The 206,740-nt window shown below is 45.2% G+C and overlaps 1 protein-coding gene across 8 annotated transcripts; it reads left to right on the plus strand.

Moving 5' to 3' along the window:
* The first annotated feature begins 2,391 nt into the window (after window positions 1–2,391).
* Window positions 2,392–183,499, plus strand: r3hcc1l (R3H domain and coiled-coil containing 1-like). 8 transcript variants are annotated; one of them, XM_038821597.1, is made up of 9 exons: window positions 2,399–2,444; window positions 47,096–47,188; window positions 49,547–49,690; window positions 111,948–113,361; window positions 128,359–128,534; window positions 137,706–137,776; window positions 158,936–159,031; window positions 166,790–166,930; window positions 180,717–183,499. In XM_038821597.1, exons 4-9 carry the CDS (start codon window positions 111,967–111,969, stop codon window positions 180,767–180,769), a joined length of 1,932 nt encoding a protein of 643 aa, XP_038677525.1. In that variant the 5' UTR covers window positions 2,399–2,444; window positions 47,096–47,188; window positions 49,547–49,690; window positions 111,948–111,966; the 3' UTR covers window positions 180,770–183,499. The 8 variants fall into 8 exon arrangements, with proteins under 8 accessions (XP_038677524.1, XP_038677525.1, XP_038677518.1 ...); XM_038821590.1 differs by having other exon boundaries at window positions 180,722–183,499; XM_038821591.1 differs by having other exon boundaries at window positions 49,547–49,668; window positions 180,722–183,499.
* The last annotated feature ends 23,241 nt before the right edge of the window (window positions 183,500–206,740 follow it).

A 206,740-nucleotide genomic window follows, 5' to 3' on the forward strand; every position in this document is an offset into this window, starting at 1 on the left:
TTGGTGTTGTTAGATGTGTATAGGTGTTGTTCGATGTGTATTGGTGTTGTTAGATGTATATAAGAACATAAGAACTAGGAGCAGGAGTAGGCCATCTAGCCCCTCGAGCCTGCTCCGCCATTCAATTAGATCATGGCTGATCTTTTGTGGACTCAGCTCCACTTTCCGGCCCGAACACCATAACCCTTAATCCCTTTATTCTTCAAAAAATTATCTATCTTTACCTTAAAAACATGTAATGAAGGAGCCTCAACTAATTCACTGGGCAAGGAATTCCATAGATTCACAACCCTTTGGGTGAAGAAGTTGTTAGATGTATATTGGTGTTGTTAGATGTGTATTGGTGTTGTTAGATGTGTATTGGTGTTGTTAGATGTGTATTGATGTTGTTAGATGTGTATAGATGTTGTTAGATGTGTATTGATGTTGTTAGATGTGTATTGGTGTTGTTAGATGTGTATTGGTGTTGTTAGATGTGTATTGGTGTTGTTAGATGTGTATTGATATTGTTAGATGTATATTGGTGTTGTTAGATGTGTCTTGGTGTTGTTAGATGTATATTGGTGTTGTTAGATGTATATTGGTGTTGTTAGATGTGTATTGGTGTTGTTCGATGTGTATTGGTGTTGTTAGATGTGTATTGGTGTTGTTAGATGTGTATTGGTGTTGTTGGATGTATATTGATATTGTTAGATGTATATTGGTGTTGTTAGATGTGTCTTGGTGTTGTTAGATGTGTATTGGTGTTGTTAGATGTGTATTGGTGTTGTTGGATGTATATTGGTGTTGTTAGATGTGTATTGGTGTTGTTAGATGTGTATTGGTGTTGTTAGCTGTGTATTGGTGTTGTTAGATGTATATTGGTGTTGTTAGATATGTATTGGTGTTGTTAGATGTGTATTGGTGTTGTTAGATGTGTATAGGTGTTGTTAGATGTATATTGGTGTTGTTAGATATGTATTGGTGTTGTTAGATGTGTATTGGTGTTGTTCGATGTGTATTGGTGTTGTTAGATGTATATTGGTGTTGTTAGATGTGTATTGGTGTTGTTAGATGTGTATTGGTGTTGTTAGATGTGTATTGGTGTTGTTAGATGTGTATTGGTGTTGTTAGATGTATACTGGTGTTGTTAGATGTATATTGATATTGTTAGATGTATATTGGTGTTGTTAGATATGTATTGGTGTTGTTAGATGTGTATTGGTGTTGTTAGATGTGTATAGGTGTTGTTAGATGTATATTGGTGTTGTTAGATGCGTATTGGTGTTGTTCGATGTGTATAGGTGTTGTTAGACGTATATTGGTGTTGTTAGATGTGTATTGGTGTTGTTAGATGTGTATTGGTGTTGTTAGATGTATATTGGTGTTGTTAGATGTGTATTGGTGTTGTTAGATGTGTATTGGTGTTGTTAGATGTGTATTGGTGTTGTTAGATGTGTATTGGTGTTGTTAGATGTATACTGGTGTTGTTAGATGTATATTGATATTGTTAGATGTATATTGGTGTTGTTAGATATGTATTGGTGTTGTTAGATGTGTATTGGTGTTGTTAGATGTGTATAGGTGTTGTTAGATGTATATTGGTGTTGTTAGATATGTATTGGTGTTGTTAGATGTGTATTGGTGTTGTTCGATGTGTATTGGTGTTGTTAGATGTGTATTGGTGTTGTTAGATGTATATTGGTGTTGTTAGATGTATATTGGTGTTGTTAGATGTGTATTGGTGTTGTTAGATGTGTATTGGTGTTGTTAGATGTATATTGGTGTTGTTAGATGTGTATTGGTGTTGTTAGATGTATATTGATATTGTTAGATGTATATTGGTGTTGTTAGATGTATATTGGTGTTGTCAACTGTGGGATAAATATTGGCCCCAGAGGAGAAATTCCCCTGTTATTGTTCAAATAATGCCTATGGGATCTTCAACCTGTTTTAAAGACAACTCGAAATAAAAAACAGGAACTGCTGGAAATGTTAATCCAGCATCTGTAGAGAGGGATATAGAGTGAACATTTTGAGTTGAACATCAGCAGAATGCCCCATTCCAGCATTGTCCCACTCTAGGGTGTTCCAAGAATTGTCCTGCACCCCAAGTTACTCTAATATTGTTTCCCTCCACCCAACATTGATTCCCCTATCCACCTCAGGGTGGTCCAACAGTGGCCTCCCTGCAGATTCCAAGGTGCTGGGGTGACGGGCTGTCCTATTGCACTGGAAACGTTAATTCTGTTTCTCTCTCCCCAGATGCCCAGCATCTTGTTCTGATTTCAGATCCACACCAGCTGGGCTGAACTACAACTCCCAGAGTTCACCCGGGCCGGCGCGCACTGCGCCATGACGTCAGGGAAGGGGGCGTGTGTGTGCGGCGGCGCGATGACGTCGGTTGTCATTGCGCTCGAGCTGCTGCCTGGAGACGGGAGGCCGGAGGGAGCCGGAGGGGGAAGGTAATGGAGGACAGGCCGAGCCGCCCGCGGCCCTGCTCCCGCCGCCTCACCAATCCCATTCTTACTGACCCCTGTGCCAGGCTGAGGCCTGCTGTATGTGTGTCTGACCTGGGTGGGGGAGGGGTTGGGAGACGTCAGCACCCTGGGGTGGCAGGGGGAGCAGTGCCAGAGCACCCTGGGTGGCAGGGGGAGCAGTGCCAGAGCACCCTGGGGTGGCAGGGGGAGCAGTGCAAGAGCACCCTGGGGTGGCAGGGGGAGCAGTGCCAGAGCACCCTGGGGTGGCAGGGGCAGCGGTACCGGAGCACCCTGGGGTGGCAGGGTGAATGGTGCTGGAGCACCCTGGGGTGGCAGGGGGAGCGGTACCGGAGCACCCTGGGGTGGTAGGGGGAATGGTGCCGGAGCACCCTGGGGTGGCAGGGGGAATGGTGCTGGAGCACCCTGGGGTGGCGGGGGAACGGTGCCGGAGCACCCTGGGGTGGCAGGGGGAACTGTGCCGTAGCACCCTGGGGTGGCAGGGGGAATGGTGCTGGAGCACCCTGGGGTGGCAGGGGGAGCAGTGCCGGAGCACCCTGGGGTGGCAGGGGGAACTGTGCCGGAGCACCCTGGGGTGGCAGGGGCAATGGTGCCGGAGCACCCTGGGGTGGCAGGGGGAACGGTGTAGGAGCACCCTGGGGCGTGATGAAGAACGGTACTGGAGCACCCTGGGTGGCAGGCACAACTGTGTTGGAGGAATCTGGGATGGGGGGGAAGGAACGACGGTGCTGGAACACTTGGGGTGGGGGAGGCAGACAGCATTGGAGCACCCTGGGGTGGGGGGACAACAGTGCTGGAGAACCTTGGGGTGGGGGAGTAACAATGTTGGAGCACCTTGGGGTGGCACTTGGAGTGACAGTTCTGGGACACCCTGGGGTGGGGATGGGGTGGGCGACGGTGCTGGGGCACCTTGGGTGGAGGTGTGGCGATAAAGTTGGAACACCCTGGGATGGCAGCCGGGAGTTACAGTGCCGGAGCACCCTGGGTTGGGGGGTGGGTGTCACAGTGCTGGGCAGATCTGGGATTGGGGGGAGGCGGGGGGGTGATAGTGCTGGGGCACGCTGGTGTGAGGGGTGGATGGTGATGGGGCACCATGGGTGGAAGGTGTTTCACTGTTTGGGTGGAGACATCTTTGGGGTTGAGACTTCAGTGTCGGTGGGCGTCCTTTGGGAATGGTGATCCCACTGTCATAGGAGAGCATCCTTTGGGAATGGTGATTCCGGTGTCGGAGGGCGTCCTTTGGAAATGGTGATTCCGATGTTAGGTATGGATTTCAGCAACTGGTTGGCAGGTGCAAGCTTTCAGTGTTTGAGGCAACCATGGGAACCTTGGTGGGGATAGCAGACATATTGGAATAATCTCTGAAGGAGATGAGTGCATGGGTTTTGAATGAGGTGGAAGAATATATCGGGGCAGGCTAGGGCTGCTTTGTGGAATCGGCATGCTTGGAGAGATGGTAATCCTTGTAATTAGTCGCCAATGGGGAGTTTGTGGGAGGGGGGCGTCAGCAGGTGATGATGTCGAGGAGTTGCCCTTTTCTGTTGTCAGGTTAAAGATTAATTGCTTTTGCTGTATAAGAATTGGGAAAACCTAATTTTACAAAAGAGTGTTTGTCATTGAAATCTATAAAAAGCTCTTTGTCAATGCGTGTAAAGAAATGTTGATGTTTTGTCCAGAGAGTTTATTAAAAACTGGCAAAGGGTCTCTATGTGAAAGAAAATCCACCTCTTACTGATAAATTCAGATGGGCCTATTGTGTATGACCAGCGGTTTCTGCATTTTTGAAACCTCTCCAGTCTTTTTATTTTCTCCCTTCATTTTTGTCATTGGGTTTCCAGTAAAGTGTGATGAGTGTGAGAGTTTGTGAAAACACTCCCAACAGTAGGATGGATTTTGTCTTTAAAAACTTGAGTTGCGTCTGAAGAGGGCAATTTGTGCAGTGAAGTACCAGTGAGGACAATTTTAGTGATGAATGTTGAGAATATTGAACAATAAGTGCATTGCCTTGCTTTGAAGCTTATTAGTGTTAAGTGTATTCTACGTTGAGCAGCAACAAGAAGCAGATTGTTGTCCTGATTCAACTCTTCAACACTGAATCAAGATAAACCTTAATAGTGGGTTGATGTTATTGTGATGAATAATAATAATCTTTATTGCCACAAGTTGACTTACATTAACACTGCAATGAAGTTGCTGTGAAAAGCCCCTAGTCGCCACATTCCGGCGCCTGTTCAGGTACACAGAGGGAGAATTCAGAATGTCCAATTCACCTAACAGCACGTATTATGGGAGTTGTGGGAGGAAACCGGAGCACCCGGAGGAAACCCACGTAGACACAGGGAGAATGTGCAGACTCCACACAGACATTGACCCAAGCTGGGAATTGAACCTGGGACTCAGGTGCTGTGAAGCAACAGTGCTAACCACTGTGCTACCATTTTTCTAATTTTGTTAATGCTTACAGAAAGCAATGGCTGATTCTGTCCATCGCATTATCAGATTGTGACCCTTTTAAAACCTCTCCTTTCAGAAGATGATTGCAGACTGCCAGTGACTCCAAGTAAACTTTTTCAGGATAAAATAATTCACAACTTCTCTCACCTCTGCAATGAGGTATTAAAATGGAAAGATCTGGCCTGTTAATGACAGGTGGCACACAGCTCCAGGGTCCCAGATTCGATTCCCGGCTTGGGTCACCGTCTGTGCGAACTCTGCATGTTCTCCCCGTGTCTGCGTGGGTTTCCTCTAAATAAAGAGTTAAGTTCTACTTACAAATCTGGTGCCTGTAAGTCATTGGAGCAGTCAAGAGTCAAAGATCTCAGAAAATATATACAAATTATTGGTTAATTCACTTAAGTAAGGACTCCGGGGGCTGGGATTGATCATGCACTGGCCCAGGGTGCCGCAATACTATCCAAACATTTATTGATTTGCACTGTAGATTCTATGATTTCTATCTTGAACAATGATTGAGCCTCCAATGATTGAGCCTCCCCCACCCTCTGGGGTACAAAATTCCAAAGATTCATCACCCTCTGAGTGCAAAAAATCCTCCCCCTCTCAGTCTTAAATGTCCAACACCTTATTTTGAGACTATGTCCCTTGGTTCTCGACTCACTAACCAGGGAAGCTGTTGAATTCGAATACTGAAGATGCCGCAATTTATATCACTAGTTTTATTTTTTTGTGAAGACGATGGAGATGAAACACAAAGGAGGCATGCATAGTCGTGGAAGCAATGTTACGTCATCCCTAAGATGTAATCCCCATGTAGATTCACCATTGGACTGAAATTTCCATCGCATCTACCATGAGCGAAAAAAGAATATATTTGGAATATAGGTGAGCTATATTTAGAAACTTTGCAAAAGGAAGATGAGTTGTTGTGAATTGACAGCACTGTGTGTCATTTGGAAAAGTGCAGAGTATGTTTAATGATTCACCTTTTCTAATGTATGTGAACGTAGTAGCTGAGTGCACTAAAAAGAATGCAATTTTTGCTGATTTACCTGTGAATGCAAGATCCTGTTCATCAACATGGGTGACGATGAGGCTGATAGGACAGCACAGTAGCACAGTTGTTAGCACAATTGCTTCACAGCTCCAGGGTCCCAGGTTCAATTCCTGGCTTGGGTCACTATCTGTGCAGAGTTTGTACATTCTCCCCGTGTCTGCGTGGGTTTCCTCCGGGCGCTCCGGTTTCCCCTCTCTGTCCAAAGATGTGCAGGTTAGGTGGATTGACTAAGCTAAATTGCCCCTAGTGCACAAAAAAGGTTAGGTGGGGTTACGGGGAAAGGGTGGCGGTCTGGGGTTAGGTAGAGTGCTCTTTCAGAGGGTCGGTGTTGACTTGATGGGCCGAATGGCCTTCTGCACGGCAGGACACTCTGGCACTTTTCTGGGATGCTGAGCGGTTGTTATCCCCGCCCGGAGAATCTCGAACCAAGGGGCATTTTCTCAGTCATAAGAGGTCAGCCATTTATAGCTGAGATGCAAACTTTCTTTCACTGAAAGGCTTGTGAATCTTTTGAATGTTCTACCCCAGAGAGCTGAAGATACTTAGGCATATTGAGTATTTTCAAGTTTGAGATCAATAGACTTTTAGACATTTAAATGAATCAAGGAATAAGTAGACTGTGCAGGAAGATCAACCATAATTTTTGGAAAAGTGGAGCTGGTCAGAGGGGCTGAATGACCCACTTCTCCTATTTATGTTATATTCTTGTGGAAAATATGAAATTCAGCTTCCATCCATATTTGGTTAAAACCTACTGAGACCGGCTTTTCACCACCAGACAGTTTTTCCACCTCATTTTCAGTGAGAGGAAATGTTTGTTTTCCACAACTGTTTTGATTCTAGTAAACCAGTTGAAGGTGCCTTGGTGTCCATAGTTTTACTCTCATCTCCTCTTCTCTTCTCCATGGCCAATTTGTGCTCATCCCACCTGAGAGTTTCCCTCTCCTGTCACAGCATACAGTATTGTTATGGCACAGAAGTCACCATTTGGCCTGGCTCTCCAAATGATCGTTACACCTTGGTGTCATTCCACTGCCTTCTCCCTGTAACCCTGCACATTACCAGCTCATGCTCTCTTGAACATCGCCATTCAATCTCCCTCCACTAGGGGCTGGTTTAGCACAGGGCTAAATCGCTGGCTTTGAAAGCAGACCAAGGCAGGCCAGCAGCATGGTTCACTTCCCATACCGTCCTCCCCGAACAGGTGCCGAAATGTGGCGACTAGGGGCTTCTCACAGTAACTTCATCGAAGCCCACTTGTGACAATAAGTGGTTTTCATTTCATTTTCACTATTCCCAGCAGTGCACTCCAGACCCAAACCGCTTGTGTGAAAATGTTTTTTCTCACTTTGATTTGCTCCTTTTGCAAATGCCTTTAAACCTGTGCCCTTTCATTCTCGATCCTTTTACAAGTGGGATCGGCTTCTCCTTAATTAATCATTCCAAGCCTGTCATAATTTTGAACGACACCATCAGGTCTCCTCTTAGCCTTCTCCCCTCCGAGGAGAACAGTCCCAACCTCTCCAATCAATCCTCGTCACTGAAGATTCTTATCCCTCGACCTATTTTGGTAAACCTCTTCTGTACTCTCTGCAACGTGTTCACGTCCTTCCTCAAGTGTGCCCAGAATTGTGCACAATACTCCAGCTGAGCTCCAACTAGTGTCCCGTACAAGTTCAACACAATGGTCTTGACCTCATTCCCACTAAATTGCTGAACACCCAACCTCTACTGACCTCCATGCTACCTGACATTCACAGAATTATAGATTTAGTAAAGCACAGCAGAAGGTCAATTTTCCCATCAAGTCTCTGCAGCTCTTTGAACGAGTAATCCAATTAGTTCTGCCCTTTCGCTATACCCTTGCAAATTTCTGTTGAAACATTCAGCTAATTCCCTTTTGAAGGCTGCTACCCTAGTCAAGTGCATTCCAAATCCTAACCACTCATTGCCTAAAAATGTCTTTCCCTGTGCTGCCTCTGGTTCGTTTGTCACCTTAAATTTGTGTTCTTTGGTTAGGGACGCTTTAGCCACTGAGTTCAGTTTTCTTTATTTACTCTATTTAAACCCTTCATGATTTTACACACCTCTAACAAAAATCCTCACCGCATTCTTTGCTCCTGGGAGAACAACTCAACTTCTCCATTGCGAATTGTTCCATTTCCTCAGATACTGTTCCCTCCACTTCCAAACTACCAACAGCAGCTCACAAACCTGTCCTTGAACCATCTGATTCTTCAAATCTATTGCCCCATCTTCAACCTCCATTTCTAAAGGCTAGACCATGTCACCATGTGAAGCACAATCGCTTCACAGCTCCAGGGTCCCAGGTTCGATTCCGGCTTGGGTCACTGTGCGGAGTCTGCACATCCTCCCCGTGTGTGCGTGGGTTTCTTCCGGGTGCTCCGGTTTCCTCCCACAGTCCAAAGATGTGCAGGTTAGGTGGATTGGCCATGATAAATTGCCCTTAGTGTCCAAATTGCCCTTAGTGTTGGGTGGGGTTACTGGGTTATGGGGATAGGGTGGTGGTGTTGACCTTGGGGAGGGTGCACTTTCCAAGAGCCGATGCAGACTCGATGGGCCGAATGGTCTCCTTCTGCACTGTAAAAAATTCTATGAGAGGGAGGTGGACGCAGGTAGATGAGGTCATGGAGGAGTAAGTGGCCACATGGCTGATAGTGTGCCAGGAACATGTTGGCTAAGTCCCAGCTGCCTCAACAGTCTTCCGGCTAGTAGCCAGTGGCTGCAGCCGGGGTGTCAGTGCAAGCCTTGGCCCTCAATACCACGCCCTCGCTCCCGGCAGCCACAGGAAGCTAGAGTCAGTGGTGGGAGAAGCAAACAAACAGACCCGTAGCTCTAGGATGACGGGTATAGAGGTCCGCATGGAGAACAAAAGGAAACTCAAAATGGGGGCCAAGGCCATACCACCAAAATCGAAAAAAATAAATTCCTCTCGAAGGAGAGGGGAGAAAACAAACTACATTCTCAGTTGCTACGGTGCTTTATACCTGCTCGTTCTTGTCAACTTCTCAACGACGAGATGGGAGGCTGACAGTGAGGGCTTTGCAATATTCACGCCTGGGATAAGAAAAGCACGAATGAATGTGAGAGAATCTGAGGCATGGATGGAGAGGGGATGGAAGTAGATAGTATTAGTGATGAATTTTGTATGGTATCAGGAGCTTGACTGTAGTTCAAAAGGAATACTGAGATTGCGAGCAGTCTGATTCAGTCTGCAGCAGTCAGCAGAGCGAGAAAGACGGCATCAGTGACGACGATACAGAATCTATGATGTGGACTGACAAAGCCTTCCCAATGTTTAATTGGAGGACTGGATGGAGGGATTGAGAGGTGGCCATGGGATGCAGTTGGGTGTCAGCAGCATTTGTGTGGAACTTGCCAGCACGTCTTTAGAGGAAGTTGCTAAGTGGCAGCAGGTAGCTGAGAAATAAGAGGTAGACATGGATATATCTTTGAGGAGCTCGAGAGGTGAACGTGGGAAGAGAAGCCATTTTAATAGAACCTCTGGCTACAACTGGAAGGAAAGGTGCTATATAGATATAAGCTGGGATTGATGGGCAAGAACGGGATCGGGCAAGGAGCAGCCAGCCACATTCAGCTGGACAATGGAGGAGAGCTGTGTTTTCAACTGTTCCAAAGGCTGCATTTATAATATAATTGCATCAGCCTTCAGGTAGAGCACTACAATATAAACACAGTATGAGTGCTGGCAAGAAGGTTAGAACCACTAGCACAAATTATTCACAGCTCAATAGGCATGGGTGGAGCCACTGCGTTTACTTTCAGATTTTAATAAAGGTTAGAAGCTCAGGGGTTTGAATGGTGTAGATTTGATTTCTATAGAGGCAGAAAATACAAAATCTATTTTTAGCAATTCGGGGGAAAGTAAGGAAATTAATGGTGAGCTACTATTTGCTTATGAAAAGCAGTTATGCCTAACACACTGATGGTGATTATTTGAAAATGTAGCAAAGTTGCTAGAGAATGGCTAATTGATTAATGTATGCATCTTACCGTTAAAGCTCCCCCACAAGTGACTTGTGGCTGAAGATAAAGTCTTTCAGATAGAAAATGAAAATGTTGATTCAGAAATTATCAGGCTAATAAATTAAATTAATGATTATTCATGGGCTTCCAAGTATTAACCCCTTCTTTTTCAAAATGGTAAGCACCAGTTGATCACCGGTGACACTGCTCACGGTAGGTCAGACAATACAAAGAGTATCAGGCTGGCATGTTTTACCAAGTTACACAGTGTTTTATTCTTCTGCAGAAGCACAGAGATGTGTAAATTGATTTAAGGCCACACCGTGTAATTGCTGTTCCTTCCTTGGGTTGATTAGAAGCTGATTGATTTCAGCATAGTCTCAGGTTAATTAGGGGGCAGGCTACCGTTCTTCATTCTGTGTAAAAGGAATTTGCATATGTGAATTTTGATAGAGGTGCCTCAAAACATTGAAATAGTTCAACCTATTATCTTAGATTTAGTGCCTCTTAATAGGTAATATGATGTCGTGATATCTTGAAGATTGAAAAGTTGCACAGCTTACATATTGACATGTGAATGGCATATGGTATCAGATCATTGAGCCCGGGGGAAGAGAGGAATTAATTTAAATCTCAAGGATGTCCTCAACACCCATTCCCCTCGATTTCCTGTGCAGCAAACCAGGAAGAAAGTCTTTAATTTTCCCAACTTTTTAAAGTAGCACGACTCATGAAGGTGAGTCTTCGGAGTCTTCCAAACTGAAAACAATTTTTTTTTGGGCGGCATGAATGACAGATCCAACCAGCCTTGTTGAAATTGAGAGAAATGGAGATTGTTGACTGTTGTATGAATATGATCTCTCCGAACTAGTACTTTGAGTTCCAATTGGTAATGAGGTTTCTAGTGGCAGCTCTGGATGGACTAATTCTCTCCCATCTTTAAGAAAAGATGGGTTCTGAAAAACTCTAACCTCAAAACAAAATGATGCAGAGAGTGGAGATTGTATCAGTTAAGAAGTAATCCAATGCGTGATTACACTAAGTCGTCTCCCTCTTATAGTTGCACGGTGGTTAGTACTACTGCTTCACAGTGCCAGAGTCCCATGTTCGATTCCCGGCTTGGGTCACTGTCTGTGTGGAGTCTGCCAGTTCTTCCTGTGTCCACATGGGTTTCCTCCGGGTGCTCCGGTTTCCTCCCACAAGTCTCGAAAGACGTGCTGTTAGGTAATTTAGACATTCTGAATTCTCCCTCTGTGTACCCGAACAGGCGCCGGAATGTGGCAACTAGGGGCTTTTCACACTAACTTCATTGCAGTGTTAATGTAAGCCTACTTGTGACAATAAAGATTATTATTATTAGAACTGGTATACTGTTTTGGTTATAAACCAGTGTGGGTTGTCTGGATGAGGTGGGTTCCCATAACCTGTTGTAGAATTTCACATTCTTAACTCTGAGTGGTGGAATGAAGATTACATTCTACTCGTGGATCTGACGCGGTGCTACTCCTGGTGAACTAAAGAATCTGCTGGAAATTTATGAAAGGTTTAATTGGGAGATTCACACCCTACTGAAGTCCAGGTCTGAGGCATTCAAGACAGGCAACCTTGACCTATACAAGAAATCTAGGTGCGACCTCTGCAAAGCCATCAGGGACGGCAAGAAACAATATCAGACTAAGATAGAATCACAGACTATTGACATGGACTGTCGTCGGTTATGGCAATGCAAAACCAAGTAGAATCTCTGGCAACAGCGCACCTCGCCCCGATGAACTCAATGCATTCTATGCTTATTTTGAGCAGGAAACCAACAAACCATTGTCAACGGCCCCAACAGCCTTGGACACACCCATAACATCCATAATGTCGTAGCACGGTTGCACAGAGTCAGGGTCCCAGGTTAGCTTCCCGGCTTGAGTCACCGTGCGGAGTCTGTATGTTCTCCCTGTGTCTCCAAGGGTTTCCTCCAGGTTCTCCAGTTTCCTCCTACAAGTCCCAAAAGACGTGCTGTTAGGTGAATTGGACATTCTGAATTCTCCCTCTTGCGTACCCAAACAGGCGCCGGAATGTGGCGACTAAGGGATTTTCACAGTAACTTCATTGAAGTTTTAATGTAAGCCTACTTGTGTCAATAGTAATGATTATTATTAACTACCAAACAGCATCAGAAGTCAGATCAGCCTTTTTTTAAATTAAAATTTAGATTACCCAATTATTTTTTCCAATTAAGGGGCAATTTAGCTTGGCCAATCCACCTACTCTGCACATTTTTGGGTTGTGGGGGCGAAACCCACGCAGACACGGGGAGAATGAGCAAACTCCACACGGGCAGTGACCCAGAGCCGGGATCGAACCTGAGACCTCAGCGCCGTGAGGCAGCTGTGCTGACCACTAGGCCACCGTGCTGGCCAGATCAGCCTATTTGAAAGTGAACTCCTAGAAAGCAATGGGTTATGAATAAGTCCCTGGTCGTACACTCAGATCCTGTGTGAACCAACTAGCGGGTATGTTCGCAGGCATCTTCAACTTCTCCCTACTCCCTTCCGAGGTTCCCACCAGCTTCAAGAAGACCACAATCATACCAGTGCCAAAGAAGAACCAGACAACTTGCCTCAACGACTACTGCCCGGTGGCCTTCACATCTATCATTATGAAGTGCTTCGAGAGGTTATTCATGAGACACATCAACTCCATACTCCCAGAATGCCTTGATCCACTGCAATTCGCATACTGCCCCAACCGGTCCACAGCAGACACTATCTACCTGGCCCTACACTCATCCCTGGAGCATCTCGACAACAAGGACTCCTATGTTGACTACTTTCCATTGACCACATCTCGACCTTCAACACCATAATCCCTGCCAAGCTCATATCGAAACTCCAAAACTTAAGACTTGGCTCCTTCCTCTGCAACTGGATCCTTGACCTCCTGACCCATTGACCTCAATCAGTAAGGATAAACAACAACACCTCCTCCACGATAGTCCTCACCACCAAGGCCCTGCAAGGCTGTGTACTTAGCCCTCTACTATACTCCCTAGACACACACGACTGTGGCAAAATTCAGCTCAAATTCCATCTACAAGTTTGACGATGAATGGCCAGAGTGGGTCAGATCTCAAACAACGATGAGTCAGAATACAGGAGGGAGATTCTCTAATGTAGTGACATGGTGCAATAACAACAATCTCTCCCTCAATGTCAGCAAAACTAAGGACCTGGTCATCGACTTCGGGAAGCAAAGTGTCGTACACGCCCCTGTCTGCATTAATGGTACCGAGATGGCTGACGGCTTAAATTCCTAGGTGTGCTCATCACCAACCATCTGTCCTGGTCCACCCACGTTGACGCTATGATCAAGAAAGCACAACAGCACTTATTATTCCTCAGGAAACTAAGGAAATTCGGCATGTACACATTGACTCTTATCAATTTTTACAGATGCATCTTAGAAAGCATCCTGTCTGGCTGCATCACTGCCTGGTATGGGAACAGCTTGGCCCAAGACTGTAAGAAACTACAGAGAGCTGTGAACTCAGCCCAGTCCATCATGCAAACCTGCCTCCGTCCATTGACTTTATCTACACCTCCTGCTGCCTTGGGAAAGCGGGCAGCATAATCAAAGAATCCTCTCATCCGGGGTGTTCTCTCTTCCAACCTCTTCCAGGTAGAAGATACAAAAGTTTGAGAACACGCACTAACGGATTCAAAAACAGCTTCTTCCCCTCTGTTACCAGTCCCATGAATGACCCTCTTATGGAATGAACTGATCTCGCCACGCATCTTAGTGTATAACACTACACTCCATCTGCTCCACCGTGTCTGTGTCTATGTATTTGCATTGTGTATCTATTGTAGGTCCTATGTTTTTCATGTATGGTACGATCTGTCTGGACAGTACGCAAAACAACACTTTTCACCCACCGTACCTCGGTACACATGACAAATCGAAATCTAAGTGCATAACAAAATGTTTTTTGATTTTGTCAAAACCAATATGGGTAAGTAGATAGTAAAGTATTAGCCCTTTTAGATATACAATTGGTACATTCAAACAGAAGAACCAAAAAGCGTTGATGAGAGAACCATGGATTGGGAAAGACATGTTGGAGGAAGGGATGGAGGCCATGTGCTTGCAATAAATTGGCTAGAATGAAGTGTGAAGGACAGAAGTGATGCGTCAGTAATGCCTCCAGGTTGCGGCTGACTGGTATTAATCCCAGGCGTATTAATGGAAGCTGAGCCATTTGTCATCTGCTCATGGACATTTCAGGTACCACATTTTTTGTTGAAAGATGTGACATTATGGCTGTGTGCCATGGGCCGATTCTAGATAGAAAATACTGGGAATACTCATCAGCTCTGACAGAATCTGGAGAACAGAGTCAACTTTTTCTGCCTTTCCAGCATTTTCTTTTGATTTCCAGCATCTGCAGTATTTAGCTCTTGGCTGATTGTCGATACTTGTTTGATCTGTGAGGGGGGGGGGGGGGGGGGGGGGGGGGCGACATCCAGCAACAACATCCTAGATTTTCAAAACTCTTCCAAACTTGAGTTGCATTTGGGGAAAAAATATTGATCTCAACATTGGAAAGAAGGAGCAGTAATTGCATGTTTGCTGCTAGGAATGGAAGCAATTTAAGGTAATGTATTAAGGAACCTCCAAGTGCCTTCCTTGTGTTAACTCGAGTGTATTGGTGCTAATATGCTGAATGTTGTCAAAAATGTTGCGAAGATTTTCAAAGTATCCTGGAGGTTCAGTCTCTGTGCCACACTCCAATAGTTTCTCATTGGGGGGAATAAAGCACAATAAGCTGCTGCAGTCTATTAAATCTAGACTTGTGTTTCTGAGGCTGAAGTAATCAGAAAATTAATTTTGCATCTGGCCACGTTGAGCTAATATTGGGTGCAGCTTGTGGCTAAATGAGATGCTAATAACTGCGGAGCTCATTTATCATTTGAGGTGATGGTGCCAGCAAACGATGGAGTCTCTTTACAGGGCCTTTAATATAAGATCCTTGGCAGACCTATGCATTATTGATTGATGATCTCGGTTAGCTGAGACACAATGCGCTTAGATCCCATTGTTGTTGCTCTGAAAATTTGCCCTGTATAACTTGGAAGAAAAATGCTCACACTTAACGTCGAGCAGCACAAATTGACAGCTCATGGTATTATGGGCATGGCCACTTACATAGCTAGTTCCTGATGTTAGTCATTTGTTTACTTACTTAGAGCAGTGATGATGCATTTCTTTACTGATAAATGAGGAAGTAATTGAAGTGCAAGCGAACCTGGTATGCACAGGGCGGCGCGATGGCACAGTGGTTAGCACTGCCATCTCAGTGCCAGAGACCCGGGCTCGATTCCCAGGTGGCTGTCTGTGTGGAGTTTGCATTTTCTCCCTGTGTCTGCGTGGGTTTCCTCTGGCTGTTTCCTCTCACAATCCAAAGATATGCAGGTTAGTTGATCAATTCTCGGGGTTACGGCGATGAGGCGGGGAAGTACATCTAGATAGAGTTCCCTTTCGGAGGGTTGGTGCAGACTTAATGGGTCGAATGGCCTCCTGCACTGTCAGGATTCTACAGACTCTGCGATTTGTTTCCAAGCATTAGGAATAGAATTTAGGCTTCCTTACTTGATTAGTAAATGTATCATGTGAAATGGCACAGTACTATCCTTGCTTTGTACGTTCCTGATTTTAACCGCCCCACCATTGGCGGCCAGACTTTTGCTCATTGGACCCCCAAGCTCTGGCGTAGTGGTATTGTCACTGGATCAGTAATCCAGATGCTCTGCTGACCTGGTTTTGAATCCCACCTTGGCAGATAGTGTCATTTGAATCCAATAAAAATCTGGAATTAAAATCTAATGATGACCATGAAACCATTGTCGCTTGTTGTAAAAACCCATCTGATTCAGCAATGTTCTTTAGGGAAGGAAATTCGCCACCCTTACCTGGTCAGGCCGACATGTGACTCTCGACCCACAGCAATGTGATTGACTCTTAAATATCCTCTGAAAGGGAGGCACCCAGGGGCAATTAGGGTTGGGCAACAATTGCTGGCCTTGCCAGTGACGACCATGAAAGAATAAAGAAAAACTTTCTTCCCAAAACCTCTCTATTTCCTTTCCTTGACCATCTGTCCTGATACATGTGTGTTTCAGTGTCTAATTTTGTTCAAAACACCTTGGCATGCTTCAGTATATTCAAGATTCTGTATAATTGTAAGTTGTATACAGGTGAATCCCAGGTTCAGTCCCTTATAAAGGCAGGGGAGTTAGCCCTGGTGACTGGCAAGTGTTTAGCCCTCAATCAACATCGCTAAAAATAGAAGACCTGGTCATTTTAACTTTGCTGGTTGTAGAAGTGTAAATTACTTGCTGTTTCCGAATTGCAATAATGGTTACTTTTTAGTAGTACCTCATTAGCTGTGAAGTGCTTTATCACAATCTGTGGTATTTTCCTCATAGCCCCTGAGGTGATGTGAATGCAGAAATTTGCCCTCCATGTCTGTGGCGACTGGAGGACTTGAGGAATATTGGGTTCTAAGTATTGGGAAATTTATGGGTTAAAAGCTTGGGGTCAGATTGTGTTTGACTGCAGTGGTCGTGTTTTTCAAAAATAATTCTGTTTTGTAGGGGCTGGGTACTTTCAGCAGCTAGAAGGCAAAGGAATGTGTTTTTCAGTCTGGGCTCATAGACTGCGGTATGACTGGGAAAGTCCCTGGGGAGGTGATGGGCTTTGCAGCCTGCTGAAATCATTTGTTTTTCAGCTTGAGGAGATGAGGCCATTGCTGGGTGGACCCAAGGTATGCAGGGAGACATTTCGAAAAGCTTTAGAGAGGCAGATCTTTAGAGGAATCTTTGGAGAGAGGAGTTTGATTCTGATCTGCCTGACGTGGAATCCAAAATTCCCCCACAGTAAGTTAGATTGAGAGCTGCATGTTTATTTTCTTGTTTAATGGAAAATTGAGTAGTAGTGTTTAAGGGGTAATTATAAGGTGTTCTTTTTGTGTGTGTGAAGTTTTTTTAAAAAGTTGATATTGTGTTCATAATAAAGTGTTGTTTTAAAAATAATCAAGCCCTATTTCTTCTTGCAGTCACTCCTGGAGCGAATCATTCTTTCCGCACAGTCTAACATATAAACTAAAACATTGGGGTTTCGGTCCAATGTTCGACCCATTCTTGGGGTCTGGTCTGGGATCGTAATGTGTCAGGTTTGACTCTTGATCGCTATTCAGTGATTCCTGCTAGAAACAATATGCGCCCGATTATTGGCCACGAGCTGCTTAAGGCACATCAGCTGTGATTTTTGCCCTTTCCTTGGGCACCCAATTTGAATAGCTTGCTGCCACTGAACATTTAAACTCTTGCATGACAGACAAACACTGAGTGGAGGTATTGGGGGACAGACAGCACCCATAGACTTGTGGCCCAATCACCCATCCGCAGCAGAAACAATTATAAAAAAACATTGGCATTGATGCCCATCTCCAACACAGTAAATGGTTTCAAGAAGGAGATGGATATATCTCTGATGAAAATGGGTTAAAGGGATATGGCCAACAGGTGGGGAGGTTGGGGTAGGGTTAGGACTTGAGACCAGGAAGAGATCCAGCCACGATCTGATTGAATGGCGGAGCAGGCTGCAAGGGCTGAATTGCCCACTTCTGCTCCTAATTCTTGTATTACTGTCCTGCATCTCTGCTTCATACTGGCGATACTCTGATCAAGTGGGAAGGCTGTATATGGTGATCTGCTGCAAGTTTGTTTAAAATTTATGATGCCATTTTTCTGGGTAGAACTGAGCTTAAATTAACTTTACATATTAAAATAATATATTTTAAATATTTGATGGTCTAGAATCTTTGTGAGATGTAACTTGTAGTCCTCAGGCATATTGGCTCAACTGTTATTAGATTTAGCTTGAATTGATCTTTTCACTTATTTATTACACTGCTGACATTTTGACCCCTTAAAATGTAACTGGGTATTAAAGTTATTATTTTTTTTAAATTCCCAATTATTTTGGAATTGGGTGGAAGAAAATTGCTGCTGTTAGATTAATTTCCTTCTTGTTGCATTTTATCTACACCTCAATTAACCTTTTCTGCTGAAGTAATGTTAATTCACTAAACTGAAAATACTTTTTGAGATGTTGAAGAGATTCTGTTGTTTTGTCAGCTTTTCATCGCAGTGCAGTTGTGGGTTTGTTTTTGCCATTTTCCTGTCGGAGCCAGGCTGCTTCTGCTTTGCAATAATGCGGAACCCCGGAGTGTTAGGTGCTGCAGTTTCCATGGAGCGCAAGCTTGGTCTGAAATGTGCTCTCGGGCCAGGGCCTACAATGAAAGTCAGTTTTCAGCAGTGGGATATTCACTGCGAGTCATGTAGCATCCCCATGAAATGGATACATGTCACCACTAGGTATGGGAAAGTGTTTGCAGTGGTGGATAAAGGAAACTTTCCTGAATGCACATAAGTTGCATTGAAATCTCCTGCGTTATAGAAGCGGCATTCCACTTGTAGGAAAAACTAGAACCATTTGTCGTAAAAACTAGAACCAGAGGACTAGAACCAGAGGACACAATCTCAGACTAAAGCGACGATCGGTTAAAACTGAAATGAGAAGGAATTTCTTCAGCCAGAGAGTGGGTGAATCTCTGGAACTCTTTGCCGCAGAAGGCTGTGGTGGCCAAATCACTGAGTGTCTTTGAGACAGAGATAGATAGGTTCTTGATTACTAAGGGGATCTGGTGTTATGGGGAAACAGCAGGAGAATAGGGATAAGAAAAATATAAGGCATGATTGAATGGCGGAGCAGATTCGATGGGTCGAGTGGCCTAATTCTGCTCCTATGTCTTATTGTCTTATGATGCTTGGATTCTTTTTCTTTCTCTCTGACAATGGGAATCAACCCTGAGTAAAACCTTTCCTCAGTTGCTCGCCACCACCCCCTCCCCCAACCTCCCTCCTGGAAGCCAGTCGAGGAATATCAAATTTTCGTGACCTGGCCTGCCATGTAAACAATGAATAATTCATTTTGAAATGGCCACATCTGTCTCTTTGAATTCATCTGTGAAAAAATAATTTTGCTGGGGCATGGCAGTTAACAGTGTCTGCCGCTAGTTTGAATTGTCTCATAACCCTCTGCACCTTGAGAGAATTTTGTCCGCTAATGTGCAGGTGAGAGTTGGTAATGGCGCAGGGGGCAACATGGGACATCGGGACATGAGTGAACAGCAACTCTGTATCACCTTAACCAGAGACATTTATTCAGCACTTGAAAAGGACTGAGAAGGCAGGTGAATAAGAGAGGGTGGGGGTTGAATTCAATGCCAAATCAGGTTTAAAAAGAGAAAGATAGGGAAAAAAGAATGGTTAAAGTGATGGAGCAATTTTGACATTTTTGAAATCTGAAAGAATCTGCCTCTTCACTTTTTATGTTTCATTGTTGCTACCAAGGATGTTTATTGGCAGCTACCAATACTTGCTTTGTACTAAAAGGTATTTGGACTTTTAGTTGGTAGTTCTAATATCTGCGGCCAGTTTGGTTCACATCTACTGCACAAAAACATGATTTCTCAACGTTCAATGCCTGTTAATAAGGCATAGAGCGAGACACCATTTTTGCAAAACTGAAGATGAAGTCGTGCAACTTGGATGATAGCTTTTACATTTCAAATGCGTATCAACTCCTGCTACAACTTTGTGTAGCATTTATTCATAAATAACAGTGAGCGCCATTAACCTCGCCGTTATTTGGGCAGCAAAATCTATCCCAATAGTAATGTGTCTTCTCTTCCAGATTCTGAATATGATCGATGTTTCATAGAATTTACAGTGCAGAAGGAGGCCATTCGGCCCATCGAGTCTGCATCGGCTCTTGGAAAGAGCACCCTACCCAAGGTCAACACCGCCACCCTATCCCCATAACCCAGTAACCCCACCCAACACTAAGGGCAATTTTGGACACTAAGGACAATTCATCATGGCCAATCCACCTAACCTGCACATCTTTGGACTGTGGGAGGAAACCCACGCACACACTGGGAGGATGTGCAGACTCCGCACAGACAGTGACCCAAGCCAGAATCGAACCTGGGACCCTGGAGCTGTGAAGCAATTGTGCTATCCACAATGCTACCGTGCTGCCCAGATGGAATGCAGATTAGATTTTGAGTTCTGGGGCCAACATCGCTATGATAAGGAAGTGGATGGTGGGTACGGGGTCTATCTGGGAGCAGGTGGAGGCGGCTTCGTGCAGGGGCTCCAGCTTGGCAGTCCTGGTCACGGCTCCTCTACCGTTGCCGCCGGCCAAGTACTCCACCAGCTCGGTAGTGGTGGCAACCCTGCGGATATGGGGCCAGTGGAGGAGGCATGTAGGGGAGACGGGAGCGTCGGTTTGGGCGCCAATCTGCGACAACCATCGGTTTGCCCCCGGGAGTATGGATGGGGGGTTTCGAGTATAGCGGCGGGTGGGGGTGGGAAGGGTGGGCGATATGTTCCTGGAAGGGAGCTTTGCGAGTTTGAGGAGCTTGGAGGAGAAATTTGGGCTGGTAAGGGGAAATTATTTTAGGTACCTACAGTTGCGGGACTTTGTTCGTAGACAGGTCCCATCTTTCCCACACCTCCCGGCAATGGGGATCCTAGACAGAATAGTCTCAAGGGGGGAAGAAGGGGAGGGTAGAGTCTCGGGTATTTATAAGGTGCTCATGAGGGAGGAAGGGTCCCAGACGGAGGAACTGAAACTTAAATGGGAGGAGGAGCTAGGCGGGGAAATGGAGGACGGGCTGTGGGCAGAGGCCCTGAGTAGGGTAAATTCGACCGCGACATGTGCCAGGCTCGGGCTGATTCAATTTAAGGTCGTTCACCGGGCCCATATGACGGTGGCTCGGATGAGCAAATTCTTTGGGATAGAGGACAAATGCGCTAGGTGCGCGGGAGGACCAGCGAACCACGTTCACATGTTTTGCGCATGCCCTAAGCTGAAGGGGTACTGGGAGGGATTTGCGGACGTTATGTCCCGGGTGCTAAAAACAAGGGTGGCGATGGGTCCAGGGTTGGCAATTTTTGGCGTTTCGGAAGACCCGGGAGTCCAGGGGGAGAAAGAGGCCGATGTGTTGGCCTTTGCTTCCCTGATAGCCCGTCAACGAATGCTATTGGCGTGGAGGGACTCAAAGCCCCCGAAGACTGAGTTGTGGCTTGCGGACATGTCGAGTTTCCTGGGTATGGAAAAAATTAAGTTTGCCTTGAGGGGATCTGTACAGGGGTTCGCCCGGAGGTGGCAACCATTTATTGACTTCTTTGCGGGAGAGTGAGCGTCAGCAGGGGGTGGGGTGGGGGGGGGGGGGAAGTGGAGTGGAGTGGAGTGGAGTGGAGTGGAGTGGAGTGGAGTGGAGTGGAGTGGAGTGGAGTGGAGTGGAGTGGAGTGGAGTGGAGTGGAGTGGAGTAGAGTAGGAGGGATAAAATGGCGGGTAGTACCGGTGGGAGAGGAGCGGGCTTGTGCAGTATGTTACGATTGAAGTATTGAAAGTACATGGATGTTTGCACATTTCTGCCTTTTTTGCTTTCTTTCTATTGATGTCTAACTGTTTACAAAGCCAAAAACGACCTCAATAAAATTGTTTATTAAAAAACAAGATTTTGAGTTCTGGTACTGAGAAGATAGTACTTAGCAGAATCAGAAAGACAATATCCTGAAAAAGAAAGGCTTTTGCATTTCCTTAATTTAACCTCTCCATCCTCTGGATGAGATGTTAAACTGAAGCCCTCATCTGTTTGTTCAAATGAACGTAAAATAATTTAAAAAAAAAGAGATGATGTGGAGATGCTGGCGTGAGTAGTCATACAATACCAGGTTAAAGTCCAACAGGTTTGTTTCAAATCACTAGCTTTCGGAGCACTGCTCCTAGTGCTCCGAAAGTTAGTGATTTGAAACAAACCTGTTTGACTTTAACCTGGTGTTGTAAGACTTTTTACTGTTCTTAAAGAGAAACAGCAAGTTCTCCTGATGTCCCAGCCAACTTTCAATTTTAACCATCACCATCAAAACAGTTATCGGGTCAGACTGTATTATGTGGGATTCAGCTGTGCGAATACTGGCTGTCATGTCTGTCTATGTGACAGTACCTGCACTTAAAAACTGATTTGGAATGTCTTGAGGATGGGAAAGGTGGTATATAAATTCATTATTTTCTTTTACTGGTACTTCATTAATACTATCGCTACAGAAGTTGGAGTCACAGAAACCTCCACAAAAGATGGAGGCCATTTGGCATGCCTGTGCAGTCTCTGAACAAATCCATGTCCATTGTTCCACACCCCCTTGACTTTATTTGTCTGTAATTCTGTAACTTCTTCATCCTGAAGTACTTGCCCAACTTCCGTTTGAAATTATTCATGGAATTAGCTTCCCCCCAGCTTTTCAGGTCAACCATTCCAGATTCCGACAACGGAGAGTGAAAACTTTTTTCCAAGTCGCCCCTCTAGATATTTTGCCAATAATTTTAAATCTATCACCTCTATTCATTGACCTATTTGCCAGGCGGAATTCCTTTTTTTTACTGTCTGTTCTATCAAACCCTCACATCCTCTTGACTTTCTTTCTTCCACCTATCAGTATAATTATGAGTTATCATCAAATTTTATACAAAGAATTAGCCCTTCGGTGTTTTGCTTTGTGAAAGGTGAAATAGAAGATGCAACACATTAATTTGCAGTGTTGAGTGAAACTCTTGTATTAAGGGATTTTTTTATTTCATTTTCTTGGTCTTACCACACTGACCAAATCTGGCAGAAGGTTTCATTCAAATCTCCTCTCCATGGAGGACATTGGCTGATGGACAATACTTTACTCAACGTCAGTCTCCTCCTTTTCCATTTCAAGCATTGTTTTTGCTTATATTTTATAGTGCCATGGTCATAGCTGGATGAACTTAATTCCTCTTAAACTCCAAATCCGTTCCATGTTCCCATCCTCCTCTCCAGATCCGCCTGTTTATTCACACTTTGTTGCTCCTTATGTTCCTCCTCCAATTTCTAGTTGTAAAAAATCCAAGCCTGATGTCCCCTGATTGCTTTTTAATCGCTCCTGCCCTTTTAAAAAATAAAACTCTTGTTCAGCCCTAATAATATCCTGCACAATGAGCTTTTCTCTTTATATCCACTTTCTCAAGAACAGAGCATATATCCAACTGGTTGCGAGGTTTCTGGGCTCCGACATTGAAATTTGCTCTTCAATAAATTCAGCCTAAGCGAAGCTCCTGTCCATATAACACAGATGAGATTTCACTTTGTGCATTATCTAAAGTATATGTCCTGCAGGCCTTGAATGAAAGCAAAGATTGCTGTGTGAACTAACTTTAGACATTGAAAACATTTAGATTCATTAAATACTATTGATCTCATGCTAGCTATTCTGAAACTAGATTGCTGTGAATTTTTTTAAATTTTAGCATTTCAACAATAAGATTGCAATTACAATTTTTTGCCCAACTCTCAAATATAATTTTTATTTAGTGAGCATATTCAGGGGTGTGAGCTTAGGATGAGTGTTGCCTGCCCATGCAGTGTTTATTAAAACAAATGTAGATATTGTGAAGGTACAGGAATCATTATCTTATATTGAAATGCCTCGAGCTACTTCAAGATGAATTACTCTTGGCGAGTTAATTTGTGCAGAACAACTCGATAGTTGTTTGGCGCTGCAGCGTTAAAGGCGCTATCTAAATGCAAGCCACTGCTGTTGTTCCCCGTCCCGAGCCACTAGAATAGGACCTGGCCTTATGGTCTCGACCTCAGGATGGTATCTCCATTAGTGCAGCTTGCCCTCTTGCACAGGACTGGGGTGTCAGCATTGGACACAGCTTGAATTCTTGAACTTTGATATAAAGGTGAGATGAGCACACCAGATTTGGACCTTATTTTGGAGCATACTTTTACCACACTCTTGAAGCATAAATAACCTGGGGTTATTGTCTGTATTTAAATCTTATCACTTCATCTGACGTAGTACCCTCTGTAAGCCAGATTTCCCAACATAGAATTTTCAGTGCAGAAGGAGGCCACTCAGCCCATCGAGTCTGCACCGGCCCTTGGAAAGAGCACCCTACCAAAGACCATACATCCACCCTATCCCCGTAACCCAATCTGAGCAAACGTTTTGGACACTAAGGGCAACTTAGCAGAGCCAGTCCACCTAAGTGCACATCTTTGGACTGTGGAAGGAAACAGGAGTACCCGGAGGAAACCCACCCAGTGGGTTCAAGTTGGGATTTCCCTTATTAAGATTTTTAGAATGTTTTTTTAAGGAACGTTTTGCAGTTGTTACTGTTTAACACTGATGTTTCGGCTATGTTTTTCCCGCTTTGGCACATACTGAAATGTTGAAGGTATATATGTATATATATGCTTCCCGTCCCATTTATAACTTCATCAAACCTCGGCACTGATGATTAACAAAAAGCATTTTTTGTGCACAATACAAAAGTGATGTATTACTGGACTAGACTGATTCCAACATTATTTTACTAGGTTAGTAAATTTAATGTCTTCCAGTCAGTGGACCTGGAAGGTTTTGCAGGAATTTTATTTTCATATTTTTCATTCAGATTTTTGCCTTATCTGGTCAGTCAATAAATCCACTCTTCAGTTTCTGGAGAAAACCTAGTATTAAAATGTAGAAGAATTCTGAGTTCCACTATCAGGTGGTTTTAGATTTTTATTTTTGAAAATCTTTTTATTGGCTTTTCTCATATTTATAAACAGTTGTAATACATTACATTTTTTCTTGCCCGCGCTAATTTGTTTTATTTTACAGAGAGGTTTGTTTTGTCCTTCATTCGACTAACTGTACGTATATTTTTCTGCCCTCTGGATCGGTCAATGATATCCCCCTTCCTCCTCTCTCTCTTCTCCCACCCCCACCCCGGGTTGCGCAGTCCTTTGGTTCTTCATCTTTTTTTCCCCCCTGGCTTACTCCTCGTTTCTGGCCTCGAACAGATTTTGGAACAGGCCGACGAACTGCCCCCAAGTATGCAGGAAGCCTTCCTCTGACCCGCGGATGGCGTACTTAATCTTCTCCAGGTGGAGACATTCCGAGAGGTCAATGAGCCAGCTTGCAGCTGTGGGTGGTGCTACCGATCGGCAACCGAGCAGGATTCTCCGGCGTGCGATTAGGGAAGCAAAAGCAAGGGCGTTGGCCCCCTTCCCCATGTGTAGCTCTGGCTGCTCCGATACCCCAAAGATTGCCACTATTGGGCATGGCTTCACCCTCACCCCCACATCCTTGGACATTGCCTCGGAGAAGGCTGTCCAGAACCCAGCAAGCTTGGGGCAAGTCAAAACACGTGGGTGTGGTTGGCCGGGCCCCTCTGGCACCGTTCCCATTTCTCCTCCACCTCCGGGAGGAACCTGCTCATTCGGGTTCTGGTCAGGTGCACTCTGTGCACCACCTTGAGCTGCATTAGGCTTAGCCTTGCGCAGGAGGAGGTGGAGCTCACCCTGCTCAGTGCTTCGCTCCAGATTCCCCATCCTACTTCTTTCCCCAGTTCTTCCTCCCATTTTTGTCTGCTTCCGTCCAGTGGTGTTCGGGCTCTGTCCAGTAGTTGTCCGTATTTTCCCACATAGTCCCCCTTCTCGCTGCTTGTGCCTATCAGGTCCTCTAGTAGTGTGCTTCCTGGGGCCCTGGGATACCCTACTGTCTCTTTGCGGAGGATGTGCTTTATTTGGAGGTGTCTCAATTCCTGTCTTCTTGCTAGTTTCCACTTCCTTGTCAGTTCGTCCAGTGTCGCCAGTCTGCGCCCTATGTAGAAGTCCCCGACCATCAGTGTGCCCCTGTCCCGCCTCCATCTTTTGAAGGTGGTATCTAGCATGGCTGGGGGGAATCTGTGATTGCCGCAGATGGGGGTCATAAGGGACATTTTGGTTATCCCGAAGTGCTGTCACAACTGGGTCCACGTTCTCAGCGTGGCCGCTACCACTGGGCTCGTTGTGTACCTTGTTGAGAAGGATGGCAGTGCTGCTGTGGCCAGGGCCCGGAGGGTTGTTCCTTTACAGGATGCGTCCTCCGTTTGTACTCCATCTGTGTCGGGTTCTTGTACCCCTTCCCTCACTTTTTCTGCTGTTGCTGCCCAGTGGTAGTATTGTAGGTTCGGTAGAGCCAGGCCCCGACTTTCCCTCTTTGCAGTGTCAGTTTGGGAATTCTCTGGTTCTTGCTCCCCCTCACAAACGCCATGATTAGCCTGTCAATGTTTTGGAAATAGGCCTTGGGGATGAAGATCAGGATGGATCTAAACAGGAAAAGGAGCCTTGGCAGTACATTCATCTTGATCGTCTGCACTCTTCCCGTCAGGGAGAGTGGGAGTGAGCCCCACCGTTGAAGATCTTTTCTTACTTCCTCCACCAGGCTGGTCAGGTTCCACTTGTGGATCTGTATCCCTCCCCCTTTTGGGTTCACTGGGAATGTCTCGCTTTTGCCCAGGTTAAGAATGTAGCCCGAGAAGGTTCCAAACTCTTTCAATATTTGCAGTATTGCCTTCAGGCCGTCCCGTGGCTTTGAGACATAGAGGAGCAGGTCATCTGCATAGAGTGAGACACTGTGCTCTCTGGCTCCTCTCCGGATTCCCTTCCAGCTTTTTGCGTCCCGCAGGGCTATTGCCAGGGGTTCAATCGCTAGCGCGAACAAGAGTAGGGACAGGGGGCAGCCCTGTCTTGTTCCACTCTGTAGCTGGAAGTATTCAGAGCTGGTGGTGTTGGTTCGGACACTTGCTTTGGGAGCGTTGTACAGGAGCCTCACCCAGGCGGTTAATCCTGCTCCTAGCCCAAACCGTTCCAGTACCTCGAGGAGGTAGGCCTTTTCTGCGTCCAGGGAGACGATCACCTCTGGTGTTCTTTCTCGGGGGGGGGCGGGGGGCGTCATTATCACATTCAGCAGCCGCCTGATGTTCGCTGTGAGCTGCCTACCTTTGACAAAGCCCGTTTGGTCCTCTGCGACCACCTCTGGTATGCAGCCCTCCAGCCTTTTGGCCAGGAAAGCGATGTGTCTGCAATCAGTCTGTCTTGCCTGGACCTCTCCTCGTAAATGTCACCTACACTAGGTTTTTGTAGTTTGCACTGTGCATGGCTGTAGATTGTATAAATGGCTGCCACATGTATAATGACCATCGAGCAACGCACCTGCCAATATTGTCAGTCAGACTTCAGGAATGGTTTGCTTGTGGAATTTTCATACAATATCCAGTTGAACTATGGGTGCAGTGGTTGCCTGCAGTTCTGAGGACCCGGGTTTGATCCCGGCCCTGGGTCACTGTGTGGAGTTTGCACGTTGTCCCTTTGCCTGCCCCCACCACCCAAAGATGTGCAGGTTAGTTCGATTGGCCATCCTAAATTGTCTATTAATTGGAAAAATAATAATTGGGTACTCTAAAATTAAAAAAGAAACAATATCCAGTTGAACTATGGGGGAGCAGGGTGCAAATGTACAGCACAGCAGCACAATTCTAGTTTTTTGTCATTCCAATTTGGGGTGCGCCTGAAGAGAATCTTTTGAGCTACCAGTACAAGGACTGGTCTCGTCACTGCTACTGGTAGTGGTTGGAGGGAACAAATTGAGCGCATCCCATTTGTAGTGCAATAGATTCTGCTGCGTTGACATCTGCTCCCAATACCTGGGTGTTCCTTGCAGATAGAAGTGGTGTCGAAGCAGTCTTGCCAAATTTGCCAAAGCTGGCAATTAGCAAGATTTACTGCCTTGGTGAATCTGGCAGGTTTGCTCTAATGTTTCCAAGTTGTTCTCTAGCCGTGCATTGGGAGCTGGCTGCACTAATATACCAAAAGCAGCTGTTAAAATCTGTGTGCTTAAATGTGTGTTTTATTCCCTTGTGTGGTCTATTGCTATTGTGACGCTAAATGTTCCAAGTGTCAGCCCTGCTTAAGATTGCTTCCTCGGTTATCTTTAGATGTTACGCCAATAGGTCCTCATACAAAAGTCTCTTTTTAGTGGGAAGCTGCAGCGTTTGTTCCTGGATGTGTTAGAAATTCAGCCATTCAAGGACAGAGGCCATGTCCCAGCAAGCAGTAAGTGGAGGTTGAAAGTGTTTTTCCTCGATCCGCTGCTGCTTTACTTTCTAGGTGCAAGGTTAATTCATTTTTATCGATACAACTATAGATTAGTTGTAATTTAAGGAAACATTTGAGACTAAAATGATTCCCTATTGCTAGGAATGAAAGTTATTTGTGGGAAACTATTTTACTGGCACCGTACTAAAATACTGTAAGTCTCGTTCCAAGATTTGTGTATTTTTATCCTTCAATTCTTGCAAAAAATTGAAAGCTAGGATTTTGTAAATGAAAAGAGGCAAGTTATATTTCAGTCCACACCAAGTGATATTCATTCATTCAGCTGCTTCATGTTTCCTGCAAACTTGTTGGAGAAAAGGGAACTGCAGCAGGACTGCAGTACATGGCTGTCGGAATTATTTATGAGCCCATAAAAATTGTATTGCAACATTAAACGAAATTTGTCAGGAAACTGATGTACGTGAAGCATTATGCAAAAGTTGGAATTTGGTGACCTTATTTTTGTAGGAGTAGACCTTGAGTTGAACATCATCAGGACAGGGCCAAATTGTTTTATCAATTTTTTCCCTGGCATTCCTGAATGTTGCGAGTCCTTGCTGGAGCTGCAGTTCCACAAGTATTTTAGCATTTGGTACCCTAACCATGTTGGCATTGTTCCTGTTCTAGCATTGCCTGTGAGTGTTAATAAGTTTGCTTACTGTGGCAGACTTCACAGTTGATCTGCACATTGTTCTCATCTGATGTCTGCACTTCACTACTTTATCAGGGGTCTTCAGTGCTCAATCCCACCTGATTATTTTTTCGAAACAAACTTGTTGGACTTTGACCTGGTGTTGCAAGACTTCTTACTATGCTCTGCCCAGTCCAACGCCGGCATCTCCACATCATGGTTATTTTTTATTCTTCCATGGGATGTGGGTATCACTGGCAAGGCCAGCATTTGCTGCCAATCTTAATTATCCTTGAACTGAAAGGCTTGCCAGGCCACTTTAGAGGACAGTTAAGAGTCAACCACATTGCTGTGGGTTTTGGAGTCACAGATAGCAGATTTTCTTCCCTCAAGATCATCAATCAACCAGGTTTGTTTTTAATGATAATCAAAGATAGTTTAAAAAAAATATTTTTATTCTCCTTTGTCACATTTTCTTCAGAATTTACACCTCACCAACAATCAGTAAACGGTAACGAATACAATGTCAATCCCCTTATCAACAACAACAACGATCCCATCCTCCCACCAACCCCCAATGTAAGCATCAAATAAAAAGAAACCTCCCAAGAAAAAAAAAGGAATGCGGAATCGCCCATGGTCACCATTAACATATATAGTCCACCCCCCCAACCCCCCCTAATATTCAAAGCCATCCAATCACCGAAAGTGTACTGTAAATGACATCCATGAATTGTAGACCCCCCCCACACACACACACACACACACACACACACACACACACAGATTCCTCCCCTCCACTTCCTCTTGTAAACTCCTCCCCCCCCCCCACAGCATCGGTTTCTTTCCCTAACTATTCACCCCAGCTAGACTCATCAAAACCTGTTCTACCAGGCTCCAATGGCCACAGCCCCTCCCCCACCTCACTCCCGTTCACTGGCCGACTTAAACCAGCCAGCGTGGAGGCCCCCACCCGGGTCTCCTCCCCCCCCGCGCACCCTGCCTTGCCCCGGTCCCAGGGAAACAAAGAAATCTTCTTTAACACAACCCCAGCATACACACCCAAGCCCCAAAGAACCATCATTACAAATAATAGTCCGAACTCTTCCCTTGTCCAAATATACAGCGTTGACTCATTTAGTACATACACCAACACGCAGTGAAAAAATAAAGTTACATGAGGCTACATTAGTACAAGACCAGCTCTCAGTCGCATTTCTCAATTCTTCCACAGTCCTTCTGCCTTCTCCCAACCCCTCTGCCGCTTCCGCCATCCCAAAATAAAAGTCCTTGGATTTGTAGGTCACCCTCAACTTAGCTGGATACACTATGCTGCACTGCACCTTACTGTTGTACTGTGCCTTCTTCACCCGCCTCCTCGCCGACTCCACCTTAAAGTTCTGGTATATGCATAAACCAGCACCAGCCCACTGGACTACCCGTTTCTGCTTTGCCCAGCACAGGATCTTCTCCTTCACGCTGTACCGGCAGACTTTCATTAGCCCCCTTTTTTACGAAAACTTGGACACTTCTCCTCACTGCGTCTTCCTACAACTTTTTCAGCATCTGTTGCCCCTGGGACCAGCCATTAAAACCCCCAAAATTCTATTCCCGAGCGGGAGTCCTCCAACATGTGGCTGCCTCACGCCTGCCGTCACCGGAAGCCAATGATAGTTTTATGGCACCATTACTGAGATGAGCTTTCAATTCCAGGTTATTATTAATTCATTCAAATTCTACTGGTAGCCATGAGGGCATTTGAATCCTCGTTCCCCCAGGATATGGGCCTGGGGCTCTGAATTACTAGCCCATTGATCTTACTGGTACACCACTGTCTCTCCTAAAAATGAGGAACATAGGACTTGGAAGCAGGTGTTAAGCCCTTTGAGCCTGCTCCGCCATTCAATAAGATCAAAGCTGATTTGATTGTGACCTCAACTCCACTTTGCCGACATCTGCCTCTACTCTGAATAATTTCAATGATCCAGCCTCCACTGCTTTTCAGGGAAGAGAATGCCACAGATTAATAACCCTTTGAGAGAAACTAATGCCTCACCATCGCCAATTTAAACGGTAAACCTCTTATTTTTAAACTGCATGCCCTCGTTCTAGTTTCTCCCACAAGTGAAAATATCCTCCCGCTATCTACCCTATCAGATGTGCAGGTTAGGTGGATTGGGCATGCTAAAATTGCCCCTTAGTGTCCAAAAGATTAGATGAGGTTACTGGGTTACGGGGGCAGGGTGCAGGCGTAGGCTTAAGTAGGGTGGTCTTTACAAGTGCCGGTGCAGGCTTGATGGGCCAAATGGCCTCCTTCTGTACTGTAAACTCTATGATTCTATGCTTTCCCCCCTCAGGATCTTGTATGTTTCAATAAGATCACCTCTCATTCTTCTGAACTCCAATGTGTATAGGTCCAACATTGAAGCCTACTTGTGACAATAAGCAATTTTAATTTCATTTCAACCTTTCTTCATAAGAGAAGCCCCTCATATTCGGAATGAGTCGAATGAACCGTCTCTCAACTGCAAGCAATTATAATCCGTTTTCAAATAAGGTGTCTTAAACTGTACACCGTATAAGAACGAGGAGCAGGAGTAGGCCATATGGCCCCTCGAGCCTGCTCCGCCATTCAATGAGATCATGGCTGATCTTTTGTGGACTCATCTCCACTTTCCAGCCCGAACACCATAACCCTTAATCCCTTTATTCCTCAGAAAACTATCTATCTTTATTTGTAAAACATTTAATGAAGGCGCCTCAACTGCTTCACTGGGCAAGGAATTCCATAGATTCACAACTCTTTGGGTGAAGAAGTTTCTCCTAAACTCAGTCCTAAATCTACTTCCCCTTATTTTGAGGCTATGCCCCCTAGTTCTGCTTTCACCCGCCAGTGGAAACAACCTGCCTGCATCTATCCTATCTATTCCCTTCATAATTCTATAAGATTCCCCCTCATCCTTCTAAATTCCAATGAGTACAGTCCCAGTCTACTCAACCTCTCCTCGTAATCCAACCCCTTCAGCTCTGGGATTAACCTAGTGAATCTCCTCTGCACACCCTCCAGCGCCAGTACATCCTTTCTCAGGTAAGGAGACCAAAACTGAACACAATACTCCAGGTGTGGCCTCACGAACACCATATACAATTGCAGCATAACCTCCCTAGTCTTAAACTCTATCCCTCCAGCAATGAAGGACAAAATTCCATTCGCCTTCTTAATCACCTGTTGCACTTGTAAACCAACCTTCTGTGACTCATGCACTAGCACACCCAAATCTCTCTGCACAGCAGCATGTTTTAATATTTTATAATTTAAATAATAATCCCTTTTGCTGTTATTCCTACCAAAATGGATAACCTCACATTTGTCAACATTGTATTCCATCTGCCAGACCCTAGCCCATTCACTTAACCTATCCAAATCCCTCTGCAGACTTCCGGTATCCTCTGCACTTTTTCCTTTACCACACATCTTAGTGTCATCTGCAAACTTGGACACGTTGCCCTCGGTCCTCGATTCCAAATCATCTATGTAAATTGTGAACAATATGGGCCCAACACTGATCACTGAGGGACACCACTAGCTACTAATTGCCAACCAGAGAAACACCCATTAATCCCCACTTTTTGCTTTCTATTAATTAACCAATCCTCTATCCATGCTACTACTTTATCCTTAATGCCATGCCCTTAATCTTATGCAGCAACCTTTTGTGTGGCACCTTGTCAAAGGCCTTCTGGAAATCCAGATATACCACATCCATTGGCTCCCCGTTATCTACCGCTCTGGTAATGTCCTCAAAAAATTCCACTAAATTAGTTGGGCACGACCTGCCCTTTATGAACCCATGCTGCGTCTGCCCAATGGGACAATTTCCATCCAGAAGTCAGTGACTTTTTTGCCTTACTATTCCTGATTTCCACCCAAATGGATTCAACCTTATCCTCCATAGCACCGATATCATCCCTTACTATTGCTCGGATGTCATCCTTAAATAACAGAGCTACACCACCTCCTTTACCATTCACTCTGTCCTTTCGAATAGTTTGATACTCTCGGATATTTAACTCCCAGTCGTGACCATCCCTTAACCATGTTTCAGTAATGGCCACTAAATCATAGTCATTTACGATGATTTGCGCCATCAACTCATTTACCTTATTCCGAATACTACGAGCATTCAGGTAAAGTACACTTATGTTGGCTTTTATACCTCTGTTTTGAATCTTAACACCTCGATCAGTAACCTCTCCTAAGTTATATTTCCTCTTAACTTTTCTCCTAATTTTCCTTGTCGTTGAACCCATATCTTCATGTAACAACCTACCGTGTCGCTTACCATTTATGTTTTTACTTCCCGTTTTATTTATTTTAGTATTACTGGGCCTATTCACTGAGCTCCCCTCAGTCACTGTACCTTGTACTGTCGCCCTTTTTGATTTTTGACTATGGCTTCTCTGCCTTACACTTTTCCCCTTACTGCCTTTTGTTTTTGTCCCTGTTTTACTACCTTCCGACTTCCTGCATTGGTTCCCATCCCCCTGCCACATTAGTTTAAACCCTCCCCAACAGCTCGAGCAATCCCCCCCCCCCCCCCCCCCCCCCCAGGACATTGGGACATTGGTTCCAGTCCTGCCCAGGTGTAGACTGTCCAGTTTGTACTGGTCCCACCTCCCCCAGAACCGGTTCCAATGCCCCAGGAATTTGAATCCATCCCTCTTGCACCATCTCTCAATCCACACATTCATTGTATTCCAGATGTGGCCTCACCAATTCCCTGTACAGCTCCAGGTAAACCTCCCTACTATTCCATGCCCCTTGCAATAAATGACAACATTCCATTCCTCAACTTTTGCTGTACCTGCATACCAATCTTTTGTGATTTATGTACTGGGACACTCAGATCCTTCTGCAATCACTAGTGCACTGCCCCTACTATATTGTCCCTTCTCCAATTTGAAGGCACTGAGGCTAGTTAAAGTATTGCAGATGAGGTGACTCTGCAAATAGCAGGGATTGAACCCAAATCCTGCATATTATTTTTTTCTTCATCTATGAAGGAGCTGGTGACCTTGACAGTTTTCTGTGCCGTGAGCATTTCTCCTTATCGAGTGAGCAATGCCACAGCTAAGAATGGAATCCCTTTCCACTTCCTGCATCACTCTACCAGATGATGGGGAGGAGTAAAACTTTATGCTGAATTCTAACTTCATAAAGGCATTTGACAGTTCCAGATTTCTGACATCAGCCATCTAGCTTCCTTTGCAGCCCTGTTTAAATGTGGTTGTGAATGAGGGTCACTTTTTTTTGCTGTGGCCTGTAGCCAGTGGGATAGAGGACAAATATCAGTTTGTACTTTGACCAACATTTAAACTCAGAATGGGGAATGTAAGAACAACTTAGTCAGAATCATAGAATTTACAGTGCAGAAAGAGGCTATTCGGCCCATCGAGTCTGCACCGGCTCTTGGAAAGAGCACATTACTTAAGCCTACACCTCCATCCTATCCCGTAACCCAGCAACCCCACATAACCTAAAGGCAATTTAGCATGGCCAACTCGCCTAACCTGCACATCTTTGGACTGTGGAAGGAAACCGGAGCACCCAGAGGAAATCCACGCAGACATGGGGAGAACGTGCCGACTCTGCACAGACACTGACCCAAGCCAGGAATTGAACCTGGGTCCCCGAGCTGTGAAGCAACTGTGCTAACCACTGTGCTACTGTGCCGCCCAGTTAATGGGTGTGCGGACGGTGCTTTCATTCAAAGAAGACAATCTCACTTTGGGGCTTCGGATTGGTATTAATATGGGGAGGTCTCACTGTTACTACCCTGCAAACTTGCCCAGTGTCTTTCCTACCACTTTCGATGCTTTTTGAAAATTAGTTCACTGCACTGTAGATTCAATGGTCTCTTCCCATTGATCTTTCACAGGGCTGTACAGTTCATGACGCAAACCTTGATTTGTTCATCCAAATTGTCATTTCTGAAACAAGTCAATGTCTTCATTGGTAGAGTGAACTCTGTCTTCAGTAGTGTGGTAACTTGAGAGTGCAAAGGAGGTAGTCGAATGCTTGTTTGAACAAAGGAATGTCTCTGTATAAATCAATAACGAAGTTTAACAGTAACACAACATAACAGTAGTAACAGTAATAACTATGAAAACAGGAGCACTAGTAAAACAGGTGCTGCTTACAGGTCACCCCCTTGCAGACTGAAAAAACCTAGCAAAGCCCGCACATGCTCAAACCCCTCGGCAGAAGTCGGTAAAACAATTACAAAGGACAAAGGCGTATAAGAATACTCTGTACTCGGAAGACACTGTAACAAGTAGTTTTTGAGTATTTTTCAAAACACTTGAACCAATCTGAACCCAGTACAGCCATCTTTGAAGAAATGATATGGCGTCGAGGAAGGTTACCTGTATGGTCAACCTTGTTTCCAACATATTTATTTGGCACCAATTGTTGGATAATTAATCAAGGCACATTGAACACAGTTATTTGCCCCTGTTTCTCTCGGGGGGGATTGTATTATTGGCAGACTTGCTGCAGTTTTTGAATGTACTGAGGAGAGGGCTAGGTTGGAGGTTTCTGGGATGATGTCAGGTGATACATTGACAAATCCTCCAACATTGACAAAGTATGAAGGAAAATTGAAACAGGAATACAAAATCTCTGCACATTTTAGAGCTGAATGGTTTTAATTATATAATCACTCAGGACCTTAATGTGATAGGATTTTTATGATCCTTTCCCTATAAACTGCAAACCCAATAATGCAAATCCTCCTGGTTGGGAGGTTTTGAACCTTATTGAATCCTCCCTTTTAAGTTATTATATCCCACATTTCCAGTCATCAGCAGTTGTTTGATAACATACGGTTCGTCCATGACAGAAAGCCAAATGGCATTTCATTTTCTTGGTGACTAGTATCAAATTTCAGAGGAATTACATTTATGTGCATGTCGTAATTATTGACCCTGCTGCCCTTTGTGTCCTGAATGCATTTGTTATTGGAAAAACCCAGATCAAATCTCTCTGCAGGATACAAGCCAGGTAACAAGAATAGAAAAGAATAGATTAATCACAAGTTATTAAGTACTTGGGTGTTGGCCTTCATTAATAGCTGTTCATTTTACACCAAGGGCGTCAAAAGTGCAGTGAACCCCTGAGATGTGAAACCAACTTTCAGAGGGTATCATACATTTGGATGGGTTTAACTCTGAGTGCAATATAATTCCTGCCCTCAAAACCTGTAGACTTTAGAAGGGAATGAGGGGAGTGGTGGGGAGTGGGTGCAGGGAGTGGGTGTGGGTGGGTGGAAGTGTGTGGCCGAGGTAAATCATCGGATTTGGTAATGTGTAATGAGGCAGGTTTAGTAAACAATCTCAGGGTAAAAGCTCCCCATGGTAGAATTTAGCTTCAGTTTGAGTGTGACCCTTGGATCAGAAGCAACTGTGCTATACCTAAGTAAGGGTAATTATTAAGGAATGAGGGGCGAGTGATAGAAATTTACTTTTCTAGTCAGCTATAACCATGGGAGTGAGAGATAATGATAGAGGTAAAAGGGTTAAATGAGAACTCATTAAGAATAATTAACTCTTTTCATATTAAGCATTACTTGAGTGCAACAATAGCTGGAAATCCACTAAGGGTTAATCCAGATCATACACTTTAATTTAGGTTTCACATTTGCAAGTTGCTTGAGGCTGCAAGGTCACTGATGTCAACTAGCTAAAAGGCCTATTGTATTGTAAGAACTGCTGCTGCTGTCCCAGCACGGATAGTCCCGTTTCTATGGTAAAAGTCAGTATCGGGTGATGATGTCTTAATGAAAACTGTTTTTCTAATGAATGTTAGATACAGGTGTGGATAGTTTGGAAAATTGGCAATGGGAAATTCGCACCAATACATTTAAATACATGTGTCTCTTAAATTGATGGACAGACATTTTGGCCGAATTGAGTAAATTATAAATTAGTTAAAGCCAATCAGAAGTAAAAAGAAGGGTAGACCTTAAGATAATAATCTCCTTAAGAATCTCTTACCAGGATGGAAAAACTCATCCCGGGATCACCCCATCTGTATTTCTGAAACCTCTTTCCTTTGCTGCTTGTTTTTGCTAATTGCCATCTTTCTTTTGTTTAAATTACTTAGTTATTTTATCCTGTGTATTATGATTTGAAGAATTACTACAATCTGTAATTGAATGAAAATTCAACTACTGTATTCGCTAAAGACAATCAATCTGACTATCTTGCTGCCGGGCTAGTTGGAAACTTTTAAAATTTTGTATTGAAAATAAGTTTACCAGTGGCACAGCTGACAAAAGTGCAAGTGGACTTTGCCAAAACGCACAGACTTGACCTCTGTTATTTGGGAACTGAGAAGGGATAACGGACATCCAGGATTCCGAGTAGACACAGAGATCCATCAGCAAGTTGGTTGGAGTGGACTGGGAAAGGGGTTCATCAGGAAAGATGGTTGATCAACGATAGCAGTAGTTTCTGAAATTAGTTCATGATTCACAACAAAAATGTGTCCCAGTGAGGAAGAAGGATTCTAGGAAGAGAATAAGTTGACCGTGGTTAACCAAGGAAGTGAAAGATAGCATTAAACAGAAAAAAAAGCATATAATGTGGCAAGATAGTAATACGCCAGGAGATTCGGAAAGTTTTAAAAACTAACACAAGGTGACCAAAATAATAATGAAGAAGTAGAAGATAAACTATGAGGGTAAACTAGCAAGTAATATGAAGATGGGCAGCAAGAGTTTCTTTAAATGTATAAAAGGAAGAGCGGGGCCAAAGTGAACTGATATACCTTCAATTCACCGTGAGGCAGAGAGAGCAAGTGAACAGTAGGCTTCATTAGTCATGAAGTCATGAACTTGCCTAGCCAGAGTCGGTAGTACTGAATGGATGCCGCCTACAAGAGGCCGGCTTATATATGCCCCGGTGTGGGCGGAGCCATACCGGGGTTACAGTACAGTACCTGGAAGCAGTTCATATCACCACTTCCAGGTCATAGGTCACAGGTTACAGTATTATGACTGCATTATGGTGAATACATTCACCGCATGAACATAGGCCCTTTAGAGAATGAGACTGGAGAAATAATAATGAGGAACCAGGAGAAGTTAAACAAATACTTTGAGTCAGCATTCATAATGGAAGAGAAGACACTAATAGAACATAGAACAGTACAGCACAGAACAGGCCCTTCGGCCCTCGATGTTGTGCCGAGCAATGATCACCCTACTTAAACCCACGTAACCCGTATACCCGTAACCCAACAATCCCCCCATTAACCTTACACTACGGGCAATTTAGCATGGCCAATCCACCTAACCCGCACATCTTCGGACTGTGGGAGGAAACCGGAGCACCCGGAGGAAACCCACGCACACACGGGGAGGACGTGCAGACTCCACACAGACAGTGACCCAGCCGGGAATTGAACCTGGGACCCTGGAGCTGTGAAGCATTGATGCTAACCACCATGCTACCGTGAGGCCCCCATAATAACATTCCAAAAATAAACAATCAAGGGACCCGGGGGGGGGGGGGGTGAGAAATGAATACAATAAAAATCACGAGGGGAAAGGTACTAGGGAAACAAAAGGGGTAAAAGGCCAATATGTCCACTGGACCAGGATATTAAAGGAAGTAGCTGCAGAGATAGTCGATACACTGGTACTAATCTCCCAAGAGGTTCTTCTCTATACAAGGCACTAGTTAGACCACACTTGGAACACTGAATAGTTTTGGTCCCCTTATCTAAGGTAATATATACTGGCATTGGAGGCAGTCCAGTGAAGATTCGCTAGGTTGTTCCTGGGTATGGTGGGACTTTCTTGTGAGGAGAGGTTGAGTAAATTGGGCCTTTACTCATTAGAAGAATGAGAGGTGACCTTATTGAGAAATACAGCATTCTCAAGGGGCTTGACAGGGTAGAAGCTGAGAGGTTGTTTCCTCTTGTGGGAGAGTCCAGGACCAGAGGGAATAATCTCAAGAGTAAGGGGTTGCCCATTTAAGACAGAGATGAGAAGAAATTTCTTCTCTCAGAGGGCAGTGAATCTGTGGAATTCTTCGCCACAGAGATCTGTAGAAACTGGGTCGTGGAGTATGTTGAAAGCTGAGACAGACAAATTTTTAATCAGTGAGGGAATCGAGGGTTATGGGATAAGGGGGGAAAGTGGATTTGATGATTATTTCAGATCAGCCATGTTGTTCTCATTAAATATTGGAGCATACTTGATCGGCCGAGTAGCCTACTTCTTAGTTAGTTTTGAGTTCCTGGAAAACGAGAGGAATAGGAAATGACACGTTTGAATCGTGCTCGTGACAATAAGTGGGGGATGGGGAGCAAGTTGAGGCAAGTGTATTTTGAAGGTTAGAGCAGTGATCTTCAAAGTTGGGGGCACGACCCGCAGGTGGGTCATGGTCTTGTGTCGGGAGGGTCACGGAGCAGTCCGTCGCAGTGTTCCCGATTGTGTAAATGCGTGCGCAACAGCCGCAGCAGCCAGCTTTTAACAATGACGGCTGCGAGCGGCCTTTTTACCATATTCAAAAAAAATGCGGCCGCACTGCGCATGCATGCCCGCTCATTGGCCGTGCAACAATTGTTATAATTTCCTAAAAATAAATAAAAGTTCAATATTAAAGCCGGCTGCTGCGGCTGAAGACCGCGAATTTGCGTAATCGGAGAGGCAGAAGATTTTTAAAAAAATTCTACGTAATCTTCCTGCCTGAGGGAGGCAGAGAGCAGGTCACGGCCCCTGACCATCACCATCACGTGTTTTGGGCGCGATTGCGATTCCTCCATTTTGTCAGCAGCACACAAAGTAAGAAACAGTGGTGGGTCGCGAAGGTTGGCCAGCGTGGGTTCCGAAGGTCGATCGGCGTGGGTCCCAAAAGTTGGGCAGTTGGTAAAAATGGGTCCCCGGAAAAAAGTTTGAAAAACGCTGGGTAAGAGCGTTGGTGAAATAATAGTTTTTCGCGATTAACTGTTTTGATCAAATGGAGTGTGGTGAAATGTCAGTGTGTTGTGAGCACTTTTCATTTTACGTATGTTGCAATTTTTAAAGGCATTCTGTGTATTGAATACTAACCTATAGCAGGTACATTGGATTTGCTTATACTTTCTCTCTGGTGTATCTCTACCAGCTGTGTCCCAGGTGTCTACCAATGTTGTTGTAAATGAGGAAGTTTACAGAAACAACCTGGGAATTACTGAATTAAGTGGTTTCCTCTCTCCCACACCATGTGAGGAATTTCCTGGCATACAGGTGGCACTTTGTCATTGTTAGCTACATAAGCCCCACACCTCATAAGTAAGGATTTGAGGTTCCAATGTTGTACTGCTGGCCTGTGACAGCACCTCGGGCTTGCTAATAAGAATCAAAATTGTACTCTTGAAGCCTTCCCTGTCGAGATGCCTTGTCGGCCCAGAGCCTGATAATCTCCCATCCAATTATAAAGCACAATGGCTGCACCTTCCAGGGGTCAGACACTAGTTGAAAATTACATATTGTCAGTATCTTATTTTTAGCACAAGGATTTGTGATTCAAACTCCAGTTCCCACAGCTGTAGGTGGAGGCAATTGGGTATGATGATCACAGAACTGAAAGGAGGTTAGTCTACACTTAGTTCAAAGTTGCTTCATTCAAATTCTGATGAACTTAATATTTTACTTCAACATTTAATTCAAACTTTGCTATTTACTACGCTTAATTCAGAGATTTCAGATAATCCAAATTCTTTGGTGCAAATTGCTGAATTATCAGTGCTCTGTGCAGGGTATACGAGCTGTGGAGTAGATTGTTCGCACAGGAGTGGTTGCTCTGGCAGATGGTGAAAATTAAATTCAATAATAATCTGGTATTAAAAGTCTAATGATGACCATCAAACCACTGCCGATTGTTGTAAAAAAAATAACGTCCTTTAGGGAGGAAATCTGCCGTCCTCACCTGGTCTGGCTGACTCCAGATCCACAGAAATGTGGTTGATTCTGAAATGGCCCAGCAAGTCACTCAGTATCGAAAACTCCACAAAGTTAATAAAAGGGGAAGAAACCGGATGGGCCACCCGGCATCGACTCAGGCACTGGAAATGACAACAGCAAACGCAGCTTTGTCGACCTAAAAAGTCCTCCTTCCTAACATCTGGGGGCTTGTGCCAAAATTGGGAGAGCTGCCTCACAGACTAGACAAGCAACGGCCTGACATAGTCATACTTTCAGAATCATACCTTACAGATAATGTCCGGACACCACTATCATCATCCCTGTAACCTCACGGTCCAGCATATCCCCCACTCTACCATCACCACCACCAGGGGATCAACCCTGGCTCAATGAAGAGTGCAGGAGGGCATGCCAGGAGCAGCACCAGGCGTCCCAAAAAAAGAGGTGGCAACCTGGTGAAGCTACAAAGCAGGACTACTTGCGTGCCAAACAACATGAGCAGCAAGCGATAGAGCTAAAATTTCCACAACCAACGTATCAAACCTAAGCTCTGCAGTCCTGCCACATCCAGCCATGAATGGTGGTGGACAATTAAACTACTCTTTGGAGGAGGAGGCTCCATAAATACCTCCATCCTCAATGATGGAGGACCCCAGCACATCAATGAAAGAGACAAAGCTGAAGCATTCACAATAATCTTCAGCCAGAAGTGCTGAGTGGATGATCCATCTCGGTCTCCTCCGGAGGTGCCCAGCATCACAGATGTCAGTCTTGAACCAATTCAGTTCACCCCACCTAATATCAAGAAATGGCTGAAGACACTGGATACTGCAAAGGCTTTGAGCCTTTACGATATGCCGGCAATAATAGGGGGCTGGTTTAGCTCACAAGGCTAAATCGCTGGCTTTTAAAGCAGACCAAGCAGGCCAGCAGCACAGTTCGATTCCCGTACCAGCCTCCCCGGACAGGCGCCGGAATGTGGCGACTAGGGGCTTTTCACAGTAACTTCATTGAAGCCTACTCGTGACAATAAGCGATTTTCATTTTTCATTTTCATTAGAACTGAAGACTTGTGCTCCAGAATTTTCCATCTCCCTGGCCCTACACTCATCCCTAGAGCATCTCTACAACAAGGACTCCTACATCAGACTCCTATTTATTGACTACAGCTCCGCCTTCAACACCATAATCCCAGCCAAGCTCATATCAAAGCTCCTAGACCTAGGACTTGGCTCCTCACTCTGCAACTGGATCCTCTACTTTCTGACCCATAGACCACAATCAGTAAGAATAAACAACAACACCTCCTCCACAATAGTCTTCAATACCGGGGCCCCGCAAGGCTGCGTACTTAACCCCCTACTCTACTCCCTGTACACACACAACTGCGTGGCACAATTTGGTTCCAACTCCATCTACAAGTTTGCTGACGATACATCCGACTTAGACCCTGCCCTATCCCATAACCCCACCTAATCTTTTGGACACTCGGGCAATTTGGCATGGCCAATCTACCTAACCTGCACCTCCTAGGACTGTGGGAGGAAACTGGAGCATCTGGAGGAAACCCACACAGACAGGAGAACGTGCAAACCCCACACAGGCAGTCACCCACGGTCAGAATCAAACCTGGGTCCCTAGTACTATAAGGCAGCAGTGCTAACCACTGTGCCATCGTGCTGACCTTGGACATCACTGCAGAATTTCCTCAGAGTAGTTAGTTTAGAGTGGCTGATTTAACACAGTGGGCTAAATAGCTGGTTTGTAATGCAGAACAATGCCAGCAGCGCGTGTTCAATTCCTGTACCAGCCTCCCCGTTCAGGCACTGGAATGTGGCAACTAGGGGCTTTTCACATTAACTTCATTGAAATCTACTTGTGACAATAAGCGATTATTATTAATTATTATTATTAGTGTCCTCAGCCCAACCATCTTCAGCTGCTTCATCAATCACCTTCCTTCCAACATAAGGTCAGATGTGGGGATGCTTTGTTCAGCACCATTTGTGACTCCTCAGCCACTGAAGCAGTCCATGTGCAAATGCAGCAAGACCCGGACAATATCCAGGCTTGGGCTGGCAAGTAAACATTCACACAACACAAATCCCAGCAAAAGGACCATTTCCAACAAGAGTGAATCAAGCCATCGCCCCTTGACATTCAATTGCATTGCCATCACAGAATCCCCCACTATCAATCATTGACCAAAAACTGAACTGAATTAGCCATTAAAAATACATGGTTATAAGAGCAGGTCAGAGGCTAGGAATCCTGCAGGAGTAACTCACCTCTTGACTCCCCAAAGCCTGTCCACCATCGACAAGGCTCCAGTCAAGAGTGTGATGGAATACTCCCACTTGCCTGGATGAGTGTAGCTCCAATAACACACTCTCTAGAAACTTGTCCCCATGCAGGACAAAGCAGCCCACTTGATTGTGCTTCCACAAACTTCACTCTCTCCACCACCCACGCACGAAGTAGCCTTTTGCATCATTTACTGGCGCAATGCAGGAACTCTCCACGGCTCCTGAGGTAGCACCTTCCAAACCCACTACTACTCCTATCTAGAAGGGCAAGGGCAGCAGATACCACCACCTTGAAGTTTATCTCTCCTTCCCCATCTCCCCCCCCCCTGCTTTAATCTCTCCTTCTCTTCTCCTCCTCCTCCTCCCCCCCCCCCAAACCTGGCACTCACCATTCTTGGGAATATATTGTCGTTCCTTCACTATCGCTGGATCAATAGCCTGGAAATCCTTCCCTAACAGCAAGGTGGATGTAGCTACACTACATGGACCACAGCGGTTTGTAAGGATCCTCCTGGGTAAACACTGTTTGCTCTATCTTTCTCCTTTTATTTTTTTGCTCTTACAATTTTTGTCCATGGACGATTAACAACTTTAATTCGGGCAGAGGCCTGGATTAGGTAAACTGAAAACTGACCTGTGACCTCAAGGCAAAGCAGTTTGCAGGACGCTGTTTGCATTTCAAATGAGCAGATTCCAGAAGGATTTGACTGACATCTGTGCTGACAGGTTGATGGACCTGGCTGCCGGCCCACGGACTGGCTCAGACTGCCAGGCTTTGCCAAAAAACCATGCTGATTGGTTCTGATTTTCTCTGGAATGGTTCTGAAATGTATCTTCCCCAGCAAGGTTGGTTTTTCCTTCCAGATTTATTTTTGAGATCTGAACTGGAAGCAGCTACTCTGATTATCCCTCTATTAAACCTCTCTGAAATATCATTTGGGGATTCTGTTCGTTCCTCAGGCTGGAGGCCATTCTGGTGACACTGGAAACCAATTAAGTTTAAAACTCCGACTGGAGCTGGGCTGAAATGAGACAAAGAGTGTTAAGAATTAAACTAGCCTGAGGCTGTTCCTTTCAGTGAGGGCCCAGGTTAATAAAGATTAATGGGACTCTCCAGAGGAAATCCTACTGTCTGGGAGTACTGACTGAATGCTACTACCATAAGAACATCACCAACAGTACACTAGTGGCTTTGATGACTGAGAATCCTGAGAGGACAGCGTTCTGCAAGAATTCAACATTGGAAGCAAGGACCCTCATTTTTCTTTTGCCTTTTAAACCCTTATTATTTTCACCCCTTCGCCCCCCCTCTGTGTTTGTCTGCCTTGTGTGTGTTTGAATAGAGGGTGGGACAGGTAAAGGGGGGTGGGTAGTAGCTGCCCCTTATTTTGTTATAATTACTGCACATTTCAACTTTATTTCTGTTTTAAATAAACAGTGTGTTCAATTTACAAACCTGGTGACTATAAATCAGTGGGGCAGTCAAGGGCCAGAGATTTTGAATTATTGGTTAATTCACTTGTGTTGGGACTGTGGGGTTGGAATTGACCACGCACAATCCCAGGGTGTCGTAACAGCTTCAAGAAGACAGCTCACCACCTTCTCGAGGGCAATTAGGGATAGGCGTCAAATGCTGACCTGGCCAACGAAGCCCACATGGTGTAAAAATGACTTAAAAAAAATATATATTGTTGGTTATCGTCTTCTGAATGTTCTGTGAGATGCAAGCACTGTAAGACTTGCCCAGTCACTGTCAAATTTGAATGGATAAAGTATTGCTATACCAAAGCAGCAAGGTCAAATCTGCCATTGGCATGTGGTCCAAATATATCTTACAAACTCTCATTGAGTCCTTGGGATGTCACAAAGTGCTTTACAGCCAATTAAGTACTGTTCTAATGCAACAAACACAGCAGGTTCATTTTCAGAAAATTGATCCCACCCCAAGTAAGATCTGTTCTGAGCTCCAATGTAACTGCATGTGTTCTCCACCGGACTCCATTCTTGTCCCTAGCATCAAGCCTTGTGTGCTTTTGTCTCTTTGCCCTTGGCAAGCTCTTCCTTTCTTCATCAGTACTGGCTTGCCCCAAAAGCTGTCGTCCAGTAACATAATCACAAAATGCTGCAAACACCTAGCAGGTGAGGCAGCAGCTGTGGAGATAAAAACAGGTAGCATTTCAGGTTGATGAGCTTTCATCGGAACTGGAAAATGTAGGAAGAGATCCGATAGGTTTTAAGTACATTTCGGAGGCAGGGACAGAGGAGGTGAGGGGAAAGAACAACAGGAAAGGTTTGCAATAGGGTTAGGTGTGATGAAATGCCGAAAGCATTAATGGTGCATGGCAAATGGACAGTGAGAGGTTGCGGTAATAGAACAAAGAACAATACAGGAAGAAGTCTTACAACACCAGGTTAAAGTCCAACAGGTTTGTTTCAAACACTAGCTTTCGGAGCACTGCTCCTTCCTCGGGTGAATGTAGAGGTATGTTCCAGAAACATTCATATTGACAAAGTCAAAGATGCAAGACAATACTTTGACTGCGAGCATTTGCAGGTAATTAAGTTACGGTAGGGCAGCACGGTAGCATTGTGGATAGCATAATTGCTTCACAGCTCCAGGGTCCCAGGTTCGATTCCGCCTTGGGTCACTGTCTGTGCGGAGTCTGCACATCCTCCCCGTGTGTGCGTGGGTTTCCTCCGGGTGCTCCGGTTTCCTCCCACAGTCCAAAGATGTGCAGGTTAGGTGGATTGGCCATGATATATTGCCCTTAGTGTCCAAAATTGCCCTTAGTGTTGGGTGGGGTTATGGAGATAGGGTGGAGGTGTTGACCTTGGGTAGGGTGCTCTTTCCAAGAGCCGGTGCAGACTCGATGGGCCGAATGGCCTCCTTCTGCACTGTAAATTCTATGATGAAGTCTTTACAGATCCAGAGAGAGGGGTAACCCCAGGTTAAAGAGGTGTGAATTGTCTCAAGCCAGAACAGTTGGTAGGATTTCGCAAGCCCAGGCCAGATGGGGGATGAATGTAATGCAACATGAATCCAAGGTCCCGGTTGAGGCCGTACTCGTGTGTGGAATTTGGCTATAAATTTCAGTTCGGCAATTCTGCGTTGTCGTGTGTCCTGAAGGCCACCTTGGAGAACGCTTACCCGGAGATCTGAGGCTGAATGCCCTTGACTGCTGAAGTGTTCCCCGACTGGAAGGGAACATTCCTGCCTGGCGATTGTCGCGCGATGTCCGTTCATCCGTTGTCGCAGCGTCTGCATGGTCTCGCCAATGTACCACGATTCGGGACATCCTTTCCTGCAGCGTATGAGGTAGACAACATTGGCCAAGTCATACGTGGAATGTACCTTTCCACAGACTCTGAACTGCACATCTGGTTATATGAATCCCTGTCGAACAGAGAGGCTATATACCTACAGCATGCTTTGTATATGGCTCCCCAGAGAGCATCTAATGTAGATCTGTAGCTGTAACCGAGACTGATAACGGTCATAATGTCTCCCTTACGTGGATAAAATTCTGTGAATTTTTAGATAAATACAGATAAAATGTTCAAGTTTCAAAGAATTCTGACTTCGTGATCAGAATAGCTTCTGAGATTGTTAGCATTTGCTTACATTGCTTTCCTACAACTTATCAAGTTACAATCAGTGAGAGCTCCATCAGTTCCAAAGCAGAAGCCTTTATGACTGCGTTCTTATGCCAGCTGAAGGCAGCTGGTGCAGAGCTCTTAAAATAATCATAAACCATGTTAATCTTGAAGAATATTTGTAATGCTAAATAAGGAGAGTAACTGCTGAAAAGCTGCAAAATCCTCATTGTTGTGCTCATTCAGTGGAATCATCTGCTTCCTTAAGTTTAAAAAAAAAATCAAAGAGCTAGGATTGATTACAAACTGGTAATCTTATCGAGGAGTGCAGATGTCAGTAATCTGAACCCCAAGATAAGATTCTGGTTGACTTAAAAGTTCCTTGTAATATTTTAATATATGTGGTAAAGATCTTTTTTTATTCATTGGCACCACTGATGAGGCAGTCATTTTTCTGTACATCCGTAGTTTCCTTGCACAACACGGAGAGGTCTCCTGAAGAGGGCAAATTAAGAGTCAGCTGTATGATGCAGGACTGGAGTCACCTATAAATCAGACCAGGTAAGGATGACACCTTTCCTTCCCCAAAGGACATTCATAAACCCCCTTGGCTGTTCTAACAATCTGACAATTTTATCCACACTTTTGCTGGGAGCTTGTTGTATTCAGATTTTAACCTAAATTCAAATTTTCAAAATGCTGAGGTGGGATTGGAACTGGAGTATTAATAATAATCTTTATTAATAATAATCTTTATTGGTGTCACAAATAGGCTTACATTAACACTGCAATGAAGTTACTGTAAAATTCCCTAGTCGCCACATTCCGGCGCCTGTTCGGGTACACTGAGGGAGAATTCAGAATGTCCAATTCGCCTAACAAGCATGTCTTTTGGGAGGAAACCGGAGCACCCGGAGGAAACTCGTGCAGACACAGGGAGAATGTGCAAACTGCACACTGACCCAAGCCAGGAATCGAACCGGGTGCCCTGGCGTTGTGAAGCAACAATGCTAACCGCTGTGCTACTGTATTAGTCCAGACTTTTGGATTACTGATCAAATGACATGGTCATTATGCTTCCGATATGTCCCCTCAACTCCTGAAGGGACTGACAGATGCTAGAGATGGCTTCTTCGCTGTGATCATTTTTTTGTATAACAAATATTGGCAGGAGATTTGATGATACAATTTGATGTTATTTTGCAATAAAATCCCCTTGATGTGGGAGCGTTGCTGGCAGCAACTGAATTGTCACCGATAGTGACAATCCCCACCTCTGAGCCTGTACATTCTTTTTCAAAATCGGCATTTAAAAAAAAAATTTAAAGTACCCAATTATTTTTTCCTAATTAAGGGGCAATTTAGTCTGGCCAATCCACCTAACCACATCTTTTTTTGGGTTGTAGATGTGAAACCGCCATAGACACAGGGAGAATTTGCAAACTCCACACAGACAGTGACCCAGGGCCGGGATTGAAACCGGGTCCTCGGCGCCGGGAGGCAGCAGTGCTAACCACTGTGCCAATGTGCAGCCCTCAAAATCGGAGATGTTCTTTGCCAGTTAAGGTTGAGATGGAAGTTGGGTTATGAATCATCGGAAGTTTCATTTGACCCGTAAAGTTGTCTTCAATTAGCAGACCATCCATTTATTAAACATTTTCTGTAGGGAGACCAGTCTGCAAACCTTTCCATAATTTTCAATCACTTTTCTGTCAGCATTATATTGTAAATTGCCATGTCAATATTTCCCATGCAATCATTTGCTATACCAACTGTCACGCTGTAGTTCTGCACATGAAGTGGGTCTGTGAAATTAACTTATGCAGTTTCCTAACTCCATCACTTTTTATTTTGCGATCCAATATATTTGCTTCAACTGACTGTGGGCAACGCCACAGGCATTTTACCAGTATTCTGCATAGACTTTTATCATTTGATCTCCTGACCCAAGTGAATAACTCCAGATAAACGTGCAAGTAGAATTTTCTCTTAACATCCAAATGTAATTGAATGCAAATTTAAGATTGTTAATCCAATTTAATTAAATCCACTGATTTATAATTCTCACACAAGAAGTGGAAGGGTTTGTCAAACACAATTCCCAAATTGTAATAAAAGTCCAGAAATCCCCATGTAATAAAAACAGAATTTAATTGAATAAATCACCTTAACTCTTCAGCATTAATTACAAATGGATACAGTGAGGTGGGTGGGGTCCCAGAACAGCAGCTAAAATGCCAGATATCAATTCAATAAAAACAGCATTTGATTTGATCAGAAAGCAAGGTTTGATTTGATCAATTATCGTAAAAGCGGTCCTAAATATAAGTTACATTATTAAGCCTCAGTGGTACTGACAGCCTGGAGATGTAATGATTGAGAGGTTGATTATCAGGTTTTACATGTATGTATGTCATGACCCTCACCACAATTCCTAACCAGACACGCTTGTCATAATATACACACAAGTATATGATGATGCACAGACAGGCATTGATTGACACACAGAATGACCAATGAACACACAGAACACAGCAGCCAATCACCAGACAGAACACAACCACTATAAAGCCAGAGGGCACTAGTTTTCCTGCTCTCTTGGGATCCAGCCTCTGAGACAGTCAGAGCTCGTGAGCAACAACTAGAACACACACCATGTGGTAGTAAAATAGTCTGGTCAGGTTAGCCTCAGGTCTCCAGTCAACTCAGCATAGTGTCAACTCACAGTTAAAGTATGTATGATAGTTAAGAGTTCCATAAAAGAGAGTTGCATTTCTTCAAGTGTTGGAAGCCTGTCTCTCTCACTGCTACAGTAAACGCAGTCCTCGCAGACCCAGCTTACCCAACACATCAACGCTCACACTATTTTTAATCCTTACATTCCTCCCCCTGCCGAGTTTTTTTTTCTGTTTTTCACAGGCGAAGAGAAACATAGGGCATAGTTCCAGATCGAAGGCTTTTGGTGGCTCCCTTGCGTGGCCATTCTTCATGGATAAGGCTTTCCAGCACTGAACAGGCCATCGATCAAATCAGCCTGCTCTGTATGGATTAATATAGCAACAGGTGGTGTATTCAATGGGTAGCCCACACTTGAGAACATAACCTGCAGATGGTGTCCAAGAAGGAGTGTTTCATATGTTACTGCATTGCACCTTGACTTTGCACTGCACTCCAGTGTAGTCTTCACATTTTGATTGATTCTCCACGGGCTCCTTCCATTTGTTTGAAGGCACTTTGACCTTATCAATACTCGAATGTTCGCTTCATTAAATGCACCCAGTAATGTGAAAGTGAACTCTATGCTGCCAAAGCTATCTGAAACTTGGCTTTGTTTTTGTGAGAGGGGATAAATAAAACATCCTAATTTCTGGTTCCTCAATCACTGGCAAGCTGGATAAGTTTGCAAATCTCTGCTTCGCTACTCCCTTAAAGTGGCAGAAGGCGGGATAAAAAGTTGGGCATTTTACTCAGAAGCCAGACCTACTGTAGTTTTGCCAGTATATTAAAAACAGAGTGGTGTGCTTTGATTATTAGTCTAATCAATGCCACTACTGATTATTCTATTGATTTATCACTGAACAGTTTAGTCTTCATTTAAGGGATGAATGCTGATGGAAAATTGAAAATGTGGATGAATATATTTTTTAAGAGTGTAATAATTTTTCTCATGTCGTGTCTACTGCGTGAATGTTCACCTGTTTGAGTGGTGCTGACAATGAATGTGATCCATCGTTAATGTTTTTCTGCTAAAAGTTAACTCTGAAGAGTTCAATGGGATTGAGGGCTGCACAGTACAAATTACAATTCATTCCCTTTCTCTGAATGAGAATCAGAAAGACCACTTTTTTTTGTTTCAACTACTTATCTTCCTCACCAGGAACTACCTCAGTATTGTTTGCTCAACCACTCCCTCCACGTCAGTTTAATCTTCAGTGGTGATACTCATGCACTACCTGACAAATATGGCCGTTTATTAGTTCATTTCTCTATTGCATTATCTCATAATGACTCAGAGTGGGTTTTATTAATAATCTTTATTACTGTCACAAGTAGGCTTACATTAACACTGCAATGAAGTTACTGTGAAAAGCCCCTAGTCGCCACACTCCGGCGCCTCTTCGGGTACACTGAGGGAGAATTCAGAACGTCCAATTCACGTAACAAGCACATTTTTCCGAAACTTGTCGGAGAAAACTGGAACGCTCGGAGGAAACCCTCGCAGACACAGGGAGAACGTGCAGACTCTGCACAGACAGTGACCCAAACTGGGAATCGAACTCAGGATCATGACGCTGTGAAGCAAACGTCTAAACACTGCCGCCATGCTGCCCTTCTCCTCTGTGTCTCGAGGGTTCAATTTACAGCCACCTTTGCAGTGAAATAAAACTAGGGCTTAATGGTGATGCCAATTCTCTGTCCCTGGCTGTCGAGTGAGACTGAGCAAAGGAACATGAGTTTGAGATTGAGCCAACCCATAGCACTAATAAAATGGCCATTTAACAACCTCCACTGTGATGTGTATCGTAATCGAGAGTTCATATATGCAACATCATTTGTGCACATTCTCATTCCATTGTCTGCTCACGATATGGCAAGCTGACTTGTTCTTTAAAATGGCCCACCTGGAAGACTTTGCTTGGGATTTTGGCCACCGCAAAATGCTGGTTAATGCTGATCCAGTGAGGTTAACAACAGAAAACTTTGCAAACTGTAATAACTGCAAGCCTTTATGTACTCAGGATGTTATAGAATCAACATGTCCAATTTCCAAAAAAGAAAATACTGGGCAATCTCAGCAGGTCTGACAGCATCTGTGGAGAGAGAAGGGAGCTAACGTTTCGAAGCATCCAGACTCGAAACTTTAGCTCCCTTCTCTCTCCACAGATGCTGTCAGACCTGCTGAGATTGCCCAGCATTTTCTGTTCCAGGTTCCAGCATCCACAGTAATTTGCTTTTATCTTCATGTCTAATTTCCCAACGGCTATATATGGCTGCCAGTTAGCAAGTTCCACGATGTCTTTTAAGCAGTATTAGTCATGTTCTTGCTGTGCTATGTCACATTGTTTCTTTGTCCTTCTATCCTCTTCCTTTGGTGCCCTGTTGCCTCTGTGCAATACCAAATGTAGGTCCTTACTGAGCTGGTGTCCATCCTGTCTAGGTAAATTATATTTACCAGGGCATTAGAGAGCCAGATTATTAATAAAAGTTTAAGTGATCTGGAAAATTGCTGAACAGTCATAACTGCAGCATGTTCTCCAAACCCATTTGGGACAAAATATCTGTCATATCTGCAAAGGCTTAGTGTCTGCCTTTATTCATTAGTGCATACCTATTGCACGGTACAGTGGGTGCCCCTGCAGCTCTTTCTATTTATATTTAGGAGCGCCTGCCCAGCTCTCAGTTTAACAACTTGCACTCGGATAGTACCTTTCATGCAACAAACATCCCCATACCCTTGACGGGGATCGAAATTCGGCAAGCCACAAGCAGTTCAGGGAAGCGACAGGAGCATGGTTTGAAATGGAACGTTTTGAGGAAGCTTTTGAAGGTATGGAGTGTGATGGGAGGATTTTAAAAGGTCCCCTAAATCCGTGTCCTTCAAACTTTTTTTCCAGGGACCCATTTTTACTGACTGGCGCGACCCACCATTTTCTCTTACTTTGTTGCTGACAAAAATGTCTATATATATATATATATCGTTTCTGGAACATACCTCTTCATTCACTGAGGAAGGAGCAATGCTCCAAAAGCTAGTGATTTGAAACAAACCTGTTGGACTTTAGCTTGGTGTTGTCAGACTTCTTACTGAACAAAAATGGAGGAAATGGTTTTGGGTCCCTTTGGCCCCCCGAACTTGAAAAAAATAGGCTGTGACCATATAAAGAAAAAAATGCAGCTGCACTGCGCATGTGTGTCCAATCATTGGTGCGCATGTGCATAGTTTTACATACGTGCACCGATGATCGGGCACGCATGCGCAGTGCGGCCGCATTTTTAAAATATGTTCCTGGCCATTTTGAAGGCCGCTTGCAAGCGGCATTTTTAAAAGCCGACTATTGCATGCGGCTTTGCGCGATCGGGAGCGCCGCGATGGATGGCTCTGCGACCCTTCCTGACACCCGCCCGCGAGGCGCGCCCCGAGTTTGACAATGCCTGCCCCATATGTTGATTCCAGGTTCTTCCACTGAAAAATGAAGTAGAGTGAAAGGCTGTACTGGGCCATAAACTGGAAGAAGACAGCAGCTATGGGGTGGAGCAAGGCCATGGAGCATTTTTAACATATTTCGATTTTCAAAAATCTGACTTTTGTCATTGATTCTCACTCAATACCTCGGTACTAAAAGGACTCTCTACAGGGCACTTGAATCCTTATATTTCATTCTTCTCAGCTTTCCCCTCTAGCCACTTGGCTACTGTGTAATGTTTCTCTTGATTGCTTCTTTGTATCTCTGAAGGGTTATTGTCAGAATTTCTACTTTTAGAATGAATGTTAGTATTTTATAGCATTCTACATCATTTAAAACACCTCGGTGCTTCTGTGAACTATTTCTTCGAAGGAATCATGTGCCGTGGGGAAAGGTGAATGTAACCCTATTTAGATCCCAGAAGGCATTTGATAAGACCCCACCATCCAAGGTTATTGCAGAAAATAAAAGCTCATGGTGTATGGGGTAACATATTGGCACAGATTTAAAATTGGCTAGCTAACACGAGAAGAGGGAAACAGAGTGGACGCACAAATGGGTCTTTTCCTGGTTGACAGAATGTAACGAGTGGTGCTGCAGAGCCATTGCTGGGGTATACATTTTTCACAATTTATATAAATGACTTGGAGGAAGGGACTGACTGTAAAATTTGCCAGTGACGCAAAGATAGGTAGGAAAGAAATTCTGTAAAAAGGACATGAGGGACAAAGATGGGTTAAGTGAGTGAGCAAAGATCTGGCTATTGGTGGTGGCATAGTGGCATTGTCGTTGAACCCGTAATCCATAGACCCAGGCTATTGATCTGGGGACGAGGGTTTGAATCCCACCAAGGCATGTAGTAAAACATCTCGAATTAAAAGTCTACTTGGTGGCTATGAAACCATTGTTGATTGTTGTAGAAACCCATCTCTTTCATAATGTCCTTTAGGGAAGGAAATCTGCCGTCCTTACCTAGTCTGGCCTACATGTGGCTCCAGATTCGCACCAATACTATCCTGGTTTAGCTGAGTGGGCTAAACAGCTGGGTTGTGATGCAGAACAAGGCCAGCAGAGCAGGTTCAATTCCCGTACCAGTGTACCCGAACAGGCGCCGGAATGTGGCGACTAGGCTTTTCACAGTCACTTCATACTTGTGACAATAAAAGGTTATTATTATTACGATGTGGTTGGCTCTTACATGCCCTCTGAAATGGCCTAGGAAGTCACTCAATTGTATTCAACCACTACAAAAACACAAAAAAGAATGAAACCGGACCGACTTGGACTGCATGGGACATCGACCCAGGCACCAGAAACGACAACAGCAAGTCCAGTCCTGTCGACCCCACAAAGTCTTCCTTACTAACGTGTGGGGGCTTGTGCCAAAGTTGGGAGAGCTGTCTCACAGACTAGTTAAGCAACAGCCTGACGTAATCATGCTCACAGAATCATACCTGACAGAAAATATCCCAGACACCACTATCACCTAGCAGAAGTGGCGGCACAGTGGTATACAGTTGGGAAGGAGTTGTCTTGGGAGTCCTCAACATCGATCTGGACCCCATGAAGTCTCATGGCTTCAGGTTAAACATGGGCAAGGAAGCCTCCTGCTGATTACCTCGTACTGGCCACCATCTTGGATGAAGCACTTGGACGAAGCTCTGAGGGTGGCAAGGGTACAGAATATGCTCTGGATGGGGGACTTCAATTTCCATTGCCAAGAGTGGCTTGGTAGTAGCACCACAGACCGAGCTGGCCGGGACTGCTAGACTTGGACTGCATGGAGGTGACCATTTATCAGAAACTGAACTGGACTAGCCATATTAATACTGTGTAATAATGTGGCCAAAGGCTAGGAATCCTACAGCGAGTAACTTACCCCCTGCCCCACTCCGCCCCTCCCCCCCTCCCCAAAAGCCTGTTCACCATCTACAAGGCAGAGGTCAGGAGTGTAATAGAATGCTCTTGCTTGGATGAGTGCAGCTCGAACAACACTCCTAAGAAGCCCAACACCACCAGGACAAAGCAGGCCGCTTGATTGCTCTCCCTTCCACAAACATTCAAACCCTCCTCCACTGACGAACAGTGACAACCATCTACAAGGTGCATTGCAGTAACTCACCAAAGTTCTTTAGAGAGCACCTTCCAAACCCATGACTGCTACAATGTAGAAAGACAAGATGTGGTACCACTATTCAAGAAGGGAGGGTGGGATAAACCAGGAAACTACAGGCCAGTCAGTCCAACCTCAGTGGAGGGGATCCTCACCACCTGGAGGGTCCCGTCCAAGTCACTCACCACCCTGGCTTGGAAATATATCGCCGTTCCTTCACTGTTGGTGGGGCAAAATCCAGGAACTCCCTAACAGTGCAGTGGGTGTACCTACACCTCGGGGACTACAGGGGTCCAAGAAAGCAAATCACAACACCTTCTGAAGGACATCTAGGGATGGGCAATAAATGCTGGCGTAACCAGCGACAGCCACATCTTGTAAATGAATGAAACAAAATAAATAACAGCAATGGCTAACCTAGGCTAAATAAGTAGCTGCATGAGTGGTCCTCCTTCATCTCAGTGGGCCATAAGATTGAAATTGGGCTTGTTCACTATCATCCGACGAATAAGATTAAATACATTTAATACACGTTCATATTTCATAATGAGTTTTATTTTCATATTAAAAGAACTCTCATTAACTTCCAGTGGTAAAAACAAAACATTTACATCTTGGACGTAGAGGGAGTGCACGGCTCGTACTGTCAATTTTGTGCACATTCAGCCCTTGCTTTCTGTGCGTATCACTTCAGTCGTACCGGTAAGAAAAAAACTACGTTGCCGGATATCTGACAACCCTGTACGTGGACAGTGGTCAACGAAACATCTCGTGGGCCGCATTCCAAACCCAGATGAGCTGCATGTGACAGCCAGGCCGCAGGCTGCTGTATAATGTGGGCAATAATATAATATAGAAGGATAGCAAGGGAAAGATTAGGTCCCATTAAGGACCACAATGGTAATTTGTGTGAGGAGCTGAAGGACACAGGTAGGGTTCTAAATGAATACGTTGTGTTGGTGTTCACTAATGAAAGGGCCAGTGTGGGTATAGAAATCAGGGAGAAGGACTGTGATAAAATTGAAGAAATTAACAGACAGAGAGGAGGTTCTGAGTGGTCTATCATCTTAAGAGTAGCCATGATATGGAGATGCCGGCGTTGGACTGGGGTGAGCGCAGTAAGAAGTCTTACAACACCAGGTTAAAGTCCAACAGGCATACCTCTCCATTCACCTGAGGAAGGAGCAGTGCTCCGAAAGCTAGTGTTTGAAACAAACCTGTTGGACTTTAACCTGGTGTTGTAAGACTTCTTACTATCTTAAAAGTAGACAAACCTCCAGCACAAGATGAAATGTATCCCAGGCTGTAGAGCGAGGCAAGGGAAGAAATAGCATGGGCACTGGCAATAATTTTCAAATCCCCCCTGGCCACGGGGGAGGTGCCGGAGGACTGGAGGATAGCCAATGTGGTACCATTATTCAAGAAGGGAGGAAGGGATAAACCAGGAAACTGCAGGCCATTCAGTCTAACCTCAGTGGTGGGGAAACTATTGGAAGTAATTCTGAGAGATTGATTTTAACTGCATTTGGAGAGTCCGGGATTAATCAAGAACAGTCAGCATGGTTTTGTTAAGGGAACGTCATGTCTGACCAACTTGATTTAATTTTTCAAAGAGGTGACCAGATGTGCAGGTGAGGGCAATGCATTTGACATAGTCTACCTGGACTTCAGCAAAGCTTTTGATAAGGTTCCACATGGGAGGCTGATGGCGAAGGTAAAGCCATGGGATCCAAGGAAATTTGCCAAATTGGATCCAGAATTGGCTGAGTGGCAGGAAGCAGAGGGTGGTGGTCAAGAGGTATTTTTATGACTGGAAGCCTGTGTCCAGTGAGGTCCCGCAGGGAACCAGTGTCGGGCCCCTTGCTGTTTGTGGTTTATATAAACGAATTAGACATGAATGTAGGAGGGTTGGTCAGTAAGTATGCGGATGATACAGAAATTGGTGGTGTGGTAAATAGTGAAGAGGCTTAGATTACAGGAGGGTATAGACGGGTTGGTCAGATGGGCTGATAAGTGGCAAATGGAATTCAATCCGGATAAGTATAAGGTGATGCATTTGGGCAGGACGAACAAGCCAAGGGAATACATGATAAATGGCAGGACCCTGGGAAACCCCAAGGACCAGAGGGACCTTGGTGTGCATGTACACTGGTCCCTTAAGGTAGCAGTGCAGGAAGATAGTGGTGAAGAAGGAATAAATTGCCTTTATTAGCCAAGGTATCAAGTTTAAGTAGAGGGCGGTTATGCTGGAACTGTAAAAAATGTTAGTTAGGCCACAGCTATAGTATTGTGTGCAGTTCTGGAATCCACATTACAGGGGGGATGTGACAGCACTGGGAAGGGTGCAGAGGAGATTTACCAGGATGTTGCCTGGGCTGGAGAGTTGTAGTTATGAAGAGAGACTGGTTAGGCTGGGGTTGTTTTCCTTGGAGCAGAGGAGACTGAGGGGGGACAGGATTGTGATGTATAAAATTATGAAGGGCATAGATAGAGCAGACGGGAAGAAACTTTTCCCCTTGGTGGAGGGATCAATGACCAGGAGACATAGATTTAAGGTAAGGGGCAGGTGGTTTAGAGGGGATGAGAGTCTAGAATTCACTGCATTGAAGGGTGGTAGAGACAGAGACCCTCTTAACATTTAAGAAATATTTAGATGTGCGCTTGCGATGACAAGGCTATGGGCCAAGTGCTGGATCACAGTCTCAGAATAAGTGGTAAGCCATTTTGGACTGAGTTGATGAGATATTTCTTTACTCAGGGGATGGTGAACCTGTAGAATTTTCTAACACAAGGCTGTAGAGCCCAATCACTGATTGTTATTTTAGAAAGAAATAGATTTCTAGACTCCACAGGTGTCAAGGGATATGGGGAGAGCACTGGAGTATGGCGTTGAATAGAGGGTCAGCCATGATTGTTAAATAACTGAGCAGGCTCGAAGGGCTGAATGGCCTACTCCTATTTAAATGGAGAGTTCCTCGCCCTTCGAGTAGTGTCATGGGATCTTTAACTTCCAGCTGATCAGACAGAGGAGACTTTGGTTTAACATTTTGTCCAAATGGCAGTTGAGTGTGATCAAATGAAATTGAACCACCACCTGGCACAATTTTCTGCTTTATTATACACTTCTTGCATTACTTTTTGCTCAGTTTTACACCAACACTATTGGCATCAATCGTGCCATTAGTAATCATTTAGCATTGTGTCTCTTTTTTTTTTTTGTTTTTATAAATTTAGAATATCCAATTTATTTTTTCCAATTAAGGGGCAATTTAACGTGGCCAATCCACCTAACCTGCACATCTTTGGGTTGTGGGGGTGAAACCCACGCAGACACGGGGAGAATGTGCAAACTCCTCACAGACAGTGACCCAGGGCCGGGATTCGAACCCGGGTCCTCAGCGCCGTAGGCAGCAATGCTAACCACTGTGCCACCGTGCCGCCCTAGCATTGTGTCTCTTGCTGCATCTGACTATCGAAGAAGTGGTGAGGACTATATCCATAGTGAGAACATGTCAATGTGTTTGCCAAAGTCTGCAAGGCTGGATTAACATTTTTTCTTTGTCAGAAAACATGTATCTTGGTTCAGTAACCGTCTAAACTTATTGAAGTGCTGTACAGTGAAGCAGGCACCAAAACACAGTACCGTACATTACTGTAAAAGCTGATGAGTTTGAAAACTATGCCTTTGGAGCATTGGAGTGTCAGTAACTCCAAAGATTTATCAGTAAATTGGAATAATGCAAAATATTGCTGAACATTATCACTCCTATAAAACTTTACCCACATTCCTAATTCTAAATAGAGGTCTCATTATTAATCCATTTTCTCTGATAGTATCATGTTTGTGATAATTATCGTTGAATTATCCATAATCATCATCTTCATCAGAAATCCAATAAAATGTATGGATTTTTCATACTGTATGCAAGGTGGTTTTGCCTCTTGTTAATACATGCTGGAAATTCAATCTGTTTTAAAGTTGTGTCTTCTAATATCAGAACTCGCAGATTGTGTAGCTATAATTGTACGCCTTTATCATGTTTTAGCTACTCACCTTTGTCGGTTGCTGTTGCTGATGTGGCCACAGCCACAATATAATAAAGCACGGTCACAATTCTTCCTAAACCAGCAATTGTAGAGTGTAGTATTAAATGTGGCAGACAGGAAAATTGACTGATTTGCAAGCGCAGGAAAGTAAAAATCTGAATTTCTGTATTGGAGCAGATTGCCTAATTTTCAATTAGACTGTGATATCCAGTTGCTTGTGAGGAAGGAACCTTGCGAAAACAAAATTCTAAATTGATAATCTCAATCCAAGAGGTCATACATAGAATGGCTGGCATAGGAACTGGTGAGAAAGGCAGCGGAGTGCTCTTAGTTTTGGACTTTAAGTACAAATTCGGAAGCAGAGTGGACGGAAGACTACATGCACCTGCTCTCATACCTGACGTGGGAATGCTTGATGCTGACACTGGGTACCTGGATAAAAAGTGTTGTCCAGTAATAACCTGTTGTGCCATGGAAGAACCTCAAGTGCATATTTTTGTCAGGTATTTTATTATGGACCGTCTCCAATGCTGCATTAGATCTTGAGCTGACTTATTCATTGTGTTTACGGGTACGTAAGATTCAATGTTGAATAGGCAGCACCTGTTTGGAATGCTAGACTTACTAAAGAGCATGTTAACAAGCTGGAAAGTGTTCAGTAATGAGCACAGACTGATCCTAGGTAGCGTAGACCAAAGCTACTTTGTTCCTTTGCTGAAAGATGAAAAATATTTTGTCTGAACTTTGCCAGACAGCAAACTCCATCTCCCATTGCTGCTGTCCCTTGCCACAATCACAAAATGATTGGAATTGAGGAGAAAAGGCACCATTTCGCAGAGTTGAGCCAGCCTAATTCTCTACTTTATAAAGCTCGTAAATTGTATATAAATGATTGGGAATTCTTTTACATTTATTCTTCAGGCCGCCATTTGTTGTCCATCCCTGATTTCCCTTGACCCGAGTGACTTGCTGGGCCATTTCAGAGTCACACTGCATTACTGTCGATCTGGAATCAAACGTAGGCCAGACTTGATAAGGCAGATTGCCCTCCCGAAAGAGCATTTGTGACCCAGATAGTTTTTTTTTTTAACAACAATTGATGGTTTAATGCTCACTATTACTGAGACCCTAGCTTTCAATTCCAGATATTAAAATTTTGCCAGCTGCCATGGTGGGATTTGAACCCATGTCGCCAGAACATTAGCCTGAGCCTCTGGATTATTAGCTCGATGACATTGAGCCCTTGGAGGTGTCAATAATCAGGGGGCATAGATTTCAGGTCGGGGCAGGAGAATTAGAGGGGATCTGAGGAAACTCTTATCCACACAGAGGATGGTGGGAATCTGGAACTCGCTGCCTGAAAGGGTGGAACATTTGAGAAGCATTTAGATCAGCACTTAAAACGCCATAGCTTACAAGGTTGTGCACAAAGTGCTAGAAAATGGAATGGATAGATGCTTGATGGCCAGAGGAGGCTTGGTGGGCTGAAGGTTCTTTGTACTCTAAAACTTGGACTCTATTACCACCACGCCACTAGCACCTCATTTAAGGATCTCCATCTGACAGTGTATAATCGAAGGACTTTAATTTCCCCCTCCGCCCCTCTAATTTTTCCAATTAGGGCAAAATTCAGCATGGGCAATCCACCTATCCTGCACATCTTTGGTGGGAGTGAGACCCACGCAGACACGGAGAATGTGCAAACTCCATACGGACAGTGTCCCAGGGCCAGGATCTAACCTGGGACCTCGGCGCCGTGAGGCAACTGTGCCACCATGCCGCCCCTCTCTATGGACTTTAATGCAAAATGCAGAGTGAGATCGACCTTTAATTTTTATTTGTCAATGAAGGAGACTTGCAATTTACCACATTGTGCTTTTCACAGTAGCTTCATTTGAAGCCTACTTGCGACAATAAGCGATTTTCATTTCATTTCATTTCATTTCTATGCTGAAATGTTCGGAATTGTGCAATCCTTTTATTAGCTTGTATTTTATTTTGATTTTAATTACAATACAATGTCAGGAATTTATTTGCATCATCACAATTTGGCATCTGCTGCCGTGATAATTTTTAAAAATAAACCAATTATCCATCTACCTAACATAAAACGTCCCAAGGTGTTTCACAGGAGCATTATAAAGCAAACTCTGACACTTTTGTGGTATTAGGGTGCTCCGGTTTCCTCCCACAGTCCAAAGATGTGCAGGTTAGGTGGATTGGCCATGATAAATTGCCCTTAGTGAGGCTACTGGGTTATGGGATTGGGTGGAGGTGGGCTTAGCTGGGGTGCTCTTTCCAAGACCCGGTGCAGACTCGATGGGCCAAATGGCCTCCTTCTGCACTGTAAATTCTATGATTTTATGGCCAAAAGCTTGATCAAAGAGATCGGCTTTAGGGAGGACCATGAAGTCAGAAAGACGGATGGAGAGCTGTAGGGAGGGAATTCCAGAATTCAGGTCTCAGGCAGCTGCAGGCACGCTACCAATGAAGGAGTTTTAAAAAATCACAGATACGCAAGAAGGCAGAATTTGATGTGCACAAAGATTTCAAAATGGTGTGGGGCAGGAGGAGATTACAGAGATAGGAAATGGCAAGGCCCTGTAGAGATTTTTAAAATAATTTTTCCAATTAAGGGGCAATTTATGGTGGCAATCCAATGACCACGCACAACTTTGGGTTGTGGGGGTGAGGGAGAATGTGCAAACTCCGCACGGACAGTGACACGGGGCCGGGAAATAACCCGGGTCCTCGGCGCCATGAGGTAGCAGTGCTAACCACTGCATGGCCCTGGAGAGATTAGAAAATAATAAGAATTTTAAAAACAAGGCATTGAGCGGTAGAGCTTGGTGTCATATGTGTTTGCAGATGATGCAACAAGGCAGCATGTGGGCAAGGAGCAGGAGGAGACCAAGGAATAGATCCTTGGGGGCACTGTCGGTCACGGCGCAAGATGGGAAATGAATCCGATTGTCTGGTCGTGGTTAGGTAGATCAGAGTGGAACCAGGTAAGTAGTCCTACCCAGCTGGATGATGGACATCGGAGGACAGTGATGTTGTCATGACGTTAAAGGCTGCTGACAGATTGAGAAGGACAAGCTGGTTTACCTTTGTCACAATCACATTGTATGTCATGTGTAATTTTGATAGTGCTGTTTCTGTACGATGATTGGTTTCACAGAAAAAATGTATATTGGCTTGGAGGGATCTATTTTCCACAAACTGGATTAATTTGAATTGTAAACGCTCCTGTCAAGTTGCCCGGTTGATGCTCACTCACAGTCTTGATTGGCATCCATCCATCTTTGAGAGGTGATGGGAATGCAGCCCCAGAACTCTGGCGAGGTCAATGAGATCATCTGCACTTCTTTCAATGGTTGAACAAGCAGATTCTAAAAAGGCAAAGCGTGCAATTATAGTGCCATACATAAAGTTATCCCTTTATAATGGTGCAGGATAAGCTCTGCTGACAACTTGTTTTCAGGGCTGAACGTAGGAATTGCAGGTGTGTTGTGTTGTATTTATTTGGTGCAATGAGAGTTAAAAGCCTGGATTAATGTGTGTCTGACTGCTGCAGTATTGTTTTTACCAATCCTGGTTTGCGAGGCCTTTTTCATGCCAGAGGTGCAATGAAAGCACCATAAAAGTTTGGGCTTTTGTTTATATCAAGAGGGTTCCCTGCTGAGTAGTTAATTAGAGACATTGTGTAGTGAGATGATGTAGTTGATGGGAAGTGCCAGTGAGAAGCAGTCAGGTGTTGTGGTTCAGTTTTAGTTTTGGCTGGAAGGCAAACTGAGAAGGTTTTCTGAAGAAATACCGCCAGAGATTTTGCATCATTCTGATAGGGGGTTAGGCCCCTTTCTTTAAAACAGTCTCAAAAGACCTCTCTTTCTCGAAGTATCTCTTAAGTTGAAGTATTCCTAAGTCTGCTAACTGCATTTAAAAGTGGATTGAGATCTGAGATGGTTTGTTGTTTGAGTGGGAAAAGAGATAGCAGTTAAGGTTTATTGTGTCACTGTGTTGATTAGCGGTAAGGGGTAATTTCAAGCTATTTTCTTGTGTGATGTTAAAGATATTTTAATACTCTGTTAATTGTGAAGTTTGTTTTAATGTACCATATCCCTATTTATTTGTGGAATCACTCCTGGAGCAAGGTATCCTTTCCTCACAGTCTTACAAAATTAAAATAAAACATTGGGGTTTCTGCCCAGTATTCGAGCCACTGTTGGGGTCTGGTCTGGGATCATAAGAGGGCTGGGGTCCAGCCCCGGGGGGGGGGGGGGGGGGGGGCTCCGCTGTGGCCTGGCCCGCGATCGGGGCCTACCGATCAGCAGTCGGGCTGGGGGCCTCTTTTATTCTGCGCCGGCCCCTGTAGCCCTACGCCATGTTGCGTCGGGGCCGGAGCTGAGAAGGAAGCCACTGCGCATTGGCGCTGGTCCCAGTGCACATGCGCAGACCTGCAGCACCGATCTGACGCCAGGGATCGGCAGCTGGAGCGGCGTGGGTCACTGCAGTGCCATGCTGGCCCCCTGTAGGGGTCATTCGGGTCAGAATTGCTGCTCCTGAGGGCACGTTGACGCAGCCGAGAAACGTGATGGCGTTTACGATGGTGTAAACACTTAGCCTCAGGATCAGAGAATCCCGCCCCATATTTGGCATATCCTTGGAGGTGTGGCCATCTTCCATCCTGCGCAAATGCCTACTCTACTCCCCAAAAAGCAATTCATTGTGTAAAGTACTTGAAATGTTTCAATGTGATAACCCTCGAAACATAATAGCTATGCGTGTTGAATCTTACATGATATAAACCTGTTATCAATATGTTCATGCTATTTTTAAAAATCAAAATGCAGTATAGCTTCACAATAACAAATATTGCTTTTAACACAACCAATGGCAATGGGTTTTTAAAAATCAATTGAAAACAGCCCTGTAACGACACCTTGGCCCACTTAGATTCAGATTCAGATTTATTGTCACATGTGCCGAGAATTGTTCTGCGTGCAGTCCAGGCAGATTGCTCCGTATATGAAAAACATTGGACACACGTTAAGTACACAGTGTAAATACATAGACATAGACATTGGATGAAGCGTACGGAGTGCAGGCTACAACTGTAGAGCAAAATCATAGAGAGATCAGTTCATTCTATGAGAGGGCAATTCAGGAGTCTGGTAACATGAAGGAAGAAGCTGTTTTTGACTTTTTACATCTTCTGCCCGATGGAAAAGCGAATAGCCTGGGTGGGAGTGGTCTTTGATTATACTGCTGCCCAATCATTACAGTCACCAGGTTTGTAAATGTAATTACAATTACAACGTGGGTTTGAGTAGGGTGATCATTGTTCGGCACAACATTGAGGGCCGAAGGGCCTGTTCTGTGCTGTACTGTTCTATGTTCTAATTACTTTTTATGAATACACAATCTGTAATGAAATATGCAGCAAATACAACTGGTTAACTATTATCTCATTCCTAATTCCCCGCTTTAACTTGCCCCCTCCCACCTCCTACCTACATGCACACTCAGCCAGAAAAACACAGAGGGAAAGATGGGGGTAAAAGTGAAAGGGAGAAAGAATCTGGGTTTCAGATGATTGTTTCCACACCTTACTCCTCTTGAAACTCTACTTTCAGTCTGAGCTGTTACCGTAGATTCATTCCGGCTTCTGTACTTTCAGACATACAGCACTCGCAGCCTTTCTGGAGGGAGATAGTGGGGGGGGGGGGGGGGGGGGAGGATCTTGGTCTTTGTGTGCAGCCTTTAATGGTTTTCCTGTAGATTCATTCATGCAGGTTCTCTGCAGTTCCAGAAATACAACATTCACAGACTTTCTGGCGAAAACACGGAGAGAGAGCGAGAGAAAGAATGAGAGAGAGAGTGAGAATGAGAGAGTCCTTCTCCCTGTGCTTCCAGGAGTCATACTGAGCTCCTTGGGACTCTGAATATCATTTCACTGGGACAGAATCCAATCACCACCTGTTACTGGGCAGAGTCTGGCCTTTTGGGCCAATTCACTGGCCCCCAGCCAATCAATCGAGTACCACCACACCTCTCTCTCTCTCTCTCTGTGAAAATTCTGAAGCTCCTGTTCAAGCTAGCAGAGACTGTAACCTCTGAATTCCTAATTCTCTCTGCTGCTTGACTTAAAGATACATGTCCATTAATCACCCATGGATCAAAAATGACAATGACAAAATAAAAGAAAGGGGAAATAATGGAATAAACAAGAAGGGCCCTTTCAGCCCTACTTGACAAAGAGTCATCCTGATTCGAAACATTGGCTCCCTTCTCCGCAGATGCTGTCAGACCTGCTGAGATTTCCCAGTACTTTATTTTTCAGTTTTAGATTCCAGCACCTGCAGTAATTTGCTTTAAACTGCAATAAGGATATTTGCATGAGGCAACTGCGGCCATGCATTTTTGAGAAACCTAAGACCAGATTGAAAATAGTAGAAGAGAAAATGGGATAGATGATCAGACATCATTAGGCACAGGCAATGTGAGTAATAGATCAGAGGTGGTTTATTTGAAAAAAAACGTTTTGCGCCTCATACTCAAATGAGGGTCATGATAATTAATAATATTTATTATTGTCACAAGTAGGCTTATATTAACACTGCAATGAAGTTACTGTGAAAATCTCCTAGTCGTCACATTCCGGCGCCTGGCCACACAGAGGGAGATTTCAGAATGTCTAATTTACCTCACAGCACGTCTTTCAGGACTTGTGGGAGGAAACCGGAGCACCTGGAGGAAACCCACACAGACACGGGGAGAACGTGTAGGCTCCCAACAGACTGTGACCCAAGCCCTAACCACTGTGCTACGTGCCGCCCTTGAGGACCATATTCCTACCATGTCTTGAAGCGGGGGGGTGGAATGTCTTTCAGTAGAAGCAAGATGAATTGCACACCCTTGTGCGTTAAAACAGCATCATGCTTTCCTAATGGTACATATTTCTCCATATATGCAATCATTTGCTGTTTAGCTGTTGCTTGGGACATAAACAATTCATTCTACATTAATGCTGCTGCAGCATGTGGTAGATGCAAAGTGCAAAAGAAGTCCAATTTCCTAGCAATGTTGTTCATCTCTTATCTCAATCAATTACAGTTTATAGCTCGCTGTCCTTTCACCTTGGGGACTTTGGTTTGAATCTGACCCAGACTGATGGGATGACTGTCTCCTCTCTCTGATAATGAGTCTGGGACAGTCTCAATCCACTTCCGATTAAACAGGAGTCCAAAGCACAATGCTGCTCATAATTCATTGTTAATTGACATTAAGTTGACAATCTCACTTTGAGATGGTCGTAAAGATGCCAGGTCTAGGAAGCAGAAATGTCACGGTGAAGCAATAACTGATGCTTGTTTTGAGACTGAAGTTACGATTCTTTATTGGGACAGTTTAGGTGGCACTTTACCCTTTGTCTACCTTACATCATGCTGACTGGGACTTAATGCAGAAAGCAAGATCTTATTTAATTCTTGATAATGTAGTTTCACCAGCCACAATAACTTGTTTGGAACCTTTCTTGTCATAAACCACCCCAAAGTGTGTCACAGAAGGATTATTAAGTAAAACTTTACACCGAGACACAAGGGGGTACTCAGATAGGTGACCAGCTTGATCAGAGGTTTTCAGGAGCAGTTTAAATGAGAGAGAGTGAGAGGGCTAGAGCGGCTTTGAGGTTTAGTTAAGGGAATTCTACAACTTGACGCGTAGGCAGCTGGAAGCACACCCACCAATGGTGCAGCAAGGAAAATCGAAGATTCAAATATACTGAGCCAGAGATAGGTTATAAAATTAGCTCGAGTTCCAGTTCCGATCAGAATAAGTAATTATTCTGCAGGAAGGTATGTGCAGAATTGGGCAAAATCAAGGATTGAGTTTGGCTGATGCACCCTTTGCTTCCACCCCTCAAATCCCATGAGATGAATAAACTACTGGCATTCATTGTCAGGGCCCACAGATGACGAATGGCCGTCACTGTTGCTTCACAGTGCCAGCGTCCCGGGTTCCATTCCCAGCTTGGGTCACTGTCTGTGCGGGGTCTGTACGTTCTCCCCGTGTCTGCGTGGGTTTCCTCCGGGTGCTCCAGTTTCTTCCCACAAGTCCCGAAATACGTGCTTGTTAGATGAATTGGACATTCTGAATTCTCCCTCTGTGTAACACGAACGGGCGCCGCAATATGGTGACTAGGGGCTTTTCACAGTGACTTCATTGCAGTGTTAATGTAAGCCTACTTGTGACACTAATAAAGATTATTAATATTGCGGAGTTATACCACAGCATGAATTGTCACATAGGCAGGGGCTGAATAGAAATGTGCAGCGCCCATCTCAAGTACTCGACCATCGCTTGACATTCCGTAGGAATCATGATTAATATCAGTCACAACAGTCTTCCACGAGTTAAAGAATTTGAGTTGTGTTGAGATGTTCCTGGGTAGTACTGAGTGACCCCATTCACTTTTGTAGACCAGAACATTTATCCATGAACTAGTGAATGATTTCATTGCTAATTCTGCTTGTTTCTTCCTGCACACAGGAAAGTTAGAGGCTTTTTTGATTTTACGAGCTGGCTTCAGCAGAACACTATTAAGTATAGTAACAGTATTTTTATTTTCTATTATGCTGGCAGACTAGTGCTGTTGATGATGAGTCGATCCAGTCAGCTGTTGGCTCTGCTGTCTGATGCCTCTGCAGATTTGATTACCAAACCCATCGAGTCTCGCCGTTGACTGCATCATTGAGTGTAGATGTTGCGCTAACAATTGCACACAGAAACACGAAACGGTACAAAAGAGGCTTTATTACCGTGAGATGTTATTATGTCAAGTGGAGCTGTAAAATGGAGGCTCAGGAGACCTCATGGATATTTATACTGCTCCTGTGGCGGAGCTAGCCGGCAGGGGCTTACCGACAAACTATGCAGGGGCTTACCGACAAACCTGTAATAGCCGGTACTATTGTACATCCCCTTGTAGAGGCACACACATATATATACAGTGGTATTACCACATTCACCCCCTGTTAAGAATGAGTCCGGCGGGGTGACGTGAAACTATAATACATAAGCAGTGATTTATTTACAGATGGGGGGGGGGAGAAAAAAAATCAGGTGTCCATCTTGCAACCCGGTGCCCGTCATAGGTTGAGTCTGACCGGCGGTCTGACCGTTCGTTGAGAGCGACGCAGCAGTGGTGGCGACGTCTGCACAAGCGGTGTCGACGGCATCGGTGGTGGCAGTGTTGGTGCTGGCCAGTGGCTGGACGACTCCGGGAGCGTGCCGAAATCTTCCATGTCCTCTAGTGTGGGCAGGGGAACGAGGGATGGACCTGGTGGGGCTGATGTTGGGGGCGCCGGGGAAAAGGAGGGTGGCGCGTGGGTGGGGAGGTGTGTGGGCGTGGGATCGGCACCCGAGGGAGCCAGGTCCCTGAGCGAGACTGTATCCTGGCGGCCGTCGGGGAACTCCACGTAGGCATACTGGGGGTTCGCGTGGAGCAGGCGTACCCTGTCCACCAGAGGGTCCGCCTTCTGGAGTCTGACATGCCTACACAGTAGGACGGGCCCTGGAGCTGCGAGCCACGTCGGGAGCGACACCCCGGATGTGGACTTCCTAGGGAAGGTAAAAACACGTTCATGGGGTGTGTTGTTAGTAGCGGTGCACAGTAGTGATCGAATGGAATGGAGCGCGTCAGGGAGGACCTGCTGCCAGCGAGCGGCTGGGAGGTTCCTGGACCGTAGGGCCAGCTGGACAGCCCTCCATACCGTCCCCTTCTCCCTCTCTACTTGCCCGTTTCCCCGGGGGTTGTAGCTGGTCGTCCTGCTGGAGGCGATACCCCTGCTGAGCAGGAACTGACGCAGCTCATCAGGGCCGGCTCAAGGTACCGGCAACTCGGGCAGTCGCCCGGGGCGCCATGTGCTAGGGGCGCCGCGTAAAAGACTCGGGTCCCGCACATGCGCAGTTGGGCCGGTGCCAACCAGCGCATGCGCGGTGGCCGCCCTCCCTCAGGCCGCCCCGCACAAACATGGCGGATGGATCCAGGCTCGCCGGTGGTCACTCGGGGCCCCCCCCGGGCTCACTCCGCCCCCCCCCCCTCCGGCCCCCTCCGGTCCCCGTTCCCCCCCCTCGGGCCCCCCCCTCCCCCCTCGGGCCCCCTGGCTCCACCCCCCGCCCCCGCCCCACCCCCCCGAAGGGCGCCGAAGTTCAGCTTGCCCGGGGCGCCAGCAACCCTAGGGCCGGCGCTGCAGCTCATCGCCTCCTTCTGCACTGTAAGTTCTTTGATTCTATGATTCTAAGTCACTAATTTGGCCTTAACCTCCTTGTCCTTGTACTCTGTGCCGCTATTAATCAAGCACCACACTCCGGGGAAAGACATTTCTCCTGCATTCCCTATTGGATTTCTTATTGACTATCTTATATCTATATCTTGATTCCCCTCTCCATTCATTACAATGTTGTCTTACAGTTTCAGGAAAGTTTAATGGCTGTATGCAAAACTTTCCAATCATGTTCCGACCACTGGATTTGTCATGCTAAATGTGTAGGTAGGTTATAGGGATAAGGTGGAGTGAGCTTGGGTAGGGTGCTCTGTCAGAGGGTTGGTGCAGACTCGATGGGCCGAATGGCCTCCTTCTGCGCTGTAGTAATTCTATGGTTCATGTCATTTCAAACTGCCAGAGATGCTCAGCATTGCAATCATAGCACTCCCTAACCCCCTTCCACCTTGTCTTGCACCCCTTTCACCTCCCCAATCTGGGTTATGTCTGAAGAGGTGCAAAACACTCAATCAAACTTACAGATTTTGCACTCTTGGCAGAAGAAAGTTCAGGTGATGAATAAAGAGCTCTGCCAGCACAATATTAAAACCTGACGACTCAAATGCCATCATCCTACCGCATAATTGCAATTGTAAACTACTGCTCTCGGGATAACACTGGTCACTGAACAATTGAATTAAACAAATTAACAAAATTAATTTGGGAATTTTTTCGTACATGGTGATATTGAAGATGATGAGCTCTTAGGTTTAGTTTTTAATTCTGCAATTAGATCAAGTTTCCCTAGTTTATTTCCGCTCTCTACACTAATAAACGCAGTACAGGAACTTGAACAAAGCTCTTTCCAAACTGCTGATGTGACGTATTGGAGGAGAGCTCAAATATATTTTGTCAGTAGCTTGTCAGTGAGAAATAGGTTTTGTGAAATCGGGTATCAGACACTGTCAGCAGTGAAGATTTTCTTTTTATTTTAATATTTCCCCTTCTTTATTGACCTCGGTAATGAAACTTGGATCAATAACTGGCTTGAGCAAGGTTATGGCAGCCAATGCATCAAGTCTGATCATTGCTCCTAGTGTTACAGATTCTGACTGTTGCCCAATTATAGCCATGTAATTTCGGTACTTTGACAAGAAACAATGCTTCAGAAAAAAAAAAATGAAATGAGGTTTTGTTGTGAGCGACATAAAGTGAATCAATAATCATTATTGTTTTGTGGTATATAAATATGGCTGTCAGGCTATGTCTGTGGGTAGCTGTGATACTGGTTTTATTTCTGGTGCTTTTAAATAAATCAAAAGTACCCATTTCAACTGAATCCTGCCACAGCAGGTTTGTGGAATTACCTTTTAGAATTTGTTTTCTTGTCTCCTGAAAGGTGTTTGGGTAGGGGTGGGTTTGGATATGTTGCAGCAGAACCATACGAACTGTTGGCAGATATTCAACCGTGGGAGGGAGAAGGTAGACTCGTCGCTGAGCCCATCCCATCGCCACACGATTTCTAAACAACCGTGCATTTTCCAGCAGGGGTCACCAGATGGTTAGGAACAGGGATTCTCATCTTTCTCCCCCACCTTGCGTCTGAATCCTTCTAAGGTTCCTGCCCATTTTGACCACTTATAGTGCATTTATCCAGACAACAATTGAAACAAATGCTAACGCACATTCGCTTACTTTACTTCAAGCTCTTCTTTTTTGTTAATTTCTTTCTTTTCAGATTAGACATTCCATTGTGTTTTCACTTGAAATAAGACCATAAGACATAGGAGCACTCGGTCCATCGAGTCTGCTCTGCCATTCAATCATGGCTGATATTTTCTCATCCCCATTCTCCTGCCTTCTCCCTGTAACCCCTGATTCCCTTATTAATCAAGAACCTGTCTATCTCTGTCTTAAAGACACTCAGTGATTTGGCCTCCACAGCCTTCTGCGGCAAAGAGTTCCACAGATTCACTACCCTCTAGCTGAATTAATTCCTCCTCATCTCAGTTTTAAAGGATCGTCCCTTTAGCCTGATATTGTGTCCTCTGCTTCTAGTTTTTCCTGTGCATATGCTTGTAATAGGCATCTGCTTTCGTTAGCAATATGTTTAAGTGGTGTCAAACTTGGCTGTGTAGGAGGGAACTCCCTGAAAATATTAACCTGGCCACCAATGTCCTGCAAATAATAGCACCATTGGGGGGGGGGGGGGGAGAGAGAGAGAGAGAGAGAGGGGGGGGCTCCCCTGCTAATATTGGCATATTCCAATGGAAGCCCTGCAAATTTTTGTACACTGTTGGTGATGCTCCCCTCTGCAAATACATTGGAACATTCCCAGATACTGTCACATTGCCAGGGATTCCCTGGTGCTTCTGAGGCACTTGCAAATGCTTACATGATCTTAGGGTCTGACGTCTGTGCTATTTTTCAAGAGCATCTAACCGCACTAAGGAAACTATTGACAGCGTTGCAAAAATATTATTTGAATGCAGCAACAGATGCAACTTTGCTTCCTTCGTCGATTAATGTTAATAATACAGGAAAACTATACAATACTTGATTACCTGCGCGTGCGGTGCACCCAATCCCAGATGAGGTGAACTCTGTCCGTGTGACCATTCTCTGGGTCTCCAGCAATCCAGTGGGTAGAACCTGTGGTCAGAATGTTCACATTGATAAGATTCTGCAGTTTCCTCTTCCCTCTCTGCGCCACCTGCTCCTGTCCGCATTTTAGACATTCGTATTTGCAAGATGCTGTAAGAGGTGATGGACACTAAGACTACCGTTGCTAACCTCTTACTTCATAAGATACTGCTTGCTCTTTGACTTGGCTCACCTCAGCCTCGAACGTGCTGTCCAGGGTGATTCTAGACCTGGGGGGATTTATGGAATTGCAAGATGTTTTTGTCGATGCTTCAGAGTAAACTGTGAACAAATTGTAACCTTATTTTCCCCCATATCTAAAATGCTTCAGAAACTCAATTGGAAATTGGCTTCAAGGTTAATAAAATTGTGCAGCTTTCATATTGATTATTTTTAAAAAGTCAAGTTTCCAGTAAAACCCATCTCATGTTGACTTGCCTTTTCCCTGCCCTGTTAACCCACAGAAAAAAAATCCCCACTCTTCCTCTTCAATAGGATTGGTGAGCAGCTAAATAACTAATAGTTAGTAGGTGATAGACTATAACTGCCTTTACTGATGGAATGCATTAATATAAACCTCCAAGTCCCACAAGCAGAAATATTTGAGGTTGCTTGTGCAGTTCTCGCTGCTTATCAAAAGATGTAGTATGACTAACCTGCAGAGAATGTTCAATACCATCGGAGCTCTTGTGGTTTGATGTTCTCAGTACACCTTTGTGCTAAAACCTTGAAACCAGTCTCCGCTGAGGTGGATTCTTGTGCATTATGTATATGGACATGCTGGAAATCTCATTGAGATTCTTGTTTCCTCACTCCATTTCATTTCTCGGAGTTTTTGAGATTTTATAAACCAGTTTAGATTTTCTCAGGCCCTCCGTTATGTCGGGCTCCCGAAGTGGGTTCATACACCCAATCGTTCTGCTGTCAGAATAAGGAAAGCGCAGCAATGTATCTGGTTTACTGTGCTGGTCTCCCAGAGTGAGGTTACAGGATGACATAGATGGGCAGAACAATGGCAAATTTAGCACTGACAAGTGAGAGCTAATGCATTTTGGGAGGACTAACAAGGCAAGGGAATACACAATGAATGGTAGGGCGCTAGGAAGCACAGATGACCAGCCCCTGGAGGCAGCAGGGGAAGGTAGATAAGGTGCTTAGAAGGCATATGAGATACTTTATTAGCCAAGAGATAGAATACAAGAGCAGGGAGGTTATGATGGAGCTGTATGAAATGCTCGTTGTGCCACAGCGAGAGTACCATGTGCAGATCTGGTCACCACCCTCTGTGAAGGGTGTGATTGCACTAGAATGGGTGCAGAGGAGATTTACCAGGATGTTGTCTGTGCAGGAACGATGCTACTTAGGATAGAGGTGTTTTCCTTGGAGCAGAGAAGGCTGAGGGGGAACCTGATGGAGGTGTACAAAATTATGAGGGATATCGATAGGGTAGGTGGGAAGAAACTTTTCCCCTTAGTAGATGGATCAATAACAAGGGACATAGATTGAGAGGTAATTTGTGGAAGAACTTTCTTCACCCAGAGGGTGGAGGGAATGTGGAAGTCACTGCCTAAAAGGATGGTAGAGGCAGGATCCCTCACAACACTTGAGAAGCATTTTGATGAAGACTTGAAATGCCATAACATACTAGACTACGGACCAAATGCTGGAAAATGGGATTAGAATAGGAAGGTACTTGATGGTCGGCACAAATGTAATGGGCTGAAGGGCCTCTTTTTGTGCTGTAAAACTCTATGACTGACTCTATGACTAATCTGAAAGAAAAGTGGACCAGTGTAAAGATGGCTCAAAGGATCCTGAGGATGTCACTCTGCTCATGTTCCTGAATCATGCGTGCACCTTTTAATGTATTGGGCAAACTAATAAGCATTCTGGTAACTGAATTCTACTATTGTAATATATTGCTGCTAGACTTGGTCACTTTTTAAATGCAGAAAGCTGACCAAATTAATGTTCACTGATATTTCACTCTCCTTCTGAATTATAGAATTTTACTAGAAAGCTACAACATGTCAAAGCACATTGATGACAATCAAGTGCTTATATGGGTGGATAATATTAAAGCAGGTTAGGGATGGAAAGGATAGGAGTAAATGAAAGTAGTTTTTATCTTCAACTCACAGTAATAAAATTGGGCAGAGGAAAAGCAGAGCACAAGATAACTATAAATCTGCTGCGGCAGTCTGGAGATTATTCAGTATCTCAGTGTTGACTGTTTTATAACCTTCCTTTTAGTGTATGGTAGTCAACAGGGCAGAAGGGATCAGGAAAATTCCCTCTTCACCACTCCACAACTATCATTGACACATGAAAGGAACCTTGGAATTTTTAAGAATGGGAAAAGGCTGTTCTATTCAAAGGGAACATCCTTTTTTGATAGATTCCACACTTGGCAGGAACTCTAACCTTAAATTGTGCTGATATAGAACATTACAGCGCAGTACAGACCCTTCGGCCCTCGATGTTGCGCCGTCCTGTGAAACCCCTTTAAAGTCCCTCTGCACTATTCCCTTATCGTCGATATGTCTATCCAATGACCATTTGAATACGTTTAGTGTTGGCGAGTCCACTACTGTTGCAGGCAGGGCATTCCACGCCCTTACTACTCTCTGAGTAAAGAACCTACCTCTGACATCTGTCCTATATCTATCTCCCCTCAATTTAAAGCTATGTCCCCTCGTGCTGGACATCACCGTCCGAGGAAAAAGGCTCTCAATGTCCACCCTATCTAATCCTCTGATCATCTTGTATGCCTCAATTAAGTCACCTCTTAACCTTCTTCTCTCTAATGAAAACAGCCTCAAGTCCTTCAGCCTTTCCTCATAACATTTTCCCTCCATACCAGGCAACATCCTTGTAAATCTCCTCTGTACCCTTTCCAATGCTTCCACATCCTTCCTATAATGTGGGAACCAGAACTGCACGCAATACTCCAAATGCGCCCACACCAGAGTTTTGTACAACTGCAACATGACCTCATGGCTCCGAAACTCAATTCCTCTACCAATAAAAGCTAACACACCGTACGCCTTCTTAACAACCCTCTCAACCTGGGTGGCAACTTTCAGGGATCTATGGACATGGACACCGAGATCTCTCTGCTCGTCCACACTACCAAGAATCTTACCAGTAGCCCAATACTCTGTCTTCCTGTTACACCTTCCAAAATGAATCACCTCACACTTTTCTGCATTAAACTCCATTTGCCACCTGTCAGCCCAGCTCTGCAGCTGCTTTGTAACTTGTAACATCCTTCTGCACTGTCCACAACTCCACCGACTTTAGTGTCATCTGCAAATTTACTCACCCATCCTTCTACGGCCTCCTCCAGGTCATTTATAAAAATGACAAACAGCAGCCCCAAAACAGATCCTTGTGGTACACCACTAGAAACTGGAATCCAGTCTGAACATTTCCCGTCAACCACCACCCTTTGTCTTCTATCAGCTAGCCAATTTCTGATTCAAACTGCTAAATCACCCTGAATCCCATGCCTCCGTATTTTCTGCAATAGCCTACCGTCGGGAACCTTATCAAACGCTTTACTGAAATCCATATACACCACATCAACTGCTTTACCCTCGTCCACCTGTTTGGTCACCTTCTCAAAGAACTCAATGAGGGTTGTGAGGCACGACCTACCCTTCACAAAACCATGTTGACTATCTCTAATCAAATTATTCCTTTCCAGATGATTATACATCCTATCTCTTATAAACCTTTCCAAGACTTTTCCCACAACAGAAGTAAGGTTCACTGGTCTATAGTTACCAGAGTTATCTCTACTCCCCTTCTTGAACAAGGGGACAACATTTGCTATCCTCCAGTCTTCTGGCACTATTCCTGTAGACAAAGATGACTTAAAGATCAAAGCCAAAGGCTCATCAATCTCCTCCCTAGCTACCCAGAGAATCCTAGGATAAATCCCATCCGGCCCAGGGGACTTATCTATTTTCACACTTTCCAGAATCGCTAACACCTCCTCCTTATGAACCTCAAGCACTTCTAGTCTAGTAGCCTGTATCTCAGTATTCTCCTCGACAACTTTGTCTTTTTCCTGTGTGAATACAGACGAAGAATATTCATTTAGCACCTCCTATCTCCTTGGACTCCACGCACAACTTCCCACTACTGTCCTTGACTGGCCCTACACTCACCTTAGTCATTCTTTTATTCCTGACATATCTATAGAAAGCTTTAGGGTTATCCTTGATCCTACCTGCCAAAGACTTCTCATGTCCTCGCCTGGTTCTTCTTAGCTCTCTCTTTAGAGCCTTCCTAGCTAACTTGTAACTCTCAAGTGCCCTAACTGAACCATCACGTCTCATCTTTACATAAGCCCCCTTCCTCTTGACAAGTGTTTCAACTGCTTTAGTAACCCATGGTTCCCTCGCTCGACCACTTCCTCACTGCCTAAGAGGTGCATACTTATCAAGGACACGCAGTAGCTGTTCCTTGAACATGCTCCACATTTCCATTGTGCCCATCCCCTGCAGTTTTCCTCTCCAGCCGATATATATATATAATTATATTATATATTTATTTATATAAACATATTGCACCTATCAGCTCAGTCATTTTGATTTCAATGAGTTTTGGTATATTTCACTGGTACTCAAAGGGATTTGTAATTGGTCTTCCGGTTTTGATCATAAATTCTACTTTTAACTTTTCTATGATGTTGATATCCATGTGTTTTTCAGAGTTTGAGAGAGATCACAGTGGTTATATTCTGTGAATTTCTTGCTAAGTTGCTCCTGCAGCTCTGAAACAGAATAATTGACTTGCTCTGGTCTTGTTTGTTTTCACAGTTGTATGTAATTAATCTCAGCAGAAAGCAGAGGCAACGTTATTGATGATTTATCATCTGCAAGGACAAAATGCCTTACCTTTTTTTCCATTTTATATTTTTTTTCTTTTAATCCAGTCGTATTGATCTGCCCAACATCCACATCCAAAGGCAACAAATGATGAAATTGGTGCATGATTACAGGCCAGATCCTTCATTTCTGTTCAATTAATTTCAGTATGTCCTCCCTGATGGGCAGGATGGATTCAAGTTTCATATAATTTAAAAACAAAATTAAATGCTTTCCCTTTACTCTGTGTTGATGCTATTGGGAGCCAGCTGATTTGGGTACACCACAGACATATTGTGCTGTTCCTCATGCCTGCGTTTTCTCTGCATCTCCTCTCTGTTGAAATTAATGTGCAATATCCCACTCAGAACCTATTGGAGGGGGGATGCTTGTCTTCCCCATGCTCCTTGCAAAGTATGAGTTCCCCCACTAGGGTGGGGTATCTCAATTAACCCATGTATATAAAGCCGGTCAGTAAGGCACGGACCTTAATAGGAGCCCGCAGGGATCTGCTGTGTAGCGTTCATCTGTTGTGTAGCGTTCAAATAAAACTTTATTTCTTATTTTACTTGGTGTGGACTCCGCATGTCCTGATTAAATTAAGATAATTAAGATTTGGCATATTGACTCTCACTCATTATTTATTCTTTTCCAGAATGAAATGAAATGAAATGAAAATGAAATGAAAATCGCTTATTGTCACGAGTAGGCTTCAATGAAGTTACTGTGAAAAGCCCCTAGTCGCCACATTCCGGCGCCTGTTTGGGGAGGCTGGTACGGGAATCGAACCGTGCTGCTGGCCTGCTTGGTTTGCTTTAAAAGCCAGCGATTTAGCCTTGTGAGCTAAACCAGAACCTCGTAACTGTTCAAGCTCGTCCTTTTCTCCTTTCTGTTGTGCCACCGACCTCCTTTAGGCTTTTACAAACTCATGGTTTACAAAAGCTCATTGCCACCACATGGTTCACCACCTCTTGCCTCATGCTCTTTTCAGCCTTGAATGTGGCTTACCCTCTGGCTTTGCCCCATCGCCTATCTCCCTAAATCAAAGAGAATATTGTTACCGGAATTACACCCAGCTATCCCTTACTTGTTTTTTTAGTACCCAATTCATTTTTTCCAATTAAGGGGCAATTTAGCATGGTCAATCCACCTACCCTGCACATCTTTGGGCTGTGGGGGCGAAACCCACGCAAACGAGAGAATGTGCAAACTCCACACGGACAGTGATCCAGAGCTGGGATCGAACCTGGGACCTCGGTGCCGTGAGACTGCAGTGCTGCCACTGCGCCACCGTGCTGCCCTAGCTATTCCTTACTTGTCAGTGGAAATAAGAGTGGAGAGAGAAGCCGAGTGTCAGCAAATAGGTAAAAATACGGAAAAAGAAACTAGCAATCCCACAACGCACACAGTCACAACAGTAAATGTTTATTGGGTTGAATCCAGAGGAGTTAATAGTCAAGGAAAGGATAAGATTGATGGGGATCACAAAGGAAATATTGATGGAGGATGGCAGAATGACAGGTGTAATGAATGAGTATGTTGCATTGAGTTTCAGAGAAGTGTGTAATGGCGAGAACAGAAGAAGCTGAAGCAGTTTAGCTGAGGTTACTAAAGCCAAGGAGATAACACTGGAAACAAAATGATGGATCTGTGTGGCAAAAGTCAGCATGCTAGAATGACGAGAATATTCAGAAAGGTGATGGGAGAGGTGCTCTAATCGCAGTGTTTGATTGTAGAAGAATGTGAGATGATACATTTTAGTAAGAAAATATAAACTGATTTGATTTGATTTATTGTCACATGTACCGGAGTACAGTGAAAAGTATTTTTCTGCGGCCGAGGCAACGTACACAGTACATACATAGCAGACACAAGAATAATCAACAGAGTACATTGACAAATGGTACATTGATAAACAGTGATTGGTTACAGTGTGGAACAACTGGCCAAACAAAGCGAATACATGAGCTAGAGCAGCATAGGGCGTTGTGAATAGTGTTCTTACAGGCAACAGATCAGTCCAAGGGCGAGTTGTTGAGGAGTCTTAGTAGCTGTGAGGAAGAAGCTGTTCCTATGCCTGGTTGTGGGGGTTTTCAGACTTCTGTACCTTCTGCCTGATGGAAGGGTCTGGAAGAGGGCAAAGCATGGGTGGGAGGGGTCTCTGATAATGCTGTCTGCCTTCCTAAGGCAGCGGGAGGTGTAGACAGAATCAATGGGAGGGTGGCAGGCTTGTGTGATGCATTGGGCTGAGTTCATCACACTGCAGTTTCTTGCGATTTTGGACCGAACAGTTGCCATACCAAGCTGTGATGCAGCCGGATAGGATACTCTCTATCGCACATCTGTAGAAGTTTGTGAGAGTCGATACAGGCATGCCAAATTTCTTTAGCTTCCGTAGTAAGTAGAGACGTTGTTGGGCTTTCTTGACTGTTGCATCGACGTGAGTGGACCAGGACAGAACTGAACAGTAAGGCTTGAATGGAATAAAGCAGCAGAGAATATTGGTGGTTCAGCTATATAAATCTTTAAAGGCAGGGAGGGGGCATGTTGGAAAGCTGTGGAGGTGGAGAGAAAGCATATATACCAGGAACCGGAGCTGGGTGTATTTGTCAGAGGTCTAATAACCCAGATCTGGAAAAGCCAGCATCAGTATTGGTGACCATGAAATTACTGGATTGTCTTAAAATCCTATCTGGCTAGCGGTACGGTGGCGCAGAGGTTAGCACTGCTGCCTCACGGCACCGAGGCTCGATCCTGGCCTCGAGTCACTGTCCGTGTGGAGTTTACACGTTCTCCCCGTGTCTGCGTGGGTCTCACTCCCACAACCAGGGGGAGTGAGGGTAGGTGGATTGGCCACGCTAAGTTGCCCCTTAATTGGAAAAAAATAAGACTAAATAAAAATACTTAAAAGCCTATCTGCTCCCCTTATCCGGCCTCGCCTACACGTGACACCAGACTCTCAGCAATCAGGTTGATGCTTTAACTTCCCTCTGAAATGGTCCAGATAGATGCCTATCACCACGAGAATAAAAAGTCTTCCGAACAGCACTGTGACTGCACCACTTGGATTACAGCAGTTCAAGAAGAAGGTTCACCCCCACCTTCTCAAGGGGCCATTGGGAATGGGGAACAAGCTTTGGCCATGCTGGTGAGGCTCGCATCCCTGACTGTATAAAACAGAAAAGGAAGCATAAAAACAACAACGTATATTCATGTAGCACCTTTTTAAGGTAGTGAAGGGTTCCTAGATGCTTCACAGGAGCATTGCCAAATAGAATTTGACACCAAGGACCGAGTGAGCTTTATGGAGGGGGATATTGAAATCAAAAGCAAATTGGTAATGCTGTACAATTATACAAATTATCGACTGGGCCAGTTAGCCCACCTTTGAACAGCCTATTTAAAAAATGATGTCAAGGCTATTGAGATGGGTGTGGAAAGATTTATTTGTGTGAAACCGAGGGTGAGGGGCCTCAGTTATGAGGATAATCTAGAAAACTGGTGCTTTTTTTAAAACAGTAGAACAGAGAGATGGCTAAGAGGAGGTCTGGGGATATAAGGTATCACTAAGGTAAATAGAAAAAATATCTATTTCCACAGATCAGTGAGTCAGTAATTAGAAGTTAGAATTCTGAGATAATCACAAAAGAATCCATAGCGGTATTTAAGGGGCAATTGGATAAATATTTGAAAAAGAAACGTTCAAGGTCTGAACTTGGAAGAGGGGACAGCATGGTTTACAGAATTGTTACAAGGCAGAAGGAAGCCACCCAGCCCATCATAGAATTTACAGTGTAGAAGGAGGCCATTTGGCCCATCGAGTCTACACCGGCCCATGGAAAGAGCCCACGCCACCACCCTAATACCTTTTGGACATTAAGGGGCAATTTATCATGGCCAATCCGCCTAACCCGCACAACTTTGGCCTGTGGAAGGAAACCGGAGAATGGGGAGGAAGTGCAAACTCCACACAGTCACCCGAAGCCAGAATTGAACCAGGGTCCCGGAGCTGTGAGGCAGCAGTGCTAACCACTGTGCCACCGTGCCGCCCACATCATGTCTGCACAAGCTCTCTGATTTGAGCACTATGACTTAGAACCATTCTCCTGCCTTTTCCCCGTACCCCTTTGCATTGTTTCTATTCAGATAATCATCTAACACCCTCTTGAATGTTTCAATTGAACCTGCCTCCACCACAATTCCAGGAAGTGCATTCCAAACCCGCTGTGTGAAAACGCTTGTTCTCAATTGCATTCTTTTAAATCTGTGCCCTCTTCTTTGCCATCCCTTGACGAGCGCAACAGTTTCTCGCTATCTACTCTGTCCAGCTCCTCATGATTTTGAGAACCTCATTCAAATGTCCACTTGGCCTTCTCCTCTCCAAGTAGATCACTCCCAACTTCTCTAATCTATCTTCAAAACTAAATTTTCTCATCCCTGGAACCATTCTGGTAAATCTCTGCTGTACTCTCTCCACTGCATTAACATTCTTCCTGTGGTGTGGCACGCAGAACTCTACACAGTATTCCAGCTGAGGCCTAACTCATGTTCTATACAAGTTCAACCAACCCTTCTTGCTCTTGTGCTCTATGCCTCTATTAATAAAGCCTGGGATACTATATGCTTGTATTAACTACTCTCCCCGCTTACTCCGCCATGTTTAGTGACTTATGCACATATCCATTCAGGTCCCTCTGCTCCTGCTCGCCCTTTAGAGCTGTTCGCCCTATTTTATATTGTCCCTCCATGTGCTTCCTACCTTAATTAATCACCTTAAACTTCTCTGCATTGAACTTCATATGCCACTTATTTGCCCACTCCACCAAACTTTGAAATTGTCCCTTTGATATATATCAAGAAAAGCAAGGGTACGAATACCGACTCCACTACACACCTAAAATACAAGCAAAATTCTGCAGAGGCTGGAAGTCTGAAATGAAAACAGAAAATGACGGATAAACTCAGCAGGTCTGACAGCACCTGTGGAGAGATCAACAGTTAATATTTTGAGTCCGTATGACTCTTCGGAGCTGAAGAGGGGTAGAATGTAATTGATTATATTGTTGGAGAGGAAGGTGGAGCAGAATAAAAGGTCAGGGATAGGTGGGAGCTAAAGAGTGATTGACAAAGATGTTGTGGATACAAGATAAGGGGAGTGTTAATGGCAGTATTGAGGGCTAAAGAAGGTGCTGATAGTGATGTTAAGGTGTTATGGGAGAGTCTCTTTAAGAAATATTTTGTCTTATCACATGACTTTAGTGATCTATGTATGGGTGGAGCTGGGCTGTGGCTCTGAGTTTTACTTTCGCTTTGGTTTGGGGCTGTTGTGTGGCTCTGAGTTTTTTGATTTTGTTTTCCCATTTTAGCTGCTGGATTCAGACAGAGCAATCTTGTCCTGTCTCTCTCTCTCCCTCTGCATTTTAAAAACTGTTTCCAGATGACTCGATGACTTTAAAAGAAATAATTGTTTTCTAGAAGAAATTCAAACCTGCTGTTTTGGAAAGGACAAGAGCGTCTAAACCAGGTCTTGAGCTCTGTGTGCTGGGCCACACCTTTGAAAAGTGGTTTCTGTTTATGGGATCTTGTTACTAAATTGGGACAGCTTAAAGAGGGAATTTATTCAGGATTATACATAGAGTACTGTGGCTGTGTGGGGTATTTATGTTTGTAGCTCATAAAAATGCTTACTGTGTGTGTTTATATAAAAATGTTAACTAAATTCATAGAATAAACTTTGGCTTTCATTTAAAGTGCTGAAGGCCTCTGTTGAATAACACCTGAAAGGATAGCCCTTGTGCTCCACGTAACCAAAACCTGTAAACAGTTGTCGGTCAGGTGAACTCCATGATATACTTTGGAGTTTTATAAACCCCATAAAAAAGGTAAGATAGCAGGATATGTTAACTTCTCCACTCTAAAAAATATCCATTAACCATTACTCGCTGTTTCCCATTACTCAGCCAATCTTGCACCCACGTTACTACTGTCCCTTTTATTTCATGAGCTGTAACTCTTCTTGAAGCGATACTGTATCGAATGCTTTTTGAAAGTCTATGTACAACCCTAATTACCCTCTCTTCAAAATCTCCCACACGTTAGTTAAACCCGATCTCCCATTCAGAAACCCATGCTAGTTCTACATAATAAATCCATGCTTTTCCATGTGACTGTTAATTCTATCCCGAGTAACTGTTTCCTGAAGCTTCCCCGCCGCCGAATTTAGACTGACTGGTTCTTTCAGAGAGTAAGAACATGCACTGTTGGTCAAATGACCACTTTCTGCAAATCAATGATTCTTTTAAAAAGTGACCAGGGTGATTTGGAGACTAGTTATTAAAAATGAAAGGTTCGAGTTAAGTAAATTTAACTTTGCTGAAGAGAGGACTGAGAGAAGGCACGGCAAAGGTCTTTGAAATAATGAAAGATCAGTTTAAAATATTACCTTTCACAAAGCAATCTATTTCACTTGGATAATAAGTATAAGACATGAGCGCAAACTTCACAAGCAAGATTAAAATCTTATTTCCCATTGCCTGCACTCCAAAGAAGGGATTGCGAAGTTTTGATTTGAAAATACACTACATAATGCAAATATTACTTCCCGTCAATTCCACTACTGCTGGGAATCTCTAATCCTGGAAGGTGAGTAGGATCGGCGAATGTCCCTCTTCCGATATAGAATTTACAGCTCAGTAACTGGACAGTTTCCCATTCTTTCATACAAAGAAGCCCTGGCTACCACTTGAAGCATTCCATCCTCACATAGCTGCAGTTGGGAGACTTGATTGCAAGGAGTGGCAGGCCCAAACCTGTTAAATTACTGCTCCTACTTCACAGCGCCATCATCTACCAACCTTAAAAAGAATTCCTTCTCTCAGTTCTTGACACAACCGAGCAGCGTGTTCACAGGCGTCCATTGATTGCGTGTACAAGAGCACCTGGGACAGCTCAAACTCAATTGATCAATTTCTTTAATCCATCTGGCCATCTTATCGATCAATCCATCTTTTATTACCTTTCCAGCAGCGCACCCAGCCTCCCTGCTATGCAGTGAACTGCTTATTACCAATAATCGGAACCACTGATGTTTGATGAGCAAAGTTTTTCTGATGTGGGAGGCCAGTCTTTTAATGTCTGATTTGGGAATTGTGCTCTGTATTTTTTTTGTTTCTCCTTGAAAACAGAAATCCAGTGCTCTCTGCCTTTCGTACGGTAAACAGTTTGCTTCCTAAATTACAAGTGTAACTCATTTGCTACCATTCTGAGGTAGTATGTTGAGGCACCACAATGCTGCCTATGTCAGCAGCTCTGGAGGATAGTAATACCGATTATCTGATTAAAGGTCCCGTCACTGGTTCATATCTTCCAAGTCCCCAGGTCCTCTCTGTCACATTTAATTAAATCTTTAAAAATCTGCTCCCTCAAATGTATATATCTGAGTGGCTGCAATAGATTTTTAACAGAGCGCTGTCCCTGTCTAGGTTGATTAGCCTTGCTACCGCTGTGGGAATGATATCCTGATTTGTATTGAAAAATTAGGCTATTAAAAAATATATTTTTAAAATCATGTGCACTGAGGCACTTTTGTTCGTGGTACAAAAAAAATGATTCTGCCGATTCCTGAGCCCTTAAAACTGTAGAGTTAGTTGCAGCGAAGATAGAAGAAAATGGGATATACGTGAAAGAAGGCACAGAGAAAGGCCAGCTGGACGATCGAACCTCACCGTCCCAACAAGCTGTAGCTTGCGCACGCCACTAAGTCCATTGCACTCTTGAATTCGTGCAGTCTCTGGGGAGAGAGTGGGGAAAAGAGGAAAGAAATATGGTTTGACCGATTTCGGAAAAAGAAACCCTGGAAAATTAATCTTCAACATTCCCCCACCACAGCCCAACAAGTGTCAGATAATCACAGTGACTGATATTTCATTCTCCCACCCATCTGTCTGCTATAATTTGGGATGTCATCACTTGTGTGAACTTATCAAACCCTATTTTGAACACTTGTGATGGGTATGGATTCACTCCATGTGCTGGCAGCTTGTTGTAGGGGCCTTTATCTTCCTGTAAAAATAAGTTCTTCTTGACATCCAACTTAACACAATACCTTTTGTAAGTTGTAATGATGTCCTCCACCCCCGGGCTCCCTAGCTGGAATGACCTATTAATGGAGCAGAATCAAAAGAATCAAACCTCTTGATTTGTTTGTATGAACTTAGGGTGGTACGGTGGCGTAGTGGTTAGCACTGCTGTCTCATGCCGCTGAGGACACGGGTTCAATCCTAGCCCCAGGTCACTATCTGTGTGGAGTTTGCAAATTCTTCCCCCAAAACTCAAAAGAAGTGCAGGGTTAGGTGGATTGGCCACACTAAATTGCCCCCTAATTGGAAATTTAAAGAAAGGAACTTATTCACGTCCCTTTGCAGGCTATGCATTTCCAAAGTGAGAAAAGGGACATTAAATTGCGTGACTGAGGGACATTAAATTGCATAGCAATTAGGTGGTCGGACCCTCTGAACCTTTTTCACAGTCTCAGCACCCCTACTATAGGAAGTAATCAAAGTTGGAACGAGTAGTCTAGATGTACAAGATCTTGGGTTGCCTTGTATTTGTTTTGTGTAACATCATGAACCTTCAGTCATTCATGAGTGACTTTTAAGCAGGGTTTTTTTTCCTGTTCTGCAGCCTTGAATGGGCAACTGTACATGCTGTGCTGTGGAATTACCCAAACTTTAAGGCATTGCGCTACACTTGCCTCCATTAAAAGACATCTACCAGACACAGGTCCATTCCACCATCATGCCCAGCTCCTCCTACACTCTGCATTCCAGATGATTGTAAATAAAGCAGAAAACAAAGGGACCTATAAACAGCTTAAGCAAGCGGGGAAAGCTATGGTAAATAGAGTTCAGTGAGAGAGAGTGTGAGGTCCATTCACTTTGGACCCAGGAGACATAGATTGAATTTTTTTTTGAAATGCTCAGAAACAGGAAACTATAGATGTCCAAAGAGTATTGGGAGTTCAAGTACAAAAATCATTAAACAAATCGTTAAAAGTCAGTAGACTGGTTCAAAAAGGCTAATGGAATTGTAAGCCTTTATCTCAAGGGGTTAGAATACAATGCAGAAGAAATCATATTACAATTGTACAGAACATTGGCTGTCCCCCGTGCCCACCTGGAGTACCACATACTTATTTGGGCATTGCACCTCAGGAAGTATATAATCTTGGAGGGGGCACAGCACCTAACAATATCAGTGTTTAACGGGTTAATTTAAGAGGCTAGGTTGCATAGACTTGATTTGCGTTCCCTTGAATGTAGCGGATTAGGGGGAGAACTGATCAAGGTATTTGAAATATTAAAAGGATTTGGTAGGGTAGCTATGGAGAAACTATTTTAGGGGAAATCAAGAACAAAATCTTAACATTGGAGTTAGGTCATTTAGGAGGGAAATCAGGAAGCAGTTTTTCCACATAGAGATTTGAGAGAAACTTGAAAATTGGCTTGTGGGACAATTGCAGCTTTCAAGACTAATGGTGATGATTTTTTTGTTGAACATGTGACATGGTATATGTAGTAAAGGCAAGGAAATGGACTTGAGGTGAGATCAGCCATGATCTAATTAAATGACAGGGCAGTCCTGAGAAGCTGAATGGCCTCCCACTGTTCATCCGAGAACTTTACAGTATTACATATCTTTTGTGTCAGGCGCAAACTTGCAAGCCCATCCCCCAAGGTCTTCAGTCCAATCGTTAATGAAGGATTTGGATTTGTTTATTGTCATGTGTACCGAGGTAGAGTGAAAAGTATTGTTCTGCGTACCGTCCAGACAGATCACCCATACATGAGAAAAAATAGGGCATGCATAAATACATAATGTAAATACATAGACACAGGCATCAGGTGATGCATACAGGATTGCAGTACTACTCAGTAGAGAAGATGTGTGAAGAGATCATATCAGTCCATTAGAAGGTCATTTAGGAGTCGTAACAGCGGGTATGAAGCTGTTTTTGAATCCGTTAGTGCGTGTTCTCAGACTTTTGTATCTCCTGCCTGATGGAAGAAGTTGGAAGATTGAATAACCTAGGTGGGAGGGGTCTTTGATTATGCTGCCCCCTTTCCCAAGGCAGCGGGTGATGTAGATAGAGTCAATGGATGGGAGGCGGGTTCACGTGATGGACTGGGCGGTGTTCACGATTCTCTGTAGTTTCTCCCGGTCTTGGGCCGAGCAGTTGCCCAAGCTGTCGTTACACCACTCTACTAGGTTCTCTATCTCCCTCATATATACTGACTCCTATAATCTGACTCATCGTTGTTCGAGATCCGACCCACTGCGGTTGTGTCATCAGGTGGTGAAGAGCGACGAATCCAACAGCAATCTCTGAGATTCCATTTGTGGCTGTCCCTTGGGAAGAGCCGGTTGTAACCAGTTCCACAAGACTCAGGCTTTAGTGTAACAATTTCTAAAAGGCTTTTTGAAAGTTTTGATACATTAGTGAGTAATGGACTTCCAGTCATCTACCAACTTTATATCTTCTGCAAAATGTTCAGGAAAGTTTGTGTGACTGACACTTTTTCAGAAACCATGCTGCGATTCCTTAATAGCCCCCTGTTCTTTGAAGATCATGCAAGGCATCTCCACTATTCCCTCGACTCCCTTATAACTGATGTTAAGTTACTGGACTTGGTTTTCTAATTCCGACTTGCTGCTCTTTTGAAATGTAGACACCTGGAGCTCTCCCCAGTCCAATTGAATAATCCCAAACATCACTCAACAGTGATTTGAGCCAAGTGTGTTACAACACGGATCCCATTTCTTTAAGCACCTCAAGGTTAAACACACCAGAGGGTATGTGGCGTGATCTGCTTGGAGCTTTAATTCTAGCAAAAACTAGCTACACCTCCACTTTCACATTTAGTTTGACCATTAACTGTTACTACTAACACTCTTTTTTTTTTGTTCCTGGGACGTGAGGGCCCAAATCAGATAAGGACGTGGTTAAAAAAAATAGGAGGAATGGGACAAGGATCATTAAAAGGACTAGCCTTAAGGTTCTATACCTGAACGTTTGGAACATTCAAGATAAAATGAATGAATTAGTTGCACAGATAGATGTAAAGGGGTATGAGATAATTGGGATGACAGATAAATGGCTTCAAGGTGATCGAGGATGGGAACTTAATATTGAGGGCTCTTCAGTTTTTAGGACGGGCAGACAAAAAGGGTAAGGTGGTGGAGTTGTATTGTTGATTAAAGAAGATATTTATACAATATTGAGGAAAGATATTGGCACAGACAATGTGGAATCTGTGCTGGTTGAGTTAAGAAAGACCAAGGGCAAGAAACACCCAGGGGCAAAAAGTATTTGTCGGGGTGGTAGACAGACCACCAAACTGCAGTGGTAATGTTGGGAATAGCATTAGACAGGAAATCAGAGATGCATGTGACAAAGGAACATCTGTGATTATGGATTACTTTAATCTGCATAGAGACTGGGTGAGTCACATTAGTCTCAGTGCAATAGTGGAGGAATTCTGGAGTGTATACAGGATGGTGTTCTGGATCAATACGTTGAGGAACCAACAAGGGAATAGGCCATCTTGGACTGGATGTTGTGCAATGAGGAAGGATTAGGTGGCAATCTACTTGTGCGAGAACCCTTCAGGATGAGTGAGCATAATATGGTAGAATTCTTTATCAAGGTAGATAGTGAGGTAGTTGATAGTGAAGTAGTGAGGGCAGCATGGTAGCATTGTAGGGCAGCACGGTAGCATTGTGGATGGCACAATCGCTTCACAGCTCCAGGGTCCCAGGTTCGATTCCGGCTTGGGTCACTGTCTGTGTGGAGTCTGCACATCCTCCCCGTGTGTGCGTGGGTTTCCTCCGGGTGCTCCGGTTTCCTCCCACAGTCCAAAGATGTGCAGGTTAGGTGGATTGGCCATGATAAATTGCCCTTAGTGTCCAAAATAGCCCTTAGTGTTGGGTGGGGTTACTGGGTTATGGGGATAGGGTGGAGTTGTTGACCTTGGGTAGGGTGCTCTTTCCAAGAGTCGGTGCAGACTCGATGGGCTGAATGGCCTCCTTCTGCACTGTAAATTCTATGATATCTATGATTGATTCTGAGACAGAGGGCGCAATTCACTGATTGCGGGACTAAGTGTCTGCGCCGTCGTGAACTGGCATGTGCAATAGCGATTCTGGCCCCCTACAGCGCTGCAGCGGTTCACGGCGCTCCAACCTTACATCCTGGCGCGGACTGGGGGTAGCGCCAACCCGCGCATACGCAGTGGCGAAGCGCCAAGCGACGCATGCACGGTAGACTCACGGAACGCTCCGGCCCCGATGCAACATGGCGCAGGGGTTCTGGGGCCGAAAGCGCAACAAAGCAGGCCCGGTTTTGGGGGGGGGGGAGAGAGAGAGACCGGCCCGCCGATCAGAGAATCACCTGCCAGCGTCAGACCGGCGCCATGGGAAAAATTGGCGCGAACGGCGATTCTCCCATACGGCACAGCATGGGAGAATCGCGCCCAGGTGTCCTGCATCACAGTAAAGGCAGCTGTGATGGTATGAGGCATGAGCTGGCTATGATGGACTGGAAAACATTGCTGAAAGGAAGGACAGTGCACAGGCAATGGCGGGCTTTCAAGGAATGAATAGGTGAACTCCAAGAGTTTATTCCCACTTGGCGTAAGAGTAGAAAGGGAACCGTGGCCAAACCATGGCCTACGAGAGAAATTAGAGATAGTATTAGAAGAGGCATACAAATTAGAAAGAAAAAGGAATAGACCTGGGGATTGGAAACAGTTCAAAATTCAGCAAAGGCGGAACAAGGGATGGATCAAGAAGGGGAAAATACAATATGAAAGTAACTAGCGGGGAATATAAGAACTGACTGTACAAGTGTCCATATGTATGTAAAGTGAAAAAGATTGATAAAACCTAATTTAGGCCCCTTACAGTCAGAAATGGGGGAATTCATAATGGGAACAAAGAACTGGCTGAGGAACTAAATTTGTACTTTGCTTTTGTCATCACCAAGGAAAACATGGATAATGTACCAGAAGTTCTGAGAAACACAAGTTTCCGTGAGGGGCTTAAGGAAATTAGTATTAGTAAAGAAACGGTTTTAGGGAAATGAATGGGATTGAAGGTGGATAAATTTCTAGGGCCTGCTACTTTTCATCCCAGAGTACTTAAGACCCGAGAAATAGTAGATCCATTGGTGGTCATTTTCCAAAATACTTTGGACTCTGAAATTGTTCCTACAGATTGGAGGGTAGCTAATATAACCGTGCTATTCAAAAAGGGAGGTAGAGAGAAAACTGAGAATTATAGACCAGTGAGCCTAACATCGGTAGTCAGGAAGTTGCTGGAGTCCTTTGGCAAGGATTTCATCTCTCAGTATTTCGAAAGCAGTGGTATAATTAGACAAAGTCAGCATGAATTTACAGAAGAGAAATCTGCTTGGCAAATTTACTAGAATTCTTTGAAGATGTAACAAGTAGAGTTGACCAGGGAGAACCGGTGGATGTGGTTTATTTATAATTCAGAAGGTCTCACATAGCAGATTACTATATAAAGTTAAAGCGCATAGGATTGCGGGAAGCATCTTGTGATGGATAGAAAGCTAGTTAGCAGACAAGAAGCAAAAAAGTTGAAATAAATGGTTTTTTTTACAATTGGCAGGCAGTGATCAATGGGGTACCGCAGTGATCAGTGCTCAGATCCCAACTTTCAAATTATATATTAATGATTTGGATGAGGAACTAAATGTATTATATCCAAATTTGCAGATGGGTCAAAGTTAGGTGGGAAGGTGAGCTGTGAGGAGGATGCCAAGGTGCTTCAGCAGATATAGACCATGCTGAGTGAGTAGGTGTACACATGGCAGATGCAGCATAATGTGGGTAAATGTGAGGTTATCCACTTCGGTAGCAAAAATAGGAAGGCAGATTATTATTTGAATGGGTGTAAATTGAGTGAGTCAGATACTCAGCGAGACCTTGGTGTCCTTGTACATCAGTCACTGAAAGTAAGCATGCAGGTACAGCAGGCTGTTAAGAAGGTAAATGATATGTTGGCTTCATAGCAAGAGGATTTGAGTCTAGGAATAGAGATCTTTACTGTAATTGTACAGGGCATTGGTGAGGCCACACCTGGAGTATTGTGCGCAGTTTTGGTGTCCTTATCTGAGGAAGGATGTTCTTGCTATGGAGAGAGTGCAAACAAAGGTTTACCAGGCTGATTCCTAGGATGGTCGGACTGTCATACGAGGAGAGACTAACTGTTAGGATTATATTCATTGGAGTTTAGAAGAGTGAGCGGGGATCTCATAGAAACTTACAAAATTCTAACACTATTGGACAGGTTAGAAATAATGTTTTTGATGGTGGGGGAGTCCAGAACTAGGGGTCATAGTTTGATGATAAGGGATAAATGTTTTGGGACTGAGGTGAGGAGAAATGTCTTCACCCAGCGAGTGGCAAATCTGGGGAACTCACTACCACAAAAGGTAGTTGAGGCCAAAACGTTGTGCAATTTTAAGGAGTTGGATATCGCACTTGGTGATAAAGGGATATAATAATAACTTATTGTCACAAGTAGGCTTCAATGAAGTTACTGTGAAAAGCCCCTAGTCGCCACATTCCGGCGCCTGTTCGGGGAGGCCGGTACGGGAATTGAACCTGCTGGCATTGTTCTGCATTACGAGCTAGCTGTTTTAGCCCACTGTGCTAAACAGTCCCGAATATGGGGGGGAAGGCTGGATCAGGGTATTGAACTTGATGATCAGCCATGACCATAATGAATGGCGGAGCAGGCTCGAAGGGCCAAATGGCCGCCTCCTGCTTTGATTCTCTATGTATGCTTCTATGTATTAGTTGCCCATCTCTAATTGATGTCAACAAGTGATTGAAAGACACCGTGAACTATTTCAGCCCATGTTGCCCAGCACACCCAATGTGCTTTTCAGAAGGGATCTCCAGGATTTTGACTCTGACTTAAGTAAATAATCTTAAATTACGAAGGATAATGAAAAATAGTTGTTAAAAATGCTATATTGTGGCACCCTGCATAAATTGGCTTTGCCACATTCTTCAATGACCCAACATAGTTGAGAAAGGTATTGCCTTATCGACCCCACCTGTGCCCTTTTCAGACAAATTTGTAGCAGAATTTGTTGCCTTCACTTGTCCATTTGGAATGACGATGGGGTTTGTTAAAATAAATAAATAAATCACCTTTTATTGTCACAAGTAGGCTTACATTAACACTGCAATGAAGTTACTGTGAAAATCCCCTAGTCGCCACATTCCGGCGCCTGTTCAGGGACGATTCAGAATTCTCAGCTCGTACGGCAATTGAACCTGCACTGCTGGCCTTGTTCTGCCTCACAAACCAGCTGTCTAGCCCACTGAGCTCAACAGATTTTAGTTTCTATATTGGAGAAATGTGGGTTAAGACAGACAGAATAGCAGCGAGGAACTGCACACAGCCGATAAACAAATTGCTAATTTAATAGAGAGCAAAGGTCATCACCAGTGCCGTCACCAGTGTTGTTTAGTACATTGCTACTAACATCCTATATAGTGAAATCTTAAGCCAGTACATGCTAAAGTGCACTGCATTTCTATTGTGATGGGCTCAGCTCATCATTTCTAATTGCATCAGTTGCTGCCACTACACGTGCCAAATTTGTAACCGTGAGTCATCGCCCTAACTACTGAACGCTGTCTCCCAACACAGCTGAGGCATAATTGTACTCCTGGGGACGGTGCAGAAACTCAGTGTTCAACTTTATTGAACATCAAGTCACAACACTGATCACGAGTCTTTTTCAAAAGTCTGACAGAAAAACTGTTTAAACCTTTTCCTTTTCCCAAATTAGGAAGGGTGCAAAACATTGCATTTTCCTAATGTTGATGTATTCTGAAGATAAGTACGATCTCATCCCTCACTCTGCCATCTCATTGAAAATCCCTCTGCTTTTAATCGCTGTTGCTTCGTTTGCCATTACTGCAGTAACCCACATTTCTCTTTGTCTGAATTTTTATAAGTTTAGTTTCTCGTAGTGCTTTGCCACTGCAGTGAATCTCAGCTCGACCTCTCCTGTGCTAGGCTGCCACATTTCTCTATCATAACGCAAGTATTGATGAGAGTGAATAAAACTCAAAAGGTGGATATATGAAATTGAAAAACCGCATCAGTGTCTGAAAGAGAAAAGTTGATGCTTCAGGCAAGTGCTTTCATCAGACTTCTGACGTTTGGTAGTGTGAATTTGAATTGGGGTTTAGTTCAGTGCTGTATCATCGCTGCAAATATTTAATACCATGTATTAGAAACATGGGAATAGGAGCAGGCCATTCATCCTCTTGAGCTTGCTCCACCATTCAATTAGATCATGGTTAATCTTTGCTTCAATTCCATAACTCCATATCCCTTGATACACTTACCTGACAATCTATCAATTAGTCTTGAAAGATCCAACTGACCCAGCATCCGCAGGCTTTTGGGGCAGAGAATCTTAGATAGTCACTACCCTTTCTTTAAAAATTCTCTTCGGATTATATTCCTAAATAGCCTACATTTAGTTGCAAGATTGTGCCCCCTCATTCTAAATACCTCCTTGGAGGAAATAGATTCTTCATATATGCCCTATCAAATCTGTTTACCATTTTAAACACCTCTGCGCTTGACACCCGCCATCCTGAGAGTTGGTGGTGAACACATCCCCACAGACTGACAGGCCCGCTGCCATTTTATGCTCAATTGAACACTGGCAATAGGTGGGGTTTCTGTCAGCACTTGGACAGATGACCTGCCTTGGACAGCTGTCGGCCAACCTGATTGGCTGACAGCTCTCCAATTCCTCCAGGCACAGTGCTGCAGTGGCCAGAAGAAGTACTGCAGTGCCATGCCCGAGCCTAAGTTCCGGCACCACACCTCCGGTAAGTACCAGGGGTCCCGGGGGCAGCAGGTTAGGGAATCCCCTGGGGATTGGGGGTGGGGATGTGCGGGGGTAGGGGAAGGGAGACCCAGAGCTCCCATGTCCCTGAAAGGCCTTGCCGGACCCAAGGTAGAGATAGTTAACCTTTTCAATTTGGCACCCTGCTCCAACTGATGCCCGCCTGTCTAAAAATTGAAGCTGTGCGGGAAGATGCCCGGAGGTGGCCACTTCGGCACCACAATTGGGCTATGGGCACGCTTCCTATCCAAGATCCTTGATCAAAACACCCCGTAATCGCCAATATGCTCAAAATGAGACTGGCCCAATGTTTGCTAAAGTGCCAAACACAAATATAGAATTTTTAAAAATCCATATTTTTGATGTGTGCAAGTTGGAGAATCAGAAATACTTGTTAGAATGGAGCTATTAAAATCATTGAGAAGGTTAGCGAATAAGAGGACAATTCAACACGTCCTGAGTCCACAAAAGATCAGCCATGATCTCATTGAATGGCGGAGCAGGCTCGAGGGGCCAGATGGCCTACTCCTGCTCCTAGTTCTTATGTTCTTATGTCCTTTAAAGCAGTTATTACCAAATATTGAGAATTGAAGATAACTGATCGAATTTGCATCGAGTTAGATGCTAGCAATTCAGTCAAATGTTACTGGAGTCATAGGCTAATAGTGAAGCTTTCTGCCTTATGTTTAGTGCCAAATACCTGTTTCTTACACTATGCCGTTCCTTTTCATCCACCGATTTAACCTTTTTAAACTACAGATATGATGGAACTACTTATTGAAAATGTAATAACGATGTAGAGATGTGGTATCATACCACTCATTCCCACTCCTACATCACAAGAACAGATTATCAACAGATCTGCACTGAACTAAATTACCTGATTATAAGAAAGACCATTAATTCTCTGCATTTCCAAGTTTGACATTGGTACTGTAGCATAGTGGTTATGTTACTGGACTAGTAATCCAGAGATCTGGAGGAATAATCAGGAGACATGAGCTTAAATCCCATCATGGCGGTTAATTAAATATATCTGGAATACAAAAGCTAATTTCAGTAATAGGGAACGTGAAACTGCTGGATTGCTGTAAAAACCCATCTGGTTCACAAACATCCTTCTGTTGCCCTTGGCTGGCCTGGCCGATCTGCGATTTACAGCAATGTTCTCCGAAATGGCCCCGCAAGCCAGTCAGTTCTGCTAAACCTTGCCGTGGTTCCAGAAGGCAGCTCACCACTTTATAAGGGTAGTTGGGGATTGACAATAAATGCTGCCCTTTCCAGTGACATCCGCATTCCGAGAATGAATTAAAAGAGCCAATAAACAACTGATTTTTTTTTTTCTTGCCTGATGCCACTTTAGTAAATCTCTGACTGCTGATAGGTTCCTGGTCTACTAAGGTGCACAGTGAGGTTTCCCAAGGTCAAGAGATGCCCAACATCTCCAATCAGGAAGGGTCAAAATTTGCCATACACCTCACCCAGCATTTAAACCAAACGCATCTAAAAATATCACCAAATTGATACTTACAAAAATATCAATATAGGTATCACCGAATCGATACAATGGTGGGATTACGAGGATAGGGCGGGGGAGCTGGATTAGGTAGGCTCGGTGCAGACTTGATGGGCAAATGGTCTTCTGCACAGTATATATTGTATGGATTCTATGGACTGCAGGCAGCACCTTTTCTGCACATTGACACTCCCGAAAATAATTATTTAAGATCTATTTGCGTTTTTCAAAAAAATTCCAACATATTGAATCATAAACTTTTTATTCCTTTTCCTTTTTGTTAGTCTAGCACCCCCTTTAAATGCATCTTACAACATTTCAGAAACTCCGGGCGGCATAAAGTTCCACGTTCTCATACTCTCTGGGTAAAGCAGTTTCTCCTGAATTCCCTGTTGGTTTTGTTAGTGACTTTTAAGAATTCTCTGGCCTTTTACGCAAGTGAAGGTATCTTCTCCATTTCTCTAACCTATCAAACCGGTCCAAAATCTTGTAATTCTCTCATCAGATCTTACTTGCAGCATTTGGAATTATCTTCACCAGAGGGTGGTGAATCTGTGGAACTCTTTGCTGCAGAAGGCCTGAAGGTTCTTGGTTAATAAGGGAATGAGGGGTTATAGAGAGAAGGCAGGAGAATGGGGATGAGAAAAATATCAGCCATGATTGAATGGCAGAGCAGACTCGATTGGCTGAGTGGCCTAATTCTGCTCCTATGTCTTATGGCCTTATCTGGTCCTGACTGATTGGTAAAAGCTTCATCCAGATTGATGAAAAAAGGCATTTTTCCTCATTACTTTCAATTCATTCCCTCCTCATCCTCCCCTCCCCAAAATTCGTCATGCACAGAAAACTCAGGTGAGGATGTAAATAACAAAATAAACTAGTGCACACAAATGGCAACAAACATCAGGTTTTAAATACTGGAAAATTCTAGCTCAAGGTTTGGATTTAGTTATGAAAACGCCTCTCCCATAACAATTGGGGGCTCGAGGGGGATGAAAGTCTATCTATTGGATTGGCTTTTGTCAACTTAAAGACAGTGAAGGATTGTTGCTTTTCCGGTGTGGTATTTCAGTTTATGTGTTGTGGACAATGGCTCTTTCAGAGGCTCAAAAGTTTTTGGGGGTGGAGAATGTCACACGCAGAGTACGTACAGAGACAAAAAGCAGACTGTTCAGTTTGGCAAAAACGTTGCAGTTAACATTACCTGACAAAATGGGAAAAGATGAGGTAATTATGGCGGTGGTTAAGCATTTAAAGTTGCCTGAGATAGAGTCTGACTCATTGGAAATGGCAAAAATTCAGTTGCAAATTAAATAAATCATAGAGAATCATAGAATCATAGAGTTTACAGTGCAGAAGGAGGCCATTTGGCCCATCGAACCTGCACCGGCTCTTGGAGAGAGCACCCTATCCAAGGTCAACACCCTATCCCCATAACCCAGTAACCCCACCCAACACTGAGGGCAATTTTGGATACTAAGGGAAATTTATCATGGCTAATCCACCTAACCTGCACATCTTTGGACTGTGGTAGGAAACCGGAGCACCCGGAGGAAACCCACGCACACACGGGGAGGATGTGTAGACTCCGCACAGACAGTGACCCAAGCCGGAATCGAACCTGGGACCCTGGAGCTGTGAAGCAATTGTGCTATCCACAATGCTACTGTGCTGCCCAAATGGAACATGAGAAAGAATTAAAGCGGCTTGAATACGAAAGAGAGAGAGGAAAACGAAAAGGAGAGAGAAGAAAGGAGAAAAGAAAGAATATCCTTAGCAGAATCCCGAAATGTATCATGGAGTTCAACCGTCCTCCCCTTTAATGTATTGTTGCTTTTGAAGCACACGGCGTGTTCTCCAGGTGTGGTATTACAATTATGGACACGTGGGTTTTTAAACACAAAACAATGTTTAGTCCATGAACTCAACTTAACCTTTTAAATAAACATTGGACCACTTAACACCCCTTGCTTCAAAGATAACCCCGAAAATAATACAACACTAAATAATCCTTCAGTTGTTCCTTTAAACATCCAAGAGACTTAACACCTTTACACAGAAACACATCAGGTTAAAGCCATTACTATTATGAGTTTAAATCACCCAAATGATTCAGAGATAGTCTTTCCTGGCAGAGATCACAGCAGATCCAGCTCACTGCAAACACAGACACACCCAAGCTCTTTTCCTCAAAACTGAAACTAAAAACAGCAGTGAGCTCAGCTCAGCACCCCCCACCCTCTGACATCACTTCAGTAATATGAGCTGCTGCATTTCTTAAAGGCACATTGCTTAAACATCCAGTTCTTAAAGGTACTCTCACATGACAGTAGTGTTAATCAGGTCAATCCATAAGAGGGTCGTTTAGGAGTCTGGTAACAGCGGGAAAGAAGCTGTTTTTGAGGCAATTTAGTACGACCAATCCACTTAACCTGCACATGTTTGGACTGTGGGAGGAAACCGGAGCACCCAGAGGAAACCGATACAGACAGGGGGAGAAAGTGCAAACTCCACACATGATGTGGAGATGCTGGCATTGGACTGGGGTGAGCACAGTAAGAGATCTTACAACATCAGGTTAAAGTCCAACAGGTTTGTTTTGAATGATTAGCTTTCAGAGCACTACTCCTTTCTCAGCTGAAACCTCAGGAAGGAGCAGTGCTCCGAAAGCTAGTGTTTCGAATCAAACCTGTTGGACTTTAACCTGGTGTTGCAAAAACTCCAGACAGGCAGTCACCCAAGGCCGGAATTGAACCTGGGCCCTTGTTTTCACCAAAGGAAAGGGGCAAAATGTACTTTGTCCTAAAAGCAATTTTTTTGCCTTCTGCAGAACTATTTTACAACAGGATGCATTATTTTGCTGATTAACTAACAAGCTCAGGCAAACTTCGCAATTTTTATTTTTGAAGTTCTCTTCAGAGCTGCCTCGAGATTGGAGCACCTCTTTGCTCATCAAGCATGTGCTTTCCGGGACCATAAAATAGAATTTCTGATTGACTAGGAGCTGCAAGATCATCTACAAATACAGCTTAGTTTGGGATAAATTGGTTGGACCTTGCCTAAGTTTTTCTCTCTTTAAGATGCTCTATCATACCTACCACCCTGACCTTCCGAATACCTCCTTTGAAGTGCCTTGGGGCATTGTACCATATTCAAGGAGCTATGTGAGTAAAAGGTGTTAATGCTTCAGTGGATGATGCATTTAGTGTGAAGGAGTTAAGTTTACTATCCTTAATTTGTTGTGCTGTGGGCACAGAAACACTTAGCAAGTGGATTATTGGTGATGTGATATATTGACAATCAGGCTAACTCCACTCATTTATTACAGCCAATAGCACAAAGCTTGAAACCATTGAACACATCACGGTGGAGATCTGCGTACACTTTACTTCCGCCAACAAAATGGCAAAGAATTGTTGGTGACAAGAAAAGCGCTGAAAGTGAATTCAGGAGTGAAAGAGCGAGGAAGCAATCTGTAATGAAGCAAGAGAACCCATTCAACAGGCCAGACAGGGAAATGGGCAGCAACTAAGCCATCTACACAAGATAATGTATTGCTCTGTTCAACAGTATGAGGAGGCAGGATGATGGTGTCAGCGTGAAACTGCACCTGGTCTAAATTCCACAGGCCAACTTTAAAACCTTGTTCTTGCGACCTGGAAGGAGTTGGGGGAGAGGGAAACTTGACTGCAGGAAGTGTGATTTAACTGTTTTGTGAATGTGGTCTCTCAATGGCCAGTGCACCACTGACCCTCATTAAAACGTGAGGTAGAAGATTGGAAATATACATCTTCCAGTCAGCTGTCGATGTTCAAAGGATGTGTGTTTCCTGAAGAGTCCTAAATGCTGGATTGTGAATGGTGAGAGACTGGGTTTGCAGTCATGATCACACTGTGACAAGTTGACAGCGAGTTGGGAAACAGGTGAACAGGTGGAGGGGAATTGAGCTTCAGACATTCTGGCACTAATTGCACAACCTGCTGCGTTATTGAGCTGCCCAAGTTTTGATTTACTGTCTGCACTGTGTTAGGAGGGAGAATTTCAGCCATTGTTTCTGTCCCCATCACTCGAACAAAATTAGTTTATGGATTTCAGACAAAGAAAGGGTCAGGGCCAGGGTCAGGCCTTGCTGTGGTGCTGCTGCTGCTGGCTGATTGACCTGCTCGTTGTTGGCGGCAGAGTTTGGAGTCACTATTGTGGAAGCCGGAGTTCAGTGAGACACGGTGGCTCGCAATATAAGAACCATTTAGGGACCTCCGGTGGTGACAGGTGAGGGGAGGTCGCTCGCTATGCAGCTCCGATCAGGATCTGCATTTTCTAGGCCTTTTTGCCCGAGTTTCCGGGAGATTTTTGGAGGAAAGCATTCTGGGTTGATAATACAGGGTTCCCTACCAAAGACATGCCAAAAAGGAAAGGAAACAAAAACCCACAGAAGGTAATTCTTCGACGGACTCAGAGAATTCGTGCAGCTCGTCAGCAGAGAAAATGCGGCGCAGCATTGCCGACGGCAGCCGTCCCGATAATAGTGGACATGCTCGCGTATATGTGCTCGCAAAGGAATTTGTCAAACACTTTGACATCCAATGGGAGAGGAAGTGCTGGGCCCTGCCCGGGTGAAACTATGAGATCACTGAGGCAGTAAAGAGCTTGGCGAGGTGCGAGAGGGTGTGGAGATGGTGCTGACATAAGAACTAGGAGAAGGAGTAGGCCATCTGGCCCCTCGAGCCTGCTCCGCCATTCAATGAGATCATGGCTGATCTTTTGTGGACTCCGCTCCACTTTCCGGCCCGAACACCATAACCCTTAATCCCTTTATTCTTCAAAAAACTATCTATCTTTATCTTAAAAATATTTAATGAAGGAGCCTCAACTGCTTCACTGGGCAAGGAATTCCATAGATTCACAACCCTTTGCGAGAAGAAGTTCCTCCTAAACTCAGTCCTAAATCTACTTCCCCTTATTTTGAGGCCATGTCTCCTAGTTCTGCTTTCACCCGCCAGTGGAAACAACCTGCCCGCATCTATCCTATCTATTCCCTTCATAATTTTAAATGTTTCTATATGATCCCCCCTCATCCTTCTAAATTCCAACGAGTACAGTCCCAGTCTACTCAACCTCTCCTCGTAATCCAACCCATTCAGCTCTGGGATTAACCCAGTGAATCTTCTCTGCACACCCTCCAGCGCCAATACGTCCTTTCTCAGGTAAGGAGACCAAAACTGAACACAATACTCCAGGTCTGGCCTCACTAACACCTTAACAATTGCAGCATAACCTCCTTAGTCTTAAACTCCATCCCTCTAGCAATGAAGGACAAAATTCCATTTGCTTTCTTAATCACCTGTTGCACCTGTAAACCAACTTTTTGCGACTCATGCACTAGCACACCCAGGTCTCTCTGCACAGCAGCATGTTTTAATATTTTATCATTTAAATAATAATCTATTTTGCTGTTATACGTACCAAAATGGATAACCTCACATTTGTCAACATTGTATTCCACCTTCCAGACCCTAGCCCATTCACTTAACCTATCCAAATGCCTCTGTAGACTTCCGGTATCCTCTGCGCTTTTTGCTTTACCACTCATCTTAGTGTCATCTGCAAACTTGGACACATTGCCCTTGGTCCCCAACTCCAAATCATCTACGTAAATTGTGAACAATTGTGGGCCCAACACTGATCCCTGTAGCTACTGATTGCCAACCAGAGAAACACCCATTATTCCCCCTCTTGCCACTGACGAGGCAAGGTGAGCGGTTTGCGGCGTTGGAAGCCGAGATTGCAGCCATTGCCCATGAGAAGAGATTAAACCTAAGGTCGATGATCTTGAAAATCCGTCAAGGAGGCAGAACAAAGTCATTGGGTTGCCAGAGGGGTTGGAGGGCTCTAATCCCATTGAATATCTATCCCAGATGTTTGGGAAGATGATGGACAAGGTTAGTCTCCCATCCCCTCTTGACCTGAATGAAATGAAAATCGCTTATTGTCACGAGTAGGCTTCAATGAAGTTACTGTGAAAAGCCCCTAGTCGCCACGTTCCGGCGCCTGTTCGGGGAGGCTGGAACGGGACAGGGGCCTGGACAGGAGCCTGGACAGGGGCCATCGGATTCTTCGGCTGGAGCTTCAGCTGAATGCGCCTCCTCAAGCAATCATTATTCGATTTCCCAGCTTTAGGGCGAAGGAGAGGGTCCTGAAGTGGGCTAAAGTACACCGTGACTCAAAGTGAGAAGGAAATCTTGTGAGAATTTTCCAGGATGTGGGGGCTGAGTTCGCAAGGTAGTGGGCAGCCTTTAATGTGAAGACATTTCTGTATAGGAAAGGAGTAAAATTGGGGTTAGTGTACCAAGGTTACAGGTCACAAAAGGGTTTAAGGACAAGTACTTTGAGACACCGGAGGAAGCGGACACCTTCATTAAAAAGCATGGACATAGGCTGAGGTGAATGTGTTGTATGAGATATTTAATGATGTGGAGATGCCAGAGTTTGATTGGGGTGGAGTCTGTGAGAAGTGAGAAGTCTTACAACACCAAGTTAAAGTCCAACAGGTTTATTTGAAATCACTAGCTTTTGGAGTCACCTGCTGAAGGAGCTGCGCTCCGAAAGCTCGTGATTCCAAATAAACCTGTTGGACTTTAACCTGGTGTTGTGAGAGATCTTTAATATATGCAGGTTGGGATGGGTTTGGGGATATCCTCAATAGAGTTTATGTTGTTTCTTGATGAGATTTGTTTTTCTATTTGTGGGGTTGATGGGGATTTTTATGATGGGGATTATACTATGAGGAATGTTTTATCCCCGAGGTGGGCAATGTCTATGTCCTGGGGTGAGGGGGGGGGGGGACTGCCGTGCTAGCAATAATCCAGGATAGCGAACCGGAGTGAGATTGGGGGGCGGGCGCGGGAGCTGCAGTCGTTGAACCAGTTTGATCAGGTTTGGTGGGTCTAGCATTTGGGTTCGGGGGGGGGGGGGTTGGTTTCACTTTGCGTATTTGGGTTAGGTGGGGGGGGGGGGTTAAGTTTGCTGATGGTGACAGTAGGACTTTCTTTGTTTTACTCTGGGGGTGGGTTTGGTGGGCATCGTGGGTGGAGGCCTCTGACTGTACTTTTTGAGTTTTTCATTAATAGCCCCTAACAGTGGAAATGGCTGATTCGGGGATGAAGGAGGATGGGAGACCCTCAATCCGGTTGGTCACCTGGAATGTTAAGTGGGTGGGGTAGCCCGCTGAAGGGGTCGAGAGCTTTTTCTCGCCTAAGGAATCTAAATGCTGATGTATTTTTACAGGAGACTCACTTGCAGCTGATCAGACCACACTGTGAAGGGGTGGGTGGGAAATGTGTTTCACTCGGTCCTTGATTACTAAGCGGGTTCCCATTTCGGTCACCAGGACCATGATGGATCCTAATGGAAGATACATGGTGTCAATGGGTCTCTGGCGGATACATTGGTGGTACTGGTAAATGTCTATACCCGCAACTGGGACAATCTGGCATTTATTAAGAATCTGTTGGTTTCCTATCCCAATCTAAATATGCACCAGCTGGTTCTAGGAGTGGGCTTTAATTGTGTACTGGATCCGAAAGTGGACCTGCCCAGACTTAAATTGTTGGATCTGTCAGGAGTGGGGAAGATGCTTCTGGTCTTTATAGAGGAAAAAGGGGTGGCAGATCCGTGGAGGTTTCTGCACCCAAGCAATAAGGGAGTTTTTGTTACTTTCCAATGTGCATAAGGTCAATTTCGGGATTGACTTTCTACTGGATAGGTCCATGCTCCTGTGGGTTAAAAGAGTTGAAAATTCAGCAATTGTAACCTCTGATCATACTCCACACTTTGTGAACTTGGTGCTGGAGATGGATCCCATTCAGAGCTCGGCGTGAGGGTTTGATGTGACGTTACTAGCGGAGAAGGGGTTTTCTGAGCGCGTGTCTGCAACCATTGAGGAATATATTAGATTTAACAGGAACAACACGGTTTCTCCCTCCATACTGTGGGAGGCCCTTTACGCCGATTGTAAGAGGGGAGATAATCTATAAGGCACATTTAGGTCTGTGATGGCGGAACGGCAGTGACTGGTGGGTGCAGTTTTGGAGACAGATTGTGGCTATTCGGAAGACCCTACTCCGGAGTTGCTGGCAACTAGGAAGCAGCTACAAATGCAGTTTTATCTGGTGTCCACGGGGAAGGCGGTGGGCCAGCTGTGGCACTCGAGGAGGGTGGTTTGTGAGTACGGGGAGAAGGCAAGCCGTTTTTTCCGTCCTGAGACAAGTCAATAAGGTGTTTGAGGTTTTTTACAGGTGTCTCTATAGATCAGAGGCCCCGGGAAGTGGACCTGACACTGTCCTTCCTGGTGGTGGAGAGAGAGAGAAGGGAGGAGTTGGAGTCCCCATTAAGCCCTGAGAATGTACTGAATGACATTGGGCTGGTGCCAACCAGTAAAGCCACTGCCCCGGATGGGTTTCCCATTGAATTTGTTGAGGTTGGTGCCATTGATAGTAGACATGTTCAGTGATCCTTTGGCTTGGGGTTCATTGTCCGATACACTTTTGCAAGTTTCTATCTTCCTCAATTTGAAAAAGGACAAGGACCCCATGGAATGTGGATTACATAGACCCATCTCTCTATTCAACATGGACACCAAATACTGGCCACGGTGCTGGCGCTGCGATTGGAGGCCTGTGTCCCAGGAGTAATTGCAGGAGACCAGACAGATTTTGTTGAGGGGCGGCAGTTGTTGGCTAATATACCCCGGGTGCAAAATGTTGTCCTCTTCCCCTCTCCAGCCCCCCAAACCGGAGGTTATTATATCTGTGGATGCTGAGAAAGCATTCGACAGGGCGGAGTGGGAGTATCTTTTTTAGATGCTTGGGAGAGTTGGATTTGGGCAGACGTTTATTTCATGGGTTTAGCTATTGTATAGAGACCCTATGGCCAGGGTACACATTAATGTGATAAGTTTGGGGTATTTTCTATTGAATAGGGGTATGAGGTAGGGGGTGTCCATTGTTGCCACACCTGTTTGCCCCAGCGATAGAACCATTGACCATAACACTGAGTTCTTCAGGTGAGTGGGGGGGGGGGGGGGGGATTAGACGGGATGGGGGGAGAGCACGGGTATCCCTATGTGCTAATGACCTGTTCTTGTCTGTTACGGATTCAAGTCGTCTCTATGGACAAAATAATGAAGCTACTGAGGAGCTTTGGCTCCTTTTTGGGGTTTGAATTGAACCTGGAGAAGAGTGAATATTTTCCGGTTAATCCCCTGGGGAGGGGAACCAATCTGTGGGGTATCTGGGTATCCAAGTGGCCCATGATTGGCCCATGCCTCATTGGTTAAATTATACAAGCCTAGGTGAAGTCCGATTTACACAATCATAGAATTTGCAGTTCAGAAGGAGGCCATTCGGCCCATTGAGTCTACACCAGCCCCTGAAAGAGCACCCTGCCTAAGCCCACACCTCCACCCTATCCCGGGAACCCAACAACCACACCCGACCTTTGGACACTGCGGGGCAATTTAGCATGACCAATTCACCTAACCATGTCCAGACTGTTGAGATGAACATTCTCCCAAGGTTTTTATTTCTGTTTCAATGTCTCCCTGTTTTCCTTGTTAAGTCTTTCTTTCCCATGGTTAACAAGTTAATCACCTATTATATTTGAATGGGTACGTCACCAAGAGTTAGTAGGGTATTCCTTCAAAGGCACCTGAAAATGAAATGAAAATGAAAATCGCTTATTGTCACAAGTAGGCTTCAAATGAAGTTACTGTGAAAAGCCCCTAGTCGCCACATTCCGGCGCCTGTTCGGGAAGGCTGGTACGGGAACCTGCAGTCGGAGGGGCCTGGCGTTACCCAATTTGCTCGCTTAGCCCCTACTGAGAAGGTGCTGGGGTGGTTGGGGAATCAGATTGTTCTGCTACTTCCAGTTAGGCGATTTTGCCTAAGGCTTATACTACATTTCCATTAGCATCACAACCCTCCCTGCTGCGGAGAGTCCTATTGCTGGAGGGGTCTGGGAGAGAGGGTGCATTTCAAATATTTATGGGCAGATCATATCAATGGAATTTTTCTCACTGGACCGGGTGAGAGTGAAGTGGGAGGGGCAGCTGGAATCTATTTTGGATGAGGATGTGTGGTGTGAGGCACTGCATAGGGTGAACTCCACTTCCTCCTGTGTGTGGCTCAGTCAAGTTGGTACATAGGGCTCCCTTACTAAGGTTAGGGTGACTGAATTCTTCATTGGAGTGGAGGACAGGTGTGAGCGATGTTCTCATGGACCTGATAACCACACCCACGTGTTTTGGTCATGTCCAACAATGGTAAGCTTTTGGGTCTCCTCCTACAGCACCATGTCAGCGATTCCTAACACTGATCTGAAGTGTACATTGGTGGCTATTTTCAGGGTACCAGACTCACCGGGGCTGTAGACCGGGGTGAAGGTAGATGTTCTCGCCTTTGCCTCAGTTTTTTTTTTAGAAAATATTTTATTGAAGCATTTGTAATTTTCTTTGCCTCGTTGTTAGCCGAAAGGCGAGATTGGCTGAGATGGAGATCTTCCGCTCTGCCCAGTGCCTCAGGCTGGGTGGGTGACCTCACGGAATTTTTATATCTGGAAATTGTCATGTGTACCATTAGAGGGTCGGTGGAAGGGCTCTACCTGAGGAGGGAGCTATTCATTTTCTACTCTAAAGAGTTAGTCACCATTAATTATTAATGGAGAGGTGGGGTTGAAAAAAAAAAAATGAAAATGGCTTATTGTCACGAGTAGGCTTCAATGAAGTTACTGTGAAAAGCCCCTAGTCGCCACATTCCGGCGCCTGTCCGGGGAGGCTGGTACGGGAATCGAACCATGCTGCTGGCCTGCACTGGTCTGCTTTAAAAGCCAGCGATTTAGCCCAGGGTTGTTATTATTATTGGGGGTAGGTTATTTTTGGGGTAGGATATATATGATCGGTTGTGTTTTTTTGTGCTTTTGTATTATGTATCCAATTTCTGGGCTGTTTGATGTCGATGTCATGTTGGTTACACATGAAAATTTTCAATTAAAATATTTTAAAAAAAGAATCATCTGGGGGGTTTTGAGGAGAAACCCCCAGACATTCACTTGGGTTGAGGGAGGAAGTCTTACCACAGTCATCTTGAGTGCTTAAAAGGGACTTTGTGTTAATGAGACCATTGTACTCTAAGATTAATAATGATCTTTATTATTGTCACAAATAGGCTTACATTAACAATGCAATGAAGTTACTGTGAAAAGCCCCTAGTCGCCACATTCCGGCGCCTGTTCGGGTACACAGAGGGAGAATTCAGAATGTCCAATTCACCTAACAAGCCCATCTTTCAGGATTTATGGGAGGAAACCGGAGCACCCGGAGGAAACCCACCCAGACACAGGGAGAACGTGCAGACTCAAAACAGACAGTGATCCAAGCTGGGAATCAAACCTGGGACCCTGGCGCTGTGAGGCAACAGTGTTAACCACTGTGCTACCATGCTGCCCACCGTGTTTTATAATCCGTATTATTCCTGAAGCTTGTGTGTAATTGCTAAGGTAAAGAGGGACAGAAGGAGTATTACATTAAAATCCATTTTTCCATGTTTAACAAATTTTTTTTCTTGTTGAAACTAATAAGCGGCCCTGTGACTCTCTCTGTTCCTCCACATTTAATATTTAAAAAGTCAAGGTTACAGTCTTTTGAGCCAGAGTTCCATCCTGGGATCTTCCCGCCCACTTATAACATCAACTGGGATCGTAACAGGTGGTAACTATGTCCAAGGGCTTTGGATAGAATACAGCTGCTGGTGAATGCGATTTGAGGGTCGAAACAATTGAGTGGGAAATGAGTGAATCTATAAAGTACAGGCCAAGTTGGAGAGACTCTGAGATTGCATATAGTTCGACATTTGTGCAGGAAGTATCGTGAGTGCTCTGGTTTCCACCCATAAGTCCTGAAAGACTTACTGTTAGGTGGATTGGACATTCTGGATTCTCCCTCAGCGTACCCAAACAGGTGCCAGAATGTGGCAACTAGGGACTTTTCACAGTAACTTCATTGCAGTGTTAATGTAAGCCTACTTGTGACAATAAAGACTTATTATTAGTTGTTTGTTGCAGTATGTGAAATCTTGTCCAGCAGTTTTCCCTCCAAGGGAGTCATGAGGATTCTCTGTGGGGATTGGTCCAAGGGGCTTCGATAGCATGGGGAGGAAAGACCTATTTCCAGTAACAATCAGGTCAATAGTCAGGGGGCATAGATTGAAAGTAATTGGAAGAAGGATTATAGGGGAGTTCAGTCATTTTCGCCCAGAGAGAAACGGTGGGGTTTTTTACCTGCATTAGAACAGTGGCTATATTTGAAATGAAATGAATGAAAATCGCTTATTGCCCGGCGCCTGTTCGGGGAGTATTTGGTAGGATGGAAAGAACTTTGGGATGTGCCGAGGTTGTAGAAAATACAATAAAAATACAATTTCTTTCTTTTCTGTTCTCTATGTCCCAGAACAATTCGCAGGCAGAGAATTATTCCTCAAGGTACTGTGACTGTTTCTGTCGGTAACTGTGGCAACCATTGTACACATAGCAAGGATTCCTGAACAGAAATTGCGTGACCTGTTTTAATGATGTTGACTGAAGGATGATTCTCTTCCCATGATCCTGGGAGAATTTCCTGCTTGCTGTAAAAGTAACATGGAATTTCTTTTGATATTATTCAGGAGCCCCCCCCCCCCCCCCTCCCCCCCCCCCCCCCCCCCAGTGGAAAGCTGGAACCTCTGACAATGTAGTACTCACTTTGAAATGTCAGTTTTAATCAATTTGCTCGCCAGGAATTGAGTTTGAACCCACAATCCGCTGACTCAACAGGGGGAAGAGTTACCCCTGCACAAGAGTTACCCCTGAGGCAAGCTGGCACTTCTAAAACGGGAAATAAATTACAGACAGCAACTATAATAAAAAGCAAATTATTGCGGATGCTGGAATCTGAAACGAAAGGGAAAATGCTGGAAAATCTCTGGCCGGTCTGGCAGCATCTGTAGGGAGAGAAAAGAGCTAACGTTTCAAGTCCGATGATTCTTTCTCAAAGCTAACAGACAGAGAAAGTGGGAAATATTTATACTGTGGAGTGAGAATGAGAAATGGAAAGAAGTGAAGGTGGATAGTGGGGACATACGGAAATCCTGTTGGAGAGACGTTTTCTCTTTTGTTTCAGATTCCAGCATCCGCAGTAATTTGCTTTAATCCAGTGTTGAACTCACTGCCACCTTTATTCCAGGAATGCCTACCCTGAAGAAGTACTGCTCTTCTCTCCGACAGGACTTCCGTCTGTCCCTCCCCCACTATCCACCTTCACTGCTTTCCATTTCTCATTCTCACTCCACAGTATAAATATTTCCCACTTTCTTTGTCAGCTTTGAGAAAGAGTCATCGGACTCGAAACGTTAGCTCTTTTCTCTCCCTACCGATGCTGACAGACAGCAACTGGTGGGAGAAGTGAGGTTCTCTGATAAGTGCATGAACTGACTTTCGAGTCGGGAAAGTCATGCAAAACCTGAATTAAGTGATCCATCAGGGCCAGGACTTAGATAAATGGTGAATTCATTAAGAAGCAAATGTGGAAAAGCCAGTTAAGGAATTGAATTTGCATCACTCCATTACACCCTTCATTAAGCTAAACCTCTGCCCAGGTTGAACCAAATACTTTCAAGATAGCATTATAAACCAATATTTGGGTCGGCGTTATTGCTTGCTGTTTTTGAGAAATCAAAAACTCTCTGCAGCTGTATACAATTCTGTAAGACAAAATCACATGAAGCACAATTGGGATTTAAAAAATATATTGCAACAAGTGGAATTGAATTTAAACCACCACTATGGTACAAACAGTGAGTCAAAGAAAGTAGCTTACTATGGCCAACCCATTCATCGATGTGATAATTTCCTGCTTTGTATAGTTGCTGGAGATATACTGCTCCAGGCTGGCTAGAGCTAAATCTTAGTGCCATTATATTTTACAATTGTGAGGAGTCCCACTTGTGGGGATGCTTGTAGATGATTGCAGCGTGTTCAGTCCCATTGCAACTCTTTAGACGATAAAGTAGTCTGTATCCACCTGCGACAAGACTTGGGCAACATTCAAGCTTGGGCTAGTAAGTAACAAGTGACATTTGCATCACACAAATGCTAGGCAAAGATTCATTTCCAGTATGAGTGAATCCACACTCTTCCCATGACATTCAATGGCATTACAATCACTGAATCCCCCCCATCATCAGCATTCTTGATGTCACTATTGACCAGAAACCTAACTGGGCTAGCCACATAAATACTGTGGCTCCAAAAGCAAAGCAGAAGATAGAAATTCTGCGAGGGTAACTCAGCACCTAACTCCCCAATGCCTGTCCACCATCTACAAGACACAAGTTGGGAATGTGATGGAATATTCTCACTTGCCTGGATGAGTGCAGCTCCAACAACACTCTAGAAGCTCAACATTGTACAGGACAAAGCAGCCTGCTTGACTGGCAATCCATCCACAACCTTTCAAGCATTCGCAAGCATGCACTCCCTCAACCACTGACACACCATGGCAACAACGAGTATCATCTTCAAGATGCAATGCAGCAATTCGCCATGGTTCCTTTGACAGGAATTTTCAAACCCGCAGTTTGAACCATCGGAAGGGCGAGGTCAGCAGATGCATAGGAACACCACCAACTGCAGGTTCCACAAGTCAATAGACTTGGAAATATATCACTGTCCCTTCATTGTTGTTGATTCAAAATCCTAGAACTCCTGACATTACAGAACTGTGGATGTATCTATCTCACATGGACTGCAGTGGTTCAAGAAGTCAGCTCACCACCACCTTCTCGAGGGCAATTCGAGATGGGCAATAAATGCTGGCCTAGCCAGGAACGTCCACTTCCTTTGAACAAATAAAAAAAAAACCCTCTTCAATGTGCTGGTCAGGTAATAATGCACGTTGTGGAAAATTTCATCCCAAGCCCCCAGCATTGTATTTCTGAAATCCTAGCAGGCAATAATTCTGAGCAACGTTGCTTTAAATCTTAATTTCAACATAGCTGGAGGAGTTAGAGGGAGAAAGACATAAATGGCAAAGAAGGCCCATAGTCTCAAAAAATAATGAGATCAAAAAGATGATGAAAGAAAAAGACATAGTAAAAGGCAATGGATTGCTCGCACCCGGTGGAGGTTGAATGCTGGAAGGACTTTCTCAGCTGTCAAAGCAGTATTCAAGCATATGATTCTATAAAGAACTTATCTCCTGTGTACCTTTTTTCTACAAAGTGTTAGCAGAATGTATTTTGAGCCGATGTTAAGGTTTTGAGGGACATGCTTAACTTGGAAAGTGTTATCCTCCAAGGAAGTTTCCCCATGTTTCATTGTAGAGCGAGAATTCCACACACCGAGACGAATTGACAGAAAAATAGAAAATAGGGCCATTAGGCCCTTTGAGCCAGTGCAGCAGATGTTTAAAATCCCTGTGAAGCAATGGAAATCTAGAGATGAGATGGGAAATAGGAATGCTGTGCTGCTATCTTGATCACTTCTCTCTCCTCTGTTCCCCATGTTGATTTATGAGAGATACCACAACATAATCTTCCATGCAGCCCTTGTAAAGTACAAAAAGGCCTCAGGCGCAATATGGCGTTGGCCTTGAGCAGCAATGGACAAAATACTAAGCAAGGCACTGTCCACAAAAAATTGGATTGAAGGAAGATTTTAAAAGTGCTTAAGCACAAAGTTCCAAAATGTAATGAATGGAGGGAAGGGTGATGGGAAGAGAGAGTGTGAGCAAGAACATGATGCTCGAAGATTGCAAAGTATGAGGGGTGAGGCCGGGAGGGACTTTAAGATGGTGAAAAGGGTTCTGCAGTCTGATGTTCAATTATCTTGGGCGCTGATACTTATTTACATTTTGCTTAGAGTTTATGACACAGAAACAGGCCATTTGGCCCAACTGGTCTTTGATGGCATTAATGCCCTATAATGCCCTCCATGAGCATTTCCCACCCTATTTCATCTCACCCTGCCCTCATCCCATCCTTTTGTCCTTTCTCTCTCATGTACTTGCCATGCTTTCCCTCAAAGGCATCAATGATCCAGCCATCTCATGTGTGGAAGCAAATTCCAGATTCCAACCACTCTCCGGGTAAAGGAGTTTCTCCTGATTCTTCCACTGGAATTTCTCCCTCCAGAGTTTGGCAAGCCTGAACTTCTTTTATGGTTCAAGTGTTGTTTGATAATTTCATGTTACATTTTACTGAGCTCCCAGTGGCAAAGCGGTGTCTTTATGCAAGATTGTCTGACTTGTCAACAGTGGGAAGGGTAGCCTTGGCTGTTCTTTCAGTGTCTTTGAATCTTATTTTCAGCCTTGTCCATGAATTTCGGACCAAAAATATTTTGACAATACCTCCCTTTCAAGCTGTAGATGTTCAATTGTATGTGATGAACCTTCAAGGAAAATGGCATGAAAATATTTGAGGGAAATAACTACTCTACTGAAAGGAACCACTTTCATTTAAGCAAAGGTTGGCATACTTAACCAAAGCATAAGGAATGATGATGTCCCCTTTTTATTCAGCTTGACAAAAGTCTCTTCAGAATTTTCAGTAGCTATTGTAGTATGTTGTTAATGGACAGCAGTGAATTGGATTGAACATGTGATTATTTGATTACTTTTCAGATAAGAAAAGGAAAGCTCTATGGAGCAGGAACATGACAAGAGCAAACCAAGGTCCAAGAGGCCAGACAAAGCTCTGTATGTTCCCAGAGCTCGACGGCATATGATCGTGGAGCAGAAGGAGCAGCTCGACTGTGGTCCCAACCCAGAGGGAGAAGCCAGAAAGGTGCTCGCAAACACCATAGACGCAGTGGAAAAAAGTGAGAGGGGTGCTGTTCTAAAGGTATCGTCTTGCAATGACTTGAGAGTGCCCCCGGAGCAGGTGGGCGCAGAAACCAACTTGCCTCAACAGGAAGAAAGTAAAAGCGAGCATAAAAGCAAAGATTTTAAAAAGAGGCAAGCCATGAACTCTGTACGAGAGAGGAGGTCAGGTGAAGGAAACCGCTTGGAATCAAAGCACTTAAAAGGAAAGAAGGTGACCCAGCAGAAATGTAAGGCAGGATCAAACGGCAGTAAATTGCACAGTAGAGAGAAAGAACTGGTGCATAAAGAGGCAATGTCAGAAAAATGTAATAATATTGATGTAGCAGCAAACGGTTTACTTGAAGTCACCAGTTCGATAACTGAGAGTAATACAGAAGGAATGAAATCCAGTTACATAGAAATCCCAGCTCCTGCACAACAGATTACAGTAAATACATCTGATGATGAACAATCAGAACACAGAAATAACTGCAGACTCAATACGGTAGATTCAATAGCAAGAGAACATGAGACTGATATAAACAAATCTCTCAGTCCAAATGCTGCCTCTCTTTTGAACAGAAGTTGTGATTCTGACAATTTTCTGGAGGCAAATGAACTATCTTCAAAATTAGCCATCTGTAAACGCTCCGATTCTGTGAAACATACTATATTAGAATGCTCAAAAGGTGTAAATGAGGCTCAGCAGATGGAAAGAAGCAGTAGACAATATTCATGTACTGAAGCAGCTGAAGTAAACAATTCTTACATGACCTTTCCTGTGAACAACGCAACAGAGCATGAAACTAGGATAGATAATGACTCTATCTCACAGGGAACTGCGAGTCCATTTCTAAAGGAGACCAGCGTTCCTCCACCCATCACTTCATTTGCAAATGTGGTATGCTCAGATTCCCCAGGTTCCAAGTTTCTTGCCCTTTCAGCCATGCAAGAAGTGCAGCGAGGAACAGAAGAGGCCAGGACCTTAAAAGAAGCAAGCAAGGTTACAGCCGACCTGATAGACAGTAAACCTGTCGGCGCCGAGGGGGATGCTGAAATTGGTGTTGTTCTGCAAAGTGCCAACCAAATCCCACTGGCTTTGTGCCAACTAACCACTGACACAGAAGATTCTGAGTGTACTGAAACAGCAATTCCTGAAGAAGCTGAGGATGACTCTTGGGATGCCCTTTTCAATGATGACGGCGATTGCTTAGACCCTCACCTCCTGGAAGAGGTAAAGGAAGCTTTTTTAAAAATGTGGTTGCCAGGTGATTAATAAAATAATGTCCTAAGTTGTATTTTTGTATTTTATGCAGGAAAGTTTGATTATATTTCCATATATGCTTCTGGCAATCTTACCTGTGATGGCCAGTTACATGATGCTATGTTTATGATACGTTATTAATATTTGCTCTGAAATATGGGAAATGTTGGCAAGGTCGCATTCATTGTCCTTTCCCGGTTGCCCTCAAAGGTAACGGTGAGCTTTTGTGAACCATTGCTGGTCTTTCCAAACTGGTTGAAAATTTGACCTATTGATAATTGAGGAACATCTGTTTGTGTTAAACTCAGAATAATGTGTGGCGTGCAGAGGCACTTGAAGGTTATGGTGTTCCCATAATCTCACTGCTCTTACCTTTTTTGCTGGTGGAGGTGACGAAGCTGGAATGTGCTGTTGAAGTAAGTTTAGTAGGTTGCCAGTAGACAGTGCACCCTGCCGAAGTCGTATCATTTGGGCAGAGGGGATGGACATTGAACTCTGTGGCAGGAGTAAAAACTGCTTTGTTTGAATGGTGTTGAATGCCCCCAATGTTGTTGTGGTTCCATCTACCCTGGTGACTGGTGCACATTCCTTCACACTGCTCAATCTCAACTTGCAGATGGTACAGTGGCTGTGTGGGGTCCAGATATGACTCACTTATTGGCGTGCACACAGTCTCTGGCCTTGTAACCAAACTGTTGGTGTGTCTCTTCCAGTTAACCTTCTAGTCAATGGTGAGCCACCAGGATATTGACATCGGCTGATGAAGATTCTATAGAAGATCACGGAAAGGCTTGGGCCTTTCTCGTTCAAGGTGGTCATTGTCTAACAATTGTGAGAGGCAGGAATATATCTGCTATTTGTCAGCCCAAGCCTGAATGTTGGCCAGTTCCTACTGTAGGATGGCGTTGGGTGCTTCAAATTATGAAGAATTTATTTTTAAACCGGGAGGAAATGAAAAATATTTGGATCATCTGCAAAGATGATTTCTGAGGCAGTGACATGGTATCCAAAGACCAAAAGGGGCAAACAAATAGCTCACTAAAACAGAGGCAAGACGAGGAATATTTCCAAAATGGGAAAGAAAATAATAGGTAATTTGGTTATTATATTTGTGAAAGCCAATTGGTGAAGGATATAATAACTGGAGCCAGTCTTTACTCGGTGCATTTATTGGAGGCTGAAATATGGCGGCACAGTAGCACAGTGGTTAGCACTGTTGCTTCACAGCTCCAGGGTCCCAGATTCGATTCCGGCTTGGGTCACTGTCTGTGCGGAGTCTGCACATTCTCCCCGTGTCTGCGTGGGTTTCCTCCGGGTGCTCCGGTTTCCACCCACAAGTCCCGAAAGACGTGCTGTTAGGTGAATAATAATAATAATAATAATCGCTTATTGTCGTTAGCAAGCTTCAATGTGAAAAGACCCTAGTCGCCACATTCTGGCACCTGTTCGGGTAAGCTGGTACGGGAATTGAACCCGTGCTGCTGGCCTTGTTCTGCATCACAAACCAGCTGTCTAGCCCACTGAGCTAAACCATCTCTTACATTCTGTATTCTCCCTCCGTGTACCCAGGCAAGCGCCGGAGTGTGGCGACTAGGGGCTTTTCACAGTAACTTCATTGCAGTGTTAATGTAAGCCTACTTGTGACAATAAAGATTATTGTTATCACACACCTTAACTCAACTACGCCCCAGTTTGAGAGTTTATCTTGACATCGATTCAAGTGAAATCCCAATTAATTCCCCCCTCCTGCATTCAGGTCAGTGCTCAAAACAAAAGTCTTCAGAGAGTTCGTGAGTAGGAAACACAGGCTAATTACAGATGAGGAAGGTTATTCAGTACAAGTTCACCCATCCAGACTGACCCTAAGTTGTTTCTGTTGCGGCATCCAATTGCTGTTTAAATGAATCCAGGATTTTTGTCTCCACTACTGCTATCCGTGTGCTCCATTTGTTTGTCCACTGTTAGTAAGGAGCTTCCCAATATCAATTCTCCATTTATCTTTACGTTCAGTTTGAACCTGTTGCCCGTATCCTATTCTTGAAAGTTAATTTGATGGGATTTACCTTTACCATGACAATGTATTCCTCCAGAAACCTCCTTAGGGGCTGGTTTAGCACACTGGGCTAAATCGCTGACTTTTAAAGCAGACCAAGGCAGGCCAGCAGCACGGTTCAATTCCCGCACCAGCCTCCCCAAAAACAGGTGCCAGAATGTAGCGACTAGGGTCTTTTCACAGTAACTTCATTTGAAGCCTACTTGTGACAATAAGCAATTTTCATTTCATTTCATTTTTGACAATAAAAGGCTTTGAAGTATTGCTTTGTAGCTGAGACATGCTATGAAGCAGTTTAAAGTGATAAATTCTAGCCCCTCCTGCCATCAGCCATCTCAAAATATGAATTGGATGCAATTGAGCAGAAAACAAATTCTAAAAACTAGGGGCGGGGAACAAGAAACACGAATATTTTTCTTTGAAAAGGTAGCCAAATAGAATAATGATCCCTCAGCACGAATTCAGGGAAGCTTAAGAATGCCAGCAGGTGGAGCTAAGGTACCTCCAGGTTTCTGGAAAATTACAGCACGAGATGAAGGAAAATTTCGACAGCCATACTCAATGCACAATTCTGTCTTTTTTTAAAGGTAATCCTCAAATTAACCTCAATTTTCTTCTCGAGTTATCCGCTATCAAATTTAATGTGTTGCTAATTGCAGCAAAAGATCCATTTTAAGTTTTAAGTTTGCCCTCTGTACTGCCTCCAGTTTGAGCAGTAAGTCTTTTCTCAGTTCAAAAGCAAAGTCGACCGGATACAAAGTAAAGATCCCACTAAATAGTCCTGCTCTCCCCCTCACCCCCCCAACTCAAACTGAACCAATGTCAATTTTCTTGGCTTCCGTTTTGTACAACATTATTATAATGTCATGTGGCTGCAAGTTTCAATTTCTAATTACACTCACTCGAGGTTTACAAATGGGCACATATCCCTTTGAACTCGGGACCATACTGCTCAGATTCATAGAATGTAGACCCCAACAGTCAAGAACAAAAGGTTGTTTTCATGAGACCAGGCTCAACCTAAATCCACGTACAAGCGTAAACTAAACCCTGAGCAGCTCGTCCTTCAACACGAGTGAAATTGCAGTCCCAATGTGTAGAATATTTTGGACGGGATTCTCCCATTCGGCGGCAGAGTGTCCACGCCGTCAGAAACGCCGTCGCGTTTCACGACGGCGTGAACAGGCCGCTGGGAGTACCAATTCTGGCCCCTGTATGACTGAATGGAAATAGGGAGCCAGCACGGTGCTGGAGCGGTTCACGCCGCTCCAGCCTCCCATCCCGCCGCGGGATCCGCGCATGCGCAGTGGCGCCGGCGCCAACCTGCGCAAGCGCGGTGGCCTCCCTCAACCCGCCGGCCCCGACGCATCATGGCGCGGGAGTACAGGAGCCCGAGAAGCGAGAGGCCGGCCCGCCGATTGGTGGGCCCCAATCACGGGCAAGGCCCCGGGTCGGAGCTTCCTCCCGACCCTGCGCGCAGAGCTCCTGCTGGCTGCGACCAGTTGTAGATGGCGCCTGCGGGACTCTGCCTTTTTAGAGCGGTCGCTCGGCCCATCCCGGGCCGAGAATCGTCAGCCCGGCCGCTTAGGGCGACCCGCAACCGGTGCTGTGCCAAACGCGCCGGCGCCAATGCGTGCCGATTAAATCGCGCCTGGAGCCGGGGCAGCATGGCTCGGTTGCGGGGATTCTCCGGCCCGGCCCTGGGCTGGGAGAATCCCGCCCTTTGTTTATCTTCCCACCACAAAGGTGCCCTACTTAAATGCAGTGCTCCCATGGCCTTCAGGTGTGCCTGTTGCCTTTCTGTATTTGATTTCATAGATCCTTTGGAAAGGAAATACTCATCATTGTAACTGATTCCCAGCACAACTCCTGACGAGGGATAAGTGACATATGCAACACTTAAAAATGATTGCTAATCTTTAGAATTCTCTACCCCAGAGAACTGTGGAGTCCTTAGATGTATTCAAAAGGGCGATCAACAAATAGTTGGTTAATTGCAATTGGGATCTGGGATTAGTGCAGGATGGTGGAGGTGGAATTGGGATCTGGGATTAGTGCAGGAAGATGGAGGTGCAATAGGGATATGGGATTAGTGCAGGGAGGTGGAATTGGGATCTGGGATTAGTGTAGGGTGCTGGGGGTGGAATAGGGATATGGGATTAGTGCAGGACGATGGAGGTGCAATAGGGATATGGGATTAGTGCAGCGAGGTGGAATTGGGATATGGGATTACTGTAGGATGGTGGAGGTGGAATAGGGATATGGGATTAGTACAGGGAGGTGGAATTGGGATATGGGATTAGTGCAGGATGCTGGGGGTGGAATAGGGATATGGGATTAGTGCAGGAAGGTGGAATTGGGATATGGGATTAGTACAGAGAGGTGGAATTGGGATATGGGATTAGTACAGGATTCTGGGGGTGGAATAGGGATATGGGATTAGTGCAGGAAGGTGGAGGTGGAATTGGGATATGGGATTAGTACAGGATTCTGGGGGTGGAATAGGGATATGGGATTAGTGCAGGAAGGTGGAATTGGGATATGGGATTAGTACAGAGAGGTGGAATTGGGATATGGGATTACTGTAGGATGGTGGAGGTGGAATTGGGATATGGGATTAGTGCAGGAAGGTGGAATTGGGATCTGTGATTAGTGCAGGAAGGTGGAATTGGGATCTGTGATTAGTGCAGGAAGGTGGAATTGGGATATGGGATTACTGCAGGATGCTGGAGGTGGATTAGGGATATGGGATTACTGCAGGATGCTGGGGGTGGAATAGGGATCTGGGATTAGTGCAGGAAGGTGGAATTGGGATATGGGATTAGTGCAGGATGCTGGGGGTGGATTAGGGATATGGGATTACTGCAGGATGCTGGGGGTGGAATAGGGATCTGGGATTAGTGCAGGAAGGTGGAATTGGGATATGGGATTAGTGCAGGATGCTGGGGGTGTAATTGGGATATGGGATTAGTGCAGGATGCTGGGGGTGTAATTGGGATATGGGATTACTGTAGGATGGTGGAGGTGGAATAGGGATATGGGATTAGTACAGGATGCTGGGGGTGGAAAAGGAATATGGGATTACTGTAGGATGGTGGAGGTAGAATAGGGATATGGGATTAGTGCAGGGAGGTGGAATTGGGATATGGGATTAGTGCAGGATGCTGGGGGTTGAATAGGGATATGGGATTAGTGCAGAATGCCGGGGGTATAATTGGGATATGGGATTACTGTAGGATGGTGGAGGTGGAATTGGGATATGGGATTAGTGCAGGAAGGTGGAATTGGGATATGGGATTAGTGCAGGATGCTGGGGGTGGATTAGGGATATGGGATTAGTGCAGGATGCTGGGGGTGGAATAGGGATATGGGATTAGTGCAGGATGCTGGGGGTGGAATAGGGATCTGGGATTAGTACAGGGAGGTGGAATTGGGATCTGGGATTAGTGCAGGGAGGTGGAGGTGGAATAGGGATCTGGGATTAGTGCAGGATGCTGGGGGTGGAATAGGGATATGGGATTAGTGCAGGATGCTGGGGGTGGAATAGGGATATGGGATTACTGTAGGATGCTGGGGGTGGAATAGGGATATGGGATTAGTGCAGGAAGGTGGAGGTGGAATTGGGATATGGGATTACTGTAGGATGCTGGGGGTGGATTAGGGATATGGTATTAGTGCAGGAAGGTGGAGGTGGAATAGGGATATGGGATTAGTGCAGGGGGGAATGGGATCTGGGATTAATGCAGTGAGGTGGAGGTGGAGAAGGCTCAAGGGGCTGAATAGCCTACTCCTGCTTCTGTTTATGTCCTAGGACCCAATGAATATGCTGCTGCTAAGGCTGAGGGAATCTTGAATAGCGATATGGCAATGAATGCCTATTCTGCAGACTTTGTTGGTATTTATTTTGAGGATAACTATTTATACAGAAGGTTCACACTGGAGATTAAATAGTGTGTGGAGGACAGGTTTATAAACTGGATAACCTTTGCTTGTTCAAGCCTTCTTATTTCTAAACCTAGAATTTTCAGACATAATCTTCCTGCCTTGATCCTATTAAAGCTCCTTACAATGCAAAGTGATAGTTGCTCAGGCTTCAATGATCCAATTATTTGCCCTTCTCTACTCTTTCTATAGTCCCATCTAGCTGCATTGAGATTTTATTTTAAGAAAGCAAATAGGCGTCACAGAATTGAGTAATCTCTTTGTTAAAGCAAAACCATCTGATTCTCTTTTCAGAGGTAAGGACATAATGCAACAGCGTAGCGTTCTAAATGCTCATCAGCTGGTGAATGGTTGACAGTACCCTCCAGTATTGTCCTGAGGCCTCCAGGAAATGAAGATTGATCTCAATGACACTGCATCTCATGAGAAAGGCCATGTCGGCTGTCAAAAAAAAATTGAATTGGTTTTGTTTCCTTTTTCCTGGACACTTCATTAATTATAAAAATATAAAAGTTTGGCGGAAAAAGATTTACAGTGATGGATCGTCGAAATGTGTTCAGAAGAGTCTGTTTGTTTACTGTCACAGACAGGAGGGGGTTAATTTAATTCTCCTCACCATCTGTCCGTAAACAGAAAGGTGTTTTGATTTGCTTCCCCCTTTATAAGAGGTATTTCCGAGCCCTCGTTTTCAGTGTAAACGCAACGGCGTTTCCGACAGATTCAACACTTAGCCTAAGGATCAGAGAATCCCGCCCCACAATTTTTACTTTTCTAAACTAAAATGTGGAGGAACAGAGTCACTGGACCGCTAATTAGTTTTAACAGCAAATAAAACTTTTATTAAATACATTCAGTACTCCTTTACTCTCCCTCCCCCATTATCTTAACTAAAACTCAACGATTTTAAGATTAACATGGATTAAAAAGTACCTCCGAAGCAGTGGTCTCATTCACAAAGACACTCTCCACTATAAACCCTAAGTTAATGTCTGTGGTTTTCTCCTCAGAATCCCCCCAGATAATTGTCACGTGAGAGTTTCCAAACTCCACTCTCAAAAACAGGCTATGAAATCTTGTCTCATAATAAAGCTTTCCCTTAGCGGTTTGCATTCCAAAATCCAGGCCAGGTTTCCAAATGACATTGTAAGCAAAGCTTCCGCTCCACTTTTAGCAGCGAATCCAGTATAGGGTTTTACACTCCCCATTGTATGTTTCCTTTGTCTGAACTGCTTTTACATAAACTCCCAAGATCTAGCCACCTATTTTCCATAGTTATTTCAACTCATTCCACAGACAGTAGTAAAATCTGATAAACCTGGAACATCACTTCAGATAGCTTTCTGACATCTCAGCCTTCTTCTCAGCTCTGTCTGTCATTACTGAATAGTTTTCTGCTCTAGTACTTTTAACCTCTGATTTTTAATGATTTTTATTATTATCACAAGTAGGCTTACATTAACACTGCAATGAGGTTACTGTGAAAAGCCCCTCGTCGCCACACTGTTCGGGTACACTGAGGGAGAATTCAGAATGCCCCATCACCGAGCGAACACGTCTTTCAGAAGTTCTGGGAGGAAACCGGAGCACCCGGAGGCAGGGCCGGCTCAAGGTACCGGCAACTCGGGCAGTCGCCCGGGGCGCCATGTGCTAGGGGGCGCCATCAAGGAGTGCGTGACCGGCGTCAGAGACCCGGCGCCGCGTAAAAGACTCGGGTCCCGCGCATGCGCAGTTGGGCCGGTGTCAACCAGCGCATGCGCGGTGGCCGCCCTCCCTCAGGCCGCCCCGCACAAACATGGCGGATGGATCCAGGCTCGCCCCGCCCCCCTCCCCCCCGAAGGGCGCCAAAGGTCAGCTTGCCCGGGGCGCCAGCAACCCTAGGGGCGGCGCTGCCCGGAGGAAACCCACACAGACACAGGGTGAACATGCAGACTCCACACAGACAGAGACCCAAGCTGGGAATTGAACCCGGGTCTCTGCCGCTGTGAAGCAATAGTGCTAATCACTGTGCTACCGTGCCGTCCAGATTTTCAGATCTCTCCGCTTCTTTTCTTTTTTTTTTCATAGAATTTACAGTGCAGAAGGAGGCCATTCAGCCCATCGAGTCTGCACCGGCTCTTGGAAAGAGCACCCTATCCCCATAACCCAGTAACCCCACCCAATACTAAGGGCAATTTTGGACACTAAGGGTAATTTATCATGGCCAATCCACCTACCTGTGCCAGAGCACCCAGGGGAACCCACTCACACACACACACAGGGAGGATGTGCAGACTCCGCACAGACAGTGACCCAAGCCGGAATCGAACCTGGGACTCTGGAACTGAAGCAATTGTGCTAACCACAATGCTACCGTGCTGCCCCTTTTTAATATAAATTTAGAGTACCCAATTCATTTTTTCCAATTATGGGCAATTTTTAGCGTGGCCAATCCACCTAGCCTGCACATGAAAATGAAATCGTTTATTGTCACGAGTATCCTTCAATGAAGTTACTGTGAAAAGCCCATAGTCGCCACATTCCGGCACCTGTCCGGGGAGGCTGGTACGGGAATCGAACCGTGCTGCTGGCCTGCTTGGTCTGCTTTATAAGCCAGCGATTTAGCCTTGTGAGCTAAACCAGCCCCTGGGTTGGTCTTGGGTTGTGGGGGTGAAACCCACGCAAACAATCAGATAAACCACGCAAACATGGGGAGAATGTACTAATACCACACGGACAGTGACCCAGAGCCGGGAATGAACCTGGGACCTCGGGCGCCGTGAAGCAGCAATGCTAACCACTTGGCCACCGTGCTGCCCTTCTCTTTTTTTCTTAACCGATACGCCATGGTATGGCTTTTCTTCCAGCAAAGATGAAAGAGATGTTCACTCTCTAGCCTTCTAAACCAACTGCTTCTCACAGAGCTGTGAGAGCTGCCTTCTGTCTCACTACCTATCTTCAACTACAATCAAATTAGCTAAACTAAAACTTTAAAAGCTCGGCCACAAAAGGCCCCAGTTGCTAAGCAATGACTTAACCTTTTCTAATCTTTTATTTACTGTACTCGCTGCAATCTTCTACAGGCACAATAGAATCGTATTTACTCTTCCAGGCACAGAAACATTACATTAGACACACTTAAAACTATGCCTATTTCTAATGTTTGCAAATACAAAGATAAATCCCTTAAAACTCCCTTTGTTTTCCTATCAATAGGACAATAAATTATGTCAAGGACGTAAAGAGGCTACAAAGGAACATAGATAGGTTAAGTGAATGGACAAAGATCTGGCAAACGGAGAATAATGTAGGCAAGTGTGAAGTTGTCAATTTTGGCAGGAAGAAGGAAAAAAATGTACAGCAAGTAATTAGGAAAGCTAATAGAATGTTATATTTTGTATGGGGAATTGATTACAAGAGTAGGGAGGTTATGCTTCAGTTGTGCAGGGCATTAGTGAGACCACATCGGGAATATTGTGCACAGTATTGGCTTCTTTATTTAAAGAAAGATGTAAATACATTAGAAGCAGTTAGCGAAGGTTAGCTGGACTTACACCAGGAATGGGAGAATTTTCTTATGAGGGAAGGTTAGGTTAGTATCCACTAGAGTTTAGAAGAGTAAGAGGCAACGATAAAAACCGTGTAAGATCCTGAGGGGTATTGACAGGGTGGACGTGGAGAGGATGGTTCTTCTTGTCGGAGAATCTGGAACTCGGGGTCGCTCTTTAAAAATAGGAGGTTGCCCATTTAAGATACAGATGAGGAAAAATGTTTCCGCTCAGAGGGTCATGATACTCTGGAACCCTCTTCCACAAAAGGCGATGGAAGCAGAGACCAGCTATTTTTAAGGCCGAGCTGAATAGTTTCTTGATTAACAAGGGGGTGAAAGGTTATTGGGCGTAGCAGGAATGTGGCGTTGTGGTTACAATCAGATAAACCATGATCTTATTGAATATTGGAGAAGGCTCGAGGGGCCGAGTGGCCTACTTCTCTTAATTTGCTTGTTCATGTGTATGTAGATCTTGCTTCTTGAACTCTTGGACTGAGGAATACTTCAATCGAAAGATTGTTTAAGTATTACATTACGACTGTGATCAAAAGTATCATTCGCTTTAAGATGTTTGAGGCGTCCCATAGTCATGAAAAAAATATGGAAATGTAAGTCTTTTTTTACTGGATTTATGCACAGGAATGGTTATAATGGTTGATCAATTGTTTATGAGAGAATATTTGGTATTTAAAAAGGAATGTTGATGCTGTTCAGGCGCTGAGTGCTGATACTGAAGAAGTGCATTGAAGAAAGAGAAAGAAAGGTTCTATATAAATGTAAATTCCTTCATGGCCCCAGCATGTCCCAAAGCACTGCATAGTCAATGAAGCACTTTTAAAATATAGGGCACAATCTACCGGCCGCGTCCCACCTGAACCGCAGCGATAGATCCCTGGAGAGTCCTCTCCCGGGATTCCCGACGGTCGTTATGCCTTGCAATATCTAACCAGATCTTGCAAGACGTTGCGATCTGGATCCCGCCCACAATGGGTTGAACCCAGTCATGCACAGCTAAGTGAACTTAAGAGCCCACTTAGCCGTGCTCGTGCCGGATCCAACGGCCGACCGGCATCTAATGGCCTTGCTGAGGAGACCCCAGCCGGGCGCCGTCCCCACGACAGGTGGAACGGTACCTAAGGGGACCCCCCAAAGCGATCGGAGGACCCCGGGTGGTCGGCTACCAGGTAGGGTGGCACCCTGGTACTGCTGGTGCTAGCATGGCACCTTGGTACTGCTAACCTGACACCTGGGCCCTGACACCCGAGCGCCAACCTGGCATTGTCAAGGTGCCAGGCTGGCGATGTCAAGTTATTATTGTGTCCACGCATGGGATCAGCCCCTGAGTGTCCTGCCCGTGTGAGGTGATGTGCCAGGTTGCCTGAGGACCCCCAACAGGTGCATTGGAGAAGGGGGAGGGAGGGGGGGGGGCAGAGATCGGGATGGATTTAAAAATGGTGTCCTCATCTGATCCTTTATTCAGGAGCTCCGCTTGCCAGAGCTCCTTAGTGCAGGAAGTGACCCTAAGTGCGGCTTCGGGGGGACATTCCCCACCAGGGCACTAAAACATTCTATTCACCTCGCCATTCACCTGAGGAAGGAGCAGTGCTCCGAAAGCTCGTGTTTGAAACAAACCTGTTGGACTTTAACCTGGTGTTGTAAGACTTCTTACTGTATTCTGTGATGGCATCACTGTCAGCCCTTGTAACCTTTAGTTGACATGGCTTCAGCACAGTCTCTGCCTTCCCCAACCCTCCCATAAAATATTCTCATCTTCTCTGTTTCTAACCTGCTGAAGATATTGACTTTTTTCTTATGCTTCAAGTGGCGGTTCTTAATATGTCAGCCTGGATATGCAGTTCAACCGTTGGCATTATCTTGTTCCAACATTCACATATGCGTTTTTCAGGAAATGTTGATCAAGAGTGTTAAGGTTTGGGAATACTTGGGTCAATATTTCTCCTTCAATATTTCTTCTCCTTTATCCAGTGTACCACACCTAAATGTAGATCGTTCTGCTGCTCAAGCTAACTCTGTACAGTCAGCACCATCATTGACTGAACCATTTAGGAAGCTCTCCGATGAAACATGAAAATAACAGATAAGGGGCAGCACGGTAGCATTGTGGACAGCACAATCGCTTCACAGCTCCAGGGTCCCAGGTTCGATTCCGGCTTGGGTCACTGTCTGTGCGGAGTCTGCACATCCTCCCCGTGTGTGCGTGGGTTTCCTCCGGGTGCTCCGGTTTCCTCCCACAGTCCAAAGATGTGCAGGTTAGGTGGATTGGCCATGATAAATTGCCCTTAGTGTCCAAAATTGCCCTTAGTGTTGGGTGGGGTTATTGGGTTATGGGGATAGAGTGGAGGTGTTGACCTTGGGTAGGGTGCTCTTTCCAAGAGCCGGTGCAGACTCGATAGGCCGAATGGCCTCCTTCTGCACTGTAAATTCTATGATCTATGATCTAAGAAAAAGCCCACTGGTCCATCTGACTTGTTCCATGTAATTGTGATGCCTTATGCATTACGACACAAACACTCCCGGACAATCTCCTAGGAGAGGCAAAAGAGCTTTTCCTTCATCTGAAAGAATAGTAGGCTTGTGGAGCAGGCGTATGCATACGTTCAAGTTCCACCAGAGCAGCTTGTGGAATTTAAATCCAATCAACAAAATCTGGAACTGAAACTAGTAATGGTGCCATGAAGTGGTCATCAATTGTCATGAAAACACATCTGGCTCACCAATATCCCTAAAGAAAGGAAACCTGCCATCCTTACTTCAATTGGTCTCCATATCATTCCAGACCAAATCAATGTAGTTGGTTAACTTCCCTCTGAAATAGCCTAACAAGCCCCTCAGTTCAAGGGCAATTAAAGATGAAATGAAAAATGAAATGAAAATCGCTTATTGTCACGAATAGACTTCAATGAAGTTACTGCGAAAAGCCCCTAGTCGCCACATTCCGGCGCCTGTTCGGGGAGGCTGTTACGGGAATCGAACCGTGCTGCTGGCTGCTTTCAAAGCCAGTGATTTAGCCCAGTGTGCTAAACAGCCCCTTAGGCAACAAGTTCCGGTCTTGCCAGGAAGTGATGCTAAGTGTGGCCTCGGGGGGGGGGGGGGATGTTCCCCACCGGGGCACTAAATAAAACACACAAAATAACTTGAAAAACCTTTGCCTATCTTGTAACAGTGATACCTAGTCCTCCCTAACCGATCCAGTTGAAATAATTGGTCCACATAAATACAGTCTAATCCCATGAGCCTCAATCGGGTCTCCTCTGAGTCTATATTTTGTGAATGAACACAGGCCCGGCGTTTTAACCCTTGTTGGGTAATTAAGATGTTGTAAACCGGACCGTAATCTTGCAACCATCCTCTGCACCTTTACAAAAGCGTCAACATCTTCCACCATTTGGAGGAATCAAAACGGCTACAGTATTCTAATTGAGATCTAACCAAGGTCTTGTAGAAGGACAAATTGGTGTGCTTTATTTCGTAGTGAATTGTCCCATGACTAAATTGAATACCCTGACTGTTTTAACTGTAGCTTCACAACATTGGTCATGACCCTTTAGACAATTATGAACTGTAACACCCTGGCTTTTATTTTGTTAAGAGGGCCAAGAATATTTAACTTTCTGAAATTCCTGGTGGACAATCCTGCTGGGTTACCCTCATCCCTTAACCTTGTGGTTCCTTCAAAGGTTTGGTCAAGTTGACCATCATCTTGGGGAGAAGATTCAAGCCTGCTTTCATTCTCCATCATGATGAAGCACTCATCTGCCACCACCATTGTCCCTTCATTCCCTTCCAACACAGTCTCAGCCTGGTCCAATACCACAACGTCTCTAGCCTGTGCCTCCCCCTGTTCTGCTAATGCCAGCCTTCTCTTCCAGGCTGTGTTGTGTGTCCTATAGAAGGCCTTCTTTGTCTAAGTGGCTAAGTCAGACCTCTCATATCTTTGACTGTCTTACTTATTACTGAGGTATCTCAAATTAGTTCTTGTCTGTTTTTTCTTTTATTGAGGCCTAATAATTGGAATTGATGATAGAATGTGAGGTAAAAGGCATAACTTATTTTCAAGGCTCAATTTACATTCTTAAAGTCCATTTGTGCTTTTTGCCTTCATGGTTTACAACAGCCTGAAAACGTGTCGATGTAAATCATAGCCGCATTGTTGCTGACTGTCCATTATTCTGCATTATCATGCTGCTTCAAACGCTGGTGCTATTTGTTTTTAACAGGAGGATAATGCAGTACTCGATGTGACGTGGTCGGTAAAGAAATCCAATTAGTACAAATGTTAACATGCATGGGTCTCTCCTTTTCAGAGGAGATGAAGTACAGTAGTTAAAATAAGCCTCTCTTTGATTTGGGGCTTTTTTTGTAACTAGAGATAAATAATCTCTTGGTGTTACTTTTGTTCTAACATGTGCAACAGTTCTATTGATGAAGTCTGGATGCGGATGGCTATCTAGGAAGGGAGGACAAGTAGGCTTTACTCCAAATGATCTGGAAAAATCTAGGCTTTAATTGCCACAGGCTGTTTTTTTTAGAAAATAAATATTATTTTGTGTGTTTCTTCATCTCTCAAATGAGATCCAGATTTCAGATTTCTACTTCAACTCGCGTTTTAACTTTGTGGTGAGGGACGCGATGGATGAAAGGTGGAATGGTGAGTGGAGAACTGACAGCCAGGTAGCTAAAATAAATTTCCCTCATCAGTAGGTTTTTTTTCACAAAATAATTGGCAAAGTCTTCTAGACCAGTACAGCTATAAAGTAAGAAGCAAGCTAGTGAGAGTAAGCATTTGGGACAGTGGAAGAGTGGTATAATGAATGAATTATAACCTCACGTCTCCAATCCACACCGTCAAAAATGTATGGAATGTTTGTGTCATATTAAGAAGTCTTACAACACCAGGTTAAAGTCCAACAGGTTTGTTTCGAATCACTAGCTTTCGGAGCACTGCTCCTTCCTCAGGTGAAGGGAGAGGTAGGTTCCAGAAGCACATATATAGACAAAGTCAAAGATGCAAGACAATGCTTTGAATGCGAGCATTTGCAGGTAATTAGGTCTTTGCAGATCCAGAGATAGGGGTAACCCCAGGTTAAAGAGGTGTGAATTGTCTCAAGCCAGGACAGTTGGTAGGATTTTGCAAGCCCGGGCCAGATGGTAGGGGGTGAATGTAATGCGACATGAATCCAAGGTCCCGGTTGAGGCCGTACTCGTGTGCGGAACTTGGCTATAAGTTTCTGTTCTGCGTTGTCGCACGTCCTGAAGGCCTCCTTAGAGAACGCTTACCCGAAGATCAGAGGCTGAATGCCCTGGTGTTGTAAGACTTCTTACTGTGTTCACCCCAGTCCAACGCCGGCATCTCCACATCATGTGTCATATTGACCAGAGCTTTTGTTGTCTTGCTCCTTGAACTTGCTTTCTTCTCCTCTTTCAGCTAACCGTTAATTGCAAGCCCAAGAAGAATATTCAAGATCCTTGTTTCAACTATTACAACTACCAGCCAGCGGAGCCAGATATAGATGATTCAGAATTTTCACACATTGCCGAGATTTACGATTTTCCAGCCGGATTTAAGACTGAAGATTTGCTCCGAGCTTTCTCCAGTTATCAGTATGTATCCAGTCATACTACTCATAGAGTGGAAATGGTTTGGAGTCCTTGGATGACTGCCAAGTTGACCAAAAAAATGCCCCTCAATTGTTTCCTTGATTCATGCTCTCATTGTTTCGTGTCTCCAAGATATTATCAGTGTGGCTCCGCCTCTTGTGCAGATCACTGAACACATTGCAGTACACTGTGAAAACAGCATATTTAGATAAAAGAGTTGCCGATTCTAATTCTGAGGCATACAATCCGGAAGATCCCAAGTTCAATTCACGACCTAGATGGAATCATAGAATTTACAGTGCAGAGGAGGCCATTTAGCCCATCATGTCTGCACCGGCCCTTAGGAAAAAGTACCCTACTTAAGCCCATGCCTCCACCCTATCACTATAATCCAGAAACCCCACCTAACCTTTTTGGACATGAAGAGCAATTCATGATTGCCAGTGCGCCTAACCTGCATATCTTTGGACTGTGGGAGGAAACCGGAGCACCCGGAGGAAACCCACCCAGACACGGAGAGAACGTGCAGACTCCGCACAGGCAGTGACCCAAGCCAGGAATCGTACCTGGGACCCTGGAGCTGTGAAGCAACAGTGCTAACCACTGTGCTACCGTGCTGCCCAGCTGAATTCATTTGGAACATTATGTGGTGTCCCCAGGGTAAGGACGGAAAAGGCTGGCAGAACTGATCACCGCTGACAGCCTGTGAGTTGGCATTTGATGAGGACAGTATTAGATTCGGCTGTGGTTCGTTTTAAGGAGACACTCACTGCATAGTCGTGCATAGGAAGGATTGGTACATAGATAGGTTACTGGTAATGCAATACTCCAGCACAGCTGGACACCTTCAGGATAGAGGGGGAGCAGCTTGGTTAGGGGTTTTTGCGGGGTGGGGGGAGGGGCAGGAACGAGTAACAAGTTGAACAAGAGTGAACAAGTTGAGTATTATGTCTTCAGAGATGTACAACAATTATCTACATCAAAATTGTAATTGGAAAGTAACACACAAAATCTTTTTCAATAGAATTGAAATGGTTCCATTTCTTGTACTGTACAAAAAGGATGATCCTCTTTATCTTCAGCCACCTGTGGTGCTGCTGTATACCTACAGTATTATCCAACTTTTAGATATATTCTACCCTTCCAATTCTGGTTAATTTTGCTCCTCTTCCTATTCTAGTAGAATCATAAAATCTGCAGTGCGGAAGGAGGCCATTCGGCCCTTCGAGACTGCACCGGAACTACTTAAACCCATGCCTCCACCCTATCCCTATAACCCCACCTAACGTTTTGGACACTAAAAGGGGCAATTCAGCATGGCCAACCCATCTAACCTGCATATCTTTGGACTGTGGGAGAAAACCGGGGCACCCGGAGGAAACCCACGCACACACGAAGAGAATGTGCAGACTCCACACAGTCACCCGAAGCCGGAATTGAACCTGGCTCCCTGGCACTGTGAGGCTGCAGTGCTAGCCACTGTGCCACCATGCTACCCATAATGGTTGCAGAATTCTCATCTACTATTCCCTTCCCCCTTAATCTCCCTCTCTCTCTCTCTCTCTCTCTCTCTATTGAACAATGTTTGCTGTTGGACTCCCGGTGAAGTCTCTCCCAATACTGAGCTGAAATGTGTGACTGGGTTGTGATACCTGGCATTCTGGCTTCACTCAATTTTGTCCCTGCCTTTTATGAAAGCCCTGGATGAAACCCCTTTATGAAAGCACTCCTCAACTGTGATCTGCCTTGTTGGATACTGAGTGCTGAAACCCTGATTTTCCCAGATGCGGTGTTCAATTTGAAGGGGCAATACCTTGCACTTCACTTTTGGCTAATGCATATGATTTTCTTGCTCGTACTCCATTCAGCCACTCTCTAATCTAATTGGGTACATTCAAGGTACAGCATAGACATTCGATCCAAAATAATTGAACGGCATCGTTAGTCATTTGCACCAACTATTTTCTTGTGTGATCTGATTTGCATTTAGACTGTAGTCTTTAGGACCAGGAGGCAAAAACCTTTCATCAATGCACACTTGAAACTCTATGTGGCAGTTTGTTTTAATGAATGCAGTTTAGATTTGGAGGTGGATTCTTTTGAAGGTCTAGATAATTGATCCTGGAGGAAAGGCCTTCTCATCGCAATTCTGCATTAATGTGGAATTCAGCAGACATTAAATGTCTGACATTTTTAATATTTGAACTTAATTTTTGGCAGGTATAGTGCATGTTACAAAAAAAACTGATATTGACTCTTCATAAATCTACCATTCATCTCCTGAAGATGATTTATTATTCCATGTTTGACTGGGCTTATTGCTGTGAGGAGAAAAATTTGAAATGCTAGGCTCATTAACTTGCATCCAAAGCGACACAAGTATTTCTGACCAACGTATTGGAGTCCTAACCCTTGCCTGGCCACATCAGCAGCAACTCCAAATAATTAGGACAACAAAGGGTGAAACTAGAAGCTTAATAATAGTCTTTATTGTCCCATTACATCAACACTGCAATGTAGTTGCTGTGAAAAGCTCCTCGACACCACATTCCAGCGCCTGTTGGGTATACGGAGGGAGACTTCAGAGTCACCAAATTACCTAACAGCACATCTTTCGGGACTTGTGGGAGGAAACCCACGCAGACAACGGGGAGAACGTGCAGGCTCCGCACAGACGTTGACATTGGCTGTTGACAGGGGCTGTTTAGCACAGGGCTAAATTGCTGGCTTTGAAAGCAGACCAAGGCAGGCCAGCAGCACGGTTCGATTCCCGTATCAGCTTCCCCGAACAGGCGCCGGAATGTGGCGACTAGGGGCTTTTCACAGTAACTTCATTTGTAGCCTACTTGTGACAATAAGCGATTTTCTTTTCTTTTCTTCTTTCCAAGCTGAGAATCGAACCTGGGACCCTGGCGTTGTAAAGCAACAGTGATAACCACTGTGCTACCCTGCCGTCCATTAGTAAATTTGTAAAATGGTTGGTTTTATTTCACATTTAGGTAAAATTGAGTGTTGAGTGCTCCCTTTAATAGCTTGGGGATCATTGCAGCTACCATCCCTCCAGATTCGGAAATGATTTTGTTTTTTTTACATTATTACAAGCACATAATCGGTTGAAAATTCTCTTCCTCACTGGTCATTTTTCATGAACTGATAATGGTCCACTCACCCATTGGAATTTATATACATGGCAAGAAAATCACTTGGAAATGGCTGATGGTTTGCTGATTTATTTACTTTGGAATCTTCATGTCCAGAATCTCTGAGAAGCCGTAAATAAGACTTCCTCGGTCTACTCAGCCATTTGCGGTGCATCTTTTTTTCTAAACCAAGATTCCAGAATACTTTGCACTAATTTGACAGCTCTATTCATTTTTGTTTTCTTCTGTAAATACTTCCTTGCCTTGTTTTTATCTTTAAGCTGAAGCTACCCCAGTGGCTCAGCAAATGTATCTCACAAGCAGCTGCCTTAGCACAAGCCAAGAAGATTCAGCCTTTGATTCATAGCATCGAGCTAACTGATCCCAGAGAGGTTGGTGCTAGGGGAGCCAGAATCGGTCTCGATCTCCCTGGGTTCAGGAACAGCAACCCCTCAAGCCTGTTCCGTCTTTCAGTGAGATCATGACTGACCTATATCCTAATTAACTCCATCCACCGCTCCAAATCCTTTAATACCCTTGGCTGGCGTAGCTAGCAGTCTCAGAAGTAAAATGATTAAATTATCATCTCCTGCTTTTTGAGAGCTAGCATACCTCCACATTTCTGCCACACTTTGCACAAAGAACTGTTTCATCACCATGGTGCAGCGGTTAGCACTGCTGCCTCACGGCGCTAAGGACCCGGGTTCCACCCCAGCCCTAGCTCACTCTATGTATAGTGTTTGCACACACTCCCCGTGTCTGCGAGGGTCTTATCCCCACAACCCACCTGGTTCACGAATATCCTTTGGGGAAGGAAATCTGCCACCCTTACCTGGTCTGGCCCACATGAGACTCCAGACCCACAGCGATGTGGTTGATTCTCAAATGCCCTCTGAAATGGCCGAGTGAGCCCCTCAATTGTTTCAAATCGCTACAGTGTCTAAAAAGAATCAAACTGCGACGACCGCCTGTTACCGACCTCAGCGTAAGAAACGATAACGGCACACCCAGTCCCGTCACCCCTGTAAAGTCCTTACTAACATGTGGGGGTTTGTGCCAAACGTTGGCGAGTGCGGGCGGCACGGCGGCGCAGTGGTTAGCACTGCTGCATCACAGCGCCGAGGACTCGGGGTTCGATCCCAGCCCCGGGTCACTGTCCGTGTGGAGTTTGCACATTCTCCCGTGTCTGCGTGGGTCTCACCCCCACGACCCAAAGCTCTGCAGGGTAGGTGGATTGGCCACGCTAAATTGCCCCTTCATTGAAAAAAATAATTGGGAACTCTAAATTTAAAAAAAAAGAACTGTTTTATAATACTACCTGAATTGCGGTCCTGCTCTTGTTGATGTTCCAGCAGCCCCTGCTGAAATTGTGCTTTGTGGGGTGAGGACAAAATTGAAGTTAGTGAAATTTCGAAGTTACCAGGCTCTGATGTCTGGTTGAAAGTGCTCCCAACTGAACTCAGTTGACTGGTAGATTTATCAACTAACCTGTGAGACTTGAGCTGATTGATCACTGAGCACATTCTATAACATGGATGTTTATTTATCTGAAGGTTCCCTTTGAAGCTTGCCACTTAAAAAGCCGCCTCAGATTTTCACCTGTGAATATAGGGGATACTCTTCTTTTGAATGTTTGCATTTATTGATCATCTTATCATAGCAAAACATTTCAAAGTACTCCACACAATGAATTATTACTGGAACACTTACCGAGGGAAGCGCAAAGCCAGAAGCTTCTTGCAAATGGGTCGGTTGTTGAAACCAAGGTAAAACATTTTAGGAATGCACAGCAGTTGTGTTAACATCTGTAAGGACTGCAGCTTGCATTTATATAGAGCCTTTAACACAAACAATGTCCCTCTAACGAGCTTCGCAGGAGCGTTATAAAAAAAAGTATGACACCGAGCCTCATTAGGATATATTTGGGGAGATGAAATGAAATGAAATGAAAATCTCTTATTGTTACGAGTAGGCTTCAATGAAGTTACTGTGAAAAGCCCCTAGTCGCCACATTCCGGCGCCTGTCCGGGGAGGCTGGTACGGGAATCGAACCGTGCTGCTGGCCTGCTTGGTCTGCTTTAAAAGCCAGCGATTTAGCCGAGTGAGCTAAACCAGCCCAAAGAGGTGAGTTTAAAGACGGGTCTTAAGAGGAGAACAAGGCAGAGAAGTTTAGGGAGGGAATTCTGGAGTTAAGGTTCCCGGCAACTATACATTGGTAGAACAATAACAATCAGGATGCCCAAGAAACGGGAATTGGAGGAGTGCAGATATCCTCGAGGGTTGTAAGGCTTGAGGAGATTGCAGGAATAGCTGGTGGTAAAGCTACAGTGAGATTTGAAAACATAGGTCAAATTAACATTTAACTGTCAAGCTCATTAGAACTCTTAATTAGCAGTTGTTTTTTTTAGGTGATTTGGACTAAAGAAATATTGCAGGATGGTAAATTTCTGCTCTTTGAATCACAAATCTAATCAAAGGAAGTGGAATGCAGTCCCCTGGTATTAATACCATATTCAAGGTACAATGTAGCAGTCCACCCTGAGTATTGCATTGGAGTATCCGCCTAGGTTATGAGTTGAAAGTTGGGATAGGGGCTCCAGAAGACATAGGAACAGAATTAGGCCATTCAGCCCATCGAGTCTGCTCTGCCATTCAATCATGGCTGATATTTTTCTCATCCCCATTCTCCTGCCTTCTCTCCATAACACTGATCCCCTTATTAATCAAGAACCTACCTATCTCTATCTTAAAGACACTCAGTGATTTGGCCTCCACAGCCTTCTGCGGCAAAGAGTTCCACAGATTCACCACCCACTGGCTGAAGAAATTCCTCCTCATCTCAGTTTTAAAGGATCGTCCCTTTAGTCTGAGATTGTGTCCTCTGTTTCTAGTTTTTCCTACAAGTGGAAACATCCTCTCCACGTCCACTCTATCCAGGCCTCGCAGTATCCTGTAAGTTTCAGTAAGATCCCCCTCATCCTTCTAAACTCCAACAAGTGCAGACCCAGAGTTCTCAACTGTTCCTCATACGACAGGCTCTTTGTATAGACAATGTAGGCTCAAATGTACAAGCAGTTAATCCAGGGCAGTAGGTTTGCCAATTGTTTAAATTCTGAAGTGAGCTCTTGAAAATCTTGAATCTAAGCACAAAAGACCCGTGAAGTTGCCATTAAATTGACAGCTTTTCCTCAACAAAGTCACAGGGATTACTGGTGAGAAGTCCACATGTTATACTGATGCAATAGTGAATACTCCTTTGTTTATTTTTGGAGTAAGGCATTAAATTCCAACCATGTAACATGGAAATGGAGCCAGACATCGGCCGGACCAAGTAGGGAGTAGCAAGTTGGTTTCTCTGAGAATCTTTCACAGACAACCAGTTGGGTTTGGCAATAATCTGGCTGCTCTTCACGCTAAGTATTTTCCAGATACCAGTGCACAAATTATGGGAGTTATTTTAATTCAGATTCTGGGCTGCTAGCCCAGTATTATAACCACCATGTCATTGTGCCCCATATATGAGGCAGGTATGGGTGGCTAAAACTCACTGGAACTCGTAAATTGTTGCTCCCTCGCAAGAATCTCCCCCTGAATTTTCATGCTGCTTACATGGCCTATTAAATCTTTTCGTGTCTGAGGCTAAAATACCCAGCTGCTTGGAGTTAAGTAAAACTTCACATTTTAAAGTCAGCCTCAAGGAATACAAAAAGCTATGTTTTATTTTGTAGCTGATATTAAAGTATTCCAGGATATTTACATGGAAGCAAATCCCTCTTTGTTTAAAATGGCCTTTTGTGTTGCCTCTGCACAGGGTAAAGAGAGGGGTAATATTAAATAAATTGCTTTATTAAGCTGTCGCCAGAAGGCAGTTTAGTGGAAGAACTTTCCTTCGTCTTTACGCATGGAACAGAATTGCCCCCTTCCTGCCCCTTTTTACTGCTTTTCCTGAGGTGAAGTAATTTCAATAAATTGCTAATTTTCTTCCTGCGTAATGGCTCTAAATATTAGCAAAAGTGCCAATGTACTTTGACTGGAACACTGGTCACCAATCACCACCACGGTTGCTGTTCTTTTGCTTTTTTGTCTGCTAAACAGCATGGTGCAGCTGCGGATTTGCCCTACAGTTCTGGTCTTAAGGTGATCACTTGTAGCCTGTTCTCGCCTTCCTATTTCCTATTTACCCTATAAATGTCCAATTGGAGTTTAATTCAGTGGGGTGAACTTAACCAGGCTGCTACCTTGTGCCAGAGGAAATCAGCAAAAAGAAACTCGGGCTCAAAAGGTGACAAGTGGTGGGAGACATTACAAGGGATCTACATGTGGCAAACTAACAGTTAAACCAGAGCCCGTGCCTCAGGTTAAATTGCACAAATGTCTTACAAGGGGACATGAAGGTAAACTAGTAAAAGGCAACGATACTAATGTCAGCCAGCACAAATCGTGATTAATATGTGGAATGCCTGGTTGGGTACTGGAGGCAAAAGCTTTCAGAGCATTCAAGAGCTTGTTAGCTGTAATGATGGAGGAGAGAGGACAAGTTTAAATGCAAGAAGGACATATATGGGTCGATTGGTATCCCTTATCAGTAATTACTATTCACCTTTTGTGACCTACAAGGATTGTTGTCTAACTTTACAACTTTGCCCACAAGCTTTGTTACACTGTAGAGCTTAAAACTGTTGTCTTGGTATTTGAGATTTAGATCCTAGTGTGAAGGAATCATCAGTGAATGTTCAATATTCACAGCCCTGACTGAATCTAAATCGACACTTCAGTACAAATTTAGCAGCAACCTGCAGTGTTCAAGCTCCTGTTCCCATTTCCTTGTCCCGGGCAATGTTAACGGAGCCATAATGCTATTCAAAGAAGAGAAAGGAATCTTCTTGGATAGTCTGGCCGGCCTCCTTCCCTCAGCCAGCTAAACCAAAAATAGTTGTTTGCCTCCTTGCTGTTTTATGGAACGTTGCCACACACGAAACAGCTGCTGCCATCAGCAATTGCCAATTGCAAAGCGATTCATCGTGAAGTGTTTTTGAGTGCCGACAAGGTGCTACATCAATGCAAGTCTGGCTTTTCTAATCAAGCTGTATTGTGCATTGCACTGAATTGCATGCCATTATGATTGGGGGTTACAAGTTCAGCATTCAGTTGTGCAAAATTAATTTCTAAATTCCTTGTAATTATGCCATTACTTCAATAATCACATTCATTGCTGTCGCAATGTACCACGTTGTTATATTTGTGCTAGGAGGGAGATAATCAGATTTGACAATTCCAGCTGTATTGCCCTGCCTGTGAAGTTTTCATATCTATCTGTTGCTAATTACTTCTTTTCACATCTCCAAGGCTTGTAACTGTGATTTTTTTTTGGTCAAAATTGTGCCTTTCTCTCATTTCTTTTTGTTTGTTTTCCATCTTGTGAAGTACATTATTTGCTGTTAAGGTGGATGACCGGTTGACAAAGCTCTTCAGTATTGCTCGGAAGACATGCGTCATTTCTAACCTCCTTGAATAATTCTCCCCGTGGGGACCTTGTTGTGTGTGTGGAACAATATCTAAATTCCAATTTGGCTCACTGTTTGACTCCAAACTTTCTCCCTCCCTCTCTCTTTTCCTGTGCTTCCCCAGACTTGGGGTACAGTTCCACTGGCCTGGTTGACTCGCCTGTACTTTTTTCCCAGCTGGCCTCTCTTCGTATGAGGCTAGACAGTCTGTGTTGGTACGTACTCGGGCCCGAGCCAATTCTGTCCTTGCCTACACAGCCCTGACTGATTTCCCCTTCCCGAGCTGGGAGTGCTGAGGGCAATTAGCTGCTAGCTTGGAAGTAGTTGGAAGTAAGTAATTTCAAACTGAGAATAAAACCAGGCACTTTCTAATCGATCTGGCACAGCTGCAGGTTGCCTTTGTTAATGTGACACTTGCCTTTTTGTCTGCATGGATCTGTATAATTCTGAACAGCTTTGATTCTAACAGCTATCTCATTTCGTTTTGCAAGAGATTGGACTCTGGTAACTGAGTGCTCTTTTTCTGATAGGAAAAAGGGATTCGATATCAAATGGGTGGATGACACACATGCTTTAGGCTTGTTTTCAAGTGCAATTGCAGGTATGTTTTGAATTTGCATTGAATTATAATGAAAAGTTACATTTTCTTCCCCTTCGCCGCACCAAGCAATTATCTTCTGAATTTGGTATCCTAAAACAATTGTGCATGTGGTCAGTGGCGTTTTGTTTAGTTCTTCCAGTTCTCGGTGGTTGCCTTTTCTTTAATTGAAGGTCCAGTAAGAAGTCTCACAACACCAGGTTAAAGACCAACAGGCCTATTTGGAATCACGAGCTTTCAGAGCGTAGCTCCTTCATCAGGTGAGTGAGTTAAACCTGTTGGACTTTAACCTGGTGTTGTAAAACTTCTTACTGTGCCCATCTAAGTCCAACGCCGGCATCTCCACATCATGGCTCTAATTGAAGGTAGCAGACTGATAAATCCCTCTCATTTTAAGTGTTTCCGTGGCGACCTTCTTAAAAGCGTCCTCCACAATCTCCCGTTGCTGACCAATTTTGCTACTTTATGTAAGTTCCGCTTCATTTATGTTTTTGCTTCCATTCTCTTTGCATTAACACATGCCCTTGCTTCTAATCAGATCTGTTTACTCGTCTTCTCCTTTCTCTCACACCTAAGGAGGAGACGAGAGAGAGATATTGCAGGTTTGAAACACCAGGACCTTTCCTGTTTCCCAACTCCCAGCACGTTGCCTGGCACTGAGGAGGAGAATGGGACCAGGACATTGTTTGACAGGGCCACATGGATTTTTGCATTTAAAAAAACATTCCCTTGTCTATGCCCCCATTTTTGATGTGTGTACATTTGTACGCGATTTAATGTGTGTGAGCGTCTATATGTGTTACAAGTTGAGCATCTCTTATAAAAAAATTCCGAAATCCACACTTTTTGTCGAGCGCCAAGGTGATGTCACAAGTCCCCGGGCAATGCGCAGGTACCAATGCACCGCACATGCACAGTTCCCAACGTGTGGCAGGTACACATTAAATTCTGAAATCCAAAAAATTCCAAAATCCGATACAAACTCGGCCCCAAACATTTCGGATAAGGGATGCTCAACCTGTGGTATGAAAGGAAAATACCTAGGAAGTAGGGGGGAGAGAAAACCCTCCCAGTCTGGTGAAATGTCTCATTTTAATTTGGAAGCAATGCTGATTTCACAGAAGGTTATTTGAACGTTGCATTAGGTATACCCAGCTGTTGTTTACTGATAACAAGACTGTGCCTGACGTTGTAAGTAACTGTTTCCGATTCTTGTCATTTATTTTTACTCTTATTTTTCGCAAGCAACATGTGTAAAGTGACTAACGAGTCTTCACTTTACCATGTTTCCCTCAGAGAATTGTTTTGCACTTGTCAAGCTGAATGATGGCAGTGCTGAAAAATGGAGCGCGCTTTCCTTTTGCTTTGTTCTGTCAAAGGTGAATTTGCATTAACGGAGTACCATAAGCGATAGATGAACAGTGCTGCTTCCTTCACCAGCGCTCATTACTAAAAATAGCCCCCAAGCAAGCCACCCACGTTTTCATGAGTCGTACGAGCGAGGGTCAGGTCTTTAGACAAACATAAAAGCCGAGATTAGGCCTTTCTCTGCAGGAAACCGGAATCATGGGTCTCCAGCCTTGATTGGAACATTGGTAGAAAGGGAAGCAGATTGGAGAGAGCTGCTTGCAGAGGATATAGATTTCTTTCTGAACACTGCTCCTTCAGATTACTCCCGAAAATGTAAGAAGCATTTCTCAGAACATAAGAACAGAAATGGGCCATTTAGCCCTTGACCCCTTCCTCCATTCAATCAAACCATGGTTAATACCCTCTCTTAGCTCTATTTAGCTGCCTTGTTTCCTTGTCCCTTTAATGTCACCATAGAATTTACGGTGCAGAAGGAGGCCAATCGGCCCATCGAGTCTACACCAGCCCTTGAAAGAGCCTACACGTCCACCCTATCCCCGCAACCTAGCAACCCCGCCTAACTTTTGGACACTACGGGGCAATTCAGCGTGACCAATCCACCTGACCTGCACATCTTTGGACTTTCGCGAGAAAACTGGAGCACCCGGAGGAAACCCACGCAGACACAGGGAGAATGTGCAGGGAATCGAGCCAGGGACCTTGGCGCTATGAAGCAACAGTGCTAACCAGTGTGCCACCCATCTATCCTTGCCTATCAAAATCTATAGATCTTCATTTTGAAAATTTCAATTGACACCCAGCCTCAGCAGTTTTATGAGGAAGATCCTTCCGTATTTCTCCTATCCTTTCAGTGAAGAAGTATTTCCTGACATCGCCTAATTTTACGGTTATGTCTCCTTGTTTTGGACCTCCCTGCCAGAAGAAATAGTTTTGCTCTATCGAGCATAACAACTCCTTTAATCATCTTAAACATTTCAATTAAATCAGCTGCAGCTTGTTGCCGATGGTGTAAAGTTTCCTGCGATTCTCCTCCCCCACTCGCACCCACCCGCGTGCTGAAATCCCAACCTGCGAGTTTTCTTCATCTGTACCAATCATAATTTAGCCAATTTCCACACCAGTCAGCCTTGTCGTATTAATTAGTGTCGAACTGAAGTGGATCGTGACTGCTTCTTTTATGCAGTACCCACACAGCCAGCATGCAGAGACAGAAATTGGGGTTTATGTGCTGGCTGCAGAGCTAGGAGTTGGAGCTAAATGAACGCTAAGGCACCCTGGCTCCTGTCCATTCTCTGGAGAAGCATTGCTCCAATTTGAAATATTATGGCAATGAATATAAGGTAACAGATGGCTGTCAGGGATCTGCAAAACCATATTTCAATTGGGTGGACATAAATTGTAACGGTGCCGTGTTTGTGCGGTTTACTAGCAGTAGCAGAATGCAGGTCCTGTCACAGGCATAACTTTACTTCTTCCCCACTGACTGGCCTGAATAGTAAGTGGAGATGCACTGAGCCACTCCTCTGAAATCATCTGCATTACAGCAGCAGGATTAAAGCAAAAATGAAAACATTAAATTGGCACAGCAGAAATATGAAAGAGATAGGTTCGGCAACACGGCTGGATTCGAAACAATGTGAGAAGATTGACCTCACACAACCACAAACTTTGTGCTTGGTACGATCCAAGCCATGGGCACCATAGTGGCACAGTGGTTAGCACTGCTGCCTCACAGCACAGAGGACCCAGGTTTGATCCTGGCCCTGGGCCACTGACCGTGTGGAGTTTGCACATTCTCCCCGTGCCTGCGTGGGTCTCACACCCACAACCCAAAAGGATGTACAGGGTAGGTGAATTGGCCACACTAAATTGCCCCTTAATTGGAAAAAATAAGAATTGGGTACACTAAAAAAATTTTTTAATGGTATGATCCCAGCTAACGGAGAGTTTCCCCCCTGATTCCCATTGACTTCAGTTTTGCAATGCCATACTCAGTCAAATGATGGCTTGATGTCAAGTGCACCTCTGAAATTCAGCTCATTTGCCCATGTTTGGAGTAAGGCTGAGTTACCCTGGCAAAACCTAACCTGAGCATCAGTGAGCAGGTTATTGCTGAGTAAGTGCCGCTTGATAGCACTGTCCATGACACTTTCCAGTTGATCAAACGCAGACTGATGGGGCAATAATTGGCCAAGTTGGATTTGCCCTGCTTTTTCTGTACAAGACCTACCTGGGCAATTTTCCACATTACCGGGCAGATGCCAGTGTTGTAGCCGGAACAGCTTGGCTAGGGTCTCAGCTAGTTCTGAAGCACGTCTTCTGTACTATTGCCAGAATGTTGTCAGGACCCATAGCCTTTCCAGTATCCAGTGCCTTCAACACTTTCTTAATATCACATGGAACAGATCAATTTGGCTGAAGTCTGACATCTGAGATGTTGGGGCCCTCCGGAGGAGGCCAAGATGAATCATCCATTCGGCAGTTCTGGCTGAAGACAGATGCGATGTGCTGGGCTCCTCCATCATTGAGGATGGGGATATTTGTTGAGCCTCCTCCTCCCCTGAGCTATATAACGTCCACTGCTATTCCCAACTGGATACAGTGGGGCTGCAGAACCTGCATCTGATCTGTTGGTTGTGGGATCACTTAATTTTGTCTATTACTTGCTGCTTATGTGTTTGACATTCAGGCAGCCCTGTGTTGTAACTTCACCAGGTTAACCCCTCATTTTTAGATGTGCAGCTAATGGTGCACAGCGCCTCACGGATATCCAGTTTTGAGTTGTTATATCTGTTCTAAGTCTCTCTCTTTTAGCATGAAACACTCCCTCATTTAAAATGTACCTGGATCTACATCTGAAGTGCTGTAACCTGCAAGTCTACAGACCAGGTGATGGAAAGTGGGATTAAAATAAGTGGTTAGTTTATTTTTGGCTGGGACAGACACAATGGACTGAATGGCCCCTTTAGGCGCTGAAACCTTTCTCTGAGTGTATAATTCTGTGGGAATAGTGCCACGCAATCACACGGTATCCTCAATCTGAGGTCAGGACGACATCTCCACAAGGACTGTGCGGTGGTCACTTTTACTAATACTGTCACGGACAGATGCATCAGCCGCAGGTAGATTGGTCAGAACGAGGTCAAGTAGCTTTTTCTCTCTTGTTAGTTCCCTCTTTACCTGCCAAAGACACAGTCTGGCAGTTATGTCCTTTAGGCATTGGCCAGTTCGGTCAGTAATGGTGCTACCGAGCCATTCTTGGAAATCGATATTTAAATCCCCCACCCAGTGTACATTCTGTGTTCTTGTCACCCTGAGTGCTTCCTCCAAGTGGTGTTCAACATAGAGGAGTATTGATCGTATTGGGGCGGCACTGTAGCACAATGGTTAGCACTGTTGCTTCACTGCGCCAGGTTCCCAGGTTCGATTCCCAGCTTGGGTTACTGTTCGTACGGAGTCTGCATGTTCTCCCTGTGTCTACGTGGGTTTCCTCCGGGTGATCCGGTTTCCTCCCACAAGTCCCGAAAGACGTGCTCTTAGGTGAGTTGGACATTCTGAATTCTCCCTCCGTGTACCTGAACAGGCGCCAGAGTGTGGCGACTAGGGGATTTTCACAGTAACTTCATTGCAGTGTTAATGTAAGCCTACTTGTGACGATGAAGATTATTATTAAAGTGAGGGGTTGATAATCAGTAGGACGCTCTCTTTCCCACATTTGACCTGATGCCATGAGATTTCATGGCTCCAGAGCCAACATTGAAGATTCCCAGGACAACTCCCCCAGGACAACTGTAAAGCACTACGCTGCCACCTCTGGTGGGTCTGTCTTGTCAGTGGGACATACACAGGGATGGTGATAGTGCTGCTAGGGATATTGTCTGTAAGGTATGATTAGGAGTATGACTATGTCAAGCGGTTGCTTGCTTAGTCTGTAGAACAGCTCTCCAAATTTTTTTCTTCCAATTAAGGGGCAATTTAGCATGGCCAATCTACCTATTCTGCACATCTTTTTGGGTTGTGGGGGTGAGACCCACGCAGACAGTGGGAGAATGTGCAAACTCCACACGGACAGGACAGTGACCCGGGGCTGGGATCGAACCCGGGTCCTCGCCGCTGTGTTGCAACAGTGCTAACCACTGTGCCACCGTGCCGCCCGTACTCTCCAAATTTTGGCACAAACCCCCAGACATAAATAAGGACTTTGCTGGGGTGACGGGGCTCGGTGTGCTGTTATCGTTTCTGATGCCTCGGCCGATAGCAGGCGGTCTGCCCACTTTCATTCTTTTTAGACATTGCAGCAGTTTGAAACAACTGAGGGGCTTACTCGGAAATTTCAGAGGGCATTTAAGAGTCACCCATCCCTGGGCCAGACCAGGTAAGAAGGGCAGATTTCCTTCCCCAAAGGATATTAGTGAACCAGGTGGGTTTTTACGACAACCAACAATTGTTCTGAGGTCATCGTTAGACTAACTTTTCAATTCCGTATTTAGTTATTAACTGAATTTAAACTCCACCAGCTTGCATGGTGAGATTTAAACCCTTGTCGCCGGAACTTTAACCTAGGCTTCTGGATTCCAGGTCCAGTGACGTTATCTCTGTGCCACCGCCCTCCCTTTGTAAGATAAACATACGAGGGAGAAATAATTAGAAGGATGTGCTGATAGGAGGTGATGACGTCGGATGGGAGGAGGCTCCTGCAGGGCATCAAAACTGGCACAGAGCTGATGGGCTGAATGGCCTATTTCTGTGCTGTACGGTCTGTGTAAAGACCGTAGCTGAAACAGAAACCTCTTTCTCTGTTAGACGTGGACTGACCTGCTCCGGTACGGTATATCCTCCCCACTCAACCTTCCAACGGCCTATCATATTCAACAGCTGCCTGTCTTCCTTTGGACCCGTAAGAAGACACCAAGTTGAAGAACTTTTAATCTTGCAATAGAAGACACATACTCCCAGACTCACTGCTGACATAAGCAATATTTGTGTCTGAGGAACCTCGTGAATGCAGGAGATAAGGAGTTACAATAATTTCAAATCCCACGAGTGGTGTGAGCTGAGGGAGAATGATGGACAGTGCCATGAGTAAGAATTTTTTAAATGTGGTTCTCCAACATCTCTTCTGTTTAATTAATTAAAACAGCAACTTATGTTAATTTTAAATGCCAACTATATTGATGTGGAGATTCTGCACACTTGCAATGGTCATTGTACACTCTTCGTTTCCCCAGGTGGGTTTTTCTGGCTTGTTTCAGTATTTCATCCACACGGCACCCCCTGGTCCCTTCCAAAACGAATGCTTGCCTCTGTAATCCAAAGTGTTACTCGGTACGCACAATATCTAGCAATGTACCATTGTCCATGGTCAAATAGAATATTCCTGTTACTGTAATTTGCTTACTGGAGCCGCCTTCAATTTACGAGCCTTCTTAAATTCTCTAAAACTAAAATTCAAGAGGAAAAGATCGCGCTGGCAAATTTAACTTCCTACTCTGGTTCGCAAAGTAACAAAAGACTAGATTCTGTGCTAACACTTGAATCTTAATCCGTGTTCACAAAATGTTTTATGTGTGAGATCACTTTTACCCCATATGAGGCTTTCACTAAAGTGCTTTCTAATTAATGGAATATGGAAGCCTGGAGTGCAGGCTGTAGAATGTACTTCCGCCTGAACGTGGGACAATCTGCTCATTCCTCCCAACAGGTGAGACTTGCAGGATACCTCTTGCCTGAGTAAGAGCTACTTTAGAATTGCTCCTCATCGGCCAAATTGAATTCATACCTCACCAGTATCTGCAGCAGCCAGTCCAACCCCGGGTTCCCCCCCCCGGCTTGAGTGCACATTAGATGCTTGGCGAAAATTCCATTTTGACCAAGGCACTCGATTGATAGAAATAATATGGTAATTCACAGAAAAAAAAAGCAGCTGGTTCCTACTTTAGGCACATCCACTTTTAATGAGCTTTACTACAAAATGGATTTGTACAAGTGAAATTCTTTGTCTCTATAACCTGGGCTCACACAGCGTTAGCCTCCTGACTCCAGTGAACACAAAAGCCCATGGATGGTGCCTGGCGATGCTGATATTCTCTAGCACGTCAGCCTATCCTGCAACAATCGCTTTGAAGTGGCTACCGACATTCCAGAAAATACAGTAATTATGATTGGAAACATGATTAACTCTCCGATGCCCCACAATTTAGCTTCAGTTTAGAATCCATACAATCTCCACAGTGCAGAAAGAGGGCATTTGGCCCATCAAATCTGGAACCGACCCACCAAAAGAGCACCCTACCACGGCCCACACCTCCCACCCTAATCCCCCATGACCCTGCGCATTGATCATGGCCAATCCACCTAGCCAGCGCATCTTCCTTGAGTTGAATGTTAAAGAATAACACATGGTTCGCCCAGTGTCCCCGCCAACAGTCCCTCTTTAACAAAAGAGAGTAAATGGTCCTGGTTACTTGTAGGAAGAATCGGCAGCTGGATTTGCCCGTGGTTGGGAACAGTAATTCATTCTGTCAATTGCTTTGAGACGTTTTGGTGAAGTGATTAAAAACTACATAGTTACACATTATTTCTCTCCTTTCCTGATGCAGAGATGATCGTCCGAATGGCCGCCTTCTGCACCATAACATTTCTGTGATACCCCAAAATCTCACATGGTTTCTTCTCTATTTCTCCTTTCACAATCTCAGGATACCTCAAAGCACTTTATGGCCAAAGACGTACTTTTAAGTATAGTCACGGTTGAAATGTAGGAAACGTGACAGCCGTTTTGTGCACAGCAAGCTCCCACAAACAAATATTTGATGACCAGATAATTGCTTTGAATGGTGTTGGTTGAGGTTGGTGCCATAGCTGACGTTACACTCATTTCAAGGGATTTTACAATGCTACCCCTTATCCTAAAACTATGACCCCCTCGGTCTGGATTGCCCCACAAGAGGAAGCCTCCGCTCTACACCTACTTTGTCAATACCTTTTATCATCATATATACCTCCTTTGGAATGAACAGTAAATGAAATTTACGAGCAATTATGGAGGCTAAGCACATAGACACCAGTGATGTTTTGCCTTTAGCGTATATCACAGAATGGTTAGAGTGCAGAAGGAGGCTGTTCAGCCCATCGGGTCCATTCTGGCTCTCTGAAACCTAATCCCCCTCCCCTGCCTTATCCCGATGACCTTGCACATTCTTTCCTTTCTGATAGCGATCCAATTCCCTTTTGAATACCTCGATTGAACCCGCCTCCACCACCCCCTCGGGAGGTTTTTTCCAGACTCCACCCATCCTCTGTGTAAAAACATCTTTCCTCTCATCACTTTTGCTCTTTTTGCCAATTATTCAGAATCTATGCCTTTGGTTCTTGATGAATTTGAGTGGGAACAAATTCTCATCTTTTACCCTGTCCATACCCCTCAGGATCTTGAATACCTCTCAGCCTTCTTTTCTCCAAGAAAAACAGTCCCAACCTCTCCAATCTATCCTCATAGCTACAGTTCTTTATCCCTGGAATAATTCTTGTGAACCTCCTCTGTACTTTCTCCAATACTTTTAGATCTTTCCTCCTGTATGGCACCCAGAACTAGACTGGCCTAACTAGTGTCTTATACAAGTTCAGTATCGATGTCCCATTAATAAAGCTTACAGTGCAGCACAGTGTTTAGCACCGCTGCCTCATAGCGCCAGGGACCCGGGTTCAATTCCGGCCTTGGTTGACTGTGTGGAGTTTGCACTTTTCTCCCCGTTTCGGCATGGGTTTCCTCCGGGTGCTCCGATTTCCTCCCACAATCCAAAGATGTGCAGGTTAGTTGGATTGGCCACGCTAAATTGCTCTTAGTGTCCAGGGATGTGCAGGTTAGGTGGGCTTACGCTGATGGGGACTAGGTAAGGGTGCTTTTTCAAAGGGTGGGTACAAACCCGATTGGCCGAATGGCTCCCTTCTGCATAGTCGGGAATCTGTGTTCTGATGCTATATGCTTTATCAACTGCACGCTCAGCATGCTCTGCCATCTTCAATGACATATACATTTACACTGATGTCTCTCTATTCCTGCACTTACTTTATTTTATGCTGTCTCCATATTCGTCACCCCACACTTCTCTGCATTGAACTTCATCTGCCACTTGCCTGCCAATCCATCGACACAGCTTTGTTCTTTTGAAGCTTAAGACTATCCTCATCACGGTTGACAATCTTCGTATCATTTGAAAATTTTAAAATCATGCCCTGAACACCACAGTTTAGGTCATTAATATATATATCAAGAAGAGCAAAGTCCCAACACTGGCCACTGGGGAGCTCCACTGCAAACCTTCCTCCAGTCTGAAAAACAACCATTTACGTTCTCTGTTCCCTGTCACTTGCCAATTTCTCTTATCGAAATGCTGACTTTCCCTTTTATTCCGTCATACATAGTTTTGCTCACAAGCCTGCTGTGTGGAAAGTAGAAGTTCGCCATCTGAATCCAAGGCTTACCAGTGCCCGTCAATGGAGAAAATGGCCGAAGCAGACTCTGTGACTCCGGCCATTCCACTAATGGCCAAGATGCGTACTAGCACCTTAACAGCAGAATTTGACAAACACTGATGGATTGTGTCGGGGGACCTTCGCAAATAAATCAAAAATGCCTCGACTCCCATTCATTTGGCATTGTGGAGGACCAACCTTCTCTGTTACCACCTCAAAAAACAGTTAAACTTGAGTCTCTCTTAATTATTCCATGCTCTCTTTCCTTAATTATCCTGCACCTAAGTGACTATTGATTTTGTCCCTAACTATAGTTTCTAGAAGTTTCCCTACCACTGAAGTCAAACTGACTGGTCTGTAGTTTGTAGCTTTATCCTTGCAACCCTTCTTGAACAAGGTGTAATGTTCACGAATCTCCAGTTCTCTGGTATCACCCCTGTGTCTAAGGAAGACTAGATGATTATCACTACTGGATCTGCAATTTCCAAAGTCACTTCCTTCCGTACCCTTGGATGCGTTTAATCCGGTACTGACCTGTATCAATTTTACGTAAAGTAAACCTCCTACTTCTCAATTGTAAATGTTTCTAGTGTCCCAGTTACCTCCCCTCTCACCTCAACTTGAACAGTGTTTTCATTTGTAAAGACAGATGCAAAGTACTCGTTTAATACCTCCTCTATTTCTCCTGCCCCCACTTAGGGAAACGGGCGAGAATCACTCCGGACGTTTTCCTTGAAAGTCCGGGGTGATTCCCGGTTTTCCAAGGGGCTAGCAGGGCCCCGGCGTGCGTCCCGCAGCTCTGGCGACCAGCGGGGCCCTGTTGTCAAGGCCGCGCGTATGCACGGCGGCCGCAAGCGGGTCCGTGCATGCGTGCGGCGGCACACTTCGGCGCGGGCACTGCCAACATGGCGGACCCACACAGCGGGCCCGCGCAGGGGAAGGTAGATTCCCCCCCCTCCCAGATCGCAATGGCTCGCTGATCGGTGGCCCCCGATCGCGGGCTTGGCCACCGTCGAGGCCCCCCAGGAGTCAGATTCCCACCGCGGCCGCCGGGTAGTACCAAATGTGAGCCACACCGGCGGGAACTCGGCCGGTCCACTGCGGAGAATCGCCGCAGGGGCCTCTTCCAACGGCTCCCGACCGCGCGCACGCGACTGGCGGGTCCGCGGAGAATCGCGGAAGTGCCGTCACGCCGGATTTCCGACGTGACTATTCTCCGCCCCCGTGCCGGATGCGATGTTAGCTGCCAGTGGCTTCAAACTCTCTCCCTGATTTTCTTATTAATTTTTTCACTTCCCCAGGTTCTTCTATATTCAGTCTGATTCTCCATTGTATTTTCAACCTGACATTTGTGGTATGCGCACCTTTCCTTCCTTTTCATCTTCACATCTATCTCTCTCTCAATGCAGGGCACTCTGGATTTATTTGTCCAACCTTTCTCCTTCAGGGAATTATACCATATCATCAACTGCAATACTGAAGGTGCCGTCATTTTTGCCAATATGTGATTCCAACTCACTCGACTCCGATGGATTCTCTTTTTTAAAATGTTTTATTCAAGGCATTTTCATATAAACAAACACGCAGAAGAACAACCAAGTAACATTAGAAATAACCCACCCCCCGCTCCTTCCTCGCCACCCTCTCCTCAACTCCTGCCTTCCCCATTTTAACCACCCATCCCCTCCCTGCTGACCCCTCACACCTCCTTAAAGAAGTCAATAAACGGCTTCCATCTCCAGGCGAACCCATTAACCGACCCCCTCAAGATAAACTTGACCTTCCCCAGCCTCAGGGATTCCGCAAGGTCGCTCAGCCACAACCCCGCTTTCGGTGGCTCTGAGAGCCTCCACACGAGCAAGATCCATCTCCGGCTAGAACATCAGCCTCTCTCACCCCCCTGGATTCCCGGGTCTTCCAACCCTCAAATATCGTCACCTCTGGACTCAGGACCACCTCCACACCCAGTACCTCGGACATCATGAACGCAAACCCCGGCCAGAATCCCTTCAGCCTTGGACATACCCAGAACATGTGGTCGTGATTCGCGGGCCTCCCCGCACACCATCCACACCTCTCCTCTCTACCCCCTCAAAGAACCTACTCATCCATGCTACTGTCATATGCCCCCTCCGTATTACTGGATGAGGCTTAGCCTCGCACACGACGAGGACTCATTCAGCCTTCACAGGGCCTCAGCCCATGTCCCGGCCCCCACCTCCCCTTCCAGCTCCTCCCACTTGTGCTTACGTCCCCCACCAGGGCCCCGACTCAGATACATTCTCATCCCATTGGCTTTCCTCCAATTAATTAGCCCTGCTCTGGATTATTCCTTGTCCCTTTTCAGGACCAATATAAAACTTATGCGACAATGGTCACTGTCCCGTAAACCCACTCATACCAATATTGGGTCCACTTGGGCCAAATTCCCTAGAAGCTGTTCCAACAGTGCCTGCCCTCTCTGACTGGAAATACGGCTGCAGAAATTATCTTGAACACATTGCAGGAGCTCACATCCTTATTGTCCTGCTGCACTATTCCTATCACGGTCCATATTTGGATAATTGAAGTCCCCCATTATAATTATTCTGTAATTCTTTTCTTTTCTTTTTTTTTAATAAATTTAGATTACCCAATTATTTTTTCCAATTAAGGGGCAATTTAGTGTGGCCAATCCACCTACTCTGCACATTTTTGGGTTGTGGGGGCGAAACCCACGCAGACACGGGGAGAATGTGCAAACTCCACACGGACAGTGATCCAGAGCCGGGTTCGAACCTGGGACCTCAGCGCCGTGAGGCAGCTGTGCTAACCACTAGGCCACCCTGCTGCCATTATTCTGTAATTCTTGCAGCTCTCTGTAATTTCTCTGCAGATTTGTTTCTCTACATCCCTTTCACTACTTGGTGATCTATGTTCTGCATCGATCAATGTTATTGCACCTTTTCCATTCCGTACCTCTACCCAGAGAGTTTTTGTCCTTGACCCCACAGGAACATCCTCTCTCTCTCTCCAGTACTAGAATCAATACTGCCATTCTCCCTTTGCTTCCCCTCCTGTCTCTCCTGAACAGGAATATTCAATGCCCAGTCCTACCCTTCTTTGAGCCAGGTCCCTGTTTTAGCAATAATGACATAATTCTATTTGTCAACCTATGCCAGTAATTCACCAGTCTTATTAGCCACATTCCGTGCATCCACACTAACTCTGATTTGGGCTTTTTTCCTTTCCCCCTTCCCACTCTAATTCTATTAAACCCTCGGCAAGTTTTACGTTTGTTTACCTTGATACTACTCTCTCTATCAGTTAATACCTCTTGACATCCTCCTGCCATTTTGTCCCCTCTCCACCCTGAAATTCCCCTTGGGTTCCCATCCCCCTGCCAATCTAGTTCAAACCCTCCCCAACAGCATTAGCAAACCTCATTGCAAGCACATTAATCCAGTCCTGTTAAGACCTTGATCCTCCTTGTAGGTCCCACCTGCCTCAGAACCGGTCCCAGTGTCTCAGAAATCTCCCTCTTACTCCATTCCTCCAGCCACGAGGTGAACTGCTCAATCTTTCTATTCTTTTGCTGACAGGAAACGCTGGAAGTAACCCTGAGATTACTGCCCTTGAGGTCCTGCTTCTGAATTTCCTTCCTTGCATCACTAAAATCAGCTTTCAGGACCTCATCCCTTTTCCTCTGCCATTGGTTCCAATGTGGATCACAACCTCTGGCTGTTCACCTTTCCACAAAAGAATTTAGAGCAAGGTTTCATGATCAGACTGAACTAGTGGGATGAAAGTTGTCTATCAAGGCCAGACATGAGATTATCTCCTCAATCCTCTTTATTGTAATGAAAGGTCACCATGTTTCTCTACGCTCTAATCCCTGGGATCATCTTTGCAAATCTCTTTGCACCCTCTCAATGATCTTGATATCATGCCTAAAGCAGCAGGGATACTAACCCATTGAAAAGAAATGGACGTATTATCTGCACAGAGATATATCAAACCAACGTGTTAGGCACGTGTCTGCTAATAACTGGCAGTGATCATTTCTCGCCTTACATCTTGAGAAACCTAAAACCTGAGTTTGCAGTGCTAACCATTTTGAATTGGCTTCCGTTTTCAGTTGGCTGCTGTGACTTGCCAATTACTGGAATTGAATGTGAGGGCCACATGCTAGTTAGTGTATCACAGGAAAGTGTTTAGTCCTGAAGTGTTGCTCAATGCCTCCAGTCAGTGTAAATGTTCATGAGTATGAGGGGCTGGTTTAGCACACTGGGCTAAATCGCTGGCTTTTAAAGCAGACCCAGGCAGGCCAGCAGCACGGTTCAATTCCCACACCGGCCTCCCCGAACAGGCGCCCGAATGTGGCGACTAGGGGCTTTTCACAGTAACTTCATTTGAAGCCTACTTGTGACAAGAAGCAGTTTTCATTTTCATTTCATTTCATATTGCTGCTGCTCCTGTGCTGAAGTTGATGTCTCCAGTCGGGTTGGTGTCCCACAATTAGTGGCAGGCATTCTGCACCAAAGTAGATGAACCTTTGCAGTGAGCGTTTGCAGTTTGCAACATTCTTTCCATGAATGTGTTATAACCAAGCCCACGGTGACACAGTGGTTACCACTGCTGTCTCGCAGCGCCGCGGACCCGGGTTCGATTCTGACCTTTGGGCGACTGTCGGGCTGGAGTTTGCATTTTCTCCCTGTGTCTGCGTGGGTTTCCTCAGGGTGCTCCGGTTTCCTCCCACAGTCCAAAGATGTGCAGGATTAGGTGGATTGGCCGTGACAAATTGCCCTTTAGTGTTCAAAGATAGGGCGGGGGAGTGGGTCTAGGTACGGTCCTCTTTTAGAGGGTCGGTGCAGACTCGATGGGCTGAATGGCCTCCTTCTGCACTGTAAGGATTCTATGATTCCCAACCCAGCAGATATTCCTACCAGCATGTGTCACTCGATAATGACCAGGAATGAAAATCTGATTTTTTTTCTCTCCCCCCCCCCCCCCCCCCCCCCCCCCCCCCCCCTTTAAACATTGGGACAACATGACCAGCTTCAGTGTTGTTAAAGCTGAGTTTGGGGTAGAATTTCTTTGAAGTTGTTCATCTCTGGTCAGCCAATTGATGAAGGATAATATTAGATCCGATCTTTACTCAGTCTTGTATTTATTTACAGCATTAAATATTGCAAGCATGGAGCACCTAACTCAGCCACACCATATTTTCAATAAGTGTCTCTTTATATATGCTGTCACGCAGGACGCTGGTGTTATCTGCAAGTTCTGCTTTGGCGTGAAGAGGCAGTTGAAACTCCAGTCGTCTCATAACAATTATTAGAGACTATTTATTAAAGTAAAGTCACGACAAATACACCCACAGTGCTGTTAGGGAGGGAGCCCCAGCAATAGGGAAGGAACGGTGATATATTTCCAAGTCAGGTTGGTGAGTGACTTGGAGCACAACCGGGTTCCCAGGTATCTGCTGCTCTTGTCCTTCTTGTTGGTAGTGGTTGTGGGTTTGGAAGGTGTGTCTAAGGAACCTTGGTGAGTTTCTGCTGTACATCTTGTAGAGGGGACACACGGCTGCCACTGTTCGTCGGTGGTGGAGGGTTTGAATGTTTGTGGAATGGGGAGCAATCAAGTGGGCTGCTTTGTCCTGGATGGTGTCGAGCTTCTTGAGTGTTGGAGCTGTACTCATTCAGGCAAGTGGAGCGTATTCCTTTACAATGTTGACTTGTCCGTTGTAGATGGTGAACAGGCTTGGGGGGGGGGGGGGGGGGGGGGTTTCAGGAGGTGAGTTGTTCGCCATAGGATTCCTAGCCTTTGACCTGCCCTCATAGCCACAGCATTAATATGGCTAGGCCTGTTCAGTTTCTGATCAATAGTAACCCCCAGGATGTTGTTTGTGGGGGATCCAGCGATGGTAATGCCATTGAATGTCAAGGGTCGATAGTTTGATTCTCTCTTATTGGAGATGATCATTGCTTGGCACTTGTGTGGCGCGAATGTAACTTGCCACTTGTCAGCCTAATCCTGGATATTGTCCAGGTCTTGTTGCATTTGGACTTTGACTGCTTCATTATCTGAGGAGTCACGGATGGTGCTGAACATTGTGCAGTAATCTGCCAACATCCTCACTTCTGACCTTATGTTGGAAAGGAGGTCATGATGAAGCAGTTGAAGATGGTTGGGCCGAGGACAGTACCCTGCGGAGCTCCTGCAGTGACGTCCAGGGACTGAGGACTGACCTCCAGCAACCACAGCTATCTTATTTAGTGCTATGACTCTAACCCGTGGAGAGATTTTTCCTCTCATTCCCATTGACTCCAGTTTCACTTGGGCTCCTTGATGCCATACCCGATCAAATGCTGCCTTGATATCCAGAGCCATCACTCTCATCTCACCTCTGGACTTCAGCTCTTTTCTCCATGTTTGACACCTTCCATCACTTTACTGATGATTGAGAGTAGACTGATAGTGTGGTAATTGGCTGGGTTGGATTAGTCCTGCTTTTTGCATCAGTGACATACCTGGGCAATTTTCCACATCCAGGTGTTGTAGCTATACTGGAACAGCTTAGCTGGCGCTGCAGAAAGCTGTAGAGCACAGGTCTCCAGGGCTATTGCTGGAATATTGTCAGGGCCAATAGCCGTTGCAGGATCCAGTGCCTTCAACTATTTCTTGATATCATGTGGGGTGAATTGAATTCACTGACGACTGGCATCTTTGATGCTGGGACCTCTGGAGGAGTCCCCGATGTCACATCCACTCGGCACTTCTGGCAGAAGATTATTGCGAATGTTTCTTTTGCACTGATGTGCTGGGCTCCTCTGTCATTGAGGATGGAGATATTTGTGGAGTCTCCACCTCCAATGAGTTGTTTAAATGTCCACCACCATTCCCGACTGTATTGGCAGGACTGCAGAGCTTAGATTTTTTTAAATAAATTTAGAGTACCCAATTACTCTAATTGGGGCTGGTTTAGCTCACTCAGCTAAATCGCTGGCTTTTAAAGCAGACCAAGCAGGCCAGCAGCACGGTTCGGTTCCCGTACCAGCCTCCCCGGACAGGCGCCGGAATGTGGCGACTAGGGGCTTTTCACAGTAATTTCATTGAAGCCTACTCGTGACAATAAGCGATTTTCATTTCCATTTCCAATTAATTTTTTCCAATTAAGGGGCAATTTAGCATAGCCAATCCACCTAGCCTGTACATCTTTGGCTTGTGGGGGCGAAACCCACGCAAACAGGGGCAGAATGTGCAAACTCCATACGGACGGTGACCCAGAGCCGGGATTGAACCTGGGACCTCAGCGCCGTGAGGCAGCGGGCTAACCTATTGCGCCACTGTCCTGCACTTAAAGCTTAGATCTGATGCGTTGGTTGTGGATAGTACGGTGGTCACTCCTATCAATATTCTCATGGACTAATGCACATTCAGCAGGCAGGTTGGTGAGGGTGAGATCTAATGTGTTTTTCCCTCTTGTTGTTTCCCTCTCCACCTGTCGCAGATCCAGTCTAACAGCTACGTCCTTTAGCACTTGGCCAGCTCACTCAGTAGTGGTGCTGCCGAGCCACTCTTGGTGAGGGACATTGAATTCCCCCACCCAGAGTACATTCTGTGTCCTTGCCACCCTCAGTGCTTCCTCCAAGTGGTGTTCAACATGGAGGAGTACTGATTCATCAGCTGAGGGGGGCCGGTATGTGGTAATCAGCAGGAGGTTTCCTTGTCCATGTTTGACCTGAAGCCATGAGAGTCAATGTTGATGGCTCCCAGGGCAACGTCCTCCCGACTATATACCAGTGTGCGGCCACTACCTCTGCTGGGTCTGTCTTGCCGGTGAGACAGGACATACCCAGGAACGGTGATGGTGGTGTCTGGGACATTTCTGCAAGCTATGATTTCATTGGTATGACAATGTCGTACTGTTGCTTGACTAGTCTGTGAGGCAGCTCTCCCAACTTTGACACGAGCCCCCAGATGTGAGTAAGGAGGACTTTGGAGGGTCGACACTGCTGAGTTTGCTGCCATTAGCCGATGCCGGGTGATCCGTATGATTTATTTCCTTTTTATTGACTTTGTAACGGTTTTGATACAACTGAGTGGCTTGCCAGGCCATTTCTGAGGGCATTTAAAAGTCAACCACATGGCTGGATGGATCTGTTGTCACATGTTGGCCAGGCCAGGTAAGGATGGCAGATTTCCTTCCCTGAAGAGGCAATCATGATGGGGTTTTATGACAACCGGCAGTAGTTTCATGGCCATTCGACTTTTAATTCCATATTTTTATTGGATTCACTCTCCACTATCTGCCATGGTGGGATTCGAACCCAGGTCCCCAGAGCTTTACTGCGGTTCTCTGGACCACCGGTCCAGTGACAATGCCACTACGCCACCCCCTCTGTTTGTAAGAAGTTCTTGGTGAACAGCCCTTCTGATTTTTGTTCCCTTTGATATTTCCCCAGATCGGCGAGCAGAAGCATGTTGGGGGGATGTGGGGGTACCTGTCCCTCGTCAAAATTGAAGATGAGGAACTTACCGCAATGAATAGTAAATGCAGATCTATGCTGCAGCATGATTTATTAGAACTCCATATCTGGCACTGCTCTGCACGATGCACTTTTCAGTAGTAAATCATTTTTAAGACTGAATTAAATATGGATAATGAAACGCCTTTGCACACTCAGCGAATGGATTTGTCTCCTAGCCAGCAGGGTTTGATTGTTATCAGCATCTGCGGTGCAGGAGGCTCAAGAATATAGGTGATCAACATCTCTCGCGGAAAATGTCCTGACATCTAGTGAAGGTTGAATCTCATCTCATTTAAACGACTGTTAGTAAGTAGGATCAAAAACATCAAAAGAACTGCCGGCGTTGGGGGATAGGAGAATGTACAGATCAGATTATTTATTTGCCAAAGTGGGAAGTAAGTCTGAAGAATAAAAAAAGATTTGTATTAATGTCATGCTTACCATGGCTTCAGGACATCTGAAAGTGCTTTGCAACCAATGAAGTACTTTTTGAAGTATAATCATAAATTGTAAAATAGATAACACGGCAACAAAAGTGCTGACTTTGTTCGTTTGTTCACGTGATGTGTGTAATGCTAATACCCCTTGGTTGCCCTGAGAAGATGGTGGCAAGCAGGAAGGGGTGATTTGTTTCTTTATTTTGACGACTGAGGGGTTTGTTGGGCTATTAAAACTAAATCATAGATTGTGGGCCCGATTCACATGCAGGCCAGACCAGGCACGTGGGTAGCAGCTTCCCTCCCCAGAATGGTATTTATGCACCAGTTGGTTTCTACAAGAATGCAGGAGGCTTCACTCTTGCATTGTGGCACCATTCCACAAGCAAAATGTAGGGTCACACAAACATTATTAACAACAATCTAACAATCTTTATTATTGTCACAAGTAGGCTTACATTAATACTGCAATGAAGTTACTATAAAAATCCCTGAGTCGCCACACTCGGACGCCTGTTCGGGTACACGGAGGGAGAATTCAGAATGTCCAATTCACCTAACAGCACGTCTTTCAGGACTTGTGGGAGGAAACCGGAGCACCCGGAGGAAACCCACGCAGACACGGGGAGAACGTGCAGACTCCGCACAGACAGTGACCCAAGCCGGGAACCGCACCTGGGACCCTGCTAATAACTGTGCTACCATGCTGCCCATATAGTACTACATACTGCATGTTTTATTTATATACGTGGGAACATACTCCACTTCATAATCACGTCTGCATTTTCCCTAAGCTTGAAGGGATTGTAATTGTCAGGAAACTGTATCAAACCTCTGATTCATTGTTTAAAGCAGCGTGTGTGGGTGATAGAAGAATGAACTGGGAGGACTTCCTGAGCCAGACAATACAAATTGATATCAGCAACTTAAGATGTAGCACCATGGGTTAATAACCGTATCTGCTAATGTTGACTCAGCTCCTTCACAGTGCCTGGTTTAGTGATTCCTCCCAATCTGTCTATTGTCACCCATGCTCTCTATTTAAACACAACTGTTCGAACAATAAGATATCAATATTTGTAGCAGTCTCCCCTGCTATATCTGCTTGCATTGCATGCAGAAGCATACACATTATGTACCTAGTCATCTGGCAAGCACTTCCATCCATACCTAAACTGCGGCAGAAAATACTAGAGCCAGAATTTCTGCCGTCTCTAAATTGAATTGACCCAGTATTTGATATTCGGACTTTGCGGCCTGAACAAACACCGCTTCATTTTGACAACAGAATCTCTCATTTAGCGTTGCCCGGAATCATTTTCCTGATTTCTGCGTCATTACGCAGACTGACGTTTGGCTGCTTTGCTCCATTCTAACCTCTGGGTTCAGTTGGCTTTTTGGGAAAAAGTTCTTGGGGAAAATGTTGATTCGAGTGAAACTGCATTTCCTCTCCCCAGTCATTCGTTTAAAAACAGAAGCATAAATCCATTCAGATCTGATCAATTTCTTGCCTAAGTTCAGAGATGTTTCAGACTCAAAAGAGTATTGAATCTCTCTTTGATGATCTAGCTTTAAGCAACCTGCTGCATATCAAGCTGTGTCTCGCTTTAACCCTGTCAACTCCACCTCATCATTTCCATTTCTTTTGGAGGATTTTATCCCCCTCCTCATTTTATTTCTGTGAATGCTTTCTATTTCACACGAGCATTGATCCTGAACACCCAGAACATGTGTTCTTTTGTTTTGTTTGCCTTTTGCTGCAGGCTCAAGGGGGCTCCTTCATAATGATAATCTTTATTATTGTCACAAGTAGGCTTACATTAACACTGCAATGAAGTTACTGTGAAAATCCCCTAGTCGCCACATTCCGGCGCCTGTTCGGGTACACGGGGAAAATTCAGAATCCAATCCACCTAACAAACACGTCTTTCGCGACTTGTTGGAGCAAACAGCAAATACTGGACTGTTGTGGCCTCTTGAAATGCAACATCCGGAGGAAACACACGCAGACACAGGGAGAACGTGCAGACTCCGCACAGACAGTGACCCGGTCCGGGAATCGAACCCGGGACTCTGGCGCTGTGAAGCAACAGTGCTAACCATTGTGCTACCGTGTCACCGAGGCCACTCAATCCAACTTTTGCTGATTCCATTGTGCTGGTCAGACTCCCTATCTCCGTAATAAGACCTTCCGAAAATATCACCCTGTGTTGGTATTTTCCTCCCATGTGTTTGTTGACCTTGGGAATCTACTCGGTTCTGGGTGCTCAATAAAGTTAATTAGGATTGAAATGCTTTGCTTAGCGGTATTTACTGCTACTCCTCCAGACACAATTAATCATGGCTGTTTTCTCGCATCTCTGTAGCACGTGACGCCATCAGCACCAAACATCCCATGCTGAAGACTCGACCTTTGTCACAAGCATCTAGATCATCGAAGGTTAAGGCTAGAAGCTGTGCAGGTGAGAAAAAGACTGTAATTACAGTCAATTAAGGCCTTCACAGTTTGTTGATTAAAGAGACGATTTAATAATCTGACCCACATTTGTCAAAAAAGCATGTAATGTGAAGCTCTTCTTCTCTTGGCACAGATTTACATGGTCCCTGCAGTGGGAGTTACTCAATGCTGATCAAGCTTTAGATACGAGTCAGGTTAGGCAATTGTCGTACCTGAGATTCTGTTTAGAATCTATAGAATCCCAGCAGTGCAGGAGGAGGCCATTCAGCCCACCGAGTCTGCACCACCGCTCTGAAATAGCACTCCACCCAGGCCCATTCCCACACCCTGTCCCCGTGACCACACGTATTGATCATGGCCAATCCACCTAAGCTGCACATCTTTGGACTGTGGGAGGAAACCGGAGCACCCGGAGGAAACCCACGCAGACACAGGGGAGAACGTTCAAACTCCACACAGTCACCCGAGGCCAGAATGGAACCCGGGTCCCATGCACTGAGGCAGCAGTGCTAACCACCTTTGTCCCTTTGAATGGCTGCTGAAAAGCAACAATTCTGTCAGTAACATGAGGCTGGGTTCCTTATTTTGTAATGGTTTTCCAACTTTCAAGTGACTGGAATTTTTAAAATATGAACTGAGACGGAGCAACCTGTTTAAAAATCCAAGACTACATTGCAAGGTGACGGTGAGAAACAAATCGCATTCCAGAGACTGTGAAGAGAGAGACATTTCCAATAATCCCGACACCCATCCAAACTCATAACTAAGAAAAAGACATAAAAAATTGTCCGATTCTCCGATCCATCGCCGGGACGGAGAATCCCTGGGGGGATGCGGGAATTGCGCCCCGACGCTGGCTGCCTGCCCCATTCTCCGGCGTTGGCTTCCCCGTTCTCCGGCTCCAATTCTTGGGCGCCCTCGGGATTCCCACTGCGCCGGTCGGGGGGCCGTTGAAAGCGGCTGCCCCGGCGATTCTCCGGGCCCCAGGTTTGGCTGAGTCCCGCCGGCGTGGGTAATTCAGCTCCCACACGGCGGGACCTGGAAGGTGAGTTTGCGGGGGCCGTCCTGGATTGAGGGGCGGGGGATCTGACCCCGGAGGGGGGCCCCACGGTGGCCTGGCCCGCGATCGGGGCCTGCCGATCAGCGGGCGGGCTGGTTCCGTGGGGGCCTATTTTACTCCGCGCCGGGCCTTGTAGTGCTCCGCCATATTGCCCGGGGGCCGGCGCAGAGAAGGGAACCCCCGCGCATGCGCGGAAATATGCCTGCCGTTCCACGCATGCGCGAACTCGTGCCAACCATTCCGCGCCGGCTAGTGCTGCGGGGACCACTCCGGCGCCACCCTTGCCCCCTAGGAAGGGGAGGATTCCTCACTTTCGAGGGCTGTTGACGCCAGAGTGGTTGGTGCCGGTTTTCACGCTGGCATGGGGACATAGCCCCATTATTAGAGAATCCCGCACACGGGCTGCCACAGGCGCACACAAATCCTCTTGGAAATACCCTGCTGCTTGCCCACAGTTTTTCACTAAAGAACCCAAATATGTGATCACCCCACAGCTGAATCTTCTAGCCCCTCCCACAAACATGTTTTTAAAAAAGTTTTTGACAAAATCATGTTGTAATTTGGCAACCATAACATCCCTCCCCAGCAATAAAAAGGAGAGGGGTACCAGCAAAAAGATCCGGTTTTTAGTTGGGAGGCTGGATTGGCCGCAGCGCCCCAGACTTGGCCACAAGGAGTTACAAATCTCACCCAGCATTCCTGCTCTTACTGATTGATGATTGGACACTCTTCTCGATGTTCTGCCTCTCTTTCCCTGTAGCATGGTCTGGCTTGTGCTGTCTTTCTGTATCTTATTCGTCCGATTAATGTCAGCTGTCTTTTGAAATATTCCTGAAATGTTCCTTCAAAATTTCATCTGCAGTGCCCGATAAACTGGGCATCCTCCAGACTCTTACACTTTTCTGCCTTCTGTATCGATTGATGCCAAGACTCTTCGTCGTGATTCCAAGTCTTTGTACGTTCGTTCCAAGGAACTCCTTAAAACTATGGAATTGCTGACCTTCCCCAGCCCTTCCTGCCTCTGACAAACGTTTGTGATTTTTTTTTAAATGCAGAACAATTAGGCTGTTCTCTACCTGCTTTCTCTTTCTCTCTTTTTCCCAATATTTCTGATACCCGATCCCTTGCACAATAGGCCTTAGCATCTCAGTAAGGCTGAGGTGTGGGGTACTGCTGAACAGAGCTCCATCAGAGTCAGTCAGGAGCAGAAACAGGAACAACGAAAAAGATGGGCTTACGCAGGACTACATAGAAGATAATAAAAAAAACAGACCAGTCATGTCCATGCTGATGTTTCCACTCCACTCCAGCTGTCGCCTCCCTCCCTGATCATAACTCAAGGGAAAGGTTTTGCGGGGTTGAGGGGAAAGAGCAGAGGAGTAGAACTACTTGGATTGAACCTCCAAAGAACCAGTGCAGGCGTGATGGGGTTGAATGTCGTCTTTCAGTACTATACCATTCTCTGATTCTCAACAAGATTGTTAACTTTGAACTGTATATGTCAGTTTGGCTCCTTTTACTGCCAGAGTTAACAATCCAAACAGCGTCCACAGTAGGAGCACACTTAGAGTGGTATAATTTACAGTGCAAAAGGAGCCATTCGGCCCATTGAGTCTGCACCAGCCACTGGATAGAGCACCTTACTTAAGCCCACACAACCCTATCCCCATAACCCAGTAACTCCCCCTAACCATTTTGGACATTAAGGGCAATTTAGCATGACCAGTCCACCTAATCCGCACATCTTTGGACTGTGGGAGGAAACCGGAGCACCCGGAGGAAACCCACGCAGACACGTCGAGAACGTGCAGGTTCCGCACAGCAGTGACCCAAGCCGGGAATCGAACCTGGGACCCTGGTGCTGCGAAGCAACAGTGCTAACCACTGTGCTACCTAGACCCTTATACTTGTGACACGGAATGGTTCTTTAGTCCTGGTTTCATTTTGAAAACAAATGTAATGATTGCATTCATTAACATAAAAATGGAGGGGGGGGGGGGGAAAGCTATCTGTCATCTTCCGCAATAGGTTAATGTTGTAGCAACTGGCTGCTCATAATCATCGAATGGTGAAAATACCCAGCATATCAGCCAGCATCTGTGGAAAGAGGGAGGGAGGGATAACGTCTCAAGTCAATGACCTTCTGCCAAAACCTGCTGAGCGTTTTAACTTGAATTTATGTGGCGCCCTTGTTATAGAAATGCATCCCAAAGTGTTTCACAGGAGTATTTTCAAAACAATTTGACACTGAGCCACTTCAGAGATATTCGGACCAGAGGTGAGTTTTCAAGATGGCCTGAGAAGAGGGGCAGAGAAAGTTTTGGGAGCTTGGGATCTAGGCAGCTGAAAGATCGCTATAAACGTGGTGGAGCAATCCAAATTGGAGCTGTGCAAAGGGCTAGAATGACAGGAGCATGGAGGTCTCAGGGTTGTGGGGTTTAGAGTAGATCACAAACATCGGGAGGAGTGAGACCATAGAGGTATTTGAAAACGAGGATAAGAGTTTTGAAATCGGGGCGCTGCTGCAGGTGTCAATCTCGGTCAGCGTGGCTGGAGGGCTTGGAGTTAGGAGATGGCCAGCAGAGGGTTTAGATGAGCTGAAGATAAGCACAAAGATTGTGAGGTGAAGGACTACCCAGGAGAGCATTTCCAACCGCCTTGGGGACAGGTGCTCCTCCGCACAGTGACACCCAGTGATTTTGGGACAGAAGTGCTATGAGCTGTTTTCAGTCTGAACAGTGACACCTAGTGATGAGGGACAACAGTGCTATAAACTCCATTCAGAAATGTATTAACTTTTTGGCAGATAATCTCCCAGTAATAATATTTCTGTCATTTCTCAAGTGGCGCCTCTCTGGCTCTTGTCACAGCATTACATAATGCCCGTCACAAAATACACTGCTAAATTTGCAGGTTGACTGAGAGGAGGAACAGTATATTTGAGCAAAAGTATGTTCCCAGCCATGTACTGGTATTTCAAGTGAGTAAGAAACTTGCACTGATAACGGTGCACAAACCCTCCATTGCTTCTCTGTCCACACTGCAATGTGTGTAATGAAGTAATAAATTACATTTCTGTAGCCCCCTATGATCTCAAGATCTCCCAAAGTACTTGAGGTCAATAAAGTGCTTTTGAAGTGTAGTCACGTTGTAGGGTTGGAAATGGGGCAGCCAATTTGTGCACAGCAATCTCCCAAGATCACGTGGTGATGACCAACTAATCCGCTTTTTTTGTGATGTTGTTTGACGGCGAGATATTGGTCAGGAAAACCGAGAGGAAATATTGCCGTGGGAGGCTTTATGTCCATCCGAAGGAGCAGACGTTTCGCATCTCATCCAATATGCAGCACTTCCAACAGTACAGCACTGCCTCAATACTGGACTTCACAGTAACTTCACTGCAGTGTTAATGTAAGCCTACTTGTGGCAATAATAAAGATTGTAACGGTTCGACCTAGATTTTTGTGCTAAAGTCTCTGAAGTGGGACATGAACCCACTGTGAAAAGAGTGAGCTGCCACTGATATAACAATGGATAAGAGAATTCTGCTGGATTAGCTGTGTGGGAACTTGGACCCGTCAGAAGCAATGAGCTGGAAATACAGTAATTTGGAAACATGTCTTCTGATCATTCCTTTATCTGATTATAAAGAAGTTGCTGATTGTCTGCCTTGTTCCGATCCTTTGCTCTCACAGTGTGTTTAAGTGGGGGGGAGTACTAAGATCTTGACCCAGCAAGGATGAGCGAATGCCTACACTAGGATGGTCTTTGAGTTGGATCTGATGGAGATTTTTTTTTAATTTGTTCAAGTGGTGCGGGCATCGCTGGCTGGGCCAACACTTATTGCCCTTGAGAAGGTGGTGGTCAGCTGCCTTCTTGAATTGCTGCAGTCCATGTGGTGTAGGTTAGGGAGGGAGATGCAGGATTTATTTTTAAAAATTTTTTTTAAGAGTACCCAATTTAGCCAATCCACCCACCCTACACATCTTTTTCGGTTGTGCGGGTGAGAGCCACGCAGACACGGGAGAGAATGTGCAAACTCTATACAGACAGTGATCGAACCCGGATCCTCGGCGCCGTGAGGCAGCAGTGCTAACCACTGCGCCACCGTGCAGAGATGCAGGATTTCGACACGGCGATATATTTTTAACTCGAGCTGGGGAGTGGTGTGACGGTCCCATGCATCTACTGCCCTTGACCTTCTAGGGGGTAGAGGTCATGGGTTTGGAAGATGGTGTTTAAAGTGAGTTCCTGCGGTGCATCTTGTACATGATGCACGCTGATGCCATTCTGCATCGGTGGTGGAGAGAATGAATATTTGTGAGTGGGGTGCCGATCAAGTCGACTGCTTTGTCCTCCATGGTGTCAAACTTGACAGTTGTTGGAATTGCACTGGTCCAGGCAAGGGGAGAGTATTCTTTCACACCTGACTTGTACCTTATGATGGTGGACAGGATTTGGGGAGTCGGGCGGTGAGTTACTTGCCGCAGAATTCCTCGCCACTAACCTGCCCTGTATCCTCAGCATTAATATGGTTGGTCCAATCCAGTTCAGTTTCTGGTCAATGGTCACTCCCGGGTGTTGATAGTGGGAAGATGAAGCGATGGTAATACCATTGAATGTCAAGGGGTGATGGTTAGATCCTGTCTTGTTGGAGATGGTCATTGCCTGGCACTTGTATTTGCCACTTGTCAGCCCAAGTCTGGATATTTCCCAGATCTTGCTGCATTTGGACATGGGCTGCATTGAGTATGAGGGTTCGCGAATAGTGCAGGACATTGTGCAGTCATTGGCAAACATCCACACTTCTGATTTTATGATGGAAGGAAGGTCATTGATGAACATATGAATTAGGAGCAGGAGTAGGCTACTAGGCCCCCCAGGCCTGCATCACCATTTAATAAGATCATGGCTGATTTGACTGTGTAAATAAGCAGCTGAAGATGCTCGGGCCTGGGACACCACCACCAGGAATTCCTGCAGTGACGTCCTGGATCTCAAATTATTGACCGCCAATAACCACAACCATCTTCCTTTATGCTAGGTATGACTCCAACCAGCGGAGAGTTTTCTCCTGATTCCAGTTTTGCTCGAGCTTCTTGATACCAAACTCAGTCAAATGCTGTACTGATGTCAAGGGCAGTCACTCTTACCTCACCTCTGTAGTTCAACTCTTTCGTCCACGTTTGAATCAAAGCTGTAATGAGGTCAGGAACTGAGTGGCCCTGGTGGAACCCAAACTGAGCATCCGTGAGCAGGTTATTGCTGAGTAAGTGCCCCTTGGTAGCACTGTTGATGGTCCCTTCCATCCCTTTATTGATGATCAAGAGTAGACTGATGGGACGGTAATTGGGCAGGCTGGGTTTGTCCTGTATTTTTGTGTATATATCTGGGTAATTTTCCACATTGCTAGGTAGATCTTAGTGCCGTAGCTGTACTGGAACAGCTTGGCTAGGGGCACGGCAAGGTCTGTCTTCAGTACTATTGTTGGAATATTGTCAGGTCCCATAGCCGTTGCAGTATCCAGTGCCTTCAACTGTTTCTAGACATCACGTGGAGCAAATCAAAATGGCTGCAGGCTTGCATCTGTGATGCTGGGAACCTCAGGAGGAAGCCGTGACATCCCAACCTTGGCAATTCTCGGATGGTTGCGATCACGGCTGGAATTTACTATCCGAGTAGGTTTGGAGATGGTGAAGTACGTTCTATAGGTAATAAATGCATGAAGCAACCAGAGTGAACAGGTGTGGAGATGGATATTGAATCTGTGCTATTGCAGACGACAGCAGAAAATAAAAATTAGCAACTGCTTATAATGCCTCATTAAAACTGCTGTTTGAATGTGACATTAAATTTTAAATGGCACACCACATCCCACTCATAGATGCGCACACCACGGTTTGGTCCATTAGTGTTTTATTCTGTGAATGTGGATTCACAGATTGTTGCTCCAGTCCTGTACTGTTTGTGATGGTCTTTGTGCTGCAATGTTTGAATGAATTGGCTGGCATTCAACGGTTGTTTATAATCTGGTGATTTGTATTGTAATTGAATATAATGTGTGGCAGATGTATTTATCCAGGGGCAGGTGAGCAGAGGTTTGCATGTGCCTGCCTGTGTTTTATCTCCGAATGGTGAATGGTTAATTAAATAATTTAAAGAGGGAGGGCATCTCAATTTCGCAACCTCCAGCAGAATTTGCCAAGACATGCAGTAACAGGCCGTGTGAAATGATATACCAAAACATCAAGAGATCAAAACCATAATTTAAAAAACAATGACATGAGAAATAAATGTACAAAAAGATAATGCCAATGCTTTTGCAAATATGTTCTAGCCTATTAACATGACATGATTTAGTGACTTCTATACAATATAATATTGCTCTGCTATGAAGAGATTATAAGATTGCATTTTCCAAAGTAATTCTCTTGCAGCTTTTTTGAAGTGATTTATAAAAACCATGTAATTGAAAAGTAATGTAGTTGTTTTAATGTGGTTATAATTGATGTGTATACCAGTATTAAATGCACTGTTATCTATGAAGTTGCTGTTTGTTCCATATCAATATGCTGCTCATGTTGCCATTCAAGGAGAATAAAATCCATTTGGCTCATCTGATTCTCAGCATGACATATGGTACGTTTTTGTTGGAAAAGAATAAATAAATCTTTTCTTCCCCCACCTCTTTTGTTTGTTTAGAATTTCTCCTACCTGCAAAGGAACGCCCTCAGACAAGTGCCATGCTCGCTAGAAGACTGGTCATTGGAGCGCTAGGCGTACGAAGCAATCAAACCAAAGCAGAACAAGAGGCTGAGCGTAAAAAGCTGAAGGAAGCCAAGGGTAAGTTGGACTTGCTTATTACGTATTTTGAGTCTGTTGGTGTTTTCAGCATTACAGGACGTACGTCGATGGTACAAGGGGCTGGTTCAGCAAACTGGGCTAAATCGCTGGCTTTTAAAGCAGACCAAGGCAGGCCAGCAGCATGGTTCAATTCCCGTACCAGCCTCCCCGAACAGGCGCCGGAATGTGGTGACTAGGGGCTTTTCACAGTAACTTCATTGAAGCCTACTTGTGACGATAAGCGATTTTCCTCTAACGGCTAAGGCTGTATGTGTATACACATGTATACGTGTGTATGTGTATACATGTGTGTGTGTATACGTGTGTGTGTGTGTGTATACGTGTGTGTGTGTATACGTGTGTGTGTGTGTATGTACGTGTGTGTATACGTGTATATGTGTGTGGGTGCATACGTGTATATGTGTGTGGGTGCATACACGTTAAAGTATGTGTGGATGTGTACACGTGTGTGTGTGTGTCGGTGCATACAGGTGTGTGGGTGTATCTGTGTGTATGTTCATACATGTGCCTGCATGCGGACATGTGTGTGCATGTGTGCACGTGTGTGTGCATTCATACCTGTACGTGCGTACACATGTGCTTGCATGCATACATGTGTACATGTGAGCACTGGCACGTGTATTTGCGCACATACATGTATGTGTATATAAATGGTGTGTGCATACACGCGTGTGCGTGCGTACGTGTGTAATCTTTAATGTCATAAGTAGGCTAACATTAACATTGCCATGAAATCCATGTGTGTGTATATATACATGTGTGTGTGTATGCCTGCGTGCATACATGATTGTGTGTGCATACAAGAGTGTGTGTGCTTTCAAGTGTATACGCACACAAGAGTATGTGCATACACGAGTGTGTGCGCATTCACGAGTGTGTGTATGCACATACATGGGAAGTGTATGTGTACACATACACGAGTGAGTGTGTGTGTGTGCATACATGAGTGTGCATACACGAGTGTGTGCACACACAGGAGTGTGTGCATATGTGTATGAGTGTGCGTGCATACATGTGTGTGTGCATATACATGTGCACACGCATACATGTGTGCACATGTGCATGCACATACACCTGTATGTGTGTGCATACATGTGTGTGCATACATTGTCTGTGTGCATACATTGTGTGTGTGCATATACAGGTTTGTGTGTGTACACGTGTGTGTGTATATGTGGAGAGATGAGCAGAACTCAGAGTCTTGTCACCTTCAATCCCGCAAACCATACTTCCTATGAGCTAGTGCTCTGCTCCTGCCTAGTGATCAAAATGCTGAAAGGTTATTGCCGATTTAAGTGCTGGTATTGTTAAATTCATTAATCTTTGTGTACTGTGTTAAACGGCTGCCTGTGAATTACTGCCTTGTGAATGCAATGACAGATATTCCCTGCCATCAGTATAATCTATATAGGGATGTTGTAATTGCGTGTAAGGCCCAGCACGGCTGCACAACAAGATTGTACGTTTTATTTGCCAGGAAAATGTCTTTGCCAAATATCGTATCTTGTTTCTTAACTAAACTTTCTACGTTCTAAAGGAAAGATGGTTAGCCAATATCAAGTGATGGTCATAATGTTGTCTCACGTTAGACAGCTGGTATTAGTGGAATATAGCAGACTTCCAAGAGCAAAACCTTGAGACGGCAAAAAAAGTGAAAAGTCACAAATCATAAACAAAAATGCTTACATACTGCATCATATGATCTAATAGTAACAATCTTATCTCATCTCCCCAGGTTAAAGTCCAAAAGGTTTGTTTCAAACACGAGCTTTCGGAGCGCAGCTCCTTCCTCAGGTGAATGGCGAGGTATACCTCGCCATTCACCTGAGGAAGGAGCTGCGCTCCGAAAGCTCGTGTTTGAAACAAACTTGTTGGACTTTAACCTGGTGTTGTAAGACTTCTTACTGTGCTCACCCCAGTCCAACGCCGGCATCTCCACATCATATCTCATCTCATGCATGAAGAATAGCCACTTAGGCATGTGGGCAGATGTCAACCAATACACCAGAGATTCCAGTCTGTCAGGATTTGAAGGGTTGCTGCTTGTGCATCCTCCACTCTCTTTGCCCTTCCATTGACGGCTGTGTCTTCAGCTGCAGAGGCCCTAAGCCCCAGAATTCCTAATGTGTCACCTGTTGTTTCTTTTAAAACGTTCCTTAAAACTTCCGTCTGTGACCAAGCTATTGAGCACCTTTCCTCCTATCTCCTCCTGTGAACCCGTGTCAAGTTTTATTTGAAGCCTCTGAAGCAGCGTGGGACATGTCTACAACATTAGGGGCCTGATATAAAGGTAACAATAGTAGCGCAGCCTGCCGCATTTCTGGTTGATGACCCGTGTAAATAAAATAATGTTTGATGTGTAGCCCTCGCATCGCAGTGGTACTTTAGCTGAAGGGTTGATAACCAGAGGATCCAGATTTAAGGAGATTGGCAAAAGAACCAGAGGCTTAACTCTTTTTTTTTTGCGCAACACATGTTTATGGTTATGGAAGCAATATCTGGTCGAATGGTGGTAACAGGTCCAGTAGTAGCCTTCAAAAGGGGACTTGGGGAGAGTAGGACATAACTGGATTGCATTTTGGGAGAGCCAGTGCAGAATAAATGGTCTCTTTCTGTGCTGGACTATTCCATGATTGTATAATTGAATTCTTTCACAGAGGAGTTCACAACAATAAGAGTTCCCCCAGTTGCTAATGTCCACCTTCGCATCTAAGGCTGGGGGAGGAAGGGGACGTTGTCCCCTACAATTGTATTGCCTGTCCAAATGATCCAATTCTGAATACTTAAGAGTGTCTTCTCGACTGTAATCCCATCTCACAGTTCATATAACAGTAATAAACCACTTGATTGCTTTTGTGGTTTATTATATTGTCTATAGCCCTCTTGTGAAATGACGTGTAATCACACTCCTAGTATCTATTATCCCACTGCGCTACCTAAAAAATTTCAATGCTGACAACTAAAGACAAAAATCAAAACTTGTTTTATTAAAAAACAATCAATTTCATGTTGTTTATTGGCATGCATTTGGTTGGACTGGGTTATTTTAAATTCAAATCCTCATATTGAAGGCGTGATGTACACGTGCTTTCACACAAGGTGACACGCATCTGTATTCCATGTGCATATAAACACGGAAACTAATTTATATCCAAACCATCAGAAATGTTCCATCAGGGTGCCAAGGGCAAAAATATACACTTAGAAAGTTTCTCTCAACTCTTATACTGCTGCTCCAATTCATGTCCTCGCCCTATCACAGGTTTTTTTCTGCAGTAGGCAATGCCAATGGCATTCTTCTTCTGCTAAGAGGATGAGCAGCACATTCATTTTTATTTACAGCACAATAGGAGTTGGTAATAAAAGGGGCAAAAAACAGAAAGTGCTGGAAATTGTTTTCCAGTATTTTCAGATTTGTAGCATCTGAAGGACTTTGCTTTTATTTCAGTGATATAAGGGTATTTAAAAAAAATAAATAAATGCCTTGCTGGAAGCAAATAAAGCGATACCAGATGGAACGCATCCCAGAGTAAACGGGAAATGGAGACGTGGGATACACTGTCATTGGGTATGGGAGCAGTATTGTCACTCACTCCAGTCTTTAATTAAGATTAAGGGAATGATCTTTTGAACTGTGTGCTTGTTACGTTGGGAAGGTGGGAAAGGAGTGAGATTGGAGTCTATTAATTAATTAAAATGAGTCGAATGTCAGCAAAGACAAAAATTCCCAGCCACGCATGGATTTAAGAGGGGACCTAATATACTGAGCCACATTAGTCTTGACGGTGGTGATGATGGTGCGTTTTGATATTAAATATCCTGACCTTCATTGGATAGGATCTTTAACAGGAGTATTGTGAGCCTAGTGAAATCTCATTGGGGGGGGGGGGGGGGGGGGGGGGAGACAAAAAGCAACAGATTGGGTGGCAAACAAGAAATAGGAAAGAGTAAGTATTTAGTAATAATTCCCGTGGAGATTGCGATGTCTATATGGGAATTGAACCTGAGCTCCTGCTCATAATTTTGATACGCTAATGCAGAGAGTATTCTAAATAAAATGTGTGCAAAATTGTTGAAAGAGTGTTTTGGGGAAAGTACTGAAACCTAAATAGATCTACAGAGCAGAGCCAATTGGGCAGATGAGTAGCAAATAGGAGTGAGGAAGGTGGGACGGGGAAGGGAGGCTGCTGTAATTGTAAAACCAGAAGTCCATCAATTGTATGTATTGTAAAGAATACTTCTGACTTGCAGCATCTGGATTAGGTGGTGATTAGGCGCGGTTGAGGCAGACCTGGTAACATTCCAAAGAGAAGATCGATTTGTCTGGGAGTAATGGAAAAGAGACTTGATGCTCAGGTTAAAAGGAAAAAATGCTGCGACTCGGATGCAAACTTTCGGGAATAAAATTTAAGACAGAGACCAATGTGATAAAATTAGAAAAAAGCGGATTTTAAGTGTCTGAGAATGGGACCGGACTAACTCACTGACAAATAAACAGATCAACCGTGGAAAACATTTAAAAGCCGTCATCTGTGGCTTTTGGTAGAAATATATTGCACTAAAAAGCAAAATGAAACGAGCTAGTGTTTACACACCCTGGATGAATAAAGACATGAGGGCAAAGTTGGAACCAAAAGTACAGCACGGTAGCATAGTGGTTAGCACAATTGCTTCACAGCTCCATGGTCCCAGGTTCGATTCCGGCTTGGGTCACTTGTCTGTGCGGAGTCCGCACATCCTCCCCGTGTGTGCATGAGTTTCCTCCGGGTGCTCCGATTTCCTCCCACAGTCCAAAGATGTGCAGGTTAGGTGGACTGGCCATGATAAATTACCCTTAGTGTCCAAAATTGCCCTTAGTGTTGCGTGGGGTTACTGGGTTATGGGAATAGGGTGGAGGTGTTGACCTTGGGTAGGGTGCCCTTTCCAAGAGCCGGTGCAGACTCGATGGGCCAAATGGCCTCCTTCGTCACTCTAAATTCTATATCTATGAAAAAGGTGCTTACTAAGTACAGATACAAAAAAGGAGGTTCATGAAAGGGAGTTCAAAAAGGTTAGGAAAGAAATCAACAACAAAAAAATTAGGCCAGCAAATATCAGGGATTATGTTAAATAGAAAAATATTCCAAGGATCTTTTTGAAGAAAAAAATTCAGGTAGGCCGATTAAGGGATACAAATGATCATCACAGGGAGAAAAAGTGCAGAAATGTTGGGCTGTAACTTACAGCGGAGCAGCAATCGAGTCGGATTGCCACACCACTGGACGTTACTGATAATTCGGACAATTCTACCTCGCCCAACCTTTTGACTCAGATTGGATGAGAGCTGTGCAGTGCAATGTGCCATTTGGGCCCTACAGTCGAGGACAGGTAAGTAACCCCTTTTGTATGGCACTAGCATCTGGGTAACTATAGCACTGACCCTGAAAAGGGGGGGGGGGTGGTTAAAGGGAGCTTTTGTGGGTTTGGGAGTGGGGAGGAAGAGTCTGGGGTGTGGGGCATTTGTCGGGTCATCCCTGGGTGGGAAGAGATTTAGAAGTAAAGTCTGGAGGAGAGGAGCATCAGGCCTTGATGGGATGGCGGATGGTGTTGGGCCTGGAAGGGCAGAAGTCAGGCCTGGGGTAAGGGGTTCTGGAGTTGGGCTGGGAGGTGAGGGCCTGGGAGGTGAGCGACTGAGAGACTGAAGGTGAGGGGTGGAAGTCTGACCTGGTGGATGGTTAGTCAGGGGAAATGTGGGGGGATGGGTGGTATGTGTTCTGTCGAGGGTGAGGGTAATGGTTAGTTGTCTCTTGGGATTGTTGGGATGGTTTAGTGGTTTAGTTACTCAGAGGTTAGTAGTGGTTAGGGTTAGGGTCTAGGTAACTTTTACAGTAATACAGTCTGAACCATCGAACTTCACAATTTAAAACATATTTTTGATGGTTCCAATACGGGGCAACTACCCAAGCGAAGTTTGCACTTCCCGGGCAAATGCCAAACAAATCCTGCCTGGAAACATCCAAAGGAGGTTGACCAGCACATCTTTGGGGTCCCTCCCAGATACACCACCCCAGAGCTCAAGTTATGGCCTGTTAAATATGTACCAAAGACACTGGTATGGTGGCCTAACATTAGAAGACTTTTTTAAAGATGTGTTTAAAATAGAAATGAGAGGTGATAATTGATAAACTAATCAAACTCAAAGAAGATTAAACCCTGGTCAAGATTTTTAAAAAGAGGGAGGCAAAGAAGTGTTACATCCGTGCATAGAAAGAAGTTAGGAAAAGTAACGCAAAGGCATTATCACATATATAGAAAACATTATCAGTAAAAGGGAATTGTGCCAGATGATTGGACAGCTGATCTGATTCCTTTATACACGATGGAAAACCTAGGGAACTATTGACCAATTAACTTCACATCCATGGTAAGAAAAATAATGTAATCTTTAATCAAAGATAAAGTGGGAACCATCTACTGGAAATGTAATAAAGAATCGTAAAATCTATTTCAGAAGGAAAGATTACTCTTGACCAACCTTATTGAATTACTCGAAGAAGTAACAGAAAAGGTAGATAAAGGTGATATGGTAGATGCAACACATTTGGATTTCTAATAGAACCTTCGATAAGAAACCAAAACCAAAAAGTAGAATTATGGTCAGAATATCTAGAATCAGGTTACAAATAGCAGAATGGATAGCAAGCTGGATACAAAAGAAAAATGGAGAGTAAGGGTTAAAAGTGTTATTCAGATTGGCAAATGTGGGAAGTGATGTTCCATGAGGATTTGTGCTTTTGTACACTATTCACATAAACAATTTGGACTTGGGAGTGTCAAAATTATCTGATAACACCAAGTTGGGGGACATACAGAAGAAGATTGTGACAGAATATCGAAATCCATTAACAAACTTGTAGAATGGGCGTGTGGTTGACAAATTAACTTCAGTATGGATAAGTGTAAGCCAATACAATACATTTCACTGGACAAAGTAAGGAGATTCAGACTAGAATGTAAGTGTCTAACTGCAGTAAAGCAACAGAATAATTGCATAGCATGTGCAGCACAGAAACAGATCATTCAGCCCAGCCAATCCCATGCTCCACTCTAGCCTTCTCCCATTCTACCAATGTAACCATCTATTCCTTTCTCCCTCAGAAATGTCTAGCTTCCCCTTAAATGTTTCCACGCTATTCGCTTCAACCACTTCCTGTGGTAGAAAGCTCCACATTCGTCCCACGCTTTCAATGAAGACGTTTTTTCTGAGTTCTCTTTGGGATTTCTGGACAACTATCTTATTTTGATGACCTCTGGTTCTGCTCTTCCCCGTAAGAGGAAACATTCTTTCTATTCACTCTTATCAAAACCTTTCATCGTTTTAAAGACCGCTATTTGGTCTCTTCTCAGCTGCCTTTTTTTCAAGAGAGAGGAGTCTGGGCTCTTTGCAAACTGCTCAGCCAATCCCACTCCCCTGTCTTTTCCCTGTAGCCCTGCAAATGATTTCACTTCAGATACTGGCAATCTTTAAATCTATCGTGTACTGATGCGGAGATAGAGGAGAGCAGAACACCAGCAAAGCCGATGATCTCCCAAGCGCCATGTTCCACATTTTAATTTGCACGTGTACTTGGGAGATGCTCATGACATGTGAAAATGAGGCAAGCATTCTCTCCCGCCTCTGGTTGCCAAACTTGGGGCGCAGGTAACCCCCACAAGACTTGTCAGACCGAATTCATCACCTTTCTGTCATGAGATGCTATCGGTGGCAGTACTGCCTTTCTGCCAGTAACTGCACATCATCAATGTAGAAATATTTTGTGAAAGAAAGAAAAGCATTTCCATCGCACCTTGCACAACCTCAGGGCATTTCACAGCCCAGTGAAGCACTTTTGAAGTGTAGTCACTGTTGTAGAAAATGTTGGCAGCTCCCACCAACAGCAATGTGATGATGATCAGATAGCCTCTTTTTTTTATTGATGTTGATTAAGGGACAAATAATGGGAGGACATGGCGAAGAACTTGCCTGCTCTTCAAATATGGGGCTGGTTTAGCCAAGTGGGCTAAACAGCTGGCTAGTAATGCAGAACAAGGCAGCAGCGCGGGTTCAATTCCTGTACCAGCCTCCCCAAACAGGTGCCGGAATGTGGCGACTAGGGGCTTTTCACAGTAACTTAATTGAAGCTTACTTGTGACAAAAAGCGATTATTATTATTAAATCGTGCCATGGGATGCTGTACACCCTTTTTGAGAGAGTCAGTTAGATTCCTCCATCCAGGCTGCCAGAATCAAAAGTGAAAACAAACTGGAACCTCGTGATTCTGCAAACATTCCAGTTGGATCCGATCCAATCACCGCCTGTTACCGGGCGGAGCGCAGCCTTTTGGGCCAATTAATTGGCCATAAGCCAAATCAATCAAACCGAGTCATCACTGACGCCGGCCAGTCTGCAGTCACCAGCCTTAAACAGCACAGCCTACCGGATTATTTCTGTTGAATTAAAAGCACAGGCCACCGCTTCCGTCTGCTTGGGAGTTAAAGGTAGAGGCTGCCTGAAAGGCACATGTCCATAAATCATCATGGATCAAAAATATAACGGCAAAAATTAAAAGAAAGTGGGAATAAGGGAATAAATAGGAAGGACCTTGACAATTATGTGGTCAAATTTCTAGAGTGGGGCTGAAACGCACAACCTCTGTCAAAGAGGGGCTGGTTTAGCACACTGGGCTAAATCGCTGGCTTTTAAAGCAGACCAAGGCAGGCCAGCAGCACGGTTCAATTCCCGTACCAGCCTCCCCGAACAGGCGCCGGAATGTGGCGACTAGGGGCTTTTCACAGTAACTTCATTTGAAGCCTACTCGTGACAATAAGCGATTTTCATTTCATTTCATTTCAACACCAGGGATGCCAGAAATCTAAACCAAAAATGCTACAAATACTCAGCGGGCCAGGTTGTGACCACATTTAAAAAAGGAGAATTTTACTCTCTTTCAGCAGAGGTTTCTGCTGAATAATGTACAGCAAATGGCCAGTTTCAGTATCCAGCTCATTGAATGCCACCTATTCCTCAGGGATCAGCAGAGCTTCACCCAGACACTGCTGTCACGAGTGAGATGTGACTTCCTCCACGGCATTCTCTCAAAGCAGCCTGCAGCAAGCTGCACCCTTGATTTACACTTGCAGCCACTAGATGAGGCTCTGCAGTAAGATTTACTTAAACTGGCAATGTCGGCCCAATCTAGCATAGGCCTTTAGAAGGAAAATTGAATCAAAATTAATCTTTGGAGCATGTGAAGATAATTTATTTTTTATATTTGATGGATAACTGAATCAGAAAGGTATTTATCTATCCGACTTTCTCCTGCTAGAGTAAAATAAATCTTTATATTGCACCATGAAAAACCTTTGCTCTCAGCAGTGCAAGTTCAATTCAAGTCCGTGCTTGACTGATTTTCCTGTTAAAATTTGGTTTCAGTTTAGCTTTTGTTATATGTGTTGCTTTTTGACATGTTTCTGTCTAGGCATATATTTTTTTTAAAAATAAGCCCCTCATGCTTCATGCCAGATTCTACTTAAACTTCCAAGCTCCACGTTTACAATACAAACTCTCTATGTACTGTTCTGTATTAATTCAACCCTTCCTTTGTTCAGAGTGCTCCCAGTGGCAGAGTGTGTAATTACACCATGACAACGTTTACATGGGCAGTTTCCATTATAAATATGAACATAGGAACGTACCATAGTTTATCATAGAATTTAAGTGCAGAAGGATGCCATTCGGCCCATCGAGTCTGCACCGGCCACGGGAAAGAGCACCACGCCTCCACCCTATCCCCCTTAACCCCACCTAACCTTTTTTGGACACTAAGGGGCAATTTAGCATGGCCAATCCACTTAAACTGCACATCTTTGGACTGTGGGAGGAGGAAACCCACGCAGACACGGAGAGAACATGCAGACTCCGCACAGAGAGTGACCCAAGCCGGGAATAGAACCTGGAACCATGGAGCTGTGAAGCAACTGTGCTAACCACTGTGTTACTGTGTTGGTTACTCAACTTAGAGTGATGGTTGCATTCCATAAAATATTAATTTTATATAAAGCTTGCTTTCCCATTGGAATCAATGATAAAGCTAGAGTTAGGTTCCTGAGGACAATTTTTGCTTGGAAAAATCAATGTAAATATTGAAACGCTGTACCGCACATGTGCAGCTCTGTGCATTCTTAGCTGGAATAACTTGCAATTAGACCAGATTGGCACAAGAGATCCCTGTGACATTATTTCAAAGCAGAGCAGTCGCATTCTCCCACTGCCCTAGCTTGACATTTATCCCTGAAACAATGGATCATGTACTCATTATCTCATTGCTGTTTGTGGGACCTTGCTGACCACAAGTTGCCTGATATATTTCCTCCATTACAATCGTGCATTACAGAAGCACCTCATTAGAGGTTAAGTGCTGTAGGACATCCTGAGATTGTCGTGAAAGGTGCTATAAAAACAAGAATAAGAATTATGTTTTCCCTTTAAAAATGCAAATACGGCAAGTGGCCGATGTAGCAATTTAAAAATAAGAGCGTGCAATTACATTAGTTTAGGGCTAGGATTGGATGAATAGGAATGTCAAATTAACACATTGTACAACCAGCAGTTTGATTGTGGACTTTGACTTCTCTAACTCTAAATCCCCCTTTTATTGAGCTTGGGGAAATCTAGTCAAGCATCTTATTCAGCATGAGCTGTGTTGCAAAGCAATCAAGTATCAATCAACACACAATTTCCCCAAATCATTTACTTGGATACAGACTGATTAACAACTCCAAATAAAATTAATCGGTTTGCAAATGTTTTGACCGTTCGTCTATTTGGCCTCAACAGGGATCAAAGGCATAATTCACGCACAGGAATTAGAAGGTTTCTCAACTTAATTGCCTCCGGTTGGAAATTTGGCAGTGGATTGCAGTCATAGCATTCTGGACACCATTTGTCAATCGTTCTTTGTGGATTCTATTTCACCCTGCGCTGAACTCTCAGACCCCTTATCCTCCCTATCGCCAGGTGGTTTGCTTAACGCCTCTGTAAAATCCCCTCTCTACACCCGTACCTATGTCCATCTGTAATTGAAGCTGTTGGTGCTTAAAATTTCTTTATGAAGCTGCATGGCTTCGAGTTGACCCTGTGTGGCAACTAGCCTCTCTCGGCAAGTGTACTGTGCCCTAGCCCATGCTGGTAGATTTGTAAGCTGATGGAGTGTTTGTGTGAACATTACTGCACTTGCGACAGAAGTTCTTAGGCTAGCCAATTGGCTTCAGTTCAGAATATTCGCCTGTCCACAAAACTGACTTGTTTAAACTTGGGGGAACTGTGAACACCTGCGTTTCGTCTGTTCCGTGCTAACTGTTGACAACCTTGATCAGAGAGTCTTAATATTTATGGTGGAGCAACCGTTCAAAAAGAATGCCGTGGTTTTGTAAAATATTGCAAACCAAGATTGTTGCTTGATTTTGGAATGTGTTTGCTTAAACCTGACCATATCCCTTTCCAGTTGTAAGCAGCAGGGCCTGTTTTTCTGTTACCCCTGGACTGGATGTTGACAGCAACACATTTATCACTGGGCTAGGAAGCGGTAGCCTTTATGAGAGGTCATTTTATTGTCAATCCCTCAACATTTCTAAGTATTTCTCTTGTGCAACATCTCGTGGTTGCTGCTTACGTGATTGGAAGAATGCGAAATAGCAGTCTCCTACTTTTTTGGGTGAAGACATGACTTCAGGGGATAAATAGTAAACAGTTCTAAATCACTGGTTAGACTTCAGTTGTAAAGTTGGATCCACGTCTGGACGTTGCACTTTAGAAGTGTTGTCAAGGCCTTCGAGAAGGAGCAGAGATTTATCAGAATGAGGTCAGGGAGGAGGGAGCTATGCGGCAAGATTAGAAAAACTGCAATGTTTCTCCATGGAGCAAAGATTAAAGGGGGAGATTTAATAGAAGTGTTCAAAATCACGGTGGCTTTTAAAAGAGTAAATAAAGATAAGCTGTTTTCACTGGCAGGAGAGTAGGTAACTGGCGGACATCAATTTAAAACAGTTGGCAAAGACGTTGGGGAAGTTATGATCAAGAATGGATAGTGGAAGCAGTTGGCATCTTTCAAAAAGGAATTACATAAATACCTGAAAAGAAGCCATTTGCCAGGTATGGATTCTGCCATCCTCACACACCCACTGTTGCTTGTCTACAACCACTCTGTGATGTCTGCGGCTAGGCCCAGCCCTCTTCCCTCTGACCTCCACCTTACCCTCAATCAGAGACTTCTGTAACTTTTCTGAACAAATGGCAGAAATGCTGACGTTTTCTTTTTCTTAAATAATGATCTTTATTGTCACAAGTAGGCTTACATTAACACTGCAATTAAGTTACTGTGAAAAGCCCCTAGTCGCCACATTCCGGTGCCTGTTCGGGTACACAGAGGGAGAATTCAGAATGTCCAATTTACCTAACAATCACGTCTTTCAGGACTTGTGGGAGGAAACCAGAGCACCCGGAGGAAACCCACGGAGACACGGGGAGAACGTGCGGACTCCACACGGACAGTGACCCAAGCCGGAGCTGTGAAGCAACAGTGCTAACCACTGTGCTACCATTTCAGGATGTTGCTTTTGGTTCTTTTTGCTCCTGTAATTTCAAGCACCTCTTCATTTGTCTTAGGAATTCTTTATGGAATCTTGGCATCCACATTTCAAAGGCCTCTGTTTTCACAGACATCATGACAGCTGATCTCTTGGTGGGAGTAGCTACAAGCAGCAGCAACAAGGCGATGGGGAGGGAGCAGGAGAGTGGGATTAATTGGATATGTTGTATCTGCCCAGCTCAGATACTTTCGACCAGTTCACTTACTCAGAAGGGTTTTACCTAGGTATCTTTTAATCATGAGGAGAACAAAGGACAAACACAAATATGAGTTCAACAATCTTTATTAAACCCACAATTTAACCCTTAAATTAACCCAAAATATATGCCAGAAACACCCAAGATTTGGTTATACTACCCGCAAAAATTGGTTTGATCGAAAGGTGGGTCCGATTCCTGAGTCCATCTGGCCCGTCGACACGAAGGTGGGTCTTGCTGGCAGCTTCTTCCTTCCTTCCTTCCTTCTTGGTCAGTTTGGTTGGTCACGGTCACTTCCCACGTGAAATCTATGCTGCCAATGCACCCCGCCCAGGTGTCTATTTTTATCCCCTTTCCTTTGCGCCGTTTGCCACTTCCGCTGGCCTCCTGTCATTGAGGCCTCCGGAGTGGGTCTCAGCACCCGATAGTCCTGTTAGTGACCTGTTGACAGGGCCCCTGGGCCCGCACCAGGGTGTCCACCTCTGGTAGTGTGGTCTTGTACTCCCTTGCCAAATAAGGTAACAGCAGGAACTGTGGGCACCCAGGAGTCCGGTCCAATCTAGGCTGCGGACAAAGGGCGGGTGCGTATCAAAAGGGTGTGATGATCTCTTGATGGGCGATTGACAGGGAAGGTCCAGAGATGCTCAGGCAGCCTGACTGAGTTTGTATATTCAAACTTGGCCACGTCCGAATTCCCAGTTGTTCGCTGGTGCAGTTTAATTTAAGTGTCCAATCCTTTCATTTAGGATATCCAATTTTAATCAGGCTCAAAACTAGGCCCAATAGGTTACCACAGATGGCTCTCTCACAACCCAACGTAGGCATGAGGGGCAAAATGTCCACCGCTTCTGCTGCATAATTATATATGAAATTACATAATTAATTTCTTCTTTTCACTTGCAGAGCAGAAACAACTTGCAGCCCGGCAAATAGAAGATGCTTGGGAAGGAAGGTAGCACAGGAGATCAGAGAGACACGCACCGAAGCAGACAGCAGAAATCAACAGTGTTCTCCCAACTCTAACCTCCGTGTGGAAGTGCCTCAGTCTGTAACACTGGGAGGGCAAATTGAACACAGTGCGCAATTTAAGACGTACCCAACCTGTGTTGCGTTATCTGCACAGGCAAGAGGCTGAGAAGCCCCGTGAGAGAGAATCACACAGCATATATGATACAAAATGAACTTGTAAAACTGCAAGGAGCGTGCATTTATTGGTGAAGTCACTGTACTGCCTTGTATTGAAGATGCTTTTAAATCTGTTTTTAAGGTTCTTTTCTTTATTTGTCAAGCAAACCACTGCAGACTTTAAACTTTAAACAATTGGATTCCAGCTAATGGTTCCCCGACTGTTTCATGTAGCAACTTATACCAATTCCTCGTGTGTTTTTTCACTGGGTACGTGTGGGTTACTGTTTTGAATCAGACAGCAGAGGAGAATTTGGAGGGGAGAGTTGCAAGTTGTTTCTGAACGGTGTGGCCAGTTGTCCCCCCTCTCTGATATTCCTGGACTGTTTTCCCTGTTTGCTGGCCTTTTACATATAAGCTTGATCTCTGGCCAATTGTCCGTCCCTAATGTGGAATGGTCCCATTCCTGTGAGACGCAGGCAGTGGTGACCCCTACATCAGCCCTTCCACTGCCTTTACAAAAAAACTGCACTGCCAGCCTCCTTTTACAAGACTCTCAGTTGTTTAAGTTTTTATATATAAACGGACGAACCAGTTTTTCTGATTGCAGTTAGACAGAAAATGAAGACCTTTGAAGCCATCCCTGGTGTCTATCATTTTCACCTGAAGGTAAATGACTTCAACAAACTTGTCAGGAGTGTTTGGAGAGGCAAAATGCTGGGTGGGTTATTTTTGGAAATGAATTCCGTAATACTGGAGTTTATTTCTTGTTAAACCCACGGTGATTTGGAAATTGCACTGTGCTGTTTAATTTCACAGAACTGCGGTGTGAAGGCTGAAGTTCTGAAAGATTTTATCATGAAATTATCAATCCACGTGTAAGGGTGTTGACCAGTTACGATAGCCGTATTCGGGAGGAATTGCCATGAATACTTGAGGCTGTCAGTTCTGTGCGATATCGAGGGAATTGTTAAAAATGTCTTTCAGATAAGACATTAAGCCAAGGTCTGCTTTCTCAAGTGGGTGTGAAGGAACCCGCAGGAGAGGTTGAGTCTGGGGCCTTGGCCAATATTTACTCAATCATAATCACAAAAAGCGTTATCCAGTCACTATCACATTGCTGTCTAGGGGACCTTGCTGTGAACAAATTGGCTGTTACCTTGCAGTGTCTACACTTCAGTTGGCTGGGTGCGGAGCGAGGCCAACAGCGCAAGTTCAATTCCCTCACTGGCTGAGGTTATCCATGAAGGCCCCACTTCTCAACTTCGCCCCTCGCCTGATGTGTGGTGATCCTCAGGTTAAATCACCACCAGTCAGCTCTCCCCCCTCAAAGGGCAAAGCAGCCTATGGTCATCTGGGACTATGGCCACTCTTCCTTTACAGTTCAAAAGTTCTTCATTGACTACAAACTGCCTTGAGACAGCCAGCAGTTGTGAAAGGTGCTCTATAATGTAAGTCGTTCTTCAGTCCACGCTGCTTAAATTTCAATTTAGGGGCTTTAACTTAAAAATAAGTGGTTTAACAGCTGGAGTTAGAACAGAGCATGAAGGGAATTTACCAAAGCAGCACACTGTCAGGAAATCAAACCCTTCTTGCTGACTTCAGCTGAACTCTTGGAGTAATTTATCCATCTTTTCATTGCACTGGTGTGCAGTGTGCAGCTTATTCATTGTACATAATCATCCAAGTAATTTACAGAGCTGGGATCACAAGCGTGGAATGGTAATACTTTGAACTTGTGGGGGATACACTCAAGGCCACTAGTTTACAGCGACCGAATAGACAGTTTTGGTTATATTTGTATCGACATTTTGTTTCTGTGATTCTGTGTATTTTACCAAGAGAAAACAGTGGCTTAGGGCACGGTGCATTGCTCAAGACAAATCCAATCGTTATTAAGTTGGCGATATGAGGACCCAAAGAGAGTTCATTCTGTGTGTATTTACACCCTTCACAGGTCAGTGCGCAGTTTTTAAAAGCTCAGTCCCTTCCTGGTAAAATGAATTCTGTGTTACCGATTGTAAAACCTGGGCTTGAGTTGCGTGTGGGTGCAGGTTAAATCAAACACACCCATTTGTGATTGCGCTGACCACCATCTACCTCCCTTCTCACTGAATCTTTCTTTGGAAACGCGCCCATTTGCTTCTCGAACCTATTTCCTCGACATGGCCTCAGTGACCAGCTGCGGATAACTTTGATTATCCTTAGTTTAAATTAAATTGCTGCCAGATTTATTTTCATTTGCTAATTTTTATTTTTTTTAACTAATCCTCTCGCAGTATTTAAACTTCTTCTGGTCACGCTGAGCAATTTACCCAAAATTGAACTTTCGGTTTCAGGCAAAGTATTAGTTTACTTCCAGTGCCTGTAAAAACACCAGCGAAACTGCAACTGTTACACCGGGTTTTAGAACAACGGTTCCAGGGAACTGAGATCTGTGCAAATACTCAAGCGATTTGTAAACCATTTTCTTAAATTTTAAAAGATACCTCTGTAAATGAATGTCTTTTTAAGTATTCAATAAATACAGCAGTGTTTTTTTGATTTTTCACAATTTGAAATCTACTTTGTTTACACTGATAAACTCAACTCTGAGAAACCTTGGCACCAATTTTGTAACTTGCGATGGTCATTTCAAATATGTTTGTCCTTTTACTTTAAAACAATGTTCTCATCTGATCTTTTCGTTAAATAGTACTGTTTTAGGCCGAGGAATTTCCACAAGTAACCACCCTGTGTATTTGTGCTTTCCGCGGTGTTTGTGTTGGAGAATGAAACACTTACCATTTCGGGGAGCTGGTGTCCGGATCAAGCATGGGGAGGTACGTAGGAACAAGGGCCAGTGCAGACTCGATGGGACGAATGGCCTCCTGCACTGTAAATTCTATGATTCTCAAACAGAAGACCATTCAGCCACTCAAACTTATTTTTGAAGTTCAATCAGACCATAGCTGATCTGTATCTTACTCCACCCACCCTGCCTGCACCCCCCCCCCCCCCCCCCCCCCCCCAAGGATTCCATGTTCCCTAATCCTGTTGCTGAACAAAAGATTTCAGTTTTGAGTTGGGAGATCACAGCTTTTTGGGGGGAGAAAGTGTCCCATATTTCAACTATCTGTTGTGCGAAGAGTGGCTTGCTAACATCACTTCTGAACAGCATGGCTTAGTTTTAAGGTTTGTGCCACTATGTTAGCAGCAGAGTAAAGCCATCCATCATCTAACCGAACAGTAGGGGAAGATTTCTGCCTGTGCACAAAATGCTAAATAAATTTGAGGAAACTACTTGAGTCATCAAACATAGTCCACGAAGGAAATCTTGCTCAATGTTTCTTAGCCCAGCTCAGCAGAGCACCCCGACCACGGCAGAGATCCTGAAGATCGTGCGGACTCTAAACGTTAATTCTATTTTCTCTCACCATTGATGCAGCCAGACCTGATGTGTTTGTCCAGCAATTTCCGCTTTCTTTCGTTTCAGGTTCCATCATCAGTCATTTTGCTTTTCTTATTCTGCCAGAGGACCTTTTGAATCCTCTTTTCCTCCTGTGGTCTCTCTGGGTGAGGGTTTCCAGGGTTATGGAGATTGGGGAGAGCACTGTCTGTTGGTCCATGGCTACCAGAGACTTGTGTGACTGCCAATGTTTATTTCACAAACAATCCACTGTTAGGATACCGGACCAGACCCCAACATTTCATAGAATACCGGACAAGATTGTAAAATTGTGAGGAAAGGATACTTCACCCCAGAGAGATGACTCTGACCAATAGGTATCTTTTATGTTAAAATAAACTAATTTAAATAAAGAATTAACCACATTAACATCAAAGAAAATAGCTTCACAATTATCAGTTCTTAAACACACAAGGGAAAACTTTAACTTTTGCCTTTGTTATGGTCCAGGGTCTAGAAAACTCCAAAGTATATCATGGAGTTCACCTGACCTACAACTGCTTCTAGATTTTGTTTACGAGAAGCACAAGGACCTGCCTTTCAGGTGCTATTCAACAGAGGCCTTAAGCATTTTAAATCAGAAACAAAGTTTATTCTACGACTTTAGTTAACATTTTTATAAACACACCCAGTAAGCAACACAAAGACCCCACACAGCCGCAGTACATAGAACAGTACAGGCCCTTCGGCCCTCGATGTTGTGCCGAGCAATGATCACCCTACTTAAACCCACGTAACCCGTATACCCGTAACCCAACAATCCCCCCATTAACCTTACACTACGGGCAATTTAGCATGGCCAATCCACCTAACCTGCACATCTTTGGACTGTGGGAGGAAACCGGAGCACCCGGAGGAAACCCACGCACACACAGGGAGGACGTGCAGACTCCACACAGACAGTGACCCAGCCGGGAATCGAACCTGGGACCCTGGAGCTGTGAAGCATTGATGCTAACCACCATGCTACCGTGAGGCCAAAGTAGTACTCTATGTATAATCCTAATAAATTCCCCCTTTAACTGTTCCAATTTAATAACAAGATGCTGTAAACCAGAAACCCCTTTTCAAAGGTGTGGCCCAGCACACAGAGCTCAAGACCTGGTTTGGATGCTCTTGTTGCCTTTCCAAAACAGCAGGTTTGAATTTCTTCCAGAAAAGTTATTTCTTTTCAAGTTATCAAGCAGTCTGGAAACAGGTTTTAAAATGCACAGAGAGAGAAAAAACCTTCTTTCAACCTGTGCAGAACAAAACCAGTTCAAACTCAAAGTGAAAGTAAAACCAACTCCCAGAGCCACAGCCCAGCTCCACCCACACAATGACATCACTGAAGCCATGTGATAAGACAAACATTTCTTAAAGAGACACTCCCAGGACACCTTCTAACACCATTTATGCAACTCCAAAACAGTTCAAAATGCACTTATAAATAAAGTTAACTTATCTGTGCAGAACTTTGACGGAGATACCCTTTCAGGAGCAACCTGAAAATCCAGTCTTGTCAGACTCTTCTGCTCAACCTGACAGTATTATGCAAAGCTGCTGTTAAACGTAAGAACTTCTAGGAAACAGACTTGAGAAAATTAAGTTTGCCCTGAGAGGATCAATGTTAGGGTTCGTTCAGAGGTGGCAGCCATTTATCGACTTCTTCGGGGGAAACTAAACTGTTAGCAGTAACAATAAAGAGGGTACTGGTTAGTGGGGGGGGGGGGGGAGAGGAGTACAGGGGGGCACAGCTGGCAAGGCAGCCATGCAGCTGTGCACGCCGCCGATTGCCCACTGTGAACCTAGGGCCACGGGTCGTATGGGTGTTGCCCCAGGCCACCCCCCTCCCCCCCCCCCCCCCCCCCAGGTGCCCTCTGGCCCCAGACGACCCATCAACGGGCTGGGTGCGCTCCAGCCCAACTAGTGCCATCTTGTTGGGATGAGTGTGTGGGGAGTGGCATACTAATAGGCGGCTGCAGCTTTTCAGGCTCCCGAGTGTCAATCCCGACCCTGGTGAATCCGATCTCATTTTCCATTGGACTCGATTGTGTTCCACGTGGCGCCGGTGCTAGCCCCTTAATGGTCGCCGAATCGGTCGAGGTTTGGCGCCAGTTTTGCTATTGTGGAAGACCACGAATCCTGCCCAGTGTCACAATGTGTACTATTGTTTCAAATAGTAACGATGTATTGTTCGAGACAACTTATTGTTCAAGATTCTAAAGTATTTTAAAATTAATTATCATGAAATGGACATGGATGGCAAGGCTACATTGACTGTAAAAAGAAAGTATCACAGAACCAGATGTTGGGTCCATCTGTGAAGGTTTTAGTGTCTTCATATGTAACTCACACTTTCAAAACTAATTCAAAACATGAAGTACTTTTGGAGTTTTTATGACATGAAAGGCATTCTATAAATTCAAGTGTTATCATATTTCCAGACAGCCAGCACTAAAACCAGACAGACTCCCCTCAAACAAGTGCCTGTGTTAGTCCCCAGTGCTATCACTGAATTTCTGTTCTTTATTGGTGTAAACTGTGATCACATGATAGGGATATCAGCATTGGCAGTATCACTGCGAAAACCGACTGTGATAGAGCGTAACAAAACTGTCTATCATTTTAAGAGATTATATTTCATTTGACTGTCCCTTGTGTCCCTGTGGATGTCTTTTATTCCTTTTTTCATGGACAGACTAAGCCTGAGAGCGGCCACTTGTCTTTGCTTCTATGTTTTTCTGTTAGTGTGCGGTCAGTGTCCTGAGTGTGCGGACAGTGTCCTGAGAATGTGGACAGTGTCCTGAGCGTGCGGACAGTGTCCTGAGCATGTAGACAGTGTCCTGAGCATGTGGACAGTGTCCTGAGCATGTGGACAGTGTCCTGAGAATGTGGACAGTGTCCTGAGCATGTGGACAGTGTCCTGAGCATGTGGACAATGTCCTGAGAATGCGGACAGTGTCCTGAGCATGCGGACAATGTCCTGAGCGTGTGGACAGTGTCCTGAGCATGCGGACAGTGTCCTGAGCGTGTGGACAGTGTCCTGAGAGTGCGGACAGTGTCCTGAGTGTGCGGACAGTGTCCTGAGCGTGCGGACAGTGTCCTGAGAATGCAGACAATGTCCTGAGCATGTGGACAGTGTCCTGAGCGTGCGGACAGTGTCCTGAGCGTGCGGACAGTGTCCTGAGAATGTGGACAGTGTCCTGAGCGTGTGGACAGTGTCCTGAGCATGCAGACAGTGTCCTGAGCATGCGGACAGTGTCCTGAGCGTGTGGACAGTGTCCTGAGCGTGTGGACAGTGTCCTGAGCGTGCGGACAGTGTCCTGAGCGTGCGGACAGTGTCCTGAGAATGGGTACAGTGTCCTCAAAATGGGGACAGTGTCCTGGGTGCACGGACAGTGTCCTCAGCGTGTGGACAGTGTCCTGAGAATGTAGACAGTGTCCTGAGCATGCGGACAGTGTCCTGAGCGTGTGGACAGTGTCCTGAGCATGTGGACAGTGTCCTGAGCGTGTGGACAGTGTCCTGAGCATGTGGACAGTGTCCTGAGAATGTAGACAGTGTCCTGAGCGTGTGGACAGTGTCCTGAGCCTGCGGACAGTGTCCTGAGCATGTGGACAGTGTCCTGAGCCTGCGGACAGTGTCCTGAGCGTGCGGACAGTGTCCTGAGAATGGGTACAGTGTCCTCAAAATGGGGACAGTGTCTTGAGCGTGTGGACAGTGTCCTGAGCGTGTGGACAGTGTCCTGAGTGTGTGGACAGTGTCCTGAGCATGTGGACAGTGTCCTGAGAGTGTAGACAGTGTCCTGAGCGTGTGGACAGTGTCCTGAGAATGTGGACAGTGTCCTGAGCACGTGGACAGCGTCCTGAGCACGTGGACAGTGTCCTGAGCATGCGGACAGTGTCCTGAGCATGCGGACAGTGTCCTGAGCGTGTGGATAGTGTCCTGAGAATGTAGACAGTGTCCTGAGTGTGCGGACAGTGTCCTGAGTGTGCGGACAGTGTCCTGAGTGTGCGGACAGTGTCCTGAGTGTGCGGACAGTGTCCTGAGTGTGCGGACAGTGTCCTGAGTGTGCGGACAGTGTCCTGAGCATGTGGACAGTGTCCTGAGCGTGCGGACAGTGTCCTGAGAATGTGGACAGTGTCCTGAGTGTGCGGACAGTGTCCTGAGTGTGCGGACAGTGTCCTGAGCATGTGGACAGTGTCCTGAGCGTGTGGACAGTGTCCTGAGCGTGTGGACAGTGTCCTGAGCATGTGGACAATGTCCTGAGAATGCGGACAGTGTCCTGAGAATGGGTACAGTGTCCTCAAAATGGGGACAGTGTCCTGAGCGTGCAGACAGTGTCCTGAGTGTGCGGACAGTGTCCTGAGCATGTGGACAGTGTCCTGAGCTTGCGGACAGTGTCCTGAGCGTGCGGACAGTGTCCTGAGCGTGCGGACAGTGTCCTGAGCATGCGGACAGTGTCCTGAGCGTGTGGACAGTGTCCTGAGCATGTGGACAGTGTCCTGAGCATGCGGACAGTGTCCTGAGCGTGCGGACAGTGTCCTGAGCGTGCGGACAGTGTCCTGAGCGTGCGGACAGTGTCCTGAGCGTGCGGACAGTGTCCTGAGCGTGCGGACAGTGTCCTGAGCGTACGGACAGTGTCCTGAGCGTGCGGACAGTGTCCTGAGCATGCGGACAGTGTCCTGAGCGTGCGGACAGTGTCCTGAGAATGGGTACAGTGTCCTCAAAATGGGGACAGTGTCCTGGGTGCACGGACAGTGTCCTCAGCGTGTGGACAGTGTCCTGAGAATGCAGACAATGTCCTGAGCATGTGGACAGTGTCCTGAGCATGCGGACAGTGTCCTGAGCGTGTGGACAGTGTCCTGAGCGTGTGGACAGTGTCCTGAGCATGTGGACAGTGTCCTGAGCATGTGGACAGTGTCCTGAGCATGTGGACAGTGTCCTGAGCCTGCGGACAGTGTCCTGAGCGTGCGGACAGTGTCCTGAACGTGCGGACAGTGTCCTGAGCTTGCGGACAGTGTCCTGAGCGTGCGGACAGTGTCCTGAGAATGGGTACAGTGTCCTCAAAATGGGGACAGTGTCCTGGGTGCACGGACAGTGTCCTGAGCGTGCGGACAGTGTCCTGAGAATGTAGACACTGTCCTGAGCGTGTGGACAGTGTCCTGAGCGTGCGGACAGTGTCCTGAGCCTGCAGACAGTGTCCTCAGCGTGTGGACAGTGTCCTGAGCGTGTGGACAGTGTCCTGAGCATGTGGACAGTGTCCTGAGCACGTGGACAGCGTCCTGAGCATGTGGACAGTGTCCTGAGCGTGCGGACAGTGTCCTGAGCGTGTGGACAGTGTCCTGAGCATGTGGACAGTGTCCTGAGAATGTAGACAGTGTCCTGAGCATGCGGACAGTGTCCTGAGCGTGTGGACAGTGTCCTGAGCATGCGGACAGTGTCCTGAGAATGTAGACAGTGTCCTGAGTGTGCGGACAGTGTCCTGAGTGTGCGGACAGTGTCCTGAGTGTGCGGACAGTGTCCTGAGTGTGCGGACAGTGTCCTGAGTGTGCGGACAGTGTCCTGAGTGTGCGGACAGTGTCCTGAGTGTGCGGACAGTGTCCTGAGTGTGCGGACAGTGTCCTGAGCGTGCGGACAGTGTCCTGAGCGTGCGGACAGTGTCCTGAGCGTGCGGACAGTGTCCTGAGCGTGCGGACAGTGTCCTGAGCGTGCGGACAGTGTCCTGAGCGTGCGGACAGTGTCCTGAGCGTGCGGACAGTGTCCTGAGAATGTAGACAGTGTCCTGAGCGTGCGGACAGTGTCCTGAGCGTGCGGACAGTGTCCTGAGCGTGCGGACAGTGTCCTGAGTGTGCGGACAGTGTCCTGAGCGTGCGGACAGTGTCCTGAGCGTGCGGACAGTGTCCCGAGCGTGTGGACAGTGTCCTGAGCGTGTGGACAGTGTCCTGAGAATGTAGACAGTGTCCTGAGCGTGTAGACAGTGTCCTGAGCGTGTGGACAGTGTCCTGAGCGTGCGGACAGTGTCCTGAGCGTGCGGACAGTGTCCTGAGCGTGCGGACAGTGTCCTGAGCGTGTGGACAGTGTCCTGAGCGTGCGGACAGTGTCCTGAGCGTGCGGACAGTGTCCTGAGCGTGCGGACAGTGTCCTGAGCATGTGGACAGTGTCCTGAGCATGTGGACAGCGTCCTGAGCATGTGGACAGCGTCCTGAGCATGCGGACAGCGTCCTGAGCATGCGGACAGCGTCCTGAGCCTGCGGACAGCGTCCTGAGCGTGCGGACAGTGTCCTGAGCGTGCGGACAGTGTCCTGAGCGTGCGGACAGTGTCCTGAGCGTGCGGACAGTGTCCTGAGCGTGCGGACAGTGTCCTGAGCGTGCGGACAGTGTCCTGAGAATGGGTACAGTGTCCTCAAAATGGGGACAGTGTCCTGGGTGCACGGACAGTGTCCTCAGCGTGTGGACAGTGTCCTGAGAATGTAGACAGTGTCCTGAGAATGTGGACAGTGTCCTGAGCATGTGGACAGTGTCCTGAGCACGTGGACAGCGTCCTGAGCATGTGGACAGTGTCCTGAGCATGCGGACAGTGTCCTGAGCATGCGGACAGTGTCCTGAGCGTGTGGACAGTGTCCTGAGCATGCGGACAGTGTCCTGAGCGTGCGGACAGTGTCCTGAGCGTGCGGACAGTGTCCTGAGCATGCGGACAGTGTCCTGAGCATGCGGACAGTGTCCTGAGCGTTTGGACAGTGTCCTGAGAATGTAGACAGTGTCCTGAGTGTGCGGACAGTGTCCTGAGCATGTGGACAGTGTCCTGAGCGTGTGGACAGTGTCCTGAGAATGTAGACAGTGTCCTGAGTGTGCGGACAGTGTCCTGAGCATGCGGACAGTGTCCTGAGCATGCGGACAGTGTCCTGAGCGTGTGGACAGTGTCCTGAGCGTGTGGACAGTGTCCTGAGCATGCGGACAGTGTCCTGAGCATGTGGACAATGTCCTGAGCATGTGGACAGTGTCCTGAGTGTGTGGACAGTGTCCTGAGTGTGTGGACAGTGTCCTGAGCATGCGGACAGTGTCCTGAGCATGTGGACAGTGTCCTGAGCGTGTGGACAGTGTCCTGAGTGTGCGGACAGTGTCCTGAGTGTGCGGACAGTGTCCTGAGTGTGCAGACAGTGTCCTGAGTGTGCGGACAGTGTCCTGAGCGTGCGGACATGGTCCTGAGCGTGCGGACAGTGTCCTGAGCGTGTGGACAGTGTCCTGAGAATGTAGACAGTGTCCTGAGCGTGCGGACAGTGTCCTGAGCGTGCGGACAGTGTCCTGAGCGTGTGGACAGTGTCCTGAGCGTGTGGACAGTGTCCTGAGCATGTGGACAGTGTCCTGAGCATGTAGACAGTGTCCTGAGCATGCGGACAGTGTCCTGAGCATGTGGACAGTGTCCTGAGAATGTAGACAGTGTCCTGAGCATGCGGACAGTGTCCTGAGAATGTAGACAGTGTCCTGAGCGTGTGGACAGTGTCCTGAGCATGTGGACAGTGTCCTGAGAATGTAGACAGTGTCCTGAGAATGTCCTGAGTGTGCGGACAGTGTCCTGAGCGTGCGGACAGGGTCCTGAGCGTGCGGACAGTGTCCTGAGCGTGTGGACAGTGTCCTGAGCGTGTGGACAGTGTCCTGAGCGTGTGGACAGTGTCCTGAGAATGTAGACAGTGTCCTGAGCGTGCGGACAGTGTCCTGAGCGTGCGGACAGTGTCCTGAGCGTGCGGACAGTGTCCTGAGCGTGTGGACAGTGTCCTGAGCGTGTGGACAGTGTCCTGAGCATGTGGACAGTGTCCTGAGAATGTAGACAGTGTCCTGAGCATGCGGACAGTGTCCTGAGCATGTGGACAGTGTCCTGAGAATGTAGACAGTGTCCTGAGCATGTAGACAGTGTCCTGAGCATGCGGACAGTGTCCTGAGAATGTAGACAGTGTCCTGAGCGTGTGGACAGTGTCCTGAGCATGTGGACAGTGTCCTGAGAATGTAGACAGTGTCCTGAGTGTGCGGACAGTGTCCTGAGCGTGCGGACAGTGTCCTGAGCGTGCGGACAGTGTCCTGAGCGTGCGGACAGTGTCCTGAGCGTGCGGACAGTGTCCTGAGCGTGCGGACAGTGTCCTGAGCGTGCGGACAGTGTCCTGAGCGTGTGGACAGTGTCCTGTAACTTCATTGAAGCCTACTCGTGACAATAAGCAATTTCATTTCATTTCATTTTCTCCCATCATCCATTGGCTGTATTGTCCCTTATTTGATTTCAGGAGTCTTGTTCAGTCTATTGTGGTATCTGTGAAAAACATTAAGTGGAAAAGCCAAAATTCAATCCCAAGGTCAATAACCTCGGAATCTGGCACTTTGTCCAGTGGATCAACTGCACAATTTAGGTGATGCTAATTATAAGAAGGCACTAATTTGGACTAGTCATCACAAGCGGCTGAATTTGGTATCTGCCTTTCTCGCTTCACACACGCAACAGGCATCATGAATTTGACACCGTTGCAGATTATGTATAATTTGATAACGAGGCTAAAAACGGAAGATTAAAAAGAGTGGAAATAACATGTGGTGTTTGTCCTCTTCGTTGGGGCCATCTGCCGAGAGGGTCGCATGACCCTGGTAACCAATCAGTGACCAGGGTGGGGAGTCACCCGAGCAAGCGTGGGTTTCTGTATCAGTCTGATCTTGGAAACTGACTTGCAATCATGAGGCTTAAAGCCTCTGCATTGTAATTATATCTAAATAAATGTTGCAGTTGTTATTTGGTGAACGGGAAATATTACATTGGTGATGAGGATGAATGGGGGGGGGGGCCAAAAACGGTCCCAAGATCGTGAGTATTAAGCCACACCGAGGATCAATTTGAGTTGTGAAACAGAAGACTGCAGATACATCCATATTTGGACAGATCGATCCTTTTGGTGCCTCTGTGGAGGATGGGACAATATACTGAACATTTGGGATACTTTCTTCAGACCAACGAAATAGAGGAGGAGGGGAAGATAACGGCAATCCTTCTGAGTGCATGTGGGACCTAAGCCTACAATCTAGTTGGCAACCTCACATCCCCAAGCGGCCTGATTCCAAGCCATTCACTCAGATTGAATTGGTGAAACCACACTACCACCCAAAGCCATCAGTAATATTGCGGCGATTTAAGTTGAACTCAAGTGATTAGCACAGTGGCTTCACAGCGCCAGGGTCCCAGGTTCAATTGCCTGCTGGGCCACTATCTGTGCGGAGTCTGCACGTTCTCCCCGTGTCTGCGTGGGTTTCCTCCGGATGCTCCGGTTTCCTCCCACAGTCCAAAGACGTGCAGGTTAGGTGGATTAGCGGTGATAAATTGTCCTTAGTGACCAAAAAAGATTAGGAGGGGTTATTGGGTTACGGGGATAGGGTGGAAGTGAGGGCTTAACTGGTTCGGTGCTGACTCGATGGGCCGAATGGCCTCCTTCCGCACTTTAAGTTCTATGTTCAACCAGGAGAGCCCCTAGGGAAACAATTGTAACTTGTATTACCAAGATGAGACAGATCTCACAGCACTGTGCCTACGGTGACACTCTGAATGATATGCTGCGGGACTGTTTGGACTGAGGGACAAATAATGAGGCCATTCAAAGGAAGCTATTAGCAGAGGCAGATATAAATTTTAAGAAGGAGCTCGAGATAGCGTTGGCGATAGCGAGCGTGGAAATGGGTGCTCAGCAGCCTCACAGCAAATTGAACCCAGGTCCCTGGCACTGCGAGGCAGTAGTGCTAACCATTGTGCCACCATGCCACGGAATTGAGCAGTAGGCCATCAATATCTGAAACCGGATATTTATTTTGGCACTAAACACTTTTTCAGCTACTGGAAGATAAGCATCCAAACGTTTATATAGATTTAAACAAAATGAAGAGGATGTTTTATTAAAGATTATAGAATCTTTGCTGAATCTTTCATAAAGAGCAACTGTTTTGGGTTTAATAGCCTGGAAACCAGTTATTTTCTAAAACTGGAAGAAGGTGAAAGTGTGCTGGCTGGTCCCCAAGGATGATTTCAATTTTACAACGAGAGGCCCTGAGAAAAACAAATGATATAAAAGCAACAATCATCGGCAAAGTTCTGTCAGACAAACGAGGAAAGAATGTCAAAATGGAATATACGTGGGAGGGACAGGCAAGGAAGTAGAGGAGACGGCTAAAGTCTGAAGATGTTTTGTGTATTCATAGAATTATAGAATTTATAGTGCAGAAGGAGGCCATTTGGCCCATCGAGTCTGCACCGGCCTTTGGAAAGAGCACCCAACTTAAGCCCACACCTCCACCTTATCCCCGTAACCCAGTAACCCACACTATGCTTTTTGGACACTGAGGGCAATTTTAGCACGACCAATCCACCCAACCTTTGATTTGCTTTGATTTGATTTATTATTGTCACATGTATTAGTAGACAGTGAAAAGTATTGTTCCTTGCATGTTGTACAAACAATGCATACCGTACATAGGGAAGGAAGGAGAGACTGCAGAATATAATGTTACAGTTATAGCAAGGTGTAGAGAAAAGATCAACTGCACATCTTTGGACTGTGGGAGGAAGCCGGAGCACCCGGAGGAAACCCACGCAGACACGGGGAGAACGTGCAGACTCCACACAGACAGTGACCCAAGCCGGGAATCGAACCTGGGACCCCGTAGATGTGAAGCCACAGTGCTACCGTGCTGCCAAAATGGCCAATACTTTGGGGGCTACTGAATAATTCACACTTATAAACTTCAGGGATTACAGACACTTGCATAGCAGAAACACACATTGTCTGGGGTAATTAGAACAAAAGCGGAAAGAAAAACAGGAAATGCTGGATAAACTCAGCAGGTCTGGCAGCATCTGTGGGGAGAGAATCAAGAGTTTTTAAGTCCATACGATCCTTCTATGGAACTGAAGAGAGATAGAAAAGTAATGAATTCTCTAGTTGGAGAGGCAGATGGAGGAGGTGGGCAGACTAAGACAGGGGTAGGTTGGCGCAAAGGAGAGATTGTCAACAGTATTGTGGACACAATACAAAATGGAGAGGGGAGGAGGTGTTAATGGTGCCATTAAGGAGTGAAGAATGCTAATAGTGGCAAAGGTAAAATGGCAGAAGGTGTAAATAAGAGAACAAAGGTCAGAACAAAAGCTTTTTGCTTTAAAGCTTTTTTTGTGTTTCATTCTAAATTCCTGGTTCTCCAATATTTGTCGCAAACGCTCATGGTTTTAACACATCATTGACTCCAGGCATTCATTATCTTTCTAACAAATTGATAAGACCATCTTTCTCTGTCCATTGAGACACGTACAAAGACAGCACTTCCAACAGTGCAGCCCTCCCTTCGGTCCTGCACTGTGGTGACAACTTTGGATTTCTACTCACTTCTGTGCACGTGAGCCCATGAACGAGAGGAGATTACTGTCACTGAGCCACAGCTGGCGTTGGGGAAGCCAGCTGGGAGGGGTAGGATACCAGTTTGATTGTCGGGTGAGAGAATGGGCTAAATCGCTGGCTTTTAAAGCAGACCAAGGCAGGCCAGCAGCACGGGTTCAATTCCCGTACCGGCCTCCCCGAACAGGCGCCGGAATGTGGCGACTAGGGGCTTTTCACAGTAACTTAATTTGAAGCCTACTCGTGACAATAAGCGATTTTTCATTTCATTTCATTCCCAAGTTATTCAACCCTAGCAAATAAGTGGCAGGATAAGATACGGTTCAATGAATCTTGATTTCAGCACAGTGAAGGAGAGTTGAATAGTACACGCAGAAATAAAAAGGAACTAGGAGAGCAAAGTTCAGAGGCTCAATAATCAAGTTTATAAAATAGATCACAGCAGAGGGATGGGGAAAAAAAGGTAGTAGACTAAAAGATGTGAGAAGAATTATCCATGAGACGAATCTTGTATTGTATTCTGTTTTGGGGTTGAATTTTCACAAATATGGAAGAGAACAGGTGGCCTGGCACAAAAGGTCCCTGCGTCACTCCCTGGACCTGCCGCCAATCATTATCACTGAGGGAGTAGAGGGAGTGAATGGAGAAGGAATATATTTCACATATCCAAGGTTCATAAAGACGAGCTTTTCCCTCTTATTCTCACAAGTAAAAATGTGAATATTTCGCTTATTTGAAATTCTACAGCCAATTAAACGAACTAAAAGTGGAATTTCCGTTATTCAAAGTAACGAGGAGAAGATTCAGCTCCAAGACAGGGTGCAAGAAAACTCTTCCTCTCGCGGATAATTTATTCCCCAGGACTTCATAACTTGCAAACTGCTCATTCTCTCATCCTACAATCGAATTGGTGTCCTGCCCACGGGGCTTTAGCCCTTCAAACTGGCTTCCCCCGTCTAAACTGTATGTTTAATGTCAGCCGTGGCTCAATTAGAAGCAACTTTCATCACTTAGGTTTCCGAAACACAATTCATAGACTTTAGGAATTCTAGGAAATGACCTAAATCTTCTGGAATTCTTTGGAGAGGTGAACTGCACTTTGGAAAAGGTCAGGTACCATTTTGGGATTGTTAACAGTAGCCGTGAATGTGTGTAACTGGTCAATAAGGTCTCAGGGAATTGTCAAGCTGTCAAGTTGCTCAAATCCCCTACCGTTTAAATTGTGAGAAGAAAACTCAGCCTTCTGTGATTCTCAGTCATAAAAGAGCTGTGCTTACAATTTCAATATGTTTGTTGGCATAAGCCTGTGGGCTATCATTACAGTATTAGTGCTGCTTTACTGCTTCCACAACCTATTATTCTCACAGTTGTGTGCATCTAAGTTTGTAGTTTGATTGGAAGTTTCTGGTGGTAATGTGGCTGTGAGGTGAGGCAATAAATACAAATTTGTGTTTTGATAATGGCTAGTTTTGATAACTTGAAGGGGCTTAAATGTATTGAAAGGTATTTTATCAACATGAATGTTTATTTTAATATAGTGAAGACTAACATACACGTAGAATTTTATTTTATTTCATCTCAGCATGGCCCCTGAGATTTGCCCATGGTGGATAACAGGTGAGACAAAGGATGTTGGGTGGGAAGATGAGTTGGCGTGCAGGCTAAGCGGGGCCATGGGCTGGATAAAGGGGCACAGATTGGCATGGATGGTATGGGGGCCACAGGGCTGGTTTGGGGAATGAGGTGGCATGCGTTGACACGGATATAGATATAGAGAAATACAGTACAGAACAGGCCCTTCGGCCCACGATGTGCCGAACTTTTGTCCTAGGTTAATCATAGAATTTTGGACACGAAGGGCAATTTATCATGGCCAATCCACCCAACCTGCACATCTTTGGACTGTGGGAGGAAACCGGAGTACCCGGAGGAAACCCACGCACACACGGGGAGGATGTACAGACTCCACACAGACAGTGACCCAAGTTGAAATCGAACTTGGGACCCTGGAGCTGTGAAGCAATTGTGCTATCCACAATGCTACCGTGCTGCCCTTAAGAAGAAATTAATCTACACGCCATTATTCTACCCTAATCCATGTACCTATCCAATAGCCGCTTGAAGGTCCCTAACATTTCCGACTCAACTACTTCCACAGGCAGTGCATTCCATGCCCCCACTACTCTCTGGGTAAAGAACCTACCTCTGACATCCCCCCTATATCTTCCACCATTTACCTTAAATTTATGTCCCCTTGTAATGGTTTGTTCCACCCGGGGAAAAAGTCTCTGACTGTCTACTCTATCTATTCCCCTGATCATCTTATAAACCTCTATCAAGTCGCCTCTCATCCTTCTCCGTTCTAATGAGAAAAGGCCTAGCACCCTCAACCTTTCCTCGTAAAACTATTCTCCATTCCAGGCAACATCCTGGTAAATCTCCTTTGCACCTTTTCCAAAGCTTCCACATCCTTCCTAAAATGAGGTGACCAGAACTGTACACAGTACTCCAAATGTGGCCTGACCAAGGTTTTGTACAGCTGCATCATCACCTCACGGCTCTTAAATTCAATCACTCTGCTAATGAAAGCTAGCACACCATAGGCCTTCTTCACAGCTCTATCCACTTGAGTGGCAACTTTCAAAGATCTATGAACATAGACCCCAAGATCTCTCTGCTCTACATTGCCAAGAACCCTACCGTTAACCCTGTATTCCGCATTCATATTTGTCCTTCCAAAATGGACAACCTCACACTTGTCAGGGTTAAACTCCATCTGCCACTTCTCAGCTCAGCTCTGCATCCTTTCTATGTCACTTTAAAGCCGACAACAGCCCTCCTCACTATCCACAACTCCACCAATCTTCGTATCATCTGCAAACTTACTGATCCACCCTTCAACTCCCTCATCCAAGTCGTTAATGAAAATCACTAACGGCAGAGGACCCAGAACTGATCCCTGCGGTACGCCACTGATAACTGGGCTCCATGCTGAATATTTGCCATCCACCACCACACTCTGTCTTCTATTGGTTAGCCAGTTCGTTATCCAACTGGCCAAATTTCCCACTATCCCATGCCTCCTTACTTTCTGCATAAGCCTACCATGGGGAACCTTATCAAATGCCTTACTAAAATCCATGTACACTACATCCACTGCTTTACCTTCATCCACATGCTTGGTCACCTCCTCAAAGAATTCAATAAGACTTGTAAGGCAAGACCTACCCCTCACAAATCCGTGCTGACTATCTCTAATCAAGCAGTGCCTTTCCAGATGCTCAGAAATCCTATCCCTCAGTACCCTTTCCATTACTTTGCCTACCACCGAAGTAAGACTAACTGGCCTGTAATTCCCAGGGTTATCCCTATTCCCTTTTTTGAACAGGGGCACGACATTCGCCACTCTCCAATCCTCTGGTACCACCCCTGTTGACAGCGAGGACGAAGAGATCATTGCCAACAGCTCTGCAATTTCATTTCTTGCTTCCCATAGAATCCTTGGATATATCCCGTCAGGCCCGGGGGACTTGTCTATCCTCAAGTTTTTCAAAATGCCCAACACATCTTCCTTCCTAACAAGTATCCCCTCGAGCTTACCCGTCTGTTTCACACTGTCCTCTCCAACAATATGGCCCCTCTCGTTTGTAAATACTGAAGAAAAATACTTGTTCAAGACCTCTCCTATCTCTTCAGACTCAATACACAATCTCCCGCTACTGTCCTTGATCAGACCTACCCTCGCTCTAGTCATTCTCATATTTCTCACATGTGTAAAAGGCCTTGGGGTTTTCCTTGATCCTACCCGCTAAAGATTTTACATGCCCTCTCTTAGTTCTCCTAATCCCTTTCTTCAGTTCCCTCCTGGCTATCTTGTATCCCTCCAGCGCCCTGTCTGAACCTTGTTTCTTCAGCCTTACATAAGTCTACTTCTTCCTCTTAATAAGACATTCAACCTCTCTTGTCAATCATGGTTCCCTCACTCGACCATCTCTTCCCTGCCTGACAGGGACATACATATCAAAGACACGCAGTACCTGTTCCTTGAACAAGTTCCACATTTGACTTGTGTCCTTCCCTGACAGCCGATGTTCCCAACTTATGCACTTCAATTCTTGTCTGACAGCATTGTATTTACCCTTCCCCCAATTGTAAATCTTGCCCTGTTGCACGCACCTATCCCTCTCCAGTACTAAAGTGAAAGTCACAGAATTGTGGTCACTACCTCCAAAATGCTCCCCCACTAACAAATCTATCACTTGCCCTGGTTCATTACCAAGTACCAAATCCAATATGGCCTCCCCTCTGGTCGGACAATCTACATACTGTTTTAGAAAAGCTTCCTGGACACACTGCACAAACACTACCCCATCCAAACTATTTGATCTAAAGAGTTTCCACTCAATGTTTGGGAAGTTGAAGTCACCCATGACTACTACCCTGTGACTTCTGCACCTTTCCAAAATCTGTTTCCCAATCTGTTGCTCCACATCTCTGCTGCTATTGGGGGGCCTATAGAAAACTCCCAACAAGGTGACTGCTCCTTTCCTATTTCTGACTTCAACCCATATTACCTCAGTCGGCAGATCCCCCTCGAACTGCCTTTCTGCAGCTGTTATACTATCTCTAATTAACAATGCCACCCCCCACCCCCACCTCTTTTACCATCCTCCCTAATCTTGTTGAAACATCTATAACCAGGGACCTCCAACAACCATTTCTGCCCCTCCTCTATCCAAGTTTCCGTGATGGCCACCACATCGTAGTCCCAAGTACAGATCCATGCCTTAAGTTCACCCACCTTATTCCTGATGCTTCTTGCATTGAAGTATACACACTTCAACCCATCTCCTTGCCTGCAAGTACTCTCCTTTGTCTGTGTTACCTTCCCCACTGTATCACTACGTGCTTTGGCGTCCTGAATATCGGCTTCCTTAGTTGCTGGACTACAAATCCGGTTCCCATTCCCCAGCCAAATTAGTTTAAACCCTCCCGAAGACTACTAGAAAACCTCCCCCCCCCAGGATATTGGTGCCCCTCTGGTTCAGATGCAACCCGGCCTGCTTGTACAGGTCCCACCTTTCCTAGAATGCGCTCCAATTATCCAAATACCTGAAGCCCTCCCTCCTACACCATTCCTGCAGCCACGTGTTCAACTGCACTCTCTCCCTATTCCTAGCCTCGCTATCACGTGGCACCGGCAACAAACCAGAGATGACAACTCTGTCTGTCCTGGCCTTTAACTTACAGCCTAACTCCCTAAACTTGTTTATTACCTCCACACCCCTTGCCCTACCTATGTCGTTGGTACCAATGTGCACCAAGACTTCTGGCTGCTCACCCTCCCCCTTCAGGATCCTGAAGACACAAACCGAGACATCCCTGGCCCTGGCACCCGGGAGGCAACATACCTTCCGGGAGTCTCGCTCGCGACCACAGAATCTCCTATCTATTGCCCTAACCATTGAATCTCCTATTACTATTGCTTTTCTATGCTCCCCCCTTCCCTTCTGAGCCCCAGAGCCAGACTCAGTGCCAGAGACCTGGCCGCTAGGGCCTTCCCCCGGTAGGTCATCCCCCCAACAGTATCCAAAACGGTATACTTGTTTTGAAGGGGAACGGCCACGAGGAATCCCTGCACTGTCTGCCTGTTAGTTTTCCTTTCCCTGACTGTAACCCAACTACTCTTGTTCAGTACCTTGGGCGTGGCTTCCTCCCTGTAACTCTTCTCGATAACCCCCTCTGCCTCCTGGATAATCCGAAGGTCATCCAGCACCAGCTCCAGTTCCCTAGCACGGTCTCTGAGGAGCAGGAGGTGGGTGCACTTCCCGCAGGTATAGTCAGCGGGGACACCAGTGGTATCCCTCACCACCCACATCCTACAGGAGGAGCATGAAACTGCCCTAGCCTCCACCCCCTCTTACTTTACAGAATTAGCTGCCCCATAGACCAACTGGACCTCCGCCCTCCGACTCTGCTCCCAGTCAGCTGCATTCTCTGTACACTCACGGCTCCCTTCACACTCTTTGAGGAAATGTAGGAAATGAATTGAAAGGAGCACCTTACTCCCTCCTCACCTAACTCCCTCAGTCACCAAACTCTCACTGTAGCACTCAAATACAACCAGTTCAGCACTCCCTCAGTCACCAAACTCTCACTGTCGCACTCAAATGCAACCAGTTCAGCACTCCCTAAGTCACCAAACTCTCACTGTTGCACTCAAATGCAACCAGTTCAGCACTCCCTAAGTCACCAAACTCTCACTGTTGCACTCAAATGCAACCAGTTCAGCACTCCCTCAGTCACCAAACTCTCACTGTCGCACTCAAATGCAACCAGTTCAGCACTCCAGTGCAAACAAAGTCTGCACTGTAACTAGCTCAGATTTGGGCAGCACGGTAGCATGGTGGTTAGCATAAATGCTTCACAGCTCCAGGGTCCCAGGTTCGATTCCCGGCTGGGTCACTGTCTGTGCGGAGTCTGCACGTCCTCCCCGTGTGTGCGTGGGTTTCCTCCGGGTGCTCCGGTTTCCTCCCACAGTCCAAAGATGTGCAGGTTAGGTGGATTGGCCATGCTAAATTGCCCTTAGTGTCCTAAAAAGTAAGGTTAAGGGGGGGGGGTTGTTGGGTTACGGGTATAGGGTGGATACGTGGGTTTGAGTAGGGTGATCATTGCTCGGCACAACATCGAGGCCAGAAGGGCCTGTTCTGTGCTGTACTGTTCTATGTTCTATTTATACTGTGACTCTAGCCTCTGAAAACTGGCCAAATCCAATTAACTAATTAACAATCTCCAGCTGCAAGTACCTACAAGTAGAACCTTGTTTAAAGTTGATTCAAAATTCACCTTCTTATAGACCAAACAGTAACTTTTAAGTTAATTAACTAAATAAAAGAAATACTAGACTTTAAATAAAAATGAAACCTTATACTCCCTCAGTCACCAAACTCTTATTGTAGCACTCAAATGCAACCAGTTCAGCACTCCAGTGCAAACAAAAGATGGGGCGAGGTTGTGAGGGGCGAGGGCTAGAGGGACTTGTGTTTTTATTTTAACTGGGATGAGGCAGGCCTCTTTAAACAGCCCGCATTAGAATTCAGTAGCCCAGGTGGCTGCCTCCATTCCGCGTCCAGGGGGTGCAGGCCCCTTAGCCCGCCCCCGGAGAGAAAATCTGACCTTTTGGGGGGAATTGTTCCCGAGTTGCGTTTGAAGAGTGGAAGCTTTCCTGCGCACTTGACTCAGGAGTGCAAATTCAGCCCTTGGCATGCGCGAGGCTCAGTTTTCCTGCCTCCAGGGTTTACAGAGAAATAAAGAAGGAACATTCAAAGATGCAGCAGCCACGTAAATGATATCAATAAAGGAGAGGAATACCTGGCTCTCCCTCAATGCTTCCAACGATGCCAAGTCCACTTTTACCTAACTTAATTGGCTGTAGAATTTGAAATACGTGAAGTATTCCACTTTTCCCTGGTGGGTATAACCTGCTTGAATCAATGGTCTGATTTACTGAGCCTGAACAACAGGCTCCTGTGGCAATAAACACTGATGGTGCATTGATGGGAGGGGCTGAGTGGCCACTCTGGAACATGTGGTTTGACTGCTACCTGCATCAGATCAGCTGCCAAGCTTATTACTGGTGCGTAAGGTGTTTCCTGAACAGCAACCACATGAAGCAATATAAGTTGGGCAAGAGGAAATCAAGTGATTTTTAAAGTAATTTTCCTGCTCTATCTACGTTCTTTCATTTGAGAACAAATGTGAAAAGGTCAGGCATTCATAAGTGCGGCTTACAAATTCCCACTTTTAATGAATACTTTTTATTTCCTTCGTGAACTAATGGGGCACTTTGCACAGAAAACTACAGCACAGAAGGAGGCCCTTTGGCCCATCACGTCAGTGCTGGGTCTTTGGAAGAGCTACAAATTAGTCTCAATCAGTCCCAATTTCTTAGCGTTTTCCCCCAATGTCCCAGCAATTTTCTTCTCTTCAGGTATTAATCCACGTATTCCCAATCAAAGGTTCTATTGAATCTGCTAACTTACTGGTACTAAATAAGAAATCTTCCTACTGTGTGTCACTTCTCTTTACCTTACTCACCAGGGGCACAAACCAAGAATGTGGCCCCGTATAATGTTCTGGCCATTGTGTTAACACCATCGACATCCTGGGAGGGTTACCATTGATCAGAAACTGAACTGGACTAACCAAATAAATACCAGACAAGGTCAAAGACTAGGAATCCTGCAGCGAATAACTCAATCCTTTCTCCCTCCTCCCACCCCACCCCCACCAAAGCCTGTCCACCATCTACAAGGTACAAGTCAGGAGTGTAATGGAACACTCTCCACTTGCCTGGCTGAGCGCAACTCCAACAACACTCAAGAAGCTCAACACCATCCAGGACAAAGCAGCCCCGCTTGATTGCTCCCCCTTCCACAAACATTCACTCCCTCCACCACCGACGAACAGTGGCATCCTTGTGTGCCATCTATACGATGCACTGCAGGAACTCACCAAGATTCTGCAGACAGCTCAGTGGCACAGTGGTTAGCACTGCTGCCTCACAGCACCAGGGACCCGTGTTCCATTCTGACCCCGGCTGACTGTCTATGTGGAGTCTGCACATTCTCCCCGTGTCTGCGTGGGTTTCCTCCGGGTGCTCCAGTTTCCTCCCACAGGCCAAAGATGTGCAGGTTAGGTGGACTGGCCATGAATGGCCGCTGGTGTGGTTACAAGGAATAGGGTGGGGATTGGGCCTAGGTGGGGTGCTCTTTCAGAGGGTCGGTGCAGACTCGATGGGCTGACTGGCCTCCTTCGGTACTGTAGGAATTCTATTATTCCATGATTCCAAATCCACGACCACAACCATCTAGAAGGACAAGAACAGCAGATACCTGGGAACCCCACCGCCTGAAGGACCAGCCCCCATCCCACCAAGTCACTCACCATCCTGATTTGAAAATAAATTATCGTTCCTTCACTGTCAAAATCCTGAAATTCCCTCCCTACCAGCACTTTGGATGTACCTAAACCAGACTGCAGCGGTTCAAGGAGCAACTCACCACCACCCTCTGAAGGACAACTATGGATGGGCAATAAATGCAGGCCTAACCAGCGACGCCCACATCCCATAAATAATTCCTTATAAAGAACACCAGAAATGCCTGAATTTTCGATCTGTATTCACGGTGACTAAGGGTCAATGCTGGACTGCACAGTCAGAAAAAATATCCGTGAATCAGCAATAACCTTGTTCGATACAAAGTAACGATTGTGATGTAACAATGGGCCTCGGCATTAACTTCAGAAAACCAATTCTCACTAAAGCATTCAATATTTTCCTATTTTTAGTTTCCATTTCCTAAGCCAGCTTTTGTATCCCCTGAATGAATAGGACATTTTTATCAAAATCCCCTCCCTACCTTTCTAACCCCCTGACAATGTGCCGAGATTTTTACATCCCTTTAATCCCGGCTGCTAAATCGCTGATTTTCATTGCTGCATTATTGGTGACCCTGGCTTACGCTTGCTGATGCTACTAAGCTTTGTGATGCCTCCCTGAAGCTCTCCCTCTCTTCATCCTCTTTGAAGATACATCTTTTTAAAAATAAAATTTAGAGTATCCAATTCGTTTTTTCCAATTAAGGGCTATTTAGCCTGACCAATTCACCTACCCTGCACGTCTTCGGGTTGTGGGGGCGAAACCCAGGCAAACACGGGGAGAATGTGCAAACTCCACACGGACAGTGACCCAGAGCTGGGATCGAACCTGGGAACTCGGCACCGTGAGGCAGCAGTGCTAACCCACTGCGCTGCCTGCTCAGAAATACTCCTGAAAACTTTGTTGCCGTGTCTTTAGCTGTCCGGATCCTAAACTCTGGAATTCCTCCCCAAATTCCTCCCGATCGCATCTCTCCTTTACGTCACACCCATCTCTTTATTCAAGCTGCCGAAATACCTGTCCTTCATGAGGCAGGTTTGGTCTGATTGTCGAGTCATGAAATACATTGGCGTTTATTGAAAGGTGCCATCTAAGTCGTTGATTTCCGCACATTTTCCTTGTACATTTCCATCATATGCTAATAATATTGGCTGGAAATCTGGATGTAAATCAACATCAGCAAAGCCCGTCCTTGAATGATGTAATGTGATTATGTCGCAGCAAGAAATTTCGCCCATCGCTTTTGTATTTGTAACAATCGCTGATGAATATACTGCAGAGTGTGGATCAATGTAACGTGTACCAGTCACCAATAATAAAGAAATACAGGCAGAGCCTTGGATTAATTTATTTTGTGAAGTGCTTTGAGGGCCAACTGCTTCAAGCAGGACCTCTTTGCGCTGGATGATGTCGAATTTCTTGAATGTTGTTAGTGCTGTGCAGTGTATTCCATCAAACACTTGACTTGCCTTGCAGATGGTGAAAGAACTATTTAATAAGCTTTGCATTTTTTCTTTTCAATTACTTATTCAATTCCCTTTTGAAAGTTACTATTGAATCTACTTCCACCGTCCTTTCAGATCATAACATTCCACTGCTGTAGAAAATAACCTCCTCACCAGCCCCCCACCCACCCCGATCCTTTAGCCAATTGCCTTAAATTCGTGTTGTCAAGGTAACCTATCTACCTACCTTCTCCTTAATGACTTCACCAAAACTCATTCTAATTTTGTGCTCCTCGATCAAACTTCTTCTTTTGACCCTCTCTGCTCGAGAGTGAACAATCCCAGCTTTCTCATTCTCGCAGCACAAGTCCTCACCATCTTTGACAATCAGCACCCAGAAAATGATTTACCCCTCCCCTGTTGTTCCATCCAACCCCCAGATACAACGTGCTGACACTGGGAGCATCTTTATAACACTGCAAGGAACAAACACAACATGAAAGGCTTGGGGTGTCCTATTTTTCAGAAATAATAATACTAATTATAACCTTCATTAGTGTCACAAGTAGGCTTACAT

This window comes from Scyliorhinus canicula, chromosome 16 (assembly GCF_902713615.1).
Source record: "Scyliorhinus canicula chromosome 16, sScyCan1.1, whole genome shotgun sequence".
Lineage (NCBI taxonomy): Eukaryota > Metazoa > Chordata > Chondrichthyes > Carcharhiniformes > Scyliorhinidae > Scyliorhinus > Scyliorhinus canicula.

Coding starts and splice junctions, on each gene's coding strand:
- r3hcc1l (XM_038821596.1), top strand. CDS start 111,967: ATGGAGCAGGAACATGACAAGAGCAAACCAAGGTCCAAGAGGCCAGAC. Junction 137,777..158,935: donor GTTTTCAAGTGCAATTGCAG/GTATGTTTTGAA, acceptor GCATCTCTGTAG/CACGTGACGCCATCAGCACC. Junction 159,032..166,789: donor TAAGGCTAGAAGCTGTGCAG/GTGAGAAAAAGA, acceptor TTGTTTGTTTAG/AATTTCTCCTACCTGCAAAG.